The sequence below is a fragment of the Barbatula barbatula genome (assembly GCF_947034865.1).
Source record: "Barbatula barbatula genome assembly, chromosome: 1".
Taxonomy (NCBI): domain Eukaryota; kingdom Metazoa; phylum Chordata; class Actinopteri; order Cypriniformes; family Nemacheilidae; genus Barbatula; species Barbatula barbatula.
Window position 1 is genome coordinate 17,286,745 of NC_136766.1, and position 288,358 is coordinate 17,575,102.

At 40.7% G+C, this 288,358-nt stretch overlaps 1 protein-coding gene across 1 annotated transcript; it reads left to right on the forward strand.

Annotated features, from left to right (window-relative positions):
* Positions 1-171,304: 171,304 nt before the first annotated feature.
* On the forward strand, positions 171,305-174,658 carry irx5a (iroquois homeobox 5a). The gene is made up of 3 exons (XM_079468763.1): positions 171,305-171,872; positions 172,812-173,217; positions 173,654-174,658. Exons 1-3 carry the CDS (start codon positions 171,627-171,629, stop codon positions 174,343-174,345), a joined length of 1,344 nt encoding a protein of 447 aa, XP_079324889.1. The 5' UTR covers positions 171,305-171,626; the 3' UTR covers positions 174,346-174,658.
* Positions 174,659-288,358: the final 113,700 nt, after the last annotated feature.

A 288,358-nucleotide genomic window follows, 5' to 3' on the forward strand; every position in this document is an offset into this window, starting at 1 on the left:
ATTAATTGCATAGTTTGGTAGCCACATTAACTCCCCAAAACTCTTATCTCTCCCTCCACAAACTTTTGCCCAAAAATATGATTCACGAATGCTGCACGACCACACAGCTCGCCAGAGACATGGTGCATCTCTCAGTAGGACGCTTGTGAAGGATTAAGATGTTAAATGGAGACTATCTAAATTCATAGCGCTCTGCTGGGCCGCTCTCCCTGTCTCTCCTCGCTCTCTCAAACGATCGGCTAGAGCACTGGATTAGCACGAGAGAGAGTCAAGAAGCCGCATACGCATGTATAAATACAAACATTATTATATATTGGAAAAGTGTCTATGCTATTCCCCTGGTCCCACTGAGCTCCTGCAGCGCTCTGGTGACTTGGGCCTCAGGCGTAACTCAGGAAAAGGCAAATCACTAATGCTCTTAGCATCAAACAATAAATCCTAGAGTTATTTTCCACCATGTTTAATTAAATATTTTGAGAAGAAAACCTGGCTGATTGATTTGCCTCGGCTATTGATTCAGTATTGATTTGGCACTGTCAAGGGGCCGTCGGAGAGCTACTTGCTAAATGGCCACAAGGAGCCCTGGAATAAATGAAGTACTTTCGTGAGCTTTAACAAAATCAACTTTGCGATCAGCTCCTACAGGTCGTGGTCTCATTGCACTCTTTTCTCCTCATGAGGAAATACCACATTGTGGACAAACTGCATTTCATATCAGCATTGATGAATGCTAAATGGCAAAATTATTATGCCTAATACCTTTTCTTTGTGCTTGAACGTTGCTATTGTAGCTCTCTTTGACCCCAACAGTGTGTTTGCGCATCTTATTTCCTCAAAACAGTTGAAATGGGAGTGATATTAATAATCCCATTATAAAGCAGGAGGAATAGAGAGAGAATTAAAAGGCCATTAGTTGTGATAAAAAATGTAGTCATTACTCGCTACCTCACTAGATACTCAATTCCCTTTTCTCATCACAGCCCGGCTCTTTGGGACACATCATAATATCTCTCAATGCTCAATTTTCTCCTATTATTGTGCGTTTCATCTTCATTTACGTCAGTCTGTAATTCAGAAATCATTATATTTCTTAAAGAGTGTAGACGATTCAACAAACATCTTCCCCGTTGAGAAACGTATATTTAAGACTATAGAACATATTTATGACATCGGGTCAAGATCATTGTATAAATATAAAGATGGATGCAAGTTTTTTGATCCAGCTAAGATGAGCGCCTTCGTAGCCTTACCATAAGGTGAAAAGGCAAGAGAACGAGAGAGAGAAGGGTAGAAGAATGTTGAGATTGAAGGAAAAAGAGAGAGGCTCAGTGCTTGGCTATAGGGATTCAGATTGCTATCAGGCCTTTATCAGTCTCATCTCAGAGCGGCATTGATCTTCGCTGAGAATCTAATCCTAACTATGAAGTTCAATAACAACTCCATTACCTGGCTCGCGCTGATTGGAGCGTTGTAATGCCAAGATTAGTAGCTGGCTGCCTGACCTGCCAACATTGATTTGTGCTGCAAAATCACTTGTTCTAGAAAAAGAAAGAGGGCGAAAGAGAGAGAGAGAGAGAGAGTAAGAAATAAAGAAAGAAAGTGTTGGTGAGGTAATTAGTAATTGAACAATTTTTATTTTCGCCTTTTTTCTCTCCTCTGTTTTCTTTCACCCCGGCGTCAACTCAGCCCTTTCTTTCATTGATTAGTTGCCTGTTTATATCATGCGTTACCGAACACAAGGTTCTCTTTCTCTACCTTGCACGTGTATGCACTGCTCAAATTCTGTCCAGGTTAGCGGCACAGCCTCTCTCTCTCGCTCTCTCTTTCCCCCAGCAGGCCCAAATAGCTCCTCTCAGCCCTGTGAATGAATGGCTTCACAGCCTGTTAGCTTTAAGTAATAGAAGCATTGAGCCCATCCTACTGGCAGAGACAGCTCATTTACTCTTCTCTCTTTCCCCCTCCCTTCGTTCCTTCTCTTTCCCTTTTTCCACCTCCTTTCTTTTAAACAGGCACAGATTACGTGGGTCAAAAAAATGAAACAGACTGTTTTGCTCGGGCGGCTCCAGTGGGTGCTGAAATGGATAAACCCATTTCACTTAATGCAGACACGAGCCTCACAGATACACGCACACATGTGCACAGACGTACGCCCTCCCCCTTCTCTCCCCTGTCTCCGAGGTTACAGGTTAATGACATGCTCATTTCGCCCTGCCATTTGTTTTGTTTTCCTGCAAAGTTCTGATAAGTAGCTAACCAACGAACCTTGTAATTACAATCTTACAGAAACCGGCCCGATCTGTATATAAATCTCACCATCCAATTACAAGATGTAATAATTTTGCACTCAAGCTGGTAATGAGCTCTAATACTGCAGCATGTGATAATCCCCTCTGGATGCTGGCTTGATCAGATGTTGGCTTTGTAATTAGACTGGCAGAAAATCATTATTTCATGTTCAAATAGAAAATGAGGTTGGTGGGAAGTTAATTTCTCTACGCTCTGTGAAGCGTAGACAAGAATTTAATGATTTAATTACAGTTGTAAGCTCCTTGGATGAGACTTAAATTGAGCTGCAATTTTTTAAGCACACTAGCATTTTGAGAGCAGGGCACATCAAAGCCCCTGACAAGAGTGCAAAATGATAGGGCAGTGTGTGATGATTTTGATACGATGAAATTCCTTTTCTCCTTATCTGGTCAGTTCTGCTTAAGTGAATTGCTGATAACTGTTTAATGCCACACAAACTCATTGACGATCTCCACTATACACAAGTTATATTTTCCTTCTGTGCTTTATTTCATTTTCCACATCCCCCTCTGTCAAATAAATAAATGAAATAAACAATGTTTTCTGCGACAGTGTTTCATTCATTCTTTACAATGTAAAACTTCTAAAGTCTTCTCATGCTTGACATGGTCAACTTGTCAAAAAACTAGTTGGACATATGATGTAGTATTTCTGTGCTTGATACACTCCCCCAGCGTTCGTATAGGTTTTGGAAAGTTTTTTCGAACATAAAAACCTGTTTCGTAAAAACTTATCTAGGTCCCTTATTGGACAATTCTCCTGGAAAAGCACGCCTCAACCCGTGAGAGCCAGAGCACACCCTCATGTCATTAGAGATAGAGCACTGCATTCGCAAAGTTCAGCTGTGATTGTTTATTCACTGCATTTTGGTGATGAATGTTAAATGATTACACTACAATTTACACTGGATTTGGAGATTGTTAGAAACTAATAGATGTAGCGGTCTCAGCGCTAAAAGATGTCGGACATGAACCACACGAGGTAAGTGAAACTGAGTCATATGTCTGTGTTTTGTTGGAAATGGGTGAGCACGTTTTTTAGTTCCGCCCTCACCCCCCAACGCGTTGTATGTTATCGGAAATAATCATTTAGCTGTATCTGTCTTTTACAAATGTGATCAAACTATTCATTCATTCATTTTCTTCCGCTTATCCGGGGCCGGGTCGCGGGGGCAGCAGTCTAAGCAGAGATGCCCAGACATCCCTCACCCTAGGCACGTCCTCCAGCTCTTCCGGGGGGACACCGAGGCGTTCCCAGGCCAGCCGGGAGTCATAGTCCCACCAGCGTGTCCTAGGTCTTCCCCGGGGTCTCCTCTCGGTCGGACGGGCCCGGAGCACCTTCCGGGGAAGGCGTCCAGTAGGCATCCGTAACAGATGCCCAAGCCACCTCAGCTGACCCCTCTCGATGTGGAGGAGCAGCGGCTCTACTCCGAGCTCCTCACGGGTGACCGAGCTTCTCACCCTATCCCTAAGGGATCGCCCAGCCACCCTGCGGAGGAAGCTCATTTCAGCCGCCTGTATCCGGGATCTTGTCCTTTCGGTCATGACCCAAAGCTCATGACCATAGGTGAGAGTAGGAACGTAGATTGACCGGTAAATTGAGAGCTTCGCCTTGCGGCTCAGCTCTTTCTTCACCACGACGGACCGGTACATTGACCGCATTACTGCAGAAGCTGCACCGATCCGTCGGTCAATCTCCCGTTCCATCCTTCCCTCACTCGTGAACAAGACCCCGAGATACTTAAACTCCTCCACTTGAGGAAGGAACTCTCCACCAACCTGAAGTGGGCAAGCCACCCTTTTCCGACTGAGGACCATGGCCTTGGATTTGGAGGTACTGATTTTCATTCCAGCCGCTTCACACTCTGCTGTAAACCGTCCCAGTGCATGCTGAAGGTCCTGGTTTGAAGGGGCCAACACGATAACATCATCCGCAAATAGCAGAGATGAGATCGTGTGGTCCCCAAACCTGACACCCTCCGACCCCTGGCTGCGCCTAGAAATTCTGTCCATAAAAATTACGAACAGAACCGGTGACAAAGGGCAGCCCTGCCGGAGTCCGACATGCACTGGGAACAAGTCCGACTTACTGCCGGCAATGCGAACCAAGCTCCTGCTTCGGCCGTACAGGGACCTGACAGCCCTTTGTAAAGGACCACAGACCCCATACTCCCGAAGCACGGGGTCTGTGGTTATCGCATTTAGTGATCAAACTAAAGAAGGATATTTGAGGGGTGCCATACTATTCTGTAAGTGCTCAAGATTAACATGAGATATGCAGAAACTGTCTGAGTGACAACCACGTTAACATTATGCGGAATGTGTAACATGTATTGCAACTAATGTAATATTATGGTAAATTACTGAGTCCTAGTAAATGTTTAACCAAACAAAGAAATGTGTACAGGTTTGGAATAACTAGAGAGTGAGTAATTCATGGCAGAATTTACATTTTTGGGTTAACCCCTTTAATACCATATGAGCTGAATTCAGTTTTCCTTTCTCTGTAGTGCAATGTTCGTAGGGCCCTCTGCAATCACCTGACTGCTCTGCTCTTACCTCCTGTTGGTGTCTTATCCTATGACAGTCAGATAAGAATATTTCACCCAGGATAAGATGCTCAGATCTGAGGAATGTCACTCAATATGACTGATTCATCCAACTCATGTCTAGCCCCCCTTTTTATTTAGCATTTCAAAATTCCTTTTCTTTCTTTCCGTTCGTTCCGTCGAGACGCGCTCTGGACATTCTCCATTTTGGCCTATCAGAGAGGGAGATGGATGTGTCTGCTTATTGGATAGTAAAAGGCCACTCTTCAGGTGACACGCTTATCCATCCGCATATTCATGAATATTTAGGAGATGGTAATGAGGAAGTTTTGCATTGTTGCATGAGAATGGAGGAGCTCCCTTGAGGTGGAGGAGGAGGAGATTGCGGACAGGTCGGCGAGGTGTGGCGAGAGTGAGTGTCTGTGTGGCGGCAAGGTGTGTGTCTGTACGTCTGTGACTATTTGGTGAAACGGCAATCCTGTCTAATAACCTGCTTTCACTCACTCACTCACTGACACACACACACACACACACACAAACACGTGCCGTTATGAACTTGATCTTCTCGTGCCATTGTTAAATCATATGGTCTAGCTTCATACATACCTGTCATTCTACAGAGCTCAACAATACATCATCCAGATGGGCAGACTACACTCAGGAGCCATAACCCAGAGCTTTAAATGACATCCTGTATTATTGATGCTGTCTCCCCTCATCTCTCTTACCGACTCAAACATTCACATGTCTTAAACTCCATTTTGTGATTTAAAGAACGGCGCGGCTATGGCATGGGCCGACCAGTTATCCTAACTTTTTATATTATAAAGTTTTCACCGGAGACAGGTCTTAAGTGGAGATTTCCCAAGCTTTTACTGCACTACTGTAATCCTAGATGCTCTTTATGATCCAACAGCTACCTCCGTGGGGAAAGATAACTGTATCATCTGATTTTACTTGTCTCTCGGTCCAGCCTGTGAAATAGCAACAGACGTGCACACGCTCTCGTTCGGGTTACGATTTGAGCGTTCCATCACCTGTCAGAGACTTGCCTCGTCTACACCGTATCTATATATCAATGTGATTTGTGTTACAGACGCTCTCATTAATGAAGCAGACCAAATCTCTGCGGACGACATCTGTTAGCACGGGAATCACCATCTGAACAATGTCCATTTTAGCAGATATGTCCCCAAAACCCAGACGGAGAAAGAGCCACCACGGTGGGCTTTAAGCAGCCAGGGGGCCAAAGACTGGAGAGAGTGAAAGCGAGCGAAAGAGAGGTATTGAGTGAGAGAGGTTCTAAATCAGTACGCAATCCAAAGGCCCTCCATAAATCATGTGAATAGGTTTGGTGGCGGGACGGAAAGCACACCTGCAAGACTTATGTAAGTCTTATTAAACCATAAATATCCAACAGCTCTGGCCACAGCTCTTCAGGACTAGAATAAATCTTACTATGTGCTCGGAGAGGAAGACGAGAGTGAGACCGAGAGCGCGTGTGGTGTCAAAAAGAGATAGAGAGTATGTATGTATGTGTGTTTATATGTCTACACAATGTATGGATGGATAAGTGTTAATACAGTCAAACGATATTTTGAGGGTTGTCATGCAGTTTGTCAGGTTTATCATAGTGTCACTTCAGTCAAGACGTTGTCATTTTTCATTGCAGTGTTGGTCATTTGGTGTTTAAAAGTGTTTAAAAACATATAAAACAAAAAAATCTTTTTTTACAGTGTAGATATATCCACACCATTGTGACCCAGTCTGTAAAAAACCCAGCTAAAGAGGTTTCTTCTGAATTACTGTTTTCTATATTATGCAAAAAGAAAGAAGAAAGAATGGACAGCCGTCATGTGCAGCACCTCCAGTGACGGAGGGATCAGTCTTCTTTCGACAGTCTGTGGACTTGGATAATAACAGTTGTCCCCCACACCTGCGTTCTATTGCCCGACCAGCTTCTCAAATGAGCTCAATTAATGACAATAACCCAGCAGGTGCCAGAACACAGACATTAACGGATAGGCCACTATCAGCAGCCGGGAGAGCTTGTCTGTGTAGTAAATATGTAATGATCACAGGTGTAAGAGTAGGGGCTGGGGACGTGGAGGGACCGCAGGAGCAATCTATTTGTGTTTGGCTGAGCTCGATTCAGTTAAGCAAGCACGACAAACTGAAATGGATGGACTGGAATCTCATTCAGCCAGCCTGAAGTAAGTAGCCAAAAAGCTCAGTAGATCTCTTTATTAGACTGGGGGTTGGCGTGGGATGGATAATGGAGTTGAATGGACTGCAATGTTTTGTTTGTGTTTCAATTTATTTAGCAATGTATTTATGGTATGGTGTGATTTGCTTTACGTCGATGCTAGATTTGTTGAAATAAGCTATTGTTCGTGCTTTAAACTAAAGTTTACCCAAGGAAGAAAAACTCTAGGCTTTTATTGTTCTAAACATTGATGACCTTTTTTGTTCCATTTCAAGAAAAGTAGTAAGAATTTGCCCGAAGATGATGGTATCTTGAGTTGTATGGAATACCTTTTTATAATACATATGATACAATTGTTTTTTTTTGTGTAAAGCTTTCCATGAAACATATTTCACTGTGACTGTGTGTCTGTGTGCATCAGCCCCCGCGTGCCCTCCATCACAGAAAAAGCTGGCGATCTGTCTCTCTGTGCTTTAAACTTTAACCCTCCTCTCCATTGAGCTTTCTTTCCCTCTCTCTGTGCCTACATTAGCATAAAGGCATTAAAATGAGAATTGGAATTAATTTGGACTTTCCCCTCCGTAGGAATTAATGTAAGTTTTCTCTTCCATTCTGCATAGAAAGCCCTCACTCGCACTCTCAGTCCATAAATATTAATATTAATACCACAAATGCATTTAAGGAGCAGTGCTTCGGTGAAGCCGTATACAGAATATTATGAAAGATCATGATACATTTCTCGTGGGGAGCACACTTGAATGAGTGCGCTTCCTTGCCGTTTGTGATCTGTAAAAATCCAATCTCCACGCGGCGCCGAGCGAGAGTGAGGAAATGAGAGGGTGTGAAAGAAAGATGTCTGAAGCTCTTCTGAGGGTTGAGCCTGAGCTGGTTTCTACTCTGGGTTAGTTCTATTCAGTTCACTCTAGTGTAACTCCATTATCCAGGCAGCAGATATTCAGATAGATGAGGGACTATTATCAGCGTCACACTCTCTTTTCTACTGGGCCATCACATCTAGAACACTGGGGGATTTACTGAAGTCAGAGGTACAGTACTTTGTCTAGAAGTTTCACACTTTTTCTCCCTCTCTGGTTTCACCTTTGCAATTGATGATTAGTCAGTGAAACCACAGGTAAACAGATATGTTTAATCGAGATCTAGGCCAGTAGCTGACTAAAAGTCCTCAGGCAATCACGATTCATGACTAAACATGAAAATGGTCAAACTTGACTGTGTATAATAATGTTTGTGAGGGTTGGTGTAACCATGTGGTTTAAAATTAGGATTGGTTACTGTAAGGTTCTGAGGGAATTATTGTCGTTATGCACTTGAGCATCATTAGCTATAATTTGTGAAAATACATTTTAAACCATGCCAAGCATTAATTGTTTGTGTTGTTAAATCCAACAAACTGTTTCTGATTTCAAACTGCTTTGAGAAAAAAACTGAAGTTTCTTTGTTTTTAGAAGTACACATTTTCACTGATCACACTCTTGCATCATTTTTGTTTCGATGCCATTGCAGTGGAGTGGAGAAGCCAAAGAGGGTCTATGCACGTCAACAGCAGCAACTCGCGAATCTACTCCAACACGCAGGCTTTTATATATGTGCAGGTATACAGGTCATTCTGGCCAAGGTGAGATGCCGTGCTCTATACCTGAACTTCAAAGGTATTGTGCTAGACCGACTCCGTGGGACGTCGCCTTCATGACTTCAGTCAACATACACGCATGCCTTTAATCTGAGCGCCGCAATACCTACTCAACCCTGATTGAGTCAATACACGCTCTTTTTTGATAGAGGGCAGTGGAAGTAAAAGCATGATGCAAAAGCAGAGCTGAAGTGCAGGAATGTTCTTGTTTAGTTAGATTCATTCTGATAGAGTTTAGAATCAGTGGAAGCATGTGCTTGGAATTTTTTTCGTCTTTCTTTAAAGTTGTTTATAATGTCAAGCGTATTTCATGCAAAGGCATCGGCGCATAGAAGGAAAACTTTGCATTGCTTTGATTTTCTTTTCTCTGTGACATGCATAATGCTTTCATCTTTTGGTAGAGTAAACAAGTCATCAAAGCAAAAGGCTGAATCTCTTATAAAACATTTCTAAGGTATCTAAGCATACACGTTTTTTTCCTGTATCAACAAAAACAAGGAAACAACTGCAAATCCTTGCAACGACAGCAAACAAGTTTACTGTAAATTCAACAAATGAGTGAACATACGAAATTATACTCAGGTTATAGGTTACATATATTTGGGCCATGTCCGTTTCAAAAGTGTGTTGTTGTTTGGGCAGTCCGTATTTGCAACATGGACATGAATCCCATATTGGTCCTGGGGTGACATCCACTAACCCCGCTACGGTTTCATTACCCGTAAAACCTCTAGACTCATTACAATCCTCCCTAACCCTGAAGGGCTCGGTCTTCCTCTGTCTCTCCGTCTCTCTCTCTCTTCCCCTGACTCTCTGTGCTCCGGATACGCCATAAACTCTGGTAATTGCGGCATCAAACCTGAGTTTATTATTTTCTGCGGCGGTGCAGGTGTGAGGATGATATGAGGCCCAGGTTGCATTTACATACAAATTGAAGGTTTTTATTAATCAGGCGGGCAGCAGGAATCACAGCGCACCACTCCATCAGCCTTTTAAATACATTTGGTGACATTTTTACCCAGCATTAGCATGATAGGGCAAGCGGAGGATAATGTCCCAATGATTGCTTTTCCATTGAAAGCACAAACGGTTTCATTTTTCCTGTCATCTCAAATAAGTGTTAAAGAGGGTTTGGAGGCTATTGTGCTAGCACTCCGTATGCTGGGGACTGGGAACCGCTGATGGCCATATTAAATAACCATTAGCGCCGCACTCAGATCATCGTGCACCCACCGTGCCTCCTCTCTGCTTCCTGCTCTATGATTTCCAAATGAAGCCAAGCTGTGCCCGGCTCTCATAAAGCACTCACACCCCGCTCCATTTTTCCTCAAACAAAATGCATTACAACGGTAATTTTGTGACTGTTAAGATAACTAGCGTTAACAAGCACTTAATTAAAATGTACAATAAATAGCCGTCTGCGGCCTTATCTGAGCAGGAGAGCTGGGTGGGGGGGTTCTAATGCTCAGTCCTGCTGCTGCCGCTGTAAAGCTCGTTTGCAGATTAATTGCTTTTCTGTCTGGCAGAAGCTGCTTCATCCCTAAATAGCCAAATTCAGGACTTTATCAATCAAACCTGGGCTGGCGCTGCCGTTTGTTCACGTCCTTCAAATTTTTAACTCCCTCATTAAATGTCTTTATTGTAATTTGCGTGTATGTTTGTCAATGGTGTTTATTTAGTATTTATATATAAATTTGATAACCATAAAGATGCATCTAGCATCATAAATTGTACTGTTCAAATCCTTGTGTCTGGAGTTAAAGGGAAAGTTCACCCAAAAATCTAAATTCTGTCATCATTTACTAATCCTCTTGTCATTTCAAACCTGTATTACTTTTACAAATGAAGATATTTTGAAGAATGTTGGTTACACAACAACAGCGGTACCCAATGACTTGCATTGGTTTTGCGTTCATACGTTTTACATATATGCACGTGGCAGACGCTTTTATCCAAAGCGACTTACATTGCATTACACTATACATTTCATAAAGGAGATGTGAACTGGGGCCAGTACTGTTTGATTACCAACTTTCTTCAAAATATCTTCTTTTGTGTTCTGCAGAAGAAAGAATACATATTTGAAATTACAAGATCGTAAGTAAATGATGATAAAATGTTCATGTCTGGTTGAACTATCTATTTAAAATGGCTAAATAAAGTGTAATGGTTGCCATTGGCCCTGCAGTTGCGTGTTAATGTGTTTTCTGTAGTGTTTATGTGTCGGTTCCTAAGTGAAAGCGGTTCTGATCCCACTGGAGTGTCTATAGTGGCATAGACTGGTCAAAATGTGTTAAACATACATTTTACATACATGTTATCATACCAATGTGTGGAAGCATTCATTAGTCTTGTTTATTAAAGTACAAAGGTCATGTTTGTATTGAAGTATGTCTGTCGGGGGGCTTAAAAACACACAAACACGCTGTATTCAACCCCGGTTTATGATTTTCACTCATATAAGCTGCTGTGTATTATAGGACCTGAGAGAGAAGAGGGGAGATTTTTCAGAGATTTAAGTTAACAGCAGTTGTTCTCTTGGGATCACATTTATCCACAGCCGTGTGACTGAAACACTTCCATGTTGTCTTTAATGACTCCTGCTCAGACTGCGGACTGCTTGTTTTGAAATGGTGGAAAAGAAAATACGTTAAAGCAAACTTCCCTCTCTGGACACACCTCATGGTGGTTTATGTCGCCTGTGTCCCGACTCTAACCCTCAGAAACCATAAATCTGCCAAGAATGTCTGTGTATGCTTGAAAGTGACTCTTATAGGCCTACTGTGCTGCTAAAGTGCATTGCTCTAAAGTGAGACTTGCGTGTCATTCCAGGCGGATCTAGAAGTGAATCTGTGATGTAATTAGCATAACATGTAAATGGTAATCTGTTTTTGAAGGTTGATGCAGTGGTTGTTGTTTAGTTTCTAAGCAGATCATATTATTCCAGTGATTGATTTTTTTCATTTACAAATGACTAGGAATGATGATGTCATCATTTCCTCATTGTATTCAACAGTAAGATGTAATTTGCAGTGCATATTTTATATCTGCCCGGACACATTGCTTGTTTTCAAGACTCTGCTCCTGGCCTACAAGACCACCACTGGTTCGGCACCCCCTTATCTTCATTCGCTAACGCAGGCCTATGTACCCGGCAGATCCCTACGCTCTGCAAACAAACTACGTCTTGTGGTGCCATCCCAAAAAGGTAAGAAATCATTCTCACGTTCCTTCTCTGGATCGGTTCCACATTTGTGGAATGATCTGCCCGGTGCTACAAGATCAGCATTCTGTAGTCATCATTAAAAATTGGCTGAAAACACATCTCTTCCGTCAACACCTGACCGATCAGTTCTGACTTTGATCTCTTTTCTACTCTTTCTATAAAAAATTTACTTTGCTTTGTACATTGTGGTAGGCTATATGAGACAAGTTTTATTTCACTTGTGCTTTCTGTTGTTCCAATTGCTTAAATTGTTTACCTCATTTGTAAGTCGCTTTGTTTAAAAGTTTCTGCTAAATGACTAAATGTAAATGTATAGCTACTATACCTTAACTTGCTATTTTGCTTAAACAAACCATTATGTTACCAGCAAAAAACATGTGTTCATTGATAAGATAGGTGTGAGGATTATCTATACATTACTTGATGTATAGGCTACTTGAAAAAAAGTATTGTGAAGACCCTATCGGTTTGAAATGAAGGAGCGTAGTTTCCGGGTGGATGATAGTCAACATTTCTAGAATGATTAATAAAAACACGTACAGTTGACAATTCAACCCTCCAATGTTCAAATCAAATCGACACCCTTGTTGAATTACCTTGGTCCCACTCAAATTTGAGCTTAAAATTCAGTTAAAGAGGGATACATGATGTATGTTGGAAAAGAGACTCTGACAGCCATGGTGGTCTCTCCAGTGCAGAGGCCTCTGATCTGAAGCAGAGACGAGAGGGGATGTTGTGCTGTCACTGCTGTGCTTATCAGATCCAATTTAGCCGGAGTGATTTATAATGTGCTCAGATGATAAATGTTATTGTAAGAGAGCGGCCCAGAGGAGTTATGCCTGCTGTCTGTCAGAAAAAGTGGGAGAAAGGAGGGAGGACAGAAAAGCAGAGGTGACGACTGTATCGGAGCTGGTGGGAGTTGGTGTCCTGCCGTGAAGTGCCTGTCGTAAATCAGCCTGTCAAGGACCCCTCTTCCCTTTATTGAAACACAAACATAGTCTTGCCACAGAAGGAAATTCCTTTACGGGCTGTGGTCCCGTCTTAAAAAGGTGAGAAACACAACAATAAATTGCTTACTAACTCCAAAATTCCTCATTTGGTGATTATTATCACAAAAGTTAAAACTGTTCCTTGTAAATAAACCCCGGCAACAGTGACATTAACCAACAGTCAGGCCTTTCAGCACATATAAACACACATCTTCCCATAGATGTGATTTGTGTTTGCGTTTTGGAGCATAATCCACCCCCACATCCCATAAGCACTGCATTGACAATAATTCAGCACAGAGTATATTTTCCATTAATAATTTGCTCCTTATTGATTTCCAATGTGTGCTTAGAAATATGTGGGCTCTCTGAAGAGAGGGGGAGGATGTATCAGTCGCTCAGTGTGCGGTGAAAGTTGTGACAGGAGAGGTCGGCGTCCTGGGAGCTAGTGTTCCCTATTTTTATTTACGATCGCTCGGAGAGCAACTCATCAAACCTGGTTGTTCCATCAACTGGGAACGCCCTGGGAAAAAAGCAGACACACACACACACTTCTCACTAGTTTGCAACACTGTTTGATTTACACATGTTAACAGTGATCTGGCATACATAATATGAAAGAGATGTGCTGAATAATTCCGCTCTATAAATCAAGGCCTAAGCGCCCTTCGCTTGATGTGTATATTTACAGGTCTGACATCCCGCAAGCTTCAGGCCACTACTGAAGGTGAAAGGTCAAATTGAGCTATCCTTAGTCTGTTCACCTCTGTTCTATCTGCTGCGTCCTGACAAATGATTGGCAGCAGTTGAGGTGAGTGAGTTAACATGTACTGTAGATGTGTGTGTGTGTGTGTGTGTGTGGGTGCAAACGTGGTAGAGTGTTTGTGGAATTCGATGTTGACGACTGTTAAGAGCTCATGTTAGAGTTGGATGTCACACTGTCGCCAGCTAAGAGCTGTTAATTTTGGCTTTGCTCTGCCTTTGTAACAAGATCTCTGCATGGACAGTTGCATCTCATTGCTTTATTTTTGCGAGTGTGTTAGAAACCTTGTCTATTTTCATAGGGAGTCCCCTCTTCAATAGGCAGATTTACATGGAGTAAAAGGAAAATAAAATAATTTTCTTGAGTTGTCACTTCTCTCGCAGTAAACAAGAAAAAGAGGGATCCATGCACATGCATTACATTCAAGGTCTCCAAAGCCATACTTTTTGAGGAACCTACCTAAATATCTTTATTTTTTGTCTTCTTTCTTATTTTTTAAATATGTTTATTTGTTTTATTAAGATTATTACTCATCACTAGAGCTTTTAAATCTAAAAGGAACAGTGTAAAGAAAGAGGAATATTCTGTCATCATTTACTCAACCTCAAGTTGTTACAAATCTATAAAAATGTCTTTGTTCTGATGAACACAGAGCTATTTGGAATAATGCTTGTAACCAAACAGTCATTGGCCACCATTGACTACCATAGTAGGAAAAATTGCTTTATAAATGTCTTTCTTCTGTTTAACACAAATGAAGATATTTTGAAGAATGTAGAAAAGCAAACAGTTCTGGGGCACTTTTGACTATCATTGTCATTTTTCCTACTATGGTAGTCAATAGTGGCCAAGAACTGTTTAGTTACAAGCAATTGTCCAAATATCTTTCTCTGTGTTCATTCATCACAGACATGTATATTGATTTGTAACAACTTGAGGGTGATTTTTATTTTGGGTGAACTGTACCTTTAACAGCACTCCTGCTTAATCAAACTAATGCATCGCATTTCGTTACAACACACGCAAGCAGTGTCAATGATGTCAAAGCTGGCATTACAGGTTTACCTCTAAATGCATTTGAGTCCTCTGCATTCCCTTAAACCCCCACAGGGCAACGAACACTTTCAGGCTGGCATTGTATCCATGGTGCAACCCTTGGTCAATTTTAGCCCAAGACTTCTCAAAACCCCACAATGTCCCATGGGTAATATACAGCTACATGTAAAAGCCTAGTTAATTTGCCAGCTAATTCTGGCTAAATGACTGTCGTAAGCGGTCTTGTGTTCGGTGGCCCTGTGTTGGATGACGCTCTCAGTCTTGTTGCTTCTCTTGTGTGGTGGGTTGTTCTTGCATTTGTCATGTGCTGACACATAAAACATCCATTAGTGTACGTACTGTATGCATTCCTGCAAGTTCATATCTGGGTGTCCGTTTATCAGGAAATATCCCTGATGGCAGTTCTTCTTGGAAAGTGAGCCCCCACGAATGTGGAATGAATGTACTGGTTGAAGGTATCTGTTGGGTGAGCTGAAGCTAATGGATACGCTGTTAATGATTCACACTGACAGAGTAAAACTCGAATAAACGGATTCACCTTCAGATCTCATCATCCATTCAGCAGTAGTCACAGGCCTATTATAAACACATTAGCTAATTATTAATTGGCTAATAATATCTATCCGGAATGTCTCTCTATGGAGCAATTTTACATTAATCGCCTTAGTGTTTGCATGTGTGTGTGTTTAACAGCAGATGGCCTAAAGTTTCTGAGCGGCTGAACCGGTCAACTTGAAACAGTTGTGGAAAGAGTAGGGAGAGTAAGAGTTGACTTTTTCAATCTAGATGTGGATAGAAAACCCGAATGCACTGTATAAACCACCATTGATGAAAAGAACAGGTGACTCGCAGTGGAAGAACCTTCATGGTGCTATTGCTGTCAATTCTGTCATTTCAGTCTTAAGCCCAGATATTGGTTTTGTATGCCCTTTTTGCAATTTTTCATGCTTTCGTAAAATGTGCCAGATTGGAATTTTTGTTTTTGTTATTAAGAAGTTTCTTTGGAAGAGTTTATTCTTGGTTTTAAATATGTTAGGACAATTATTTCTATATGACAATTGTTTTAAGTCTCTCTTTCACTCAACAGGTATTGTTCTGGATTTTTTTGAAACTAGTAACTTGGTATTAGCACCTATTGTATTATTGCTCCTGTATGACATATCGCTATATTGCTCCCTGAACACTCTGTAAGTCGCTTTGGATAAAAGCGTCTGCAAAATGACTAAATGTGAATGTAAATTGTTTAATTTTGTTTTGGGCAGGCCAAGTTGTTTATCTAAGCAGGAAAAATAAACTTGAACACAATTTGGAGCAGGACCTAGTTGTTTAATTTTCTGATATGGTACATGCGAGGATATTGATTGATTATAATGATGATCTCGATACCTTTAAAGGTATTAGGTGCGTATTTGTGATTTTTAAATTGAATTGTGACTTTCTACTTCAAGTTTCGCTCCAATTCTTTCTTTCTTTGTTTCTTTGTTTCTTTCTTTCTTTATCATTCATTAACATTCTTCAACATTCCCTATTCGTATTAATACAATACAACTAATTAATTGTGCATTACTAAATCATTAAGCAACATTTAGTCTAAATGTTAATAGATACAACTTTTGATTTCAAATTTGCATCACTAAATATTAAGATGAATTCATAATAAGATTATTGAACTGTTGAACTATTGTTCATTGTTGGTTTGTGGTAACCGATGTAGTTGTAACAAATTGAGTCTTATTGTAAAGTGTTACCCTTTCTTTTTCTTTGACCTCAAGGGCATAGAGTGAAAATGCAGCTGTAGGCCTGTCCTCACAAATGCCTCCTTCCACCCGAGTGAGAGAGTGATAAAAAATAAAACCATTGACCTAGTATTATTTATATATAGTAGTATTGGTACAGAATGCTGCTGTTTCCCATTGTATCTTCATAATGAGCAGAGAAATTGGAAAGGAAACTGTCAGGGGAGGCAAGTGTGTGCGTGTGGGGGGGCTTATTACAGAAAGATCCACACAGTAAACTGAACAAGGGAAAAGGCTAAAGGGGTCAGTCTGTGTGGAAACACTCACACACCTACACACATTCACTCCAGAGGGGTCTTTGCCTGTAAAGGTGTTAACAGTGTGAGTCGTTTGGAGCACTGCAAGGGTATATGGGTCAAAAAATCGTTTTTGGAACCGATGAGACACTGTTTATCCCACACAGCTTAACGTGTATGGGGTTGAATTGACCCTTGATTCATTCAATAATAATAATAATAATAACGACAATCATAAATTAGTAAATATCAACAATTATATACAAATATTATAATTATATTGGTTTATTTTAATTGGTTACATATTTAAAATCAAACACTGTTTCGGTTTAGAGTAATTGTTACAAGTCAATGTACAGTATAAGGACAACTGGAAAATGTATGTTAACGAATATAATTAAACACTAATAAATGCTGTAAAATATATGTTGATCCTTGTTAGTTCATGTAAACTAATGCATTAACTGATACCATTTTTGGCGGCACAAGACTTTTGTGTAAGCCTAAAGATTGGTTAAAACTAATGCACGCATTAACAGAAACACATAAACAATGCACACCAATAAAACCTGAGGTCACTTCTATTGTTTATTCTGTGGGTGTATGTGTGAGTCTGCATCTGGGCTAAAGATTTGCATAGTTCCTATTACACCCTATGCTATCAGCATTATTGTGCAAAACCCAGCATTGCCTGAAGCATTGTGTACGAAAACACACAATATAGATGGCAGTTTGGACTGACAATAGGATATGAGGTGCACTAGTTTTACCTCCCGTTCTAGTAAGGTCAGAAATGCCCTTACACATTCTAATGATGGCATTTTTAAAACCGCTCTTATGAAAAGAGCAACGCAGTCTCCCTCAGCTGCATTTTCAGCCTGTTAGGTATAGGGGTACTAACTATTCATCCCTAAACACCCAAACTCAGCCCACCAATTCCAGCTAAAACATCTCTCTTCTTACCTGGCTTGCTCCCAGACCACCCTCCAGCAGAGTACCTGCACCCACAGTCTTCACAGTGGATGCGCCTCTGTCACATCAATTCTAGCTTAGCTTGAGCACAATTGCTGTGTAATTACAGGTTTCTGTTAGATCCAAATCCAATCATATACACGAGTGGAGGATCACACAAGAACAACAGGAAGCAGAGAGAGAGAGAGAGAGAGAGAGAGAGAGCAAGAGGGCAGGTTAAGGCAGATGATTCAGATGTCAAACATTGGCTGTGTGGGGAAATCAGAAGCTAATGCTACACAAGAAGTAGGGCGGACACATCGACCTGTCACTCTCAGCCTCACACCCACACATAGCAACACATAACCACAATCGTGGGGCCAAACCCATTCAGGTGTAAAACATGTAATCATCACTTGAGAGGAGATAAAAGCAAACTCTTGTATGGCGAGTACTGTCAATCAGCCATACAATCAGTTGCGTCTTTCATTTTATCGCAAAATCCAGTTTGTAACTATGCTGATTTGCAAGTATAATAATTTTAGCAAAATATTTTACTTAAGAGTTTTTGCACCCTGAAAGCATTCTTCTACAGCTAATATTCAATCGCGTCTAATCCCTTGTGGCTCGTGTATTGCAAAGCAAATATTTGTGCTACACTTCCAAATTTTGTCAGGCTTTTGTTTTTGCCAATGATAAATGAAATGAATACATGCATTTAATGTTCGAAATGCCGACACAAATAATTCATGAAAGCCATGCAGATAGAGTACACAGATCCAGGACAAGAGGAAATTATTTTTTTAAAAGCTTATGTCTGTCAGCAACAGAGAAAGCATGTGTTATTGTGATTGCACAAGTACATTGTGAATAATCAATCTGTTTATTTATAACTTTGGCTTCGGCAGTTTTCACTGAGGAGGCAGAGAGATTTAAATGCCCATACAGTTCGATGGCATATTGCAAATTCACAATAATCATCATTGGTAATTAATTAATCCCAGAATGCTTTAGTGAGCAGTGTAGCTAATGCAGGTTTGTGAGCTTTACATTTTAGGATTAGGATTTTGAAATGACTGTCCATCATTCATGTCGAGTAATACATTTACTCTGGGTAAGGGATCATAGTAATGAATCTGAGTGAGTAGAATTTAGTAAAACTTCTTATATGATGTCAGACGTGATATTCTGACACTTTCATGGATCTCAAAGCCAAGGAAAGTCCTATGGACTTATGTAGGGGTGGTGTGTGTGTGATGTGGGGGTTAAGACGGGAAAAAAACCGAAAGATATTTCCAATCCAGGGCGTATAAAATATTAAACGTGTTCATTATATCCTCAATTTGCGGTTATTTTGCGGGAGCACACACTGCCGTATTCTTCCAGCCATCTTATTGGCAGGGCTCTGTGGGCCTGAAGTGAAATCTCCCTTTTATTATTTAAATCCATGCATACAGCCCAATCCCCCTCAAATCAGCACAGTCCGCATGCCATCCGCCCGCCTCTGATTGGCAGCTCGATATACAGAAGGAGGATACAGGGGGTGATAATGTGGGTAACAAAGGCAAATCCGCCCCGGCAGATCAGTTTTTATTGGGGTCATCGGGGAAGACGAAAGCAGAGGAGCGACGCAAGAGTTTGATGCATAGTAAAAGTAGCTGTGATAATTGGCGATGGCATTGGTCTGTGTCCGTGCCTGTGTTGGCCTGTCAATGTAGCGATGTAAATTTATTTGACATGTTTTTGTCAGGATGAAAGTTTAATGTGGTGGGTGTGACAAATCGCATGCAAATGTTGTTTTTTATCCCTTTCCGATGAGTTGACCTCTGAGGACTCCCACGGGAAATCAGCCTGTAAAAATGATTTGATGGCTATAACCTGCCCTGCGTCGTACAATAGTCCTCCTGCGTGCATACACGAATATATAAACATCCACATGCATGCATGTGAGCAAACAAGAAAAAGCACATTCATAAACCTTTGTTATAATAGCTATGAATCAACATACGCCTTGCAAATATGTTGGCTTGTAATTATAAGCAGTTTTGAGATATTGAGCTTCAAAGTTTTTGCATTCCAATTGACTTAGATAAAACCTTTTGTTTTTTTTTAAAGTCTCAAAATGTACACATCATAAAGAAAGAACATGACATAATGTAAATATGTTGTCACGGAATAAGAATATGTGAATATTAGCGAAAATGTCAGATAGAACCATACAATTCCAAGGCGATGAATTGTGCGATCAGTGACTCACAATTGATTGCAATACAGGCAACATAAGAGGAATGACAAACTAATGAGCACAAATACAAATCGTACACAATTTTTCCCTTTTTAATTATTTACTTTATTTTGTCAATTCAGTATTGTATGGCTTGAAGTATGTTTATGTGATAGTTGCAATGCTTTCTATGATTGCATGTTCTTTGAAAGATAAATACAGAGTTTGGCCAAAATGTGGGATCTTGACAGCATTTATCATGTTCTCATCTGCTGAACCCAGAAAATATATTTTGAAAAATGTTGGTTCCCAAACCATTTGGGACGCCATTGACTTCCATTGTATGGACACACCACTTTCTCAAAATATCTTCTTTTGTGTTCCCTAGATTTGAATGACACAAGGGTGAATAATTAAAGATTTTTATATTGGGGTCTCCTACCTTTTCGGAACAGCCATCGTACACCTAGTTCGATGCGTTCAAATGCCGCCTTCATAGGCCAGTCACAGGGATTTGATACACAGTTAGTCTAACTTGAAAGGAATGCTAATTTGCCATCCTGAAATCTTTAATAAGTGCAGAGGCATGAACAAAACATGACTTTATGAAACTGTTTGTGGTTGTGTTTGTGTGTATTTGAGGCAGGATGCAGCGGCCTATACCTTCTCCTTTCTCAGATATCACTTAATACGCCAATAACTTACAAGCACGCACACGCACAAGGCTGCCCTCTGTGTTCTCTAGTGGTGTGGTGTAAGCAAACGTGCTTGTGTGTGCCGTTGCGTGTTGTGTATGCCTCTGCTGTAATAAGCAGTGGAATAACACCCTCTTTTGTACATTAAGAAGCTGCCTGCATCTGAGACCAATAACCCAGAACCCTAGGGTCAGCGTGCCGAGGATGATGGGACGGATATAATCACATACACAGGACACCACACCTTTTTATGCTTTCTCTGCACATTTGGAGGCAGGCGGAATAGACAGAGCTTCATAAGTTTCATTATATCGCTGGATGACCTTTTGTCCCTAATAGAGTGGCTGTGCGATAAGGAGATATTGTGTCTTTAGGGGGTTGCAGGACGCATTCGAAAAGAAGGAGACTGACCCATGTCAGACCAGAATTTTGTGTGTGTGTGTGTGTGTACCTGTCAGTGGAATTTTACGATAGAGAGCGTTTAGTGGATTGTTTGAGGGAAGCTGATCTGAGCACATTTCGACTCGCTCTGTGAAAACCGCAAAAGTGTATTAAAGCTAATGCTGCAGTTAACCACAACCTGTAACCAGAGAGTACATACACAAGTCACTAACATTCTAGAACATACTTAATGTCATTTCCTCACAGCATTTAGTGTGAGAAATGGTACCAGGTTTGATTTATTGTATGAGTATATGTATACAGTGGCCTTAGAAATTTGGTTAGACTAATTAGTTTGAAAAAGCATAATTGTTTTGCAAATGCCAGCTTATGTGATATTTACATTTACATATGCAAAACATTCATATATTTTTATATAGATTAACTCATTAACACCTTTAGTTTGACCCCTTTTTCAGGTTGAGAAGGACAAATACGTTTATCAAGGTGAGGCAAGTTTTATTTTTCTTAGAAGTATTTTAATAAGCTGCAAATTGCTGTCACAGATTTCAAAATAAACTCACTCCAGTTTTACAAGATTCACAAGTGTCAACTGCTGTTTATCTTTTGAAGCTCCGGTAGTTGTACTTGGCAGGGAAGTGCATCTTAGTGTGTGAGCTTGTGTGTCTGTGCTAATTTATGTGTTTGTGTGCATGCATGCTGTTAGGCTAGGTGTTTGATCTTTTTGCAGGTATGAGATTTGCCCTGGGTTGTGTAACTCATTAGGTATGAGTTGTTATGAATATGAGGATATTTGTTAAAGCAGTCAACAGGAATAGAAACAGATGTCCCCTAATTAGAGCAAGCCTAAGCTGTCTTACTTGAGAGAGAGAGAGAGAGAGAGAGAGAGAGAGAGAGAGAGAGAGAGGGGTTAGGGGCCTGCACAAGTTTTTCAAGTGCACACACCCATGGAGCTGCAGCCAATTACATGACTTTAATTTTGAGCTACAAGAAAAAGTACAAAATATGGATTTGGTCAGATTTGAGATTTCAAAAAAATAATACATTGCCCTTGTCTCGCGATTCCAATGATCCAAGTCGTAATTCAAAATTTGAAATGATCTATATTTGTCTACATTTTCTGAGAGGTGCACCTTCCTGATACAAAGGATGCGAAGCAAATCGATTGCGCATCTGACGTTTTAAAAGATGCAGAATTGAGAAAGAGTAATTACAGGGGCAATGTTTATAACTAAGTAAAGCAAAAGGTACAGTTTTCTGGCGAACCGAATAATACATACAGTAACAACGCCATTTTCTCTTTATCCGAGATGACACTTTCAGCAATGCTTTTCATGGGCACAAACATGACGTGTAGAACGTGTGATTCATGTTGGACCAAGGACCAAAAAAAGACGACATTGTTGCTCGACAGTAGACGCCCGACAAACCCGGCAACCCCCCTCCCCATGGTAAAACAAACTCCTCGGTTTTAAACAATTCACATAAGTGACCTACTATAAATTCTAATCGGCGAATTTAGCTGAAAAGTGACTAGTTTGCAGGTATGCAAGCAGAAATCCTCTTTTCATAGTAAAAGATTTGCGTATTTACTGACATTGTGGTTGACATGAAGGGTTTGATGAGAGTGCATGGGGTAGTTCAATTAGCCTACATATAGCAGAAATGAGCAAAATGGTCAAATCAGCACACCCAGAAATGAGACTTCGGTCATCATTTATTCACCCAAATACATTTTTAATATAATGAGAATTCATAGTGTTTATATCTGTCCAGATTTTAGAACTCTTATATGAAGGAATGTAAATAATTCTTTAAGTAAACTATTCCTTAGAGTTAAAATTGACTTAAGAAATATAATCGTAATACCAAATTAAACATGGAGTAAAAGACATTCCCTCAATAGATAGGGACGTTTACATTGTGTTGAGCAGCGTGTGTCGTGTATGTGTGTTGGGGGGTGGCCCTCATTGATCAATCGTTACGCATTCAGTAAAATCTCAAGTTGGTAAAGGTCAGCAGGCCTCATGCATACAGGCATTAACACCCTTTGTTCTTCCTCCTGCACCTTGAGAGCACTGGGAAGTTCAAAAAGGCAAACAACACAATCTGTTAGCTCCATTACCCTGACGCACGCACACACATTAACAATCACAATACCCTTCCCTGACACTGATTAACTGATGCTAAACTCACACACAGTGTCCCTATTCGCAGCTGTTATTGTTTCAATTTAAAACTCATACAAACATCCAATTAGCTCTGACTGAAAAGACACCTTACACTCGTAGCAAGCACTTGGCAATATGCATCATCTCTTTAGGTTTTTGTTTTTTTATTTCTTTTGCATATGTAACACTATCTCTCATGCTCATTATTTTTCTCAGTCTCTGCCTGTGGCGAATTGGCAAAATGTGTTAGCCAATGTGGGTACATGTGTTAAGTGGGGATCAATTGTTTGTTTAACAACTAGTCTGTATTAAACAGGGAGGATGTAATTACAGAGAGAGAGAGAGAGAGAAGAGAGACCTTTTTTCGAATAGCACCAACGTTCGCTCTGGTGGGTGGGGGCATTTCCTGACACTTGATCAATGTAAAATCTGGGTCAGGAATTGGCTGTGGAGCAGTGAGGGAAATTAGATTTGATAAAGCAAGCAGGCAGAAAAAGAGACCAGCTCTCAGTGAGGCTTTCCTCCATGTTTTGTTGAGCATCCTGGGTAACTCGCCTGAAGCAAACGTGAGTGGGTAATGAAAGGGAATAAGAGACCAAAATAAATACTTATTCCTTTTGCCATTTTGCTGCTTGACTTTATTGTTATCAAAGGGTTGTTTTCAAATGTTGCGTACCTACTGTGGGTTTTGGATTTGCGTTTGCCGAGGAGGCAGATCAGATCTCCAGAATAAAATATTTTTTGTTTACATTATACAGTATATGTATGTGCACTGTGCATATTGATTTTGTATACGCGTACACATACACGTATGTATTTAGGAAATCATATAATTAAAAATGATAGCCTACATTTATTCATTTTTATATTTAAGATATTTCTTAAATATATACATTCTTTTTGGGATTTTGAAAAGTGAGCGGGACATGTACCCCTGTCCCCGGTGGAAATTACACCCCTGTTTTAATGAATGTGTATGTATGTGTATATAAATACAAAATATAAATACGTATTTAAAAAATATATATTTACTCAACCTCATGTCATTCAAAACCATTTAGGCTAAGAACATAGCTAAAAGCATTTTTTGACACTCTTGGGTTCTTAAAGTTTTAAAATGAGGCACAATGTACTTTAGCTGTCCTAAATTGACTCAAGATATATATTTAAGGTTTTTTTGTAAAATAAAGTCTTATGAAAACAAGTTACTATAAACTATCACTTTAAGAATTGTTGCCTGAATGTGCGCTTCCACACACAAGTCTGACAGGTTCAGGGTGTGTTGCAGTTATTGCCATCCTCTCTGATTTTCACAGTAACACAGTAATTTATTGTCACTTCCACATAATCCGCAATCATACAGATGTACAGTATGTGTCATTTTGACATGATAATTGACTGCTCCTATCTTGTGTACAATCTTCAAAACAAGTAAACGGAGAGATGGGCGTGCATTTTTCCGATACCCGCTCTCTACAATACAATCATTCCACCAGTGGAAGTCAAATGTGGACAGACACCATAGACGCTCGATTTGCTCTCCATTTTATGAATGCATGTGTGAGAGAGAAAGGCAGTGATTGAGTGTGTCTGTGTGTCTTTGAAGTCTGTTCAGGTCATTAGGCTCCATTTCCCATTGACAGAGATCTTATAAGACGACCATTTGAGTCCAACAATAGTCCTTAATGGCTTAACGCCTCAGTCTGCATTTAGTCATCCTCTCTCTCCCTCTCCCCCTCTGCGCTTTCTCTCTTTCTGTACTTTAAAAGCTGCCAGGCTCCCCTTCGATGACTGCCCACTTTTTATGGGGTGTAATAATGAGGCGCAGCTGCGAGGTAAAACAGGGTGTAATGTTAACCCGGGCATAGCAGAGTCACTGCAGAGGTTAAAGTTCACAGCATTGTGCCCTGCCAGAGTGGGTGTATATAAGAGTCAGTAAAGATTGTTTGTTATGCTCAGATTTCCCTTCTAATCCCCTGCTGAGTTTGGGTTTAAGGTACTAAATTATCTGCCCGTCATAGGAATAGGTTTGCCTATATTTGGTAATGAAATGGTCTTAATTGCTGAAGCGTGTGTAATTGGAGGCTGTTAAAGGCTGATAAAGTCTTGCAGAGGGGTGAAAAGCTTCTGATGGAGATAAATTCCTGAGATGGTGTGCAGTGTTGGATAGAACAGCATGGCCAACAAACACACTCTCACGTATAGACACACAGACTGAAGTGGCATTTATAGTCAGTGAATATTTAGGGATTAGCCAGACTGACTGTTTGTGAGACTGTATGGTTGGCCACATTTGATTATGCAAATAAATGTTGAAAATAAGTATTACCCAGTATGTATTTTACAGTTTGATCATTTCCTCGTTGTATAATTGTATGCACGCTCTAAACTGATGACAGTTTAACGTTATTGACTCACCATGTGTTTTTAAGTGGTCTTCAGATGTTTACAGCCTGTAATAATGCAAAGCGAGAGATTTGTGCTTGTTTCCTACAGTTTGCAAACAAATTCCTTAAGCTGTATATTTCACTCTGTCTGTGATTTATTAAATGCTTATTTCTTTTGGGTGGAGGGACATTGAAAACCCAAGGCAACAAACAGGTTTTCATTTTTTGTATTCATCTGCAAAACAGAACGCTCCAGTAACTGCAATTCTTTGCTTTGTTGTAGAATGTGTTACAACATGCCAACATTGAAATAATTATATGCGAGACGTGTGAGTTCAAATAATAACTGCAGCTCTGAAGGCATTAATAGTGACCAAAATGACCCGTCTTGAAAGATAAGATGGAAAAAAAGCATTCTGGGCCTTACTAAAAACATTCAGGAGTAATCCCTGTAAGCCCACCCTAGTGCAGCCTGTTCTTTAATGTTGTGTTCCTAATGGCAGAATTATGACCTTGAACCTGGGATAGAGTAAACAATGTTCTAGGGGGTATTTGACACACGTGTACAGTTACAAACAAATGCCTGCACACCCACTCGCGGTCATACACACACTCATATAGCCAGAATGGACAACGTCATTCGGCTAATGAAACAGCTCTACCCAAAAGAGAAAATATTAAAAGATGAGTAAAACAAAAGAGACGGCAATCGCCCTGATCAAACTGACCCCTGCCACTCTCTGCTCTCTCTGCACTCCTTTAATCTTAATTGAATCGGGCTTTCAGAGAATGTTGACACTGAGAGATTGCACTACCCTGGGAGGCCCATGCAAGCCAGAGGTGCTACACTAAAAGCAGTCGCCATCCTCATTATGGTGTCCACCCCTCTCTGGTCCCTCCATCCTTTACTGTCAGCAAAAGATAATGTCCTTCCTGCAAATTTGATCTCTCACTGTGGTCCAGTCTGAGGCAAAGTGGGCCACCAATTTTTTAAACCATATACACATGCACTGAAATCCTTCTAGGAAGGTTTTAGATTTTCCTTAACTTCTCACAATAATTGTCTACGGTGATCTTTTATTGTTGTATAATATAGCATTTAAAACCCTACATAAAGAGGGAATAAACTGTGATTGGTCAATTTACATTTTTACAATAAAATTGCAAATAGATCTCTCTAGCTGCTTGTTTCATGGTCACTTTAAGCTTAGGTATTCAAATACCCATATCCACAAACATGACACACATGAAGTCGAAACGGTATCAAAACAACAACATACTCTTGCGTTTCCATCAGAGGAAGTGGGGTTAAGGGTATACACAAGCATAGCGGTGCTGTGTCTGCATTAGCCTGGTCTCTGCAGATATCTGCATAAGGAATGCTGCGTGCGGTTTGAAGGAAGTTTGTGATAAGCTCTAATCTCGATGAAGCTCTCAGTAACAGGCCTATCCTGTTAGAAAAGCTCAAGCAGTGAGAAGTGATGGAATACTGATGCTTCTCATCAGCACACCTTACTCTGCTTAACCTGTGCCAGCCCTGCCCTGCCCTGCCTTGCTAAGCATGCTAAACAAGGCCTGTGCGAATAGCCGGGTCCACATGCCTGGTGGGCAATAGCTCAACACCGTTGTGCCAACATCTCATACTCCATATAAGTCAGTGGTTTAATCAAGGGCTAGAATGCTGCACCTCTCTCTGGAAGTGTTCTGGACGAGAACAAAAGTGCCAAATTCAGCCCTCAGGCCAGCCTCATGCATAATGAATGTGCATTATTCATACAATTATTGATAATGCTTTTTACATGAGTGATTATTCATACATTAATTATTGCAAACACTAATGTCTGGGCATTAAAGATATTGTTATTAATGTTGAATCATCTTTAAAGAAGGTCCCAACGGCCTGAAGCTAAAGGGAGCGAGAGAAAACGAGCGGTGTCTTGCATGACTCTCATACTCTTTATCGCCCTCTCTCTTTCCCTGTCTGTCTGTCTGTCTGATTGATCATATCCCATCCTGTGCCCTGGGAGGTCAATGCATCAGTTCAGAGATAAATAATTGATATTGCATGTTTACATATTCTTAATTATTGTTAATTATTAATAGAACTTTATGCTGGAGATTTATTAGAATTTTCCCAATGATTAGTGGCAAAGTGTTTCTGATGTTACATCTCAACCACATCTCTCACAACATTAAAAAAACTACTTAAAACCTATTTTGTCTGTGAATACCTGACAGGCAAATGAAAGAGAGGAAAAAAACTATCCCTCCTTTCTCTCAACAGGTGTGGCTTTTGTGGAAAAAAGTAACTTGGTATCAGCACCTATTGTATTATTGCTCCTGCATGACATTTCGCTTTATTACTCCCTGAATCTCTGTAAGTCACTTTTTTCATTAAAGCGTCTGCTAAATGTATAAACGTAAATATTTCAATGTAATAGCGATACAGTATGACTTTAGCTTGAACATTCAGGAATTAGGAATTTTATTCCTGTGAGTTGAAAATCAAGTTGATTTTACCGCAATTGGATATTGAAATGGAATTACAGGTAAGAGGATTTTCCTCTTGAATTGACATTGAACATAACAGTCACAAAAATGTTCTCTGTCCAACACAGCAATGAAATAGGAAAAAAGTTATTATTTCTTAGTTGTGTTTCATTGAAGTATCAGTTTTGTCTCAGATGTTTCTCTGAAACAATTTCAGAGAAAAACAAATAGAAACAATTTAATGGTTTAATTACAGTAAAATGTGGAACATTACAGTTGTACAGGTGAAATAATCTGGATTTGGATGAACTTGATAAAAAATTTAAATTGATATTGAAATGTTCAATAATATTGGATAATTTAATAAAATAAAAAATCTATTATATTTGTGCTCAGTTTGTGATATTGTTGAGATCTCTACCTAAACTCTATTTGTGAGATTTCTGGGTCTTTTTATCTGAAGTTCAATGTTGTGGAGAAATAATTGAGATACTGTATGTCTTTGTATAAACTAAATACAAATGTATTATTAAAAACAACACATGTGTGAATGTCTCTCAATTGTGATGCTACTTAAAATGTAAAACATTGCATCCTTTTTGCCAGATTTGCAAGATAAAGTTGGTAACCGAACAGTGCTGGCACCCCTTTACTTCTATTGTGTTGAACTAATGAAAGTGAATGTGTGCCAGTTAACAACATTCTTCAAAATATCTTATTTTGTGTTCTGCAGAAGAGAGAAAGTCATACAGGTTTGAAATGACAAGAGATGAGTCAATGAGTCGATGAGCTACAGGGATGCCGACTTGCCACTGATATTCATAAAAGGATGAGTTTTGTGTCTTTAGTCTGTTAATGGCTGTGCGAATGTATAATCCTCTCTTACCACGCACGAGGGAATAAAGAACAGGGAATTCCGGTCTAGCATAAGATGCCAGAGTATTCCCCTGCTTTGCACACACTCAATAAATAGTAAATCTATTTCCGAGACTGGGCCGTGTTGCTCAAGAGGCCCCTGGCAGCTGACCTTTAGGTCTGCTATTTAGCGAAACAACATTATCATTCCAAGCTCCTCCTGCTGATGGTAAAACACACACATATACACACCAGAAACACTACACTTAGGTATGGCACAGGAAGCCACAGTGTTTCCAACACCTCAGCCAGAGAGGCTCATGGGAAGGGAGAGTGGGCTGCTCATGTGATCGGGTTTCGCCTCAATGTGTTGAATTACTAAAAGAGCACATTTTCATCCTGCTAATCGCTACGATAATGCTATTGGCATTGATAAACTGGGCAAAACATGCTTCTTAAAAGATCTTTCCTGCTCCGTTAGCTGGTAATTGTCTCCTAAAGCTGTCTGGGGCAGTGAGTGATATCGCTGACCAGGTGGAGGGAGGACAGGAATAAATTTAGCAGTTTTGTGACGCTCGCGGCATGGCGGCCGCTTAGTCGATGCATGTGGGGTAAAAGTGGTCTGTAATGAGTCCTGGAGACAGACAGCTTCCAGAACCCGAGAATAGGAGCGATCTGTCCGCAAGAGTATTTCTTACACATGTACACAAACGCTCGTTTCGTCTTGTGTGTGTTGGCGTTAACACACACTCATTCCAACTCTTTTTCAGCAGGTTATACACTCTGTCCTTTAATTGGTAGACAATATCGATTTTTTTAAATTGGGTTTCCAAAGATCTGATTTACCTCCCCATAACACTATATCTACTTTCATAGATATCACCGGATTCGTTCCATGCAATTGCTCATCTATCGGTTTCTTCTTCGAACAGCACTAGCCTTTGTCATTAAATAAGTTTTGTCCCATCTTCATTCCTGTAGTGATCGAAATAAGAGCTGCTTCTAAAACACACGGACGCACACACACATACACTCTCACACAGATTGGATTGCTGCTGACTAACCATTGTGGCGTTCCAATAAATGTCCATGGTTATGTCTTCATCCTGGGTGTCAGGTTGCAGTGTTAATAAAGAACTGTGTTCCCCCTGGGTTCAGTGCCATCTTGGCATTTCGGATCTGCTGCTTGGTGAAACACAGTACCGGCCTGGTCCGCATTCTCCACACCCCACTAGAGATCTGTGTGTGCGTACATGCTCTCCTCTTACACACTGCTGATTCGTACACTTCCCTTATTGTTTTACAGCCACTCAGACAATCCTGTGAACAGCTGTCTACAGAAGCCCTGATAAACTGTTTACACAAACACCATGCATTTCATTTTACAGATGATTCAGTGTTGGATGAAAACATCTCAGATTAACAGAGGTAGAATGTATGTCCGTAAACAAGATAACTGTTTATTCAGTTTGTGTGAAATCAAACCCATGACCTTGCCTTTGCTAGCATCGTGTTGTATCAACTAATTTGAACTTGCACAACAGCCCTCCACAGTGCTTTATTTAAAGGACACTCCACATATTATAAACCTGATAGTTTCAGTCCTATATTCTAATTGGTCAATAGCTGTACTTTATCCACGATAAAAAACAGCTATGAACATAGATGAAAAATTACTAGATGTTACTTAAGTGGAGGTTGTGGCCTAATGGTTTGAGAGTCGGACTTGTAAATGTTGCCAGTTCTCAGGGCCAGCGAGTCATGACTTAGGCACCCTACCCTCACTTGCTCCCCGGCGCTGGAGTGATAGCTGCCCCCTGCTCCGGGTGTACGTGTGTTCACGACTTGCAGTGTGTGTGTTCCCTTCTCACTGGATGTGTTAAATGCAGAGGTCACATTTCTTGTATGGGTCACCATATCTGACAAATAGGTCACTTTCACTAGATTCAGCTATAGCATCTGTTTCTATGATCGTCCAGTATACGTAGTTCGTCCTCCATATTGGAACGATGTGAGCCGGTCCATTAACACTCAAGAGCAAGCTGACTGTGTATGATTATGAAAACATATTTATTGTTGTGTTTTTCTGGAATTTAGTTAAGTGTTAGGCTATTCACAGGTTTCTATATGAAAAATTGTACTGCTGAGTGTAAGAGTTAACCAAACAAGTCCAAACTATTTTCACTCAAAACTGTAAATATGTTTTTAGAAACGAACATTTGCAGGATTGGCTATTTGCAGGATTAACTATTTCTTTTGGAAGACATTTGCAGTATGACTATTTCTTTCAGAGTTGACCAAAATAATCTTACCACAAATAACCAATCAATATGAATTGTCGTTGTACCGGACATTTGGAATCAAGAGGATAAATAACACTGCATGTGTCTCCTTCCTCAGTCTGTCAGTGTGGTCTGAATGAGCAATATGTTTAATGACAGCTAATGGCTATTCCAGAGCTCTGAGACAAACAGACAGAGTACTGAGATCAGTGATAACAGACACAATGAGGGTTGAGCCCGATGATTAATCAGCCTATGTCTGATTGTGTGGACAGTCCAACAGGAGTGTGGTGTGAATCTCTGTGAAGGGCTTGTGTACGAATTGGTGGATGGGTTTATGTGTAAGTATGTATGTGTGCGTGTGAGTGATTGGGGTCGGGTGAAATCTCCTGACTGGTCATTGTGCCACATACTTAGTCCTCATCCTCCTTCTGTCTTCATACTGGATGGTTTATGTGTCTTGTGTCTAGGTGTTTGTTTGTGTCCCTCTCTGTCTTGTGATATGCGTATAGAAGAAAAGGTTTCACCACAGTATAAAAGGCTGAACAAAGTGTGTACGTAGCTTAATTCAAGGGGCATTGTGTTAACAGCGCAAGAAGGTTATTCGTTTTAGTCCCAGGAAACACACAAAATATGAGTTTGAGTTTGGTTGAGTTTGGTTAAAAAAAGTGAGTTTGGTTAAAAGTTCTGCCAAATGCATAAATGTAAATTTGACATGTCTCAGAAACTAAATATGAAATATTAAGCATCAAAGTTTGATTTTGACCATTAATTTAATCATGATTTCAATTTTTGACATGGTCTTGCTCAGTCAATATGAAATATATCAAGGTTGCATTTTTAAGAAAGTACTTCACATTATGTGGGATTCTTTTTTTGTAGAATTAGACAGTTAATCACAAAAGAATACTAGCTGATTTGTTTTTTAATAATAAAGATCTCACACTGTTACTGGCAAAAGCGGTATATTTTAAATGTGATTTGTAAGTGATATTGTGCTATATGATTATTCTATGAATTCAGGCAGTTATTTGTATTATCTAAAATATAGTTTTTTATCAATACTGTTTTATCCTTGTTCTTAAATAATCCATTAATTGTAGATAGTTTTATATAGATGCCAAAAGTGACATTTGCTGGAAAAAAGCTATGCATATCAATATAAGGTGTATAGTATATACACACCATATAGGTCTGTGTGTTTGTACTAGCTCATTGAAGCCATATAGTGTGTGTGACGAATGGTTTGGTGGGCGACCTCTCTTTCGTGCGGTCAGCAGGGCAGACCAGTCTGTGACCTTCGGACACTCTTTCCCATTAATCACCGCCTGCTGTGAGGGCTTTTAGCGGTGGTGCTGAAAAGTGCTGTCCATCTTTCCTCTATTTCTGTAGATCATCCATCCTTCTTTCATTTTCCCCTGCCCTAGTATCAGGCCATCAGTTTGCTCTCATCAGCACTGGTTTTATCTGGGAGCACTGCTGAATATTGAAATGTGATCCTTCACTGATAAAGGGTCTCTGTCTAACTCTCCATTCTCTCCCACTCACCTCTATCAGATAGAGTCAGCACAGCCCAGTATTACTCCATTGTTTTGCTCAGAAGGTGCTGATAGGTACTCTGGAGGAGAAGGGTGGGTGTGTGTTTGTCTGCTCGGAGATACCTGGAGCAGGTAGGAGAAGAATAACAGCGATGCCGATGATGATGATGGTATTTCTTTCTTTCTTTCTTTCTTTCTTTCTTTCTTTCTTTCTTTCTTTCTTTCTCATTAAGAAATGTTTCTTTCCGAGGAAGAAAATAGGCCAGTGCTAATTAAAGTGTGTACCTGAACAGCAGAAGCACTTCAAAGAAAACTTACTAATGCAGTACACGCTAATAATTGCACACACTTCGCCACCCCACCACCTCAGGTATCAAACACACCGGGCCCGTGCCACACTACTACTCCAGGATTCATTTTGTGCATTGCAGTGTTTGTGTGTGAGAAGTATCTCAAACGCTCAGGTGTGTTGACATGGATCATGTGCTTATATAAAGGTGTATTTTGTCAGTGATGTTGGCTTTGGCAAAGGCCTCATTCAGGTCGGCTTACTTCACAGAGCTCCATCCTGCTTATCTTATCAGGCGGGTTATTAACCAAGATCAAACAAACTATCAAGAATGAGTTAGATCGCGATGAAGTAGATGTCAAAGAACTGACGCACCGCTACTAGATAGATTGATTTACATGTGGGTGAACGTGTTTTGTTCGGGTAACTTAACAGAGACTTGTGTTCAGGGCTGGGGAGTAACGAAAAACAGTTACTCAGTTACATTTTAACTAGCAAAATATGAGTAACAGCTACTTTTTAAAATGAAGTTAATCAAATTACTGTTACATCCAAAAGTATTTTAGATTACCAAAGTGATAACTTGGAATTTAGATGGCATTTAAACCTTATATTAACTGTAACGGTCAATTAATGTAAACAGAAATCTGAGATTATCTGACTCTAACAATCTGGAAAAAAGCATCCTAAAGTGCAGTTCTGTTTATGGGTTTCATAATTCTTGCAGAATATGCCAAATTGGAATAATTTTAAGGATCTGGTTTATAGAAATTGCATAATCATTTTATTTAGTACTGTTTTTAATAAGCTATTTCATGCAATAGAAGTTTACATATACCCCATTACACAAACTGAGTGAATTTTTACAAATTGCCTCATTCAAAAATGTACATAACCTTGAATATTTAATGTCTGTGGTTACCTGAATGATCAACAACTGTTTTCATGTTTTGTGTGAGTTATTTATTTAAGTAATTTGTTAGGTAATTGCTACTTTTTATCTCAAAGTTCTTTATCTCACAGTTCACAGTTATTTGTTTATAATTTTAGAGTTTATAGCTCACAAATCTTTTCTTAAGATTCAACTGAGAGAAAAACACAGACTTTTTTCTTAGAATTGAGAGTTTGAGAAAAACATTCAGAATTGTTATAAAATTATAAATTCAGAATAGCATGAAATAAACGGTGTTTTAGTGCTATTCTGATTTCATAACTTGCAACTGCGAGCATTAAGAGCTGGTTAAGGTTCTGATTTGAGCATCAGAATTTTCCCTTTCTTTTTTTTAAGATTGTAGACTTTTTTGCTTTAAGATATATTGGGAAAACTGATAATGTCTAAAATAGTATACAAAGGGGAAACATGTCCTCTGTTTGGTGGTCCCTTTGTGTTACCTTTATACACTCACCTAAAGGATTATTAGGAACACCTGTTCAATTTCTCATTAATGCAATTATCTTATCAACCAATCACATGGAAGTTGCATCAATGCATTTAGGGGTGTGGTCCTGGTCAAGACAATCTCCTGAACTCCAAACTGAATGTCAGAATGGGAAAGAAAGGTGATTTAAGCAATTTTGAGCGTGGCATGGTTGATGGTGCCAGACGGACCAGTCTGAGTATTTCACAATCTGCTCAGTTACTGGGATTTTCACGCACAACCATTTATAGGGTTTACAAAGAATGGAGTGAAAAGGGAAACGCATCCAGTATGCAGCAGTCCTGTGGGCGAAAATGCCTTGTTGATACTAGAGGTCAGAGGAGAATGGGCCGACTGATTCAAGCTGATAGAAGAGCAACTTTGACTGAAATATCTACTCGTTACAACCGAGGTATGCAGCAAAGCATTTGTGAAGCCACAACACGCACAACCTTAAGACGGATGGGCTACAACAGCAGAAGACCCCACCGGGTACCACTCATCTCCACTTCAAATAGGAAAAAGAGGCTACAATTTGCACAAGCCCACCAAAATTGGACAGTTGAAGACTGGAAAAATGTTGCCTGGTCTGATGAGTCTTGATTTCTGCCGAGACATTCAGATGGTAGAGTCAGAATTTGGCGTAAACAGAATGAGAATTCATTCATTCCTTGTGACCACTGTGCAGGCTGGTGGTGGTGGTGTAATGGTGTGGGGGATGTCCCTTAGTGCAAATTGGGCATCGTTTAAATGCCACGGCCTACCTGAGCATTGTTTCTGACCATGTCCATCCCTTTATGACCACCATGTACCCATCCTCTGATGGCTACTTCCAGCAGATTAACGCACCATGTCACAAAGCTCGAATCATTTCAAATTGGTTTCTTGAACATGACAATGAGTTCACTGTACTAAAATGGCCGCCACAGTCACCAGATCTCAACCCAATAGAGCATCTTTGGGATGTGGTGGAACGGGAGCTTCGTGCCCTGGATGTGCATACCATAACTCTCCATCAACTGCAAGATGCTATCCTATCAATATGGGCCAACATTTCTAAAGAATGCTTTCAGCACCTTGTTGAATCAATGCCACGTAGAATTAAGGCAGTTCTGAAGGCGAAAGGGAACACAGTATTATTATGGTGTTCCTAATAACCCTGTATGTACCTTATTAGTATTTAGATTAAATTACAGAACTTGTGTAAACTAAAGAAAAATCGTACAAATTACTTTTTTTGTAATCTGCAGTAAATTTCATTTTAAAAGCAACCTTTCCTGCGTGTGGCATAACAGAATATACAGCAAGAATTTCAGGTGTTAATCAAACAGAAAATTTGTTTTTTATTCTTCTCGGTTCTGTGTTTCCTGTTCAAATTGTCTGAAATATTAACACATCGAGCAGCACAGCGAAGCCGGCATTAATAATGTGTGTCAGGGAGCAGATGCGTGTTCTCATTCTAATTATCCAATCAGAGCTGTTGTCCATAAATAATTGGAGTGATTTTGCGGGCTGTATACTATGAAAATTACAGCTTATTAAAGACATACACGGGCACACAAGCATAGTTGTCATGCTATACAAGGCAAAATACAAAAACACTTGTTTTTGAGTGATTGAAGCAAATTAACTTCTGATAGTCCACATTGATATTAGATTCCTTTTTTCAGTCTGAGTTTGATGCAAGTGCATGTGTTTGTGTCTGTGTTAAAGAATCAGCATTCATTAAAAAACTCTAGGACCCGAAAACCCTTGTTAGTGTCTTTCATGTCCCGAACAGGACCGTGATTGGCAGCTGCTCTCTTCATGGCAGCCTGAGTCTTTCACACCTCCTTTCTCTCCATATGCTCCTGTGTGGTCAGACGGGGAGAAAGAGCATGTGAAGTGGTCCTTCCACACACTACAGCTTCGGACTCAAATCTCTCTTTAATCTCCTGGACTCGAGTTACCCCACACTTAATAAACATAGATTAGTGCTATTCTTCAAAGCGCGTGGCACGTACCTCCCTGGTAATGTCTCGCCAGTGCCCTGCCCACCAAAGGCACCGACCGGCATGAAAATCGTCCCATTGACATACCACACAGAGAAGTACACAGACAAGCAATCACCGACTCATACATGTTCTGTAGATTTGCACATACACTTTGCATTACATGCATCTTTAAATAAGACTGGCAGTGTCTGGTGTGCTAAACGACTTCAGTAGCGTGTCATCTGCTTGGACTGTCTGGCCCATGGATGCATTTGGCTGGACGGACCTTGTTTTTGGACATCCTACTTCTTTCTCGTGCCAAAAGCAATGTTTCGGGAGCGTCCAGGAAAACAAGGGACCTCCTTATTAACCTTTGCTTTGAACCAGGGATGTTTTTTATCAAATAATTCAATAGTCTGCTGTATGGTAATGCAGGACAAGAGAGAAAAAAGAAGCAAAAATACACAAAACGGTATAAGGAGCAGAACAAAGATACAGATCAAGCATTAGCGTGTTAGGTGAAATGAATTCTCCTCAAGCGTCACAATGGGCCAGGGCTGTAATATTGAAAGGTTACTTGGGTTACGCAGGCTCGCCTGTCTGTCACCTCTCTGCCTTCAGGGGGAACTAATCACTTTACCCCATAATTACAGACACAATAGAGTCGGTAAAAGAAACCTGCTGCCTTTCAGCTAAAGACAGGGGCTTTCTTTAATTAGGCCCATCCGTCTTAACCTTGAGGTGAGCTGAAGGTAGCCGGTTTGAGCTATGAAAACACAGCACTGTACAACCCCAAACACACACTGCGTATTGTGTGTGCATGAGTATTGCATAGCATTGCAGGCACTAGCCGGTGGAGTGACATTGTCTCTCTCTCTGGCTCCAAAGGGGATTTGTGCTTTGAATGGTGTTTTTCTTTTTTTGTCTCTGTGAGACAATACTCAAAATTCACAATGGGAACCCAACACTTCATGCCGGAGTGTTGCATGCCAAACGCGTGATGGCTGTCTATAAAAAATTAAGTGAAACTTCAGATGACTAAACAGCTGGTGGTGTGACCCAAAACCTGCAAGTTTGAAGCATGTGAAAAAGAAATTTGACTGGAGTGGAATCAGGGATTATTTCATTTGAGAGTGTGTGGACAATATCAGTTTGCAGGTCGTGTGTGCGTCTGCATGCATGTGTGTAAAACAGAAAGAAAAAGACCTAGCAGAGAGCGACAGAGAGAGAGAGAGAATCCTCTTGAATGTCTGATCTCTCTCACCCTGTGTCAATAAGGGACGTCTTTCCTATGAACATTTCCAGGTGAGACGTGGAATCTCATGATCAAAAGCATTGTTTGTTTTCACACCGCCGACCTCTGAAGGAGTCTGGGGCACAGCAACCCTCGTCCCAGTAGAGCTAATACACACACATCTACACACACACAGGGCCAAAGCCCTCTTACTTATTATATCTCTAGAGAGAGCTGATGTGTGCAGGTGTGTGTGTGTTCATGTGTATAACTGTGGCTGCTGGCTTCTTCTGACAGTGATGTGTCTTGTCACCCTTACTGAAGACGGATGCTGGTATGAAAGAGATGGGAGACGAGACCGGGGCTGAGATCCCGGCTAAGACACCCTACTCCTCCTTATCTCCAACACCTTCTCTCTTTTACCTTACTCGCTTTCTTTCTCTTTACCTCTTTCTCTCTGACCCTGGGTACATAGCGTGCTCTTTTATCTTCTGTAGTGTGGCGTGCTCGTATATTATTCATAGGCAGTGCAGCGCGAGGAGGCGTCAACTGGCAGAAGTAACAAGGCACTGAACTGAGGGAGGAAGGTGACGACTCGGCAGAAAGATGAAGTCTTATACATACACACAGACTCGCATATACATACTCGCACGCGCCCGTCTGCATGTGCCACTTCTGTAGCTCTGCATGTGTGCCTTTACATTAGATACGCTCTTAATAGTCTGTCTAGCTATCACCCCTTGTTCTGTCTCTCCTTAGCAGTCTTTGCCATCTTAGGTAGCAAGGGGAATAACATTCCTGAGGGGAATGTTTCAGGGATGATGTGTTTTGTTGTCTGAGTTGACTGTGAAGACGCTTCACAATGCCTTTAGTTTGTTTAGGCAAAACAGGGTTTGTTTCCGTGGCAGCCGATCTGGCTGAAGGTATCGTGCTGTCTTTTGAGGAGATACAGAAGGGTGACGGATCCAGCAGTTGTTGGTTGTGTTTTGCTGTGGTTCACATAGGTGTAGACAGCGAAAATGCACAGGTGAGGAAGAAAGAAGTAGTGAACAAAAGGGCGGGCACATGATGCAACTTCCAGCAGTGGACTAGACTAGGGTGAGGAAGTAAATACTGTAGTGTGATGCCAAATCCACCTTTTGTTATGAAAAAGTGAAGTTTCTGTTGCAATAAACAATATTTTCTTTTTTTAACCGAGAGGCAGCCCTCTGTAGTGATGAACATGTGTGTGTCCAATCAGTTGCAGAGGAGGTTAAAGGGGGGCGTGGCAGTATTTAACCTCCAAGAATATCATACTGAGTCTCAGAGAGGATGATGGGAAGGCAGGTTGGAGGGTGGTAGAGACTGTGGCCATCTGTGTCTACTGCACCACCTGGCCCTTTGGTTTGACCCACTGAAGCGATAGATCCATAGAGAGCTAGAGAGAGACATAGTCTGGACAAGCTTTAGTTCATCAATGAGACCTCCTCTTCACTACTTAACACAAGCTATTGATCCACTCCACACGCATACCCACTCGAGTATGTCTCTCTTTCCTATGGATTATCTCCAGTCTATTTTTATTGATTTCCGGCACTCTTGATCACTAGAGAATGCTCTAAACACTTATTTGAAATTATAATCCACAGGACTAAATGTCATAATTGCCCCAAAGGCCTCTGTTGATTGGTTAAAACAGGTGGTGTGGGATAGCATTCAATACTGACCGCTTAATGTTAGCCCCAGCTAATATGCTAACGCATGAACAAAATAGCAGCACGCTATAAGTAGGGTGGCCATACGTCCGGCTTTTGGCCGGACAGTCCGGATTTTAAGCCCCCTGTCCGGCGCAGCCTCAAGCCGGACACTCATTTGTTCTCCTTTTCGGAGTTGCGCTGAATCAGCCTTAAAAAACGCGCTGTAAAACCTTTATTGGGACGCAGCAGTGTCTGACGCCGTAAGATCTCCGGTCAAACAAATGATTGGCTGAAAGAGGTGTCAAATAAATATCTGATATATCATTGGTTAAAAACGTAAACAAGCCTCCACGACGTGGAGGTGGAGTCCACGTACTGGCTACGTCACATCATAACGTTAACATGCCGAAACGTCCGACATCATTTAATCCAGAATGGACAAAAGACCACGCATTCATATCTTGCACACTATGTCGCTGTGAAGTGAACGTTAGTAGTAAAGGGAAAGCCGCCATTGACCGACATGCCAGCACTGAAAAACATAAAGGCCCCGACGAGCTGCTGGTACGTCTTCCCTTAGGTCTTAATTTCGAGAGGCAACATCACCTCAGGATGACAAAATCTGCGCTGCAGAGCTTTGAAAAGTCTATCATGCAGTCAAGCATCACCAATCATACAGGAGTGTCTTGAATAAATACAAATACTGTGAACAAACACTTTTTGCCTCTTCTGTTATAGGTCTACATCAAGATATGTCGTAGATCAAATTGACTGGCAATGAATAGAGTAGGCTATCTCAGAATCACTGTATCAATGTATTTGCGAGTACATCAGATGCAGTTATTCTTGCCTCAATAAATGCCGCAAAGTGTCCTCCTTTTTGGTGTTATGGAAATGGCCACCCTAGCTATAAGGCGGCTTAAAACAGACTGAGCAGTTCAAAACCAAGAGTGACCGTTAGGGTTTTATATGATTCTGTTTATATGTTTTTTTACATGGTCTGTATAAACTTTGTATTAGAAAAAACAAGCTATGTGGTCTTTAAGTTTATAAAAAGTGTCAAGAATATCAAATGCAGGTCAAAGTATCATAAGTTAGGCTATTTGAGTTAAAAATGACAAGGTGACATTCTGCGTGTTTTGTGCGTGACAGGTGAGTGAGGAAAAAGGATTAACATCGACACAGATATTGATCTCAGATTCTCAGTGGAAAATGTTCTTTATGTTATTACTGCCAATCAATAAGACTGAAGTAAATACTCTTTTCACAAATGTTGTGTTTCAATAACGAAGAGAGAATTCTCACAGAAAGAACTGGCCCACCCAGTTACAATGATGTATGGAGAAATTATGATGACCAAGTCAAATAATTAAAACTACTATGTAATTAAACACTAGCAAAACTCTGTGTAAGCATTGTTACTTTTTTCGGCGTCAATGTATGCCCTTGTAAAGATAGTTGCGCAAATGTGTTTTAGCTGTCTTCTCGCTGATAACAGGTAAAATAGGGTTATTTTATGCATTACAGCTTGGAGAAAATCTGCACGTGAAAAGAACAAAACACGATCATTATGGGCTGCATTTGAACCAAATGGCAGTACAGAACATGCTGACATCACCCACGCATCTCTGTGACATCAGAAGGAAACCCCTGGAGCTTACAAAGAGAAAGCGGGAAAAGAGTGCTGCCTCCCCATCACACGGGCCCGTACCACAAACACACACAGAGCATGTGTTCTGCAGTTCAGTATTCACTCTGCATTTTGATTTGAACCTGACAGGCTTTGTGAAGCTCCATTCTAAATCAGAGAACAGCAATGAGAACATTCAGCTCTCAGAGTAACGGGGACAGGAGAGGGGGCAGAGAGGAAAACACAAAGAAACACCAACACAAGAAGAAAACAAACACATGAATAAATAAATCAACAATCTCTCTTGCCCGAGAAAGAGAAAAGGTTTATGCAGAAACACTTGGAATGCTGAAATATGAACCATTTAAAGATGTGTTGTTGTTTTTCCTGAAACGAAAACATTTGCAAATTTGCAGTTGTTAGTGTTTTGGTTTGCTGTTATTGTATTTTGCATCACCATAACAGATAAAACTAATAATAACAAAAAATAAACAATAAGTAAGAATTAAAGAAATTAAATGTTAAATCAGAGTTTATAGGTCCCTTTTTTGTTAGTAAACACTGTGACGCGTTTTTGTGGTGAACAGACGTAGGCCACGTTTACACGATGAAAAACTGAAACGTTTTTCTTTTGCGTTTTTGAAAAGTGTCACACACACGACAACGTTGTAAGAAAAAAATGCAAAAATTGTATTATGCATGCCACGCCAGTAGTTGGTGACATCACTTTGTAAAGAAAAAATTCTGCGGGGTTTACACGGAAATGAGAACGCTGTGGTTTTTAAAAACTTGCACTTTGAAACCCGTTTTAAAAAGTTTGCGTTATCAGTCCCCTAAAACGCTGTTTCCATGTAAACGGACAGGTAAATCGCAAAAAAAGTGTTTTGCACTTTCACCTGAAAACTGTCTCGTGTTAACGGCCCAAGAGAGGCAGCAAGATTCCCCTGGCCACTTTACTAACACTAGTGAACATGTTTTGACTGGAGAAAATCTGATTTAATTTGAATGTGTACGGTAGTAACTGCCTGGGAATGTGGCTGTTGTTGAAAATGTGAATTTAACGGAAGGAACCAGATTGGTCAACCTGTATACACTCACTCAATAGGACGAACTGTTAGGATTACCTTCCACACCAGTTAAAGGGTCTCACATCCACACATACCAGATTAAGAAACAAAGCGTGTATAGTAAAGAGAAACTGAGAGCGTATACGTATTTAGAGGCTTATATGTACAAACAGTAGCAAACGGTAAGAAATACAACTACTAAACACACTTGACACATAACATGAACCATCTCACTTTTTTCTCTCCATTAAGAGAAAACCCATCTCCTCAATCTTTTCTCTCCACTAAGAGAAAACACATCTCTTCACTGTTTTCAACTAATGCACTTATGAATGACAAACAATTTATTTTATGTTTAGTCTCCGGTCGTTGGCTAACTGCTAACAAAGTTAGGTTTTAGATGCGCTAATACAGGAAAATAGCTAAACTTGTTCCCCCGTTGTTGTGATAAGCTTGTGATGGGTAAAGATGGCAGCAATGGCAGCAATGGCAGCAGTCAACGTTATGTGTTAAAATATCAAATTGGCTCATTATTCTGTCGATTGTGGCACTAAACAACACAACAAGATGATATTTTAAACTCCTTATGTGGCCGAATCTGTGCTGGTTTGTATTGGCGCCTCCTGTTTTCCCTTTGATTTGCCTCAAGCTAGCAACGTGACGGAATCTTTTCGGCCGTAAAGGGGTCTATATGGCACAAAAAGATCATCCCTCATACAGTGACATGAAAAGACATTTTTCTGTTTGCGTGCAGAATTTATGTATTGAAATCAGGAAGAGCAGCTTTATCCTCACTTTGTCTTTTTTGGGATGTTTTTCCCCACCTCTCGTTTGTTCCCTACACTCACACTCTCATACAGTTTTCTCAACCTAAACACAAAGATTAGTGTCTGTTTGCTGGCTTTGTTGCTTGTCTTTGATCAGGTGACAAGTGTGCTCAGAGTTTCATGGTTGGACGAAAGCCTTTCACTCATACACAAACCTACAAATGACTTGACAAAATCTCATCTGCCTCTCTCAGTTTCTCTCTCTGAAAGAATGTTTAGCACCTGACCTCTGAGTCTTCCAGCTGTCTTCCATTCAGCCTCTGATGTTCCTAGTTTACCTGACGAATTACATAAATCAAGAACTTACTCCTAATTTTTGTTCATAACTTCATGTATATCTGGTCACCTTTTCAATGTTTATATGTAACATAATAAATTCCTCTTCAAGTGTTCTCCAACCCTCGTAACGTTCCTTTGGCCAATAAATGTCATCAAAACCGCTCATTAATCACAGTTGTATCATGTCAATCTTCTTCCTGTCCATGTTAAGATCTTCCTGACCTGAAGGAGAATGGCATTTCTGGCCTCCGTCTGCAGAGACAGAGAGGTCAACAGCTCTCAGTCAGAGATGATCCTTCTAGACCAAACCCATGGCTGACAGGGAGGAATGTGGTTTGATGCAGCCAAACAAACTTACAGGAACTCTCATTCATTTGAACTCTTTGAACATTTAAAACCCCACTTTAAATATGTAGGCTAGATTAGAGCATTTGAATGGATATATGTCCTAAACCCATCCACACCTTCTGTTCGGCAGTAACAAATAAGACTGTGATTACATGCATTACATTTTGTTGTTTCACGAAGTTTAAGCAGTGCTTCTGGATTGAACCCAACAGGTGAGGGAATTCCAGAAGAGCCGTGGGCTTCAAATGAAATTCCAAACCGTGATTCCCGTCCTGTTCGCTAATCACCACCAGACCCCTTCACATTACAGAGACTGCCCTTTCTAATACCTTTTCAAATAATAAGTATTTAGTTTGGATTTACTCAAAGCTGTGCAAGCCATAAAACTCTTCAAAGTGCGGTGTAGCCTTTCATTAGAGATCTCTAAGATGCTGTCCCCTGTCTCTGTTCTTCATTAAAAACAAATCACTTTGCCTTTTACCTGAGCACTTTACTGCTGCTTAGGCTATGAAAACAGTGCTGTTAAAATGGCTACAGTCTCGCAGATTATCTTGTTAACATGAGTAAACAAACCAGGCGCCTTGTTTTCCATATTTTGAAAAAGAAAGTGAAGCAGGGTACGTTGCTCTGCCTTTGTCTGTGTGTGGATTTATGCTGTAAAATAATGCTGTAGCATTTTGTTTGCACGTTTGTAAACAACCAAACATTCCTCTCACTATTTGAGCTGTCATTTTACACACTTGTTAACAAACAATACATTTTTTATGCTTTTTATTTTTGCGGTCATAATTTTTTTACGTAGTAGTAAACACTGTCATTTTTTGTTTATAAAATAGAATGTTTTGTACATGCTTTGTGTGAGAACCAGGGTGATGCATGATACACTGACCACAGCCCATCATTCCGACAGGGGGGTCAGGTATTTGACCCTGCTCACCTTTAACCCCTGACTGATTGAAGTGACAGCTTGTTCTGACTGGGTGGAGGCTGGAAATGATGTAAAAGCTAGTACGTCTGTTGGTGTTGAAGTTTGTAAGCATTTTCCACCACAATGTAAGTGTGTGTGCATGCATGTGCAAGTTTGTTTGTGGTGGTTTGGTGGAAACACCAGTAGTAGATGTCAGGTAGTGAACTTGATCTGTTCTACACCAAAGAGAGGGAGGCAACATTTGCCATGACATTTGCCATGTGTTTAATGTGGTAAGACATATCAGTTTGTTTACACTTTATTATATATTAGAAAACACTGTAATCCTAAATGTTTTTAGCCCCTGTGTGATCATATTCCTTTATTCTAATTGTATTACTTAAACAAATACTTGCAATGCGATGTGGTCACAGATTAATGTAATGACCTGTCTAGTTTTCCACCCTCGTCTATTCCCCAAGGTCACATGTCCTCTCGTTGTCTTGCACCCCCTCTCACCCTTCAGCGTTCTCAAATGTTCGGCATCGCTCAGCGTGGCCTCTGACTATAATCCCCTCCCGGCCTAGCTCCACAAGCTCAGCCCACATGAGAATCTCCTGTTGAAACTGGACCCTGTAGTCTGGCCCTGATAGGCACATCGATAACTATCCAAAGCCTGATCTCAGCACACCAGCCTCGTAGCACAAATTCCACTTATACATCAACACAAACTTATTAGTGGCTAGTTTTACAGGTCCTAGATTAAGGCATGGCCAGACTGGATGTTTTGCCTGTATTTAAATCTCCCAGTTGAGTTCCTGCGGATCTGGGGCTGCTTTGAGCAGATACAAAATATAGAGTTTTGTCTTTAATGCTACTAGTAAATTCAACATCTATGTCGATCTATGTCTGTTTCAGAATGTCAAGAGCCGGATATCCAAATACCCACCATTGGAACTTCTCTACACTCCCATCCAATCATAGCACAGTTTTTGTAATAAGCCCAACCGATGATAGATAGGGGTTAGCGGGAGAGAGAGAGGGGTGGGGCAAAGGATGAGAACATTTGAGGATTGAGTGTTTCTCAATTTAAGAGAAATGTCAATTACTCATTAGTGCCTCAGGGCAAAGACAGAGAAAAAGATTGATTTTGCTGTTAGGCTTTGTAAGACAAGACAACAATTCTGTGCCTGTCAAACAAGCTAATTAATGACTCCAAATGTGCTACTGTAGAATTCTGATGCGAGCGGATTTATTATGCCAAAATAGGTCTTTATTGTGATGAACATGCATGAAAATTCTCTCTTTCTAGTCCCAGACGCACTCTTAAAAGAAGAGCATCTTCAAACATCTGAAGAACCTTTCTATTTTTTGTGTTGAAAAAAGGTTCTTCTGATTATAAAAAATTAAGAATATGGTTCTTTAAATAACCTTGACTGAATGGTTCTTTGTGGAACTAAAAATGGTTCCTCTATGGCATTGCTGTACAGAACCTTTTATGCCCCTTTATTTTAAGACTGTATTTACATTTGCGCATTGGCAAATGCTTTATCGAAAGCGGCGCACAATGTGATCAAGAAGAGATACACAGTTATATGCAAATATAAGGCTACTGTGTATGTGTGCTAAAGATAGGGTTCTTGACTAAAGCGACAATAAAGAAGCCAGATCCAAAGTTGAAAGCTTATGTACTTCTTCAGAAATGGTTTTCTGAATAATTTTAACACAATTCTGAATCACTGCTATCAAATCCAATCCAATCATGGAAGAACGGATTGAGGAAAATGGTTAAAATCTATGAATCTTGCTTGTTTGTTCTGGTTCTCTTTTGTGACGCCTTTGGTCTGGTGTCATTTTAACTGCCGACCCAGACCAAATGTACAATCTTGGGCGTTAACCCTGAGCAAACCCACAGGCCTTATCGCAGTGCACATTTCAATAGTGGCAACTGTCCTCAGTGTTTTTTGCAGATCGTCTGTGTTTACAATGGGGCTAGCAATTGTTTATCCAGGTCATAAACCCTGCTCTCTCATCTCTTTGTCTTTGCTTTACTTTATATCCCTTTAATTATCGTCCCACTCAGTGTTTCTCAGTGTGGCTGACAGCAATGTCTGTGTTTAAACACTAACACTCGCCCGACGTGTCTTCGGGAGATCTTTTATGCTCAGTAAACAACAGTGCACACGTCCAAGCCTTCAATTAAGCCAGCTTCCAGCAAAAGTGTGTACGACCATGACTGAGGCGTAATGAAAGTAAAGACATAGCATTTGCAAATGCCTAGCTGACAGTTCACATTTGTACTGTGTTTATTGCCGCTGGCGCGGTCATAAAGTCGTGTGGTGGACCTCTGACAGCGTTCTCTGAAGCACTGTGTTTGTGTGTGGTTGCTAATACAGAACCATATAATTGAATCTTTTCTTAGTCTCACCCTGGCATCTACATGCTATGCTCAGGATCATCAATAATAGCCATTTGTGAGAGGTTGGCAAAGTGGTACCATCTGCACCAAACTGGCAGCTTAATATGAAGGAAAATATCAAGCTTGCTGTGATCTGTTTGGCACATTCTGAAAAGCAGAATATTGCAAATCTGTTGCCGTATAAATCAGCCAAGCCAAGTTCAATTGAACTGGACAGGGACCAAGAGCTTTCACCCTGTTCATGTCCAATATGTGTAGCTGGAATGTTTGAAATGAATTATATTCTGGAACATGTCCTACATTTATGAAGAATGCTGAGGTGGCTCAGAATGCCTTTGAGATAAAAATAAGAAGATTATGAGTATAAACAAAATATATTTACTTGATTATATGCTATTTGGAAATCTATGCGTTAAAAAAACATACCAATGTAAAATGTCCATGCTTGCAAAAATAAATTATTAAAAAATGCACTTTAACAAATTTTTGTAATGCATTTAAAAAAAATTGTCTTTAGAAATATTAAAACTTGCACACATAGCTTACATATATATTTACACATAAGTAGGTCAAACCATATATTAATTTATATTAATTATTATTAAATTATAAACATATCAATCCAATCATGCAAATGGTTTTATGCAGTAATGCATTTATGAGTTTAGCCTACATGTAATAAACTTTATATAATAAAAGCAGAAATCAGGTTTCTATTAGGAAATGTGGGCCTCTATAGGGAAAAAATATTCGGCACTTCATACTGTCCAACATGTTTTGATTTAACAGATGGGAGCTGGAACCCATGGCCCAATGAGATGGCCAAAAAATCACACATGGTGCCAAATGTGAAGTGAGCTGTGCACCTGAGAGAACGGAACCTGCTCTTTGTGTAGCAGCACAATGTGCTTTGGAACAGTGAGGGATGCATGCTGAGCCTTAACAGAAATTGTGATTAAACAGCTTTATATATAAAATGTTCAATTGAGTTTACAGATGAAATCATATTCTAGCCGGGGAGGAAAACTGAAAGCAGCGAATTTATCTGAAGAGCGAGTGTAGAAAACTCCATATGCTTATCCTTACATCCCCTTGCATATCTTTGCTCAAGGCTTTTGGGCCCAACATGTTTGATGTTAGATGGACAGGTGATTTTTGCATGTCTTTCTTCAGCCCTTCATCCGCCAGCAGCCACTCTTTAGAGAGCTGCCGCCCAGGCATGGATTAAGTTTAAAAGTAATAATAAAGAATGGACCTGTTGGTTAGGTGAAAACCCCACAATCTGATTGGTCACAGCAACTTTCCTTTTCATGTGTGGACTGTGGGCAACCAAGCATTAAATTCAACAAATCCACGGTTGTGATCCTTAAGGACCGGAGCTTGGGGTTTGTTCAATTTGTAGCAAACGATCCTCATGTGATCAAAGACTGAAGAGATCTCCCCAACATGCTGCTTAAATTAGACTAACACCAAAGTCTCTGGCGCTGGGACAGTATGTGGAATGTTTTACCAGAAAAGAACATTCCATTGCACAGATGTTTCCAATAAAGACGGATGCCAGCCTCACATCTTTAATGGGCTGACACACACAACGCTGAAAACTCTTGTGCTGTCACCCGCAATACTGTGTGGTTTTCTTTCATTCTCACTTTCAATCTCATATTCTCTATCATTCTATCTTTTAGCATATGTGATCTCTTCTTTGATTATATCTCATAACACAATTAAATAGTTTGGAAGAGTGCTTCAGCTGTTACTTTATCGAAATGAGGGTGCTATGCCTCACACGCGTTTGTCAAAATCTTTTTGCCCAGATGTTTATGTGTCTCTGTGCTTGTGTGTGATAATCTTTGGACTGTGTTCTGAAAAACGCTTCTTACATTAAACGTTCTCTTCAAGAGGTTGTTTTTCACTCAGCAAACTCACTTTAAGGTTACAGTTTATTTTGGAAGACAGATAAATGTTTGTTTGTTTGTTTCAGATGGGAATGTTTGTTTGTAAATGCTGTTCAAATTTGCTTGAGCATGTGCCGTCTACACGACACACGACTAACACATGATTCCGTTCACACACAAACTACATTTTCAGCATCCCAGTTAAACTTTAACACCAAACGGTTTTCTGGACAATTCGTAGTCCATCAACATGAGCATGAGTAACAAATAATAATGAAATGTCTTACTGGGAAGAGTAAATATAAATGTTTATAATATAAACATTATGTGAAGAAACTAATTATTTTAAGTAAATATGTTTATCTAAAAATAGTTATATATCGCTACAAAAGCTAAAAGTGAGAAAAAGAAGATCAGAAAGGAATGACCTCTGCCACGACCCCATGACTGTTTGTTGACACTCTCTCTCATGAAGGCACTTGAACAAAAAAGAGAGCGAAACAAGAGAGAAGAAGAAAGAAATGCTTTTTATGATGGATGAGGGGTTCTCTTGTTACATTTGGAGGGAGTGCAGCTGTGATGAGCTGCTAAGTACAGGCAAACAAGTGGGCTACATCAGTGATGGCCGCTTAACAGGCAGCGGTCGGATCCACCTCCAGAGCCAGACTCGTAATCATAGCCATGTTGAACATGAGGGCAGGCGCAGACCAAAACAGAGACACAAGTGAGGAAGGGTTTAAGCTGAAACATAAACAATTCTTTACCCTTGTTCCTCTGGGAGAGACACAGAAAGCAACTCCTTCATCTTGTTATTCACCGTATGAGAAAAAAGAGTGAGATGTTTTGAATGAATTGTGGTTGGACTTCTGAAGAAGATCTGTCAATATGCATCTGTCACTGTGTGTGTATAATGGTTTTTACATAGTGCTGCTCCGCTGTATTATAGAATATTGTTTTAGATTACTACATTGTCACTGCACATAGATTACAAAATAATGGCCCAAAATGGCCTGAGCTCAGCTTTTTCTTTAACTGTAAACTGTATATCTGATGTTCTCATATATATAAAGATCTGCTGACTTAAAAATACAGTAGCATTATTTGTTGCATTACCGAAACATACTAAAGCAATTCGACTTGAGCCAATCATCAGATCAAGTTTTCAACTGTCATAATTTGTAACCCTTATTTCACCACCACTGCACTTCATGACTCAGACGTTTCTCAATCCCTCATCTTGACCCACAGTGCAGGCATGGAATCAGCTCCGTTAATAGGACTGTCAGCAGAGATCCAGCTGTAGGAAAAGCAGCGCTGACGTAAATATATTTGTATGTAAGGAGCTGGTGCTGAAGCGTATGCTTAATGGTCGTGGTGAACCGCAATTGAGTTAGCAAATTTTGAACTTTGGTGTCCTTCAGAAAGAGGCGGAGGACAGAAAGGATGGCACCTAGCACAACCCAAAACATATGGCCTGATGTTTGTCTAGTCTAACAGAGGGCAGTGATTTTGCGCAGACAGACAAATGCTTTCTCAGATGTTTGTGTTTACCCTGTAAAATAGGTGTTTCCCTTTTATTTTGTTTCAAGTTTATTTAGAATGCTAATGTTTAGCACACAGACCAACTGTTGGAGACTGGTTATGACAAGTTAATGTAAGCATTTACATTAGTCACAGACAGTCATGTTGATGCCACATTTCCACAGTAGAATGTATTTTAAAACTGTGTTCTGTGAGTGTAATTATTTGTGGAAAAATGCTTGAAAACTGTTTCATTAATAATGAAGTATTTTAATAAATAATACAGTATATATTTGGATACAATGTTCAACTGGTAACACACAATCCTTGTAAAACTGTGGGTTAAAATCTCACATCCTGAACACACACACTGATCAAATGTAAATCTAGAAAGTTGATGTTTGACATTTTGGATAAATTTGTCTACCAAATGCATAAATGTAATTAAAAAGAAACCTTTTGATTAGATTACAAAACAATTCCATGATGAATTGTTCAAGATTTTGATATCAGATTGCATCATTCAACCTCTGTTTATCATAAAGTATTAAATCACAATAAGAATTATTCAGTTACAAATTATGAAGAACGTCTCAGGTTACGACTGTAACCGTAGTTCCCTGAGACAGGGAACGAGACACTGCGTCAATGTTGACACTTTGGGGAACGCCAGCAGCGTGACGCATCTGAATACGTTGTGTGAAACTAATCTCGCGACTTATCGTCGCGCCGCGATTTATCGTCGCGCCGCGATGACGTCACTATGACGTCACGAGTGACGCGCGGCACCGGAAGGTATAAATAGGAAGCGGACGCAATGCAAATCAGCTTCTGCAAAAATTATTGAAGCAAATGCTCCAGGCACAGGGAGTTATGGCACAACGACGCAGTGTCTCGTTCCCTGTCTCAGGGAACTACGGTTACAGTCGTAACCTGAGACGTTCCCTTTCGAGGGAACTCTACACTGCGTCAATGTTGACACTTTGGGGAACGAAATGCCCACTACGCCATAATGCATTGTGTCTGTCCAAGTGTGAAGGTGTCCACGCACATCTCAGGACAAAAGTGCCTGGGTTCCAGGTAAAGAAAGAGGTCCAGTTTGTAGTACCATATAAACATCCTGCATAGACGCCCGACAGAAGGGCCCGCGAGGAAGCCATACTCCGAGTTGAATGTGCCCTTACTAGCAGAGGTGAAGGTATTCCACGCACCTCGTAAGCTAAAGAAATTTCCTCTACCATCCATTTACAAATGGGCTGCTTAGAGGTTTGTTGACCTCTGTTACGAGGTCCAAAACAGACCAACAGTCGGTTAGAATTTTGTCATAAAGAAGACCTGCGCACATATTCTTCTAACGCCCAGACAGGGCATGACAATTATTACCTTCGGTTATCCGCTATCTCGTGAGGTGGAGGATGAAAAGCCTGGAGCTAACTCCAAACAAGATTGAGAAGCTGATAAAGCTTGAAGGTCGCCTACCCTCCAAAGAGAGGTAATGACTACCAGACAGGCTAGCTTGAGGGATAAATGAATGTCCCAGCTAGAGTCAATGGCCTTAAAAAGCATCTGGGAAAGCCCTTCTAGAATCACAGTCTAGAGCAGGAACTTTCACCTGAGATGAAGGCCTCATCCTCATGGTTCCATGTAGGAACCGAACAGCTAAGGGATGTCTCCCCAGAGAACCCTCGGGTATAGGGGGTGACAGGCCGAGATAGCTGCCACATACACTTTAATGTATGTCGGACTCTTTCTAGAAGTCCTGGGAGCAGAGCGATCGGAGGGAAAGCTTACAGATGCCGTTGTGGCAATGTCTGTACCAGGGCGTCCAGTCCCAACGGAGCTGGGCGTGTAAATGAAGACCACAGAGGACAATGAAACGTCTCTTGGGACGCAAACAGGTCGATGGAGTCTCCTCTCCCCCGGGCCTCAGCCCCTGCCTTGACAGCTTGTCTGCTCCCACATTCTGGACTCCAGGGATGTACACTGCCCTGAGCGATGTAAACTTCTCCTGGGCCCATAGGAGAACCTAGTGCGCCAGTCTGTAGAGAGGGCGTAGTCTCAGGCCCCCTTGAAGATTTATGTAAGAGAACTGTCGTATTCTGTTGATAAGAACATGATGGCCTCTAAGGACTGGAAGGAAGTACCTCAGTACTTGTAGTACAGCTAATCTCCAGGCAATATTTGTGCAGTTGGTGATGCTGCACTCCAATTTCAACCCTTGATTGAGAAACCAAGGATTCTTCCATATAACCAGGAAACGAAGGCATCTGCGCGTTAACCTGATCATACAGAACGGGTTACCTCTCGAGGAAAACCTTTTGCCTTTTAGCCACCACTGTAAAGATCTCATGTGCAGGAGGCCAAAGGAATCACGTTGGACGCTGCCGCCATTAGACCAAAAAATTCACAGAAATGCTTGACAGTGTAAGCATGACCTTACTTGATCCTGGACACCGCTGTCAGGATCGATTCGACACGTGCAGGGGACAATCGTGCCTGCATCGTGACCGAATCCTATACTACCTCTATTGAGGAGTTTAGTTGCTCTTTCTGGCATTGAGCCGTAACCCCCCACGCTTCATATGGTCGAGAACGAGATCTCAATGTCGAATCGCCATATTGTGAAACTGAACTAATATTAACCAGTTGTCTATGTAATTTAGTATATGGATCCCTTGAAGTCTCAATGGAGCAAGGGCTGAATCCATGCATTTTGTAAAGGTGCGTGAGGAAAGAACAAGGCCGTATGGAAGAACTCGATATAGGTAAGCTTTGCCCCCGAAAGCAAACCTGAGAAACTTCCGATATTGAGGAAGGATAAGAGTGTGGAAGTGTGCAAATTCCAGCACTATTGTGGTTAACCAGTCTTCTGATCTGATTCCGGCCACAATAATAGGGACAGTGAGTATCTTGAGCTTGTATCTCTTCAGATTTGTTGAGATTTCTCAGATATAAAAATGGGCCTCAGCCCTCCATCCTTCTTCCGACTGTGAAGTACCGGCTGTTTAAAGCCGATCTGACTCTCATGGGGGGGAACATATTCTATGGCCCCTTTCACCAAGAGAGACAACTCTTACCCTTCTACTACCCCATTAGAATTTGTAAAGCTTTCTCCACTCGTGGAGAAAGGTATGCTAAGGGGTCAACCTCTCGACATTGATGTCGGTTGTGTGAAGCCCGATGCCCTGAAGCGGCTGACCGGCAGGGAATGGTCGGACTGTTGATTTTATTTGCAGATTCACTAGGTCTACATCATCTTCGGGTAGACTCTGATGATTCCACGTAATAGAAACTAACGTGCCCCGAAATGTCTTGGACGGCAGGGTTAACGTAAAGATTTTCTGAGGACTTCTTGGAAGGATCGAACTTTTCAGTCCTCCAAGAGGAGCCGCCCTCGGATGTCCTGAAAACCCATCAGGACCTCTTTGCAGCAGCCTTCCGGTTTGAGACGATGACTGTCCTCAGATCCGGCTTCGCCTGCCTAGCAGGTTTAGGAGGTTGCTGCCTCGACCCCCAAGCTCTCTGAGGGGGGGTTCGAGTAGCTACACTCTGTTTCTGCTGCTGCCTATATGAGGAGCTTGTAGATGACTGGGGCTGTCCTTGGACTGCAGACCCCTGGGGATAAGAGCGGAGAGGTAAATATTTATGAAAAGCCGCAGCCTGGCGTTTTGTCTCCTGGAAACGGTCAACAACTGTCTCGACCGCACCACCAAAGAGGCCCTCCGAGGAGAGAGGTGCATCAAGCAGCACAGTTTTATCTCTCTCCTTAATGCCTGATAGATTTATCCACAGATGTCTCTCTGTGGCTACCAATGCTGACATGGAGCGCCCAACAGCTTGGGCTGTCTCCTTAGTGGCCCGAAGAGTAAGATCTGCTGCTGTTCTCAACTCGTTGAGCAGACTTGGATCTATTACCTCGCCCTCTTTAATATCCCCCAGCAAGTCGGCCTGGTATGCCTGCAAGAGACCCATGGTGTGCAGGCATGATCCAGCCCGACCTGAAGCCATATACGCCTTGCCTACCAAATTAGACGTCACTCTACATGGTTTGGAGGGCAATGTCGGGGATTTCAAGGATGATGCCGAATCTGGTGAAAGATAAACGGCCAGCGTATCTTCTACCCTCGGCATCATGCCATACCCCTTATCTCTAGCCCCTAACACATTCGAGAAATTTGTGGATGTGGAAGATATGCGAGATGAGTATGGCTTTTTCCATGATTTAGACACCTCTGAATGTAAATCGGGGAAAAATGGCAACCCCCGACGCTGAGGTTGTACCCGTTTTTCCAAGAATCTTTCATCTAATTTACTGACAGACAAAACTTCTTGTTGCTCTGTGGGCCAGTCAATGCCCAGTCTGGCTACCGCCCGGTCAACAACCTCTAACAGCTCCTCATACCCAGGGGAAAGGGGAGTTTCATTGGGCTCATCTATATCTCGTGTATGAAAACCAACACTCTCTAACTCCTCAGAGTTAGAGCAGTGCATTGGGCTTCTGGATGGGGCGGGAGAAGCCGCCATGCTGGCTCCCGTATCCCTTCCAGAGGCAATGGAACTGGGGGGTTGAGAAAAGGCCGAAGCCGTCTCAGCACCCTCATAAACATCCATCTGCGAGCCCCACGAACGGAGACGCCGTGCTGCCTCGGCAGTAGCGGGTCCCGATCCGTGAGGCTGGCGAATTTTGCCTGACTCATCAAACAAAGCAGCACGAGAGTTGAGTGTTTTTAGTGATAGCCACCAACAATGTTCACAGGGATCCCCCTTAAGAGCAGCCTTAGCATGCTCAAATCCCAAACACTCAACACAGAGTTCATGTGTATCCCCACTCGTAATAAAACGAGGACAAGGGGAAACACATGGCTTAAAGGTCTTTTGTCTACTCATTTCTAAAAGAGTTTTCAATAAACAATCTAGACAACTTTGTAAACAAACAGACAATAAACTTCACACACACAGAGCGCTTTGCTGAAATGGCAGAAGCTGATTTGCATTGCGTCCGCTTCCTATTTATACCTTCCGGTGCCGCGCGTCACTCGTGACGTCATAGTGACGTCATCGCGGCGCGACGATAAATCGCGGCGCGACGATAAATCGCGGCGCGACGATAAATCGCGGCGCGACGATAAATCGCGGCGCGACGATAAATCGCGGCGCGACGATAAATCGCGGCGCGACGATAAGTCGCGAGATTAGTTTCACACAACGTATTCAGATGCGTCACGCTGCTGGCGTTCCCCAAAGTGTCAACATTGACGCAGTGTAGAGTTCCCTCGAAAGGGAACTCAAAGCAGAAAGGTTATGGCGTAATTGTTTTCACTACCCCCCTCTCTCTCTCTCTCTCTCTCTCTCTATTTCTTTCACTTATCTTTGAGGTGAAGTAATAATTATAGATGTAAGATTTCTCAGGGCATACACACAGCTGCTGTCAGGATGCCCTGATGTTAAGTGTCACAATCCATAATGTGTTTGGGTTAAAAAGTGATTCCTCTTCCTGCAGCACTTCACACTTGCCTGAGCTTTTCTCCAGGTCAGTACACAATGCACTGGTAACCTTTATACCACTAACATCATCAACATCCTCTCTTTCTCTCGTTCTCTCGTTCTCTCTCTCGTTCTTTCTCTCTCTCTCTCTCTCTCTCTCTCTCTCTCTCACACACACACACACACACACACACGCGCACACACACACGCACCAAGAGAGGGCTCAGGGAGAGGAAATATATTTATTTATAACTCATGTTTGATGGTGTTATTTTTCTATCATGCGGTGCTGTTGCTACGTGCTGTTTGGGGATATTTAGTGGAGAGAGGTGAAAGGAACAAGGAAGGATTTCCAGGCCAACATTTGAAGTGCTACTGTCCTCCTGCTGAGGTAACTGACCTGGCAGCAGTGATGCCGTCCACAGGCCCACTGCTGACGTCAGACACACAGGGTTCCATTGTCGCCAAACAAAAACAACACGGCAGAGGGCCATGTCGTTTGTAAAACATTAGAATAAAGGTCAGGTGTAATTTGTCATGTAGGAGATTTCTGTTTTGTAATGGATTCTAAATATAACCTGTGATGGTAAACAAAAAGGTGTTTGAGCCTGTGTTGTGAAGATTTCTCAATCAAAATAGCCTCTGTTGATGGCACCTTATGAAATGCAAAGAATAGTACAATACAAATGTAAAAGATATTTCTTTACACTTTACACTAATTTTACACTTTAAACATGTATTTACCCTTCGCAAAGCCTGTCCCCTTCTGCAATGTCGGACATCAGCCAAAACGCTCCAACTGCACTATTCGTCATGAAATAATAATTTCTGAAAAAACAGTTATGTGTATACTTTTAGCCAAAAGCAACAAGAAAGTCTGCAATATGCATTTTAAGTATATTTTCAGGGTGTGAAAGTGACTCGGAATAAAGTAAACAGGCATAATATCGGTGTTATAATTGGTCCGGTCGCCGTTCAATCAAACTCCCTGCGAAGAATCAATTTCATGAATTGTGTCATACTTTCTTGGAATTGTTTCAACTTTTTTCTCTATTCATTTGAAATGCTGAATTTGAATTTCACAGAAATCTGTCTTTCAGTCTTCAGTCTGCAGAGAGATAGAAATCAAAACACAACAAACACTTGCATGTTTTGCAACCAGATCACTTGTGTGTTTGTCAGTTATTAATTTGATTTTATTTAATTTGGAAAACATCTTCAGCAAGTTTCCCGCTGCTCGCTTTGAAGTGACAATATTAAATAATAAAGCCCAATTAAATATAAATGACAGCGGGCCCTCTGTCGGCATTTGTGTGATTGTCTGATGTTTTTAGAGCATATTTGATCATTCTCTTTGCCTGGTTTCCTCACAGAGCTCATCGGCTTTAATTGAATAGTTTCTCTCGTTCACTCTGTCTCTTTCATTGTTGTCATTGCCCACCAATCATCCGTGTCTACTTCCTTGAGCACGTAATGCATGCAGTAAATTATTTAGACCAAATTAATTTTACAGCACCTTGTTTCCACCGAGTATGCCAACATCTGTTGTCAAGTCACAAGTTTACATTGTTGGTCATTACTTTCCACAATGAGCAAAATGTTTTATTAACATCCCATGGGATGCTTCCTTTGGATCAGACAGAAACGTTGCTGCTTACTGAACCTCCCCTGAACTTCCATAATCAAAGCTTGGCTGTTGTTTGGACAGCGTTCTGCTCACCCTCCTCTCCGCAGCACAACATTCTGCTTGTGGAATTGAGCTATCGTACGATACAAAAGCCCTGTCAGAAAACTGCTGACTGGGGCAAAGTAGAAGTTGCTGTAAAAGTGGTGCCTCCTGTTTATTTCAGCTTAGGCTAATACAATCCTTTTCTCTATTGTTTCACTAATGATAGAAACTTGAGGGTGTTGCAGTGCAGAGGTTTTAAAGGAAACGCTTCTGTAGGACGTGTTCGTCCATTTAGGACTACTGTAGAAACAACATGGCGAATTCCATACAAGGGGACCCTTAGATTATTTTAAGGAAATATAAACATAACGCTTCATCATGTAAGGTCTTTACCTCTGAAGACATAGTTATGTATATTATATTATTGCATTTCTGTCAATCGATCCTCCAAAAACAATACAGCATTGTATTTAATTTTTAAATACATGATTAACTACAAAGGAAGCATTTAACAATAAATAGGGACCATAGATTACTATTTGGAGAAGGCTGTTATTATTCGTTCACCTATTTTACAGGAAATTCTCTCAGTGACTGGTTTTCTTTTGCCGCTCTATTTCTGTGTTACCTCTCTTCTCTGAAGTGAGCATGCTCACTGACTGGTCCTGTGCCAGCGACAGATGTGCTTGCTAAAATGACTAATTGAAAACCCAAAACAAAATCAGCAGCCTGGCTATTTGGCCCCCATAATAAGAGACCTAGATGAGTACACACACACACACCCCTCATCAGACAAGCCATTAACAATCACCAGGAAAGATGAAAACAACGCTTGGTTTATTCACTAAATGAAAGCACATAACTAGATGCTTTCCCAGGAGTGCATTTCCAGTTTTAATAATACATCAAGGAGCCATGGCCCCAGCACACACAAGCTTTACACATCAGCCAAGCGTACACACAAACACGAGCACACACAGATGCAAATAGACAAATCCCAGTGTTAGAAATTTAGCAGAAAGATACAAAACACAAGACCATTTAGCTAGCTCAACGAACGAGTGCCAGCAGTGTCAGCAGGTCTCCAGCTAAACATCACTAAACATCATTCCTCTGTTTTCAAAAACACATCAACAAGCACGGCTCCATTTTATGTCCTCTTTCTTTTCATCTGCTATTTGTTTTTTTGAGATTCCACAGCTTCAAGTTATGGGCATGAATAATACAATACCATCTAATTAAAAACTGTTGTTAAATATGCAAAATTCTTATGATAATGAGATTGTGCAATACCTTGGAGTAATGCAGATTATAAATTACTTAGGAGAGTGAGACAGCTTGACCCGAACAGCGTGCGTCGAACGTGCCTTCTAATATTGAATGTGAACGTGCGCACATGTGTTTCTTAGCAACATGGACAGCATATGTTTTTTTTACACTGTTCAATAGGCCCTTTTGTGTTCCTCCTCTCATGACAAGAAAAGTCATGCTAGTGCACAAGGAGTCTATACAATTAGGGTGCTTTCTCACCTTTAGTTCGGTTCATTTGTTCCGGACCAATGGCAAAAGAGGATAAATTGTTTTTCAGCGGTGTTGGTTCCTTTTCACACCACACTGATTGCAGACTAGCAGATTGAAACTAACCAAAACCTACACATCACTCGTTGGCGTGAACGTATTTCCTAAACTGCCGTCAACATTGCGTGTTAGATGTGGTAACATTAGCACGGTCAACTGTGCAAGCATCAGTCGCATCATTCTAAGCTGCGATTGCAATCTCAACAACACCGTCTGCTTTTGTCCCAAGTATATTATCGAGGTCATCGTACCAGGGGAACTTGTACATCCCGCAACTAGGAGTTTATTTACCTTAACCCGGCACTGTTACACAGATCTATTAAACCCCTGCTGTGTCCCAATTCGCCTACTTATACTATACCCTTAAAGTATGTACTGTTTTTGTTATGGAAAAGTATATACATTTTAGTGCATAGCAAAACTGAATGCACACACTGGGACATAGTAACGTGAAACGGAAGTGGCCGTTGTTGCCTAGACGACACTGAGATCACTAACTTTCACGAACATCAAAATACATCTCTTTTTTGCATTTAAGTATTTATTAATAAATTATTTCCTATATTATGTTTACTGTATTAATACTCACATTTATTAATTTACCGAAGCATTGTTGATTTAACTTTAGTAATGCAGTGGAGCGTCACTAAACTCCGCACTCTTGTGGTGAGCTGTGGGTAATATCAGCCGTTAAGTGTCCATGGATTCACCCTTCGAATCTTCACCGGAAACAGCAGAGTATCTGGGTACTTTGAGGATACTCATTTCAACATACTATGATTTGGGCTATACTAATTATATTTTCGAATACTATTTAAGACGGACAGTATGTGAATTGGGACGTCGTATCCGTTTCCCTGAGTTGTTTGCTAAACAATGAAAATATTCCGCTGTTCTTGTGAGTTTTTGAAAGTTGGGATGAAATAAGGTCATCAGACCAAATTTCTATGAGGCTCCTCACAAGTCCAAGATTGTCCGCGAGCTGCTAGTGCAAACTCACAACAAACACATGTCCTCGTTCCATAATGCACAGCGCAGCTGACTACGGCAGCTGGTTTAGTCCAAAAATGTTCAGTACTTTTTGCAATTGGGTCTTCAAGGAGGTCTCGGTACGCTTATTTGGTCCACTTTTGGTGCGCTCTCGAGTGCGATTGCTGCATTCACACCTGCCCAAACGAACCGCACCAAGAAGAAAAACGAACTCTATTGCGATTCTACGTCCTAAATGACTCAGGTGTGAAAGCACTCTTAAACAGTATAATCACATCTGTATAAAGACAGGGAGAGGTAGTGGAGATACACGATTGAATGTCCTTCTGATCCAGTAAAGAGACATGACTAAAACATCTGAGATTGTTAATTCAATTGGTCTGTTTTAACTCTCTAAACTACAGAGAGAACTGCTATCAAAGATCTACAACAATATATCACTTCCTTTTACTCTGTACAAAGATACAAGATCGTCTCACAATCTTCACCAGCTTTGCTCAGTTGAACAAAGATAAAACACTACAAAAGTCTCTCCATCTTTCTGCTTTTATCCCTGTTTTGTCTGGCTTTTGGATTTTAAATGTCAAAAATCCACACTCTTTTCCTGTTGTGATTGAGTCTGTGTTGTTGCGTTTGACAAGGATTTGATGCATATAAAAGTCTTCATCGTCATATTTATTTATTTATTTCATTTGAATGGCAGAGATATAGAAGCGAAAAGATGGAGGTTGTCATTTTAACAGACTACTTCAGATCTCCCACCATAACAGACAATCACATTATATCCCAGTTCACACGGCTTTGTTCCAGTGACAGTCTCGATCAATCTAATCTAGCTGGCATGCTACATTTGTAATTTCAAAATATTTGTTTATCTGTGAATTTGTCGATGTGCATGTGCGGTGTGAGATCTTTTTATGTCGTCGTGTGTTTTGACTATGGGAGGGCTGGTGAGTCTAGTTAATTTCCCTTAATGCAGATATATTTACGTGCATGTGTATGCTGGGGAGGCTCTAGTAATATTCAGGGTTTAATAAATTGTGGCTGACGCGAGCGGGATAGATCCTGTAGTTAACGTGAATGGCTATAATCCTTTACACAGATGAAGAGGTTTTCAGCACACGCTGTCAAACACAATTGTGCCATTCCGTTGCAGAGGGCCTGGGAGGTGCCTGCATAACTCACCCCCATTTGATAGGCCTCTGAGATGTTTATTAAAATTTTAACAAGACTTTGAGCTTGACAGGTTCATCAGCTATTCAAAGCAGCCCGACTGATCGACTCGACGCCCTATTTCTTACCTTGCGTCGATGACCTTCCACCGCGCAAAGCCGTCAGCGACGCGCAATGACTTTCCTGAGTTTTTATGGCCAAATAAATATCAGCATGCGGAGCCATTCATCAAGCATTATTATTATGATTGTTTTTATGTCTGAACTATAAACAAATACTTGATTATAAAGTAAAGGGATAAATCTTGAGCTGTGGTTTGAGGAGGCAGGCACGTCAACAAAACAGTCGTTTAGATTAACAAAGCAGGGTCTCTCACTCATCTCTCTCTCTCTCTCTCTTAACGCTTCCTTTTTGAGTTGAGTGAACATGATGACCTCAGTGCAGCATTGTGAACTTTAAGCCTTTGAATACTAATCCAAGTGCACAAGACACCTGACCTTGGTCAAGGTTCTAAAGTATTTCATAAAAGAGATCAGTCTCATGTGTCTGAAAGCTATGTTGTCATGACAAACGACAACAGCGACTTCAGGGCAGTTTACAGACTCATTATGTAGAAAAATGGGTAAAACCTATAGTAAAGCTAAGGTCATTCGCTAGTATGCACTAGAAAGAGATGACAGTTTCTGATAAATGAGAAGTTAATGTATTTCAACAAAGGGATGACTGCAGATTGCATACCGAGCAGCATTGTTCTGGTTATTATGTTTGCTTATTTTCTCTGTAGTACAACGAGGCAGTTGATGGGGTCAAATCCTCCATCAGAGAGAGGCGACATGTATTTTGCCATTCAGCCCAAAGTTTACTCAACACACCACGCCGTCAAACTGAGTAGAAGTGGACAGTTGAGGGGAAGGTCCTTCGTCTCTTTGAAGTACAACACACATGTAAATAGGGACATACCATAGACATCTGTTGTTTTTGTACACTTCTAGTTGTAACTCCTATATGTAAACTGCATTTAGATGATATTTTTTCTAAATTATGCACCACAACAGACATTTTGAGAGATTTCGGAGATAAACATACTGTACATGTGAACTGCCATGTACACAGACATACATACACACGGGTTACTGTACAGACAGGATAGACATTCGGTATCTACAATTGTCTTCATATCAAGCAGTTTCCTTGAATATCCTTTTTTTCTTCTCTTTTTATTAAACTGAAGCGAGAAGGGTTGTAAGGAGGGCATAGAGAGAGTGAGAGAATTGCTCATTTCAAATAAATAAAATTGTCTTTATGCAAAGGCAGCATTTATTTCATTTCCATTTGGAATTAAATGTTTTTTATTTAGAGAGAATTGCCCTAAGCCATAATAAATTCGCCCTTCACTGCTTTGTGCCACAGCATTTAACATGCAGATAAATCACACTGGGACTATGATGCATTAATTCTAAACTGCCTAATGAATACTAAACACAATACTTTTAAGAGAGACAAATTTTTATCGCTTTTAGCAGCACAGAAGAATTAAAATATTTCTGTCCGCTGGCTAAAAAAGCATTAACCGTGGAAGTCTGTTTGTATATGTATTACCTTAAAACCCCAGCACACCTGATCTCGGTTACTCTGGTGTTTTTTTCTGACATTATTGCTAAAGATGCACAGAAAAGTTGAGCTGGTGCTCATAGTTTAGTGGCGAAAGGAAAAAAAACATTTACAGGTCATTTCTAAATCAAAAGGAAGCTTAACTGGACAGGTGGGCTCCAGGAGGCGCTGTATAGCCTCTACTTTCTGCCATCCGACTAAACCCTACAGACTTGATTGCAGCCACAGAGAGGATGTTTTTTAGGATGAAGATGTATTTGGCAAACATATTAAGCAGGCACAGGCGTTATAGACAGTACAGGGTGGATCATACAACGGTGTTGTTAAGGTTGAAAGACTGTAGACCTATCAAACAAGAATGATCAGTTGCTTAGCCCTAAGTTCTAGTGCTGAAGTGATAAATATTCATGGTTTATTGCACCTTTTTGTCGGCCATTAAGTTTTCTAAATACAATCTTGTTTTCTGTGAAAAACGTCAAGATTAAATAACATCTCTGATTTAAACTTCAGAAACAAATATTGTTTGAGAGTTGGCAAATTGAGATGGATCTATGAATATACTTTCTGTTTTAATAAATTTAATCAAAACACTGGTTCACATTTACATCATAATTAAAAAATTCCATTTGAATAAATTAAGAGACCATTCCAAACTTTCATCTATCTGCATTTCTAGATGTGTTGGGGCCCTTCTAGTCCAGTGTCTGTTAAAAAAGCAAAAACCTCAGGAGTGACATAAAGTCATCGAACAGCTGTGTGAAAGACTGATAGCATTACAAAACACATGAAAACTGATACAAATCAAGATTGTCACATTAAAAATGATGTACAAATATTACTGTTGTATAGTACATCAAAGTAAATATGATTTTCTTTTACATATTTGAGGTCTGAAAATACAGAGCATCTTTTCTGACCTCCGTATTTCATTTTCTGCAAATAAATGTAAATAGGAACAATATTTGTATGTGAAATTTGATAGAAATATTGTTAGTAGTTCACAAAATATTGTTAGTAGTTCACAAAATATTGTTAGTAGTTCACAAAATGAGGATGAGGAACTCCTCATCCTCCATACCTCAGCATTGATATTATGAAGTCTAAAGCACAGATCAGGACTGTCATTTAAAATTTGTGGTAAGTAAGATTCTCTCTTCTGTGACACGAGTATGATCAGCACAGAAGAGAGAAAAGGCCAGCTGAGAAGCTAAGTGTGCTGCAATATGTTCAACGCTTAAAGTCCATTTCAGTGAGTATATAGATAATTAATTTCTCATAAATTTTGGATTGTGTAGTTTTCAGGTTGGTTTTCATTGTTTTTCTCACAGTTTTCCTTATCCCCATGACATTTGAGCCTCTTTGGAACAACTGAACCAGTGTCTTCTTTCTATTCAGTGTGATTAACCCATTGTTTTTAAACACTCTATCAAAACTTAATGAAGTATCCCAAACTATCCAAATGTAACTTAAATTAATTCAGGTGATGTTCTTTTGCCAAATATTGGCATATTGGCTTCATTATCAATGCTAACTTAGCATGATGACAGCAGCAACTCTTAGGGAGATACAGAGAATTGGCCTTTTTAAATTAAACCAATTATGAGAAGGATCTGATGTCTTTTCTGGGTTGTGTCAAAATTGCGTTTGCACTTCCTGTCTTTCTCTATCTTTGTTTCTGACTGATAGATAGGCCTAGATTTTGCTTAAAAGAAGGTCAATAGTCTGCTCTTTTCAGCTTGAAAACATGCTTCAGATTTCTTAATTAGGCCAAAAGACTTGTAAAGATCTCGATCTGACTGGTGCTGAGGGATATATTAGAAACTTGTGTGCAGACATGCGCACTTGGAACAGGAGAATGTATTTGAATCTCGTGGCCACACATTTTATTTTTTGCTGAATTACCAGAAAATACAAAAATTATTACAAGTGGGGGATACACTCAAAATAAATGAAAGGTCTCACAAACATGCTAAAGTTGTAGAGTGTATACCATTAGCCATAATTAAGGTGTCGAAACACATTCACAAAAGGCTTTAATAAATGGGTAACACTTTACATTAAGGTACCCTTTATAAAGCATTTATAAATGTGTACATTAATGATTAATCAGTCATTTACAAACGCATTATGATGCAGATCTAACTGCATGAATAAAAAGAGGAATTCTAACTAATCCCTTCCAAATAGTGAGCCATTTTTAACTCACATGTTATAAATGCTTAATAAATGTAATTATTTAACTCGAAAGGAGATTCATTATTATTATTATGATGTTGTTTGCAATATAAGCTGTCAGACTGGACACCGTCTTATGTTGTTTTTCTAATACCTGCTCACTTTTTGGCAGGTATTTCATTAGAATCCCCCTTTTTTCATGAAGTTATAACTGCTTTATAATGCATTTGTATATTACTTATTAATTATTAATGAACACATTTATAAATGCTTCATAAAGGGTACTTAGTGTAAAGTGTTACCAACAAATGTAGAGCTACATGAAGTCCATTTAAAAGTGTACACTATTTCTAATCATCTGGCATCTTAAACATCAGTTCATATTAAGTATGTAGAGACTTATGGAATAAACTTATCTAGACTTTATTTTTTTTGGTTTCTTTCACACTCTCACAAATTTAGTAAGAATCATTTTGATTGTATGTCGCCAAAAATATGGTTCCAGCTGACCACATTATTTTCCAATTCTGCTCCTTTGATCAAAACTGGCAGTTCACGGCACCAGGCCTCTATTGGTCCTATTTGTACACCATGGAAAACTGTATGACACACAAACACAAAAGTTAACAATTTTCTTTTACTATCCTATTCATTCTTTATGGGTATAATTTATATAATTGCACATCTCTATGTCTCAGGGCAATTGTCTAGTGAGATGTGTGTCATCTTAGACATGGTTTTGCAATGCATGCGTTTTCTGCTGTCAGTCAGCAAGGCTCCAGGAGGGTCAGCAGAGAACAATGCATCTGAGAACCACAGAGCTGATGTGTTTGGTCCAGCTTTATGTAGGGAGGAGACACCACATTTAATGGTTATTATAGCAAGAGACACAATCACAAGCCTTAGACATTTACACAAACCATAGACCCATCACTCTATCCACACCAGATTAGTGTGTCTCTCTCTTTCTACACATACCGGTTTGTTTCTGTTTTTTCCTGTTGCTCCTCTTCAGTTCTTTTGAGTTTTCTCTCTTTCTCTTTCTTAACGTCTGTCTTTCTCTGTGTCCCTGTGGGAATCGCACTGCAAGTGGAACGCTCAGAGGCTTGGTGTGGTTGAAGAATAGCTCTTATTTGTTTGGACAGGGACGACCTCAACTGACCTGACCCCCCTATGGTTCTATGTGTGAGTGCTGGAGAGACCTCTAGAGACTGGTTTGTGTGTGTGTGTGTGTGCCTTGTTTACCGCCTCAAAGTAGCATCACATTTACATTCGGTGGGGCTGAATTACAAATCGCTCAAAATTAAGAATTTAGCCCAGATTACAAATCACAGCCTGACAGTTTGAAAGTCGCATGTACTGTTTAAATAATGCTTGCATTCAAACATTGAGGAGAACATTTTATGAACAACAAAGAAATGTTAAGTGACCCAAACTTAAAGTTATAAACATTCTATCATGATTTACTCACTCTCTTGTCATTTCAAACCTGAAGGACTATCTTTCTTCCGCAGAACACAAAAGACGATAATTTAAAGAATATTGTTAACTGGCCCCCATTCACTTGCACTTGTCCATACAATAAAAGTGAATGGGCTTACCTCCTTTCTTCAAAATATATTCTTTTGTGAGCTACGCGTTTGACAGACACGTAATACGTAAATGCGTAAATGATGACAGAATTTTAACTTCACTTTAACTTCAGGTAGACTTCCGCAAAAGAACCAATAAATGTTAAGTTTTAATTTAATTAATTTACAATAATCAAATTAATATTAATATAAATTAAATATAAAATAAATTGTTATATCATAACCGAACACAGATTGGAAGTTAACTTTGGACCAGGCAGGTGCATCCGATGAAATCGTCTTTACAGAAATGGTTTATTGCAGATCTCTCACAGACATCTAATTTTAGGCAGGTATATTTTTGGCACACAGCAGCAAAAAACAACCAGACATAATTTTTTCTTTGTAAACCTCTATTCTTCCTGTGATTCCTGTAAATCATGTGACTACACCTCCTAACTCTTTCAGGATGTTGGCAATTAGCCTTAACTATCCGTAGAGACCATCTATCCCCAATATAACCCCGCTTCAAAGATTTCTTGCATGGCGGCGTTCTCTAGGATGATGTGCTAACTACAGAAATCAATCCATGAGAGTGTATAAATGTGTGTGTGGCGTACGTGACTCATGTAGGTGCACGCGGGACAGAGGAGGTGAATGTGTCTTAAAGTGTGTATGTGTTGTTGTGTGCATGACCTGTGTGTTTGTGTGAGGACAGCAGTGGGAAGGTGTGTATATTTGGAGAATGTTGGTTTGACTCCAGTGTGCTCATTAGCCAACCGCTGTGGGGTCATTCTGACCACATCAACTTCCTAAAAAACACTCCCTTCGAGTCCATGGAAATGTGTGTGTGAGCACTGAATGCTGGTACACAACATCCTGGTACAAGTACGCAGATAAAAATAACTGTACGAGAGGTATAAGGGGCTCATATTTGAAAACGTCTGGAAGAGAGAGGTTGAGAAAGAAAGGGAAAAAGGCATGGCTTTCTTCAAGTCTCAAGGACAGGCCAAGTGTGACAGCGTATAGGAAGGTAACAGTGCTGAATGTAACCTTAGGGTCTATGATCACCGGATGTGTTTTTGTGCAATCCTTCCTCCACTGATTGTTATTGTGGTGTTGCAGTGGCAATATGGAGGTTGGCTTCTCATAATGGTCCACTTGGAATACCAGGGTGGTTAATAAGGGGTTTCCAAGGATACTACAGAATGGCTCATACTTACACTGCATCCCACCAAATGTAACCCTAAATAATTATGGACAAAAGAAAATGTAATCTGAAGCTAAAAAAACATAAACATGTCAAAGTAAACATCTTTCACAATTAACAACAAACAGCTCAGAGAAATGGTTAATCATAATGAGGATAATTACTAAGGACTTTGGGGGTAGGCCTATTCTAAAAATCTCTTTAAAAAGAAACAGAGATTTACAAGTTTAACGTTCTGTAAATTTTTATTGTTGTAATTGCCGAAACACAATCCAATTGTGTCTGCTCTAAAAATAATAATAAAAAATACATTCCAACTGCAGTTCACATTTAAATCCAAAATGCTCTTTACACTCACTATAACAACCTACTGTATACTGAACACCTGATCTCCATTGGTAATTAAAGTTGAACATATGATTTCCTGACATATAAGATGTGTAATCAAAGCAGCAAATAGTATCAGAAAGTAAACATATTCAATATATGTTATATACTATCAATAATGTCCCATATCTTACAGAGAAAACAGGACAGGACGTTCTTTCAGGCCACATACTTGTGAAGTGTATTCTTACTTCATCTATCATTGGGTGTCTGAAGTAGCATCTGTCCACTGCAGGGGTGAACTTCCGTGCATCATCAGGAGAGTGAAGAGGATCATCTGCACTCACCTTAAATCCATCAAAATGCTGTATAGCTTTATGTCATAATCATCTGCATCAAATGAGCTCAAATTGCACCAAGCATAGGTACACTTCAGATGAAATGCAGCTGTGGCATGACAAGTAGCCTGCATTTCATGAGGAATATTTATCAAAGGAATATTTAGACTTTAAGGCAGTATGACGTTAACTCTGTCAAAAGCGTCTGTGAGCAGGACCTAAGGTTTAAAGGAAAAAGAATAAAGCTGGAAGACAGCTTTCAGAAGGGGTATACTAGCTAAATCAAGTACAGTTTTTTAAAATGTTGTGTATAATTTAGGTAAAATAATTACCATTGGAACACTGTTGTTTTAGATCTGAATAACAGCAGACCACAAATTCCTAGAAAGCAGAGGTAAGAATGCTTGAAGGCTGTTTAAAGTAATGTCTTTTTAAAACGGAAGTAGCTTTCTCCGCTTAAAGAAATACCTAGTTTTGTATTCATAACAATAATTCTTGCTCTTTGTCCCCTGCCCCCCATCCACCTGCTTCATTTGAATAAACTATTCTTGGTTGTCAGGAGGAAACCTTCACTTTGACTGACACTATTTTCCTCCAGTGCATCCCTCCCTAAAGGAAGAGTTAAATAGACGCATCTATTTAGATTATAGCAACAATAGGATCGTAATCGTTCAATAAAATGCCATGCAGAATGGCAGGATATGAATTTTAAGGGTATTTTTTATCTTGACATGCATTGAAAATATATTGAATTGTAAATGATTTGTGTTTGGTTGTGGTCACTATATCTGCATTTTCTTAATTTATTAATTAATCTCAATTTATTTGATTATTTTTCAGGCTTGGTTATTGTTTTGTTACTAGTACCAGTGTGATTTATTTAGGTCTAGCTGGTGAGCTGCTGTGGATAGTGAAACAGAAAATGATGTCATCTACAGTATGAGGTAAAGGGCTTTATGGAATTTTTCAGTCTAACAGCTTTACGGGTTCATACTGGTTTGCATTGTTTCTCTATCACAGCGGTTGTGCTAAGATGTTTGTAAAATATTTAACAGGAACTTATGTGTTCTTTGTGTTTTGCACTGCAGTGCTTGCTGCAGATAGAATTATCTGACAATTCCTTTCAATTAGATTTTGCACTAATATCAACTACATTGATAACATCAGTCAGACTGACATTTTTGCACAACCACTGTCTGATAACTCCCCTTGACCTCGTCTTGGAGGTCATTCTCTGCTTGTGTGTAGGTGATTAAAATGTGGACAGTTTGTTGTTTTCGCTTACGCATAATGTTTTCTCAGTTCAGAACATATTTTAGCAGATAATTCTCTCTCTCTCTCTCTCTCTCTCTCTCTCTCTCTCTCTCTCTCTCTCTCTCTCTCTCTCTCTCTCTCTCTCTCCCCTATCTCTTTCTCTCTCTCTCTCTCTCTCTCTCTCTCTCTCTCTCTCTCTCTCTCAATTTTCAATTTAAGTGTGCTTTATTGCCATGACAAAATGTACAATCGTATTGCCAAAGCATTTGCAGCTGGGCTGCATACAAATAGTGCAAGTATGTATACAAATGAAAAGAAAGATAATTATAGTAATAAAATAAAATAAAATTAAGTGTGATTTGTTGTGACAGGCAGACACATATTGTGCAGCTAACACACAGCAGTCCTTGTGTTCTCCTAACTGATGCGGTAGTTACTGATCGCTTGACAGACTCTCAAACATCTGGTGTATGGACTTGATTTTTCCATAAAACGTTGTCCGTATATCCGTGAATTTTGTGCATTCTGTTATGAACAGGAGTCTCAATTTTGTTGAGATCACAGTGTGGACACAGTCTCTGGTCCTGTGACAGCCATGTTTGTTTGCGTCTGCCCGTCTCTTTACTGAGTTTATGTCCACTGAGTCTGTATTTTGTCAACGTGGCTCTTAGTTTTTTATCGATCACTGTGTACAGATAGTCTGCCATGCTGTATTATCTCTTTAGGGCCAAATAACATTGCATCTTACTTTGTTGTTTTGTTTGAGTTTCCCAATGAGTGATATAGTTTTGTTTCATTTGTGTTGAACTTTGGTTGAGTCAGATTTTTTCAGTATTGTTGTGGGTGAGAGCATCAGTAGATGTTAGGACTGAAAAATCAGCACTGAAGCTCTGGACCAGTTGACAGAGAGGATTAATCTATTTACTCATCTCTGGGTGTTTCAGGGCTTTATAATGATATGTAGGGCTTTATGGCCCAAATTTTTTGTCAACTGGCACTTATTCACTTTGGGTTTGTGTCCAAACAATAGAAGTGAATAGGTGGCGGTACTGTATGGTTACCAACATTCTTCAAAACATCTTATTTTGTGTTCAGCAGAAGAAAGAAAGCCATACATGTTTGAAATGACAAGTGGGTGAGTAAATGACAGAATTTTCATTTTTCGGATGAACTATCACTTTACATGTACAGTATATCACATATTTTTTTACGTAGAGTATTTATGCAATCAGCAAAATACCCACTTGTATTGCATTAGCATTGCAGCTCTCTGAGGCGTAGACAGGTATTGCTTTAATTTAAGGGTTTGTGTTAAGAGCCCGAGGGCATTCAGTAGCTAGCCTCTTGTCTACCATATAAATGACATGTCTTATTAAAGCACTGATGGCAGGGTTGGGCTTCATTGTCATGAGCTCATAACAAGACCATCACTGCTCCTGCTCCCGAGGTCACCATTACATTTGACCTCTGTCTCATCATCGCCCTTTATGTGACACCTCTCCCCTCCACAGGGGCTGCTAGCACCAATCACATGCTTGCGTGTTTCATTCCGGGTCCCCTGATTGGCCCTAGCAGTGTTGATCTGTCTCGAAAGAGGAAGTTGAGGTGGGCCAATGCATTTTAATGGGACTGATATAGCATAGCGCTCTAATGTCTTACACACATACACCCTCAGCGTTGTTAGCCCCAGCTGCAGGCTGTCAGGTTGCTTGTTAGGCCCGGTTGGAAGGCAGGCACAGTGGGCCGCCTACTGTCATTTACTTTCATTTCACTCTCTCTCTCAACACAGCTCTAAAGCCAGGCTGTATTCCTTTTGTATTTGAAAGGACCAGTTGTGTGTGTTTTTGTCTGTGAGTGTGCACATTGGAGGTCAAACACTGCATGGAATCTATTATGTGTGTATGGGTATGTTTATAACAAACTGTGTACGTATCAGCACGCAAATCATTGTGCGCGTACACGAGCACATTGTGTTAGCGCTCCATCTTCTACAGGCCCGTAGAGATGTGCTGTTAATGATACACCTGTCAGGCCCACAGACTTTTGCATGTGTTTTGTTTTTTTATTAGAATGCCACATTGGCCTTTGTCATCTGCTCTGTCAACCACTGGGGGAAAAAGCATTGTTATTACCCCTTGCATAATTACTACTCAATGTCATTATGCAGGACTGCCACATACAGTACATCGACCAATCAGCACGGGTCTCTCTTTGGTTCCTCATTACCTTTCCTCATTCTGCTGATTCCTCGGTATAGCATATATAGGAAATGATATAATGACAAGACAGGAGGTCTTCAAAATGACTTGATTAGCCGTATAGAATTCCAGAAGTTGTTGAAACTGACATTTCTCCCAGATTATGTCACATAGGCCCATGACATCCAACAGTGCGATAATGACTCCATAGAGCTACAGCAACCGGACCAATTACATTTTCAGATGACAGCACTCACCCCATTAATGACACACAAGCGCATTACTATTCCGATCGCTCTATGTCTTTTTAGCTGCAGGTGTAATTGGCAGTAGCTGTGGCTTGAGCAGTTTTCTCAGAGACAAGAACATCTCAATGCAGCTCACACAAACACACACTCTTCCGAAAGTCTTAAGGACATTAAACGGCATTCGTGCCTCTACTACCTCACAGCACCCGAGTAGAAAGGACAAGCTGAGCGCAGCACATTCTGAAAAGAATTGAACTCACCTCCAAGTCCTGCATGCACTTTTTCAACAGGGCCTCCAACCCAAAGGGAAGATTCTGTCTCTTGGAGCGACACACAAAATAAACCTTTAGAAAATGTTTGGTAGCAATGTAAATACAGTATATGTGGGAGCTTAAATATGTGCACTATAGCAATAGTATTTTGCTGGTGACAACAATGGCGATACTCATTGACTTGCATTGGTTTTGCAAACAAACTTAATGGATACGGCCGTTGTTTGATTACCAGCATTCTTAAAAGTACGTTCTTTTTTTTCATACAGTCATACATTAAATACAAGAGGATGAGTAAATGATGACAGAATTTTCATTTATCTATCACTTTAATTGTAATGTAGAATCATTTTCTGGAAAGCATTTCGAATAGTGCTATACACATAACTGTAATTTGAAGAAATAATTTATTGGGTGCAAAACGCTAATATAAATAACATAAAATTGCATCAAATTTAATCTAATCAAGTATTGATTAGGTTCTAGGTCTAGGTCTAGATTTTTTTACAATTAAAATGGAGTTACTACTAAATGTAAGGGGCTTTAATTGATCACAGAAGAACCATTTTATTTTTAAGATCTATCTCTGATATTCTCCTTACATTTGACCTTTGACCAACCTTCACTAACCCTATTCTCTGCATTTTTATTCATTCCTAGCTATTACCCATAGTCGGTTAAGTACTGTGCAAAAGCAGACTGCTTTGTTCTGGCCCATTGGTCAGGTAGGGAGGGGGTAAGCAGCAGATCTCAGGTGACTCGTCGGAGCCGGTGAGGTTCTGCATGGCTCTGGTCATGTTGATAGAGTGCTTTTGCCAAGAACTCATTCCACCCATCCTCACGGAACAATTAGTAATGCTGAGCAGCTTCGCAATTAACCGCTCGGTAATTGTCACATGCCCCACTTTCCAAATCAACCGCAGCAATATCTGTTTTACAGCAAAGTTTAATTACAAAGTGAAAGCATTTGCATTCTCCATCATTACCATTTTAAATGGCTTTTTACATTGGGGCCTTAGAAAGAGTGAAGTGGCGGAAATACAAGAAGTTTCTCAAACTTGGTGTTGTAAGGTTTGTTTTGGGTCTGATATTCATGCTAGAGCTAGAAAAGTTTTTCCAAGACTTGTATGAATATAAATCTGCACGCATATTCTCTTATGTATCGTATCAAGCCCTCAAGCCCTCAGATCTCAAAGCCTTGCTTCCAAGTGCATCCAAATCGATGGACATTTAAATCCGTCTGTGCCCTTTTCTCAAACTGAAGTAACTAAACATGGCGACTTTCAGTTGATAGGATCTGGCACACATACTGTCTGTTATCCAATCTTGTTTTCATCCGTCTCTTTTGGCCTGTCTCTCTTACAGGGTTTAGTGTTTCTGGAGTGTCCCAGTGGGTATAGGGTCTATCACACTGCATTTGTTTCAGGGTCTCTCCATTCACTTTCAAAAGGTTAAACAACCTTTTCACCGGCCCGTCAACATTCCCTGGCCTGCCTGGCGGAAAAGTCTGCTCGGGTTTTGTCTCTCGATCGACACTTGTCTCCGCGTTCTGTTGTTGCCTGCGTGGTGTAATATCCATGACAATCATGTTGGGCCTTTGAGTGGGCTGAATCTGGAGAGGGCCGAGGGGCCACTTTCAGGCAGTAAAGAGCTTTATTTGTGAGGATTTGAAAGAGTAGTGTGAAGGACCCTCCACTCTAAATCCTCTCCAGCAACTCATCCTGCCTCAATGTGCCTTTAACACACACACATATGCATCAGTACCACCGTCACGTTCTTGTGGCCCGGTAGCAATGCTGGCGTTCTGAGAACGGATGGAGAGAAGAGATAAAACACTGAGGATGTGAATATGGAAAATGTTCCTCAGGTAATTCATTATGGGAAGATATGGTAGACAGAAACATACAGTATATGATGTTAATTGGATAGGGAGACCATAGTAAAAACACTCAATTGTTGCAAATTGAGGCAACATCTTAAGTGTTAGAAACATATGAGACTCTCCTTCTCACATATGACTAGCAGCTCTTTACACGGGATCAGGGGCATTTATATGTGTGTGTGTTTAGTTAAGGGTCGTGGGAAGTAAAAGCAAACCACAGCGTATCTATTTTAATGGACCATATGGAAATTCTGTTGTGTTTGTGTTTAAGGCGACAGATAACGGGCAACCTTAACGGTTTTGTGTGTGAATATTGAATGGTGTATGTGTGAAGCGGGAGGGCAGTCTGACCCCGGGCATATGGACAGCCAATCTGGAGGAGGACTCCTTCAAACACACTCGTACCCCTGGGACTTTGATTTGTTAATGAATTGCTCTATTGACTTGAATCTTGGCTTGCTTCATTAGAGAAAGACCAACACTGCCACTTTCTCTCTTGCCCTGGTTTAGCGTCGAAGTGTGTATGTGCACAAAAAGCCTTGCACAGAGCAAACCATTGTGCGGGCGATTTGAAACTTCACATTTGTCGCCTGCTTTAGTCTCTCGCTCTCTTTGGCTGAAGCTAATTTGTATTGTGAGGATATAAGACAACTCTCCAGTGTTCATTGATGCGAAACAACAACCCACAATGCCCTTCAACACCCTCCCTCGATCTCTCTCTCTCACATTCCCTCCTTCCATCTCTTCTCCCTCCCTCGCTACCTCATTCCCTCCCTTCTCTCTCTTTCTCTCCCATTGAAATTTATTCAGGGCCCCTCCTCATGTTCATTAGCATGTTTGACAATGATGTTATTGTGCGGGCGATACCTGCTTTACAAGGGCCAGATTATTGTGTAGGGTTAGTGTTAACACAACAAGTACAAGCTCTTCTGTCTGAGGGACACACTGTCTGTCAACAGCCAGCAGCATCTGTTCTATTGCGGGGCACCACATAGCCTCTGTCTCTCCTCTCTCTGTCTCTCTTACACACATATACAGATTTGGAACACCTAGAAGATGAGTAATTCATGACAGAATTTTCATTTTTGGGTGAACTGTGTGATTCATGTGTGTGTTTCACAGAAAAAGATTAAGTTAGAACATAACACAGTTAGTGTGAGTTGCTGGCAGAATTTATATATAGAATTTGTGTAAACTGACCACATAACCCAAGAAAATCTGTGATGATGATCTTTGAATGCCCTGGACAGAACAACAGTCAGTTTCCCAGTGCAAGTATCCTCTGCTCCAGCAGTCATATCTCTATGAATGTATCCACACCGGAACACAAAGTGAGTGAAAACAGTCTTTTATCTAATCATGTTGAACTTGTGCTGACAACAGCAGACATGGTGTGTTTAAAAGACTTTTTTTCTTTCTCGCCCTCCCTCTTCCTCTGCCACAGTGGGCATTGTGTTTGAGACAGTCAGGGAGCTCTTATCTTAAGTTGCTTTGCAAAAGCCACAGGGGCTACAGTCGGTGTCACACACACACACACACACACACACACACACGCACGCACACACACACACACACACACACACACACGCACACACACCTTACTACAAAGACAAACCTGGAAATATGACAGATACACTGACTCTCATTTTTTAGCGTTTGTAGCCATATATTGACTTTATTTCTCAAAGTGAACTGCGTTCATTACTGTAGCACATGCTTCAGCATAAACTCTCAGAAGGGTGGTCACTTTTTGGATTGTGTGTGTATATACTTCCTAGTTTTAGCATAATGGCGGCTCACCTACTGTGCGGGCTTGGCAGATTGTGTATCCTGTCAGTGCAAGCAGGGGGTAACTGGGCTCACCGTTAGGGTTTCCTGCCCACAGGTCTGTTAAGCACACACACATGCACGCACACCAGTTGCACTAATATACAGTGAAACAAAGAGAAATTCATGTGTATACACACACACATATACAGTCCTGCTGTGAGTCCTCCTGAAAGTCTTCCAGCTCTATTGTCTGTATAGAGGATATGTGTCTTTCTCCCCTGGGCCTCAGCCCTGGAGACACGGGGCATGACGCAAGTCTCGTTCCTCCAGACCCCTGCAATACCGGGTGGGGTTCCCCTGCTGGTCAGCTTGCTCCCTGCGGGACCATAATTAGGAAGAGCTGTACAGTAGTACTTCTAAAATTAGCCAGAGATGTACAGTGCAATATTTAGAAGATTTCAGTAGCACTGTATGTTTTTAGCGTTTTGTATTATTACCATGTATTAACAATATTTAGTAGCCTACTTTTTAAGCATTAACATGCATTATGCTTCAAACATGCTTTTTTTTGTACATATACTTTAATATTTGTGGAACTTAATGCATATGAATGTATATATTTAATAATAAAGTTATCTTTTTAAATCTATTTAAAAAAAGCATTAAAAAGCAGTAATAGGTTAGGACAGAGAAGATGCTGAAATATTTGTATTTCATGCTTAGTGTTAAGTAGCAGAGTAAATTATTGAAGTTAACCCAAACCAATTGTTTAAGAGGTAGTTCACACAAAAATAAAAATGCTATCATTATTTACTTATTCTCAGATTGTTCCAAACCTGTACAGATGTCTTTGTTCTTCTAAACACAAATGAATATATTTGGAAGAAATATCTTAATTTAAAGAATCTTTTGTTTCCTTTAACATCTGAACATCTGACGTAAAAAGGTTCTTCAGATTATAAAAAAGGAAGAGAGAGATGGTTCTTTGTGGAACCAAAATGGTTCTTCTATGGCATCGCTGGATGATGGACAATTTCCATTATTTTTAAAAGTGTATGTCACATAACTGCATTGGTATATCTGTTTTTATACTTGTTTTATTTTTTTACAAAAGAAATATGTGGGTGTGGCCAGACCCTGACTACAACTTGTCATGTTCACATACTGCCGCATACAGCAATAAGAGAATGGGTGTAATTCTTAAAAAATATGACTGGCAAATCAGGTGGCAAGATTAAAAAATAACTTGCACATTTACCTAAAAAGGAGAGTGATTACAACATCTTTGTTCATGAAACATGAAAAGTTGTAGGAGGCCATACATTTTATTTTTGTGTGTGTTTGTTCTTTTGTTGTGACTGGTGGCAGAGACCAACATACAGGTCAGAATGGTTATGTGCAAGCTGAGAATACGCCACAGATGTGTGCAAGAGAGTAGAGGGATTTCATTGAGTTTCAGCAGGCGCTCCACAGGGGCATGCAGCCTGTCAGAGCCCATGTCTCTGATTTTACACGCTGACCTGGACAAATGGTAAATTATACACTGTCAGCCCTTCACACTTATACACATTAGACTGCTCCGTACCGAGAATAACATTAGTATCAGAGCAGTAATGCGCTACATAAATATGAACCATGCTTTTCAATCTCAAGAGCTAATTCTAGATTTTTTATTTTTATTAGCACTATACACACTCAATGTGTGTGTGTAAATGAGAATTGTGGGATTGGGGGTAGGTTGACCCCTCACTATTGTACTTGTGTTACACTTTGACATCAACTCAAATTTACTATGACAGCATCCCATCTTCATTCTGTCACAATATGAATATGAAATGTTTCCAAGCCAATTAAAACTGAATAGAGTCTATGACCTATTGGCCTTAAGTGGTTGGTGAGAACTGTCTGGACCTATCAGTGTGACACAGTGATTGCAGAGGGATTTAACTGTGATGGATACATGTACAACATGGGGGCTAGAAGAGTAACATGACATTGTTGTAAGCATTGTTGTGATTAATTGTATGTCTGTGTTGTCCCAAAGGTGAACAACACAGTGTCACAGGACATGACATTTCAACATCAACATGCCAAGCCAGTTTAATACACGAACATGGTCTTGTTTAGCAGCACATTTCAATTTTGTCAGACCAGATAAAGCAGATACTAAATGCTGACTCCATTTACTAGCAATATTACACACATGTCTTCATTACCCATTATTCTCTTTGCTTTATAAGACACTGAGCAGATATGGCTGACTTGCTTCAGTCTGGTGTCTCTTTTACTCTTTCACATCTCAATTGTCTATGGCAGAGTTACGCTCTGTCATTCTACAACTGCACATTAGCAGCACTGGGTTTCATTTCATGTGCTGCTACGCTCACAGGACTTTTTATCACGTTTATGTCTGACCGAAGGATCTGCTGAGAGACACATTAGTCGTTCTTTATATGTGCGCTAATTCAGTTTCCTCTCCCTGTCTCTGGCGTTTGTCTTCCTGTCCCTTACATGTCTTCAAAATGTCAGCCTCTAAACAGGCTGTAGTTTTATCCAGTCATGTTTGAAGTGAGGGAAACAGAAGTCCAAGCGCATTAGAATAATCTGAATGGTGTGATTTGATTAATGTGAGTGCGTGGTAATGTGCTGTTGCACTACTGTAGAATGAGTCAACGGAACTGGACTGCATATTAGAGATGCTGAGACACGCTTTGATCTGAGAGCTATCAACACAGGCTACAGTGTGGCTGTCGCTTTCAAAGCAAGCTTTATCACAGACACTTAGACAGTCAAAAAAATAGGCTACGGACTAACTGATGGTGCCCTGTATATTATATAATTAAAATATGTAAATACAAGTGTAACCGGTTCTACTCGCCCCGCTCTAAGCAGGCCTTGAACCGGCGTCAGTCCAGATGGGAGATGGGCGTACTAACTAGGAGGCTAAAGCCCACAGTCTCTAGTGTCTGTCGCTAGAGCGTCTTTGTTGGTCGGGAGTGAGGTTTACACACTGCACAGCTCTTCACTAGCTGGCCTCTGTTACACAAGCAGTGCAAAAAAAAATTCTTTGTTGTGGTTTCCATCCATCTGCCTTCTGAACACCCATTGAGGTAAAACTTAGCAAGAGAAATACATAAGCTGAGAGTCTCACAGGAACAGGAACTCTGACATTTTCATTAAAAGGTCACCACTCTCCAACTGATACGCTTTTATTTTAAAGTCAGATCATAGTGGCAAACACCATAGATGTGAACTTGAGAGACAGAGGTGCTGGAAATATCTAATGATCAAGGCAAGAACATACAACCTGAGTAAATGATGACTTTTCAATGGGGGAATTAATTTTCATTTTTGGGTGAACTATCACTTAAAAATGGCCAAAACCATTTAGTCTTGAATTTGTTGAGAAGCTGAAATAGAAAGTTGGTCTCCGAACAGCACTGGATCCCTTCACATCTATTGTATGGACACAAATCCAGTGCAAGTAAATGCGGGCTAGTTAATAACATTCTTCAAAATATATTCTTTTGTGTTCTGCTGAAGGAAGAAATAATACAGGTTTGAAAATGACAAGAGTAAATGATGACGCATCAAACAAAGCTGCACATTTCAAGGCACTTCCATGGGTCAACATCAGTCTTGACTGGCACTCAGTTTTAAGAATTTTATCGCAACAAGTGCAGCTGTTTTTAAGGGTTCAATGTTTTACCTTAGAATATTTTAACATCTAAAAGAGTATTTGATTAATCATTGAAAGGCCTTAATTGTGGATAAATAGAACAGTAAATGAAATTTGGAGCGTTACGCTTCTGTAATTTGACTTTAAAGATGTCCTCATTTAGAGCAGCAAATCTGCAGCTGGAAAATGTTCTCTGAAAAAGGATTAATATAATTTTGTAATCATTTAAATACCAGTAAGGACCCACAGTGTATCTGTTCAGCATGAAATAAATTAAAGTGTAAATTAAATAGCTTATTATGCCTTTCTCCTTTTCCCTCAGGGACTTTTCCACTCTCAGCTTCTTTTTCTTTCATTTTAGTATGAGCACTCATTTCTTTAGAGGTTATGAAATTTACAAAAGAACGTTTAGCTTTTCTTCAGGGAGTGAAAACATATGGGAAACTCTGTTTAACAGTGAGTCTTATTTTTGTGTCCTTCATATCAGTCTACACAGTGAAAATCAACCTCCTGCAAACAAATTAAAACAGGAGCGGAATTCCTCATATTCACAGGATTAAGACAATTTCATTCGTAGTCCTCATTTGAAATGTTTTCATGAATCGGTCATATTAGGCATAGCATAAAATCGCGAGTGAAATTACTTCTTAATGGAAAACCAATTTAATACCAGAAGTGGAGATATTTCAACTGAAAAGCCTTATCAACCGCTATTCTTCTGTTCTTTACACCTAATGTTTTCGATGTTTAAAACAACCGTTTTAAAAATACTTTTGTTGTCTAATCTTTTGGAACTAATCTGAATGGAGTTATAACTGACCTGAAATGTTTTTTAAAAACAACTGCAAAAGTATCCAATATAGATGTTTTTTGCTTAGCATTTGTGTGGTGGTCTACAGTGGAACATGGGTTAAAGGAAAACAAACAAGACAAACTCTATTTAGATTTTAGCTGAGAAAGCTTCCGTTACACACAAGTGTGTGGTGTTTGGTGACTGAGTGAGTGAAACAGTGAGAGAGAGAAGGGGAATTCAGACTGTTTGGAGACTCACAAGTAACTGCATGGCATATATTGGAGGTGTGTGTGTGTTTATGAATGTGTAAGACGATTTGGTCCTGACAGCTGCGTGGGCCTCTGTAATGCCTCCTCTTGGTGGAGGCCAAGGCCCCTGCCCTGCTGTCAGTGAACCTATCAGTTTTCATGGATCATCTCTTATCTGCTGAATCTGGCACTGACCAAAGCTCACTACCACGGTTCACACAATACCCAAATACAACCTCTCTCGCTCTTTCTCCACATCTCATTCTATGTCTACATTATTGATACTAAATATATGTTAATTTAAGCGGCAAAAAAGAGAGGGGAAGCGAAAAAGAAATCGAAGTTCCAAGAAATTCACAGAGCCATAAAGCGAGTCAATGCATATGTATTTTTGTGAGTGTGTGAGTGTTGTCTGTTTGGACCGATGTATAGACCCATCTCTGGGATTCTGTCAGTGATCAAAGTGAGTGTTGATGTGGAACAGATTCATGGGCCATGTCTTATCAGCTTGTGCTTTAGCCTCCATCCATCAGGCCCAGCTCTGCACCCTTTCCCCCCACCATGACAGCGCCCTAAACAGCCTGCATTAATCACCACACATCCTTCAATCCGCACCCTCCTACGCCCAGGCCAGGTGTCCTCCCCTGGGGAGATAGGACATGACTGGTCCCTTAGAGGATGGATGAGGAACAGAAAATAATATTATAAGTTACCCAGAATGGTTTATTGAAAAATTAAATAAAGTAGATAGTAAGGAAGAGGTGGTAAATGGTTTCAACAATGTTTTTGTAAACGTGGGTCCAGATTTGGTAAACAAAAATAGATGACTCAGAAATGTTAGAAGGTGTGAATATAAACTATCACAATGGAATTGAATAAATTAAAGAAATGGTTTGATGTAAATAAATTGTAGTTAATTATAAGTAAAACAAAGATCATGTTATTTGAAATTCCTAAAACAAGTTCAAAAGTAGAATTGAAAATTAATGACATAAGTATTGAAAGAGTATATGAATATAAGTTTTTGAGTGTGATCCTCGAAATTAGCTGGAAACCTCAAATAAAACGTGTTAAAGCAAAACTGGCAAAGATTATAAAAATTTTAAATAGGTCAAGACATATATTGAATAGCAAATCAATGAATGTCTTGTATAATACATTAATGTTACCGTATCTCAGTTTTGTAGAAATTTCGGGGAATACTTCTAAAACTAAGTTGCAAGCAATATGGATATTGCAAAAGAAAAAAATTCGAATTGTTATAAAAGCAGGATATTTAGATCATACAATTTAGTTTTTTTTACAAATATTTTTAAAGTCACATATATTGAAGTTCATGGATTTGGTGAAATTTAAGACAGCACAAGTTATGTTTAAAGCAAGACATAATCTGCTTCCGGAATATTAAAAAAAAAAATGTTTAAGGAGAGGCAGGGTGGGTATAACTTGAAAGAAGGATTAAACTTTAAAGGTGATGACTGATGATGATGAAGATAGGGTTCAGTATGAGCGGTTTTAAGGTTTTAAAGGTCTTAAGATCGAGGGCCCGAGACCATAGTGTCACTATGTGAAAAGTATCTTTATATTTAAAAAAACTTATGGAGATAATAAAACCAACATACAGACACTCAAAAATACTTTAACTTCCTAAATTTATAAATTAGTCACCTGACTTTTAGTCAACAGATACACATCTGTGTCTTTGGTGCTGATCTTCCAGAATGAAACTGTTGAGCTGTTGGGAATGGTTTTATTGATCTGGGAAACAATAAAAATAAGAGAAACTTACTGAAAAAATTCAGAAAAACACAGGGTGTCTTTTTTACATATCTGTACCCCACACCACCAGAAACACGCTGTTGAAGCTAAACATCTGTTGGCCACTTGGAATGATAGTATGTTTATTTCGTTTATAACCTACTGAACTGGTGTCAGTTTCAAAAAGACACAAATAAGCCTCTGGTATCTGTGCTTTGCCTAATGCAGAAGGCAGATGACAATTGTTACATTGGAAAATAAATTAAAGAAGCTTAGTCCAAAAATAATCATCACTTAAGGGCAGGGTGTCTGATTTCCGAATTACGCTTGCTTCGACAAAGTCGGGCCGAGTACCAAAACAAGCTTGTAGCCAATAAGCAGTAAGGTGCACAGTGCACAGGACGAACATTTGTCGAGCCGAGCTCTGACAAAAGCGAAAAAATTTTGTTTTGGTGATTTGAACATAAACAACGGCTAATAGAGTTATCGGACACATATTACCTTCACAGATTGCATTACATTATTTCATCCTTGTTAGGTCTTTTTATCTTATCTTTTGCTTTAACTTACGCTTTTAACTTAAGCATTTTTGCATTTAATTAAATTTGAAAATACTCCTTTGTTTCTTGTTTATGTTCTAAAATTATTTTATAGCCAGCTTGTGTGTTTGTGTCTTTTTCATACAGTATATAAAAGGGAAGATCGAATTTCGTGAATCAATCTACGTGTGATAGGAAGACCTGCTTACCATAAAGACTGGCTGCGCTGTGGGCCTGCAGCTGCAGCTCGTTACTCTTGCGATAGTGAGAGAAGTTGAGGTGTGTTTGTTTGTTCGCGTCATTTTAGTGATGGATGTTATATAAACGGTGGATATAATGCTGGATTTGGAGATCGTTTGAAAATGATAGATGCCGTGGTCCTAACTCTTATGAACCTGACATAAAACGCACACGATAAGTGAAACTAAGTCATATGTCCTTTTGTTGGCGATGGGTGTGCACGTGCTTTAGTTCCACCTTCCCAATTCCCCCTGCACGTGTTGTATGTTTTCGGAAACAATCGTACAGCTATATCTGTTTTTTATAAATTTGATCAAACTAAATACTTTACGGACATTTGAAGGGTGTGATACTATTCTGTAAGTACTCAAGATTAACATGACATTGGCAGAAACTGTCTGATTTATGGCCACTTTAAGCACCATGAGTTCCCATTGTGTATGAAATGTAAATAAACCTGTCTTGCAAAAGTTATAATAAACTGATAATATTGATTTAGCTATAATGTCTTGCTTTACATGTATTTACTCTAAAATGTCACGGAAATGTGGAAGCACACACTTCCAAAGTGTGGAGTGTATATGAGACACAGCCAATGCATTTTAGCAAGCTTGCATTTATTGAGCAATCACCTCTCAGTCTCCACAAGTGTGTAGAGTGATGTACGTGCCCTTTTAATAATCATACAGTGATAATCATCACTCTCACATGACAGCTTTACTCATAATATTCACACAGGTTAAGTCTCGCTGCGATGATGCTTCAAGGCTCCAAGTCTCTCTTCATCACCCTCACACCTCTCCCATGCATGAAAATAGAATTGAAATATATCTATGCCTCACTGACCAGGTCAAGAACCTAATTTCCCTCAGACTCCGAAAGGGGTAATTTGACTTGAGGATATGTTTGTAGACCATGTGTGAGAGAGAGGGAGGTAAAGAGAGCGTTTGAAGCAGGCTCGGGGTGACCAACCTGAGCCCTCTGTATTTATGATGCACTTTTGTGAATACATTACAGCTGTCATGATGAAATAAGTGACATACTTACACACTGTTCGGCCTCTAGGATGAAGGGAACAGAAGGAGGGGTAAGGGGAGATAAGAGAGGAGGTAATTAATACATTCATCTTTTTTACGATATCATTTTTCAGACATATATGATCACAATGTAAATTAGAAGTAAGGAGGGATCTGAGGAGAAATGGAATTCATTTGCAGCAGGTCAATCGGCCGACAATGGGCGGCAAGAGAGGCCAGAGGTAATTTATTGCGCCGTTTGCGGTCTCCGTTTACCCACTCCCTCTCTCTCTCCGCCTTCCTCTCGGTTTCTCTCTCGGCACCTGGCTGCTGCTCCTCTGCATTTCCCTCCCAGATGTTGATGTTCTTCTCTGGAGATAAAAGTATGTGCTCAAATGAGCTTAATTTACCCCAGATGAAAAAAAACTAAAAGGATGAGAAGCGAGAAAGAGAGCAAAGAAAAGCAAACACTGCTCTCTTGTGATTTCTCCCAGACTTCTAATGGCATTCTATGGATTATTGATTTTTGATTTGGTTTTCTGTGCGTGGCAGGAGCCCTGTTTCAGCGGCACCATTACCTCCATAACGATTAGAGACAAAAAGTTAATTATGTAATTATAGAGGCAATATCGGGGCGGCCTGCTTGGCTCTTCCCAGGTCCTTTTAAACATTATCTCCTGTGTGCACATCGGAACAGACGGAATGTGAGACTCGGAGATTAACGCCTTGGAAAGCAGATGCAGTATTTAATTCTCCCTGAACCACGACAGCCTGGGAAACCATTAACCAATCATAACATTCCCTCATTTCAGACTCAACAGAGAGAGAGAGAGAGAGAAAGAGAGAGAGAGAGTGGGCTGCTGCCAAGCTTTTTCAGTTTTTATTGACTGTAACGGCTCCCCCCGCCTGCAGGCACAGATGAATAAAATGGTTAAATGGGGTCCTGCAATCTGTCAGAGAATGAAAAGTTGCAGTGGGTGAAATGAAGTAAAGAGGAAACGTTAAACGGCAGGCGGGCAGCAGAGATTCTCCGTCTCTGATATGACTCGCCCTGAGAGAGGAAGCTGAATAAACACAGAGCCTGAGAGATTCATCCAGATCGCTGTGATGTTTTTCCACATCTGCGCCCATTCTGCACGCGCTGGAAATGATTTTTGTCCCCTCCAGCAATGGAGATAAGAAACACTATGTATAAAAGTTTCTAAATTAAGTCTGCTTTAGAATTAAAACACTGGAGGTAGAGCTCTACGGTCAAAAGCTTTTGTTTAGCTGTGCATCCAAACCTTCGTCCAAAACAACAATCTACTGGCCATCCAAATGCAAAACGGTGCAAATGAAAGGGCCGGGTGCATGCGCTACGATTTATCTCTGGTTTTAATGCGGTCAGAGGAGAATATTTATTTAATGTAGCAGGCTGAAGATGGTGCTAATGGCCCTTGAGAGAGGTCAGGGTGTCACAGTCTTACATTAACAAGTACTTTAGAGCAGGGGAAGGTCGAGGCTGATTAATTGACAAATTTATTAGGTTAGTAGTGGAATTATCAAGCCAGAGAATGTATGTGTGTTTTCGATCCCAAAATAAAGTTAGTTTGAACCAAGTATGTGAACAATTTCTGGAAAAAATTCGTTAAATAAAATTCGTAAAAAAAAGAAAGAAAAATTTAATTTCTTACCCCATTTTTTCAACCTCATTAATTCTTTACTTTAATGCCTATATTAATGCCATTTCAATATTTAGTAAGTAAAGAAAACAAAAGAGAATACAATAATTGTGGTTGAGGGAAGATTTTATTAAAAAAATTAAACCAACAAGTGTCTGCTTCTCTCTCTCATTAGAGATGCTTGTAACATATGAAAAAAACAAACACATACAGTACTGTATGCATTCACTAAAACATACACAAAGTATACTTCATAAACATTGAAAGCATTGATGTGTATACATGCCATTATATACTAACTATTTTGTTATTTCACTTTATTCAGTGGTAAAGGCTAGAATTCGCATATTGATGGAATGTTGTAATGAAGTTGCAATGCTTTATGTAAACAATGTGATAGGCAGTCATCGCTCTTACACCAGGGGCTCCTCTGTCACTCCTCTCTCTGCTCCCCCATGTGACAACTTCCTGTATCTCTCCATCAACTGGGTCTGGACTGGGCACATAGTCTGACACATCCTAATTACACAACAAATAATTAACCTGACAACATGGCACAGAAACAATGACACACTCTCAAGATGGCTGTCTAAGGGCTTGATGGATGACTTAAAATAGATCTATCTGCATAAAATGACCTCCCAGATAAGCAGAAATCCATGTAGACATACTGCTTTGAATTACCACACATAAATAATTCACAACACTTTTGGTATAAACTGTAGTAAAGAATACTCAGCAACGTAATGACAATGTATTCTAAATACAATGAAGATAAAGTTCTTGCTCGCTCTAACAAAAAATATACATTCACATGGGTATATGGGTAAAGAAATTCAAGTCGTAATGAAGGAATCCTAATTTTTCCGCTGTCAGTAAGGCAAACTGCAGAGAACTAGTGTAAAGGAGTCTTTGCATTTTTCTTACTGCTTAAATATACCACAAAGGACACGGCCAGTGACAAGCCCCATTATTTGGTTATGGTTGCAAAGAAGCGACAGCTCCTGCTGAGAAGAAGTGACGTGGAGAGGCGGTTCTGTAGGAGGGGGGGGGGGTTGGGGCTCAGGGTGTCAAGAGGGCCAGTGAAATGGTGGCTGATGAGTACAGGTCGTCCCCCCTTCTTTTGTAGCAACCTCGCGTGGAGCTACCAGGCCGTCAACACAAAGACAAATTATCGCAGGGGGGATTTCACGGCCAAGGAAGACCTGTCATCCACTAAAGCATTCCATCTCTTCTCTCTCTCTCTCTCTCTCTCTCTCTCTCTCTCTCTCTCTCTGTCTCTCTCTGTGCATCGTTTGCTTGCTATAGTTACTTAAAAGGGTAGTTGTTGCGAGCGCAAGAGACAGAAGGAAAGAGAGGGAGTGCATGAAAGAGAGAGGAAACATGTTGTGTTTTGGAAGCTGTAGTCACAGTTGTGTGGGCACACAAGCACTGAGACAGGTAAGCTACACAAAACAATGTGATACACAGACACACAAACCACAAATAGAAAACAGTATAACAAGCTTGCATATACAAAATATAAAATACTTCCAAAATGTCCACAAACTTTCAAAACTCCTAGTTGTTGTTTGCTTTCATCAACCACAAATTCAATATACAGACAGAGACAATTTATCCAGACAAAATTCTATTTCCGCTATGTTCATAAAATGTTCTGTATTCCATATTCAGATCTTAGACGTTTGTGTTATAATTAAGTGCATTTATTTTCTATTAAATCAAAAAATATAATATTTTAAATATTGTATACCACATTGTTGAAATACACAATTGTATAGTGAATTTAAATAACTGAGGGTGGATTTAAATGTCCATAATGAAATTGTCCAGTGAAAATGAAAATGAATCTTTGGATATTTTCTGTAAGCATAATGGTAAGTCATAACTCTTCAGCTTTGTATCATGTTCAATATTTTACAACTGAATGTCTTACAACGGGTCGTTCTAATTCGGCATATGTGGATGTATGCAAACAACATTTCTAATAAAGGAACAAAAGATCTTTGAGTTGTTCTTAGAAATAGACAGCTGCCATTGTGGTCAAAGATATCGTTTCAATCGCATCAATATGACAGGGCCCTTTAAACCCATCCTGAGGAGAACAAAGACTTCAGATCCTTAACAAATGTATGGGGGATGCCAAACCCTCATGCCTCTATTTCTTTCTTTCATTTGCCTATTTTCTTTCTCTCTTTTTTCTTTTCTCTCTCCCTCAAGCAGGGGCATGAACTTGGTTGGGCTCGATTTAACCACCCACCCCCAACCCCCCCTACCCACCCCCTTTGAATACTGCATTTGGAACACACTGTCACAATTGGCTGAATAATCTCACCCCCTGTCACAAGGACCTCACATTCACATATAGACCGATTCAACAATACACACACAGACCACAGCTAGCTAGATCATGCACAGAGACACAGAGAAAGAGAGTGACAAGTGTTCTAACTTTTCTCATGTCAGTTTCTCGCCGGGGGGAAAACTTGTGCGGCGAGATGGAGGGGAGGGGGCGTGTCTTATAAAGACGCTGCTTTGAACTGGATTCATGGCCTATTTGCATAAGCAGATTTGGGCTGAGTGAATGGCTGAAGCTCTGTGTCTGCTCATTAATATGCGAGCTAATTCAGCCCAATGTAAGCCCATTGAGAGCGTACTAAAGGCCAGTTATCCCAGTGCTATTGTTTAGGGTCTAAACCAGCTCCAGCAGTTGTTACAAATTACATACTTAATTGATTTAAAATCTGCCATAAACTACACAATCAGTGGGGAAGCCGTACCGTTGGCCACTGAGAAAGTAACAAAGCTCCATGCCTTTTCACTGCTCGAGTGTGCTTTATGTGGATGAAAATGACTTAGCGTGTGTGCAATAGACATGTAAAGAGTAAACCGTAATATGAATTCACAGTATGTTTCTAGAAAATAGTCTGCACAAAAAGATGATGTGTTCGTAAATATGATCAAATATCTATATAAACAACAAATGGCAATTTGTAGTTATTTTATTTACTTATTTAAAAACTTTTAACAGGTTGTCACGGTTGTTGTTATCAAAACAGATGGAAGTTGACATCGGAGTTACAGCACAGCAGTGTATTCAGTTGATGTATTCAAAAAGCTTTGTTTGGGTGTGTCCGTTTACTCTGAAATAACTTATTATTCTGGTATTGAAGCAAAAGTTGTTTCGCTACAAACAATCCATTTGAAGGCATTCAGGTTGTAAGTGTGTGTAAGAAATATGAAAGTTTATTGTGTGAGAGAGAACAAGTATGTGTGTGTGAGAGAAAGAGAGATTGTGTGTCATGTTGGGCAAGAAAACACGCTCAGTCAGATGTAATCTTGTTTAATGTACCTCTGCTCTACTGAGAGCTCTAAGCCCTTCGCGTGTGAGTAGTATTAGTGTGCAATCTCTCTCTCTTTCTCTCACACTTATTCTCTCTCTCTCTCTCTTTTGTCCCGGTGACCCCCTGCTTCAGCCGCAGCCATTGTAAACCTCTGTCTAACCCGTGTGTGTAGGGGCCTGCTCCGCTCCTTACCCTTTTCTCCTCGTTTTCTCTTTCCAGCCCAGATACGGCACATCAAAGCCAGAGGAGACACTCTTTGTGCTTACTGCTCCCTTGACTCACAACATGTGGTTTTGAAGGCTCGAAACATCGGCCCCTTTTAACCCATTCTGAGGAGATTAGGCACTGCCTTCGGTTGAGCATTAGTGAAACTATAGTAACCAATAAGCCGTATGTCCGTGAATGGAAACTATGTATCTTGTCAGAGCGGAGCTGTCGGGACATCACGATCCCAGACAAGTTCCTCTGCGGGGCTTTGGCACCCTTGACAGGGGCCCCTTCTTTTCAGCGCGAGACAAAGTGACACCCCAGATCCCCCCTCTTCACCCCTCTGCCCCACAACGGACGCGCTCCTAATGGTAATTTAAATTCGGCAAAAATGCGTGACAAAAAAGTTGTTTTCCGCAGAGGCACAAGAATTTGATTATTGTAGGCCAACATTTCTTGGCTTGTTTATGCGTGTATCCCCCCCACAACTGTGAGAGCAAAAACTGTGCTGAGATGCTAACCGAGGAGGGGCTTAAAAAAGCTGTCGGATGGATGACCCATGGTCTGTGTGATGGAGCTTGGGGAAATAAAATCTGCTTTAAACTGTGTGTTTTCAGAGGAGGAGCATGTGTGCATATGTATAATGCAGTGACGGGAAAGGATGGGAAAGGGCCAAGCTACTCTGCTGGCACAGGCTTCATTAAGAGGTGTAAACAGATCTCGGCAGGGCACGGTGGCACCCACACACCATCACATATACAGGCTAACATGGCAATAGCCACTGATTCTCATCCCCGCCAAGTCAAACGCTCTCCATAAAACACTAACACTCTGGGCAGGGCCTAATGGTAGACCCCAGTCAGAGTCTGGCTTCTCAGTAAGCCTTGTGTGAGCTAAAGGCTCCAAGCGGTGGCAACTCATTAAAACTGTGATCCTGGAGCAACTGTCGCACCACTAGCAACTGAAAGCAGACAAGCCAACGGTCCAACACACAGGGTTTAGATGCTTCCCAAACTATTTGCCTTATACCCTGCTAGAACACCGCCATATGATGAACAGCATTCACAAAGACATTAAAAGAGACTATGTTTGGCAAAAGGCAACACTGCATCATGTAGCGGTTGTACTTTTAACTTTCATACTGACTTACTTTCATACTGACTTATTTGGGGATAGCAAAAATCTCTCCTTACTGAGAGATGCAGCATCGCCAGTCAGAGACTTGGCTCAGTTTAACACGGCTTCAGAAACCTTCTGGAACTTTCTTTGGGGTGACTGCTTCTCGGCACGGGTCACTCTCGAGCTGACCCGCGTTCTAAACCGGGCTACTGGCAGCCAGCCTGCTTCCGTCTGCTGGGCATATTGGGCCATTTAGTGGGGTGCTTGTGAAGATCAAAAGGGTTAAGATGGCCCTTCTCAGTCTGTTGGGAGAAAAAAGCACATCAAAAAGGTGTAAATTTCACTTCCCCACTTTTGATTAAGTCAAGCATGAAAAGAAATGTAATACTCTTGAGTGGCAAAGGCTCTACACTATTGATGCAGTTACTTCTGCTTGAGAGGAGCCAGTGAGCCTGCAGGGAGAGGAGCTGAGGCTGGGCCGGGTGAAGACACGGCCAGATGGAGGGCTTTCTCTGCTTCTGAAAGGAGGCTTAAGAGCTCCCTTCCTCAATCCCTCTCTATACTGCCTGGGTGCTGTCCCAGTCCTGCTTGCCCCCCTTAACCCCACAAGCTCCCTCTTTCTTTTTCTCCCTCTTTCAGTAGCTTCCACCATATGGGCTTGTTTAAAAACTCCAGCAGCTTGCTAAACACTAAGCACAACAACGCAGTATTCATAACTTGTGCTGTCGAACAGAGACCTCCCCCATCCTCACACACAAACAAACACTTTAAAAAGGAGATCTTTTATAATTCAATTAGTTAATTTGTTTAGAAATAATTTATCTTGTATATTGGCTTGTACTTAAAAGATGTTTTGTCTTTAAATGTAAAATGTTTAATTATACGAATCCCATACACATCTCAAATATACGTATACACAAATTCTGTACATTGCTCTGACCTTTCTAAATAGCATAGTGACTTATCATTACATTTCTTTACCAGCAGACCTCTCCCAAAGTCAAATCCAACCCTAGAAATAGTCGGTCCAGTATGCCTGGGACAGAGGAATGGGGAGGCTTTTGAAAGGACTTAATAGAATCTTTACCCGCTCCAACAATCCACTCCCTCTGAGCTGCATTAAGTAGTTATTGTAGAGGGACAATGACCTAAATAGCTCAACATCAACTTCATTAGCCATGCGGCCAAGACCGAGAGCATTTCACGGTGGAGGCTATTGTCAGGGCTCACCCCAGGTGAGCATTAAATTGCAAATGATACTCTGAAAGGCGAAGAGAGGGAGAGCGAGAGATGGACTGAGAATGGTAGCAGGGATGAAAAAGCAAGTGAAAAGGCAGCGGAGAGCCGCTCTGACCGTAAAAAATCCAATCCATCACGGGACGCATTCCTCTCCTCTCCTAAGTGTCTTATTTGTAAGCAAGACCAAGCTCGACGCTGTAGGGTGAGAGAGAAAGAGCGAGAGATAGAAAACGAGAAGAAGAGCCCCCGGAGTCTAATGACAGGCTGATAGCAATTACTTTAGTCCGTCAACAGTGGCTCCCTATCGGCACATTCCTGCTGAAAATTAGTAGACTGAGGAAAATAAGGAGTGAATTGGATTTAGGAGGGAGAAGAAAAAACAACTTTTGATTCACTCCATATAAGTATATCAAAGTTGCTCTTTAAAGAATTGAACTAGGAAGAGAGACAAAGTGCAAGAGAAAGTTACTGAGAGCGAGTAAAATATCTTCCTGTGCGAGTCTCCTCTGGCTTTGTTACTCTGAGAATCAATAAGCGAATCCTCCCAGCTCCACTATTTCCACTCTAATGGCTCCTGCGATCAACATGTTAATAAAAAAGTCCTCTGTAGAGCGCTCAGCGAGGGCCTGGCAACTGGATGACTGACGGTAAAAGGTGGCATGATTCCGGGGGTGCGTTCCCAGGCGGAACTGCGTCGTGTCACCCTGCCGGATGAGAAATTGGGCCTTTACATATTCCTTGTCACCGACGGCTGAAGTGAAGGCACCCCAGAGGCTGGTGTTGGTTGCTGCTTGCCTGGTGGACTGGAGTAAATTAAAGCAGGGATTAGGCTGGGCTGAGATACTAGCTGACAGCCTCTGAAGATGCAGCCTGGCAGAGGGCTCTCTCCCTGCCCATATGTCTTCATGAAGGACCCCAGTGGGGGCTCACTAATGAGACCGGCACAGCACGGCAGTTTAGCTCCCAAACACCAGAGGACACACACACAAAGACCCATCATACGGACACACATACACACAGAAGCGACACAAATGGCCACAAAAAGCACTTTTAGGTGATATGCATTTGTTATCTTAAAAAATATTTTAATGTATGTATTTTCAAACACAAAAGAGATATTTTGAAGAATGTTGGTAGCCAAACAATGGCGGAACACATTGTACAGTATATACGCAAAACCAATACAAGTCAATGGGTGCCGCTTTCTTCAAAATATCTTTGTTTGTGTTCTGCAGAAGAAAGAAAATCATACATGTGTGAAATTACATGAATTTTGACAAAATTTAAATTTTTGGATGAACTATACCTTTAAGTGCCTAATGGTATTAGAAAAGTCCCTTAAAAAGTACTTTTATGTGGTCTAATCTACATAAGGCAAGTTAATTCGGTCACATACATGAGATTTTGACTTTTGACCATTACATTTTGATCGTACCAAATGAAGCATATTATTAAGGTTACCTGACAAAACATTTTAAAAGCTAACTTTCTAGTGTTTTCTCCTCATAAAGGAATTCCTCAGTATTTTTCATCTCTTTCTTTACGTTTTTATGCTTTCAATGTGTGAAATTTTGTCTTAAAATGAACAAAAACCACAACAAATCTGACAACCGTGTACCAGACACTCTATATAAACACTGCTGTGGAAAAGTAATCCTTTTCTCCATGCGAAACCTATCTAGGCCCCTGATCTAAAGTTGGGGGAAGCATGCAATATACCTTCCCGCAGGCCGGTGAGAGGTGTGCTAGCTTTAGAACTATAATTACCAGGCGATTACAGAATAATTACACACATTAGTGCTTTAGGTTTTGCTTGCTTTCATGGGACACTACAATTAGTAAGTAGTCTCTCTTAAAAGAGTTTTGAGCTCAAGTATTTGCCAGTCCCCATACTCCTATGGATAAATATGTTCTGGCTATGCAACATAAATATGAAACATGGCTGTGGATAACTCATAGGATGGTTCGGTGCAGAATGAAAATATTTCAATTTCTTCAAAGCCTTTAAAATCCACGTGCTATTGTATAAGACTCAACTTAAAATGAAATGGGAGCATAAAAGTGCAAATAAATTCCATCAAGTGGGATTGGAGTCAGGAAATAGTGGAGCAGAGAATGATTGTACTACGTTCTGACGGTAAGCCTCCGTCCTGCTCAACCATTAAGCCACTGAAAAAACCATCGATCCACCTCTCTCTCAATAAGGACACGCGTGAGACAGACCTCTGTGAAAAGATCAGAAGATGTTTAAGTTTAAATGTGTTTTGCTCACCGATATTTAATTTTAAGCGGAATTTACTATTATAATACTATTATAAGTGCTGAAAAAATGGTTAGTATGTAAACATTCATTCACATACACTTTTCAGTCTCTTCAAATAGTTTTCCTCCATAAAATTGTGATTTTCCTAATTGTCATATGATATTTTTTATTCCTTTGCTTTAAGAGTTATTATGAATGCCCACCTTAATCATCTGAGAAAAGCCATATTATATATGATAACAGCATGGTGTTAATGTATATGAAAAAGCAGGTTTTGGTCATTTTTCATGGTAAATAATGTACAGTAACAAACTATTCTAAATGAATCCATCAGCGCAACGTGTTCCGCGATCCCATCGAGGGCACGGTGCAAAAGTTTATGTTCCCAGGACAAGCAGCAGAGTGAGAACAGAAAAGTAAGCAAGACCGTACGAGCGTGAGGATGAAAGGATGAGCAGCACGCCTGCCGCATAGATTTTTCTCCGCAGAGTGGATTACAGACACCTACTTCCAGCTTAGGGTGGAGTTTTTGAAGTTTGGGCTGGGAGGGAAGAGATGCCTTTGGCAGAGTCCTGTTTGATTCTAGTGGGAGCTTGCCACTAATCCCACTCTCTACACACACAGGCGCGCGTGCACAAACATCAGCGTTCTCACCTTCCGCCTGATCCACCGTGCTAACTCCTCCCGGCGGTCACGGGATCGTTCTCCATCCCTCTCTCCAATCATTTGCAGGAGCGAGAGATGCAGATGTTGGGGTGTTCTCTTCCACTGTTCATTAATTTCCCTAAACAGATTAGCGGCTGTGTGTTTGTTGTTGTTGAAGCTATCTGATTTGCCTAAGCCCTTTGTTTTTTCGTGTGGTTTACACTTTAATGCCCCCCCCCCTCTTTTCAATCAGCCTCTCTGATGGGCAATAAAATGGACCTACTGGCAGAAAAACAGGGCATAAGCGCATAGGCAGACTCATGCTCTATCTACAGCCCTATCTGTGCATTTAGATATGGAAAAAAGCAAATTGGCATGATATGTGTGCCGATCTGCTGGGAGTACAGCTCGCATCAGCATGTGCTCTGGGGATCAGCAGGCAGTGGTGCCCATCCCAGAGAACCATCCCGCCATACAGGATATTAAGAACAGTCACCAGTTTATCCTGGCCAGCATGTTAGTTCGTCCGAATGAGAGTAGCCAAGTTTTCAGCAACACTGAAAAATGAACCATCACAGTGATATTGTCAGTTGGCTGGCTATCGCAGGGAACCTAGAGCAAATGACAATTCCTTTTACACTCAGTAAACGGATGGGATTCACCGGTGATGTGTGTCAAGAGGTCGCGTCGTCTTCTCCCCGAAATTTCTCATTAGGGAGATGAACAACGACTGAGTCCCATCCAACAGGCTGCTGGCAGGGGCTGCACTGCCACAATTCAACTGGACGCCCCACACACATCATTATCAGCTATCTGCGACAGTCAGCCCAGAATTACGCAATTAATCCTGCTTTTCATATGCCGTGGACAGAGAGTGATCCAGTGTGTTCTGTGTAAATGAGCTGTCATGCTCTATAGCTGCGACCGGAGGAGAGTATATTTCACCCTGAGCCTGATCTAAATACATTGTACAGGTAGTACTGGCAGAAGACACATGAAAGAAAATACATCACAGAAGTTAAGAGTTATAAACTCTGATCTCACTTTGTTACCAAGATTTAGTTTATATCTAAACAAAAGCAGTGAATTGGATTATTCTTTTGCTACGTACGTCTTTTAAATGACAGTTTTACAGAGGTTTGACTTTTTGTGTTCTGCTGTAGAATTCAGCAGAATGGATTTAAGCATGGTAAAACATGTTAAACTGACCTTAGTATACACCATTCTGACTGAAAGCATCATCAGTTTGACAAAATATAACAAACTAACAATAATCTACAAAATATAACAAAATCTAAATATAGCAATAATCCATATAAACAAAGCAAGGTTTACACTGCAAAAAAATATTTTTAATAGGTTTTACCATTCATTTGCTTGTTTTCTTATATTCATTTTTAATACAAAACAAACTAACAAATAATAATGAAGTTAATATTCTTAAAACAAAAGAAAAGACATAGGGTAAAAAATGTGATTGAACTAGGTTTACTCAATTAAGTTGAATCTTGAATTTGATGTATTTTCCCTATTGGCATTTCTTTTTAGCTTTTTTTCTCATTTAAATTTGTCTTGATTTAAGAAATTATTAGAAATGATCTGTACTGGAAAACAAAAAAATTACAGAGTAAAATAATCCTTTGTTGCAGTTTGTTGAAGTCTTACAAATGTCATTGAAACAAAATAATATGGGTAGTTAACACATATGCCATACATGTGCAATCATGTGAGAGCTAAAATTTTGAAAACAAACTTTATAATAAATATTTATATGATTTTATTATTATTAAATACAAATTATTATTTAAAAATTATTCTTAATATTTACATAAGAGAGATTTATGGTCATTGATATTTAGCCAGGCTGTTAAACACATTTCACACTCTGCCAGTGTATTTTTGTGTTGATAAATAAACATGACATTTAAGATACTTGTCTGTGTGTGGCTGTTGCTTCTGTTCATTGTTGTCTTATTTTCCTGTCTTTATGTGTTATGAAGGGCCTCCAGGGGCCTTGAGGGAATGATCGTGTTTCTGGACCTGGAAGGTGACACTGTGAAGCTTGTTTGTGTGTTTTACTGTTGGCACTGGTCAAAGTCTCCTTGCCTGGTTAACCCCGCTGCACTATAAATTCGGTAAACTTCATGGAAATTTAATAAGTGCTGCTGCTTTGTGTTTGCCTGGTGAGCTTGCCTGCCGTGCCCAGCGCTGAGAGGCATGTTTGTGATGATTTCCCCTCTCCCGCCCCCCCTTGTACTCCCAGCTGTCTTTTCCTCTTTTGCTCTTTCTTTCTTTTTCAGTTTTTGGAGTGGTAGGGAGGTCCCTCTTAGCTTAGCTATAGAAGTCGTAGAGCCAGCAATGACCCGCAGGTTACTTCTGTTTAAGCCAATACAGACCAAGCACATTCAGAGAGGGGGCATGATATTAGGGGGTCTATCTTTTTTTTTACTCTCTCCCTCGCCCGCTCACTCCCTCTCTTTCTTTCTATACTTCAAACATCGCGCCTACAGAAAGCATTCAGTTAAAAGGACAGTCATATTCATTTGAAATTTCTTTGCCTAGTCCCTCCTTTACACTTTCGCTTCTCCGTCGCTTTCATCTTTCCTGCCTGTTTCTGCTCTTCGGCACCATACAGTGCACATCTCTGCCATGACAGCTAAATAGCCCCCATAATACCACTTTATAAAGGACGGAGGTATCCCCTAGGCAAGTTCTTGTAAATTAAACCCATAAACGCTGCCCTGACTCAGAGCTTAAAGACTCAAACCTCTCACTCAAGTGACATAGCCAGTTCCACAGTCCACACTAAACCACACCTCAACAAGGTGTAATTTATAGGCATGTCTTACATTGAGAAATGAATGTATCGGCACATTAGGAGGCCTGGAACCGTGAATAGAAGGGTGTGTGTGCGTGTTTGACAGCGGCAACTAAAGGGCTTATTAAGGACAGGTGGGGTTGAGTGGTTTAAAATTAAAAGGATGTGATTACAAAAGAGAAAGAGAGAGAGGCAGAGAAAGAGAGAGAGATTAGAGCTTGTAAACATACACGTTCTTCCTTGTCCTATATCTGCCATGGTCTTATTTTAAATGGGGGCGGAGACTCAAATCTGAGGAAACCCGCAGTCATAAAGCATGATAACACTAACATAGCAGGATCCCCGGTGGTTAAACATCTCTTTATGAGTTTGACTAGTCACCAGCTCCTCGCCTTAGTCAGGCTCTCTGAAGAGTGACAAATCAGATAAATAAAGATGAGTAGCCTATTCTGCAGGGGTTTCCTGACAGTTTGAATGATAAGATGTTCACTCATATCTTTATTTGCTGGGGTCGCTTATCACACCGAGTACTACAATTGGCTGGTGAAGATGCCTATTGCTCAGCGATGACAGTAAAGATGGAACTGAGGGAAGCTGAAATCTCACACAGAGAGATAAGACATATCTTTCAACATCTTTCTCCATCTCTGTCTCTCTCTTTCCGCCTCTCTCACGTACGCTGATGAGGCCTTCAGGTGAATGAATCAGCCTGTGTGGAAAGGAATTATCTATTCGGTTTTAAGCGTGCAATTTTTATTCTATGCCCATTGAGAGGGGAAAAAAATTGTGTCTTTGCGAGCTGAGAGACAATATGTTTAGTGGCAAGTGGGTGCACGTCTGGACGCATTGTAACAGGTTCTGATCTCACAGGGGATGTTTGGCTTTGTAATTTCACCCTTGAAATGTGTGATTACAAACGGGACAACTTTTTTAATTTCCTCTTTTGTCTGGATCCCACAGCCTGCCAGTCCACTCCCCTTGCAAGGCCTTTTAATCAATCAAAGAGATAATCAAACGTCACTGGCTATCTGCCCCATGTAATTACTTTTGCAATTAAAAATCAATCTCCAGTCACCTCCTCTAATTAGAAGGATGGCTGTATAGCCATCTAGATTGATTTTATAATACATATTGACTTCACATGCCATAATATGGCCATATTCTCCTGTTTTGATGCTCCAAGTACTGTTAAAAAAGACTTTCAATCTGATAAGCCACAACATTATAGAGAACGAAAGAGTATAATGAAAGATGAAGAGAGAGAGAGATAAAGTACAGAAGGAGGTGCTTAACAGCCTAGTAACACAAAGGACAGTTTTAGGCCATAATTTAGGAATTGTTTGGGTATTATTCTGGGATTAAGAGATGTGGTACATCCAGACGTTTGTAGATCACGTTAGCTACATCAACTCTTTCAAAGAACATATAAACAGTAGCTCTACATTACTTATCCATCTATAATTGTCGAGCATAGAGAAACATTAAAATTTTGTTAGATAAATAGTAAGTGTTTTATACAGACAGCACATAGTTTCCAAACTTAAATAGTTGGCTACACTTGAAGAGTTCAGGTGCAAAAGTGCCATAAGATTTTTTTCGAAAATTAGCATTTTTATCAGGCTCCTATGGTTGTGTTCTGTGATTTCACTTGAATTGCTATAAATGCATCCTAAAGTGATATCACCTTTAATATAAACAGGAGCCTTTTAGAGGAAAATGGCAGATGGCACTTAGAGGCTTTGCATCTCTTTACTAGTTGTTTTTATGGCCCTAAAGAGAAAATTGTTTGTTGCTACAAAGTTCAATCCAAATGTATTTGTACTGTAATGACTGTAAAAGATACAAATAACAATTCTGGAAACGTGTCGCTTGTTGCAGAGAATAATAGATTAATAATCGACCAAACACGAAGGAACACATTCCTCACTTTTTATTACTCGTGGGAATAGTGAGCGACGCGAAAAACATCACGAGTCCGGATCCGTCAAACTGTAGGTGTCACTGAGCTCTTCGCACAAATTTCTTGCTTAATATGCTTTTGGTGTGAACACAGCATTAGAAATTAAAATCTCAGAAATGTTCTGTGGACCCCCTGATATTTTTGGAGGCCCCCTGGGGTTTGCCGGCCCCTTTTGGAAACCTTTGCAACCACAAAAAAGTAAAGATGTGAAAAAACTGGGTGTAAAAAAAAGCAATGTGAACACAAAACTGTAGCAGGCTGGTACAGCACAACCAGGAATTACCCCTTTTAAATAATCCCCTCCCCCGATCCTTACTCTTTGAGATTAAAGCTGGCAACCCTACACTGCCTTAAACAGTCTACTGTATGTAACAGTGGTACAAACTTAATTTAGCAATCCTCCACGAGAGCATGAAGATGCAGATCCGCCTCAGGCCATTAAACCGGGCAGATCTGACCATTCATGAGGTAAATATGGAATGTTACAATTAGTCATACAGTGAGCTATTGTGTCGCAGGCGCCCTCTCTCCTTCTACAGTTAAAGTAGCCCACTCAAGGCTTCTGTGAGGTAATAAGAGCAGTGCTTATCGGACCTGCCCTGCAGCCAGCTCCTCATTGCAGGCAGAAAAAGTCTGGCCTCAGCCCAGCAGCTATTAATCACTCCAGAGAGGCTCCTGTCAGAGCCGACCCCTCCCCTACTGATAACACTGCCCAGCCCAATTTAACCTGATGGAAATGTGATTTCTCTTTTCCTCTAGCAATGGAACAATCTAGGTGGGAGAGAAAGAGTGCCACACAGACAGAGCCGCAGAGAAACACAGAGAGAGATTTATTGCATGCTTAAATGTTAATGGCCAACAGTGGCTAACTGGTGATTATTACGTTAATCGCATGCTCCTCTGCTGCACTGCACTTTAACTACTTTTAGCACTAAAACCCCTGCTGTTCATCTCCACACCTGCTTTGGCGTAGTTACTGTACAGATGTGGAAAAAAAAAAGGGACTAATTTGTGTTTGTCCTATTTGTACTATACTTTGTGTAGTGTGAAATCAGGGGGTAATTTTTTTCTGCAGTGTGGAGTGAAATGTTTAGACATGGCATGTAAATTGATCAATACCAGTTTTGTTTATATATGTTTCAGGAATGTAACATCAAACACAATGAAGGTAAAGTATATCAGGATTTTTCCTTTGCATGGTCATGTTTTTTTGCATTTAACCACAAAATAAAAACTGTATGTTTGGGAAATGAAAAGGAAGGGTGGATATAAGGGTGGAAGGGTATGATTACCATCGCCCTCCCAAAAAATTATTTTTCAAAAGTGGAAGTGTTCTCTCGAAAACAGAGGTCACGACCCTTATTGCTTGGTAGGCTCAACTGAGCCTCTGGGTTTGCGATTCTGCCCTCTGGTCATACTCAGGAATGTCTCTCTCGCTTTAAAGCCCATTTCCAAAGCTGCTTTATTTGCGGATCGGGTGTCAGGTACAAATAAGCATGGTGATTCAACACAGTCACCTACGATAACACAACGAGCGACACAATCACCCCGGGCGTAGAGAGAGAGAGTAAGGGAGAGAAAGATGAAAGAAATACCACTCCCTCAGTCAAGCTAAGGATTCTTATCGTCTGAGTGGCTGAGAGGGCCAGACCCCGCGGCAGGTTCAAAGCCTCCTGCTCTCCTCTCCCTCGCCCCCTTTCTGTACACCTCGCTTTCTTCCTTTCTTTTAGCTGTTAGTGGGCCGATAATTCAGTCAAAACTCACTCAATCCAGACGACTATTAGAATGAAAATGATATCTCTTAACCTGGCCCCAAGTGGACCCTTTGAGAAAAGGACACATTTCTAAAGAGTGCTGATTGCTTGTTTTCTTCTGATGTCTGAGTCGATGGGGTTTTAACCACAGAACCATCTTACACCTCGAGCCACTGGACTTGGTAATACTCTACACTGTGAAGGAACAAATAACATAATCAAGTACAATGATATTGTAAATTTAATTAAGCACCAAAACATTTACTGTCAAAATTGTACATGTCAAATCCACCTAAGCGCAAGGTCGAACACTATTGATTTTGAAGGCATTCTTAGCTTATGTCCAAACTCTTTACCACACATGTCTTTATTGGGAGAATATTTGGCAAGAGTGAGCACATTCCTGACACATAGTCAATACTCAATATACCGCTCAGTGCCCTAAAGCAGGAAGTAGACTCTTGTGTATAAGTATATAGTGTAGGTCAAACAGAGCCACTGAAGCCCCGCTGCAATCATGACCCCTCAATAACAAGACTCAACTTCTCAGATATTCCCCTGGGAAACAAACTGCTAAGGGCTAAATAATGTAACCGATTACCTTTCACACATACACACACGCTCACAAAAACAAAAGAGATTTATAGATAAAACACGTATACAGAGATACACTTTTGTCAGTCCAGACAGATTGCATCGTCTTGTGCAAAATTGATAGACACGCTCACACAGAAACGCACCCAGGTTTTCACTGAAAAGGAGTATTAGCAAATTGATCATGCAGAAATATAGGCAGACATGTCATGCCATGTGTTTCATCCCCTTAGTAAAACTGAATCGTGAGGTCACTGCTTAAATAATTTGGCGATTGTGGAGACAGATGAAAGGTAGATTGGAAGTGACTGCACGAGCAGGATAATGTTTCTCTAATCAGTTTGGTCTGAGAAAATGCAGATTGTGAAATTTTCCAGCAACTTCCTTAGAAAAACGCATTTCACTTTTGATTATGGTTGATTAGAAGGAGAAGGGGTGGAGGTAAAGCCCTGAGCTGAGGAGGGTTAGAGAGCACACTCTCTTTCTCACACACACATTTATCTGAAATAGGTGAGGAAAGTGTAGTGTAAAATAAATATTTTACTTTGAATATATCTATGATATGCCCTCTGAATGCAATAATTCATGAAAATTCATCCAAGTATTTTTTTTAAAACTTCATTCTGTCAGATTTATAATGTTTATTTGCAATAACACGTTCTGTTCTCCGAGTATAAATAAAGTTGATGGATTGAATTTCTTCACTAACAATCACATTTAGCAATGTCACAAAAAACTGTATGCTGCCAACATTATATAAATGTGGCCTATATAAGACTATATGCATATACAGTAGTGGCCCAAAGTAATGTCCATCCTTTTAAAAGTAACATCTCGAAACTGAATGTGCTTTTATTTAAATAATGCATTTAACAAACAACTTTGTCCAGTACACCTCATATTTTAATGATTTTAATCTAACTTGAGGGAGATCGACAAGGAAACACATGGGTAGTTGACAAATAAATGTGTCCTATGGTATGACTTAAAAAATGTAGGAAAAAAAAACAAACAATCAAGATAAATCTCTGGTATGTTATTTCAAACTATAGATATTAATGTAAACAATATAAAATATATTAACTATATAAGTTAATATAGTAAAATTTTTGCTTTGTCACACCATCCTACACATGTACGGTAGCCTATATTTGTTAACTACTCACATACTGTATGAATAACCACCTGTAAAACGGATATTAAGTCACTGCTTCCACATCCGGAACTCACGTTTTTCAGACAATTACAAACTATCTGTAAAAATTACAGCAACACACTGTCCAGTAAAACTGTTCTTGGGTTATTCTAGCTAATAGCGTTTGAGCTACGACATCACCGGCCTTTAAACACAGAGCAGATGGGCGATGTCAAGCATCGACTGATCAAAGAAAGCATAACGGGACAGATACATAGTCAAATGATGATGAATGGGTACCTGCAGAATTGTAAGGACTGCACAAATGTATCGAAGAGCAAGAGAGAGCGAGAGACATTGTAAAAACGTGAAAGAGAGGTGCACATGACAGGAACAAGGAACAGATCCTAAACTTCATTGGGATGTTTCTGAGCAGGAGCTAATGCGATTAAGATCCCAAAGAGAGGATCTAACTTTGGACAATGTGTAATTGATTTCACTTGCAGATCAGTAGCCTGATTCCCAGGGTGCGCACGGACCAGCGTCCACATAGTAATTCATGCCAACCCGTTTTTACATCCACTAATGCAGACCAGCCATGGTAACAGGATGACATCATCACAGAACATATTTCTTACCTTTATCTTTAAAGGGATGTGTTATCCATGTGTTGGCTTATTCTGGAAATGATCAAAGGCATTACTGTGTTCTGGCGAAATGGGAAAATTGAAACATGACTTCTCGGCAGAAAAATAATACGTCTATTTTAAGATGTATTGCCTTACATGTCTGACCCAAGCACTTGAAGAGATACAGCAGAACTTTACCCAGGTACATGATTAAAGAAGAGACAATATTTTTTTTTATTTTCACGACTTGAAAACATCTGTTGCTCAATTTCTTTCTATTTCTTTCTTTCTTTCTCTCTCTTTCTTTTTCTTTCTTTCTCTCACACATACTCACCATCTCTTTTTCCCATAGAAGAGTTGGTGGTGAGTGTCATGGTTGGATTAAAAGCAGACAGTAGGACACATGTTTGTGCACTCTGTAACTAACTGTGACCACATCTCTCTCATTTTCTCTCTCTCTCTCTCTCTCTCTCTCTCTCTCTCTCTCTCTCTCTCTATCTCTCTCTCTCTCTCTCTCTCTCTCTCTCGTGAGGCCAGCCCTGCCCTCTCACCGGGGCCATAACAGGGCCAGGCAGCAGGGGGGCGCTGTGATAATTTGATGTGAACTGGCTTGATAAATCACCCCTCCATTACTTTGTCTTTAGTATCTGTTTATGCCTCTACAAATTGAAACCCCACTGGCACAGGCCTGCCTGACTACGGCTCTCCAGCCTCTTCTCGATTAGTTCAAGGTGGAGGGAGTTTGGCCGGGTCGCTGCCACCTCCTTTCCTCCTCTCTGTTTTGTCTGTTCCTGCTGAGGCAAAGAGGAGTAGACATGTGTAAGCAATAAGACCGAAGGGTCTGTGTCTACCAAAGCCTGAGCAGCAGGAATGCAGAACCAAACTATAAAATAATAATGTAAGGCAAAGGCGAGGATGTAAGGATGGGGGTGTGAGCGGCCACCAGCCACTCTGCCCGGCACAGACTCAGGATTGGCGGTAAATGCAAGGGCGGCTCACCTGTGAGTGGAGTGACTTTTCAGTTCAGTCTGGCACAACTTCAAAGGACAGAGTTGCAGAAGGCAACGGGCAGCTTGACCTGGGCGCTAATCTCCCCTTAAGCTTTTTAATGCTGGAGGGAGCTGAAAAGTGAGCGAGCGAGAACTGTAGTGACTACACACTCTGCTTCCTCCCCCAGTTCACCTTAAGATAATCAAAGTCACAGGAAGTGATAGAAATGAATGTGGACAGTAAACAGGGCTTCACAAAAGTCGGGGGAGATAACATGCAATGTTCATGTGCTGTTATCACGCACAAGGGCCTCTTTTATGTACTGCTACTAAATCAACATCCCCTAAGTCATTTTAAACCACGTTTTCATAATCACTAAAAATAAACTACAATCGGTATGCAAAGACAGACAGTTTTAGTCCTGAGGCATTTATATGCCTTTAAACATTTGCCTTTAGAAGCTACTGACTTATCAGCAGCCTGTCAACACACTGACACCATTCTTTCAAATAAGACACAGGAGCAGTGATCACAGCCTACAGCAGCTCTGTCTGTGCAGGAACAGCCAGATTTGATCAAAAGACCATTTCAGCACTGCAAATCCTTCCACAAATAAGCAGCAACCATCAGAGACACTCATTCAAACCAGCTGTAAACACCCTATAACTACCACGAAAAGAGAGCGATAATAATCAATGTAAATCACGCTTTTTATGAAAAATTTAAACAAAAGAGATGACGTCTTGAATTTAAGTGGGCGAGAGAGAGAGTGAGCACATTTTCATACGCTAAATGATCTTCTTGAAGGAAACAGACGTATCCCAGAATGCAACGGGACAGGAAATACCCACAGAGAATGGCGGCCTCCCCCTGGGTCCACATTAGAGGAATGCATGAAATGAATAGTGACATCATGTTGCTTGGTCAACAAATGCGAGTGATTGATGAGGACAAGCGGTCAGAATGATGGCCAGTTGTTGGCTTTCCCTGGGAGCTGCCATTTCCCTCCCATCCCAACTTCCACCCTGTGAAAGGGATATTACTGATCCCTCTCACTCTCTCTCTCCATCCTTCGCTCCCAGACTTCTGGTGGGGATATGATCTTTCATTCTGTCCTGCTGTCTGCTTCACTTTTGTAGGCTTGTCGTGGTCTGTTTCTGATCAAAAGTATTGCCGTATATGGGATGGGCGAATTTTTTTAACATGGAGTATTGATTTGTTAAACAAGAAAAATCACTTATATCCTGAGGGGTTTGAATAATGACCCTTTTATGGCAAAACATACTGTGACTTCTCCAAAATGGAATTCTGTGCGTCATGATATTTGTATTTATCTATTAATTTATTCAAATGTCAAATAGTAATATATAATGTAAAACGATTTAGCAAAAAGTGGACGGAAACTGAAGAAAGTGAGCAAAGGAAGTCGGTTGGTTGTTAAACCACTGGATACTGTCTAGAAAGACCTAAGTCAGTAAATCTTTCCTAATTAGACAGGGGCCTACTCCTCCAGATCACGTGGTACTCTTTGAGGTCATGTGATGGGGTGCCATGTTTTGACAGGAAAACTGCAGTGTGTGGAGGGGAGACCACAAACTGGGCAACCATCTGTCACATGCCATCGGACTAAAGGAGGCATCCTGACCTGGATTTAGAGGATGTGGTAAGAATACACAGAGAGATACAGTATACAGCCATCAATGAAAATATTGACGTGAGAAAGAAAGAGATATGTTTTCCTGCCATATTCTCTTTCTTTCTCGCCCTAAATCAATCTAAGTGTGGGGTAAAAGAGTTGTGTCAACTCGCATCAGCTCTAGGTGAAGAGGACAAGAGAAAACAGAACATTGGTTTAAAGTTCAGGGGTTGAGTTATTGCTTAGGTTGTGTAAACAATAGCCATATGCTGTCATATTATTGAACATCAGTGGATAAAGGATGTCCTCAGATGTTATTTCAATGAAGAATAAAATAAAGCTATCAACACACACAGTCTCCCATGCTGAGTTTTCCAGACCTTAAGGAAAAATGACTATTGGTGGCTGAAATATTCTCAGCTCTTGGCCTTGACATGAAAGCGGTTTCTTTCGTCTGGTAATAGGTATACAAATACACATAGCACAGGAATGTATTTCACTTAAGTTGTCTGTTAAAATTACTACAGTATGCCTGACTTAACATGTTCCTGAACCAGATAACTGTCATATGGCATGCATGTTGTTGAAATATGGCATAAAACTAAGATATAATGCAGCATAATGCAAGATCCAACATCAATTAAAACATACAAAAAATAAATCATATACTCACACATTAAGGGTATTTTGAGGTCATTGAGTGTTGGTCTACTGTAAAAGAAACGCAAAAAGGATGAGAGTCATTAACCCTGAAGAGGGACAGGAGGTAGGGGGACGTGTGAGAGATATGAGAAATAAGAATAAAATGAGGGCCAGTTTACCGTTTTCTCGGGGGTCCCGAAAGGATAAAAGGGCTTATTAATAGTTTTTGCTTTTACATGCCCTGAGTGGATGTTTATGTTGGAATTTGCTGGTTATGTGTGAACAGCTAACAACTGTAAACAATGCCATTCAAGTCTCATTTCCCTTACCTCACTGATATTGTTTCAACCCTGTGCTGAGGCGACCATGGTTTAAAAAACATCATTTGGGTATTTATCTTAAAGTGGTTCCATAGTGAAGGCTCCCTAGGGGAGGTAATCAAGACAACGCACAAAGTCCTTCCTTCTATGCCTTTTTGTGTTACAGTTTGCTTTTCTGAAAATACACACGCACACACTGTGTGAATGAATGAATGACACAAGCTACTGCAGGAGGCATGTCCACATCATCTAATAAAGAAAAAAGAAATACTATAGACAATTTTCTATGAATACATGTTATTTTTTATATTTTCATTCAATAATGTACAACTTTTAACAGACATAAGTTATATACACAAGTGAAAAAGTCAGAATCTTTTTAATTTATTTTAATTAACAAAAATAAATATTCAGTTAGTACACTTTGCTCTAGATAAAAACAATAAAGTATAGTAAAAGGCCAGTGCATGAAGTGCATCTACCCGTTGAGGTTGCAAAATGTAACCAATGGTTTGCTGCACCCCTCCCTCTCCCATTCGAAGCACTATCGCAGCTGACACACAACTTAGACGTCGTCACATTTTCAGTTCTTTCCTGAAGGAGATAACATATTTAAGAAACGTGCTCTGTAGAGCAGTTTGACTGTTTAGGGCTACAGTAGAAACAACATAGTAAATTCTGTGCAAGGGAAACCTTAGTGTATGTTGATTGAAATAGCTTATTCTAAGCAATAAAAACATAACGCTTCATTATGTAAGGTCTTTATTCACCTCTGAAGACATAGTTCTGTGTAGTGTGTGTGTGTGTGTGTGTGAGGGAGGGAGTCTGAGGTTTCACACATACATACACATACTTGCTCAACCCCTGCTGCTTTTTATTAGACAGATATTAAATTAACAGCAGTCAGAACTAAGATTGTGAGGCAGTCTGCCTCAAACACAAATTTCCAATCGCAGGTCAGCTGCATGCACCAATAAAACTTTACTGGGGACCTTAAAGAAGCGCTGCCACTTTACAAGAAACAAACTTTCCTAATTAATCATAAAAATTAATAACCTCAGGTCATTTTCCACCACAACAGCTGGGTGCAAGTTCATATTAAAGCCAGAACCTACAGTAGCTGCCTAATGGCTATTGACATAAATCAATGAAAAGTTGCAGTGAAATTTTCCCTCGCTGAGCTGACTAATAGGAGAACTGTAAAAGCACAACGCACGCCCAAAGAGATGTGACCTAGCTCCAGTATTAAACTTTTATACAGCCCTACAGCTCTACATTTAAAACCACATCAAATGGTGAAAATGTGCAGAAAAGAGGCAGGTGAGATGACAGCCAGAACCGTTTCTTTTTTTGAAGGCCTGTAAGTGTAATACCCAGGTGGGGGCGGTTTCAGATGCAAAGATGTGTGTTTTAGGGCCCAATTATGTGTTGGACATGAGGAACAGTGTTAACAGTTTAGTTGACAAGCTTCTTTCTGACCCGGACGGAACGCAGGTGGCATAAAACTCAGATTTAAATTTCCTTGCCAGGGTTGTTCTCTAAGAGATCAATGACACAAAGGATTTGTTCCATCAGTCTTCAAAAAGCGAGTAAAGGTATGCGTGGAATTCTTGATCCCCGACTATTTATAGTGGAAGTGATAGAAGAAGAGTCGGGACATTTGTGAAGTCTTCACCATAGTTGGAATTCTTCCCGTGAGCTGATGAAAGAGCAGGAAAGAGTGGACGGTTGGTGGCGGTCACTGCCAGGGCGGGCAGCTGGCTCTCGTCTACAAAGGGAACTGTGGCAGCCATTTTTAGGAGTTACTTTGAAATGGCAAAACAACTAAAAAAGTAAAGAATGGCGAAACAGAAAGACCTATTGATGAAAGAGGATCAGGTTCTAGAACAGTGTAAACGAAGGGCAGTGTGGCTGTCATTTTTATTAATTTCCCCACAAACGTTCAAAACACATATTAATCTAATACTGTTAAATGGTTTCTGTGAAGGTTAGGTTTAGTTGCTATTCAAATTAAAATAATTTTGGCAGGAAGACTTGTGAGTCTATGGAATCATCAGTGATCTGTTCCCTGTATCCATATAAAGTATGTTGAGCTTCCGGTAATCAAAACTACAAAGACAAAGCAGCTAAACACCACAAGTCACAGTGCTAACACTGGTCAATTAAAACAGGAGCCATGTCAGTATATGAAACACAGAGAGAATGTTTGCTAAATGTTCAGTTAATGGACAATAATGTTCTAGCTTGGTGAACTTAGATAAATAAAAACATTAATTGGTAATGAGGTACGAAAAAGAGATTATTTGAGCTCACTTGCTCACACAGCCCAAATGTCATGAGTTCAACCCCTGAGAAGAGATACTAAAAAAAATTATGAATAAAATGCACTATAACGCACATCTCCCAAATTCAAATGTACAAAAGCATTTAAATGTCTTTATGTATTTTTTTCAAAAACAATCATTACTACCATGGAATAATTAAATAGGCTATGTTGTAAGTTCACTTTGATAATGTAAACAAAAAGAGTGTATTCACTAATGCAAGGCTCTGTAAGACACCAGGGGACTAGTTTCACAAGCTGGCCATGTATAACATCATTAAGCATGAAATCGTGTCAGTTACGAATGTAAATTCTGTTCCTTAATGGAGAGAATGAGACGTTGTGTTAAGACAGAATGGGGTTTGATCTTAAGAACCATCTCTGATTGTACTTTTCAAAGGCCAATTAACTTGGCCAATGGCATGGCATGCCAGTCTCCACCCCTTGCATACTTGTATAAAAGGAAGATGATGTGCCCATGCATTCACCTTTTGTTCTGAGGAACCTGAGAAGCATCTCTCGGTCGCTGCAGCGGACGGTGAAGCGTTGTGGCAAGCAGGACACAACGTCTCGTTCCCTCCATTAGGGAACATAGCGGACAGTCGTGAACGAGATGTTCCCTTTCTGTCAGTCTCTCAACATTGTGTCGAGACAGAATGGGGTCCGAATAATAAACGCCATGGTGCGGAGCTGCATCACTCTCAGCTTGAGAGTGTCAACAACGAGAGGCTCTTACCATCGGCTGTCACAGGCGGTGACCTTCCTACTCTAGTGACGAGATAGTTGCCCGGCACCGTAAGGGACATTGGGGAGTGTTACTCCCTTGTCTGAGGGGAAGCGCTACGGAGGCCACATCCTCCCGTAGGGTGGTAAAACCTGGAATACCAACATGGTCTCACCAGTGGGGAGATCTCAAGGGAGTAGTAGTGTGGGACTCCAACCGAGGGGTGCACAGGAGAGGTGGAAGTACATTGTGGGGAGGTCACAGGTTCACCAACAGGGACACGAAGAGTGAGGAAACATCAGACGGAACTACCCAAGGGGGAAGTAGCTACGTATGGAGCACCAGCTCAGTTACAGGGGTTAACTTCATGAGGGATAACTCTACCTATACAAGCTGCTCCGCTCCGCTCATAAACCAGAAGAGGTGCTTAGTAATGGATGGAATGCCTATACTTCATCCAATTCGGGGGAAGTAGGGAAGCTGAAATAGCACACTGACTCACCTAGGAAGGGGGAGAAGGCGCTTTGCAGGCTTAGCCCAGCCGGCCACTGGTCTTACCTGTTGGTACCATGTAAGACACGGGCTGACATCAGCTCTATGTGAAGGTGGTAGAACCTCACAAAGTGTTGGACGTAAAATCATTGGACACAGAGAGTGCATGCAGATCCCCTACCCTCTTGATATAGGCGAGAGCCACTAGGAGAGCCATCTTCATCGTGAGATGAGTTAGACCGACTTCCCCCAGGGGCTCAAACGAGGCCGTTCCTAGGCCTTCAAGGACCATGTTAAGAGTGAACTGAGCGTGGACGAGGAGACTTCAGCCTCCTTGCACCCATTAGGAACCTGATGAACAGGTCGTGCTGTCCGAGAGAGTTACCCCCAACAAGCGTGTGATGTGCGCCGATTTGAGGGTGGAAGGGGAGAGGTTTCTCTCCAGCGTTTACTGGAGGAAGGACAGCATGACACCGAACACACAACTCTGTGGGTCTTCCTCGCTGGAAGAACACCAGGCGAGAAGTGGTGCCACTCAAGGCTTCGGCAGGGGAAGCAGACAATGTTGTGGCTGCATCTAGGAAGAACAAAGCCAACCATGTCTACAACACATGTCTACTTGCTCTTTTAGGCACCTCGGTCTACTGCCGAAACGCCAAGGGAAGTCGCATAAGTCAGCTGCTCAGTGTTGTAACTCTGAGACTAAAGAAGCGCTCAGCATAAGTAAATAAGTTGATGTTGAGTCAGAGATGATAGGTTCTCAAGTTTGAACCCCATTCTGTCTCGACACAACGTCGAGAGACAGACAGAAAGGGAAACCCATTTTCATACTTGTACAACCAGCAATAACTATATTCTCTCCCTTTTACAAACAGATGTTAATCATACAACAGAGAGAAAACGTGCCATTTCAAGAGCATTGTATGTTTGTCTATATGTGTTTGACGTCTTCCTGAGCATGTCCACTTGTAATAACAAAGATCTCCAACTACTCCAGATCTTCTGCAGAGCACAGGTCAGATGTGCACAGAACACCCAGACTAAACCCCTTTGGGAAATAATCCAAATGGGGACAACAAGATAGGTTGGGCTGTCAGTATGTAATACAAAGCGTTTATTCTATATTTAGACTATAGAATCACTCAATGACCTCAAATCAGTTTACATATTCGTAACTAATACAATGTGTGAACATTTGTTTTATTGTTAAAGTCTCTGTCTATTCTCTTTCACTCTGCCCGCTACTGTTCATCTGCCACTCTGTAATTTGCTCAATTGCACGCATGTCAAAATCTAGACCATCCAGAATTCAGAGAACAAAGAAACAGACACACATAGAATTAGAGAGATTAGTAAAAACAGAAGGATCACTGAGAAGACAGACAGTCAGAGAAAGTGTATTTGAATGAGAACGCAGGAATTATCTCTGGTATTCTCTCAGAGTACAGTAGTTGTTTGTTTTGTCTGGTTTGTGCAATAGTTTTGTCTATTTAAGAAAGATACTTGTAACTTTACCTCAAGCTTATCTCCTTTTCTTCTCCTGTCATGACAACCATGTGTGTGTGTGTGCATTTTAGGTCTGTACAGACAGCAGTGTTTGTGCCATCCATCTTGCAGGCCACAGTCAGGGCAGTTGAACAGCTCTATCTGCTACAGCGGGAGTTTGGGAGAAGGGTGATTAGCTCTGGCTCACACATTCATCCAAGACATTATCAACACCTCTACTGCAATCTGTCTCTCTCTCAGCCCTGGAACCCATGAATGCTTCCATGTCAGAGCTGGAAGAAAGAAAGAAAATTCCTATAGTTACACATTCGAATGTTCAAGACAATGTAACACAATAATCAATCAAGATAGACGTAATTAAATACAGATTTTTTTTGTATGTTTCAAATAACTCCCAATTTCTGTTATTACAGGTGTCTGAAGGCATCGTTCAAATCAATAACAGCTTCTCTTAAAACCGCCAAAAGGCAGGTTACCGTGTATAGAGGTAAAATGGGTCAAACATTCAATCTAGAATTTAGACACAGATGGAACAGGTTTGAGTGGAACATAGTCACTGGCCAGGTTTACATGGACAACAAGAATCCAATATTAACACGAATAAGTCAATACTCTGATTAAGAATGTACCATGTACCAGAGCTTTTTGATTAGCTTAATCCATCTTAACGCATAATCGTAGTAAACACAAATCGAATTAAGACGGGTGGAGTACTCCTATTTTAATCGCATTATCAAAGTGCTGTATAAACATGTATACACCTTATTCGCACTATTACCGGCGCGCAGGAACCTTTTGCGCTAGGTTACACACATGCACGGCAGTGGAGCGCCGTTTCGTTTTAAGACAAACAACCATTCCGCGTCATTAAATTCCATTAAAACCATGGCGAAGACGAACTGTTTGTTGATACATTAAATTATGGAGGAAACGTCAAACGTGCATTAGAGTAAGCATGTGATATTTGAGAGGAACAAGTTTTGTTTATGCTTCCTCCGAGTTTGTCGTGGGGGCATGAATGAAATGTTAATTAAAGTGCAGAGGATGCCTGTTGCTGGAGAGTTTGTATCCGCCTTCGTCTGTTAGCAAGTGTGGCATGTATAGTAGTTAGCTGCGTTTGAAGCTGGCGTAAAATTACAAATGAATGCGGTATAAACATGTACACACCTTAATTGCACTTTTACCGGCACATAGGAACTTTCGCTTCACTTTGCGACAGGTTACACACATGCACGGCAGTGGAGCACTGTTTCGTTTTATAGCAAACAACGTTTCTGCGTCATTAAATTCCATTAAAACCATGGCAAAGACGAACTGTTTGTTGATACATGAAATTATGGAGGGAACATTGAACGTGCATAAGAGTAAGCATGTGATATTTGATAGGAACAAGTTTTGTTTTCGCTTCAATGTGAAGGACTTAATATATGGGGTTAAAATAATAATATTCCACTTTTTTGTTTTTTTTATAATTTTTACTTGTGAGGATACACGTAACCTCATAATTTGGCACAGGCTGTTCTTTTCTATTAAAATAACAATTTGTCTAACACTTACATTTATTTAATCGGTTACTCTTCCTCAACTTCTAAAGCTAGTTTGAGTTCAAATCATTCATCCATGTGGGAAAGTAAATCATATAGGTTTAGGATAAGAAGTTAACTCTATTGTTAATTACCGATGAAAGAAATGTAATGCTTAATGTATTGAGTGAATAGGATCTTTTCAGTGAGGTGTGGGCAGCAATGTAGTGCAGTTATAAAGAATTCATGTCAGCCTCGGCCTGTATTACACTGAGTGTACGTACAGAAGTGTTCTGTATGCTTCAAATATATTGAGGTTCAGACTGTTAGGTCTAGGGATTGATTACACTTGAAACAATGGATCAGGCTGCAAAGATCACTGGAGGTCAAACAATCTTTTGGATCAGTCTTAGTGAGAGTATATAAACTAGCAGCAGAAAAGAAACCTAAACTTTGTTGGATAAAAGAAGAAAGTTCAGGGTGAACTAACTTCTTGGTGTAATATCTACTTTATCTGTGTTCCTGTCTTTCTAGGGTCAAGATTTACATAATGTGTGGAGACAAAAGACAATCGATTCTTTACCCTATACCATAGCACTTGTTTTTCTGTCGTTTTTAAGTCCCAAAAAGTAAATAATGGGTGACTATAAACAGAGAAAGAGTTTCCATATTTCCTTGGCCTTTCCTAGTCCATTGGGGACTTTTTTCTATCCATCCCTCCATCCACTCATGTCTCCCTCAGGAAGGGTAGCTCCATCCATTACATGACCCTCCTTTTTTCTCCTGGCAGATACATAGACACACATATGGCAACTTTTGAAAACAGTCAGATGCTACGCATCTCTGTTTTCCGTTCGAAAACCACCCTTGGTCATCACATCTATATTTAACATTGAGTGTGGCTATTGTTTGGGGAGGTGAATGAGACTATCATCATTCAGCTGAATGGCGTAACTGTGTCGCCATGACAATCAGAGGAAGTCGTTCGTCAAGACGTTGGCGGTTGATAGAATACATTAATACACATTAATACACAGATTAAGCAAACATCTGGAAACAGTACTTCAAAATATAATAAAAAAATCATTCATACAGTAAATTTGAATTTCTTCATAACTCATTAGATCAGGGAATACTTACACAACATTTCCAAAACCAGACCTTTGAAATGCATATTGGCAAACAAAATCCTAAAACATACCGTAGATATGTCAAGAAAATTATAAATAGAATTTATCTTCTAATTATGTTTGGATGACCGTCGCTATTCCACGATGCATGTTTCTCTATCCCTCTATCCCTACATCTAAAATAAGCTTGGAAAATGCAAAGAACTTTAATCACAAGGCTGCTGGGTTAGGTTGATAAATGAAGCCATTGTCTTGTGATTATCGCAGTTATTCACAGTGCACGCGCAACGGGGGAATCTTGCATTTGTTGCATTACATGGAAGCAGTCGCTGCTGCGCTCCTCGCATGTTTCTCTGTCACAGCAGATTACTGCGCCCTGGTAGACATTTATAAATATGAGGTAATCTACCGTTCTGCGTTAGCAGCTATTATACCATCATTATTTCAGTTGTGGCTGGAACTCACACATGATTCATTGAAGGAACAGTGTAAAGAATTACTCCCAGTCTGTAAAGACATCCTTAAAGCATGAATTAATCACTCTCCACTGAGTGTGAAATTGGACTGTATTGCACTACGCTGCTATTGACATTGCTGCCATTTCTGTCAGAGTAAGTAACATTATATCATGAAAATTACATTTCATGGAGTGTGTTATGTTGCCGTGTTTGAAAGTAAGCAGTCTGTCAAGTTTTAAGTCCGAAGGTGAATGAATAACAAAGTTATTGGCTTGTAAAAAAGGTAAACTCTGAATCATGCAAACGACACGTGACCCAGTCCAAATCTCTAACCGTCGCGTCTCTATGTCACTATAAAAAGTCCCCATTTTGCTGGGACTGGCGTGAAAACTTAACTCTCCTCCCCCAAACACTGTCGCTCGTTCGTGATCCGTGTGCATCATGTCTAGAACCTGTGTTCTACGTTGTGAAACGAAGACCGTCTTATTTAAACCACCAAAGGAAAAACTTCTGTGGAAACAATGGTTACAATTAATTTTTCAAATGGCACCAAAGGAGTATATCCCAAGGGTTTTACGCGTCATTTCGGCGAAGATTGCTTCAATAATTTTGGCACGTTCACTCTAGGATATGTTAAATGGCTATCCTTGAAAGAGGGGACAATATCAACTTTATTTGGACCTGTTAGCTCCACCGAACCCTGTAAGCGTTTTTGAAAGAAGATTTTGTCTTAACTTCAAGAAATATTTGTGTACCTTATATCTGTGTTTAGCTAATGCATATGTAACAGGGCAAACTAGGTAATTGGTGGTGATTGACACTTGCGACCACCAATTTCCATTCAGTGCTCGCTATTTGAGAGTTGGTTGGCAATCGCCTGGTGTATATCACGTTCGGACTCTCCCCGTTGATGTTGGTCGACTGTGGTTTCAGGTATGTGCTGTTAGCACGTAGTCAGTTTGCTAACCTCTTTTAGTGTAATTTGTCATGGCACTAATGATTCGTGTATTACACCCCAGTCTGTCCGTGTACCTAAGAGTTCTCCGTCGGTTGCTTCACTAAATGGACTTAATGACTTCCCTCCCTTCAGGTAATGTAAAAGCTGTTTATTGCAAACATAAGCGGAAGGGTTCGTCATCGCTCCCACCGCAATCTCCACTTCCTTCACCGGCATCATCATACGCCTCTGAGCTCCCCAAGATACCCGCATTCAGCAAGTGGACGGTCCAGAGCCTTCATCTGGCCCTTGCCAACGTCCCATTCAGCAGGCGGATGTCAAAACCAGAGCTCTACATCCTTTACATGTCGTCCCAGGCGGACGTCCCCTCGATGAGGTCGGCCCGATCGGCTGCCAACGACGAGCCAGGGTCCTGTCCATTCCAGGCATGGGCAATCTACCTCCACGGCTCGGCATAGTCTCCCTCACTCGAGCCGCCGCAGCAGGCCTTCTGTGAGTCTAGGTAGCACTCCGGTTGTGCTGGAAGCCACGGATATCCTGGCCGAGCACCTCCGGCAGCCAGTGGCATCACAGCTCGATGCGCAGGACACCACCTTGACTGCAGGGGACACAAGCGCCGGTCTCCGGACCACAATTCTTCACAATTTCGCCTGTCTCCGTTAGACGCACAAGCGGCCGACGTTAGATTCGTCTTGGCCCGCGGCACTGGAATCAATCTGTAGCGAGAGTCATGGCCTTCGGTCCATGGTCCTAATTTTTTAGATTAGATTAGATTCAACTTTATTGTCATTACACATATACAAGTACAGTGTAACGAAATGTAGTTTAGGTCTAACCGGAAGTGCAATTAGCAAGTGCAGGATATACAGTTTGAATAAATACAGAAAACAATATTGAGAAAATATTACACAGTGGGCATGGACTATGAAAAATATTTTACAGTAGATATGTTCTTATGAAAATATGACAATAGGTTTGTACTATGAACAATATATACAGATGGCTATATACTATGAACATTAACACTATGAACATTAATGTACAGGTGGCTATGAACAGATAATAATTTAGACTAAACCATAATGCAAGTGACTTAAATGTGCATACATTATTGACGTTAGCTATTACAATTGAAATGCAATAGGTGAGTTAATGCAGTTGTTGAAGTTACAGTGCAGTGGATGAGTTTATGCGGTTATTAAAGTTACGGTGCCGTATCAAGTTAATGCAGTTAATAAGTTGCAGTCCAAAAGAAGAGTAAATGCAGTTAATAAGGTTACAGTGCAGTAGATTAGTTAATGCTGTTATTTAAGTTACAGTGCAATAGATGAGTAGATGCAGTTAATAGAGTTACAGTGCAGTAGATAAGTTAGTGCAGTTATGAAAGTGGTCCATTAGTGCACATGAGCATTCAGTATAATATTCCTGGTGTGCAAGTGAGCAGTATAGAGTGCAAATGATGCTGTGTGTGTGTAAACAGTCCGGTAGAGCAGATAACATGAACTACTGGTTTGTACAGTTCAGTCATGCATGGCAGCCCTGTAGTGCAATGTAAACAATGTTATAGCAGCATTGAAGTTAAAGGTACGAGAGGTATTGTAATCAGTGGGGGGCAGAGTCAATAATGAAACAGCTCTGGGGAAAAAGCTGTTTCTTAGTCTGCTGGTTCTTGTCCGGAGACACCGGAAGCGCCTACCGGAAGGCAGGAGAGTAAACAGTCTATGAGCGGGGTGAGAGGAGTCCTAGAGAGTGCTGCGAGCTCGACGCAGACAGCGTTTCTTCTGGATGTCCTCAATGGGAGAAAGTGTAGTCCATGTGATGCGCTGGGCTGTTTTCATCACCCGCTGCAGTGCCTTGCGCTCAGCAACAGAACAGATCCCGTACCAGACTGTGACACAGTTGGTCAGGATGCTCTCTATCGTGCAGTGATAGAAGTTCACCAGGATAGATGAAGACAGTTGGTTCTTCTTCAGTGTCATCAGAAAGAAAAGACGCTGGTGAGCCTTCTTGACCAGGCATGAGGTGTTGGTGTTCCAGGACAGGTCCTCCGAAATATGAGTCCCCAGGAACTTAAAACTGGAAACACGTTCAACACCCATCCCATTAATGTGGATGGGGTCGTGTGTGCCTCCTTTCGCCTTCCTGAAGTCCACGATGATCTCCTTTGTCTTGAAGGTGTTAAGGAGCAGGTTGTTGTCTGAGCGCCATGTGGCCAGGTGCCGGACCTCCTCCCTGTATGCAGTCTCATCATTGTTGTGTCTCAGATGTCCGTGTGAGAGCCACTGGTGGCCTGAGAAGCAAACAGACTCCAGTCTGTGTGTAGAAACCTTTCCTGGAGTGAAAAGTCTGCCCCCGCAGGCCACACCTTGATGGTCTTCACTGATGGCTTCACACGATTAATGAGATTAATGTACTTGGGGGTGAGGAACAAAGAAAGGTGATCAGATTGACCCAGGTGGGGGAGGGGGTCGCGGCGTAAGCTTCAGCCATGTTTGTGTAGACATGATCCAAAGTTTTGTTTTCTCTTGTGTGGCAGGAAACATGCTGATGAAATTTAGGGAGCACTGTCTTTAAGTTTGAGTGATTAAAATCTCCCGCAACAATAAATGCAGCCTCCAGGTGAGCAGTCTGTTGTTTATTGATGGTTGCATGAAGTTCTTTCATAGCAAGCTTGGCATCAGCATCCGGTGGAATATAAGCTGCCGTTATAATGGTGGAAGTGAATTCCCGTGGCAGATAAAACGGTCTACATTTAACCATGAGAAACTCAAGCAGTGTCTCCCGACAATAACAGAGTTCATGCACCAAGCTTTGTTGACGTAAATGCACACTCCACCTCCTCTTGTCCTCTGCCGTTCTATCCGCCCGGTGTGTGTTGTAACTCAATAGCGTTGTCCGGTATGCCGCTGTGTAGTAATGTTTCTGTGAAGATTATGACATTGCAGTTCAAAAGTCTTTTGCTGTTGAAGATGCGGAGTCGAATCTCATCCATTTTCTTCACTAATGATCGTACATTAGCAAGGAAAATGCTGGGTAAAGAGAGCCGATGTGGTGTTAGCTTTATCCTAGCTCTTAGCCCTCCGCGCTTACCCCGCCTTTGTTTACGATCTAGCCGCCGCCGATGAGCACTTCCGCCCCGCCGTGTGGGGTGCGTAGCATTGGATGTTCTGGCGATCTCAGGGACGAGTTGAATGTTGCTGATAAAACTTACGGACAATGCGTAAACTGATATCCAAAAGCTCATGCCGGGTGTATGATGTAAATGCACAACTGTTCTGAACGAACAGACCCGTTATGAGCAAGAAATACACTATATAAATGCCAAAACTGGAGAGACGCTGAGCCTCACGATGTTCAGGGCATGTGAAGGGGCCATTACCCTGGTAATTCTCACCAAAAGCATCTCCACCCTCTGCAAGGGATATCACTCCCTTGTATGCGTTCTCCAGCGGCTGTCCAGCTCTATCTGCATTTGGGGGGTGTGTTCTGGGCTCGAGCCGATTCTGAGCCCGGCGCACTTGCCCTAACCAGGGTAGAGTGCTACGGGTCCGGATAGATCCGGCGAGCTCGCAGCCCACTCCCTGCACAACCCATGCCCATGCTTTACCAATCTATCCTTACAAGGAGCAGTTATCTGCAGGGGGAACTCGTGAAGTGGTAGTGGTGCCGCCCATGTGGATAACCTCAGCCCTGTCGTATTTTTGTATTTTGGTTTCTATTTGAACCAGTTGTCAATTACTGTGGTCCAATATTTAATTTTCCTTTCTGTTTTTTTGTGATTTAGTATAATTTGAGTCTTTGATTTATTTTATGGAATCTCTGGCTTAGCGTCAAGCTACCAGTATAAATGGTGCTAGGAATGGCTGCAACAGAAATGCATATTTCTCACCTTCTTGCAATTTCAAACATGTATGACTTTTTTTCTTCTGCAGAACACAACAAAAATATTAAATATTTTAAAGACTGCTGGTAACTGAACAGCGACCGTACCTATCGACTTGCATTTGTTTTGTGTCCATACAATAGAAGAGAATGGGAACCACCACTGTTCGGTTGCCAACATTCTTCAAATATTTTTTGGTGTTCTGCAGAAGAAACAGGTTTGAAATGAAAAGAGTTGTGAGTAAATTATTACAGAATTGTAATATTTAGGTGAACTACAGTATCCCTCTAATAAGCAACTGTACCGAATAAACAGTGATTTCAATGCAATATCACTAAGATCATAACAATCCATGACACTGGTCTGACAGAATTTAAAATAGTTTATTTTCATGAAAAGACACAGCGCATTATGCAAATCAGGTCCTCCTCTACTAAACTAATGAAGCCTGGTAGTTTAGACTCCCTGTGCTTCTCCTGGGACCCTGCACTGAATATCCTGAACCCATTAAAAGTTCTCTGTGGTGTGATCTAAGGGGATTGTCTAAAGCAGGTCTTTGAGTGGGACATTAAACAGTCTTTAACAGAGCTTTCATCTCTAAAGCGCTATCAGTAAGCGCAGAGCAGACTGGCACTGCCTGGCACACTATACTGGGCCATAGCCTTTATCAGTTCACTTTAATTAGGAAACAAGCTTCTGTTTCTGTATCTGTATCTGCTTAACCAGCCATGTACCACACACACATATAAAGCCAACTCATATATGAACAGAGATACAAAATAGAATAAATAGATGCAGAAGAGTATAGATACATAATGTACATAATAAAGCATCTTAAAGGATGTAGTATCTGTTTATGATGTTTATGTACTATGTTATTTTTTATATGTTTGGTTAAAAAAGGATGAACATATTGTGTTTAAATTTCTTTTTTTTTATCATGAGAATCATCATCTCAATGTACAACACATTCACTCACAGAACAAATAAAACATTTTTTCTTAAATAAAGCTATCACTTACTACACAAATACTCTTTACCTCTGTGAGGAGCTGTGGGAGATCTGACTGACCTACTATACAGCTACACTCCTCTTATCGTATAGATGGGCGTCCTCCCGATCATGTTATGATAGATACAAACCTTCTTTTTTGAAATGGAAACACACATGGATGAGAATAGAAGTAGAAGGAAAAGTGTCTGAATTGACCGTATCCTTTCAAAAACAAAGCTCTGTGTCACTCTGTGGAACCGCCTGTTGTACATGCACATGGTTGGAAAGTTTAAAAGAGGAAAAATGCTTAAATAAAGAATTACTTTTTACGCAATCTGTGACATGTTCCAGTGCCCTCTGAAATTTACTGAGTAGATGTGAGATGACGACCAAGATAAAGAACACACACCTACATCCTGTTACACGCAAACACATGTCGCTATAAATGCAACGATGATGTCAAACTGAGCTGCAAATACAAAGTGCGAGTTTTGTGTCTTCCTCTCCACCCGGTCATTATAATAAATCATTTTCCTGGCTTAAGTTCACCTCACGTTTAATTTTACAACCTTACATTGATAGTGTACTCTACTTCTCTCTCTCTCTCTCTCTCTCTCTCTCTCTCTCTCTCTCTTAAACTTGTCTATATAGACACTATGTGGACTCACAGGGTCATCTACATTATCCAGGGATTTTGAGTCTTCAAAGATCTGGAAACGGTTATTCTCACCAGCCTTCAAGGTTGTATACATCACTATGAGGGGTAGTTTTAATGTTCAACAGTGAGACTCAGACATACCATAAAAGAAACCAGAAGAGGCCCAAACACATGAATCTATTACAGTTCATATGGCTTATCAATTAGACCAAGGTGGAGTGACACCAGGAAATGTTTTAAAAGTCCAAGCTCTGTCCAGGACTAAAGTTACCCATAATTATTAGGGGAGGAAGGACCAAGGGAAGTAACTGATGAAGTAACTGACTCGTGTCTTGAACCTTAATGTAACTCACACTCAATATTTCAGCCCAAGTGGAGTTTCAGACTAGTTACAGCCGAAATAAAAACAGCCTTTCTTTTTAACCTCATGTCTGGTTATAAAACTGAGCCTAGCCATAAATCACACCAGTGTCCTCGGCAAAACGTCTTGAGTTGCAAATTGTAAATAGTGCTTAGGAGACTTATATTTTTGACAAGAGAACACAAAATAAATAGCTAAATCATTTTACATTTTGGCACTTCTAATTCCCTAAAAAGGCAGAGGTCTATCAGGCAGAATAGCGGCTCACGGTAAATCTATCTGCCCTGACTGCAGCCAGTCGAGGGTCACCGAGGAGTCAGAGTTTTGAGGAGGTATAAAGCGGTTACTTTATAGCTATCCCAATTGTTGTGCATTAGAGTTATGTGCATTGTATTAGCTCTAATGAAGGGCGTAAATTCTCAGTTTTACGAGCGGACCTTTACGAGGGAGGGGAAATTGTAAAACACACGCTTTTTGCGTTACCAATGTTTGTCACCCTGCTTCGGGAGTTCACGCTGCACACACACTGTTTTCATTAACCTGTGGACGGCTCTGAGGTGTGTTTGCTTGTGTGTAGGGGCCCAGTCGAAACATCAGCATTTGGTTGGTCGAGGTGCCGCAGAAGTACTGTATATTTCTACAAAAGCTAGATGTGAAGATTTGACAAAGAATGTTAAATTTCTTCTTCATCATCTCAAAAGATGTCAAATATTTCATGTGTTCACCAAAAATATACTCACTACATTATACCTTGAGCATGGTAGAACTGCTGCTTTAAAATTCTCATTTTCAGTATGCTCGAAATTCCCTCTCTCTCGCCATCACAGTGTGGTATGTCATAGTTTCACCTCTCAAAAAGGTCAAACAGACTCAAATGATAAACAGCGTCTCTGGTTGATGTCCCTCCCAAATGTGTCATTTCAGTTATATAATTTTGTCCGCCCAGACGCATACTGTATAATTATGAATAAGATCAACATAATTTACAGGCGGGCAAAGTCCCAGCCCCTTTTCTGAGGCTAGTTAAGAAAACGAAATGGGAGCAACGAGAGGTTGCGTAGCGGGTAAATCTGAAGGAAACCCCCCCGCACACACAGCTTAACCCCCCCAACCCTTCCCAAAGTACACCCAGCCCGATCCTCTCCTTTTACAGACTGACAAATCAAGCAATTATGTGGGGCATGATGATGTCATCATTTCTCCAGCCCTGTCTTCATTTATAAAGGTCTTGCCACATTTCACATTCACTCGTGGCTCTAAATGAAAGAAAAAGATGGGGTGAGAGAGAGAGAGAGAGACTGAATAAAGATTGAAATACCTCCTCGGGACATTCTGCTTACTCTTTCTGAAGCTCTCTTATCTCTCTCCACTCAGCTCTGTTAATATAATGGTGAACAATATTTCATGAAGGGCAGCTGAATACAGCTACGCTGACACACACCGGCTCGCTTTTTCTTCTTTGCATGGCCTCATCTGTCTTTTTAACCCCCTTTTTTTTCTCTTTCCTGTAGGAAACGCAGGACAAGGTTAGAAGAATGGGCGATAAGCTCTCTTAGCGACGTGCCCCTCACCCTCCTCACCTCACTACTTTTTCGCTCGTTAGCAAATATTTTCATATCAATAATCAGGCAATTTTCCCTTACTTCCATGCTAATCCATCAAAGCGAGGCCAAGGGTAATCCAGCGAGGCTCCAGGTGAACGGCTCTTTTAGGTAGACATCTGTTCCTTTGAGTATCATACAAAGGCCTTCGCTGTCAACCCTGATTGATCAGGGGCGGGCCTGTTATCAGGGAGGAGGCCGAGTCAGTAGGTGCTCGGCAGCAGTACCTGAAGAGGTTTTCTCTCTTCGTCGCTAACAGCAGAAAGGGCCCAATCGGTGTTAAACAGCTTTCAAAGCTCTGCGCGTATCGAAAACACACTTCCCTATCATAAGCGAGGGAACAAAAGACACCAGCAATGAAAGCAAAGAATACTCGGATCAGTATAATATCTATAAATGCTGACAGGATGGATTTTGTATGCAGGATTTTAGATTATGGAGGTTTTAGAGAGGCGGAATTTGCAGAACAATGAGATTGTGTGTTTGATTTTAATTTCCCTATAATCTACTCAGCATGCAACGGATATGCTCGCTTTCTCTCGCTTTCTTTTTAAGAATCTATCACAAACTTACGAAGAGAGAGAAAGAGAGAGATAGAGGGAGAGGGAAAACAAAATGAGCAAAGCGGAACGAGAATTTGTGAAGTCTCATTAGTACCACATTTATCAGCTTCTTTGTATGGTTTTAAATACTGACTAGGTCAGATCTTTAAGGGCACCTCGAGGGAAATCAGCATTGGTCATTGCTAAAACCAACTCAGTTCTACACACTCTTAATTAATTTAACCAGAGGCCGCCGGTGGCACCGCTGATGATTTTACACTCATCCTTGTGAAACCTTGGCTGTCTGAACACACACTTGTCCTTTTTAATCTAGAGTCGGACTGCTTGCACAGAGCCCTACCTGCAGTTCAGCACTGTCTGATGCAAATGATCTGTGTTGAGACAGCCATGCATATGAGACATTGCAAATTATGCTTCCTAAGGCCGGTAATTACAGCAGAGAGCCTTACCGACTCCACGGTGGCGAGAACAAGATGTGAACAAGACAGATATTATATATTATAAATGTTATTAATGTGTCCTCACGCAAGGTCAACACAGGACAAGATGTTGAAATATGAGACTATGTGCACCAGGTGAATGCTAATGACTTCGGATCATCTTTGGATGATTATACGAAGTGTGTGCACTTCAGGTCTGATTTACTTTTGTTTATCACTTGATGTTTTGCCTTTACATATGAGTATCATCTCATTTGCATATCTCAAATTAAACAGTAATGATCACAAAAACAGTCACCTAGGCCTCCACTTAGAAACTGCACACGGCGCAGGGAGGAAAACAGATCTACAAAGACAGAGATGACGAAGAGAAGCGTGCACAACTCAAAGTTGTGACACAGAGAGGAGGAAATGGCACAGAAAGCTCAGTTTCATTCAAGTTCAGACAGAATAGTGTACCATATGCAAATAGTAGTTAAATAATGAATGCCCTATCCCTGCTTTATTGGCTTTAAGCTTTTACCACTACACACACACTTGCAGTGCATCAGACACAAATTAGAAAGCATTTAAAAGGAAATATTCAAAGCCTGGCACAGCCAGAGGAATATCAGTTATTATTTTTGATGTTGCAATTTCTGTCACTTTGATGCAATCAGCGAGTAGCCTGGGCGTGCAGGGTTCTCAGGGGAAGAGGACTGTCAGAGTGAAGAGGCTGGTGGGAGGGTAATTATCACAGATCAAACCCCGCTAGTTAGCAGGCTGAAACAGGAGGCAAATGCCAAAAACCAGCCAATGTTTCACAAACGCTTGTTCAAGGAAATCCTAATTGCTATAAGTGGTTCCTTCAGGACTGACACATCAAACGCAGCCAGCTGCATGATGTCATCACCGTGCTGCCGTCGTGATGCTCCTCGGCAGGCAAATTAAGGGAAGAGGGCAAAGCTAAAGCACACAAGGACAGTTTCCTGTCATACATACACACACACACAAATGTCACTTACACACACTGTGCTTTAACATTAGGCTATTAGGCTTTAACACAACTGCTCTTACTGTACGTGTCTGACAGGAAAGTTATATAACCACTTACAAACTTTCTTTACTGAATCATCATTGCTAAACTAAACAAATGAATCTGTTCAGACATCAGTTAAGAAGTGTGAGAATAAGGATATGATTCACTAAAATCTCATTTTAAAGAGATTCGTCTGACACGGATTACCCTCAAGTAGTTCCAAACCTGTATAAATGTCTTTGTTCTTTTAAACACAAAGAACGATACATTGATTAATGTTAGCAACCAGGATTTCTGGGTTAGTAAAAAATGATGGTCAAAGGTGCCCCAGAACTTCTCCTTCTTATTTTTGAACAAAAAATACAAAACAAAAAATACAGTCAATGGTCCCCCAAAAATCTCAGTTGCTAACATTAATCCAAATATCTTTGTTTGTGTTCAACAGAATAAATAAATGTGTACAGGTTTGGAACAACTTGACGTTGAGAAATTCATGTTAGCATTATTATTTTAGGGTGGACTATCCTTTTAATATCCAACCAATTGAACATGTATGTGATGTTAAAACCATACTATGGACAAGAAACCTTTTAAAGTTAAGATCCTAATAATTGCCCGGAAAATTAATAATTCATTTTGAAGGACAAAGAGAGACAGGGGAGATATTGTGAGGAGTAAACAGAAAGATCCAGAGAAAGGGTGTTAATTGTCACACACACTTTTGTGGACAACTAGGATAAAACCCATTTCCACCATAGACAGATTCTGCTGTAGAATCATAAAATGTGAATTGGTCCTATATGTTGCCTGTATATCAGTATAAGTGAAGCAATAATCTCGATCCTATCAGCTTTAAGCTTTTAAAGGCAGTTTATAACAATCAGAGACTTTAAATGGGTCATATGACACGGCTAAAACTAATATTATTGTTTGTTTTAGATGTAAGGCAACGTGTTGTGTAGTGATTGGTCAAATACTGCAACCTTGTGATGGAAATGTAACGCCTCTAACCATATTTGGAACATCAGGTTCCAAAGCAATTGTACTGACTGGTACGCCCAACATTTAGCCGTTCTTAGTCAAATCGTACCGTAGATTGGTGGGGGTGTGGTTATACAAGGCGTTTCATGCAGGTCTGGGTGAGCATTCGCCTTTAGATTGAATGCATCTTTTGTTCTGACACTTGAATTTTTGCAATTTTACGTGTCTAATACATGCATGAGCAACTTACAACACACCAAAGACACAGAAAAACAGGTATTCGCGACATATGACCCTTTAATACCTCCCAGAAGAAGACATGTCTTTAAAAAAGTCAAATAAAACCCAGTGTGTCAGTTTCTCTTAAAACCGGAAGAGAAACTCTATTATTTTCCCTGTGTCAGCACAGGACACAACAGAGACCCCTGAAATCACAAGAACGAGCCATTCCCTCACTCACGGGACATGATGGGATTGTAAAAACTGCTGTAAATGTGACGGAGGGGAGACAAAGAGACACTAACCATCTGCATTGTCACGACTGAGTACAGTAGTGCGGATTAAATCAGGCTGAGCGTCATAACGGTCAGGTGGAGAGCAAGACAACTGGATAGCTATAACAGCTGATGGACTGACAGGGGTAATGGATGACAGACTGTGGCCCATATATCCGTTATGAAGGTGGTGAGGTGCAGAACTTCATGGTAACTCTGTGATGCACAAAAGAGCTCATAAAGTAGTGCAAGGCACCTGACCTCTATGGTAGACAGCAGACCGGCAGGGCCTTTATGACCTGCGCTGGATTTAATAGGCAATAATGACTGGAATAGCAGTTTAAACCTTGAGGGGCCCCGCGTGGCTTTGAATGAAGGAGATGATATATTTTGCCTGTGGAGTGACAGGGAGCAATGTATCAATGAGGAATATAACAGTGACAAAATAAATGATAAAGCTTGTACTATAGAGACACATTCACAAAAGTAACACACACTTTCACTCACATTTCAGATAAAGTAGGTACAGAATTTACCTGTGGCAGGACTACATAAATCCACTGAATATGCAATACAAGGCCTTGACACATTGATACATTTATTTATTTATTCATTCCCAGCCGGCATTTATTCTAATTTATAGCACACCAGCATCCTTTGGTCCAAGATCATAACACCAATTCATTAACTATTGGCACAAAAGTGTATTCCGATTTTCAATAAAGCCTCAATGGCAAATAGAGGCAGATTCATGAAAGAGCTCTCTCTATTTGAAAGGCTGGCACGTTTTCAAGCAACATATGCTGCCATAATCTCTTAAAAAGCACCATCCAAGTCCAAATTTAATTATGTAATAGCAGGAACGCAGTCGGAGTGCAGACACAGCAGCTTAGCCAGGAAACAGCATTCAACTGTTCTTGAGACATCCAGACTGAAATGTCAACGATGATAATGATGTCATAAACACTATATAAAGAATACTACAGAATACAAATAAAATATTAGATGCACTAAAATGATTTCTTATTGAAAGGTATATCAGTGACTCCTGCTAAACCGTGTTAGTTCTTGAGATCTAATATTATTAGTGACATCTTTCCTGGGTTTATGATACTAAATCCAAACTAAATCCCTATACGCAATAGTGGTTTCCCACACCCTGTGTTCTCTGGTTTTGAGGATGGCTAAAGTTTATGTGTCTGTTTGAGCAAAGACTGTTGGTCGGAGGTCTAACCCTGGCTGAACTGGTTCCGTGTTGACATCACACACAGCTTGGATTAAATGGATGTTGGCATTACATTTAGCATATATTTCATTCTGCTCACTATTCATCTTGTTCCATAAAGAGACAACTGCTGGTCTTCTGCAAAAGTGTTGAATGATGCGATAAGTCCCTGTGGTAGGCCAGAGTCCAGAAAAACACACAGAGATACATGAGATCGACATGCAGGGTTAATTTAAATATAACTGCGATATGGGGTCACCTTTTGATTTCAGTCAAACAGTGCAAACTGTATTCTTTAAGCGTTTTAAATAGTCCTGTTCGCCTGCTGCCTTTACACAGGGGAGTATGTGCTTGGCATGCCTGTGATAACATTCCCTCTGCACAATTGTGTAATCTCTGTGGCTCAGGTAGCGTGTGATACGCACCCCAAAGTCGGTTTGTCCTGGCATTAAAAAAACACGCCTCATCCCTTTGTGTCTTTACAATGAATTAAGCTGGGTTCCGATGGGGAAAACTTATCGGGAAAATTTTGTATCACTTCCGAGATAAACAAAATGGCCCAAATAAGTTTCCAAAGAGTTTCTCTAACTCGCTTGCTTCCTAATCTGCAGGACTGTTTAAGATTACACCTCTAGATCATTTTACAACAAGTGAAAAGAGGGCAAAAGTTAAGCTGGTGTGAAAAGAGCATATTGTTGGAATAATCATACACTTCTCTATGAGACGGCTCGCTTCAGCTATTGTATTTATAGTACCAAATCAGATACTTGTGTCACATGAATTTAAGAATAAAACTGCAGGGAACATTGTTTGTAGATTAGAAAATCAGGTCACGTTAAAAATCATTAAATTTTTTAATCTACGCACATGTTTGTTTTCCCCCAAAACTCCAAGAAGCTCCCGGGCAAAACATAAAAAGCATTCCAAAGTAGTTGAGTTGCTGTTATAGAAAATACCTCAAAGCGTTGAAGATAATACGCAATCGTTGTGTGGATTGAAGCTCAATCTCACTCCCTCTTCCTCTTCAGATAAGTGCTTCCATTGATGAGACCTGGAATCCTGCTCTTATCTGCGAGACACTTTGTGGCAGGAACAGGGTGCTTGAATAAGTCTTGCAAGATTGTGACGGTAATACATCCGCTTAATCACAGCTCCCTGAAACTTCAACAACTTCCCGTTTTGCCAATAATAGTCTGTGTGCAGACAAGCAAAAATTATTTGGGAAACTATATAAGGAAGAGTTTGCCCCCTTTCATAGTGACTAACTAGGAATGCTTATTTAGCCTGTATAATTTATTCTCTGTGGGCTATGGACTTGAAATCAGCCTAATTTCTTAAAATGATTTTCAAATAGTAAAATCAATTCTAAAATTTACACTAAATTTCTACAAGACAAATGCTGCTACTACAATGATAATAATAATGTCTCTTTGAACTCTTGAAATCAATGACTATGTTAAAAAATATTTATACAACAGAGTTGTTTCTGTTACTGCCTCACATTCTGTATTTCCAAGTCTGTTTAATTGATCAAAACAGGCTTCTGTGTCTCAGATGCAGGAGTGCCATAGCATTTTTCCTCCACACCACAAAGCGGCACTGTGCCGTGTGGCCCATCATATTAATGTCTCCCTTTAGCTCAGTCTCTCTCCCTGTTAACACCGTTCGTACATCTGTATGTCTGCTTGGGTGCGCTTACGGTTCAGAAATACAGGTGTTGTGTGCAACTCAATTAAGCAATAAGATGTGATCTGCAGTCATTAAAATGAAATGCTTGCAGCTGCCAATTCATTTGCATTATGCGTGGCATGTTTAAATAATTACTTAAATGGCGCATATATTTTTCAGATGTCTCCCCTCTGTAATGCTGATAGAGGTTTGGTTGTTCTTTCACTGGGAGCTGCTTTCACCTAATGAAACTGTGGATCAATAGAACTGTTCTTTACTGTCATATATGCTCCACACACACAAGGGAAATAAGGCTCTATTTATCATTCTCAAATGTATAATGAATGTCATTCTTTATTTAGTACTTTGTTAAATTCCAAACATGCGCAATGGAGAGATTCTCACTCCAATAAGAGAAAAAAGAAACACAAAAGAACTTGTAAGAAATGAAGAAAGGGAAAAAGCAGTGCGCATGCGAGTATTACAGGAAAAGAGAAAAAGACTAAGTCAGTGCAATAAGTGTTTCACATGAAACGCTAAGATGCTCCCTGCTGGATAATACAGAATTTATGTTAATCTTGCATAATTAAAAAATGTACAGACATTTACATATTAATTTAGTCTCAGGCCAAATCAAGTTCTCAGTCACAGAGTTTAAAAAAGGTGAATGAATAAAGGCAAAAGATAAGGGCTGAAAAGAAAAGAGCGAGCGAGAGAAAAAGACAGAAACACATATGAAGACAGAGAGGATGATTTCCTCCATCTTCAGGTGGATGTCTTATCTGCAGTAGAGGACCTTTCTTATGTAATCAGTGTTTTCATTCAGCGACTGTTTCAGCTGATTGTCTGCAGGAAGAAAAAGCCATTTGGATCGGAGCTGCTCGGATCGGCCCCAGTGAATGGATTCTCTCCACCGCCAGGAGCCCTAACAGGCCCACAGCCCGTCGAAGGTCACTGCTATTATTTGAGGAGGGAGAGGCAGCGTTAGAACAGACAATGATAGGGTCTTAACCCTCATTTAGAGGTGCCATTTCTCCACCTGACCCCCTTGCTAAAATGTTATTTTTCTCATGTTCGGAAATGTGATAGCACCATGGTCTAACAGGACTTCATCATCGGGTCTAAAAGTAGTCAGTGCCGCTATTACAGCTTGTTGCACTGAGGAGCTTCACCCCACATAAAGTTTATCCGTCCAGGTGACCAAATATCTTATGCATTGTTTGTTTTATGTGTGGAAGTTATGAGTGTGTAGCCAAGCAGGGACAGCGAGATGCTAATTTTGCTTATTATGTATGCGCTTTTTTCATGCTAGCCTTGATTTATAATGAAAATAAACAAATATACATTCAAATATAAAATACGATTATTTTTACAGATGTAATATTACAAATAATTGAAAATGTTTATATATTGTATGGTTTTTATATTGTCTAACATTTTATATTTCATTTTAATCTAATTTAACAACAACATAAATGTATTCTGAGCGCAATTGGCAATAAAGCCAACTACTGGCTATTAAATGCTTATACATGCAAATGCTTATACTTAATCTTGTTTTTAAATTTTTTTAAACATTTCTCCTAAGGCCTACAACAGGCCTCTGTGCTAACACACATGCTTCACCTTCACTTACTCTCATGCTGCCTGAGATGAGGTCACAGGGCTCTGGATGATTAGGAGACAAAGGTGTTGAGGTGTCACCTTTAGGGCCACACTACTGGGGGGCAATGGAGCACCTTTAAAAAAGCTGCCCTCTCCCATCATTCAAAGCAGATGGGATTTCAGTGCGAGTCTGTGTGTTATCAGATCTTGTTTGGGGTATGCAGCCATTTGCAGACCCCAGTAGTAAAGTCTCTAAGCTAGAATATGAAGCTGCAGTGTGACCCAAACCGCTCCAGTTTAGCCTGAGATGTTTTAAATCACTATGAACACGCACAAACGCACGCACACACACACACACACACACACACACACACACACACACACACACTCACACAGACAGACAGATAAACACAAAACAGTGAATACATCAACAACTGCTGGTTATCATAAGATATGATGGAAGATTTCTGCAGCACTCATTTAAATTGAATCCAGATTTCCCATAATGCCCTGGGCAAAAGAGAATGGAAATAATTGCAATGCATAAAAAGAAAAGAAAATCTGAATCAAACTGTCTTATCTGACATAGGCTTTAATTTTCAATCCTTTATCTAACCTTTACAAGAAAGTTTTTTTTGGAATGTATAGATGAATCTTTGCAGCATTCAAGATCTAAAAAACATGGCATATTTTTGTTATTTTGACCAGTTTGTCAATTTTCTGCAAAAACATAATAGAACTTGAAAGAAATGTTTTCAGTAGTTTAAGAATGATAAACAAATCCTAATTTTACCTAAACACAAACTATAAATAGTAAATATGCTATATTTTAACTCATAGAAAACTCCTTTGCTGAATGTAAGTACAGATCATCTTAACTTGTGAGCTTGTCTACCATAACATGATGTATCATGACACAAATACAGGAAGGAACGAGGGAAGAATTTGACAATCTGAACAAACAAAGTTGTTTATTTCACCATTTTAAATCTTTGTTTATTTAGGTCTGTTTACCCTTTCCCTTCATTTACATAGTTGAAAGATTTTTTTACTCTGTATAGCCTAACTTAACATAACGTTACTGTACGTCTCCCAATGTATGTAAAATATCCCAGCCACTCAGACTTAATGTTAGTTTAATGTAAGATCATATATCACAGTGATTAAATGAAGCAGCCAAACAAAGGCCTAGTCCTCTTTGCATTCTTTTTTCTGTCTCTCTCTATCCCCGATAAACATCTGAGGTTAAGCTGGGAAAGGTATACAGCATCACTGAACCCGCACTAAGCAGTGCAGATCTGGTTGGGATGGTGGAGATCTTTACACAAAGTGCAGAAAGCAGAACAAGGCACAATCTCTCTAATTAATCCATCCTAATCTCTCATAATAACTTGGGGAAAAAATGGTTGTGTTTTAGAAAAATATTGAGAGATTCTACATCAACATAAGGGATCTTAACCTAAGAGATTTCCTGCAACCAGTTACAGGTTTTTGACCAAGATGTCCAAGCAAGACATAAATACTAGTGTCTTTAAATTATTTGTGACATTAAACAATTGTTTACAAAGTTTTGTTTCAATATGATGAGAAAATCTTGCTTTCGAAGAATTGTCCACTCATTACTAAAACCTGAACAATTATGAAAATTATATTTCTTCAATATTTTATATGAAAAACATAAATACGTTACTATTTCATTCAAATAGAATTTGAAATAGATAGAACTTCAATGCATATTTTTTTAAGTAGGCATGCACCGATGGCTCGATACCAAACCCATGCTCGTACTCATAAAGATAGACTGAAACCAAAGATGATAGCTCATGTGACATACCTGACAGAACTGACTGAAATTTGTGTTTTCAAAGTTTGCGACAAGCACAAGCAAGGAGTTGTTCGTAATAAAGAAGCTATACTATTTTATTAATCTCAGTGCTTGGAAAATTGCCAAATCTCAAAAAGAAAATACAGGTACAGGCATCAGTATCAGGAATTACCAGAATAATAATATCGGTACTCGTACAATAAAAATGACATTGGAGCATCCCTTTTTTAAGAAAAAAAACAACGATACCAAAAAATAAATAATATTGCATATTAACATTTAAACGATCTGAGCTCACCGAATTTCACCCTCCCTCAGTTATGAATAAATAAGAAGGAAATGATATTTTCCTATTAAGTTATCTTGCCTTTTTTCTCCTTTGAATAATGAATGTCTAATGGAATAGCCAAGAGAATTATAATTCGGCCTATTAATTCAACATATTTTTTTAAGGATTACATTAAATTTCTCAATTGTTCTTGCATATAATATTTGAATCTCCAATCATGGAGCTGTGGATAGAGAACAAAGTATTTTCAGTTCAAAGAGATAGATCCTAAACGCTTTGAGATATGCATGGACATCTAATCACAATGAATTAATAACAATGATATAAACAACAGCTCAGTTTAAGTAGTAAGACAAAGATTTCAGTTACATACACAGCTAACCAGAGACAGCAATCCGTCTTTGGTCAAAACCTTCATCATTTGAAATCTTTAGCAGAAGCCTTTTACTGCATAACACAAGCAGACACAAAGACACAAACTCAGCTCGCCCTCCCATCAACCTAAAAGGAGGGGCAGACATGAGTATTGGTTTGAATAAGTTCAGAGCCTTTATGCCTTGGTGTCTTATAAAATTACCATATGAGAGACTATTTACACCCTGACAAAATTTCAGTGTTTTTCCATGAAAGTTCAGTCTATCCGTATGATGGTACAAAATGAAAAGACTGCCTTACTTGTTGCACGCAATTAAGCTGGCGTGAGAGACAGCGAGGGCAGTTTAACATTTCATACAGGCTGTAATTATGCTTTAACTATTAGAAAGTGCTGTCCCCTAGGAGCCAATTACTTGAGAAGCTCTCATCACACGAAGGATATATACAAACAAATCCTTCAAGCACAAAGTCAGTCTTTAAACATTAAAAGGGATGAATTCAGGAAGCCAAACCAATCAGTTTGATGTAGCTAATTATTAAATGAACAGTAGAGCAACCATATGAGATAATTATGACACAGACACATACCTCAAACACAGAGAGAGAGAGAGAGAGAGAGAGAGAGAGAGAGAGAGAAAGAAGCATCCAGTGGTTTGCAGTACAGATGATAGTCTAAAGAGAGATTATTCATAAGGTAATGCAGGAGTCAGGGTTAAAAGGTCCAGTGTGTAATGTCTTCTGTGTTTCTATTGAAATGCCACATAATATACACAACTATGTCTTCAGAGGTGTATAAAGACCTTACACAATGAAGTGTTATGTTTTTACTACATCAGAATTAGTTATTTCTATAAACCGAGGGTCCCCTTAAATGGTATTCGCTATGTTGTTTCTACAGTAGCCCTAAATGGAAAAACTGCTCTGGAGCACGTTTCGAAAATACGATCTCTAAATCGAGAAAGAAACGAAAACATGACAACATCTTATTGCTCTCTCAGCCTCTGTAGTGCTTCTTCGTAGTAAGACGTTGGCTGCAGTTCGCAACCTCACCGATTAATGCTGCTAAAATTACACAATGGTTCTTGAAAACCTTTTTAAAACCATGACGGGTTTTACATATGGTCACAAGTTCTGGTCCTGTCCAAAGGTATCTGAATTGTGGACAAGTAATTTCATGAGATTAATATGGACGTCGATTAAGCGATATTTGGATGTTCAGACCAGGCTCTAACAATCTCAACAACTCTCCCTCATGTTTGGCATGGTGCTGCCCAAAAGAGGGATTTTGATGGAGAGAAGTTTTTTTAATGGTTATCTGGAATGATTTCAGCCCACAAGCTTGAAAGGCTACGTTCTTTTAGAGTGGGCAGATTAAGGATGTTTGACAAAATTTTGGGCCCCTTCCTCAGGTCTATACTTTAAAGATGTCCTTGCTACTCTGCTAATGCGCTACGTGACATTTGGTTTTGTTTTTCCTCTGTTTTTCTTTTTTTCTCTTCCCCTTGTCCTTTCCTTGGTCCAGCTGACGTTCTTCTGATTTTGATGTGTGATTACCTTCATAAATATTTGGTGCATGTTTGGTGGGAGGGAAGTAAGGTGGTATGGGTTAATCATTCTGGTTATATTGTATATATACAGTATGTTATGGAGTGTTACGTTTTTGTAAAAGGAAAAAGTTTTACAAATAAAGTACTGATATATGAATTGTATGAAACAAACAAATGACACACAAAGGGTCAAAGCTTTAATATGATTAGCCCATTGGCTTTGAATGGGTCAGAAATAAAAGGGCAATTTAAAATGTACTACTATTTTTAGACATATACTACAATAGTTTAATAATTCTGCTTCATATTTGTATACTAAAACAGATTACAGATGCACTTTGAATATTAGAGTGGTTTACTGTAATTCATTTACCTGAATATAGCTGATTCACTGGCTGTGATTGACTAACATTGAAATGCTGTGAGTTTAAATGGAAAAGAACGAGGAGTGAATATTAAAAAGGAATCAGAACATACAAACAACAGTGTATAATGTTTTTTGGTCAGTTTAACAAGTTGAGCATTTCAATTATGTAATGTAAGCTATAAATGAATAAAATAATAAATACATTTGTATTTACCAAACTATTGTAAACCCACTTCCTCACACTCTTCTCACACTCTTTATCCTGCCTTTTGTCATTCAGTATTTAGAAATTTAACACAGTCATGCATTCCGTCAAAAGTCACCACAGACGATTTTCGATTTTCCCGAGCAAGCCTCCACGTTCTGTGAAGAGTTTCCGTGGCATTCCCGTCTGCGAGAATCTCAACGAGACAAAAACAAAGCCGCCTAAATCCCATTTGGTTTGGAGGCTGCGAATATGGAAGCGAACCAACTCCGCAGCTATTACAGCTAATAGGATGTTCCACTCTAAACAGGAGCTCATGGTAATACCAGCATTTTCATTCAGGCTGGAAATTGTAGTTTTAAATTACAGTTTAATGCTTCAGATTTTTATTTGGAAAAAACGGCATTGAGGCAACACAAATATTACCAGAGCTGCTGAACAGTGTCCCTGTTTCCTATTGTTAGCCAATTACTGTGCCATCTCTTTCTTCTGACTGAATAGCTCACTGTTAGCAAATAATGAAAAGGCAATTATGGCAAAGCTGTGTTCACATTACGCTCTTCATTTTGCGTGCTGGCGTAATTATTGTCAATCCTAGAGGCTTACTCTTGCATGCAAGAGGCAGCAGGGAAGAAAATGAACTGGGCTGGTGCACGGAAAATTTGAAATGTCACAGTACCTTTTATATCAAATGCTGCTAGACCTCTGCACCTAAGCATATGAATCCGTAATGCACGTGCACATCACATACATATGTGCGCACGTTTACATCACACAGACAGAGGAAAAGAATGTGCGTGTGCTGCTTGTATATCCATTATATTTGTGCAGAAACGTGTTTTGTGTACATTTATGTGCATTTGGTGAGTTACGCCTTTGAGTCTTATAAGTATGTGTGCATGCGGATAGGATCTGTTTTACATTACACACATAAACGTCAATAAGTATGCAACGTGTTTTGTGTACATGTGCATACTTCATGTGTATATTTCTCAAGCAAAATATTAGTGGAGAAGAGACAATAAAAAAGTGTGATATGAATTAAAAGAGGATTACGTTTCAGAAAGGTGCAAGTGGCCTTCAAACAAACAGTTAATCCATTTTTTACTGAGTAGAAGCAGGGCAGCACCGAAACATCACAGAGGCTCTTTGATAAGGCGGTAAGATATGAAACACGCAGGCAGCAATGGCAATGTCTCGCAAGAGCACATCTGGGTTCGGGGGTTGGATATCTTTTGTCAATACTCCTGCATGCATCTTTGACAAATCAAAGTGAATAAACAATGTTGCGATTCTATACGGCACGTCACGAGATAGAAGGCAGAACCGCTAACAAAATTCAGACTGAAAAAATCTCAAGGTCAGACTTAAAACATTTAAATGACACCATCGCAAATACATCTTCAAATTCACCCCGACATTCTCCAACCTGCCAAGCACGATTAGAACTGTTTTTTTTAACGATTTTTTCCTCTTTTGCATGAGACTCGCTGACGCACTTTTAGTGTTTAACAAGGTTCTTTAAAGACAGTGCGAGGGAAAAGTGTATTTCTTAGGAGAAGCATGATGCGCTCGCTCTTTCTTTCCTTCGCACACACACAAACTGCCAGTTCTAGTACAGAAGGCTGTCAGATTCAGACTATCATCGCTCGCATAATAGCAACGTCTGGGAGTCCCGACACCAAAGCTGTGAAGGAACATCACACTGGCTCCTGAGAAAAATATCTCTTTTAACTTTCAAAACTCCTTAAGTTCTGAAAGCGCAGTGCTGGTTAAAGCTGCCTCTCAGTCAGTGAGCGAGCGAGTGAGTGAAAAACAGACAGAGAGAGAGAGAAACGCTAAAACAAGGCAATCATTGCGGTTTACTTGTGTGTCACTCTGCCAAACAAGCGAGCAGTTGTGTTTGACGTCAGACGGCTGCCTGAAATTGCACTTTGTTTTGAAGCCTCGTGGCTGTGAGGTGAACTTACCCAGCTAGCAATCAAAAGCAAAGATGCTAATTTACCTCTCTGCTTGATACTGCCTGCTACTGAGCTCCCAAAGCAAAATGTTTTGATTTAGTCATACAGACACAAAGTGAGCGAGACAGTCAGGGCATCAATCACAGGCAATTTGAGCATGTAACTCTTTCTCTTTCTTTCTTTGCTCTGTGTTGGTCTTTTTTAACATTTGTGACATGACACAAAGACAGAAACAACAAGGCACATGCTACACCCAAATCCCAGTTTACCTCACAAAACCTTTGTTGGAATGTTTTCTTTTTTATTTATTTTTTTGACGGGAAGAATGAAACTAATACACTATAGTGCATGTATGATATAAATTACATTTATCATCAATTTACATTACAGTATGTGAGGCGTGTGCTACAACCTTACAACACAGTTTATATTTCTGTCAGGGAGTGAAGCTAATATTCAGATATGCTTTATATTGACTTGTAAAAGAGGATGGAGATACACACAGTAGTACTGAATAAAGCTTACATTATAGCCTATTTACAGTCATACAATATACAAGCAGCTGTTCCATATTGGTTTTAAAAGAACACCACAAGCCACAAAATACAGACATGAAATACGATATATATAATGATATCATTGTTGATGCTATATTTATAAAATCTAGATATTTCGTAGCCTATAAATTAAGTTTATATTTTTATATAATCAACAAAGAATCAACGCTTCTAGAAGATCTGACAGGAACCACACAGGTCCACTTTCATCTCAAAAGTCAGATTTTCGACCCATTTCCCATCTGTTCATTCCCAGCTACAGCAACCCAGAATTCGTTGAGTTTTTTTTCAGTAATATTATCAGAGTGGCAGCACTGTACTTCAGATGGGTCAGCAGAAAGGTAGAGATGTGATGGTTTGGGCCGGAGGGAGGGTAAAGTAAAGCCAAAGACAACACAGCCAGGTCCCTACAGCAGCAGGACATTTCCTCCCACAAACCTCTGATCTGAGATCGGGCCTAATCACACCTTTAAACATGAGACAGAGCCGCTCGACGGCATGCATACATTAACCACCAGGGGGGAAGAAAGCCAAACATACATGAAGCTAATGGCTGAAGAGGGCAAGAGTATGTCTTATGTGTGTGCGCGCCCACACCGACTGGATTTCAGGGGGCTCCCTCGGTTATATCCTGGACTTGTAATTAAGCTTACACACTTACACACTGTAAACAGACACACAGACCAAATCACTGCATGCACCCAAGCACAGATCCACATGCAAACAGAAAGAAGATTGGACAGATTGGAAGTGCGGGAGGGGGTAACGTTCTGTACTAAAGAGCTCCTGTCTAATTGGTTTGGGTTAATTGGTATTTTTACTGCAATCACAAGAGAGAGGGACACCATGCTTACACATTAAACACAAATCCACACTCCCCACACATATTACTGAACCTTCGAAAACAGCTAAAGGTCATTAAAGCGTACCCTTTAAATTCCCTCCTGAATACCAGTTAGAGAAATTCCAGCTTTTCGCTAAAACATTAATTCACTAATTGACAGGTAAATATTTCAAATGAGAAATATCGGGTTATTTCATATTTTAAAAACTACAAGAGAAGAAAACATATGTTTAATTATTCAGGTCTAATTAGAACAGATATGAAAAAATATGGAAATAAAAGAGTCGCTATTGGTATCACACTCATATTCGGCTTCCTCAGTAAAATCATTATCAGACTATTATTGTAAGCAATTCTCATTTGAAAAATTTACCTGTCAATCTTTTTAAGAGAAAATATGGATTTTCTGTAGTTCATCAATGTACATCTGATTGAACATATTGCAACAATGCCATACATTCAATGTACACTACCGGTCAAAAGTTTTATGACACTTGACTGAAATGTTTCTCATTATTTAAAAAAACTTTTGATCTTAAGGTGTATGCTTATATGTCTGAACTGAACATGTCGTGTTTTTTCATAACAAAACTAACATTTTATTTAATATGAATGAATAACTTTGACTAAATAATGAATGAACAGCCAATACGAGCACAGAATAGATGGGAACTCTAAGAAGCTGCTTGATAAAAAAACAAGAAAACATTTTAGCAAATTCTAGTCAAAAGGTGAAAACACTGAAGATAAAGTATAACGTGTTTAATTTTTTGTTTGTGTTTAGATAACATAATTCACATTGTTCCCTTTATTTTATTTCATCATTTTAATGATTTCATTAGTATTCTTAAATGTGGGTAAATATGAACACATAAGTGAGTATGTGTCCCAAAACTTGACTGGTAGTGTATTCTATATATTTAATAATTAATCTTTTGACATGCACCGTTGTGTTAATATGTATTAAAATGTATTAATATCTGTGTTAATATCCATTTCATGTAACAATGCAAAACTGTAAAAAACTGCTACTGAAATAAAGTTGAATATAATTTGTATTTAATTCTCAGTTCTGCTATCATCATTGTTTAAACGGTTCATCTTTTCATCCTGTCTCTTTTTTCTAGTTTTTGGATATGTCTGTAAGTCAGTTTTCCAAGAAAAGCACATATCTCCTTACTAAAAATACAGCACGTGGCACATGGAGCATTAGCATCACCCTTGTGATGTTAAGAAATGTTAAGTTGAGTTTCGGCACTGTGGGGGACAGAGGAAGTGCCACCTGTTCTCCAGATATGATGGATTCGTTGACTGTTTAAAATAAAGGGGGTGGAAAGAATGAAAGGGTTTACTGTCTTCCTGTGGCACAACTTCAGAAGACTGGGTGTATTTTTAGCTTCTAATGCAGAGCCGCCAGTACTCTGTCTAAAAAACCATCGAGCCAGATGTCTTCATAGCGATAAAGGATGCACGCTGAAGAAGTCCGGCACAATGACGTACCATGTATCAACAGGTGAACCGGGATAAAATCAACCAGCAGAGGGGTCAGATTAGGTGAAGTGTGTTTAATATACCTTATAAACAACACACACAGATACTGTACATACCCTTAATCATTATATAGGCACATGCACGCACAAAAAAATCATGCTTACATTTTCCTCTCATCGGGAGCCTAATATGTATTTCTTTACTAATATTTATATATATATACACAAGAAGGTATTCTTACCAAAGTGACTTACAATGAACTCTGTGTGGGTCCAGACTACCCTCCTAACAAAGCATGTTCAATTCATTATTAATTGATAGAGACTTGTATATTCATGAGCATGTAGTCTTTAACATAAGTGTAAAAATGTGTCAGCGCTCGCTCGCTCAAGGAGGTCTGCTTTGAGACGACTCAGCTTGTGTCTGTTTGTGCATTCGAGTGTTTTGATGTGTAGGTCATTACGCTTTTACTAGCCCTTTGTTTGGCTGTGTGAAAAATCGTTTAGGAAGGGCCGACTGGATTGAGACGCCATGTTTATGTTGCAATCAGATCTGAGCAATGAGACACAGGAGGGAGGCTAGCTGTGTGTGCTATTTACTCTCTTTCCCTCACTCTCTATTCCCAAGAGCGCTCAAACAAATAGCACACACACACACACACACATGTGTACATACTCTGGTTGTCCGATACAAAACATCCCGATATAGATATGCCCATTAGTGGTCCATGTCTATGTGAGATTGGCTCTGAAACAGAAATAGAAAACATCATTACAAGCCTCGGTAGCAATGCTGAAACACAAGAGCAACATGACAATTCCCATAAAAACTAACTATAAATCATCAATATGTTTTTTAGTTTGAATAATAGTGATGAGGTAAAAGAATACTAAATGCAGTGGTAAATATAAACAGTTTTTGTTAAAAGTATATATTCAAATTTTCTTATGTAGTTTTAATATGTAAACAATAACAATAATTTTCTGCCTTGACATCAAAAATGTTCCCCATTCTGTGATGTCATGACATACACATACACATTATACACAAAACATGCACACACAGAAAGTCAACTATGAGCCGGTAGAGTGTAAATGAAGGGGTGTGTCAGTTTCTCTCTCTCTAGTTAAGGGTCTGCTCTGTATCCAAGTCAAAGCAGTGAACTTGGCACAGCCATAAATTCAGACACCCCTTCATCAGAGCAGCCACTGGACTCTGCCATAAGTCATCTGCACTTGCACACACACACACACTCTCTCACAAACACATACACACCAGGAACAACTGGGTCCAACCATAACTCACATACACTCTCAGAGGTCTTTAGATCCCTCTCAGAGGTCATAAACCACATTCTCCCTCTTACACTCAAACACACACACAACAGAGGTATGTGGGGGTTCTAGTTTGAGGTCAGGTGATGGAGCTCTCAGGGTGATATACTGACACCCAGTCTCTCTAACTGGGATAATGAGTCACAGAGTATGTAACAGAGCCCAACTTGTTATTTTTTCATTTTGATTTTCATTTGAAAAACTGCTTTCAGACGGCAGGTGATATTTATGAGTATCAGCAGTCAAACAGAGGTTATGGACACAAAACACAAATAGGGCACTAAAGAGAGTGCAATGGGAAGAAATATGCATCTCTTTTATCAAGTTGTTATTCAAGTTGTTGAATATTTCTTCTTTTTGGCAGGCAAAATTTTCATGAACTTAAAAAATACTAAAAAACCACCACAAAACAACAACAATATATATTTACCATCATTTATATGTAGCACCATGTTACATAAATACACAAAGATGTGCACATATGTGTCAGCATCATATCTCATTCCATCTGTGTGGCCAATCAGTGCACTGCAATTTGTTGCATATACATGTGTGGGCCTGTGTGCATGTTTGCACAGAACTATTGTGCAGGTGGAGCGGGTATTGGAAATTGAAGGAAAAGTGCAGTACAGTTGAGTAAACATGCATATTCACTCAGTAGTGGAGTTTTTATCTCACACACACACCAAACATGCAGACTGTTACTGGGTAATGGAGTCTATCAAACTCACTCTCCTCCAGGCTCAGACACAGCATGAGAATTAAATACTCATCAAGGACTCCCAAGTGGAGTGCCACAAGCTTAAATCCTGACTCTCTGTCTTAAACAGCTCTGGGACTCAGTGTGGCACAGGCAAGGAAAGTGAGGAAAAGAGAGAGAAAGGGATAGAAAATGAATCCATTTAGACAGTAATAAAAATTCATATATCTAATAAAAAATCATTGTGTGTTTACACGAAGAGCTCCAGAGGAAAGAGAAGTGTCTGTGTAGAATCCTGCTGGCCACCAAACCCTCGGGTGCATATAAATGAAGATCACATACTGTCTGCCCACAACCACAGCAGCAACAGAGTATTAATAGGTAGGGCTATGTGACAACATATAATGTATCAATGGACATTTTTAAAGACTTTTATTATTTCAGGTTTAACTTGATTTTTATAACAGACTGGTCACTCTTTATTTTATTTTTATTAAAGTGCAATGCCTTTTTTTCTTTTTGCATATTACATGCCGGGATTGAAGGGGGGAGCGAGGTGATGGCATCCCCCTTGTTGAAGAAATCGACAAAAAGCATCCCCTTTCTTAAACCACCAAAACCCCCATTACCATAAAATATAGGTTTTATATAGCAAATCGTCTGTGTCAGGTGAAAAGATTTTTTTTTCATAACTATTATTCAGACTTTGCGTCTTTCTATGGATTTTGCAGATGTATGGCCAATGAAAAGTGTTTAACAGAGCTTGTGACTACACCTTGAAACTTCATTGGATCAGCAAGGTGTCTGTCAAACATCATAAATTCACCCTGTCTCTGAGCATTTTTCCACCATCGCTCCGAATCATTCTCGTGGCTTAATCGTTTCACTCCGTGCCAATCCATGCCATTCGGTATATAAATTGTTTCATTTTCCACCGCAGGGCTGATAACAGAATTTTTTAGAATGAAAACACAAACGCATCACGTGATGCCTTGGTAACACAAGAGACTAAGCTGGCTCTCCGCGCATTCATTAGCACGATTCAGGTCGGTTAGAGAACCGTTTATCAAAGTTTATCAGAGCCGAGAAAAGTTTGCAATCGTGCCGTGTCGAACCAAGCTCACGTGGAAACATAACAGGAAACATTTCAGACTGTGCTTAGAACGGTTTGGTGCGATGGTGGAAAAGCACTCTCTGTTGTGCACATTTAGAGTCCTGCTTGTATGCGATGCAAATGTAAATAAATAGCTGTTTCTTTGAAAATGTACAGCGTTTTCTTTACTCAACAAATACTTTATATGAAGACAAATATTTGTTGAGGAGCGGAGAAGAGTGTCTATCTACCATTTGTCGTCATAAATAGCAACTGCATAGATTTTAGCCAAATGACAGAAAAACCTGTTGTAAATAGCTTAAAATTACAGGGACATTAAGCGTTTTATAATGTAACTAGCATGCTTCATAAGACTTCATTACAACTTGGTATTTTAATATCGCTATTGCACACAAAGCATTTTATAATGATTTGATACATTACTGACTCAGTTGTGATTGTTGTTAGGATGGACAAATACGCCCCACATGTACTGGTCAAAGTTTATCTGACACGGCATACTGTGGAGCAATGATGCTGAAATTTCATCAAGGGAATTACATTATTAAAATATATTAAAATAGAAAACTCTTCTTTTAATTTGTAATACTATTTTACAATATTTCTATTATTTGACTTGTTCATCAAAATTTAAAGATTGCATCCTAATACATTTGGATAGCTCATATTTTGTTAAATAAATCTTATAGTTTTAATCATTCTTAATATTTATTAAATTAAACATAATTTGTAATTGTTGTTTAAGGTTAACTACGGGACATACACTCACCCAACACCAAAAATGTTTTGACTGCACCATCCCAATTTTTTTGACAATTCGACCATTGATTGCATGTAGTCAAATTCAATGTCCAATGATCTTTTAATTTTATGCAATTTTTGGTATTGTCAGTACAGCAAAATATCATTTTTAGTCAGCTCACATAATTGAATGTGTTAATAATTATTAACAAACAAACTTATTATTCGATTATTCATTATTCAAATGCTGAATTAAAATCTGAACTAAGTAGCATTGTGACAAAGGTAAGCATTGCAGGGTCACTTGAGTAACTGTTCACACAGATATGCAAAAGCCATCGTCCACACATACATATTTCATGAGCGCAAAAGAGTAAAATAAAATATATATTTTTTAGAAAGCCATACGCAAGAATGTGGACAGTATAGGTCACATGCAGAGAGACATGGGTCACGCTCAAATTGTCCATCAGTCAGACAGGCAGAACTGATTTAGATGCTAAATAATGGTTCAGATATTAAAAAATTCCATATATATGCGAAAGGCTCCAGTGAACACTAAGGTGAACCTATCAAAGAGCCCCTCACCACCACTAACACTCCAAGAACTCGGATCAAGAAGCATCTTTGTGTCTGCTAAATTCTTAAATGTATTTCACCTGAGTGGATGTGGGTTTATGTAATCTGCTATTAAGTGTACAGATAACATTTACCTAAATATAAAGTAACGCCTGAAGGGCAAAAAAGGAACCGGTACAAGAAAGCCGTAATAAGTGTGAATTTGTGGATCTTTTAACTTGGTTGCTACAAAATTAATACATAAATTAATGTAAGGTGTGTGTTTATCTCAGAGTGCATGAGTCTTCAAGAGTTGTGCATTGAGGCTTTGTATATATTATACAAATATTTATTTTAACATACGACTGTGGCTTCACTAAAAGAAAATCATAATAAATACATTACACTCAAAAGATTATTTTATAAATGAAATCAAAAAGTCTGTGTTTTGTATGCACATGTCCATACACAGCCGGCTATTCCAGGTCTGTACACGCATGATAAAAAGAAGCAGATGATATGCCACTCACCCCATATGCACAAATAAGATTTCTAGATGACTTCAAGGGTCGTCAAGAGTTTTTAAAATGTCAGAAATTCCGTCGAGGTACAATTCAATGCATTTACATAAACCCCAGTTTATTAAACACGATCCAAAACATAAAAAATTCAAGCTTTGGGTTTATATTATAAACAGTGAAATTATAACCATACACAACCATACTGACCATAAAATAATTCCAAGTCTAAATATTTGTATGAATTTAGACGGCAGAGGTGAATCGATATTGATCTAAAGCAATGTGATGTTGTGTCGGACAGACTGATTGAGCGAGTAGTAATGTTGACGGACAACCAAAATCTTGTGATCTGACCCCAAAGACAAAGGTTTAATAATAAATATAGCAGTGTCTGGATTAAAAAGACACCACTCTGCATTTTTAATGTAAATGTGCGTCTGCATGCTGTTAAATATGAATGATCTCCGTCTCACCGCAGGGTGAATGTGTGAGCGACAGTGCTTCTGTGTGCATGAAGACTTAGTGTGTTCAATCAGCCACAATTTAATATGAGGGTCTCAGAAGTTCATGCGTAAGGAATGTCTTTGGTCAATCACAAGGCTGCGGGTACCCTGAACTTCTGCAACACTCCCGTCTTCGCAGTCTACTAGTTTAAAGTAGCCCGAATCTGCTTGGTTTGTGAATTTAAATCACCCATAGTCAGACAGAAAGAGAGAAAGAAAGAAAGAAAGAAAGATGGTCAACCATTACCTTTATTTACGCCCTGTTACCTCCACCGGGTTGGCAGGTACTGATGGTGTGTGTTGTGAGTAGGGCACTGGGACCGGGCTGAAAGGGGTTGGAAGGGTAATGCTAAGGCTATCACATTAACCTGACTGGAGCTCCTCTAATAGGCACCGCGGCTTAAATTGATATATCAATTTACTTCCCTCCTGCAGGACTTCAAAGGCCTCCAGTCTTGTTCCCTTAGCCTTTAGCCACCCCACATCAATCTGCCTGTCTACACTGCATGATCATCTCACAGGACGCTGCCCAGCCAATCACATGACCTATTTCAAGAAGAACAGTTTTCACTAATCAATCGGAAGAGGCGCAGGGACGAAATATCAATTTCATATCTTAAATTGATTTAATTACAATAGATTTGTTGACTGATCTACAAATTTAAATTGTCACCAAACCCTGGTGATTTGGCAAATAGTATGTTTCATTAAACTGAATGTTCCACAATCTAACAAATCTGGAGCTCATGTGCCTTTATTCAAGACCTCAACCGAGTGTAAAGAGGAACAAAAAGGTTGTACATTTGTTTTGACATGCACCTGTGAGCTGTATTTGTGTTAGCAAGACATTTACAACAGCTGAGATAGAAGCAGATCTTCACAGTTAGCTCCAAACTCTGTTCTTTTACACAGAATCAAACAACTCATCTTCCTAGCACAAGCCCTAGAGGGCCATGATGTCATATCCAGTGTAAAACCTTGCTGATGACTGACACGTGTTTCCCGAGGAGAGACAAACACACACATACGCGCACACAAATCTAAGGAGGCTTTGTTATGTCTGACATCTCCTACCTTAAGCTAACCTGTTTTGTCAAAACAATTCCCACAGAAATTAGATGACACAGATTCGGAAAGATAAGAGACTAAATCTGCCAGAACCAAACCCACACTGACAAACAACACCTGCATGCAGCTTTCACGCATCTCTTTTTGTGCGCTTATCACATTACATATGAAAACAAGAGTTGTGGATTAGCTCTTTCTTTCTTTTATTAAGCTGTGATAAAAATGAAGCGCTGATTTGCTTGTTTCTATACACCAACGTATAAAGGGGTTACACAAAAGAGATTGGTTTTCCAAAGACGTTCATTACTAATGTTAAAAAAACACTAAACAGAATTGGCTAAGACAGTGCCCTCTGACTGGGTGAAATGACGTCTGAGGAAGAAATGTGAAAGAGGAGAAAGAATTGTGTTGTCAAGTGAGGCTCTACCCGATCAGACACAGGGAAAAAGTAACAGCAAATATTCAAGGAAGAAAGGGAAGTGTTGAAGAGATTGAGAGTGTTGAGGGAATGTGAAAGAGAGAGGGGGAACAAGGAAGAGGGTCACAAAACAGATGAGAGCCATGAATACAGATCAGCTGAGATGTGAGAGAATTTAACAGCAGCTATTGTCTGTTACTCGCGCTGTATGTGATCACGGTTTCTTTCCATGATGTGTTTCGCTTTAAACTGAACACAAATATGCTTTTTTATACTTTACTTAGTATGTCTTGCAAAGATACATACACAATACCTTCCTCTTAATCCCACATACTGCACATACACAGACCTTTTCCCTGCTGTCATTGGCTGCCAGGTAGTGCCCTTGCCAAAAAAATGACAAGTCTTCACACTACATCAAATAATTTATTTTATTATTTGTTGCAAGATAATGACAGCAACAGCAAATCCAATACAAACCGGATAATTTTTCTTATTATCTTTTGTTTGTTTCCTGTGCATATCTGTGCAACGTTAATGACCTTTGTAATGCAGGTCTGGCTCCTGCTTTAATCTGTATATGTGATGGAGGCAAGATTTACATCCAACTGTTCGATCGGTATGAGCAGGTCCAGAATTAACAAACGAAACCGCATGAATATACAGTACATGCAAACACACACCGCTCAGCCCTGAAAGAAATTAGCTAAGTGCTAAAACAGCTGTGGCAGGTCATTTGTTCAGCAAACACACAAGCACAAACTAACCTCACTTTACTGTAAACGAACAAGACCACCCAAGCCAACCACAGGTTTAGAACAGATTTAGACCAGATGAGAGAAAATAAACTCAGCTGACTGGTGCTTTCTCTACTCTAACTAACCACTAAATAAAAAAAACTGTTAAAACCTTAAAAAGGAAGAAACCTTTTGCTATTTCAAATAGATTATTTGTTACAGCAATGGACCTGCCATTCAGGCAGTTCCAAGATGGTGTCATGAATGGCAGCCACAGCGTTGAGCTCCGTAATCATTTTACTATTTTTGTTTGTTTGTTCTGTGTTTTTTCATTCCTCTTTAATAATGTTTATCAGAGACGAACTCCTTAACATTAAACAACACATCCCAGACAATATTTTTCAGTTTTTTGATTATTCAGATGTTTTGTTGGACATTCTAGTTGCAGCTGTTCAAAGGGGTGCGCAGATGTAGAAGAGGGAAGCGTGCTGGTGCGCTGGCTAAGCTATGCAAGCGCGGATTTCGAAGAGAAGCCATCCCAGACAACGCACTTCACCTGCCGGGTTTCCAGGTGCTCAGGGCGGATCGCAGAGTTTACGGGCAAAACGAGAGGCTGTGGATTGTGTTTCTACATCAACTACAGTTCAGATGTAGCAACTCTGAAAAATGGTATGCTGTCCTATCTGTAAACCTTTCTACTCGCCCCGGGAGTTTTCCTCTTTCATCCTTGAGAATGTGTACATTCCTCCAGACGCATGTGTGAGTGCAGTGCTTCAACAACTGGCCCAACAAATAACAGAAATTGAGCAAAAGTATCCAGACTCTGTTCTAATCCCTCGCGTGAACTGCCAAAATACAAACAGCACATTAAATGTTCCACCAGAGACAGAAATATAGGGGATCACTGTAACACCACTATTAAGGATGCATATCACTCTGTCCCACGAGCAGCTTTGGGGCTCTCTGATCATTGTCTAGTTCATCTCATACCAACCTACAGGCAGAAGCTGAAAAGCTGTAATAAGGACTGTAAAAAGATGGACTAATGAAGCAGAGTAGGATATAAAAGCCTGTTTCGACTGCACTGATTGGAGTGTTTTTGAAGCTGCAGCCACTGATCTGGACAAGCTCACAGGGACTGTGACTTCATATATCAGTCTCTGTGAGTATACAGTATGTGCATTCATACCAGGACATTCTTGTCATTCAATAATGATAAACCATGGTTTACTGGGAAACAGCTTCGTCACACCAAAGAGGATGCTTACAAAAGGGGGGATAAAGTCTTGTACAACTCAGAGTGGCTAAAAAAGACAACACTGAAAAGCTGAAAAAACTGTTTCCTGCCAACGACCCGGTGTCAGTATGGACTGGTCTGCAGAACATCATCCAATACAAGACACCACACCCACAGTCTGTGGAGAATCAACAACTAGCTGCTGATCTATGCGTTTTACTGCCGATTTGAAAAGACCTGACTCACACACGCTCTGATCTGCACTTCACACATTTTCCCATCCACCATGCAACTCCCCCTCCTGCCACCCCCACCGTTCTACCTGCACTTAAGGTATGTGTAGAGGATGGGAACCGGGTCTTCAAGAAGCCAAAGATGTAAGCCCAATTTTTACTTGTGCGTCTGACTTACCCTGTAGCCTCTACGCCGTAGGCTACGTGTCGGTTTTCATTTACACTTCTGCGTCGTTGTCCACAGCAACAGGTAATGACAACTAGGCGTCAGTGCCCACGCGCGTGTTGCTTGTGTAACCAAGACAAGAGCTGAAGAAGAATCGTCTCGTTTGAGAAGCATTAGCAGTAGCGGCAAGTAAATGGTCACTGTTGTAGCAGCTTGAAATGTTAAATACAGAGAAGAACAAATAATTTACTTAGATAATTCATTCGGAAATTTGTTTGTGTCAACATGATGCTATGGCAGAGTTTTTTGACCTGAGGGAGGGGTTCAAACAGACCAAACACAGCGTTTGTGGTCCGCGTAGGGCCTTCAACAGATCTCTGGAGCTGTGTGAAGTTCCCCACTGTTTTTAAAAGCTCCACTATCATTCTGGTCCCCAAAAAAATCTAAAATCACTGGACTTAATGACTACTGATCTGTCGCTCTGACGTCTGTGGTTATTAGGTCGTTTGAGGGACTTGTCCTGGCCTACCTGAAGGACATCACTGGACCCTTGCTGGATCCTCTTCAGTTTGCCTACAGAGCAAACAGGCGTGTTGATAATGCAGTCAAAATGGGGCTGCATTATGTTCTGCAGTACCTTGATAGACCTGGGTATTGGGAATAGCCCAAGGATCTTATTTGTGGAATTCAGTTCGGCCTTTAACACCATCATGCCTGACCATCTCTCAGACAAACTGACCCAGCCCTCCGTGCTCACCTCAATCTGTCAGTTGATCACTAACTTCCTAACAGACTAGTGAAGCTGGGTAAACTCACATACAGGACTCTCACAATCAGCACTTGTGCCCCTCCGTGTATTCTCCTCCACTGCTCTTCTCCCAGTATACAAACAATTGCACCGCAAAAGACTCTTCTGTCAAGCTTCTATAATTTGCGTATGATAGTTCCATCATCGGCCTCATCCTCAAATTGAGACAAGTATGCTTACAGTCTGGAGGTTGCAGAGCTAGCTGCAATCACAACAACCTGGAGCTCAACATGCTCAAAACAGTGAAGATTATTGGAAATTCAGGAGAAACTCCCCCTGCACTCCCCCAACTCACCATCATAAACAGCACTGTGGCTGAGTCATTCAGGTTCCTGGGCACTACCATCTCTCAGGACCTGAAGTGGGACACTCACATAGACTCCATCACTAAAAATGCCAAGCAGAGGTTGTACTTTCTTCGCCAGCTGAGGAAATGCAACATGCCACAGGAGCTGCACACACACTCCTACTCTGCCATCATCGAGTTTGTCCTGTGCTCATCCATAACTGTCTGGTTTGTTTCAGCTACCAAATCAGACATTAAGAGACTACAAAGGACAGTCAGGACTGCTGAGAGGATTATTGGTGCCCCCCTCCCAACCTCCAAGATCTCTACATCTCCAGAGTGAGAAAAAGGAAATTAATTTGTTGTTTTTGTCTATATTATTTCACTTTAGTATATAGTGCATTACTGTTTTTATTTAATTTTCTTTTTTTTCAATCTTAATGTATATTTAATCTCTTTCATCTATGTTTGCACTATGTGTACACTTTCTTCAGCACTAAGCTCCTGACGCCAAGTCAAATTTTCTTGTATGGGTAAACATACTTTTGTAATAAAGCTCTTTCCGATTCTGATTTTTTTCTAACTTTTCCAGGTTTCTCAGCCATGGAAGTCATCATATTTGGGTCAACTTCTATAGCGGTGAATGGGAGACTACCACAATGATATTTTTCTATAAAGAAAAACTCAAGGATAGTGTTTTTACTACTTTAAACAAAATTAAAACAAATAGAGAATGATGTCAAATTTACTGTGACTTACTGTAAATATAAAATGTTGGTTTAACTTAAAGATAAGTAACCTGGCAGCCTTTTAATTAATGAAATTGAATCATGAAATCCATTTGTTACTTTTTTAAGTTGAATGAACTCAAAATTTTAAGGCAGACAGGTTACATATTTTTTAAGTAAACTCCAAAAATCTTTTTTTTACCATGTGGAAACTGTATAAGAAACCCCCTCGCATTAGCATTAATTTGTTTTTGTAATTTGATGCAAAGGTAATGTAATACAAAATAGTGTTATAAACAAACATAATTTTTTTTAATGAAAATATAAAAACTTGGAATATTTGCGATGCTGATTACCGTTGAATTCCACAGTCTTGTGAAATAGGTCCATAGCCTTGTTGGCAAGAGTTTCATATACTGCAAAATATGGGACCTTTGGCCAAACCTGTTTCACTTTTTCAAGTTAAAAAGGCTATTCTTAAGCTAAAAGGAAATACTAATTTATTGGAGCTGTAATCTGTAAACTGTTTTGTTATGCTGCTTTTCAACTTTTTTTCAAAACTTTCATTTTCAATAAACCAATGCGTTGTAAGAACTAGAATAATCAAATGTTTGCTTGAATAAACCTGTCAGTACTCTGCTTTACGCACTGTTTGAAAATTATGGTCTAGCACTTGCATTGTCCCTCAATACTTCAGCCAAAAGGCAACATGGTCTGAGTCTTCTTTTCTTCCTCCTTCCATTCTCTTTTTCCACTAAGTTTATCATTTGTTGGTGAACAGCAGAAAGAAGAAATAGTACGGTCACTGATTTGCCACAATAGGTGCCCAGGGGGGTTGACAGGGGGCACAGTTTGCAAGTGAGGCATCGAGGCTGGGATAGTGCCAACTCTGTGTCTTTAAAACCATCGCTGTTGTGCTACGCTAGGCTACGGGTCAGTGAGTAATCTTCACACAACAAATGTCAGGAGGAATTCTGGGTAACGCACACAATACGTGCAGGTCCATGAAGAGAGGACGTGAAGTGAGACAATGATGTGAGGCTCTTTGTTGGCAAGGTCATGTTTATCTCTCTTAATTTTTGGAACCATTTTTTTTTCAGTTGACACTATTACATGACAAACTAACAGTAAGATTATATAATTTAATGATGTGTGCTTTACAGAACAAGAGTCACATCTCAGAGGTCTACTTTACCTCTACGTCTTTTTCTCTCTCCCTCTCGCTTCTCTCTTTCTCACGGTGCTCCTCTGTCGGTTGGAAGCCCAGAGCAGGGCTGCTGCTGCGAAGCTCCCGTTACACTCTGCCTAAGCCTCCCTGTCATCTCCGCGAAGCCCAGTGCACCCTGGGAAATTAAATAACCCCATGTCTCAGTTTCTCCCATTGCCCCAATTAGCATATTTTTTGTACAATGGGCAATGGTGTCTGGGATGTAAAAGGACAGTCATTTAACAGAATTTACTTTGTTAACTCTCTTTACAAGACAGCAAGCCCGATGGTTGTAAAATAAATTATTTGGACAGGGCACATACAAACAGAGAATACTCCAACCAAAAGACATTATACATATTTGTATGCGAAAGTATATTGCTTTAGTTATGTTACTAATATTCTCATTAGCATAATATATATTTTTTAAATATATTATGTTTAAAGTTTCTCTATGCTTAGTATATCTAATTGGCCTACAACACAATGTATTTCTAGTGAGAAATAAAATGACACTTTCAAGGCCAGTCCTGACCTTCACCCAAATCTCTCTTTACCTCTCCCTAGAGGGCAGGAATCTTAGGCCCTGTTCATCTGGAATGTAGGCTGTGATGAGGTGATCTGATGCAGAGTCCTGTACGCGGTCGGGTGAACCGCTAATATTCGATGTAACGGAATAATGATTCATGTGTCATTTGCGGTTCGGGTCGGGAATTAATACGAGCGGGTGGAACAAAGATCCAGTAGCCAAGACTATTTCGACTCATCTCAGCTGATACGAAGCTGCTGTTACATGGTCCTGTGCTTAATTGTGTTGAAGTTCCGTCTGAAAAGTTGGTTTCTAATTGCAGCGTGCTATGCAGCGTTGAGCGTTGTAGCCAATCGACTCGATCCTCTTATCATAATTTAAATAAATGTTTTAGCTCATCATTCTACTGGTCCCTTAAGCTTTATTTAGCCTTTATGGCAGCTTAGACTTTAGCAGCTTTGGTATAATTTTACAAAAAAAGGTAGGGGAAACTATTGTTAATATCACATGAACAATAAAGGCAATTTTGTAAAAAATTGCATAAATCAAAACACAATGAATAAATCACCAATCGAATACAGAATAGCTACAATTAGCTAACAATATTTTAGTGGATTCACTTTTGTTTGTCTCGAAAACTCTCAAACTATATTGAGTTACATGTTTAAAAATGCATTACCAGGAATTTCTTATATTCTATTGCGTGAGAAATTAAATGCTTTTGTTTACATCATACCTAGATGTAATGCGGGTGAGGTTTGGGTCGCGGACTATTTGTCAAAGAGGAACTGTTGAGTATGCAATTAAATTAGTGTTGCTGTTGGTCGGGTGTTCTTTTAATTACTGTGGGTGCGGTTTATCAAACAGGACCCGTACAGGGCTCTGATCTTTACTGGAATTTGAGGTGCCTGCTGAGGATGGCAGAGCTGAATCTTTGATGATCATAGTGGAGATGCTGAAGAGCACACTCTTGGATTCTCACTGTCAAAGTTGGCTGCTGACATCAAGATACTCCCTGTCTGAGAACCGGGTCTAGCTCAGAATTCAAAACCCTCTGTACTGGTCAGATTTGTCACGAAATGGTTTTGGACAGAACCCAGATGCAGGCAGACGAGGGGTTAAGTATAAATGTTTATTAAATAAAAGACCCACAATGGGGAAAAACAAGAACAAAAACACACTAGAAAACAAACACTAGAAACAAAATGTTCACAAAACTGAAACAGGAAACAGGGTAGTCCAACAAGACGAGAAACGGGGATACTACCGTGAGCGTTGATAGCAAACACTAACATCAGACAAAAGATAATGCACAAACACTGAACAGAGAGAAACTGAGACTATATAAAGGGAGACACTAACGAGGAGTGATTACATGGGGAGAGTGGTGACCGGTGATTGGAATGAAACCATAACGGGTGAAACAACTAACCAGGTGATGGGAATAAAATCCTAACGAAGGTGAAACACAAAGCAGACGATGGGAATGAAACCCTCATGAAATTACAGGAGATACGAGGGTGGGGCTGAGAGACATAACAGGAAGACACGTGGCATCAAGTAACAACATAAAGCCACATGTCTCCACACATAACACAACAGAAACCCGAAAAACGTGGCAATGTCATGACTCTGCCCAGGGAGCTAGAAAGCTCGGGACAGGAAGGACAGAGTCCTAACATTACACCCGCCCCCAGAAACGCCCCATGGCGTCTCAAGGGAGAAACTTCAGCGGGCCAAAACACAAAAGCACAAAGACAAACACCACAAGCACAACACAGAACAAACTAAAGGGAACATAAGGGAGGCTATGAAGGGGTTCGGGTGGGTCAACAAAAACAGCAAACATGGGAGGGGGGGTGGGGGAATGGGAGGCCAAACCTTGGGGACACCAGAAAAGGGTGGGACAGGTTGAGGAGACTTGAAACAACCGGACGAGACCGGCGGGGACTTGAAGTGGCTCGGGAGTGGTGTGTGTCCAAGGGGGAAAAAAGCTTGAAGTGATGCCGGCCGGAGAACTGGCTGAGGCACCGGCTGGAAGGCCGCCTGCGGAAGGGCAGGTCCTGACGCCATCGGAGAGGCAGGTCCTGACGCCATCGGAGAGGCAGGTCCTGACGCCATCGGAGAGGCAGGTCCTGACGCCATCGGAGAGGCAGGTCCTGACGCCTGGGGAGAGGCAGGTCCTGACGCCATCGGAGAGGCAGGTCCTGACGCCTGGGGAGAGGCAGGTCCTGACGCCTGGGGAGAGGCAGGTCCTGACGCCTGCGGAGAGGCAGGTCCTGACGCCTGCGGAGAGGCAGGTCCTGACGCCTGCGGAGAGGCAGGTCCTGACGCCTGCGGAGAGGCAGGTCCTGACGCCATCGGAGAGGCAGGTCCTGACGCCATCGGAGAGGCAGGTCCTGACGCCTGGGGAGAGGCAGGTCCTGACGCCTGCGGAGAGGCAGGTCCTGACGCCTGCGGAGAGGCAGGTCCTGACGCCTGCGGAGAGGCAGGTCCTGACGCCTGCGGAGAGGCAGGTCCTGACGCCTGCGGAGAGGCAGGTCCTGACGCCTGCGGAGAGGCAGGTCCTGACGCCTGCGGAGAGGCAGGTCCTGACGCCTGCGGAGAGGCAGGTCCTGACGCCTGCGGAGAAGCAGGTCCTGACGCCTGCGGAAAGGCAGGTCTGGACGCCTGCTGGATCGCTGGCTGTAAACCCGGCTGGAGAGCCGGCTGGGCTGGGTTACGTGCCCCCCTCCGTTGCCTCTTCCTCTTCTGCCGAGCCAATTGCCTGGTAGTCGGCTGGAGTAAGGAGGTGAAGGACGGGGCTGGCTCCGCGTTGGAGGCCTCCGAAGAGGACCCCCAGGATTCTCTCCTTCCACGCTTGCCCCGAAGACTGGTGGTTGGTGGAGAGGTTACAGGGTCCGAGAAGGTAGTCACGACACCGAGCTTCAGGGCGAGACCCTCAGTGATTGGGCCCAACAGAGAAGAGACTCTCGGTAGGACGGAGACCCTGGGCTCCGGTCGTCTCATGGCGAACCGGAGTACGCCCTCAAAGTCAAGAGGTCTCAGCCTCCTCATCTCCGCTGGCGATAAGGGAACCCTGAGGCCGCTGTTGAACGCCGCAGTCACCTCCTCCCCGAGGAGCACCTCCCCTGCGGCCTCCAGGAACCTGTCCAGGTACACATCCAGGTCCAAGTTCCCCTGGCGAATGCTGCAGAGGGGACCAGGCTGTGGAGACCTTGCAGGGAAAATCGCCGCCTGCTGGGTTCTTACTGGTTGGTGCATTCTGTCACGAAATGGTTTTGGACAGAACCCAGATGCAGGCAGACGAGGGGTTAAGTATAAATGTTTATTAAATAAAAGATCAACATTGGGGAAAACCAAGAACAAAACACACTAGAAAACAAACACTAGAAACAAAATGTTCACAAAAATGAAACAGGGTAGTCCAACAAGACGAGAAACGGGGATACTACCGTGAGCGTTGATAGCAAACACTAACATCAGACAAAAGATAATGCACCAACACTGAACAGAGAGAAACAGAGACTATATAAAGGGAGACACTAACGAGGAGTGATTACATGGGGAGAGTGGTGACAGGTGATTGGAATGAAACCATAACGAGTGAAACAACTAACCAGGTGATGGGAATAAAATCCTAACGAAGGTGAAACACAAAACAGACGATGGGAATGAAACCCTCATGAAATTACAGGAGATACGAGGGTGGTGCTGAGAGACATAACAGGAAGACACGTGGCATCAAGTAACAACATAAAGCCACATGTCTCCACACATAACACAACAGAAACCCGAAAAACGTGGCAATGTCATAACTCTGCCCAGGGAGCTAGAAAGCTCGAGACAGGAAGGACAGAGTCCTAACAAGATTAGAGTCTTGTCTTCCTCTGTAGTAAGAAACCAGCAAAGGAGCACTGCAACTACTGAGAAAAGTCCTCATGAACTGTAAGCTACATTCTTAAAAATGAATGTGCTTAAAAGTACTTCACAGCGATGCCATAGAAGAACCATTTCTTGGGTCCACAAAGAAACATTCAGTCAAAGGTTCTTTAAAGAACCATCTCATTCTTACTTTTTTATAATCTGAATAACTTTTTCTGCCACAAAGAACATTTTGTGAAACAGAAAGGTTCTTCAGATGTTAAAGGTTTTTTTATGGAACCAAAAGGTTCTTCTATGGCAGGAGTCTTCAACTAAAATAGCTTGAGGTCCAGTTAACAAACCCTCCTTATCAGCTGAGGTCCCGGCAATTTAATACCGAAAAACATACATTTATGTTTTTTGGCAGACCATGTATTTTCATATCTATACGACGACATAACAATGTCTGACAACAATATTAAGGAGGAAAATTTGCAAAATGCCCTAATCTCTAAACCTGAATTAAGCATATGTAGCCGGCATAGCTGCCTAGTTAATTGTAGTGACAACCTGAGTACGCACTGAATGGTGATCACCTAATTAAATCCAGGTGCGCTATGGGTGCGTGAGTGCGTAAAAGGAATGCTCCTGCGTTCATTGGGAAGCGCGTTTATTGTTGCCAGCTTGGAGGCTGTTTCTCGGAGTTGCTCCTGTATGGAGATTTCTCGACCTAAACCGCACAGATCTGTGAGTGGAGCTGCACAGCATCTGGGTATGTTACCATGAAGTCAGGAATGTTAAAGTTGGGGTGAGCTGTTGGCTGTATGCGTTCCGTTCATTTTAGTGCACCTCCCGGGCTGTTTACCCATCGTGGTTTGATGTTTGAAAAGCTGCTTACCCATCGTGGTTTGATGTTTGAAAAGCTGCTTACCCATCGTGGTTTGATGTTTGAAAAGCTGATTCATTAATAATCAGGTGGGTAGACTATTGATTTAAAGAGTATCCGTAAAGGGACTTGTTGTTTATATCATGTTCCCCTCTGTTATAGCTGAAGTGATCGCGAGCTGTTAATATGTTCGTGTGATTACAGTGAACTGATTGGGACCGGGACCTGGGCTTCCTCTTCCTCTTGCGCTATTTTCCCTTTTGGTCCCTTTGTCTCCTCGGACACCTGGTTGTGCGTTGCCGCGGCGTTCCGCCCTGCCTCGCCTCACTTCATTCTGCGTTTCTGGACCAGTCCGTATTACGTGCACTTGATCTCGGGCGATTGTGAGATCCGAGCATTAATGTCGCCGGGCCGTTTGGACCAGCCCGCATACATCGGGAGATTGTGACACCAGAGTACAAATCCGTGTGGCGTTTGGTCACCTCCGCACCGTTTCAACTGGAAGACTGTGTTGGTGGGGTTCGTATGGTATTATCGTGAGTGAATGAATTTATAAGCTGATGTGAGTGTCTGGGTGTGTTTGGTTGCTGCTAAAGGTGTGTGTGTGTGTGTGTGCGCGCATGTGTGAGTGTGTCCATGAGCGCAATAAGCGTTAATGTGAGTTTGATCTTATGGAGTGAATCGTGGTATATTGTTGATGAATTGTGTAATGTGATTGTATCTTATATTTTTGTTGTTGCTTTATTTTTGATTTAACTTTATATTTTTCGTTTCCTATTGTGTTCATTGATGTGATGTGCGACAATTGAATGACAGCTGGAACGTTGTTGGAATAGCTAGGAGGTATTGCTGACCTCTCGGGGTCCAAATTACTGGGTACCCTTGTTCACTGAGTGATTTGATTCTGCTAAGTTCTGTCACCTGAATGCACGCGTGCTTATGGTGGAGTGCGTACATTAGAGTACGGTTTAAGTGTGTAGTGAAGTGGAATTCGGTAGGTTTGCCATTTCTCCCTGTCAACTGACATGTTCCCACCAATTGTCTGATTGTTTTTGTTTGCATTTGTTTAGTTTGAATCTATATGAACCCCTTGTCTCCTGAATTGTGTGTGTTGTTTTTATTCTAGTTATAATAAAAAAATTATTGTTATACTTTTCTATATTCACGTCTCTGTCCTATCTTTGTGGGAACGAACCGGTGTCCTTATTGGACCATTATTTCCCTGGGTGAAATTCCCAGGGTGGCGTAGTCGGTGTTGTAATTATAATTCAGTCCAAATTAACGAAATCCACCCATTCGGTGCTACACATACATTCATTTCAACATTAACAACTTTAAAAGAAAACTAAAGTGTTGTTTTATGTTGAACTATGAACAACTAGCAGCATCACATTGTGACTGAACATCCTCTGATAACATTTCAGCTCTTCTTGTGGCTGTTGCATCTGAAATGGGGGTTTGTTCAATATTTTCTTTTAGTTCAGGTCTTTATTTTCCGTATAAAAGTGTTTCACACGCAGCCTCAATGCACTCTTTTACTATTTCCTCATCAGTAAAGGGCTTCTGTTCTGGGTCTGACAATTTCACTTCCATGCAGCGTAACATCCCAATCCCTCATTGATGACACACCTTAATTCTTGGTCATAATAAGTATACTTTGATCACACGCTGATTTCCTTGCCTCTGTAAATAAAGTAGTTGGGGGGCATATTACATGCTGTGCAGACAAAAATATCTTATGCGAGACGATATGTTTTATAACAGTTTGTTCAGATCCCCACCATTATGCTTCGATTCCATGGCATAGAAGAACCTTTTGGTTCCATAAAGAACCTTAACATCTGAGGAACCTTTCTGTATTACAAAAGGTTATTTTAAGCACCGTTATTTTTAAGAGTGTAGATATAAGAACAGCACTAAGATGCTTTAACTATAAAACAGCTGATGCAGGGCATATCCTCTGTAGAGGTTTTTCATAACATATTTACATACTTTCCATTTTGGTGCTGCCAGCATTTATATTTACTTGATTGAAAAATGTTAAAAATAGCATGAGAAAAGAGCCTTCTGTACTACCAAACTAATTATGAGATCATTATTATCAAGCAAATAGTGACTAAGGTGGAACAGGGGAACTTAACACAGCAGACGTACTCTTTCACACATGTCCTGTATCCACTCCACGTGGCCTTTATCCACATACACAGACCGTAGAGGCAGTAGCAGGCAGGCATTTAGACAGCATGGTTTAAGGGCTTCGTTGGACTGCCACACTCAGTCCAAACCAAATGAGACCATGCTGATTCAAACAAGCCCAGCAGTCTCCAAGGATTCCACACTGATTCTCCACAGCAGATCATTAAAGTCTTGTATTTTTCCTTCCTTTTCTCTGTCTTTCTCAAACTTAATCCTGCCTTCCATTCTTCCCAGTCATTTCAGTACTAAAAATTTGATAAAGTTTAAATAAACAAAGGATTTTATCCTGTGTTTTTCACTCAATCCAATTGCCTCCCTTCTTTATTCCTCTTTTACGGGCCGTGGATTCCTGAAGCTGCGTGTGAAATCGCATTGGTTGCTTCCAAGCTTGCTGCAGTGGGCGCTAGTTCTCGGTTTAATTGGAAACTTAAATACTTTGGGTAATGCATGGCCCCTGGGAGCCCTCGCTGCCATATCCTTTACAGACACTCACACAGAGAGCAGACAGGGTGTCTCTCTCCTCTGCACAGGACCTCCCAACCCTACCCCCCCCCCCAACTACAGCTGTCCTCAACGACAGCCCAGGCCCTTCATTATCAAAATAGAAATTTGTGCCCTAAGTGCAGCAACATTGCTAATGCTAAATATCCAAGTCCCTCAGGAGCTAATTACGCCTGAGTACTGGCAACATGGATTCCCTTTTTTCACCTCCAATAACAACTGTAAAAGCAATTTGAGCATTTTTCAATTAATTAAACACATAGTCTCCCAGTAACCTCTTGTCATTTTGCCCTCCAGGACCAAAGCTAATTTGTGTAAAATAGAATGTGAGACTGTTAAAGAGAGCAAGGGAGAGAAAGAGCAGCGGATGGGTGTTTTTTGTCATTTTTGCTACTGTTTGCAAAGAGCTAGGCTGTTAAATTTCATAATGAGGTCAGACACGCCACTTTCACGACAATATGAAACAGCATTTCAGAATGTTAACAGTTTCGAGCAGTATATTAGGTTGGTCTAGGTCTAACTACATGTTTGACTGAGACAAAACGTTGAGATACTGAACACTAATGTGCTATTACAAGACCTGTTCAGAAAGCAGCTCTTAATTGTAAAAGAATAATAGTGCACGTTAGGAATATGTGTGGGTGTAAACATCATCTCAAATATTTTCTGTGACAGTTGATGAGTGGTGCACATAGAAACTGCACTCACCTAGACACTGACACAAGACACAAACAACCCTGCCAAACCTTCTCATTACAGTCTCTTAGAGGTTGCTGTCAGTGAGTCAGATCAGAGAGAGTGCGTGAAATCTCGCTAATGGGCATTACAGCATTATGGGCTTTCCCTCATCCTTTCTCTATTTATTTTCCCTCCCTCTATCTGCATCAGGACCTGTGTGAGATCAAGAGAACAGACACAAAAGAAACACAGTGAGGGAAAGGTAAGGAAAATGAGCATTCAGTGAATATTAACAACAGGAAATTCAGCCTGTGAAAACACTAGATGTTTCATGTGGAAAGGTATCCCTGCCAAGTACCTCAATCTCTCTCTCTGGCTCACCACACCAGTCAGTACCATGACTCTCAGTGCTGTCTAGCTTCACTTTTAAAGCATTGTTTAAATGGGCTTCCTCAAGGACGGAAACACAGCCTGTGTACCTTTACTGTCTATGACACGGATGGCCCCTCGTTTAAAATATTCACTCTCCAGCTCAGAACCCTCAAAGATCCTCCCAGCACTGGCACATGGAGGTACGTGGTGATGATGCAATGTTAAAGGGACAGTTCACCAAAAACAAAAATTCTTTACTAAATATTTTTTTGTTCTGATGAACAAACACATTGGGACGAATGCTTGTAACCAAACAGTTCTTGGCCACCATTGACTACCATAGTAGGATCAATTACTAGGGTAGGTAAAAGTGCCTCTGAACTGTTTGCTTTCCCACATTCTTCAAAATATCTTCTTTTGTGTTCAACATAAAGACATTTTTCTTATTATGGTAGTCAACTATTGGAACAACTTGAATGTAAGTAAATGAGTAAATGAATGCAGAATTTTAATTTTTGGGTGAACTGTCCCTTTAAGCTATGAGAAGGAAGCTCTTACTTCTTAACTACTTTATACAGAGTTCCGCTGCACGCACTACTGAGGTTGAAAAAGTCAAAGTCACACATCTGCAGAGCAATGCATATGTGTGTAGGTTATACTCCCTACACACACACTAATCATTTGCCTCCATTAAGAGGCCAAAAAGCGACAAACATATATTATTAATAATACAGCAAATGTATTATTATTATTTATACATCAGTTGGGTTTCTGTATTTAATTAATAATTTTAAAAAGCTTTCCTGTAGCTCAGTGGTAAGAGAATGATGACGCCAAGGTCGTGGGTTCGATCCCAGCAGATTGCACATACTTAGAAACAAATGTATAGGATAATGCAATGTAAGTTGCTTTGGATAAAACGTCTGCCAAATGCATCAAAAAATAAAAAAATATAAAACATTTAAAATAGTGATGTGTTATGGCATATATGTTGAAAGGATTTAGGTATTCTAAGACAAGTAACAACACAGCCCTATTGATGTTGTTTTGCCATTACAAGATCCATAGTATGAGTCCCAGTATGCACAGGTGAGTGGCTAATGGCAGAACTACATTTCTGTGGGTTACACCTGCCATTTCACACTAAAATGCATCCTCCCTGAGGGAGAAAAGAGGTGAGGAAGAAGGTTATGCAAACACAGCATCAGTAAATAATACCTGGGCCCCAAAGCAACACAAGTCAAATGCTTAAATGCTACGATTGGGACATATTCTTACACATAAACAAACGCATACAGGAAAAGTACCTTAGAGACATTGAAGAACAGAGGGCTTGACAGGGACCTAAAGCGGTATGCCCTTTAAAGCCTGGCCAGGTGCGAGGGAACAGCTGGAAGCAGATTTAGCTGAAACAGTTAGACCAGTTTAAGATTGTATAGTGCTGGCTTACCAGCGTAAATCTATGTAGAATTGAAATGGTGTCCAAACTGTGAATCTTTCATAACATGGAGTTAATTTGATGACATAAATTGATACTACGACTGTAATCAATTTAACACTAGAACCGCCACTGGGTAAAATTTACCCGTGGATGTTTTTCAAATATACATAACAGATTTTCAATAAAATATTTACATTTAGCAGACGCGTTTATCCAAAACGACTTACATAGAATTGTCCTATACATTTTACATAGGTATCTGCAATCCCCTGGGATCGAACCCACAACGCAATTCTCTTACAACTGAGCTACAGGAAAGCTTTCGCCAAGTCTCTCAAGCTTTATGCAAGTCTCCCAGTCATTGACTTTTAATAAAATTGTGTTATTGAGAATCCCCTTTTGTTAAAATTTGTTTAGATAAAACCAGATTAAAAGTTGGGGCATGCACCGTTGGGTCATTTACCTCATGCCTTTATTTTAGTGTTTATGTTTTGTTTTCTTGTCCGACTTATAAATTATATAAATAAACGAATTAATAATTATTTAGGTGAAACTGTGCGCTTGAATTTGTTATTATATCGTTATGAAAAGTGATTTTCTGTGAAAAGTAATTTTCTGAGAAAAGTGATTTTCTTACTTTAGCTTTGAACATAAAACAACAGCACAAAAACAAAGTTGATGACTAAAATTTATAATTTCTTGTCTCTAGACATAACATTGTCATGACAGTCACATAAACCAGTGACAAAATCAGTTTTTTGCCATATCAAAACAATATTCATGTGCATGGGTAAATTTTACCCACTAGCGGTTTTAGGTATACTGCGAACTCTGGCGGTTCTAGTGTTAAAAATGTCCACAATTAAATAGTTATTTATCGACTTCCAAATGGTCTGCATTCTGCCATGCTGTTCTCACATGCATCCCTAATGTATTATGAGAGGCTGTATCATGTGCTATCGCAGCATAACAAAACAGCTAATTTGGATCCAGCACCTCAGTGATATCATCCTAACGAGGAGCAAATGGGGAATGAGGCCTCGCTCGTGTTGTTGTTGCCACAGATTACACCTGACACCCAAAACGTCGAGGCTTGATCGGGTAGCTGTTCGAATGTATCAAAGGTAGTGGAGAGAAACCCTACACCTCTGCTGCGAGAGAGCGACGGCAGGAGAATGCGAGAGGGCAAGCACGGTATGCAGAGAGGCAGGCAAAAAAGCCATCTACATTTCAAATGCAGAGGATGTTTTCCGTTGGATGTTTATGAAACATGGCTGCTGGGATTGAGTGAATGTAAGAAGATATGGCATCAAAGAGCTGCTCAGAGGAAACACAACAACAACACGCTGCTGCTCGTGGAAGAGAACACAACTTCTCTTAAGAATTATGCTTCAGCTGATTACCTGTATCAGGGGGCCTACTTGCTCGACCACAGTCCCGGGCGATGATGTAGAGTGGGCGTGACACAATGAAGACCAACAGAATGGCAGGAGGGTTGCTTAAAAAGTAAAAAGATCAGTGGATGAAAGAGCGTACCGTATGGTGCAAAGATGGCAAAATAACACTGATACCAATGCAGTGACATAGTATATAAAAAATAATGCAATATATAAATAGGAAAACGTGCATACATTTCTTTCACATTTCCAACTTTTTGGTTGGGTGATGAAATGATATGCAACTCAATTCACGTGTTCCATCAATTCGCAAAAAATCAGCATTACGATCAGCATTTTAATTAATTTACTTGAATCCCCAGGAAGTAATTTTAGCATGTTTTGTGCACTGACGACTCCAGTCAGAAATAAAACAACTCTGGGTGCTTGTTTTCTCACACCAATTAAAGGCATTTTGACAGGTCAGGGACTGCAAAGATTCATTGAGGCCCTTGCTGAAGAGATTGCAAGAGACCACTATGTTTGTTTGTTTTGATTTATGACATTATGCATAACAAAAGAAACAAATCAACAAGACGAGTTTACATTTACATATAGCAGACACTTTTATCCAAAGCGACTTACATTGCATTATCCTATACATTTTACATAGGTATCTGCAATCCCCTGGGATCAAACCCACAACCTTGGGTTGTTAACGCAATGCTCTTACCACTTGAGCTACAGGAAAGTAGTGTAGATAAAAATAAAGTAAAAGATAAAAAATAAAGAAACAATTATTCCATACAAAACATCTTTATTATGATGACTTTATAGGTGTTGTTTTGTGGTCAGAAAGGTTAGATCCCATAGTAAATGTTATCATATTATCATTCAAATAAATCCATAGTTAAATAAATAATCTACTCTTACTGGTGTCAATGTAAAATGAGAGTTTAAATTATGCATCACTTGCCTAAACCCAAACCAGTATCAAATGAGGTTGCTTCTCTTCACATCGAATTTAGAAAATGCTAAGAACTATAACAAGGTTCATTCAGACATTAAAAGCAAAGCTGATTATATTATTTTAAGAAAAGGACATCTAATGACACCACTGAAATAATGGTTGTGGATTGTGATTTTATGCTGAAATTGCTATTCAGTCCCCAAATGTGTCCCCAAACTACAAATTAGCCGGTCCATATTTGTTCTAATACAATCTGTGCAACTTTATCCATCTGAAAAATGTGCCAGCTGGAAATCTCGCTTTTCATTTTTTTTTCTTAACAAATGTTTCCTTACACTATTTCATCATCAGTCATTCTTCAATAGTCTGTTACTGATCTGTGCCCATAATATTAGCAAGCAGCCAGCAAATGAGCCATGGAAGAGAGTTATCAACAGCAGCAATGCTGTGGTCGGGAGAACACGGGTAGTTGTGGTTCATGTGCTGATAAAAGATGCTTCAGCAAAACCCTGAAAAAGCTTATTTTCCCAACACTCAATCCTCATTTGGTTCAATCAATACTCCTTTAGTCCCTCGGCCTACTGACTCATTTCAAAATAACATTACAGGTCATTTGTCTCATCGTTGACTAGACTGCATTATGGTGCTTTCTGCCTCTGAGAGCAAAGAAATACAAAGGCAGAAGAAAATAAATGTTGGACGCTAGAATTTCCACCCAGTGGATACAACTTTAAATATTTTTGGGTGAGAAGTCATTGAAAAATCAATGTCTGCTTCCTACAATCCATTTCAACCAAATCAATCATAATCTAGCCCGCTGACAGAGGAGGAAGACAGAGGGGGGGGGGGGGTCAGCGAGAGAAAAAGAGAAAGAAAATGCACACAATCTTTGTCTGAAATCTCTCGATTCGAAATCCATTCTCATAAAAAGCTCATCATCACATCGTTTAGCCTGGCTAACAGCCTGTCAGTCACCAGGGGCCTCTGAAGAACACTACCGGGAATATGGAGCCTCAGCTGGGGGTCCTGGGGACCCGGTCTATCTCTGCCTAGTACATGAACACTTTAAAATTGACTGGGCTGGCAAAGGCTATCATGATGAGAATCAGCAAGTCAATTAAATCTGTTGGAACTCCCTCATGCTGTTTTTGCATCTGTTCCAGGTGTCAGAAAAGAATACCAGAGTAATCATGTTTAAAATAAATGAACTCCTGCATCAACAATCTAGGTAGTTTCAATAAAAGAACCTACAAACCAGAGCACTGACGGATATAGATTTCCCTTTAAGGGGATCAGCATTGTCCCTTTCGATCTTATGCCCTACTTACAAACATATTTGGATCATGGCTATTACAATTCTTGTACAGGCAGAACTCTTTTGACTGAAAACATGCATACTATCAGAACGTCACTCTATACATTGGCTTATACTCACAATATATAAGCAAATTATAAACAACAGTTCACATAAATATTTAACTATATGATGATTTATGCCTTGTTGAAGAAATAAACAGATTAAAACTCAAAAAAGGATTACAAGAAAATGACATTTTAAATAACACTATACTAACAACTCCTGGACAACAGGTAAACTAAAATGAGTTTTACATACCATTCAAAGTCAGAGAAAGTCAGTAAAAAACACTAGTATTAGGACACAACACTCTGCACTATTGGTAATAATGATTTAATAATGATTTTACAGAGGGACACATGACTCATATATAAAAAGAAAGGTTTTTGTAAAGAGCTTAGCCTATTTGATAGTAATATAAAAATAATATACATTAATTTAAAAATACTAGATAATGTCACCTATTATTATGATTATTTATATGCTTTATTGCCTTGAGGATAGGGCCTTCTTGTGCACATGTGTTTAATCATTTCATAAAATTGGCAAGGTCAAAAATAAATCACATCCATTATTCGCTACGGATCTCCCCAAAGCATTAGCGGGAGACTGTTTAGAATTTCAATTGGCTTCCAAGTGGCAAAACCCTTTAGCAAATACATCAAAGAATATGTGGCGTCAACTAATCGGTTTAGGGCAGATTTAAAGTGGCTAAAATCCGTTTGAGGGGACACAGAGAGAGGTACACGTTAAACCGGCTGCCCACTGCCGTCGGCGGAGACACGCCTTACCGAGTCGTGCCTCGAGGAAACCTGCCATGCACTTCACGTTAACTAACTTTGTTTAAACAGACCATTTCGCGCGTGAACGCGAGAAGCAATTAGTCTGCTACAATATATAATGCTTTCTAATAATAGTTTCTAAATCCAAATTAAATTACGTCGTTTCCCTGAGGCATTTTGCTGAAAAAACGCTACTTGAAACAACACCCCCTACCCCTCTGTCTCTTTTTGTCGGCCCAGTTGTAGGCCTAATTCTGACTTTATTCTGTTTGACATTATTCTGTGACGACATACACTGTTTTCTGTCTAGAACGCAATTCGTATTAAACGTTGTATGACTGTAAACATAACGGTTCAATTAATTATTAAAAAAAATATGTATCACTTTTAAGCCTTTAACGCGATTCATTACTGAGTTTAGGTGAATGGCTTAATCAGTAGGAGCGCATATCCTAACATAAGCCTACACCTCCCCTTGCCGTCCAGTCTTGGAGTTCACGGAAGCTCGCGTTTCAAAACAAAACGATACGGTACAATAAAACACAACCGTTTTTAAATACGTCACACGTTGCTCAAACATAAGATTTTCGTTCACCTACACATCGGTGATGATATGAATGATAAAGAATGTCATTTAAGTTAAATGAGCACCTACCGTTCTGCCAGCGTGTGTGACTACTCCTTGCTGCATTTCTCTTTCCGTGCCTTCCTTCAGTCACCCCTCCAATGTCGCTAAACAGGCTGCTTATCAAATCCTATTGGTGAAGAGGAACTCATTACTGCCAATAATAGTCTATCAATGAATAGCCTACTGACGTCATTCAAATGCTATCCCGGCTATCCATACAAAATAGATGTGCTATTTAAAGGTGACTGAGCATTGCCCACTTCCACTGTACTTTAGCAAAAACAGTAAACAAGTAGGCTGGTAGACTGCATGGGGTTGGAATAAATACAATCACTGGTGACTCCTTTAAAGCAATAAGTCAAATTGAATCTATACTCTATGCAATGATTTAAGTATTTAAAACATAATCATATGCATGTTTTGTTTTTATCTACAACAAATCGCGTGCTATCAATACTGAATGTCATTATATTTGTTTCACATGTGGTGGTGCAGCTGTAAAGCGCAGATGCATTCAAAATGTTTTATACCACAGTCGACATAATATCCTCTTCTGTTTACTGTTTGTTGTGCCTTGAACTTAGCATTGGTCCACTAAGTTTGAGCGTCATCATTCTTCACTCTTGAGAGGTTTTCAGAGTGTAGAAACACGTGACCCCATGCACATTTTCTGTAGCAGCGCCTACAGCGATCCCTTTCGGTTCAGAGAGACACAATCAGTTCACCAAATACTGCATTAGTATTATGTATTAGCATCAAAGTTATTTCGACACCATTTTTCATTTTTGTTTGTTTCATTTATATTGCAATCAGCAACGTGATATTTATAATTTCTTAACCTTTGATATATTGGTATAAAAATACCACACTAGGTATTAGATACATAATAGGCTACTCCGCGGAGTTCATAACTATCTTCCCCACTTCTGTTTTAAATTGTTTGCGAGCTTTTGCACGGTACAGTTTAACAAAAATACTATTACAATTTGGACTAGATTTAAATATTTGGGCAAGTCAGTAATTTATCTGTTGAACTTGTGTTTTATTTATATGCATTATTTATTCTGTTTTAAATACATCCATATATGCGACGTTACACGCGTTTTTAAAGATTAACCATGTAGATTGCGAGAAATCAACATATTGCGAGAAATCTACATGCGCATTTCCTCCGCCGCAGAGAAATGTATATGTTTGAATCAAAGGGATTTAGAGCCCCTGGTCGTGACGGATTTGCCGTGGTTCATATGGTCTTAATCTGTCGGCGCTTGGGGCTTTGGTGTAAAGGAGAAGAAGATCTAGCTTGTTCCGGGATCTAATGCGCGAAACTGTCCGGTGGACAAATCAGTTAACACTTGTCAAAAGTTACTTCTTCACTCTCTCACCGCTGAGAATTGATCGAAGCACACAAGCAGTCTCGTTTGCTAAAATGGTTCGACAACTACTGGAAATAATTATGTTTCCAATTAATAACCTAGGCGAGAAAAAATGGTCTAAAAATACATAATCTCCACAAATTATTTTCAAACGCGTGTCAATTTTTAAGCAACGTCAAAAAAGGTCGCTCATATTCATTGGTCACATGTACAATGTACATGTTGCAAAAGTATTTCTACACGCTCAGACTGAGCGCAGGCAACCACCAAAAACCAGAAGGTAGAAGAACTGCAAATTGTAGTACTTGTAGCGTCTCCTGTCGTATTTGGCAAGCCGTCCCAGGAAGATAACAGTCCGTTTGCTATTAACCATGTGTAAAAATGAAGGCTTCGTGTATTTAGAAAATGAGCAAAGTTGAAGTTGATGTACTTGCTCGCATGAGACCGCCATCCAGGGGCTGTAGCTGCTCAGTCTAAGGCAATGAGGCTTGTTAGAGACAAAAATAGGGGATAGCGGGGGAGATTGTTAGTGAGTGACATGGTACGATTGTAAAGAGAGAGAGAGAGAGAGGGAGAGAGAGAGCGTCTCGTAAGCCAGCTCCAGTTTGCTTTCCTCCGATGACTACACCCCGAGAGGAGGAGCGAGAGGCTCATAGTAGGCGTCAGAATCCTCAATTTCCAACTTAGCATCCTGGCAGGACACTCTCCGATGCAAAGCCCTATCAGAGAGCAAAAACTTGTTCTGCGCGTTCGGCATGAGAGACACAGCGCGCTCACAGGGTGAAAGAGCGGCTCGAAAATCCGCGTGAGAGTGAAAAAAACCTGGCTGCAGCTTGACAACGACTTGTTAATCAGTGTGAAGTCTATGCATTCGTCGATCTGTTTAATTTACATTACCTCTATCACAGTGAGGAGGACGGGGGTCTGGAACTCTATGAGCGAGCGCGGAGAGCGCCGGAGAGTTTGAGGGCATAGAATACAAGTGAAAAGTTTATACTTGGATCTTCACCATGGCGTACCCTCAGGGCTACTTGTATCAGCCATCCGCCTCTTTAGCACTCTATTCGTGTCCTGCCTACAATACGAGTGTGATATCGGGACCCCGGACTGAGGAACTAGGGAGATCTTCATCTGGCTCTGCTTTTGCTCCCTATGCCGGATCTACAGCTTTCACCAGCGCCTCGCCAGGCTACAATTCCCATCTTCCGTACAGTGCTGATGCAGCCGCCGCCGCTGCCACTTTCACTTCTTATGTGGTATGTGCGTTTTGTTTTCTTATATATTCTTTCATATGAAAAGTTGTTTCCAGTTGCTGCAAAGTGTTTTATGTGTTCCGCGTATGACGCACACATTAAGCATCATTTAATGCAGCGCAACATTTGCGGTTTTAAATAATCAAATTTGCATTGCCGGAATTTGTTGGGTTTAATAATTCTTAAAATACTAATAATTACAAAATTATGATCAAAGGAAAAGTATGCCCAAACAGACATAACTAACTAAATGAGATTAGTATATTACCCAAACATTTCTTACAAACAAATTCCATAATTACAACAGAAAGAAACATGGTCACAAACGCGCATAATAACACGATATAAATTATTGAATAAGCGTATTTTTTTCGATATTCCTCGTCCTTGCAGGAAATGTCTATTTAATGATGAGAACAATAGTTTCTAATATCCTATTGTAATAGACAACTTAAAAGGAAACATGTTCTACTGGCTATTTAGATGTGAACTATATATCAGCAGACCAGCCCTGGTCAATGCGTGTACAACACACTGTCAGATGACCCAATGGACTTTAAGGCTGCAACTTCTAATTAGCTCTATCATATGAAAATAAACAGTGTCGCAGCTCACTGTATGACCATAAACAAACATGTGATTTTTAAGCTAAAGTTATTGTATTTGCATTACATAATCGGCATTGCTGTGAAATTAGGCAAATTACAAAATAAAAACGATATGCAGCCTACTTGACCCAGTGGCCTCGCGCTGTTTTAAATAATTCGATTTGAAGTGTACATGTGGCATACATGTGTGTGTTTGTCTTTGCATGTGTGTGCGTATGAGAGTGTCTGTTTATAGTGTGTTTTGTATGTTTGTGTTAGTGATCTGTTACTAATTTTATATCGTGTCGAAATAGTGAAATCTGGTTAATCAAGCAATTGCTTTGGCTCCTTGCAGAGCTCCCCGTATGACCACACGACAGGCATGGCCGGATCTATAGGGTATCACCCATATGCTGCTCCCTTGGGCTCATACCCGTATGGGGACCCAGCTTATCGGAAGAATGCTACCCGGGACGCCACAGCCACACTGAAAGCTTGGCTTAACGAGCACCGGAAAAACCCGTACCCCACCAAAGGCGAGAAGATCATGCTGGCCATCATCACTAAAATGACCCTCACTCAAGTGTCCACCTGGTTCGCAAACGCCAGGAGAAGGTTAAAGAAGGAGAACAAAATGACCTGGACCCCACGGAACCGGAGCGAGGACGAGGAGGAAGACGAAAACATCGATCTAGAAAAAAACGACGACGACGAGCCAAACAAGCCCACAGACAAGGGAGACTCCACAGACACAGAGGCAGGTCTGTAGAAAAATCATAAATTTTTCATCGCAGTCGTTTCCACTCCGGGCGCAAAATTGATTGCTGGTTAATGGTGGTATATTATTTATAATGGGAGAATTGCTTTAAATAATAATCACCTTGAACTCCTCTAATTTGACTTCTTATGGACTGAGGTTTCCTGGTGACGTACAGTGTTTTGCACTTGATTTATCTCTGGCTGCATAATAAGGACACAGCTGGCGCACGGAATCTAATTTACAGCATTAAATAGCCATATTATTGATATTATTATTATTATTGTTGTTGTTTTTGTTATTATAAAAACAATTTTATATTTATATTAAATGTGTAACTAAAAAACGCTGCACCCCTAATTGTAAAATATTTTTATTTTTAAAACACAAAATAAATGAATTAAAACTAACGCGTTGACTATTCTGCTTACTTTTTTCAGATCATAAACTTATCAACCCAGGGGAGATGCCATGCGACAGGTTTAAAGAAGAGACACATTCTAAAGATCTTGATCCACTTTTGACAGACTCGGAATTAAAAGACTCAGAGGAGAGGACGGACTTGCTCGATGAGCAGGCAAAACCCACCACCTCTTCGCCTTCCATTCTACAAAGAGGAAATGATCTCATTACGCAAGAGAAGCCATCACAACCGGGCCACGCCACGAGTACGGGGAGCAGCAATGTAACGTCTGTTATTCACTCCCCCCCTTCGGCGCCCAAACCCAAACTCTGGTCACTGGCCGAGATCGCCACGTCTTCGGACAGGTGCAAGGGGAGCAGTGAGGCCCCGCAGGCCGCAGACCTGGGTCAAAGCACAGTCATAGCCAGAGCTGCCTCGCCGTCCCGGTCGTCCTCTCAGTGCCCTCTCCCCAGCAACACTGTACTCTCTCGGCCTATTTACTACACATCTCCTTTTTACCCAGGCTACACGAACTATAGCACTTTCGGACATATCCACAGCAGCCACGGCACCAACAATAGCTCTACGGCACATTTTAATGGATTAAGCCAGACGGTTTTAAACAGAGCCGAGGCTCTTGTCAGAGAGAGCAAAGTAAGAAGCCAAACGCACGTAGATCTTTGTAAAGACTCGCCTTATGAGCTAAAGAAAGGTATGTCAAACATTTAATACCGGATTCAACGCCAATCACACGGACATGTATTTATTATTTGTGGTTGCTTAAAAGAAGAAGCAAAAGAAGACGCAAAAGATCATTTCGATTACAAAAACTCGAGGACAATTATTTTCTGAGTAAATGCTTATCCTAAAATCTTAGTTTCTGAAAGGTAATCAAGAGGATGTAACTTCTAAGAATTGTCTTAAACGCTGCAGCCGCCTGAGTCTATTTGTATTAAAGACTAATATGTATATTTAATGTAGCATTTTGTATTTAAAATGGACAATACACTATCTTTGAAGTAAATTATGGTAATGAAAATGTGTGCAGCGACTGATTTGAAAATATGCTGGCTGTGAATGTGAATTTCATAGCTGCACAAACGACAGAAATAACACAAGGATGTGACGGATGACATCATCATGGCCGGAAAAGTATTATTGCCAAACGCAATGCAATGCCCCTAGCAAAAGTTAAATCGGTCTGAAAATACTCTGAACCAGTAGGTAAACCGTGTGTTAATATGTTTTTTTCTGACTCAGAAAAAGCAGCGGCAGAGATTTTTAAACTCATGCGGTGTGGGAAAAAGCCATATGGGGATGAGAGTTTGCAAACGCTCCTCGGTAGATTTTTACATAGGATTCTCCTGATAGCATTGGTTATGAACAACACTCATCTGTCATTTGCAAGCTGAGAGAGGGTTCAACGGGTGAATATTGATATGACAACAGCGGCAAAAGTGTCGAGCAGTCATTTAACCCAATTACATTCCAACCGCGTCGTGTTATATGCAAAGCAATCAGGTGGCGAACTCTAGTAATGAGTTCGATTTTATGCCAAATTTAGACCTCATTACTATGTCCTAGGCGTGGCAAAGTGGTTAGAGGCGCGCGGCGATGCGGAGTGGGCCTAGGAGCATACTGTTCTGTTATATCATTAAATGGTAGGATAGGCTTAATAGCGTTTGGATTATGGACGCTGATGGTTTTCAAAAGTGTAGCCAAGGTGCTGTGACTATAAATGTCCCCCTGGCATGGCCTGTCCCTCAGTACTTTCCTGCACGGCTGCACCTTTACCCTCACCCGCAGGTAGGTGTCACACTTGCTCTTATTTTCAAGGCCTGAAACCTCTTCAAGCGCAGGGATCCGAGTAATACAGTTACCATCAAAAACTAGAAAAATGTTTAAAGACTTCAAGTGCCATGCAAAAAATGTCATCATGGAATTGTTGGCTATTTATAAGCAGAAAATACACAATTTTGTAAGAAAACTGCGATAGTACGAGACAAAACAAATCATATTTATAACCAACACGACAAACTGCTATTTATTTAAACATTTATGTTTTAATTATTTTAACACAAAATGTAAAATGTATTTCCTGAAATTACTTTATTTATCTTGGTCTCGTGATATTTTATTGACTGTCGTTGCATTGGATGTACACACATTAATTTAAAACTTAATTACTGCTACTAAACATTTTTATTGTTATTATTATTATTATTGTTGTATATATCGAACGTGGTTATGTATATAATTTTTATCGGTTTTTACAATTACATGTTGATATTATTTTTATTACTAAGAGAAGGAAGAAAAGCAAGAGGCTTGATTCAGTCTGAGGTCGTGTCATTAATCTCTATAGTTTACTTTGCGCACTCCAGTTGAAAAGTCCCCTGGGTTTTCATTTAATTCCCCTGGCTCTAATGTCCTTCCCCGGCAGCAGAGCGGCTGAGGGGGCGGCTATATTTAATCTCTCGGAGGTTATGGAGCTGCCGCTGCACCACATCACCCGGCTAAATAGCATAATTATGTTTTTCTTTGCTGATCCCTCTAGGAGTTGAAGCATTCGATGCAATGCCCCATTTGCGCATAAGCCCTTTTAGAAGTTTTAAAATGCAGGAATTTATATTCTTGAGGGACGATGGCTGTTTTTTTCCTTTATTTTAGTGAATATATATAATAAACATCCGTTCGCATAAATTGTCACATTTTCAGAAAATAACCTCTCTTATGTTGACATTCTTAGGTTTTAATATTAAAATATCGATAATAATCTCATTTTACGCATGGTAAAAATCTATTGGAAATTTAAACGAATAGACGGGGAATATGTAAAAGCCGATTCCAACCCATATAGGCACAATAGAGACAGACTTTTGAACACAATGAAGATGTCTAATTTATTTTTGAAAAAGTGGTGTAAAATCCATCTCCCTAAATGTTGCTTTTAGTGGCATAAAAGCAAAAACAACCACACATTTCACGCAAAGAAAGAGAACACATGCCTGTGATAAATATCTAGCATGTTTGATGATCTTTTTATGTGTATTATTTAAGGAAAACAAAAAAATTGGGTATTTTTTGTTCGTTCGATTAGCATTAGAAGAATTCTATTTGAATAATAAATAAATGCTATGTATATTTTACACACGTACAGATTATTTCGAAGTGACACCAACACTTGTGAAGCGATCTATTAATCGAGAAGGCTGTCGGAATCAGGTCGGCGCTTTTCTGAGAATCAATACAGCAGTGAGCGCGAACTCCGACATCATCCCACACGACTTTGTTCAACTTTCTTTCCCGCGTCTCTCTTTCCGTTGAATGGATTTCAGGCTCATTGTTGGAAGAGATCCACACTCACAGTGTGTGTGCGTGTCAAGTGAGTGCAAGACAGTTCCCACGTGCAAAAAGACCAATCTGGCAGATCGGTAGAAAAAAGCAATAAGAAAATATATTTAACCAACGACCTATTGAACAAAAATCCCGTAATTGAAATTTTCGTTTGTCAAATTAGTATAGACTGTGCGTAATAGTGAAATTTAACGAAATTAATTTAATTAAAGCGTTTTAGAGATTCTCATACAGTTGAAAAAATATACAATGAGCCTGTTGAAAAGCCTTGTCATTCTCTACAGGCTGCTCGATTACAAGCAATTCGCCTAAAAACGCAACAATTATATTTTTAAGCAGAACACTTATATTTTTAAGGAAAAAAGATATTTACCCTTTAAATATATTTTTAAGCATTGAAAAACATATACAAGTAACAACCTAAGCGATCAAGCATTTCGGTTTTCTATAAATTGCCTGATAAATCCCTCGTGGTAATAAATATGGTATTACATATTTCCATGTGTTTGCATATATCCAAGAATCGCCTACAGGAGCTACGTAACTAGCTAAAACCAAATACCAAATCAACCTTTTTCGTGATCCGTGGTTCTGCACCAATAGACATGGAGTTTAAACAGATACGTCTAACAATTTCGATATTTTACTGATCTTAATCGTTCAGAGTTTAAATTACACCTGCCAAGTAATCGAGGAGCAATGGGCCTCTCCAAAAACACAGGTAACGTCTATGGCGTAATCCGAACCTGTTGATAAAAATGAGCGTTAAATCACCGTTTAAATGCACGGGACAAGGTGTTCAAAAACGGATTTCGAAGTAATACCAACAGTCCACCTGATAACAGCCAATGACTATTTGATCCCTCCACACCGACACGACTCCAGCTGAGCAGAATCAAATTCAGCTCGAATGTGTTATTTGACCTGCTCATATGCGTTGGGACATGTGCTAGGCACCAGAGCAAGTGTGGCCAAATTCAGAATGGTGTGTGTGGTTGTTTCCTTTAAGTGAGCAATAAACCGGTGGATTTACCCCGCCAGTTATGTAAAAAATATACCTGCTTGACGGGAAGTCTGAGAAAGAAATTAGAAAGCTGCGTTGTGAGCGCAGATACAAATATAGGGGGAACTCGTAAAAATGTGTTTGAATGTGAGAAATTGTCCACCAAACATAATCTCCAAACCCAAACTCTCCATAAAGAAATTCAGTTGGCCTCATCCCTATGCTGGGAATACCTCCTCCCTTTTATTTAATTATCCAATCCCACTGAGGAACCTCTTAATTAATTATGGGTGCTAAAAATTCACACCAGCTGTTTCTATCTTCCTCTCTCTTCACTCCGCGCTGCTGCCGGGGCGAGGAGTGTGACGCGACCACGGGGCGTAATTTTCACAAATTAGCCAATTTTCTCCCACAAAAATCGAGCTGTTGTCATGGCTGCTCTGACGTACATCCTTTCACGGACTCCGACGGGGGGGGGGGGGTGTAGATGGCTTTTCGGCAAAGTCAAGGCCCATTCGATGCTTATAAATCGTTCGCGTTAAAAGAACATTTTAGATAGACAGACGCAAATCGTAAGTCGACCCAGATGAGTTGACAGGGTGTGATTTACTGCTATTTACTCCCACTTTAGCCTGGACTTCACTGTTTTCCTGTGACTCTCTAGGGAGAGATTACACGTGTCATTTTCAGCCTTCTGATGGTTGGAGTCAAACCTTCATACATGCCAAATATTTGTAAAAGAAAAAAAACGTTAACGAAATATTTTTACTTTAAAAAAAGAAGACATAAGCTTTTGAACTAAGCTATACTGTCCTATGATGTAAAAATAGCAATTGTTTATTAGTTTATTTAGGGTCCGTAAGGCTATATTAGTATATAAATCCACATGTCATCTGTTATCAGATGACTGCATTCACAAACTTACAATATTTAAATGAAATACAATTACAAAAGAAAATTGTCATTTAATTAATCTAAATTAAATGATCCTACTACTTGTTTACCTTCTAACATAAGCATGCAGCTATTTTGATTATTATTATTGATAATTATTAAATTACAATATTGAGCGCAAGACAAATATTTTATACAACAATCTAATCCCCTCAACTTTAATTTGTCAGAAACTGGACCATATCCCACCCCTCTCCAGCTACTATTTAAATCCAATGCAATCAGTAGCATAAACATAAAATGCATATATGAAAATATGTTTGTTAACAAAACAACTCGCAAAATATGACTTGACAATCCATTCATTTGACTTTCATTGAGATGGCTTTCAAAGGTCAAATTACAAAGCTTTTTTGCTCATAAGCTTTGTGCGAAATCTGCTTTGCAAATATAATTATTTTATTCCTGTTCTGTATTTACTGTCACTTCAATTCACTGTAGGCCTCTGACATATCAACTTTTAAAAGGGGAAGCTGTACAAGCATGGAAACGATTCACCTCAATGCAGATGTAAATGCTTTTTCATTGCAAGGAACGAAAACAGAGAGTTTTCAACACATTAGGCTCAAGTCCTAAGAGTCCCACCGCACCACTTTGCCTAGATAAGCAGCTAGTATTATTACATTCTTAATGGTTCAGATGAAGATTGATGAACTGTTTTCTTTTGGGCACTTCACAAGGTCCACGAGAATGGGGGCAAGGAGAGGGGGATGGAGGAAAGAGGGGATGAAGGGAGGTCTACATGCTGCCTGTTTATTTACATTTGGCCTTTTTAAATGATCCCTTTCTTCGAGACATCTGTTCCACATTATTACACTGATATTTAGCCTAATGGCCACTCTGATGCGCTGCTTTGTGAGATAGCAGGAGCAAGCTATTATCTTCAGCCCACCTGGGGGAAAAGCCAAGCTTGATGATGGAAGTTATGCAGGAGAAAGGGAGGAATCGTAAAAAAAAATTCTGACTCTTACCATTATTATTATTTTATTTACAGAAATCTGACCAGTTTTCTGAGATTGTTACCCCTCTCAGGCTCATGGATGCAAATGTGAGCTGTGTAATTGGATCAGTTCCCCAGATACAGATAAATGGCTGATGCTTTGCTGGGGTTATTTTGAGCTGAGTGAGGACAGCAGTGTTTCTCTATGTACGTGCACACGTTTGTGTGTGTTTAGGGAACGTAAATGGGAAGGAATTGAGACGCACTTTATTCAGTCACAACACTGTGTGGCTGGACCTACAAATCACACACTAAATGAGGAAATAGTGAAATAATTAAGAGAAGGCACTTGCAGATGATGTACAAACAGCAATTAACATTTGCAAAAAAAAGAGACTCAATATAAAGTCTTTTGGCAAGCCCACACACAGGTATTTCAAATTTACATTCACAACAGAGCTCAAGAAATGAGTAACAAAATCCCAAAAATCTATTTCCAAAAAACAGCGTTCTGACTATAGGCCAGCCGAGAGAGCACTAAATGGCTCTCTGAATGGCAGTATGCTTTACAGCCATAATAGGTAATCTTATCAATTGTGGTCCCTCTTCAACCCACTGTGCGGGGCGACTCTCCGCAAACTCCCCCAACAAGCCCCCCCCCCCCCCTCTCAAGACGACACCCTCGCAAACACATAAATACCTGTTACGGGGGCAAGCCTCCGTCCAGGCTCAAATAATCAATTGACCTAATTTTCACTTAAGGCACCATTTCCAGTCTGAGAAGCAATTCTTTGGCTGAGAATACCAGAGCCATCTGGGCAGGATGGTGTAGCATGCCATAATTTCAACTGCCTGCCAAACACAGAGCAATGGGGCCACAGTGAAACATTGTGCTACAGAACAGAGGAGAGATTTCAACACAAGCTCATTTCCGTCTGATTACCATTCAGGTGAGCCTTGGCAATGACTGTCACTGATAAAACGAGTTCTTTTAAAAGCACATTTGCTGTTTAACCATTGTTCTCATGGCCCCTGAAGCGCCCGGACAGGGATTCACATATAATGCTGACATATGAAACTTACTTTTCACTTGCCATTGTACAATGAAGCACAAGAAACAGCATAACATGTTTGCCAGAAGCAATTATTTGAATAAAAGTCCTCACAACCTCACTCTTTATTTTTGTGTGTGTGCAAGCTGAATTCAGTGCTGCTGCTTACCCTCAAGAGAAACATTTCAGATTTTGTATGGATCTGATTTATTAGCTTGTCAAGGGAAGCATTGTTGTAGATGGCAATCAAAAAGCACTTACCTATCCCCAACTAAAATGAACACTTTTTTCACAGTCTAATTTCTTCAACTCCCACGGTGGGGATGGCAACTTGTTTGATGAGGCATAAAATTATGATAAACGAATTTATTGCTTCGCTGATCATCAAACTGTGGTAGTATATACTTTTTTTTCTAGTGACACATTATACAGATCTGTCGTCATCTCAGATGGGCAATGGGATGACATTTTACCCCCTTAACCTGCCTGACCCCGGGTCAGCATGAGTGGAAGCAAGCCTGCGCCGGTGGAAAAGCAAGACAAAGGACAGTTTAATAGAAGGTTAAACTGGAAACAGGAGTGAACTGCTTTGAGGGACGCTTGCTCTCGACTTTCAGTCTCTGATCAGTGCGTGAGAAAAGACAGAAGTAATCAGATATCTACCTCTTGCTTTCTTCTCCCTCTCTTGTCTCTTCACCATCACTCTCTCTCACTCTCTCTCTCTCTTTATGCCATCCATCTTCCTTAAAAAAAAGAAGCGAGAAAAGAACTGACACAAAAGCATCATTACACTGATTAGAAATCATCATGAGCACTAAAGACACAAACATCATGTTGTGAAATGAGAGGGGCCGATCAAGAAATATTCCATTAGGTCATTCATTCCACTTGCCATTCTAAATCCCAACAATGATTAATGACCTATGGGGGGTTGTATTCTAAGCGGTCGCCGAGGGGTCAAAAGCAGTTCTGCATATCTGCTAAATAATCCCTTCGCTCATCCTTTTCCCCTTCATCGCCTCGCTCACAAATCTGAGCCAGTTTTATACTGTTTTACTCGTTGCTTAAATGTTAATGCGTTCCTCTTTATCTTCTTTTTTACTTATTTGTGTGTCTTTTCTCTAGAGTTCACAAGTTTTTGTCCACAAATAGTGTCCGTATTTCTTCATAAATAATACCTTTTCAAGGTGCACCTTTAAATCCATATGGTTTTATTCCTGTCGTGATGGCAACTGAAGAATGCATCATAACACATTATCTATATTCAGCTGTCCCTTCTGTCATTGTGTTGCACTCCTCTGCTAGCACAAGAAAAATATCAGATTAATGTCTGAAGTATGTCAATGCATTCAGTAAACCAATTAATTAAAAAAAAAATTTAATTTCTGGTGAATGAAATTGAGGCTGTAAGGTATAGACGTACAGTCTGTTTAATGGGTTAGAACTTTTTGTTGATCGTTCAGCTGATGCAACACTGAACACCTTTCTGTCACATCTTTCTTTTTTTATGTGACAGGAGCTCAAGACAGCACAACCTATTAAACAGACTGTACATATCATTCACACACTCTTTTTCGAAAAAGCATCCACTCTGAATGGTGTAACAAGATAATGAATCGGTTCAGTGACAAAAAAGTTCTCTAAAATAAGAAAGCATAAGTTATAACGTGTGCTATGCCTTTCAAATTGACATCCAAACATGTTGAATATACTATGCAATGGTAGCGGAAATGGTACCAGTTATGAAATTCAGAATACAGAAACTTCTCTGTAAAACATGATTAGTCTTGACCAAGACAGTGGCATTCAGTGTTAAAGTCCCAGTGAAAAAATATTTAGTTAAATGATATTTAGTTAAAATCTGAAAAAGCACTTCCGTTAACTCCATCCCTTCAACTGTCAGTCTGCTACCAGTTCCATTTCAAAACGCACCAGCTGTTTTTATACATCCAATCAAATCCCACATGAAAAAATGCAAGCCATGCCCACTATTTTTTTATAAAACGTGCCTTGTTTTTGCTTGATTAACCTACCGATCATGTCGTGTTCATCTGATTGAAACAAGATATATATTACAAGGGGTGGGAAGCAATATCGATTCACATATGAATATCGATTCAATCTGCTAGCGAATTGATTCACAAATTTCAAAAATATATTGTTGAAACGTTACTAATTATAATTACGTGATGTCTTTGGAACAAATAAGGCGGAAGTCAACTGCAAGAGCGGTGCAGCACCCGGACCTTTTACAGAGTGCACACCTCACGGGTAAACACAGCAGAGCATACAGTAGCAGTAGAGAAAGAGAAAAAAACTAATACATTCAGCCACGTAGGACTAAACTGCAAGATAAACGGATAAAGGATGGTCTTTCTCTGCATCGGCTCTGTGGAATGAGTGAGCAGCAGGGAGAAACAATTACTATACCGCAGCTGACTGGTCAGTAAGTTCCCAAATCCTGTCACTGTTTAGAACATAAACATACTTCTGTAAATATGCATAGACAGAACTGGGTGCTCTGCACGGGACTAATAAACTAATATTGGTAAAATATCTGCTCTCTTAATGTATGTGTGTATGATGATTTTGCCATACAGCGGGGAAGTGACTGTCATTTAACATACAGATTCCCACCCGTATATATTACTGATATAAGGCATTAAAGTGATCTTCATATACAAGTGTTTTGCTTGAAAAGGTACAACCGTTTCAAATCGTAATGAACCTGAACTAATTCTAACTAAACTAAACAATTGTATTAGTCCCTTATGATTTGCATCTTAAGGATAATTGTTATTTAAAATGTTATTTAATATATTAGATACAGTCACACCAGAATAGAAATACTTGCAGCCATAAATGTTGCATGTTGAACAATGTTAAACAAAGCAATGACATCTCCTCCCTGTCCTTGACCTGTTAACTCATTCTTCTCAAGTGTGCCTCATTCATTAGCATTTCTCCTCATTCTCTCTAATACTAGTTTATTAATCACAAGTATTGACACACACATATAAAACCGACCGACACTTGATGTCATACACTCAGAGGGCCCAGTGCCCGTGAAGATCTTAATGCATATGCAAAAACCTTATCACTTGAACAGCTCAATACCACAAAGGTTTTAGCTGATTTATGAGATGGATTGCAGGGGTAAATCATTGAACAGATGTATTAAGCTGTGTAATATGCATATGGTGAGTCTGTCTTAGTTTGGGTGCATAACTGCTTTGATGTGGGCTATTAAGACTAAGTGCATGTGATTTTAGTGTCTGCCCTATATTCTCAACAATGATTACGATGATCAATACATATGATTTGTATGTCGTTGGTCATCGATCGGATACAGGAGTTGCTGACCTTCTCTGAAGGAGCTTTTGTACCATCACCTACATTAGAAAAGGACACAGAGCGAGAGCCAGGAGGGTTATCCACTGCAAAAAAGACCACACATTTACATTTTTTTATTTTATGTAGTGGCATTAAAAAAATTGAATTACCTTGTTACCAAATACTTTTTCTATGTCTCACAGAATGAAAGGCAGTTTGCTTTGCAGTCAATGTTCAATTTTGTCAGACACCCCAAGGGCATCCTTCAAGATACAACATGTGCAGAGATGCGCAATCAAGGGTTTTTCCAACATGCAATCTCACATGCTAACACTGCTTATATATTTTTTAAAGAGATGAAGCACATACCAAACCAGCTGGTAAGTCTTTTGTGTGGCTTAATAAATAAGGCTTTGCTGCTTTGAGAATGACTGATGAGTTTGGCTGTCTTATTAATTATTATTACTAAATGATGCCAGTATGGATATCCACATCTAAGTAGTTTGGGAGGAGATAGGCCTGAACAGGGAAGCCCTCTGGAAAATTCCTTTACATTGCACACACACTCAGACATCTGCATGTTTTGTTTCATTGGGTGATATTTTAACAAGCCATAATACAAATGTCTTCTCAAGGTTCCCTCCCAATATGACTTGACGCTTAAACAGATGAAGACCAGGATAAGAAGAGAGAGCTCTCTCGGAAATGTGGTGCACACTACTCCGACTGTTTTGGAAATACGGAGTTGTGACATGTGAGATGTGTTTACAGATGATCCAACACTCAAAATGTCTTCAGTTCTAATTCGTTACATTTACAGAAGTTGCAGGGGGAATAAGAAGATACTTCCGTTTACCTTTATAGTCAAACGATCATGGAGAATTATAATAAATTAATTTAGCACTATCAGAGATGCAAGATATCTCACACTTGTTCTCTCATTGGCAGGTTTATCAAAGTACCTATGTCAGACATGGTTGCTGGGGGACCTATTAGCAAGCAATGCAGTGTGATCAATAAAGAACACATCAGAGAAAGAGAGTGAGAGAGATTAGTTTCAGCTTACTAGCTTTATTAATAAACTCAAACTCAGGTCATGACCTGCTGGTTATTCACATTACTCATATGATGCTTAGATGAGAATTTGCAACCTTTTTAAATAAAAAAATACTCCACACATAGACTAAAAACAAACTGCTGAAGCACTATTTGTAAACTGATGCTAAACATTTCAAGCACAACTGAATATTCTGTTGTGAGCAGAAGAAGCTCTTACATGGTCTTACTGAGCAACAAAAAAACTACATTATATCATATATGAAATGACACACTGTACAATCCGTAAAATACACAATGCACACTGACAGGTTTTTAATACTGTTGTTACCTGGTAATTCTCTTTCTCTCACGCACACACACTCACCTGTGTTTCGACTTGTCAACAGTCTCAGGTTCCACCCAGCCCTAACATTAAGCAGACTGATTTCTGTCTGCGGGGCGGGTCAAAGTTTGAGTGAATTCCACTGTTGCAGTGTTTACGTGTAAACTTTTCTAAGAACGAAAACAAGGCAGAGACACCTCACACCAGAGGAGCCCTCCGCCAATACAAGCTCTAACACAAACCTGATACAGTCTGGGCAACTCGGCAGACCCTGTCTGGGGTAAGGAGCTCTGCAGAAAAGAGGGAGATGGGGAATGCGGGAGTGTAACCTTTTAAGTGTGGGCAATTGTACGACATTACACCGGATACTCTGTTGGTGCCCATTGCCCTCCCAGATTCCAAATTAAGGGCCCTGCCAATCATTACAGCATTCCTGCTTTGTGCTAAAGACCATGTATCTCTAACTGCCTCTCTTCTGTGAGACCCCACATTAACTCAAACACTATCGCCATGCTTATCGTTTGCATATTTGATTGTTGCTAGTTAATGTTGCTGAGAAGACATATATTTAAAAGGTTGGGGAACTGTATTATTAGACATCTAACCGCAGTCAGAAAACAGAAGTCTGGCAACACCATCGCAGAAAATTGCCACCAGGAATCAGAAGAAATTAGAGTGTGGTTTAGCCATGAAGTACACATCAACATCATCATTTGAAGGCGTTGGGTCTGTATCAGAATTTGTGTGCATGGTTCCAATCCATCAACAATATAAACATTTATGCAGTACCCTTACTCTCCCACTGGCCTAACAGACAGCCACACAAATATAAATTTTCAACATTGACGTCTTGTCAAATGGTGGCTTTCCGTGTTTTCATTAGAAACAGAAAAGAAACCAAAGGATGATTTTTCAATTGGCAACCTCATTATAACCGTTTCCCAAGGCCAGCCTAAAGGAATACAAAATACAAACACTTTCCTAGCATGCATTGCACTGAAATTGTACACGACAGCGTTCATTCACACCCAAAGGTATGGTAACAGACACATTACAAAGCCACAGCACTCATAGAATCCATCAAGTAAAAAATGCATGCGGTGAATTAAATATGCATACAATCCTATGTCACCGTTGCACATGCGTGACACACACGAGCGGAGTAACTTTCACGTTCCAGCTCCCTTTCCCTCCATTTCCTGCCTTTAATGTTTGTTGACTCCAAATAAATAGCTTTGGAAATAATTAAATAGAGACTATTGTAAATCTATTCAGCCGGGGACCTCACACTCATTTGCTTTACTCAAATGACTCTGAGGAAAGCAATAAAAGCACTTGCAAAAAAAGAAAGCGACACCATGCACAGGGCAATATTGTTTAAGAATTTAACGCCCCAAATATCTTCGGGAAATAGGAGTGTTTTGCTATGGATGCAGCCTAATCGCTTAAGTCATGGTGGTTTGAGGGGGAATGTTTTCATATTTTAAAAGGCTTGGTTCCACTTTTCTCTACCACAGAAATCACTCTACAAAGGAGCCTCTCTCTCTCTTTTTTAGACCTTCGCAGAGCACACAACCAGCATCCAAAGATTTCTTGAAAACACAGACAATGCAAATGCATTTAAATACATTTAAATCTGTATTTAAAGCAATAATTCTGCACCACTAGTGTCACCGAAAGGAACTGCAACCTGTTTGCTAGAGAGTCGGGCACAACCAAGCATTGAGCATTGGCACAACCAAGTTTGAACGACCCATAGTTGGCGAAAGAGTGTGTGAAGCTTAATGTTTTTACTCCTTTTCTTCTACATATTTTGCAATTCTAAATGCTGCCATTAGTAGCACAAACAAAAAATTATAATACATACACGGGTACAAACATGACTCTGAAACAGTTTACAGTACAATAAATATGTCAAAAATTTTAGATAACAAGGCCTTAATTTTCCCACAAAAGACTTGATGGGCTATCCGCGCTTCAGAAAGATAAAAGGTGAGTCACTTAGTATCAGTTACCCTAGTCGTCAAAGTTTAGCCTTGCAGCTAGAGGTAAGACAGTAATCCCCCTTAAACCTCTCATCTACTGTATGCACAATGGCTAAGAAACTCACAGCACTTAAGTTTACGTGAGACAAAGATAGGAACTTGCCCACCTCCCTGTGGTCATTTGAGTATGCTGCCCTGCCTCTCAGGTATCTGCTTCAGGTGTGTTACCTGGAAAACAGGTGTGTGTTACACAGCAGTGTGGCAACAGGTGGCACTATTGCGGTGTCTGGACTGACTGGCTCCAGCAATTTGTGTCGAGATGGTTTACTTATGCCTTCTTCGAGGGAGCACTACACAATAAGAGCGGTCACAAAGTGTGTGTTTCGCGTGGTGGGGTTGGGGTGTGTATTTTTTTAAAGGAGGGAATTCAGACTCAGACCTTAATGTGAAAGTGAACCTACATTGCCTGTATTAAAGGAATAATTCAGCCAAAAATGACAGTTCGGTCTTCATTTACTAACACTTAAGTTGTTCCAAATCTGTAAATAAATGTCTTTGTTCTGTTGAACACAAAAGTAGATATTTTGAAGAATGTAGGAAAGCAAACAGTTCTGGGGAACTTTTGACAATTGTATTTCCCTACAATGATTGCCAATTGAACTTTTTGGTAACAAGCATTCATCCGAATATCTTTCTATGTGTTCATCATCAGAACAAAGAAATTACAGTAGTACAGAGTAAATGATAATATATATTTTTTTGTTTTGGGTGAACTGTCCCTTTAAGCTCTGCTTTCAAGTGCCACTTATTTAAGTCTTTAACCCTCTATGGCATGAATACATTTTTGGGGGATAAATATTTTAACCTTTTTTTAGGAGCTTTGGGGTCCCTGATAACATCTTCATAAAATACCCACACTGCTCTTCACTGATTCAATTAGTAAGGTTAAATTCAATACTATATCTAATACAGTGAAGAATCCGTTCTGTACCTGATAACTACTATTATTAGACCAACCTAAAATGCCAGATTATTTGTAACTTTGCTTTATTACATTTATCTTTGCTATTGCACATACTTTGATAACTTGATCTTGTCTTATCACTTAGTGATTAGTTGTCTTCTACAATTAGAAATTTTGAGTTATAGGATAATAGTTTGTGTGGTATCATACCCATATTGATTAAGATTAAATAGGTAAAATAACAACAAACAAATAACTAGATATTATTTCATACTTTTTTGTGGTGGGGCCAGTGAAAAGTTTGGCAGAGCCAGTAAAAATAGAAATCACTTGCCTGACTGGGCCAGTAGAAAAAATCCTTAGCATTAAGCCCTGCATTGGTTCATTGCCTCAGGGAAACACCATACTTTTAGGGTTTTGTATATAAATAGAATATATATATTAATACAATATATACTTTAGAAAAGATTCTTGTTAAAGTCACCATGAAACGGAAGTTGCGATTGACTTCTTTTGCGTACCGTGACATATATCCGAGTGAAACAGATTTCTGAAATTAGATTTTTTATTTGCCCTTCCCGTTTCGATTGGTTTGTTATAAATTGGGCCTGGAGGGGAGGGCAAAAAATGCCTGGCCATCGGACAGTCAGTACAGTTCTAGTAAGCAATTTGTTTCCATCATGTTACATTTATTGTGAATGATGAATGTAGTAGAATCTAGTATTTCAATTTAAATGTGTTAAAAAGTTATATATCTATGCTACTAATTGGTGCCATATATGGCTTTAGTTCCTGAAAGGGCTGCTCTATCTCCAAACAAAAGGCCACACCGTGGTCAGGTGATGTTACAAAATAAAAGTTTATTACAAAATTTTAAGGGGTGGAGTAAAATCCAAAAAGGTAGTTTGTTGCCTTCGGGCAACACCATGCCATAGAGGGTTTAAAAGCTACGAGTGACCACCATATTACTTGTGACATCCACCCTTTCACACTATTCCAAAGCTCTATAGCTCGTGCTCCACCCATCTCTCCATCTATTTCTCCCTTACCCACATTCACACTCTGGAACTTTCATTATGTAAAGTGGATAAAAATACCAACGCACGCTGTGAATTTATGGTTCTCTGTTAGCTGCCATTAAAAACATTTTCAGGCTGTGCTCTGAAACGGGAGTAAGAAAACAGACCAGACCACAGAGTTTACACACACACCACAACAGCACAGGGCTCTCTGCAAGATCACTCAAAACACACATGCGAAAACACACACGAAAAAGCACAGCTCACTCAGATTTGCTCTAAAACGCACACATGTACTGTAGATAGCAACATAAATACAGAAACATAATGCAATAGCGCACTGACCACATTTAGACACTAAAACCTCACACACAGAGCGCTCTTTTATACATCAAGATTTTCCCCCACTGCTTTTCGCAAACTTTTAGATAGCATCAAACCTGGAGCACTCAGTCCTGTCTCAAACCATTACTGGGCTTTTCTGCTGGTTTACATTATGGTATTTCAGTTTGTTCTGCGGGCAGCATTACTTTCTTATCCTGTTTTTATACCCAACTTTTCCCTCTCTCCGTAATGACAGCTCCTCTTCAGGGAGGAGAGCTATTTGTTTTCTCTCACGATAATCTAGTGCTTCAGCTCTCTCCACGGAAGCAGCGTCATGTAGCTACATGGTGACTCAGCTCAGTAATTCTGTCATTACCAAGCTGATGCTATGCTAATGTGCTCAAAGCTTCAGGTTTTAAGATGTACTCTGCCAGTCATGCTGTGACCCCGGGGAAGACAGCGTAGAGATGGTAGCCCCTAATCTCAACCTCAGAAGACAGCTTTCCACCGTCCATTTACTGACCGTCTGATGCATAACATACAAAACTGAACCATACTGTCACATTTAGACATTTCTTCCTGTCTAAAGTCTGTCAAGAAGACTACTTTGTTCATTGTAAGACATAAGTGGTCAAATCTGCTATTGCAATGCAATTTTCCTGGGTGTGAACACAGGGATAAGAGTACTATAATACTGACATGGCAGGGCAAAGGAGAAATATTTGAGACAAAAGAAAGTTATTTTTAAAATATTTTTTTGATAGCAGTACACTAAAAACTTTATTAACTGTATTAGTAAAACATGCTTGAGGGCTGTACCTTTAGTTGTACCTTGGTTTGCATTAATTCCATTATTGCTAGATTACTATGGCCCAATATCTCTGATGGTGTATTGATCAGCTTTATTGCTAATACAAATCACTGTTCATAGGTTTAAATGTGGGGTGGATACCATGTGATTAAGAAGATATGACCTTTGACATTGAATGCTGATGCAACACAAATTTCACACAAATCTTCTGAATTAAAATTGACAAGTCAATCAAGCCAAATAGCTTAGTACTGGAAGGTCCATTGAGTCAAGCTTGCATCACCTGATATTCCTGTACCTATAGAAATATGACGCAATCACAGCTTCCATTTTAAAATTCATTCAGCTAATAGCAGTTTATCGCATTGCTCAGGAGCAAATTACCCTCCTCCATCCCCAGCTCCACTTAACATTTACAATCAGGACTCGACTTATGTTATTCCTTTCCATATGGCTCAGTTACATTTTAATTATATGTTAAAATGTCTTTAGATGTCTTTAAGAACTAATGACATTTGCTTGTTCTGTTCTTTTTACCCTATCGCTGCGCTCCCTGCTCTTATTGATGTTAGCTGCATGGGTGGGAGGGAGTTTTGACCAGAACAGAACAATACCAACAATCTAAACTTTATGCTAATTGTCAATAATTTTTGATGGAAGTTAATTATTTCAGAAAATTCTTTCACTTAATATAGTCAATTTGCACTTTTTGTTGATTAGATTATATTCAGACAGCCTAGAAACATTCATGACCCTATGCAAGATGAAAATAGTTCAAAAAATTTGTTTCCACACAATGCCTTTAATGCAGAGTGAGAGTCACATTGATAAAACTTCCTTGCCAAGTCCACACCTGTCTACACATCCACACAATTAAGACACAGAAAGCTTCCAATATTCTTTTCAAAGGAATCCCTTTGGGCCAGGCAGCACACATTGGTCTTTGTGTTGTGTGGAATATATGACTAGCGTGTGAAAGTAAGAAAAAGAAAGAGGGACTTAGCTGCTCTTGTCAGACACCTAGTAAACATACAGGAAGCAGACTTGCATTCTATGCCGAATGTGTTTATATCTAAGAGGGATTTAGAAAACATGAGCTTGTCACTTAGTTGAACAGCCAACGCCCAATGCTCTTACGCCATCTCCTTGCCCTTACCACTCACACCTGACATTTAGACAGTGTGATAGCTAGCAAAGAAATATAGGACAGTCCCTTTGGGCAAGGGCTCACCACCAGACTGGGTCCTGAGCAGTAGCTCCTCTCCTTGGCCTCAGACAGAGTTGTGTAATTCATAAATATGAATTTGAGGTAGAAAACATTAGGTTACACAGTAATTTTTCTTTGGGAAAGAAGAGTTAAATTTTTCAGCCCATGTTAGAACACATCTCAGAATGCTCTAGTCGACAATGTAACATTACAGTACTGTCAATAGATTCAAATGCGGTTGGTTAAATTAGGGCTACAATTTAAATATTTACAATACAGTGCTTCCATTTTATAAGTGCATCATAGTATAAACTACAGTACTTTGACTTATTTATTCCCATTTTAGCTGACCAACATTGGCTCCTCTAGCGGTGATATTGTTTAAAGGTAGGCCTACGCATTGTTTTTATTGGATTTCTGTTTCATTCAGTGAAATATACCAAAGTTTAACGCAAAGCACCACTGGGTCTCGTAGCCATACCTCGTCGAGCTGCAGGGTAGAGCAAATCCAGCTGGTTTGAGACAACATCCGATTTTACAAATAACGAGTAAAACTTACAACTGGGTTTTAACTGAATCAGTCTGGTTTATTTTCGTTTCTCAATAGCGAGCTCGTTTATCAAACACTTCACTCAAGAATGACGGAGATAACACATCGCCATTCTCAGTACGTCACTGATTTTTGAGAAATACAATAGGGCCTACCCATCATGATGACAAAAAATACCTTTTCTTAAACGTGTTTATTTTTTCGGGCTAGGAAGAGGGTTTCGAGTGCATCTTTAAGGAAGTAAATCTAACTGGAAAATAACGTGTGTTTGTACAGCAGGTCGAAAACATGTAAAACTACATTTGTTTATTTATGGCGACCTTACGCAATGAGTGGTTAAATTGGCCACATATAAGGATAAGTTGCATCAGTTATGTAAGATTCATTATCCAAACAGTTATAAAAATATATGTTTGGTCCATGGTTGGTTGGTATTGCATAGGCTAAACATGTACATGTTTATTTAATTTCATTTTGGCGGCTCTTAATATGAACCTAAATTAAATTCATTTTCAATAAAATTAAGTTCCAACTAATGATTGAAACTGAGCCAGTTCTCAATTTTACCTAGCCCTGCATGGCCACATGGTAGGGCCTACGTGGTGTCACCATTATGTTCAGTCATTTGGATAAAAGACAAATAGAGAACAGCTGCTTTTAGACAAGAAATGTTTCAACATAAATATAAGCTGCAAATGTGATTACATACAGTTGTTGAACCGATGCTGATGACACAGTATTACCAAATGTGCGACATCTGTGCATTTTATGTTGTTTTGGTATTTTGAGCTGCATGATAAACCTCAGATAAAGGTAAAGGAAAAACATAAAGAAACCATCTACCTCGAGGCTGTTTCTGGATTGACTTCTTGGGAGAGATAGGAGTCAACATGTTTTGAAACATCAAAGGGGAACCTGATACCTTAAGAATAAGAAGATTAGCGCTTGCCATGATCTTGAGCTTATAGGCTCCTCCAAGACACTCAGCATCTACGCCCAGAAGGAACAATTACCTGTGAATTGCCACCAACATCTTTATATTTATTTAAAGACAACATAGTAAATTTAAGCCATAAAGACTTTACAACGTTTGTACTTTTAAAATATAAAATATTTTTAATGATTTATTTGATTAATTATCTTCTATTTGTAGATGTCATAAACACAGAGATTTTTCAGGGCAAAAAGAACTAAAGCTGTGTTCTCCAATAATTAAGTAGACACTTGCAGCTTAAAATACTGTAATATGTTCTCATTATTAACTGAACTCAACATAATATGGAAATAATATTCATAAATAAAAAATCCTCTTAATACTATTCTTCACCATGAGTTTTTTTATTTTTGCAGAACATGCCTCTTGTTAGACAACAAAATGTGCTTTAATTTTTAATTCTGCTTTAGGGTAAGATCAACATATCTTGTACTGCATTGTAGTTTATATTTTTACCTTTATGCATGCAATGTAATTTTAGTGTATCTGCTAAGCCCACCTGAGAATGAGCCACAATGTAAGAAGTTGTTTACACGAGACGGAAAACGTTGTATTTTTTTTGGCTGATTATACAAAAACGGCGGACTGAAAACGCAAACTTTTGAACACGACGGCATTGTAGTTTCCATGTAAACTCTGAATGCAGCATTTTCCAAAAACGATGACGTAATTACACGTTCAGTCTGTAGGCATATTCCCCAAGCTATAATGACAGCCTCCATGCTGCTTGGTTGTGCTGCGTGACATACCCATTATCATTTCTCCAGCAAAAACTATATTTACTGCACAACCCTGATAGGATCAGTAAATGCAGATCATTTTAAAAGCGCTGTCGTGTGTATGTTAAACTTTTCAAAAACGCACAGCAAAAACGTTTTTCATAGTGTAAACGTACTCCAAATGTGAAGCTTCAGTAAAGAAGTTTCAGAGATTACTTTTCTCATTACATGAAGACAATCACGCACATACAGTACATGTGAAATGTCTTACCCACAAGACTCTCAAAAAGTCCAATGAGGTGAAAAAATTCAGTGAACGTGTGTCTGTGTGCATTTGCAAATCCGGTGGGCGACAGCGCTGACATTAATACGGTTCTCTTGATCTCACCTATTACAGGTGTGAGCAGACAGCTGTTGTACCTGTGTTGTCACTCTTGCCGTGCACTCTGAGCTTCTCAATGGGGGTATGAGGAAAGAATCAAGTCGTGCAGCTCAGGGAACCACACAGAAATAGGAACCCTGGAGTGGGCCTGTCTTAGCCTGAGCTGTAGATCGACAGGTCTATACATCACACCCGGATCTGGAACATCAGAACCGAAACTCACATGCAGACCAAAGCTCAATGGAAATCCAACAGGAAGAGTGAGCAGCACAGAAAATTGAGTTGGTCACACATAGAGAAAAGTAGTAAAGTTTCTCCTGTTTTGACATTTCGGAGAGGGCACTGAATTTAAAGAGTGGTCTGTCATATTTCCACCCCAAATAAAGCTCCTGCATGACTAATGCACAGAAAAGTTGAGTCCAAACTAAACACAACATGTGTATCTAGAACCGTTGTACATTTTGCAATAGGATTAATTTGAGGAGTTTCGTATGTGAAGTTACTATTCAAAGCAAGTATTTGTTAGACATCTTAATTTTTACAGTATTGTCCTATTACAAAAGAATCAAGGAGTCACTAACAGTAAGAACATTTAGTCTTCCTGTTTTAGAGACACTTCAAAGGCAAGTCATTCTGCATTTAAAAAGCATAAAGTTTTTGACATGTTGTGAACAATTAGTGACAAAAACAGAAAAGACTAGATTGTTTATGCACGTCCCCCAGCTTGACTGTGTTCTCTCGACGTCTACGTCTACGTCTACGTCTACGTCTCTCTATTTCTTTCTTTCCATCTCTCTTAGGAGTTGCACCACAACAGAGTAATCTCTACTCTGACCTGGAACAAGAGTGAGTGTTTGATCATTGCTGTACCACTTTCATTCTGTCATAAAGACGAACTCTAAATGCTCAATATTGAAGAGGCATAAAATATTTTAAAAAGAAAACACAAGTGAAAATTCATTATACATCAAGTGCTCTAGCTGACATAAACCATTCCGAAAGTAAACTGATCTTCCCATAGCAGAGAAGAAATGAGGGCAACCTTGCACGCATTGTGAACGCACATATCTGCACATGTGTGCCTGTCAGCGTTTGAATGTGTGCAAGTCAAATCATTAGCCATAGTGTGTTAGTGAGGAATGTAAAAGAGTAAACTAATTTTACAGCTAATTCTGTCACTGCAAGCCATCAGGAGACAACTGGACACTCAGATATTAGGTCGGAAAAGGACATGAACTAATTATATTTGTGAATATGTGTTTAGAAACAGGGGTTCAATGTCAGTGCGTGTGAGTAAAATAAGTATTGAGTGCGAGTTATATGGTGTGTTTGTAAATACACACCTGTAAATATCCATAAGTGTGTTTGTGTGTATAACCCAAGACTTCCAGACATCTCATTAAGCCCAAGTCTATCCAGACTCAAACAAATTTAGAGTACCACAGCTTAGCAGGGTTTACATGACCCTCTCATTCTTCTTGTCACCCCACACCACTAGACAACACTTAGAGAGATCTTTCTGAAGCTCTGGAGGAGACACGTGAAATTCTAAAAATATTCAAAGTCTCCATGCATGTGGATCTCGATTCAGGATATTTTTATTGACAAAGATTTATTTATGTACATGGCTACACAGAAAAAAAGAACAAAAGAGAAAAGTGTGAAAATAGGAAAAAATCGAACGATCTGATGCACGTAACATGTGGTCTACAAAATAACACAATTCTTCTGTCATACATGTAAATATAGTATATAAGGACAAGTTAAATGAACAAATGAGTGTAAAAACTGTTTTTAATCTTTAAAAAATCACCACTGCACTCATGGTTGGAGAAAAACTTACTTTGTTAGTAAAGATCCTCACTAACCTGCCTTATTAATGGCAAAAAACATTCGCCTGCATTGTTATTATGATGTGATAATGACACACAGAGGTATGAATGAGAGAGTAGGACAGTGTATGGTTTTATGCAGTGGGGTGTGTGTGCATGTGCGTGCGTTTGTGTAAGAGAGATAATTTGGTGCTGAGCTTGCTAATGTCTTGGCATGACAGTAAGGTGCAACACATATGATCTCTGGGGGGCACAGGCCATCACCATGGAGACAAGGGTAAAACACCATCATGCAATCAATAACATAGGGCTTGTTTTTCCTTCTCACTTCTCCTCACCCCTTTCTTCAAAATCTCTTTAAAACAGGCTCGCTGAAAACGTTAACTTCCATATAATTTATATTGAAAATGACGAGGGGAGTACAGCAAATGGCACACAAGCACTCCACTTTATTCCACTGACATGGCAAATATCACAGCAGGTTTGTGTGAATGCAATCCATTATCAGTTTCTACCTTACTCCAAATGTGTGCTTGGTGGCTAATGGATGAAAAAATTAGATCTTTGTCCAAAAAGCTCACCTTGACTTTTTTCATATCACCTCACATTCATCCATTTCCCAACATTATGTTTTTCATTGTACTTTGTCAGAAATTAACCTTCAACCACAATTACACATTTAACACTTCACCTTAAAAACAATTACCGGCTAAAACAGATCCGGCTTCAGCTTGTATTAATTGCAGTTTGAAGCAAGATGTCAGAGCGTATGGATTTTCTGCCAGCAGGGATGTGTGTAACTGTCCCTCTCCTCCACTGGAGAGGATCTCTCTCTGAATTATTCATTATGGCTACGAGGCAGGACGGCAGAGCAGCGCTAAGGATTTAACTGCATTTATGCTTCCCTCTGAAATTAGGCTCTCAAACACACAACATGTCACAGACTGTCGGACACACACTGAGACTGACACACAGATGCTCACAGTGGATTTCATAGAATTTTCATGATTCAATAAAACTTTAAATTAAAACAAAACCTCTCTTAAAAATTACATTACAAAGGACTGCCATTGAATCATAAAACAGAAGAGCGAAATAGAAGGTGGTGTGCTCTTTGTCTGTCTTCTCCTATGTACTTCAAATCGGTGTCAGGATGACCTTTAACCTCTCCGGCACTCGATGAGTACACTGAAAATCCTCTTTGAGTGCCAGCCAGTCTTTTTAGTTTATCACATTGCTTTGTACAGAACACTCTGAACCAGCATCACAAAATCACTACACACATTCTTAGCCCTGTGCCTTAAACCAGAAAAGATTCATAACCTTCTTCCTGTAAGATGCTGCAGACTGATCACTTAATGAAAAAGACATTGAATTTCAAAATTATTTATTATAATGATATTTCAGTATGACTGGGATGCTGAAAAAAAGGCTACTGAAATGTACAAAAATGCATTATTATTTAAAATTATTGTGCACATGTGTGACCCTGGACAACAAATCCAGTCTTATCTGTCAATTTCTCAAAATTGAGATTTTAAAATCTGAAAGCAATTCCATTGATATATGGTTTGTTATGATAGGAAAATTTTTGACCGAGATACAACTATTTAAATATCTGAAATCTGAGGGTGCAAAATAAAAGGGTGCGCCTTTGAAGTTGTCCAATTGAAGTTCTCAGCATAGCATATACCTCACAAAAATAAAGTTCTGATATATTTATGGAAGGAAATTTACAAAACATCTTCATGGAACATGATCTTTACTTAATACCCTAATGTTTTCCATAAAAGACAAATCGATAATTTTGAACCATACAATGTTTTGTTGTCTTTTGCAACAAATAATCCTGTGCTAAACTGTCAGCATTTGTGACTGCTGTTTCCTTAGTTCTGCCACTAGAGGTCATGTCACTCACCTGTTGTCTCTCGTTTGTGTAATCATCTTCACCTGCACCTTGTTTGCCCCTGTGTATTTAAGTTTTGTCTTTGTTACACTTGGTTACTTGGTCTTTGTATGAGATGTCTGCCTGGTGCCCTGAGTCTAAGAATTGTTTAAGCGCTTTAGAGAAGTTCTTTGCATCTGTCTTTAGTTTTTTTTTCTCCCCTCGTGGAGGTTTTGATTTTTTTTTAATACCTCATTTGGAGAAGAACCTTTGTTGGAGTTTTGTCATCTTTATTTTATTAAACCTTCTTACTTGAGACCTCATCTCCTGTGTTTCTATTGGATCCTACCCCTGTTTGCTGGTGGCTCAGTGGTATTACCACCTAGCGATCACACCAGAGACCCGAGTTCTAGGCCGGGTTCTGACAGAAAGACCAAGTGACAACATGGATCCAGAAACACTCACCTATAAGGACCTGGTGGCAGTGATGGCTCAGCATGAGGTAGCCTATCAACGCCATGAAGCAGTTCTTTCCCGTCAGGAGGAACTAATGGCCAAGCACTCTGACCTTCTCGCTGATATGATGAAATCCATTGGCCAGCTGTTTCAACTGATTCCAGGAAGTCCACCTTCCCCAGCATCCAGTCCCATTGTTGTACCCCAAGTAGGCGCTGAACCCCGGCTTCCACCTCCTAAGCACTTTACGGGAAATGCCAATTCATGTGGAGGATTCCTGACTCAGTGTTCCTTGACCTTTGAGCTCCAGCCTTCAAGCTTCCCCACTGACCGAGCTAAGATCGCCTACATCATCACTCTCCTTGCAGATAAGGCACTTTCCTGGGCCTCAGCGGTGTGGGAATCTCAAGATGTCTGTTGTGGAACATACGCTCTCTTTGTGGAGGAGTTCAAGCGGGTGTTTGATCATCCAGTGAGTGGTCGGGAGTCTTCCAGAAAACTACTCACCCTTAAGCAGGGGTCACGTAGCACTGCAGACTTTGCTATTGAGTTTCGGACCATTGCGTCCAGTAGCGGTTGGAACGATGAAGCTCTAATGGCTTGCTTCCAGGGAGGATTGTCCGGACACATTCTGGACGAGCTAGTTACTCGCGAACCCGTGACTGATCTCGAGTCCTTGATCACCATGGCTATCCGTCTGGACAATCGGCTGAGAGAGAGAGAGTCAAGCCGTCACAAGACGTCTCCGCCCCAACTGTCTGGGAACAGACAACCCTATCCTGTACGTTTTTCCTCACCCAGTTCTGAGAAATTCGAGCCCCCGGAGGACATGCAGTTGGGACGTTCCAGACTCTCCCCTACAGAGAGGGATCGCCGCATGAGGGAGAATCGCTGCTTATACTGCGGTGCATCTGGGCATTTCCGTCTCCTCTGTCCCGAGCTCCCGGGAAACGACCGTCCCCGCCCAGTTACAGGAGGGCTGTGATGGGGAAGATTAGTGCTCCTCCGCCCAATGCAGTGCTTTCCATTCCTGTAACTCTTTCCTGGGAGGGCCATCAACATCAGATCCGAGCCATGATCGACTCCGGGGCTGCTGGCGAATTTCTGGACCGGTCTCTAGTCAGGAGCCTTGGTATACCTTCCCAATTACTTCCTCGACCCCAAACCGTTACTGCCCTAGACGGCAGACCCTTGGAACCGGGCTGCATTACGGAGATCACTTACCCTCTGCGTCTCACTGTTCTCCAACATCAAAATCTAGAGGAGTTTTATCTGATTGACTCTCCCGAGTTCCCTGTGATCTTGGGCTATCCCTGGCTGCACCAACACAACCCTTGCATCGACTGGCTAGCTGGAACCATTCTGAGTTGGGGTACTGCATGCCAGGTTACCTGTCCCCTCTCGAGTACCCCTACCCTGAGTCCCGAGTCTCAAGAATCCATCAACCTGTCTCGAGTCCCTAGTGTCTACCACCGTTTCCAGGCTGTTTTTAGTAAGTCCCGAGCCACTTCCCTACCACCACACCGCTCGTATGATTGCTCCATTGACCTTTTCCCTGGCACCTGTCCCACTAGAGGTCGGATCTTTTCTCTGTCCCCTCCAGAGCGCATCGCTATGGACACATACATCAAGGAGTCCCTAGCGGCTGGCATCATCCGTGCTTCCACTTCTCCGGCAGGAGCGGGCTTCTTCTTTGTGGGGAAGAAGGATGGAGGACTCAGACCGTGTATCGATTACCGGGCACTCAATAAAATCACGGTTCGGAATCGCTACCCCCTTCCTCTGATGGCCTCCGCCTTTGAGCTGCTACAAGGGGCTTCCATTTTCTCCAAACTGGATCTACGCAATGCCTACCATCTTGTGCGGATTCGACAAGGGGATGAATGGAAGACGGCCTTCAACACTCCCACGGGTCACTATGAGTACCTGGTGATGCCGTTTGGGCTCACCAACGCTCCAGCAGTCTTCCAGGCCCTAATAAATGACGTACTCCGGGACATGCTGAACAAGTTTGTTTTTGTCTACTTGGATGACATTTTAATCTTTTCGAGATCTCTCAAGGAGCATGAAGGACATGTCAGTGCTGTTCTCCAACGCCTCCTGAATAACCATCTCTATGTGAAACCTGAGAAATGTGAGTTCCACGTCACCCATGCTCAATTTCTCGGTTTTATCATCACCCCAGGTCATGTTGAGATGGATCCCAAGAAGGTCGAGGCAGTCCTGAAATGGCCTACCCCTACGACAGTCAAGGAGGTTCAACGTTTCATCGGGTTTGCTAACTTCTATAGAAGGTTTATCAAGAACTTCAGCTCCGTGGCTGCACCCTTAACGGCACTGACTAAGGGAGGTGTTACCAAGATCTGCTGGTCCTCAGAGGCAGAAGGAGCCTTCTGTGACCTCAAGCGTCGCTTTACATCAGCACCTATACTCTCCGTTCCTGATCCTGAAAGACCTTTTGTGGTAGAGGTGGATGCATCGGATGTGGGAGTTGGGGCCATCCTTTCTCAGAGAGGAGAGGACAGTAAGATGCACCCGTGCGCCTTCATGTCTCGTCGCCTATCGGAAGCGGAACGCAACTACCATGTCGGGGATCGGGAACTTCTTGCAGTGAAGCTCGCCTTGGAAGAGTGGCGCCACTGGCTTGAGGGGGCCCGACACCCTTTTCAGGTTCTCACAGACCACAAGAACCTCGAATACCTGCAGCAGGCTAAGCAACTCAATCCTCGCCAAGCTCGATGGTCCTTATTTTTCAATCGTTTTCAGTTCCTTCTGTCCTACAGGCCCGGCACTAAGAACGTCAAGCCGGATGCCTTGTCCCGAGCTTACTCTCCTGAATCCCCAAATAAGTCACTAGAATTGATCATCCCTAAGGCTAAGATCATCGCGCCGTTGCGCTGGGAATTGGAAAGGGAGATACGTGAGGCCCAAGCCCAAGAACCAGACCCAGGAGGTGGTTCTCCCGGGCGACTTTACGTTCCTCGATCCGTCCGAACCCGGGTTCTGCAGTGGGGTCATGACTCTACTCTGACCTGCCACCCTGGTATTGCACGTACCCTGGACTTCCTCCAGCGGAGGTTCTGGTGGTCCTCCATCAAGGAGGACGTAAGGAGCTTTGTGGAGGCCTGTCCAGTGTGCTGCCAAGGGAAATCGAGGCGCCAGCGGCCTTTAGGACTCCTGCATCCCTTGCCTGTTCCTCATAGACCGTGGTCGCACATATCTCTGGATTTCATCACAGGTCTCCCTCCATCCCAGGGCAACTCTGTTATCCTGGTTATTGTGGACCGGTTCTCGAAGGCCGCCCGATTCATTCCCTTACCCAAACTGCCCTCAGCTAAGGAGACTGCCACGCTTCTGATTAATCACGTCTTCCGAGTCTTTGGTATTCCTCAGGATGTTGTCTCCGATCGAGGCCCCCAGTTTTCATCTCGATTCTGGGGGGCCTTTTGTAAATTGGTCGGGTCGTCTGCCAGCTTGTCATCTGGGTTCCATCCTGAGTCTAATGGCCAGACAGAACGGGTCAACCAGGATCTTGAGACCACCCTGCGCTGCATGGTGGCCAACAACCCCACCTCATGGTCCACCTTCATCGTGTGGGCAGAATACGCACACAACACCCTTCGATCTTCTGCCACAGGATTGTCCCCCTTCGAGTGTCAGTTTGGCTATCTCCCTCCACTGTTTCCTGATGAAGAGGCACAGATCAGTGTCCCATCTGCCCAACACTTTGTCCGACGCTGCCAGTCGACCTGGAAAAAGGCTAGACGTGCACTTATCCAGACCTCCTTGAGGTACCAGCATCAGGCTAACCGTCATCGACTGAAGGCTCCCAGCTTCCGGGCCGGCCAACAGGTCTGGTTGGCTACCAAGAACTTGCCTCTTCGGGTTGAGTCTAAGAAACTTGCCCAGAAGTTTATTGGCCCTTTCCGTATTGCCAGGAAAGTAAACCCTGTGTCTTACCGTTTGTACCTTCCTCGGTCCCTTAGAATTAACCCTACCTTTCATGTGTCTTTGTTAAAACCTTTTTTGTCTTCTCCTTTTGCCCCCCCACGCAGGCCCCCTCCGCCACCCAGGATCATTGGCGGCCAGCCAGCCTTCACAGTCCGTCGGATATTGGACTCACGAAGGGTTCAGAACTCCCTGCAGTACCTGGTGGACTGGGAGGGTTACGGGCCAGAGGAACGCTCCTGGGTTCCGACCAAGGACATCCTAGACCGCAGCTTGATCCGGGAATTTCGTGCCCGGAGACCGGGATGTTCTGGAAGGAACGTCAGGAGTCGTTCCTAGAGGAGGGGGTCCTGTCAGCATTTGTGACTGCTGTTTCCTTAGTTCTGCCACTAGAGGTCATGTCACTCACCTGTTGTCTCTCGTTTGTGTAATCATCTTCACCTGCACCTTGTTTGCCCCTGTGTATTTAAGTTTTGTCTTTGTTACACTTGGTTACTTGGTCTTTGTATGAGATGTCTGCCTGGTGCCCTGAGTCTAAGAATTGTTTAAGCGCTTTAGAGAAGTTCTTTGCATCTGTCTTTAGTTTTTTTTTCTCCCCTCGTGGAGGTTTTGATTTTTTTTTAATACCTCATTTGGAGAAGAACCTTTGTTGGAGTTTTGTCATCTTTATTTTATTAAACCTTCTTACTTGAGACCTCATCTCCTGTGTTTCTATTGGATCCTACCCCTGTTTGCTGGTGGCTCAGTGGTATTACCACCTAGCGATCACACCAGAGACCCGAGTTCTAGGCCGGGTTCTGACACTAAACATGTTTTGTTAAACATGTTGAGTGGTGTTTGCCTATGCTTTGATGATTTTAGGCTTATCTATATATAACAATAAATTGTAACAATACTTTATAATCAATATGGAACACCATAGGCTATTAAACACAACTAGGTCCATAAGGCACACACACTTTTATACAGACTTTGGTGTATGCTTCCGTTCACAGATGTACCGTGCACTGAAGTAGTGTGGATATAACCTAAATCATATTGATAACTATACCGTCGTTTGCCATACTATCTCTCTTTAACAACCACAAGATGTTAGATCTAAGAGACTCAAACTGTGGCTTCTCCCACAAACGACAGCTCTGAGCAAGTTTACCTGTTTTCCCCTCGCTGTAATTCGCTCTTTTGTTTCATCTCTCCTGTAGCTGTTTATTTGGGGCAGCAGTCTCTCCTGGCGGTAGGCTGAGCCAGAGCGCTGCCTGCAGGGATGAGAGAGAGCTGCGGTTCATGTCAGATGGGACCCCTCATCCACGCACCTAGAGTAAAGCTGCACACATCTCAAACCTCAGTATTTTGTCTGAAACTGATGTCTACACATGTTAACGACGATTCACAGAGAAGAAAGGCTGAAAGAAAGGAGGGAGGGTGACGGAATGCACAGAGGGAGCGAGAAGGTGGATACTCTCATTTGAACGTTGCAATGTCTGTTGTTTGCTCCGCAATTGCTGCTCAGCCTTTAGCCCAGGAGGCCTCATGCTAAAAAAAAGAATATAAAATCATATACAAACATACACAAACTAACAAACCTAGATGGCAGCACAGATGAAAGATGGAGGGGGAAGAAGGGGGCTTTGAGGATGAGTGGAGGTGAGATATCGATCAGCCATTGACAAACACAATAGAAATTTTATATGTGATGTGAGAGGTGCATCCATAATTTATCAGAGGGCAAATGTGGGGGATGCAAAGGAGGTATTGATCAGAGTTAAGAAGTCTAGATAAGCACTGGGGACAGCAGCAAGAGCCAGCATGAGAAAGCCATTAAGGATGGCAGTGTTACGAGGCACAGTGTGTGCGTGTGTAAAAAAAGTGCAAACACAGAATCCAGAAAGGAAGCAAGTGGAGACGTAAGATAGGGGACAGGAGACCACTGTCATACTAGCCCAGCCCCCACTCTATTTCCCCTGCCGCCTACCAGATCAATAATACCATGTCAAAACATAAAATGCATGCTTTTGCTCTTAAGTAAAAGGTGTCTAAGATTTTTAAAAGCATTGATTCGGGACGGGTCAATGAAAATCAGGGCAGATTTTCCTGTGCAAAGAGGGGTAATAACACTCAGCTGATAATTGCACAACAGAAAAGGCATGTGAGGCAGGGGAGAGCACTGCCCAGATTGCCCAGAAAGGACAGCTCAATGCAGGGTCAAGGATTTACCTCACACTGCCCTCCTCTGAATGAAGAAAGAGCCATGTTCAGAGGAAGACAAGGATTGAGGCCTTGGGCGGAGACTTTACACAGGTGTCACAGAGAAAGAAAGACCATTTTACACATTAAAGTAAAGGCCTGTCTAGACACCAGCTCTCACAGGGCCTCTCTCGAGACCCAGTAAATGAATTAAATCTCTCTTTTTCTCTGGAAGGAATGTGCACAGAGATGAAGAAAGAAGAATTCCCTTTTTGAGGGGATCAAAGACGTTTGGTGGGGAAAGAAACAGAAGGGGGAGCTAAATTCAACTTATTTATACGTGCTTTAGCCAATCAGTAACATCTCTATTAAGAGTCTGAGGCATGACTTCCCGTTCAAGTTCCTCCTCAAATATCGTCCACCGGCCTTACCCGCTGTCATCACTGCCCTTCTGCCCGGATCAGGTAACACACAGACTGGATGCTCTAGTATGTCTCATCCCTGTACTGCTGTATTTGTTTCTGCTGTACAAACTGTAAATGCAACACAGACACCTTTATTTATTTTAGTAATACATTTGAAGTATTATTAATTACTACTATTAATATTTATCACTAACAGGGTTATGTGAACCATAAAGAGAACTTGAAGGATATAGTTCACTTAGAATAGAGATTATACACTTAAGTACTCAGTAATAAAAATTAACAACATGTACTTACTATAGGGTTAGGGTTTGGTTCAGGGTTGGTTACATGTCATTATGCATAATTTACAGTAAATACTATAGTAAATACATGAAACATGTGTAACAAGGGCACTGTGAAATAAAGTGTTACTGATTTTTTCGTCTGCGTAATACAAAAATAGATATTTTTAAGAGTGTTACAACATTGGCCCCCATTGACTACCATTGTATGGAAAGCCACTTTCCTAAATTATCCTCCACTGTGTACCACAGAGGAGGGAGCTATATACAGATTTAGAAAGACGTAAGGATGAATAAATGATGACAGATTTTGTGTTTTGGGGTGAACTATCCCTTTAAATGGGCTGCAGGGGTACTTGGAAAGATTTGGTCTGGGTTTCTGGAAACCTTCTTGACGCTACATTAAGAGTGGTAGCGATATATTCTTAAGGACGTGGGGATACAAAGGTTTCGGGAAACCCTTGGATATTCCAAAAAGTTAAGGTCATCCACTCTATAAGGGAAATTTCACAAAATGTAAATATCTAAAATAAAGGTTTTATATAAGATCATCATAGATCACTCATAGATTTTTTTCAATATTAAAAATTATATTTATTATTAAGGGCTACCTGAGTCTTACCAATGGACAAACTGGAAATAAACATTGACACAATGATACAGGCCTGATGTAAATATGCTATAGGATATATCATGTGATAGAAATGAGGCCCAACTGATGTGACTGGTGTTTTGTTTATTGCCCACACAAAGTATTTTCTCCCTGATTTTCCTTTATTCAAGAGAAGTCTAAATGTTAACCAAACAAACACATTAGCAGAACAAAATTATGAATGAATGAAATACACACCTTTTCACCAAACAAATTTAGATTAACCTTAAGAGTGTAGTAGCAGTGCACTTCTACCATGCTCAGTAAAGTGTTGGGCAAGTTACTAGTTACTAATTTCATATTCAATAGTGAAAGTAGATTACAATACAATCAACTTTGACAAGGTAAGTAATTCAAGGATAGACATGAAACAGCTCTTTTAATATAAAACTACATCAAGTAGTAATATTAACTTTCCGAACTATTACAAATCTGAGAATTATACATTAAAGTTAAACTTCAAATTTTGATGTCAATTCCACTGTAATTACCAGAGAAATGGAGTAATTCAAGGAGAAAGTGATTAAATTAAATTACAGTAACTAAATACTTAGTAACTTGTTACACCCAACACTGCTTCAGTACTGCAGTCTAGCAAACATTTCAGCCCAGTCTCAAACCCTCTCTCTGTAGAAAACCAAACCCTTCATGAAAGCGACAGACACACAGGAGCAGTAAGACACAAAGACGAAAACACAATTATGTCTCTTAAACAGAAACAAATCTGACATTTGCCACATGAAGCACTCTGCCAGCGTAGACACATATGAGTTTTATTCTCCGGCTCTTTAGCAGCGTACCCGCAAGTGTGGATTTACAGATGATGGGAACAGAGAAGTGATTAGCCAAAGCTGGGGTGCATGGAGAGGAGCAGGGCTGCTCCCACACCAGGATAATGAATGACATTTGTGAGCTACAATAAAATAAACAGTGGTTGTGATTCCTCGGTTCCACTGTTTCTATTTCCAAAGTGAACTTGTGAACTTGAAGACAAACAGAAACAGCTATGCCACAAAAGGAGGAGGACTTTATATAACTTGGTGGTGACTTTTCTTAGAGCACAGTGTACTTTGTTAGTAGCATTTGGGTCACGGTTAGGCAAATGGATTTTTGTGTTATTCCATTTAATACAAACAGAAATAAAGGAATAGACAAATAGAGTACACAGTGGTTTCATGTCTGCTAGCATCCAGACAGTGCTACCTGATCTGGGCACGAGGGCAGTGATGACATGAGGCTGATGCCAGTGGACGACATTTGAGGAGTGACCTTACAGAGAGGTCATGGCTAACATGCTTCCTGTAGACGTCACTGGAGGTAAAGTGTGATAGACAGGGGAGACTCTGAAATAAACAAAATGGCATTGCAATGTTTGTTTTTTGTCGTGAAAAATATATTATGTTAGTTTGCATGTTTGTTTATTGGTTAGTGGATAAGCATGTTCATCAGCAAAGAGATCTGGAACGAGGCCAGTAACTTTGGGGCCACTACATGGCCCCCCTAAGAGAGAAGGGAAGAATTTCTAGGCCTTGTGAATTAATTAAAACAAAAACCTGTCCAGAACAAGCATTAGAGTATTTGTGAGTGTGTGTGTGCTGCAGGTGTGAATTTTCAACCACATTGGACTATTCCTTATTTACACTTAGAACACTTACTTAGTCATAAAAAGAACATCAAACTTGTTACACCAGGCTTAATGGCAGCTTAGAAAACCGGATCATCCAATACATCCACATTAATATCTGGTCTCTCAGCCGGCATTGAGGATAATTGGCATAAATAGATAAAAGGGCCTAGCTGGCTGCTAACAGCCTCATAACTGCAGATGTTACTGTGCTGATTCAATAACAGTTCTAACAGATGTTTTCTGCTGCCCCCTTTCATTACATCCCCGCCTGTGGTACAAAAATCTAAGATTATTTGAGGAATTAGGATATGAAAAGCAGGTTAGCTCAATTAAGGAAATTAAATAGTGTACATTAGACGTGGCTTGTTCCAGTATTGGAGCACATTAGGGCGACGAGAGTTGCAAGTAATAGAATCAAGTGAATCGCACTCTAATTGAAATGCACTTAAAAAGGATCATGCTGACAAATGCGATTGTATCGAGGCAGCAATGCTCGCGCACGTGCGTGCACAACGTAAACACACAGACACGCACGCACACATCCCCTCTCATTAAATCCAATCAAATTGAAATAGCGAGGGTCCTGACAGCAGAGCTGATAGAATCTGCTCGCAACGACGCATTTACTGAAACAGGTAATCAATTTAGAGTCAGCTCATCACCTCCCTCACAGGCCTTTAAAGAACGCTTAAACATCAGGAGAAATTAAAGAGGGTCCGATAAGCAGGCGTCATGGCCATTTCATCGGCTACACTCTCAGGGAAAAGATTACTTCCCGTGAGCAACAGTATAAGAGAGGCCTTCACGGTCCATAAACACAAGCTTTAAATAAACAACTGCACCATATCTTATTCGTAGTCTCGAGGAGATGCGCATATGTGTATAGAGAAAATTTGTAAATGAAGCCATGAGATGATGCCATCAAAGCTTTGCAAAGTTACTTTTCTAAAATGCCTTCAAACAGATTACAAGCAAGATTGAATAATGATGCAACAAAGCATACAGTTTGCCATAGTTTCCTAAATGATCTAGTGCTCCTCTGTTTTTTCTCAATATATGAAAAGAGCTGTGAAACTGGTAAGTGTGTTGATAGTGCAACTTGTGTAGCAAAGACTCTCCTCCCTGTCGGGTGCTCTTCCCCTGATCCTCTCCACTGCCTCATCCAGCCCTGTACAGAGAATAACAACAAATACAACTCCAAAGAGACTTGAGAGAACATCTCAATCAGATGGATTACATGTGATGGATCATGAGGTTGGGTGAGCCTCTAAGCCTGTGGAGTTGCAAAGTAAAGCCAAGAGTCAGTGCTCACACTGAGCAAGGATTGCCATATTTATCATGAACCTTGTTATATTGTGCTTTCTCTTGATAAAAAAGCTTAAAACAAATAGTAATAAAAACAATGATTTTTTAAATGAATATAATTAAATTTTGACAAAGAATTTTGCAGTTCCAACAATAGTGGATGTGCATTATGGTCACCACTAGAGGCATTCTTTAACTCACTGTTTTTTACTAAAAGTAAGTGTTTAAAGAAAGTGAAGAAACGGCGTGTTTGTGTGTGTGCATGGGCCTAAATTTAATTTAACAGTAGGGGGGGACAATAACCATAACATTTCTCAAAATAAATATTTGAAGGAAAGCCTTACTACTACAATTGTTGTATCATGAAGACTGCCTTATTATGGTTATTTGTCTTAAGTTTCTCTCTGGTTCAATGAAAAAGCTGATTTTTCTTCAAAACTATTTTTTGCAATGTTTTTAAGTTGTTTACAATCAAGCCATCATCATACAATGAAATTTAAACGCAATTACTGTTGCTGTGAAAAAATATATAAAAAAGAAAAGATGTTTTTTAAAATATTTAATGATTAAATAATTAATTTATAATAACTGCTCTATACACTGTAAACGTTTTTGCTGTAGTTATGCAGCTAGTTGCCAATAACTTACTGTAGACAACAGTTTGTTCAAAGAAAGTCTTCATCTATACAAAAAAACTATAAAATAGCCCACTGACTGGAGTTAGACAACCTTTGATGAACTCAGGATTTACGACCATGTGTGTGTGATTATCTAGAAACACATTTTATATCATAAGCGTCTATCATAGCTTTCCTGTAGCTCAGAGGTAAGAGCGTGGCGCTAACAATGCCAAGGTCTTGGGTTAGATCCCAGGGGATTGCACATGCTTAGAAACAAATGTATAGGATAATGTTATGTAAGTCGCTTTGGATAAAAGCGTCTGCCAAATGCATAAATGTAAATAAAGATTCTACTAGTTTCACAACCCCCTGACCAACATTGCATTGCTACAGAGAGCCAACCAGATAGCTAGTGCATACAAACTGCCTGGGAATACTTGACTCAAAGTGCAGAAAGTTCCTCCATTATGCATTAAATATGTTAAGATATTTAAGCGCTTTGTAGGCCTTAGCGCTCAGCGTCCCGTAGTGTCATTCTCTGGGTACGATGCCAGGGGTTTAGTAATGTCTGCATTAGACACTTGTCTTCTTAAAGCTACAGGGATGGGAGGACACACAAGCTCTGAGTTGAAGTGCTTCTGTATTTTTGTGGGAATGATTGTCTGTGCGTGTAAGAAAGAGAATGTGTGTGGATGTGCAAGAATGTGTATGTCATCTCCACATGTGCCATCCGCTCAGTAAGGAGTATTCTGAGCATAATCCACAGATCAGAGCCAGTGCAGCAAGAGATTTGTGGGGTATGTATACACCCAACCTGTGGTTAACTTGTTCCTGAGTGAAAAGACAGAAGGCAAAGCCAGGAAACATTCTGATGAAATTATTAAAGAGGTGTAATAGGTCTGTAAGAGGAAAAGAACTAGAGGTTTACAGAGAATTTAAACAAATGTACACATGCGGTTATGAATAAAACTAAAGACGACAAGCAAAACCTTTTCTTTCTGGGATTTTGAATTCTGATATAGCTGGTAAAACAACAAAAGCAACATGTTGCCAGTAAGACGTTGCTGGTGAAGATGGTCAACCAGGGAAGTCTTTCTGGTTGACCAAGAGGTCTTGCACTGTGTAAGTACTGTATGTGCTATGTAAACTACTTAAAGTGATAGTACACCCAAAAATGAAAATTCTGTCAATATTTACTCACCCTCTCTCGTTTCAAACCTGTATGATTTACTTTTTCTGCAGAACACAAAGGACAGTATTTTGAAGAATCTTGATAACTGAACAACGGTGGCACCCATTGACATGCATTGGTTTTGTGTCAATACAATAGCAATGGGTACTGGGTCCCTTTAAGAAGGCTAATGCAACATATGCTGGTAACCAGCAAATTTTGCCTTTGGAATAGGGTATCAGGTCTACCATAAGTGCTATAAAGAGCTTGACACGTTTACTGAAGCAACGTGTCTATGTTTGTGTGAACAGCAATTACTTACTGTAGCCTAAATTTGGATTCTCTCAGTCAGACTCAAATAAAACAGCCTTTAATGTATAATTTTGTGTAAACACACAGTATGAACGAGAAAACACCTACTTGTGTTGGCTGATTTTAAAGGCAGAGGACTTGTTTTTCTTCTACTAAATTAGAAAGGCCTTATGTGAACACTATGACAGTAATAGAAAGGAGAGCGACAGAGAAAGAGGATTGGTAAGATCAGAGTGAAGAAAGGTTGAGATGGTGAAGAGAAATTCTACAATAAATGTGCTTTTAGGTGTTATTAAATCATCCATGAATATTGTGAAGTTCCCTCCATGTAAGCTGCTAATGCTCCGCATACCCAGGCCATTTGCAAGAATGAGTATGCACTCAATTATTAATTTGTTTTGATAAATTGAATCCTTGTCATGATGAAACATTGGGAATAAGTAAGTAAAATTATTTATTTGCCAAATTACTGTAAATTTCCATAAATCTGTGCCATGTACGGAAGCTTCCAGGCAAGTGGATTCACAGCAATTTTGGCGCTTCCGCTCTATTCCTACTCGTCAGGATTGTTGGGCGTTCTTATGAATTTGCCGGCATGCGGATGATTTCAAGCGCAAGATATGCTAACAAAACATAACAAAATTACCAGAGCAGAATGAGAAGTGAAAGGTACAATTTTATAGCATGGAAGCGCATGAGGCAGTGCCATGATTTTACGATACGAATATTATGAATTCTCTTCTATACGAATAGCGGAGAGACCTGAAATGCATGAAAGAATGCACCCAGGCCTAGGGTTTTCAATAATGTATTCAATATATTCCTCTGTATCACTGACTGATCTTTCTTTGTGCTAGGCTATGCTTCTCACTAAATCCATCCAAACCAAGCCCTTACACACATTTACCAATGTAGAACATGCAATTTACACACCCTTTTCAACAAAGCCACTCCTCTCCTCAAAAATATTGACCATGCACAACTTAAAACCTCAATTAAAGACATAAATATTGCATCTGCCTTGTTCTTCTGAGACTCTCCTCCCCACACCCATCCGCACTCCAGCACCACACATTGCCTGATATATTTAATTGCTGGCCCAAAGCAGCGAGACAGACAGCTCTATGTTTGCTCAATAATGGATGGCCTCTTCGCTAACTAAATATGAAAGTTGGCACCTTTGCACTCAATGCCTGAGTCTTGCCCACGGTGAAATAAAAGGAAGCCTGTTCCACACATACTCTCACTAGGCTTTGGAAGAAAGAAGAGTATTAATTGAAAATCTCATAAATGTATTGGAGTTTTCTCGTTCAATTAACACTTCGCCACAAGGGAAAATCTAATATTATACAGTAATAGTCACAAAATTAAACTCACTCTGTATGTTCAGAGAGGTTGGCGAGGGCTTACTTATGATACAGTGCATATTCATAATAACATTATTAGCTATGCCAGAGAGGATGATCATATCCTCTAAACCATCTCAGATGCTCAATTGGCATTTGGGAAGCCACTGCTGGTTGATTCTAATGGAAAAAGACTCTCTTATTTGTCTCTTCCAAACACGCCCATTTTCCATTCTGTCGGTTCGTTCAGCCTTGCCAAGTTTAAACACAAATGTAGAAGAGTTATTTTCCATGGTATTGGAACTACAACTGATGAAATTTCTTTCGGCATCCCAAAGAGATAATCTCCTGTCATTTCCTGTTTGCATAACATTTTTGAAAATTTAATGTGATTGCATTAAGTTATAGCCTGCCCTCCACCTATCCCTGATCAACCACAGCTGCTTGTATGACGAGACAAATCAACTGGCCCATTTTATTCCCTATTTAATTGTATTCAGTCTCATTCCCGTATTTCTCATAACTCTTCCCCACACATTGGCCTGCACCCCACTCAATGATCTAAGCCAGAAAATTCACTTATTCACCACCATTCATTAATGTGAAAATAAACCTCTATCCTCTATGTCAGAGACAGTTTTTTGTGTACCGGTTTTTCTCACCATAGTGAAACATGCAAGTAGAAAAATAATGAAACACAAAAATTACATCAGATCTTTTCTCTATTTCATTGAAAAACCTGTTCTTTTCGAGGCTGTGATCATCTGGAGGTTCTTTCAGAATTTTGACATGTGCCAACAGGCCTCTTCCAACAAACTAACTACTTCTTCCCCAGAGCATCATGGAGGTGCGGTTATTATACGTAGATATGAACCTCATAAAGCAGCTGCCAAATTCAATACAGGGCAGCTAGGACTACCCTGTACAACATATTTAAAAGCCTCTCCTCAGAAAGTGACACCTAAGAACATTACTATTACTGGTTTGAAAGAGTGGTTTGTAATTTCTCCTCAAAAAATGTTTGTTAACCCCCCTACATTTACACTGAAAAACAGCAAAAACTTGACAAAGTTTGATGAAGTAAATCCGACAAGTTTTTCTATTTGGTTGGTTTAGTTTCTTTTTATTGCATTCAATCTAAGGTCATCCATTTCAAGAACATTTTCTACATAAAATATTAGTTTAAAAGTAATAGGTTGGCACAATTTCTGTTTATAACAAAAAATTACAATTTGAACTATACCTCACCTCTAGATTAAAACTTTTTTAAGATCATGAGAAACATTTCAGTCAAGTGAGGTTAACCTAATGGTAATGTATGGACAGTAGCATAATTATGAGGGGGGCTAGGGGGGCCCGGACCCCTAATTTCCATGTCCAGACCCCACACATTTCAGATTGCTCCTATATAACGTAGTTAACATACACACAGTCTATTGCCACCCTCATTTTAAGATGACAACCCTAAAAATATAATTTTAGGCTGTCATAGATGCATGTAGGCCTTCTCAGGGGTTAGGTCTGTGGAGCTTTAGATAATGTTTATGCCACACTTTTCGCACTACTGTATATACATGGCATGGCAGTTGCATTGCTAAAACAAAGCAGTTTGTGTTCTACAGGATGAAGCCAAGACTTGTACCCTAAGGAACTAGCCCTGGATTTCATTCCAGTTGTCGGATAGGAGTGTGTCCTACTTAAGACCTGCAATGGGACTCAATTAGTCTGAAACAAAGAAGGTCTGATAATTAATTTATTAGTAATTACAATTGGAGCAGGATGTTGTGATGAGAGCTACTTTGTATGGGCCATATTGACTGTGACAGAAAGAAAAAGAACAAAGAGACATTTGGAACAAGAGAGAGAGGGTTACAGAAACAAGCGAAAACACAGAGGGGAATGGTTGTCGTGTAGCGTATTACAAAGTAATCCAAAGTCCAGTAATATACTGTATACACACACACATGCAATGTCTGTGAGGATACTTCAAACACTAAAAACACGATGTGTAATTACAAATATCAAACTACTCCCTCTATTGTATTTTCTCTTCCACACAAACACACACATTCTCTCATTCTATGCACTTCCTACAGCAGTCCCATCAACATCACATTAAAAAATAAATTCATTCAAAGTCAATTTGTGGAATGTTTGGCGATGCGGGGCAACAATGCCGAATCAGTTCTGGGAATAGCAACCCCCCCATCCCCAAGGCATTCATTTTCTCTATCTCGTCTCTGTGATTAAAAATATAATGATGAATGCATATATTTTTTCAGATGAATAACTTAAAGCAGTTGGCAACAGATAAAATGAACAGCTGCATTTTTGTGTTGACAACATTTTGTGGTGAGCTACATCACTCTGCTGCTCAGTAATCGTTCATGAGCTTTTTGGGTGTTTGCGAAAAGGAGCCAACGGACAATTATCATAGTACATGTTTGATCTAAGGTTATGTTTCATCGTGCTTGCCAAGTGTTGAAATGTCAACCTTTAATCAACATCAGTCATGTTGAGAAATTTGTATTGTTATGACTACAAGATAGATCATTTTAACGTTCTTTAAGACGATAAGTTTGTTTTCACTGACTACTGATTTTGTTGCTGTCGGGTTTCTTTTAGATCTGAATCTACATAAATCCTCTACAGAGGTTTGGGATATCTAACAACCACACAGTTATGCCATCTATATTGCAAGCACAATAGGTAAATCAACATTTTTTAATTAAACCAGGTAGTTGGTTAATTACTTAATTTAATGAAGACAATTCGTAGGCATTGTTGAAACATAAGAAATCTAACTACAATTTCATTTGAAATTTCAAGTGTCAGTGGTCCTCAATATCAAAAGTCCCTAATCCTCAGAACATCATGAAATGAAGTATTTACTCTCACAAAGTGAAATGTTAATCTAAGACAAACAAATCATGCCAAAATCTCTGCTTTAATCATAAGAAAATGTAGGTACAATATATTTATTAACTGGAGAAAAGCATCAGAGACTACTTATTTCCATCCTGACCAGAGCATCAGGGGAGGATTTGATTCCAAGAGCTCAGAGAGAGGCTCTTTCTCTTCAGACCGGCCCTCTCTCACTCTCAAATGCTCCCCTATAGACTTAAAGCACACACACAGGTCTTCTCACCTCCTCCGACTTCTTTCCTCACAAGTTTGCTTCAGAGGGTTAGCCCCTCGTGCCAAGCTTTGATGCCAAAATAGTCCTGGAAGTTCCTGTCTTAAGAGGTGCCTTGGTGAGCCTTGATCCCTTGGAGAGAAAGATAAATATAGTGAGAGAGGGAGAGAGGGCAGAAAATGAGCTTTACTGAAAATTTCACACGAGGGCCTTCTTAGTCAAAGGATTCTGTATATAGAACTGACTATGTTTTCCAATGGATTTGAAAGTATAAACAAACACAAGGAAGAAAGGAGAGAGGGTGTAGGTGTTTTATGGTTTTGAGTTCATAGTGTAATAATGGAATAAGCTAAATTGTCTGGAAGTACTGCATGTGTAGTTTGCACTTGGTTTTCTTTGGTTGACTGGAAAGCATTTGTGCATATAATTTTTGTTTGTATTAAAGGTTTATGTTGATGCATCATTGGAGTGGCTACTTGATTGTAAATTAAAGATTCCCATACTTAAAAACATTCTGATTGGTTTGAATGAAGTATGAAACACACAAGATATTTAGAAAAACCTCAACAACAACAACAACCCCAAACCCCACAGCAGTCAGTAGACATGCTAATGTGCATCTGTCAAACTAACATCAATAAAATAACATGCTGGGGACCAAAAATGCACAATGTTAGTTCATATTATTGAATGTATGCTATTGTAATAGTGAGACAAAAAAAAAGAATCGATAGATCTCAGAGAGGTCGCAAAGAGACATACAAAAAGAGAGAGAGAGTATACACTAGCCGTGCAGCTCCAAGATGAAAGCTCTTGCACCTGTCAAACAAACTGCTGGAACTGTGATAAATTAAAGATCAAATGCAATGTTGAAATGTACAGTGGTGCGGCAGAATCCTGTAACCACTAGACCCTCAGCTTTACAGAGAGCGAGAGGGAGAAAAAAAGATAAGAAAACAAGAGAAGAAAAGAAAAGAAGAAATATGACTAACATCAAAACATCCCACTGCTGTGAGTGGAGTTTCCTGTGACTTCAAAAGGAAGAGGCGGGACTTGAGATTCTCTGTGGGGACAGTGGCACAGGGAGAGGAGCTCTCATCTGCACAGCCAATCAGATAGAGACCCATGGCGACTCATACGTTTGAAGCTGCCTTACTCTTTCGGTCACAACAGTATACAACCAGTACAACCAGAGGTTGGGTGGGGGAACGTCAGGCTCAGTGCGATGATATTTAAGGAGAATGAATGGTCTGATATGACCGTGCTGCTTTGTGTTTCTGTCTTCCGATGACACATACGTTATTCATAAAGAGCGTGCACAGGTGTGAAGCGATAGAGAGAGAGAGAAAGCAAACAGAAAAAGTTTTCTTCCTCGCACCCCATTATGTAGCATCACATTCTAAGTCTGTTTTGCGGCTCGTGAAAACACATACCTACTTTTTCCATTTGTAAACAACATTCAGACGCACGCACGCATCTGTTCCCTCGCATACCGTTTGAGAGCGCGAGCTGCCTTCCCTCATGCTGATGTTGTCACTTTCATTCTGGCACATCTCCACGTTGCTTGTGTAGCTTAACGTCCTAACGCTACACCTCTGCTAATCCGGCATGCTGTTCGCTTGCTAATGATCAGCCTGCCTCCAAAACCCAACTTTGCTTTGAAAGAACAGAGGGAAATGAAAATCACGGGTCTGAATTATGGATCCAATGACAAGCCTGCCTTTGAGGATCACTCCACACGCTCCGTTAAACAAAGTTACTAAGGATCCGTCTGCTAGTCTATTCCGTAAGAGAGAGACGGAGTGGAGGACGATAAAGAGAAAGAAGAAACAGAGGAAGAGGAAAAAAGAGAACCATCTGAAATGACGATAAGGCACAGTTTGATAAAACTGACAAGGGACTCAATTAAAGGAGGCTGGGGCAGGGGAGTGATATTTTATTAAGTGCTTCGATGCCATTTGACAGGAACATCAAGCGACACATCTGCCCGAATCAGAGCGGCTTCGGGTGCTGGGGGTGTAAATAGGGGACATGTGTTGCCACTTTCAGGAAACATCAGTCAAAAATTCACTTCATCAGGTCCACTGAAAAATTAAGTGGCTGGATATTAGGATGCTATTACTGCTTCATATGCGCCAATCAATCTCAGGGGTAAAGCTTGTCCTGTTTGTTCTCCCCGCTCATTATCACAGCCTTATCTGATTCTGTAAGAAGTGTGCTTTTGATAATGCCCAGCGCAACACCTCCCGATGCCTTAATACTTCATTAGCCATCAACGCTCTAAAAATTAGAGTGCTGACAGAAAATCACACTAAGCTACGTCAAACTTGTCTGATAACTTCCTAGAGAACCGCAGAAGACTTGCTGCATGTTTCCCTCAAACTATTCCTTGCAGTATGTGGATAAAGACATGCGTGACTTTGAATTAGGCTCACATCTGGAAGAAGAGCAAAGAAAGAGGAGCAGGAATCTCTTAAAAATTCTGGACAAGTATTCCCGGAAGAGGAATGAGCTGGAGAAATTCTGAACATTCTGCCTGTCTGCTGCACCTCTGAGAAACAGACAGACAGATCCAAACTCTTCTGAGGGGAGAGAATCCAAGGACTCGGGCCCTTTTTCTGTGTGTGTGTGCGTTTGTGTGTGTGTGTGTTTGCTGTATCAGCATTAGCCTTGCCAGAATCTGAGGATCTGGGATGCAGAAAGTGTGAAAAAATGTGCAGCGCCACAGCCTGGAGTATGTGTGTGTTGTAAGTGAGAGCATGTGTGCTCTAAATTCAGTGTCACATAAAGAGGAACGCACTATCCTAAGGCCTGGTGTACCCTTAGAGAATCCACACCACAGAATTCAGACTCAACCTGAGAGAACATATGCTTGCATCTCTAGTAAAACAAACAAGAGTATTAGATTTTACTTTTATTTGTCCAAATTTATACTACTTCCTTCCTACAGGACAGTTGTCATAAGCAGCAATATCTTGATTCCACACACACATGTCCGATCTTTTATTTTCTTTTATTAAAGAAACAAAGAAAGAATGAGATTGCCAACATGCCTTTTGAAGCACCCGACTGCAATCTGAAGGCCTTTGGGGGTGAGCGCTTTTTGTTTTAGCCCCAACATACTTCTCCAAAATTAAGTTTGAAATTTTGGTACAAAAGCAAAAGAGAATAGCCCACATGTCTATGCTACAGTGAGTCATGTATGAAAACATGTTCGTCCGTGGAGAACACCAACCCAATCCTCACCATGGAGAATCTCTTTCATCTGGAACAAAAGCCCAGGAACTGGACACAACAGACTCACTTCAAAAAGAATCCTGACATCATCTACGCGAGAGGAAAAACAAGAAACAATCAGTGTCGGCTTGTTCTCGCGTGATGGCAACAAGCACCATGCATTCACTCTAGTCTGTCAGTTGAAAACAGGCCAAGGAAAATTCTGTATTTCTAATTTTAAGAAGAAACTGCTGTTAAGCTCCTTTTAAAGTTTAAACGAGTTTCTGTTGTTTAAAACTATATCACTGTTTGTTTTGAAATTATGATGGTAATTAATAACACTTGGTGTTGTAGGATGTGTATTTTTATTCATTTGACGGATTGTTTTAATGTTTTTATTCACATTGAAAAAAACATTCTTCAATCAAAAAAACAAACAAACACAAGGCAAATGTCTTTTGAGAATAAATGTTTGGATTTGTAATATCCTATTGGTGTTGGCTAGGAAAAGTAAGAATAATGGAAATTACACAAATTTAATTCCCAAAACCAAATTTTACAAAAACAATGATTTATAATGTTTCCATTGACATGTATTTAGAAGCAGTCAGGTGTTCCAATTATTTAGCAAGCGACATATTCTTTCTCTTTGGAAGACATTTAAATGCATAAAATCAATTAGTGTTAATATACAGTAAACCGTCACATGGCTTTTACAGAACAGATGATTCTAAATAAAAATGCCACAGAGGCCAAGATGGTTGTGTATCCTTACAGAATGGTGGTATGTTAGACCCCATTGGTCAGTAAATCCACATCCCACTCTGTTCTGTCTCATAGACTTTAACATCAACCAAGGTCATTGATCCCCCCAAAAATGTAAGCATGATGACCACATATGAGCACTCACTCCATAAAAAAATCCAACACAACACTTCAACTCACTCTCTGCATAGCATTCAAGCTGTAATAAATTGAATGAGGCCAGAAAATATGAGCATCCGCAATTGCTTTTTTAAGTGGTCAAACAGCAGTATAAATAGTTGCACAGATTTTGTTTGTGATGGTAATTCTCACCAATGTTTTCTTAAAGCTGCAACTAGAGGAAATGTGATAGCCTTTTAAAGAAATGAACTCTTCAGCAATAGATTACTCTTTTAATAATGTCTTTGTTTTTGGTCAATAATAAATGTAAAATGATTTACAAATGATTTACACAAACATTTGTTACACCCTATGTTTCATGTATAATGCACAAGCTTTCTCTCAATCTCTCTATATTTCGCACCTTCTTTGTTGTCTTTATTTGTAGACAGATTTTATTGACTGATAGTTCTGTCATCATTCCTGCAACTCAAATTAGATTGTGTGCAGTGGATGTCGCTTCTTTCATCAGCGTGCTGGCCTCTGAGTCTGAAGTGAGCACTTCTCCTGGCCTCCCTATATAAGCTTGATTAGCTGTTTGGGAAAGTGACGTTTGGAGTGAGCAGCTCAATGTGGAGAGAGAAAACTTAGTGGGTGAGCTGTCATTCAAGTGTGTTTGAAAACTTGTAATGGATAATATTTGGATAATACAAACCCTTGTTTCTATTTTCATTTTGCATTCCTTGTGATCTGTATGAGTGAAACTGTTTGACAGGTACAAGAAAATCTTTGAATTAAAGAGAAAGTTGATCCAATGAAAATTGAAAATGTGACAGCTATACTAAGAATGAAAGTTAGGTTGCAAAAGATGTACCAGCGTCTGAATCAGAATCTGGTGACTTTAGAAAAAACGTACGAGAAATGTGAGCTATGCAGTGCAAAACTGCCATCAGCAATTTGCTTGTATCACAGGATCCCAGAAGCCAAAAATTTTAATAATTAGGTTAATAAAATTTTATGTAATGCACTTGTAACAGAATGTCCCAGGAACACAGACTAAGGTATTTACGAAAACAAAGAACACTTTAATAATCAGGAAACTAGGAGAGTACACCATTCACTAACACATTATATTTTAGACTAGAAAAAGAACATGAAAACAGGGTGAGTATAAATAGAGTCCTGGAGATGGGGTGATATGGTCCTTTAAACCAGGGACTGGTTGCTTTGGCACTGTGTGCAGGTGCCAAATCCTGTTGGAAAATGAAATCTACACCTCCATAAAGTTAGTCAGCAGCAGGAAGCATGAAGTGCTCTAAAACTTATTGGTATACGGCTGCGTTGACCTTGGACCTCAGAAAACATAACGGACCAACACCAGCAGATGACATGGCACCCCAAACCATCACTGACTGTGGAAACTTTACACTGGACCTCAAGCAACGTGGATTGTGTACCCTGATTTCCAAAGGAAATGCAAAATTTACTTTCATCAGAGAACATTACTTTGGAACACTCAGTAGCAGTCCAGTCCTTTTTGTCTTTAGCCCAGGCGAGACGCTTCTGACACTGTCTGTTGTTCAAGAGTGGCTTGACACAAGGAATCAAAATTTAAAGAAATAAACATTTGAAATACACTTACCTAAAGGATTATTGGGAACACCTGTTCAATTTCTCATTAATGCAATTATCTAATCGACCAATCACATGGCAGTTGCTTCAATGCATTTAGGGGTGTGGTCCTGGTCAAGACAATCTCCTGAACTCCAAACTGAATGTCAGAATGGGAAAGAAAGGTGATTTTAAGCAATTTTAAGCGTGGCATGGTTGTTGGTGCTAGATGGACCGGTCTGAGTATTTCACAATCTGCTCAGTTACTGGGATTTTCACGCACAACCATTTCTAGGGTTTAAAAAGAGTGGTGTGAAAAGGGAAATACATCCAGTATGCGGCAGTCCTGTGGGCGAAAATGCCTTGTTGATACTAGAGGTCAGAGGAGAATGGGCCGACTGATTCGAGCTGATAGAAGAGCAACTTTGACTGAAATATCTACTCGTTACAACCGAGGAATGCAGCAAAGCATTTGTGAAGCCACAACACCCACAACCTTGAGGAAGATGGGCTACAACAGCAGAAGACCCCACCGGGTACCACTCATCTCCACTACAAATAGGAAAAAGAGGCTAATTATTTACAAGAGCTCACCAAAATTGGACAGTTGAAGACTGGAAAAATGTTGCCTGGTCTGATGAGTCTCGATTTCTCTTGAGACATTCAGATGGTAGAGTCAGAATTTGGCATAAACAGAATGAGAACATGGATCCATCATTCCTTGTTACCACTGTGCAGGCTGGTGGTGGTGGTGTAATGGTGTGGGGGATGTTTTCTTGGCACACTTTAGGCCCCTTAGTGCCAATTAGGCATCGTTTAAATGCCACGGCCTACCTGAGCATTGTTTCTGACCATGTCCATCCCTTTATGACCACCATGTACCCATCCTCTGATGGCTACTTCCAGCAGGTTAATGCACCATGTCACAAAGCTCGAATCATTTCAAATGGTTTCTTGAACATGACAATGAGTTCGCTGTACTAAAATGGCCCCCAGTCACCAGATCTAAACCCAATAGAGCATCTTTGGGATGTGGTGGAACGGGAGCTTCGTGCCCTGGATGTGCATTCCACAAATCTCCATCAACTGCAAGATGCTATCCTATCAATATGGGTCAACATTTCTAAAGAATGCTTTCAGCACCTTGTTGAATCAATGCCACTTAGAATTAAGGCAGTTCTGAAGGCAAAGGAGGTCAAACACAGTATTAGTATGGTGTTCCTAATAATCCTTTAGGTGAGTGTATATAAGTCTGTGTGTAATGAATGAATATAATAGGCCTATAAAAGTTTCACTTTTTGAATGAAATAAGTAAAATAAAATAACTTTTTGATGATTTTCTAATTATATGACCAGCACCTGTATATATGAAAATGAAAGAGAGAGAGAGAAAGCTAAAAGGAAAGTGATTCTACAGAATAAAACGGGGCCTACTCATTTTTACATAACAATAAATTATGAATATCTTTTGAAGGAACATACACTGAACGCAACACTTTTGTTTATGCCCCCATTTTTCATCATCTGAACTCAAACATATAAGACTTTTTCTATGTACACAAAAGGCTTTCAAATATAGTTCATAAATCTGTGTAAATCTTTGTTAGTGAGCACTTCTCATTTGCAGAGATAATCCACCTCACAGGTGTGGAATATCAAGATGCTGATTAGACAGCATGATTATTGCACAGGTGTGCCTTAGGCAGGCCACAATCAAAGGCCACTCTAAAATGTGCAGTTTAATCACAATGTCACAAGTTTTGAGGGAGTGTGCAATTGGCAGGCTGACTGCAGGAATGTACACCACTCGTGATTTGAATGTTCATTTCGCTACCATAAGCCATCTCCAAAGGCATTTCAGAGAATTTGGCAGTACATCCAACTGCCCTCACAGCAGACCATGTGTAATTACACCAGCCCAGGACATCCACATCCAGCATCTTCACCTCCAAGATCGTCTGAAACCAGCCACCCGGACAGCTTCTGCAACAATCGGTTTGCATAACCAAAGCATTTCTGCCCAAACTGTCAGAAGCCGTCTCAGGGAAGCTCATCTGCATGCTCATCGTCCTCATCAGGGTCCAGACCTGACTGAAGTTCGTCGTCATAACCGATTTGAGTGGGTAAATTCTCACATTTGATGGCGTCTGGCACTTAAGAAAGGTGTTCTCTTCACGGATGAATCCTGGTTTTCACTGTACAGGCCAGATGGCAGATGTGTGGGTGAGGTATTTGCTGATGTCAACATTGTGGATTGAGTAGCCCGTGGTGGTGGAGGGGTTATGGTATGGTCAGGGTTTATTTTATGGACAACGAACACGGGTGCATTTTATTGATGGCATTTTGAATGCACAGAGATACTGTGACGAGATCCTGAAGCCTTGTTGTTGTGCCCTCCATTCACGACCATCACCCCATGTTGCAAGGATCTGTACACAATTCCTGGAAGCTGAAAAAATCCCAGTTCTTGCATAGCCAGCATACTCACCTGACATGCCACCCATTGAGCATGTTTGGGATGCTCTGGATCGGCATATACCACAGTGTGTTCCAGTTCCTGCCAATATCCAGTAACTTCGCACAGCCATTGAACCAATTGGACCATTGGACCAACATTCCACAGGCTGCAATCAACAAACTGATCAACTCTATGCAAAGGAGATGTGTTGCACTGCATGAGGCAAATGGTGGTAACACCAGATACTGACTGGTTTTCGGACCCCCAATACAGTAAAACCGCACATTTTAGAGTGGCCTTTTATTGTTGCCAGCCTAAGGCATACCTGTGCAATAATCATGCTGTCTAAGCGACATCTTGATATGCCACACCTGTGAGGTGGATGGATTATTTCGGCAAAGGAGTGCTCACTAACACAGATTTAGACAGATTTGTGAATAATGTTTGAGAGCCTTTTCTGTACATAGAAAAAGTCTTAGATCTTTCAGTTCAGCACATGAAACATTTTGGTAAAAACAAAAGTGTTTCGTTTATAATTTTATTCAGTGCCTTTTTCACAACACTTGTGAAAACACTTTTCTGTAGCATTAATACTTTTAGTAGAAGGACGGAAGAAGGAAACACATCCCCCAGGAGGGTCAGGACAGATTCACTGGTTAATGTAGAGTTGATTGAATTCTTGGAAATGCTCAAAATTGTTCATAAGGTATAAGTAACTATTACTATTTTCTTAATTTATTATTGTCCGTCTTGATTTGGTCATCGACTTGTGTCTTTGAAATGTTACAAAGATTACCTGACACTCTATACTAACATATTCTAGAATCAAGGCGACCATGCTGCAGAATTAAATAAAGTATTTTTCCAGTCGACCTCAAATCGAGTGTCTTTTCGAGTCCCACCAACTGAGCAAATTACCATGAATATAAAAAAACGTCACATAAACATAGATTGATAGAAACAAACAATAAAGCTAGTATGTTTCAAAGTGATTTCATTACAGCAACAGACATAAACTGTGAGACATTTTTGGATAGCAAACTGTGAAAAAAAGCTCATATTTTTCCGATGAGGTAATGTGGGCTACCAGTGTTAATTGGATGAACACATTTATACCCAGAATCTTAAGAGGCCCTAAATGACACATTCATCAAGGCAATCTTAATTATGAGAGACAGCAGCAACTTTGTCTTCTGCCATCTGGAGCTCAGTCGTCTCAATCACGCAGACGGTAAAGAAGGGAGCATTTTAAACCAAAGGTTCACAGTCACAGCACAACTCCACACACACACTGCAAATGGGTGAAGGCATCCAAACCATCAACAGACACATTAGCTTAACCACAAACACAGGCTTTTGCCAAACACATAGTCATATTTGGTATTCTGCCCACACGCCTGTGTTCCATATATAGGTCTGTCATTTGTAACTTCTTACTGTTAATTTAAACTCTTAAGCTCAAATATAAAATGGCAAATGTATCAAGATCCAGACTACACTGGAAATAGATGACATAGGGAAAGATTTCAGACAATGCAATGGGAAGCGTTTCATCCATGTATTAAGCAAACTGTCCTGCCACAGTTGTTGTCTGCTATGTAGTACATCGAGTATCAACGGGATTGAAAGATTTGCTGCAGTAAAATTGGGACACAGATGCCCTGACACTCTCTGCGGAGCCTTTGACAGCCACGTATCGTCGTAAAACCAGAGGCAGCCTGCAGAATCACGGGCGAACAAGAGGAACGATGACAAGCCTGTGATACGCACTTCCACTTTATCGCTGCATACTTTGATTTTCTGCCCCATGGTGGTAGTAGGGATTTTACAATATATGCATTCTTACACACTTTCTCTATCCCCATCCTTCAACCAGCCTCCGTTTCCTCATTGTTACAGGCTAAGTTATGTATGACAAACGCCTTGGGCGGAATCACCATCAAAGCGTCAGATGGGGGGAAATTCAGTATCTCTAAGCTTCTTACGGTTGACACATGTCACGTTTTGAAGTGCGCGGGGGATGAAAGTATCAAGGAAGTGACGGATTTCGGCACGGACAGTTTTCTTGCGTGTCACAGCCGTCACCAGTAGAGCCGGCAATGGAACTGGACTGGCAGGTCAGGGACTCGCTGGGCGTCTGGGCAGCTGTCTACGGGACAGGATCTCTGGGGCCTGAGTGTCAGACATGCATCTGGTTCACCTGTTCCGCCCGCTGTGCAACCCGCGTAATGACATGCTGTTACTGATCTGAGCACCAACATGAACACTTTGGCTTCTGGGGTGTGGACGACACCTGATCATTTCAAATGAAAAGTCACACACTGCCTTTTTTTCCACAGTCTACCTATGTCGTGGCTGATTGTCTGACCTTATGTTGTGTCCTTTAAAATTGTCTGGGACTCTTGGCATTAGTAAAGAATACCGAGGTGCTCCTCATTAATCAACAAAAGTATTGAATATTGAGAAATTGCTTTTCAAGAGTTTAATCCAACACTTTTCTTCGAGAATGTGCACCAATCTGATATTTCATCATTTGAAAAGTTTGGTGTATAAACAAGAGGGTTTTGAAAAAGTAAGGTTCTGGAACCGATGCATGCATAAAGTCTTCCCTCTGTCTCTTCTCCCATAAAATACGGCAATGTCAAGTCGTGCTCTGCACAGTAATACACGTGTCTGTACAAGCAAAAGCCTATCATTCAGAGCAGAACTTCTACCTGTTAGGGCTGTGCAGCGTCTCGTAAACAACTTACCAAAACACAACTTTAAAAAGTGGCCATGCCTTTCGAAAGCAACGAACTCTGAAGTGGGATGTGTTTTTTTTTTGCCAGTGTCTATTCTCCTCTCCTCTATCTATGTCTTTATTGTTGCTTGATATGTCACCACTGTCTACACTCTCTTGCTTCACATGCTTTTCTTTAGATTTTCTTACCCATAAATTATTCACCATCCTGTGTCTTTTCTCACTACCTGCACCTCCATTGTCTAGGTACCCATCCAGGCTTCTGAAAGGCCTTTTGCTTTGAGACAGAGTTTGTGAAAGGGAAAGTTAGAACAGCGATGACAACCACCTTCTAAGCAGCAGCACTTGCAAAAGATATCCTGCACTACCTTACACATCCAAGTCGAGTGTGGGAAAATAAATAAATAAGAAAATAAAGGGATGTTTTATTTAAGATTACTATCCAAATACGCCCTTAAATAAAAATTCAACAACAACACAGAATACAAATTAAACACTGTGAATCTGGGTTGGGTGGTATTATTATTTTCTGGGTGCGTCGGTATTATTCATAGCGGTAATATAAATAAGGTGACAAGTGCGCTACAGAGCACTGTGTTTCACAAGGTTTCCCCCAGTGAGGGAGACAGAGGGTGTCTATGTAAATCGCCATATGAAACTGCATATGATTACTGTCCAGACACTGGAGAGGTGACCTGATCCCAATTAATCACAGAAACCCAGAGAGAACTGTCAAGTCTCATCTTCATCTCGCTGTCACAGTTTCATTCCATCTCTCTCTCTCATCCTCCCCTCCCTGCCTTCACTCTCACCTTTATGAAAACCCTCTGTTTGACAGATTGCCGGGTACCGGGCCTCCCTTCCCCCTCCTTTCCCCTTATCGAGCAATGACAGCGGGGGTTAGGGTGGTAGGCATCCCTGGGAGGGTCTGGAACAATGCTGGAGCCCACACTCACACCCACATTCCCCTTCAAAGACCCCTCTCTCTCCTCACCATATCGACGGTCATGCTGAGGAGCCAGTGAACTAACACAGCAATGAGATCAAGTGAGAGCTTTCAAGAGGAGCCTCTTATTTATTCTGTCTGTGGCACAGTGATTCTTCCTCCTCTCTTTTCCACCACTCAGATCCTCGTGCGATAAAGGAAAACAAGTCAAAGTACTGAAGCTCTCACACTTCCTCTCCCAGCTCGCCTTTATCTGATACCACCCTACCATATCTCTGTCTGTCTTGCTTGCTGTCTTTTTTCCCACTGTCTTTTTCCTTTTCTCTCATTGACTACTTAATATATTTCTGGGTTATTATTTCTAATAAGAGTGGAACTTTTGCCGGTGGAAACATAATAAAGAAGGGTGCAAAATAAGGACAAATCAGGAATGTACAGCAACTATTATTGCATGAATTAATATTCAAATACTACTAACAATTTCCTGTGAAAACAAAATAAAACATAACAAACTAAACAATAATAACCACAAGCAAGCATGACACTGTGCTCAATATCAATATATGTAGTGTGATCCTACTATTAAACAGTCCAAATAACAGTTAGAAGAATGGACATATTTAGACACATTATGGCCCTGTTTCTTGAATATTTTGGTTTATAACAACAGTAAAAAGTGTTGTGACAGCCTGTCTATAAAACTGTGATAATTGAGACTAATAAAACAGTAAATCATCCCAGTGCTGTAAATATCACAACTCTTGCAATAGCCCCATGTGCATCAGATTTAACCCCTTTTTCCAACATCTAGTTGTAAACCTGATCAGAATTGCCTCCAAAAACTGTCCTGGTATTAAAAGCCATAGTAAAGGAAGACTTATAACATGCAAAGGGATGTAAAAAGATAAAAGATTTGCATTGGACAACTAGTATTCACAAGTCATAAAAATTACGTTCAAAATTCTAATGTAAAATGACAGCAAAAAGACAAAAAGAAAACTTGACTGAAAACTGTGTCACTTATCCTACCTGTAGTTAAACTTTACTTTCAATAGTAAGTTTAGCATTAAATGACAAAAGGTAGACTCAAGATGGAGGATGAGCTCATGTAATGTCATTTATTCCTTTCAGCACAGGCCTAATGAGCGCCATCTGTCCACGCTATCATTGTCTCTGCAGTGACATGCATTTCCCAGTTCTTTACATTCTGGATTTTAGTTAAGATCAAAATAGCTCAAACGTGGATGAAAGTGGCATTCGACATATAAAAGTCACGCCTTAGCTTTGTCTTGATTTAACGTGATATCACCATTTGGGTATTCTCTTTGAAATCTGAGAACTGGCATCTGCAGAAATCACAGAGGAAGTCAGGAGACTGCATATCACATGCTGTTATATCTCCATTGCTCAAGCAGCTGTTCGTGAGACTTTTATCCCAAACTACTTCCATCTCTTCAATTGTTCCCCATGTAACTTGGCACAGCCAACTAACTCCACCCTCAAGACATGTTGAGTTAATATTGTAAAAATGCGTTGTTCTGTTTCTAACGTTGACTCACTCTGCAAATATGAACTGTTGTTTCGTGCAGTGTAATAGCAAATTACAAAAGAAAAGTTTACATAAATTAACAAGTGCACAAGGTTTATCTGTTCTATTTTGTGAAAGGAAACTGCTCTTAAAGTGAGAGTTCCCCCACAAATGAAAATGCTGTACTCATTTTCTCACCCTCGTGTCTTTTCAAACCTGTATCACTTTATTTCTTCGGCAGAACACAAAATAAAATACTTTGAAGAATGTTGGTAAGCGGCATCCATTCACTTTACAATAGAAGTGAATGGGTGTAAACGCTAAAAGTCATAAAGGTTTGAAAAAACAATAGCGTGAAGGAATCATGACAGAATAATCTTTTTTTGGGTGAGCTATCACTTAGGCCCAGACTCCACCCTCATGCCTACAGTGTGCTGTGTGTCAGCTATACAGCATCTTGTTAGTGCTTGTGTCAGTCTGTGATCTCAGTAATGATGTGGCTGTAAAAGTGCCAGAGTTAGCCCAGGGTCCACAGGGCCCTAAGGGCCAAAGGGTGACTAAGGGGGAGGAGAAGCCATATTAGACGGCGTGTCCCCGGGGAGAGAAACTGGAGCGGCTCCTCCCTCCCTCCATAACCCCAGAAGTTCCCAAAGGAGGCCCATGTACACGTCATTCTCTTCCACCTACTGTTAGTTTCCTCACCCAAGCCATGCAAATATTGTAAAATTATTTAAGTATTATTACTTTGGTAATGAGCCCCCAAGTGAATTCCAGCACTTAAACAGGCTCTCCGAGCATCAGGTGAATTCCTGTCAAACAAAAGCTCTGAGGACGCTTTTTGTGGAGCGGAGAAGAAACAACAAAATCTGCATTTTTTTGCATTGTGCTTACTAGTCCTCACCAAAATGGGTACCCTGCCCTACTTATTGTCGGTGTTGGCTTGTTTTGCCTTTTTGGTATTTGCAGCGGTACTGTAGTAAAAATGACAATAAACAGTGACAGGGACGTGTAGGAACGCAAAAAATGCACAAACAAAAGATTCTAATGAAACTGTCTGAAATCGTCCTAATCTATTGTTGTCATAAAACAGGAAATTCCTCTATTATGCCAATCTAATGGAATGCACCATCTCGCATATATGCGATTGTATTTCAGTCTTTAATAGGCCCATGTTGTGACTTTATGTTACTATGTGTTACAGGGTAGTCAAAATGTTAAAAAGAATGCCATTGTGATTTTCCAGGAACAATTCTGGTCATACAGCCATGCACGGCTCAAGGTGCAGCACAAAGCTGTGCAGCTGTCCAGGCGTGGGCTGGAATTACAACAATCCAAAACAATCAACTGCAAGACAACTTCAACACTAATCTGGTGATCCAAAAACATTTTGGGAGGCTGGCAGTCAATTAGCGGAATGTCAGACTATGGTTGTCCTGAATAACCCACGAGCCAGACAATGAGGAGGCAAATGAAACAAAAGGCAAGCAATGACTGTACGTGTAACTGTAATCAGCAGCCATAAATCCACGGCTGTCAATTTACTGTACCGACCAGCAAATCCTTAAAAAACCATTACTACATAGTCATTTTAATTTAAACAGTAAGGCAGACAAAATTGGTAACTGAGAATGAGGAATTACCCAAAGGCACGCGCCTGTCTGCATGTCACACCAGACAGCCAATTAAAATCACTTGTTACCACAGTAATATCCTTCACTATAGCGGTTGAGGAAAACAGCTTTGGGAGGATTATCTCCGCCGTAACCTGATCTCATTCGCTCAGTCTCAAATCTCAGCCACAGTGTTTCAGGCAATGAGAGTCCTGGACTGCCACTCAGGCCAAAGTTTGGAGGAGCCACAATGGCTGGGAACAATCCAAACTAGGGGTTAAATACCAGCTTGAGATTCCCCCCTTTCGAAGTATCAAAATCCCCATGTATGTGAGAGAAGAACAATTAGGATTATTGTTCATACGATCTGTTAACAGGGCAAGTGGGTCCACAGGTGTCCCAAAGACATCTGTGCTGTGTACAGTAATGTCATAACTGCCCGTTGTTATAGAGCAGGTGCTGAGTGACTGCCTGTCTAATCATAGTATTTTTACGGGCTTCAGACTTTACCCGCACATACCCCATCATGAGCTTAATTCACCATTAATTCACCACAGCTCAGTGTTCTCCCTTGTGAAGGGCTTTTCATTGGCCCTAGCAAAAATACTTTGGAGACCCAGTTAAATAATAAAACACATTAGGAGAAACTCAAAGGTTAAGCATCTACAATACCTCTGAGATCATCCCGGCTTTAAAAAGCATTTAGGATCATATGTTTAAAGGGCCATAAAATTACGTCATCTGCCCAGCCGGCCAGCGAGTGTCAGTGGTAGTTTTTTTTTGTAGCGCATTGATCCATCCTTCTTCAGCTAGCCTGTGGCTTTCTCAGGCTGCTTACCAAAGGACCGTTATCCATGATGCTTTAAGTGACAGGAGACAGAAAAGACTTTGCCTTTTTACCTACATTTTACCACTTTGTTTAAAAGAACCTCATTAATTCTCCCCTTAGAAGCTCCTTTTTGAAACATCTATACCGCAGAGAAACCATCACAGGGCAAACCAAAACCCCAAATGGCTGTGCCGGTTTATTCTAAGTTTGACCTGGCAATGAGAAATGTACTTTCCCACTCTTTTCCTAGTCTGGGTGCCAAGCTACACACATTGAGATGGCTTTTGAGAGCCCATGGTTAAAACTGTGATGTATTTGATCTGTCCTGAACATGGAGTAACGTGAGGAAATCAGCATTGTCAAGTTGTTGTGGTGTGTGGTGCGGCTGAATCCATCAACACACATTTTCCACAACGTAATTATACACCACCACCGTAGTCTAAGTGTTATACGTAATTGTGACATTGCTTGAAGTCTTTCTGATACCATTATAATGCATTCCGAATTTATAATTTTAAATTGCCTTTGTATGGCTTTGATTTTGGTGGCTGGAATTGTATTCAGTCAAACAATATATGAACACCATATTGCCATCCATCTGCCACTCCACAAAACCCACAGTTCATATAATGCTGAACTCGCACCAACTAAACATCCAAATCCGGCAAACCTCTTTCTCCTCCCATCTTCCCCTGTCGGAACAACTGCTTGGCAGTCCATTGTTGGCAGTAAAGGCTTGGCTTGGAGCAATGCAGACCGCACACTCTCTGGGAATAGAGCTAATGAGGCCTGCTGATGGACCATCCGTGGTCACGCTGGTGTGTGTTACAAATATAAAGCCCTGGGCTGAGTGAATCCTCCATGTTGTAAAGCAATGCCTTGGACTGTGGGAATGTAATGCTAAAGGTTTGGGCCAGGCCAGGACAGACTCACAGCTCAGGATGTGTTCAAAAAGCTGTCTCTACCTCTGGAAACTGATTAGAACACAGCACACATGAATTTGAGCATGGCCACTGATGGTGAAGGTTGGCATGTCATCCGTGGAGTGATGAGGCTGGATTCTGGAATAAAGAAGAGCCAGGGCATAGCTTCAGCTGGATGGCTATGTTTTGGCTTTTGGGATGAGGGTGGCTGGGACAGGCAATGCAAGCATAGCCTTGGAATAGCTACAGTGGATAAAAGGGCTGTGACAAGCCACTGTCTAAAGGAGAAGAGTATGAGCAGGTCAGCCAATGTTCGACTTCCTGAAGTACTTTTTCTGGAATCGTACATAAAGAAGAAGCAAGGGAGCAAACATGTGGTCACGATTGGAAGGTGTCTGACCAGATATAATCATATCACAATCAACCATTGAAAAGTCTACATTAACGAGACAACAGCCCGAACACTTCTGTATATGTATGCATGTCTACAGTGATTGAGAAGGATAAATCACTGAAACATATAAAGCTGTTAAAAGAAATTAAGAGAGCACTCCAGCTTTGCCTCTATTCAGCATTTCTGCATGTATTGTGGAAATGCCAGTCCAGTGTCTGTTGAATTTCAACAGAAACAAATTTCAGAAATGACCAAATCACCCAAAAGCAATGTAAAAGACTGAGAGAATGCAAAGAGTTGGCATATCCCATCATTTAACCATGTTTTAACTGCTCCTAAAACACACGTAAGTAGTAAGAAAGTAAGACGTATTGTGTTGTTTTAACATCAATAAGAACATGCTTTCTTCTAGACCTGCAATATTTTAGTAAAATTTTCTGCAAATAGATGCAAAAACTATATTTGGAATTTGGGAGAAATCCTATCATCAGTTCAAAGAACGAAACCATAAATATAATTTTACTTAAACAGGTACCTAAAAATAATAAATACAAAATGTGGAAGGGTCTCTTATTTTTTCCAAGGCTGTATAATATCTGCAACTTTATTGAGATCACATTATGGCATTTTCATTTTAATGTAAATTTAATATTTTATCAAACTGCATTATTTCAATTAAAATAACACCACTAAAATGTTTCATTCTTTCACCCATTGCATTCCCTCAGTCAAACTGTTGTTGTACGCCGACTGTGCGTGCACTTACCAGACGTTGTCCTAAAATACTGCCAGCTGTGCAATGTAATGCTGTCATGCCAGTTTTGCCTGGGCACTTAAGTAGGGGGTTAAGGGTTTAATGACTAACCCCAATCGCTCTACACTCCCCAGCCAATCAACCTGACTTTGGGGGCACTTGGTGATGGGGTGGGGGGTCAGTGTGCCAGGGCTGCCCTCTACTGTTCAGGAAGAAAAGAATAAGTGTAAACAGTGGGGAAGGGCAAATCTGGCAACACAGCCTCTCTCAGTTAAACAGATAATTGGCCTTATTGATGTATAAAAGATGCCCCACTGTGCCTCCAGAATCTCCATTAGGGCTGAAATGTCTAAATAGTTTATGAGCTTCTTCTGAATACAGAAATAGAAAGATTAATCGTCTCCCACAGTGTGCTTATGGATGTGTGTGCATGCACCTTCCTTTCCCACTGTGTTTTCTAAACAAATATAGCTTTAGGGATTAATTGCATGTAATATCAAGCAAAGATGAAAAGCATGAGGGCTGCAAGAGTAAAGAGAGGTTTGTGGAGATTGTTGTGCTCACATTTAGAAATGCAATCTTTGTAGATATGGATTTATAGATAAATAACAATGAAGATATTCAGAAATTTAAAGAACCATCGACTATTTATACATAATGGTCTGTTTCGCATCCTCTACTCACTTGACAGCATCTTTTTCTTTGTGAAAATCGTCTGACTTTTCAAAGTATTAGTTGCTGTATATCAAAGTAGTTCATTAATTGGTTTTCCGTATGTTTAAAAATGTGAAAGAATTTACATAAAACATAACATTTAAAATGTATAGAGCTAATGAAGGTAAACCCAGAAAAGAAGAGAACATTGCAATGCATTTCCGTTATCCCAGGGAGCTTTGTTTAAGCATTCAGCTGAGGAACTCTGAGATCCTGCCACTCTGCTTCTGATCAGACTCGCTGATCCCTTTGATCAAAGTGAGTTCTATAATTTTAACTTTGGTTTAAACTTTAAAACTTCAATATGCTATCTGTAAAGCCTGAGAAATGTTATATTTCTGAGAAAAATAATACAACCTCAATATGTAATAAAGTTTATTGGGAAATTGGAAGATTCCAGTGTAAGGAGAAAAGATGTAATAAAAACATGGCTGCTGATTTCAGAGGTCCGCGTGCATGTATTTACATTGAAACGCAGCTCTCATAATGACTCTGGGACAGCCAGCACTGACTCCGATAGGATTCCATCAACGAGGAATGACACCTTGTTAAGTTAGTAATTCTCTTTGTGCTAGTGAGGTTTCTCTAGTTAGTCTCATACCTTGCTCGATCTACAATGCCGTAATTGGAATGCAGGGAGAAAAATCCTGTCTCATTGAGCTGGGAGCAGAACAATGAAAGAAATGAATATCAAACCCAGCGTTACCGTTCTAATCAATTCTATGTGAGAGCTCTCAAAAGCAGGCTTGTACTTTTTAATGAGGACAGGAGTTTTTTTTGTATCGCTATGTTTCTGACACTGACAGGATTACAAGGCCAATTAAGAAAACTTTTACTTGAGCTGAGAATATCTGTCTTTTCTTGTTTTGCTGAGGTCTGTTTGTTTTTTTATCTTGTGGACAAAATTCTACTAAGCACAAGGATGTGTACAATATGTTGTTTATTACAAGTTTGCGTGTCTGAGAGTGGGTATGCTCTGTGAGTGCATTAAGAAGAAACACAAAGAAGAAAATATGTCTGTGCTTGCATTTGTAATTTGTGTGTGTGTGTGTGTGTGTGTGAAGGTCATATGACAAAGTATTCTTTTAAGTCATGACCTGCTTACATAAACACAACAGTGATCGGGGTCACATCACAAGTCATTGTAGCAATGTGTCATCCAAAGACAGACCAACAGCCCCCCTGTCTCATAATTCACATTCATGCCCTCAGGCATGCTGCAGTAGTATTAGCATCTATGAACACACTTGATCTTTCCAGAGGGCAGAAAACATAATTTACTCACTCAAATAATGCGGGATGTGGATTAAAATGCATAAGCAAAACATATCTTATTAAGCCCATATTGTCAATATTACAATATTAAAATTTTCCTAAACTGGTTCATAGAACTTTTTCTTTTAAATATTTATTTTTATTTTAAGCTTCCTCATTTTACAAATCACAATATTCCAGTATTGACAATAACGGTTATTTTAATAACTTGACTTTTGGACTTGACTTTTCAATACTACACATATAATATCATAGTCAGTGCCACTCTCTGATGGATACTTTACCAAAGTAGGTGGTGGTTTAGCACCCCTTAAACATTGAACATCAACAGCTGAATACACTTGTAGTTTGAGTTATCTGTTGGGCAAAAAAAGATCAAACTAAAACATTTTTAAAGATGAATTTGACAGATAGCATTTTTTATTAAATGTTCATATATATATATATATATATATATATATATATATATATATATACATATATATATATATTACCATAATATTGTAATAGCGTTGTGTTAAGATCATGACAGACCTAATTATCACTATATGCGGTAGCCACACTGTAAAAATTATTTGTTGTTTTAACTTAAAAAATTATGTTACCTGGCTGCCTTAAAGATTTTTGTTAATTAAATTTAAACATTTTAATTTTGCATCAAATTGATATTGTAAATATTGTATTGTATAATGGTTTATATTATATTTTGAGCATTGCATGGCACAAACTCAAGAATAAACAATAAAATAATATTAATAATACATAAAAAGCAAGGAACTTATTGAAAAGGGGCAAGAATTTTTATTCGTTTTGGGAGGGGGAAAATATCTGCCGCCCAACTCTCAGTCTCTTTCCCCCATAGTTCCTTCCATGTTTTGCAATGTTTTTGATAACTTAAAGTGGCTGCGAGAGAGTAAGTGTGTGTGTCATAGCACTTCTCAGAGCTACCTATATTTATGGCTGAAAGTGAATTCTTGATGAGCACTGAGATATCAAAGGCTCCGCGATCAAAGCTTCTCTAATAAGCAACCCACTGTTCTCTGAAAACCTGGACTTTTTATCGCACTCAGTCTCTGCCTTCTCCTTAACCGGGATTATGCAGAAAGAGATGCAGGGAGAGCAAACATCTGTAGTCGCATTGTCATTCTCTAGTCTATAATTTGTTCATCTGTACACCTTTGTAGAGGAAAATGTCCTTAAACAGGTTCGCCTTTTTGACTGCCGCTGCTCCCCCCACATCTCCCACTGAAATTTCGTTGTCGTTTTTGAAAGCTCACCTGACGCGCTTCACGCTAAACTTCCTTCAGCGTGCGTTAGAATTATTCCTCTCTTTTACTCAGCAGTGTGGTGCTGTGTGTGTTCTGGGAAAATATGGGGGTGGGGGAGTCATGAACGGAGAGAGAGTGAGAGAGAAGGAAACCACAGTAAAACCATTCTGAAACACATCCAGCACTTAACAGCTTGTAATAGATGACGGATGTTTTTGTCCGTGGTATCAAAATTTTGTTTTCTGTGTATACAAAAATATCTCAACGAAAACTGTCTGAAAAAAGTCTGAACTTTCTTCTCAAAACTACAGCTCGTGATCAAGGTTTCTTCGTCACACATCTCTTGCCTTCTCTCTGTCTCTCCGCTCCCCTCCTGCAGTCTGCCTGCCTTTCATTAGTAAAGGAGAATGTAATTGAGTATGCCACACAGTCTTTAGGAGTTGTCTCATTCAAATGCGTCCGTGATTAAGATGGCCCTGCGATTAAAGAGCTCAGCAGGCTTGCGAAAACATGCACTTGAGGCGGTTGCATGGGTGATTAAAATTTAATGACAATACAGTTATGCATTGGGCAACACACTGAGGTTAAATAATGATAATAGCGCTTCAACCCCCATCCACACACCCCCTTTCTTCGACATCTGTAGTAATGCAAATCTTCAATGCAACATGATGGCATAATTACTGGGTATGTTAAAAGCGTTTACAGCCCAGAAGCTCCAATGATCAGACATACCTCCCAGGGCTAAAGGCTTTAAGGGAGACATATATTGATATTAAAGACAGTCAAGTACACTGCAGGTTAGATAATGTATGTAATTACATATAAAGGCATAGCAGCGCTTTTCTTCTGCTTTAATGGACACACCCTGCAGATATTTTTCAGTGGAGATCTGAGGTTTTATCCTTCAAACACTATTTTAATTAGTGTTAGTTTAATTTGTGAATAGTGTAGATGAAGGAGCAGTGGGGAGGAACGTGAGAGGCCTAAAGGCATCCCAATGATTTTCTTTGTTGAGGAGATACTAACACCACTGGACCAAACACAGCTTTTAGATGATCTCTGCATGCTCAATCATTTATCATAAAATGTCACTGCGCCATCCATCCTGTGGACTGTCCCCATTCATCCAAACTCTATCTATTCTTTACAACAAAGCTGGAACAGAGTTCAAACATGCATTATTGTGTCCCAGTGTTTTCCTAGCTGGCCGTTTTGAGGTCATTTGCCCTCTGGGCTGAGTATCCATCACTTCGCTAGCAGGAGCAGACAGGGTCCTGAAGTGACTTTGGTGGCCCCCAGGCATTCCTCAGCCACTAGTCCATGTCTAGGGCTTCCACTGGGGCCTTCAGGACTGCAGCTGGCTCCCTGCTGACCCCTGAACTTGGCAAAACCTTCATCATCTTATTAACCCGCACCGGCCACACACAATCAGGCTATTAACACCAGGCAAAACACAACACACTGCTCCTTCACTTGTGTCATCACTCAAATTATGTCAATTACATGGGCAATCAGCTCCTCCCACTAAGCAATAGCGTCTGCTAGTGATAGATTATTATTCCGATTAGTTCTGTCAGTCAATTGCCACATTGGTGCTATTGAAAACTCAAGACAGTTGTGGTTTGTATTCAAGCAAAAGTTCTCATGATTTTTGAATACATTTTTTAAAAAGCCTCTCAGATCAACACAAATGTCTGCTAGATTTTACATCAAGACATATGTATTTATGCATAGTCATGAGTAACATAAATATTGTTTAATTAAGATAACAATAGTACTAAAGGGTTTTCCTTATAAAATGTAATGCTGTCGTGTTTCACCTAAAGCTCATAAGCAAATAAAGTAATATACACTATATTATTTCTCGTTTGATCTGAAGAAGCGAATACTTGTGAAAAGAGAGAAGAAATTCAAGAAAATAACTCATGCTCCCCGATATTAATGAATTTCAGAGTCTTGAGAAAATAATTAAGTGTGAAATACTGACGAATTAAGACACAGCTGCAGTCTGTCAGTTTCCGGTTCCAAATGAGGTGGAAATGCATGTTTTCCCAATTCCACACACAAACGTACAGTTTAATATTTTATGAAGTCACAAATCACTTGCAAAATCTTCCAATGTCTCAGTTTTGTTCGATAGCATCTAAATAATCAGAAATAGTTCTTAGCAAAACAGGCTCAGAGACACAAACATACTAAAACCCAAATATAACCATAAATACAAACAAGAACAACTTCGTATCAGCAAAGCAATGTTTTAATTAAACCTGCATGACCTGTCTTGGTTGGGTCAGAATAACCAAATACAGGATTAGTCTCTGCGGATTCTTCTTGTTGCATGCCTCACAGAGCAAACCTTTTTCCGACCGTCTGCTCTGACTACTAGGTACAAAGGTTCAAACAACCCTGCTCTTTGACCTGTCACTTCCGGACATCCATCCTAAACCAACTGAACTTCTATTTATATGATAACAGACATTTAAACACACTTATTCTAATTTACTTATTATCACTTATATATTAGTTTATTAAACATTAGTTAATTCAGCTGACATAAACAAGCAATGAACAATTTAATTTATGTAACATTAGTTCTGACATTGAACATTAATAATTGCAGTAAAATAAATTCCTCATTGTTAGTTCACGCTAACTAGTTAATGAATGTCATTAACTAATGTTAATGAATGAGACCTTATTGTCAAGTGTTAGAAATTATTCTTTTCAACCTGTTCACTGTATTCTAAGGACAATATGACATGGCAAGTTGAGCCAAACCAGTAGAAACACAAACACAGCAACTTTACATCAACTTATTCAAATCTGTTTTGCATGGAGCAAAGAAATTGAGTGCATTTGTGTGTGTATGCGTGTGTCCACAAACTTATTTGGCACTAATTTTAATAAAACAAATGACTACACCATGTAAACACAAGAAATAATCAAAAGAAACAACAAAAGGGAGGGCTGTTGGTTAGACACCAGTGCTTTTGTAACTAAGGTACAAAAAGGAAAAATGGGCCAAGCAAGCAAGAATACATCAAGAGAATTAACGTGCTAAAACAAGAAGGAACATTTTAAAGTAATTATCCATATTTCCATTACTGTCTGATTTCGTCTCATTAAATAAAAATAACCAATCTGTAGGGATCCATTGACAAATATGCTTTAACTAAGAAAAAAAAGAGATTGAGAAAAATTCTCCCTGTACAATGACGCAAACAATAGTTTGGAGTCACTGACTGCCTCATAGTTCATTAATAATTTTTCAGTGAATGAGGAGAAGAGTTCCATTTTAATCACAAAACATTTTGGGATTTGGACCTGAGGGTGTGTCTCACATAGCCAGACCCACAGACTGATGTGAGAAGGTCTGGGAACCATGGTCACTTTGAATGGCCAAGGACCGCCCAAGTGGCCAAATGAATGACAGGTAAGGCAACCAATCACATTTTGTGCTATGTCATGTTTAGGAGCGTGGAAATGTCCCCACAATAACAGACCAGTGTGCAACCAGTAAATCATTAATTTCTTTAGGAAAACCTTTAAGAAACTTTCAAGAATCCAGAGTTTAGTCAATCTCGATGAAGGCTCAATTTCATTGATGTAAACCTGACAGCTTTCGATCAAACGGCATGGTATTGTTTAAAGGCGGACCGTTAAGAAACGTGACATGCATGTCTCGGGGCAGATGGCACAAAGCAAAGTTTCAAACACACACACGCACACACTACACTTCACTAAAGAAACAGGAAGTACCACAGACTTATAGCACTCTGCTTTTTTTACATTCTTCACACATACACTTGCATTTGTTGTTTTTAAGAACTCTCTAGACACTATGTGGAAATGCAAGAGTACTTGTGGAAGAACTGTTATAAAAGAAAATAAAGACCAAGAGAATTAAAAACATGTTTGTTTTCTTTCGGGTTGTTTTCATTAAGAACATTAATACAATTCCTTCAGGTATTTTTCACTTGTTTGTTGGCCTGGCTTACCTGGAAGTAAAACAATGGTATAATTAAAAGATGATTTGTATTTGCACGTTTCATTTTGTATTTCCAATTTCCATTTTGCTCATTTGTTCTGTGGTTTGATACAAATAAGCGAGCTTCGTTCAAAAAAAAGTTATGGAACTTTTCATCCCTTTCTTGCTTACTGTTCAGTAGATCTAATTAATATATTGCAATGTATTAATGCATAGTTTTGCGCTTTGACTTTAACTTCTAATAATAACTAGGGACTATATTACAGTTTTTTACCATTTTATATTGCTAATCTGACATGATGCAATCCATGTATCTGTTACAATTACATCATTAGAGTATAATTTCTCTACTGTGGCTGAGACTGTAGTAGTTTAGTGTGTTTTAATCCAATTGACCAGCAGATGGAGTGTATATAGTTCAGACTGTGGAGCTTAATTCTGATTTGCGACAAGGTTATGACAACTAAAACACACGCACGCACACACACACACACACACACACACACTTACAGAAATACAAACACTTGCCGTACATTTAATACCATTCATTCCCACATAAACACACAGCCTTCACGGTTCACGCATTAATAGTAGTGCAAGCTTTGATGATTAGATAGCAAAACAGGCATTGAAGCACATATTGGGAAGGTTTGTTGCCAGATTGTGCCATATCAGGATCAAAGAGATCTACATCTTAAACATATAATACTCATCAAAATATATCAATCACAACGCTTATTAAATAGGAGAAAAAACAGGTGATGTAGGCAGGAACACAACCCGACCCTACAATCCCCCGTTCCCACAGGAGAAGAGTAGAGTGACAGTCTGTATGTGAATATGGCACACACACACGCATACGATGCCCCACACAGGTGGTGCATTGCATGAGGCCCACGCTCGACATCAAAAGGACACCTTCGACATTTCTGATAGCACCCAAACGATGGTGCACAGGGATCTTTTTGCCAGAACAAAAGAACAGACATGAAAGAGAGTCAATAAACATATGACAATAAATAAAACATTTTTATACTGATTTCAGTACAAAGACTTTTCATTTTTCAAAACCATACTACAACAGAAAACACTGATAGAGGTATGCTTTTGTTATTGTTGTTTTTATGTTCTAGCAATGGCCTTATTAGAGGTGAACTGATGACATTACCTTGCAGTGAAGGAGAATTACGTTTTAAGATTTCAATAATTAAAAAAAATGTTTAATACTGCTTCTGACCTCAAAACAATAGTTTCAAAACAACAGTAAATTCTGACAAGACAAGCTTAGACCCCCGTAGACTTTCTGGCAAAGCTGATGATCAAGGGTTAGTTAGGAAGTCTTATGTGGACACCAGCAAACAACAGTGTGGCTGCGGGGTAATGACCACACAGAGCAGAACTGATAGAACATTTTAAACAGTAGGAAAAAATCAGTAACTGGAATACTAGTTTTTGTTGTTTTAATGAGTTTGAGCGTGCATGTGTTTGTGTTTTCACTAAGAACAGTACACACAGTGAATATCTAGGACTCGCAAAAAATCCTCTCTTTGCCACCCGCCGCCCCTCCTTTTCCACTTTCTTTTATTGTGAATCTGTCTAATGGAGCACCCAGGGACCAGAGTCGCCCTCCTGAGAGCCAGACATTGTGCGCATGAGGGTGACTGTGTGTCAGACAACACATGAGACCTCCTATTCACGTATTCCTTTAAATGTAATTAACTCCACCCCCTCAGTCTCACCAATTACACACAGGCCCTCATCTTACGCCCAGCATGGGAAATATGGAACATAAAGCAGATAAAGGAAAAGCGTGAGAAGCATGGGAACAATGTTCGTGAATATATGCATATGTGCGTCTTTCCAAGATGTGCTGGGGGCATCTTTTTGGTATAAATGTAGCTTTGCAACAATATCTGTCAATCCATGTTCTTTTAATTAAATACAATGAACACATTTGTCATGTTTGATGCACACCAAGGTCAATGTGGTTTTATTGCCAACAAATCCACTCAAACCTTCTTTTAAAAGGCTTCTTCTGTCTTTTTAGGTAATGACCTAAGTATCCTTTACTGACAACACAATCCTGATTGATGCTTACGTGTGTATTTTAACTCTTAAAGTCGCTGATCAGCTGTGTGCACACATGTGAAACCCCGGCACAGTGCAGCACAATGGCGTCCCTAAAACCACTTTATCCGCACACAATCAGATTAAAGAGGGATTGGAGCGTTGCTAAGCACTAGAGAGCGCAGGCAGCCTGGATCAAGATGATTTGATTAATATTCCTGATCGTATTATCCTTTAAGCAGCATAAATTGTTTTATTCTTATTTATTTATTTCTCATTTTATCCTCTACTGAGGCCGATTTTCAAGATTGCCTCACCTTTATCTGCGATCGTCTCCCGACGGCAACACGTGCACATGCCCAGACTTGCACGCTTCCTGCATATGACCTGCAGGGTCACAAACAGACATTCAAATACAAACTGAATAGCAATTCTTACTGTCACCAGATGGGGGAGCCCTCCTGCACACAGTGAGACACACGTACAAGGTCACTTACTCACCTACACACCCATACAACTTCTCTTAACATGCAAATCAGCAGAGAGAGAGAAACGGATGGAATAAGCGAGCAGAGAGACTGACAGAGAAAGAGGAGTTGGACAGGTTGTGTGGGGGGGCGGGTCTGGAAACAGGTCAAGCTAATCATGCATATAATTGCATTTTGACATTGGGGGCTACTGGGACCAGACCTTTGAAGATCAGGTTATCCTGGAAGCACTTAAGTGATTAACAAATGAAAACGCTGCTCTAAACTTAATTAGGTACGATATTGGGCCGTGCTGGGCATGGGGCCTGGGGAGAGTTGTTTCCCCCCTTCATGGACACTCAGCACCCTGTGTAAAATGAAATCAAACGGCACATTTTACACTGGCGTTCCCCCGTGAGTTAAAATATGTCACCCGCAGCTGAGTCTACAGTCACTGTCATTGACCCGTCACAGCAACAATGACACGAGTTAAAACCAGCAAGACATGTCGCATGTGAAATCTTACAGCAGTCTTACCCAACAGGGTCCCTTAAAGTCCCATAGTGCTCAGGACAAAGTCCTTTAGTCCGCTGTGGGCACTGACAGTGACACTTAGGTATGGTATTTATTGCATGAAACTAGTCCCCATTGGATTCTTTGTGTAACTTGAATCATTACAGACTTGAAGTGGAAAGTCCTGAAAGGACTATAAAATTATATTTAAAGGCCACAAAATATTAAAACAGAAATGCAGTGTGTATACTCAAAAGAACAGTTTACATTTTCAAAGATCACAATGGAAGAACTTTTTTAGGCACTTAGACCTGAAAGATCATCTCCCATGTCTCTCAGCATACAAAAACGCACAAGGGTTAACATCTAGGGTACACACAACCTCTCCAACGCACACACAAATACACACGCACACCCAACATCCAGGTACATACTGTTATCTCTGAAAGTTGGCCTCTGAACATGGTTAGCTACTTTTGCACTTTACTAATTCATGGCCGACGTCTCCCTCAGGTTGGGGCCCTACGCTCCTTCGCCTTCCCTTCCCTTTAGAATTGCTCTTGGCACACACACTCACCAAATACACTCTGGGTTACGCACACAAACACGCATGATTCCCGGCTCCTAGCGTGGAGGAGTTTGTCTCATAGCTAGAGCGTTTGTTTAATCTCGGCCCTGCCTCTAAATAATTGATTCCGCAGTGAGTCTAGCTGTGAAGCCCACTCTACCCGGCGTGCTCTATGACCACCCTCTAATTTATTATTTAATCTCATGTATGGCCAGTGGTCCTTTAAAGTGAGGGGAGAAGATGGACAGACAACAGGGCAGTGGTGAGAGGATTGTCTGTTATAAAAAAACATGAATACTAGACTTTCGTTTTCAACTTGTTTTATCTTTGACAAGACACATTGATTTGACTCTTCTGAATGAGGAAATAAAACCAAGATAGCTTGGACCTACTGGGACCTATGAGTGAATATCTGAGGAGTAAATTAGATTGAAATGACTGAACTGATGACTGAAAATGCCATTTATTTGCAAGGTTACTAGATATTTAATGATAACAGTGCTTATCCAGCAGGGTAAAAATATGCCCCGCACGCTTGCATTAACTGGAAATAATTAATTCAGTTAAGGTCAAGGTGACTGTTCAGGCATCTGTGGCCACATGCTGAGATAATAAAATACAAACAAAACATTTTATCATGTTTAAAACAGATGAATAAATGAATTAACCAAATTATCGCTGCTATTAGGTTTGAAAAAATAATTTTAGACAGAGGCCTATAGGGACCAAACACAACAACATTAGCAAAGCAAAAGAAAAGTTATAAAAAAGACTCAGCATAAAAACAAGGTGCAACAAATTTCGAACATATATCATTTCATTAAAAAAATTAAATAAAAATAAAGTATATCTGGGTGGCTCATAACAGCAGTGCTCCAGAGCAAAAGTGTAATTAAAGGAAAAATAAATGTAAACATATTTGCCCAAATTAAAGCAATCTTCTAAGGTAGGTTAAGTTTGTATTTATTGTAAAAAGTAATTTATCTGTAAACTTGCATTCTACAAAAAATACATTATACCTAAACAACTAATGCTTATATGAAAGAATATAGGGTACAATATATTATCAATGTAATGCTACAGTATATTTGAATAACTTATCTAATAAAATTATACTCTATTAACTCTTTTAAATATTACCACTGTCAATTTACAATTTTGAGAAATCAAAAATGTTTATTTCATTATTAAATAATCGTCAATAACAATTCAATAAAACATAAATCCTATACATCCTATAATATATCCTTATTTATATTCTACAGTAAATAATCAATAACTTGATTAAATACATATTTTTAAATATTTGTTTTGTGTTTTGTTTATCTCTTTTTTTGTGTAGACCTGGGTGATGTTTAAACAGTAATGTTTATAGCTTCACTAGCTCTCATCTCCTCCTGCATTTTGTATGTGTGTTGTGGCTCTTCATTATTCAGAGATGCTTTCTGCTGGAATGTGGCATGAGTGTCTAGATATGACAGCCACTTTCCCTCAGCAAGATACACCTCAATTATGCATGCACAAACCACAAACCTCACATTTCATTGTGTGAATGTCTGCAATTGTGTGTGTGTGTGTGTGTGGGGGGGGGTCTACAGATGCATTTGCATGTAGATTCCACAATGGTGCATTTTTGGAAACTTAAATGCAGTATGACCATATGACTGATTCTGGTAAAAGCAGAACACTCAGTGAATCTTAAAACACGGGTGCTGGATAATTGCCTTTTTAACAACACAGGAAAGAGTAAACGCTTAATGCAATTTTAAGAATACAAAACTGGTACGCCAGACACACCGCGCCACCACCCTGACACCGAAGTGAAATTTCCCTGAGTGCAGTACGCCAAGATGTCAAGCCTGTTATTGTTTACACAGCGTGTTTATCTGCATGAGAGGACTCGAGAAGTTCCCTGAAGAGACAGGAGTGCTAAAACAATTAAACGCTGCTCACTCTAAATTACATCTCCCTCCTCTGATCCAAGACCACCACACATGCTTCCTGCTGGAGTTCAGGAGCATCCACAAACATGTACATTAGAACAGTGTGTCCGTGTATGTGTGTGTGTGTGTGTGTGCATGCATTTAAAGGTTGATTTGGTTTTCAGCTTGATTGACTCTTCGTTGTTTGGTAAAGATATGAATAATTTATTTGAGGCCTTCTATGTCTGTGTGACTGAGTTGGGGGATGTTGAATACATTTTGGGAACAAAATATCCCGACGAGAACAGTCAAACTTAAAATCACCTGCACTGTGAGGACAAGCCAACAATCCCCAGGAGGAAAATGGACATAACAAAAAAATGCAAAAAGGTGTTAGATATAGGTGTTAGATTAAAGGGTTTTAGCTCAGTTAAAAAAAAAGTAAAAATGATGTGTGTTTATCAAAGTTTGATGTTTGACAAATTTGAGCTTTTATTAAGATGCATAAAAGAAAACGTGCATTCGCACAGCAAGTCACACACAGACACACAGATGCATCAAATGGGAACTGCACCATTCCCAAAAGGGAAATTCCAGCAATTATTCACAGGAGATTGGTGCAGGCTCTGCCGGCAGCTTGTCGACACTCTCGACTGGGCAGAGAAGACTGACAGCCCCATTTCTTCCACGTCACTGTGACAGATAAATATTTCACACACAAATAAATAAAGAATGCCCTGCGTTTTCCCTCTCTGTGGTTCTTCACAGACCAGTGCCCTCACACACACACACACACACACACATCTCCTTTGGACATATCAAATGCAAACACACAAACACACACATACAGCATCAAGTAGGGGTCTAAATGAGATGACCCCCATCACAATTTCCACACGGGGTTTAATCTGGGGTTTAGTGGGACACAGGTAACTCACCGTTCTCATCTCCCTTTACAAAGAATCAATTAATGTCCGTCCGAGCGCCGGCATGCTGAGTCCCTGCTATTCTGTCTAGGGTCCTTCTGCGTTTCGCATGATCAGAAACAGCCTGGCTCACTTTGTAATGGTTTAATTACTGTAATGTGCGGGTTACATGTCGAATTTTAATTCCTATTTTTTCTAAAGCAACATCTAGGAGGTGATTACACTGCTCCCCCGGGAGGAGTAAAAATAACACATTTCATTTCAAACGGGATTTTAAACGTCTCTGAGTATACGAAGCATTGGATTAGTTTCTCTCTTCATTCTGTTCTGGTCTTCCTTGTGGATGGCCCCTCTTCACTTTATTAGGATGCTCAATGCCCCTGCGGAGAAAGAAAGTATGATAATTCAATTAGAAAGGCAAGCATCTCAGGATGGTTTTGCACGATTCTCTGGCTCTCTTGATGAGAGGAACTTGCTGAAGGTGAACTTTGTAATAGTAGAGAAAAGACGCAACCAAACTATATCGAATAAACGTGACAAGTATTGTAAACACCGTAATAACAAAACACTGAAACCATTAACATGCTTTGGTTGCTCCCTCTCTTTTTTCTTCTTGCACAATCCAAACCACAGATGTTAGGCAATGAGATAGAAAGCAGAGTAAAATATTGATGTTGGTGTTATTTGATCTACTGTATGTGGATGGACGGATTTCATTGTGCAGCAATACTGTGGTGTGATCTGCTTCATTAGGACGATTTCTGAGTGTGGATAACTCCATAGAGGCCTAGGGCCTCCACAGACACACTCACACCTCATCCTCAGCCCCCTCCAGAGAGGACATCACTACTCCAGAGACATAAACCCTACCTGGCTTATCAAACAACTTTATTTTCTCTTTAACCCTTGCACTGCAGAACAAATACACAGCCTGTACATTTCTTTGCCCGTATTTCCTTCCCTGGTCTCTCTCTCTCTGTTTCTTTTGAACGTGGAAGAGAAGCGAGTGAAGACCTTCACTCCTGTAGTGTATTGACAACTCTATGTATTGGCTCAGGAGGGGAAACACAAGAGAGCAAAAAAGAAAAATCTGCGTCTTAAAAAGCAGTTCCTGAAAATAAACAGCGGAAATAGGTCTCAATGGGTGGATAAAGAAGAACATGCCAAGAAATGGATCAAACAGATTGTGTGAATGACGTATGTTTTGGTTTCTTTAACCTTACTGACTGAGAAAATATTTTCAGACTTGTTCAGAAGTGTATACCTTTCAGCCAAGAATAACAGGTCATTGAAATGTATAAATGTATTTATTTGCATCAATTATTCTAATAAAAATGTTTCCACTTTTGTGAATATACAATTAAATATGATTTAAAAAAATTTTAATTAAAACTATTAAATCTAACTAAGATTAACAATAAAATCATTTGAAATATCCTTTTATTAATGTTAATCAGTTTCCAGAATCTGTTTATTCTTCTTCATTTTAGCTGCATCTCGAAAGACCCATAGGAGATGTGTGAAGTTATTTTAATCTCCAATATTCTCCACTAAATCCATTATTTCTTCCTCCCATCTCACCCCCTCATCCCAAATTACAACAGAAATAGATCCAGAGGAGGAAAAAAGCACAACCTTACATCAAAAGACAAGAGTGCAAACAAACAAATCCACTTGCAAATGAGATTGAACAAGTCATAAAGCCTTATTAACTTTCCCTTTTCATTCTCCTCAGAATGTTTGTAAATCCTTAATGTCTTGTCACATCCCCACTCAATGGCCAGTCCAATCTGGTCTAGGGTCTGTTTCTGTCTGTTAACAGCACTCCTCTGCTTCTCAGCTATTGTCCCATGTGTCTGCCGGGGTCTGCTCCGCGCCCAGCATCGCTTCGGGCCTTTATTAAATATGCACCTTTCACAAAACCAGTCACTAATCTCCAACGAAGCCTGGGACCCGCACATATGCAAATTCACATCTGTTCTGCTTCAAAGAAGAGATTCACCGGGATCACGCTGCACACAGGAGTCTCAGCCTCACCACAATATCAATCAGACACACACACAAGTGTACAGACAAACGTAATCAACTTCGGTCTTTCGAACCGCTGACCCCCCCTCAGAGCAGCCTCACCTCCGCTCGCCCAGCATTTACGCGCACACATGCATCACGTTCACGTAAAGCCTCCCTCTCAAACAATCGCCTCAATCTGCCCTCAGCACACCAAGCTTATTAAAATCAGATCATGTAAGGGTGTCTCTTTGTATAACCACTCTGTTCTCTTTTGTGAGACGTCTGAGAAACAGGAGGCCGAGATCTGTTCCCCAGATCGGGGTGGCTTCTCTTACAGAAGGGCCAGAGGACCAGAGGGTACTTACTCAATCCTACATAAGTGGCACCACACCGCCAATGCCTTGAGACATCCTCCTGAGCTAATTCAGCAGCGGATTACCGCATCTCAAATCCGCTGGACAGCTTCATCATCCTGCCCGGAGCACACGGAATCATGTCAACACGAGCAGCACAGCAGTGCATCACAGCTAGAGGGGTCATTTGTTAGACAATTGGTAATGCCAAAAACAAAGTCTCCAATCAATGTCTGAAAATGTTAGAATTGTTGACATCAGTAGTGCTCGTAATGTTACCATGCATTGCATGAGCAACGCTTTGGCCTGGATATTAAGTTAATTTTTCAATAGAAAAATTGATAATATTTCAAACAAACACTATAATTGAACACTTTTATGCACTTTATTTATATTCAATTATTTACTTTAATGTTACGCTCATCTCAAGAAATTGTGGATGTTCAGAATTCTATATTTTCTAGGAGATCTACAGTATATTGATTCTATATCATCGATATGAGATGACGGATATTTTCCCAAACAGCAGTACTGTATCTAAAGTTTACTTTCAGTCAATTTGAAAACAAATACGATTCTTTAATAAAAAACAGAATTGGTTTTATACTGCTTTCGAGTAATTTTAGATTAATTTTAGAACTCCATATATAAGATGAAAGAGATGCTTGTGAATAGTGCACTTTGAGGGGGACCCCAAGCGTGATATATAAAGATAGCAGATTTGCATGTTTAATTAAGCTATCAAAGCACAAAGCAAAGAGCTCAGCTCTAAATCTGCAGAGTCAACAAGCCCTACAATAACACATGCCCCCCTCTCTAAATGTGTAAGGCACACACACAGCACAGAAGAGAAAAAGATGTAAAGCTCTTAATTTATATGCAGTGAAAGACATTCGCACCCAATCACACAAATAAAGTCAAGCTTGTCTCTTTGTTGAGCCGTGATCTCATAAAGAAAAGAGAATAAACAAAGAAAATTGCGAGGAGAGAGATGCAACCCAAATGCATGATGGGAAATAGAGAAAATGAAGGGAATCGAAAGTTCTACAAAGAAAGCAAAAGGGGGAGAAATAGATTGAACGAGAGAAAAAGAGCGACTGCGTCTTTAATCAGGTTGATGTGTCGTCTCGCACTTTCCTGGGCTCAGGTTTATCTCTCATTAGCTGGGCTGTGGTGTGCAGCATTGTCCCTACGTGTTTGAACTGCACCAAAGGAGTGAAGATTTACTTTAATCCAGCCCATCAAAGGTAACATACTAACACACATGTGCAAAAAAATAGACGCGCATACTTCTCTTTCGGATTAGACCGTTGTGAGTGTCTGTGTGTGTGGGGGGGCCCGTTACACCCGCTCCAAATCTGAGCTGTGACACCACTCACCCGCCATGGGCACACTGAAGATGACACCTTCAGCACACATTTAAATAATCTGCCGAGGTTTGGGTTACATAATTATGCCATGACAGTTTGTGTTTGTGGGTATGTGTGTCGCCAACCTCGCCAGGCTTACTAGTTATGAGGATAAGCGCCATGGGCCCAGTCTGCTCCGCGACGGCTGATTTTAACAAATTTGCAATTCAAAACAACTTAAGAAAAGATTTTTTTGGCCTTATGAATACAGAATTTGGAAGCCATATTTACATTTGCCAGACGAGGAAGACACTGTGCTTGATGGCAGCAGGACAGTAATAAAGGTGCTTAAAAATCAACAGTTAAAAACAAATGTACACAAACATTCTCAGCTAAAATAAGTGGGAATGAGGTTTAAAGGTACATTGTAGGGTTACATTCATGCATTTGGCAGGTGCTTTTATCCAAATGTATATATACAGTATAAGTATGTGTTCCCTGATTTTCGAACCCACAACCTTGCATTTCCAATTAAACTACAGGAACAAGTTTATTTGCAAATAATTATTATATAAATGCTTTTTAAAATGATCAAAAATCATGTTTTTTATTATTGTATTATGCTTTTATTGTGTCTTGTTGTGTTATTGTTATATAAGCTGATTTTCTTTTGTTATTATTACTCAATAAAAACAATCCAACTGCAGCTTGATTAAGTTGACTTGGAATGCACAATAAACAAATAAGATTTTTGAAAATGTATCTGTTTTTGCAAACGAACTCTACACTTTTATACAGCCTGTCATTATCTTAAATCTTACAATAGGGCTGCAATATGCAATACAATAATGCTTGAGGTTTGTGTTATTGTGAAATAAAAATATATTTAAAAACTGAATATTTTATAAGCAACATTATGTTTCACATTCTTTCTGGAAAATTATAGCATCACTCTCTCTGTCTTTGATGTCTCTCTGCTACAGGATCTGCACTGACCTTATACTTTGACAACACACAACTTTATTAAAATCATTCAAACCGTTGCAATATGTATCTATTAATCTGTGATATTTCAATAATTTCAATATATCCAGCAGCCCGATATCATAATGTGTTTGTTACATAGCACATCATATTTTAAATGGGCAAAAAGTCAGCACTATGCCGATAAACCGTCTTGTGCCATATTCATCTGCTCTTAACAGGGCAACACTCAATTATTACCCTCACCCTAAAAACATTTAAAGGGGTGAAAACTCCTCTGGTTACTGCTTGAGCTATTGCTTTGACCATTTCCTCTCTTTCACTTCCTTTTTCTGACTGTGTTAAAGTTCTGATTCTCGGTTGATATTTCCAAAACTCATTACTAAATAAGATTTTATTTTCACTCTGATTTTTCCTGTAAGCGCAATACTGGTGTCTGTGTCATTAAAATTGATTAATGAATATGAAAGCATTTCAGTCCTCCACGTTTCTATAGCATGAATAATAATTTGCAAAGTATAATCTCTTCCTTAATGCGCATGTTTTCCCATGTAGTCATTTCACGGCAGGTGCATTGACATGTACAGCACAAGCCCTCTGGTGATCCATGCATCTGTTACCCAGAAGCCTCTGCCACCGTCACGCCCCAGTGACACAGTGACTCCCAGAGGCCATCGGGGCAGAAGCAGAGGATGGGGATGATGTGATGCTGTGTGTGTCGGTGGGTGGGTTTGTGTGTATGTTTGCGTTAGGGGGGGATAGAAGAGGTCACCATAAGCCAGTTAAAGGCATTAGACCTCCAGACTGATGAAAAGAACTGGCCCACTGATCATATTAAAGGGAGCTACCAGGGCCCAGTGCTGCTGTGCTAGTGCACGGGCCAAAGCAAACACTGGGAGAGGGTGTTTAAGCCTGCCCTCTCAGACATCAAAGACAGGGGATCAATTCTCACTGTGCAGCTCAACAATCCCAGGATCTAACACGCACACACGTAGACCATTCATTGGGTTCTCGTGCATGGTGCCATGGGTTTCTGTCTTTTTGGGTAGGTTAAGAGTGAAAAATTATTACATAGATAGAAATGGAGTGTCCTAAAACATATACAGGTATACAGGTATATTTGTATCAATAGCAAACAATACATTGTATGGGTCAAAATTTTTTTTTTCTTTTATGCCAAAATCATAAGTCTATTAAAGGCAGTGTAGGCAATCCTGTCCAGAAAGTTTTTCTTTGTCGTAATGGCTGGAAGTCTCTTAACATCCTGATAGCAATCAATAAGTAAAGCGAAACATTGGTATTTTTTTAATTATATATTGTCTGTGAAAAGCGTAGTCTGAGGGCAATGATCAGTCATGTACATTGTCAGTCAGCGTATTTTGCATCCCACTGCGCACCCTGTTCACGCAGACATCATACGTCATCAGCGTGCTCATGTGCGATGTGCCGGCAGCAGGACAGTGGCGGACATAGAACAGGTACCTGGAGATATTCGTTATTGTAGTAGTGTAATTCACTTTGTACTATAATGTTTACCGGTTTATGTGACATGACTTCACTAGAACCGATTCAACAGCTTCTTATCTATGCGCATGCTCATGTGTTTTGGAGGAGGCGTGGCTTTGGATGATGATTCGCGAGAGGGAGGGATCATACAGGCAAATGCTTTCAGATTCATCTACTCTCCACAGCATTATTATAGTGGCCATCAAACAAACCTGTTTCCTCTTAGCATCAGGCTGCTACATTGCCTCTGATGGACAACTATTAAGGTGATTTTCTCAATATTTTGTTACTTTAACACCCTTAGATTCATCTTGGCCAATTATTGCCCTATTCTAACACACCGTACATGCCTAATGTATCTACCAAATGCATAAATGTGAAAAACATATTGTCGAGAGTGGACACATGGGGTTACCCTGTCTGTGTCAAACAAACAGAGCTATAATCAGAATGCTTGTTATTATAAACATAACAGCACACAGCATCTAATTTCAGAAAGGAGGAGTTTTACCTCTGCTTAAACAACCATTATGACCAAATGCAAGCAAAACAACTGTGCTAATGACTCGAATTAGCATGAAATGCCCACACTTTGGCTGAACCTCACAATGTGTTATTATCTCTGACAGCTCTGTCAAACTGTCTGTTACAGCTGACGGTAAAATAACAACCTCCGTCTCCAGAAAGAAAAAAACAGCTACATGGACACTTCAATCTTCCAGCATGTTTCGAATTATCTTAAAACAAAACAAGAGAAAAACGTCCACAGATTTAGTTGTTTTTCTTCTCCCTTCTCACAGTCAACGTTGTTAAGATTTTGACAAATTTGACCGTAGGTGTGTTTGAAGTGTGCTTGTGTGTTTGTCAAGAGCAGTCAGCATCAGTGTCTGGTCTGTAGTGGTGCTGGGGGTAAAGCCCGGCAGCCTGCAGAGGAAAGCAGCATAACCTGCTGCCGCTTCGGCAATTATCAGCCCGGGAAACCAAAACACAACATGGGAATGCAAAAACAAAGGAGCCATTCAGAGCCCCAACAGCCAAGGAGTTTCCATAAGGACTGGAATTTTGTCAGTTGACACATAAACATTCACAGGGGAAAGTGAAAACCGTCAGCAACCAGGTGCTTCACAGAGAGCTTGGCACACAAAGCAAAGTAAAACGCATACAGATGCACAAGAGAATATCCTCACTGACACCCAATCCACACACACTCAGACATTATAAACACCTCTATATGTCTGTGAAGATATCTCTGTTCCCTGCGCACACACATATAGATGACTCTATATTAGCCAAGAGACTGTTATGTCCTTTTGAAAGACTGTAGAAGGGTCCAGTAGAGACTGTGAGGTTAGAGGTTAAAGCGATGTGTTATGAGCTCTTAGGGAGGCATCTCCCATTCATTCACCTCTAACCATAGAGTTCATTCACACAGACAGACACACACACACACAACCTCCCAGTGCAAGGGGCTAAATCAGCCGCGGGGTCCAGTCTAACACAAACCTTGACACCAATGATGAATAAGTACTTGCTTTGTTAAACCACATGCCAAAGAGGTATGTGTTCACTTCCTCACATTCTAATCACAACTGCTGCATACCTGCTATTCCTCCAAACACTCTTAACCACAATTTACACAAACAATCAACATTTGCTGGATTGAGCGGAGTGTGGCATCACATTTCTGAGAGGCATTGACTTTGGCACTCCTAGCACCATGCTCTACCAGCTACTTGAATTTATTTGTAAATAAATCTTCTCAAAACGTTTTAATATGCAAATTTAAACTGCTAGTTCACTCAAAAATCTAAATTATGTTACCATTTTCTAACCCTTAAGTTGTTTCATGTCTGTATACATTTCTTTTTTCTGTTCAACACAAATTGTTGGGTTGGTGTCCTTGTAAATACACTTTATTTTGATACACATAGAAAATAATCTATATTTTTATGCTCTATATATCCTCAATTTGTGCACTATTTTCCCACATTCTGTACTTATATACCAAAAATATAGTCTTTAGTAATAACGGTGTCTCAAAATGACACAGTTGAGTACACTTAGATCTTCACAGAAATATATATTTTAAAGAATGTTGGTTACTGAACAGATGGCACCCATTCATTTACATTTGTTTTTTGTCCATATGCAATAGAAGTTAATGGGTGCCAACGTTGTGTGTCATACAGGTTTGAAATGACAAGAAAGTGAGTAAATGATGGTAGAATTTTCTTTTTTTGGGTAAATAAATTATACTATCTAAGTTCATCTAAAAAATTAGTATATTTTAGAGTATTTATTTTTATCACCTGGGTAGGGGCATGCAGAGGGGCTGGTCCATGAACTGTAAGGATGAGAACTGGTAGTCATATGCATTTCTGTTGTGGTCCAGACTGAGGATATCACTGTGCATGCATGGGACTACTGTGGAACTGCATTTAATGAAATGCTGACAAACATCAATAAATTGATTGAATAACAATAATTATATAAAATAACAATAATGAATGATGCCTGGTTGTTCCATCACAGCAAGGCACCAAATCTCTTGCAAAAACGTTTACTAATTCCATTCCCCTGGGTTGGAATGAACTTGCCAGCCTTCACCTGAACTGCATCATCCTTCACAACTTAAAAAAACAGCTCAAGACACACCTGTTCCGCATGCATTTGACTAACCAATTACTGTCTGTCTCATGTCTAAAAAAATTATTGTTGTTCATTCTCTCCCTTGCTTACTCCAGCTTTAATCCTCCTTGTAGCATGGCCTTGTAAACTAACGGTCCTGTTAAGCATGTTGACAAAATGTTTATATGCTCTCGTACTTGTAAGTCGCGTTTGAACAAAAGCATCTGACAAATGAATAAATGTAAATAATTATATTTGCACAATCAGGGGATAAATCGGGCTGGGACCATCCACACCAGAGACCTGGTAAATAGACTGACCTTCTCGCTCTGCTCCCCGCATGTGTGCAGCTTTTCTGGTGTTATGTAGCGGCACTCCGTCAAGCCCAAGTATAAATCTGCTGTGCCCCAGTATAAATTTCCAGTTTAAGTAACAATTTACCTTTTTTGTCAGTGTATACACTTACTTGGTTTGCTGTTGCCAACGGGTACTGAGGAGAGGGCAGAGGAATAACAAGAGAGTTATTCATCTGTAAGTGGCTTACACTGGGCACAGACAGGGCAAGCCATAAAGAACTGTCTGACGTTGGTGGCAAAGGAGGGCCACTAAAACCACTGACGGACGGAAGCCAGGGTTCCCCAAACCCTTGGCACCAACTAACCTGGACGCATGACACCACTGCAGGACGTCAGGACGAACAATCTGCCTGCTGGACACTCTTCTGGCACTTACACATCTCGACCAGCTATGGATTCTCGAGCTTTCAGTCATGCAGCTCCCCACCTTTGGAATTCGTTACCCCAGGATATTAAAAGTAGAGAAAATTTCAATGTTTAAAATCTCGTCTTAAAACATATTTTCTGGATCATTTAAATTAAACTGTAAACATTTGTCTCAAGAATTCCAGCTGGACAGCTGTACATACAAAACTCTAAAATAAATAATACAAATCTTATTATGAAAGCAACTATTAATTAATTTTACATTACTAGTTATTGTGTTTCTGGAAAAAAGAGATGAAACCCTACATCCTGACTACATTGCCAAACTTTTCAGCTGTCATCGTGCTGTCAACAACCTGGACATGTATCTGCATTCTTATAATTTTCTGAAAATCCAATGAGCAATACGTCACCAGCCAATAAATCATCTGTCCTATCAGTCCCTATAAATATAGTCTTTACCTTTATTTAGGAAGAAAATGACAATTATTATAAAAAATAATCATATTTTCTCACGTGGACACAGGCAATTATATTAATATAATATGCACACATGCACCGAGTGCGAATTTCGGAGGGGGCGTTAGTGACACATAGGATATTATTGTGATTTTTATAAAGCTTTCAGAATTTCGGAGGGGGCGTTAGTGACATATTGTCATTGTGTTTAACAGTTCTTTTTACACAAAATCCTCACAATTTTTAAAAAACATTCAGTTAAAATTAAACCTTTATATCTTTAATATTGAGTGAATAAGGCCTTGTCTAAAATTTCAGTTATAACGATTGACACACTGAGCGTCAATATTTGTTAACTTATGGACATGAGCAGTGACAATAAAGAGGGGATTGCCGTATTGAGGAGGATTCTATATCGCAGTTCATGTAACCAATGAGGACACAGATCTGCTTCTGTGCATTTGTGAATCAGAGCTGTGGAACAACAGTCTCAAAAGAATCCACAGGTGCAAAAGCATATATCCGCACACGTTCCAAAGTCCAACCCGCAGCTCTGCAGATGTCTGCTAGAGAGGCGCCCTGAGCCAGTGCCCACAAGGAGGCCACACCCCGGGTGGAGTGAGCCCTTACTTCTAGTGGGCACAGGTCTTGGGATCGGTACGCCAATGTGATGGCCAATCTCTGTTTGGAGAGATCCCCCAAAACAGGCAAAGAGCTGCTCAGAGCTCCTGAAGCTCTGCGTGCGGTCCAAGTAGAGGTACATGGACACATCATTGTAAGGGTTGGGTCTTCCTCCCCAGGCGGGAGCGCTGCAAGTTCACCACATGGTCCCTAAAGGGAATGGTGGGAACTTTGGGCACATAGCCAAGCCGGGGTCCCAGCACCACGTGGGAGTCACAAGGCGCGAGAGGTTGTGCACAAAGGCATCCGTGCCGAGGGGGGCCTCGTCAGGGAGTACCAAAGCTGGGCTGTTTGGTGATACCGTGGAGGACTGCAGATCCAGAGGATGGCCCACCCGAATCAAGACACTCTTTGAGGAAGGCATCTGTTCCCCGTCAGCAAGCCGCTAAGAATACCTCTAAGTGGCCCAGACGGGAGGAACCCGAGGAAGACAAGACCAGCCCGTCACGCTGGCTAGAAAGGACGATACATCTCGATTATGCGATCCGGCATTCGCCCAAGCTTTGGCATTCTCTACACCATAGTGAGGAGAGAATGCCCCATGCTTCGGGACTAGGTCGCTGACCTTCTGTCGAAAGTGTGGTCGAATCCATCCTTCTAACCAAGATCCAGTTCTACAGGTTCTACAGCCCGGACTTCATAGTGCCCAAAAAAGGGCGGGGCTTCGCCCCATTCTGGTTCTGCGCCTCTTGAACAAGCACCTATACAAGCTGCCATTCAGGAAGCTGATGCAGAAGTGCATCTTGGGCTCAGTTCATCACCAGGATTGGTCCGTGGCAATCGACCTGAAGGACGCGTACTTTTACGTCTCTATCCTCCCTCGACACTGACCGTTTCGAAGGTTTGTGGGAAGAGCATATCAGTACAAGGTCCTGCCCTTCGGTCTGGCCCTGTCTCCACGGGCCGCGGAACAAGTGGAAGTACGCCTTCCCACCAGTGAGCCTCTGTCCTGTGCAATTTCAGGGAAGAGGGGCATCAAGTACTATTTGTTCCGCCTTACGTCCCAACCAGACTAAACTCTCAGTGACGAGAGCTCTCCCCCTGGCCAATTTCCCCTAACGAAGGACCTTCTGTCACAGGGGAAGGGAGTGGTTTGGCACCCCAAACCAGGCCTCTAGAATCTCCATGCCTGACCCTGGACGGGAGTAGGAGACCTTGAGTGGCTTGCCGCCGGCTGTCAGAGACTGTCCTGCAGGCTAGAGCCCTGCCCTACGCTTTATACGATTATATCCTCTTCTCGTCCTGGTGTTCTTCCCACAGGGAGAACCCACGAAGTTGCGATCAGGTTGGTGTTGACTACAGCAGAGGCTAGATAGTACTCCTCTTCCCATCCACGTTGACAGTGTATGTAGCCACTATTGCCGCTCATCACAGTCTCATGGAGGGTAAGTCTCTTGGTAAAAGTAACTTGATTGCCAGGTTCCTCACCAGGTTCCACCTCGACCTGGGTGCCTAGAATTCGGGCCCGGTAACTCTCAGGTTATCCTGAGCGGCCCGGTCACGTGCCCAAGGTTCCCACCACTTCTGGGACCAGGTGGTGAACCTGCAGGTGCTCCCCTCTGGGAAGGAAGGCCCAACCTCCAACATGTTGTGTCCAATAGGCGCACTGCTCCTCTATTTGACCGCACACAGAGCCTTAGAAGCTCTGAGCAGCTTTTTGTTTGTTATGGGGACAGCACCAGGGGAGGGCTGTCTCCAAACAGAGATTTGTGGGCTCAGAGGGCTGCGGGTTGGGCTATGCCCTGTACCTTCGCGAGGTCTGTGCGAGTGGAATCAGTGTCAGCCCATGTCTTAAAAGCTACAGGCGAATAGGACAGGTGTCTGGCTTGGGCGCACGTCTCCGAAAGCACCTTTATCCCCTTTCCAGGTGAGTCTAGCGCGCTTCATGCCACAACGCTACACCGACCCGCTGCAGCGACTGGGAGATACCTCTCAGGTTCCTCAGCCCAAAGGGTGAATGAATGACCGCTGCCATCTTCCTTTATACCTGTATGTACGGGCGGAGACTGGTGTGTGTGGTCCATTCGCCAAACCTATTGTCGTTTTAAAATTCCTCTCTGAGATGATGGTTCTCAAGATCAAACCCCAGTCTGTCACTCAACACAACGTCTCGTTCCCTCCATAAGGGAACGGAGGCTACAGTTGCAACCGAGACGTTCTGTATGTTGTCCCATTCATTCTCAAAGGGCACTTCGGAGAGAGATATTCTGTTTGGGATGTCTCATACTGCGCAATGACTCAAGAAAAAGGTACAGGCCTAAGGTAATATTTTCACATGTAGCTTTGTAAACAGTTGGCATTTTATTGTTCATAGCAAAGGGCTCTCTCAACGTATATTTTACAGTTTGTCAATGAACAAGATTTTAAGCTTCATATACACACCCCTCAAAATCCCCCAAGAGCACTGGTACATAACAAATCCCAATTTAACCCCTGTTCACAATCATGTGATGCCTGCTTTCTATTTTGTTCTGCTGTTGAAACCGATCTGCTTTCAATCACAATGCAAACTGTATCAAACAAATCCAGCAGTATAAAAATAATACTGATCACAATGCAATAATACTGATTACTATGGGTCAGCCATCAGATGCCCATTTCCACCATTACTTTCCATAATAAGAACATGAAATGAGACAGGTGAGAGGGTGAGTAAACCATTTTTCCCTCATTGAAAGCAAGGAACAGCTATTTTCTGGGCTGTTTGGGTAGCAGTGGTGCGTGCGTGCATGCGTGCTGTTGTTTGTCAAAGACCCACAGAAGGCCATGTCCCTCTCTGTGGTGTTGTGCCACTGTGATTTTCTGAACCCACCCATGAATTCATGGTTTATTGCAAGGCTATATTTACTCTCTTGCTCTGACAGAAGCCACCCAGGAAACAGGGACTGATCACACCAAAACTAAAAGAGGTGGACAATTTGGACAACAGTTTTTGGATTAAACATTACATTAAAACAGACCCAAACACTAAACACAAATAAGTATATCTAAATAAGCATGCAAAAGTGACTGTCAAATTAAATGTGTATCTCCCACACAAAATTACAATATTGCTCAAATTGGAAACATCATTGTTAAGGGATGAGTTATTTGAATCTTGATCTGTCTTTGTTGTCATTGTCATGCTTATGGGAGATGTACTCATGTTTTCACTTCTTTGCTGAATGAGATAACATATTTATGAAACGTGCTGGACCTTTAAAGCTTGACATCTTTTTTTAGGTTTGGGTGAACTCTCATGTGTCTTCCTGATTTCCTAGCCCTATGCAAACTGGGCAGAGTTATATATGAGAATCATGGACAGCAGCAAGTCATGAGTGATTGCGGAGTGAAGCTGGTTAGGTGTGATGTTTAAGGTTTAGGATTAGGGTAAGAAAACAAGTAGAAATAAGCTAGGCAATGCTTCAAAAGAGCTTCTGTGACCACAGAACAGCACAACCAGGAAAACTATTCAATTACACAGACACATTTAGCCATACTCCACAACTCAACCTCAAACACACACACATACACACATGCTTTCACAGAATATTTCCCCTTTAATCTTTCAGACCACAGAAGGGAGAAGACTGCTATTGGTCAGTGTACGCTCTCTCCTCTCACTTTCTTTTAGACTTAGGACGGATCAAAGGACCGTTGCGGTCTCGTCTGTTTTTAAAGTGGCATGTCGTCAGAGAAAGGAAGGAAAACCCCTGACTCTACTAGCCGCTCGTCCACAGCAAACTTTCCACCAAAACAAAATGGAGACGGCTAAACTCCAAAGAGTGTTAGTGAGCCATGGCTTTCTCTCAAGTCTAAATGATGCAAGAAGTGGGTAGCCGGCAATGCTAAGGATGAATCAGAATTTCTCATTGCATGGGTTTATACTCAAAAAATTAATTATTAAATGCCAATCATATCCCCATAGTAAAGAAACAAACACAAGGGGAAGAGGTGGAAAAAGAAGAGAGAGCAAGATGAATACTGATCTTCTGGCCGGGCATTAGACCCAGATGAATTGGACGTTTTATGGAGACAGTGTGAAAAAAATAAAACTGAGAGAGAGAAAAAGAAATAGAGAAAGACATGCACATTCAAAGTCCAAGCAAAAACTGATGCTACCTTTTAACCTCTGACAGGGCAACCCACATCAGGAAGCACTTCACTTGGCTCCAAGCAGATCCCACTGCATGCTAACATTTCCCTACACAGACCTACACAGATATCTGCTCAATCTGACCTATATGGTGAACAGGATGAATCAAATTCTGTCAAATACAGTTCCACAGACACAGACATGGGCTGCTGTCCAACTACAAACATCAACGTTTTTCTATTGAATTTTTCGAGCTTTAAATAGGCAAAACACATGTTTCTCTTGGAGCAAAGGGACCCGAGATGCATCAGGAAAATGTCACTTAAAGACAGAAAACATTTCCACTAATCAGATGAGGGTAAAATATCTTTCTGCTCTCTACTATAATCGCAATATAGCCACTCTGATAAGATCAATATTGACTTATTGTCAGTTTTCAGTATTGATGCATTTGCAAATGTGAGCATTCTGATTGTACTTTCTTTTCAACAATACACAGCTTCATAAGAACACAAAGCTATGTTAGACAAAGGCCACATGTGATCCAAAATTCTTTTTATTAAAATGCACACAGTACATGCATGATATTTGAGTTAACTCCATGTGTAGACTTTGCTACTGTATAATAAATGCTCTACTTTTAAAAAGATCATGCAAATACGTTTCTATAGTATATGCAATAACCTGACACAGAGAGGATGAGAATGATCCTCCTGAAAAGACTTAATGAATTAAAAAGAATTAGGAATTCTTTAATAGACTCTGTGCTAGAATTTCTCATGTGTTATACAAATCTTTTTATTTTAAATGCAATTAATACTATTTAATGTATGAAGGATGTATCATGTATGCACAGAAAAACTGGATAAATCAAGTGAGTGAGTTTGGGATGGAACTATATTTATTGGATTCTAAAATATAAATGGCCAGCCTGTTTCACCATGGACTAAAGATATACAATATTTTAATAATCTAAATTATTTTACAATGGCTATGCCAATTAATACACAATATGCTGTTATCTTGCACAAGTAAGTTTGGGGAGTAACTGTTTCAGAATAAGTTTTCCACAGAATAGTATTAGTTAGCAGATTTCTTTAATATATTAATTTGGTCTGTCAAACAATTAATCGCAGAATAAAAGTTTGTGTTTACATAATATATGTCTATATACTGTGCATATTAATTATTTTATTAATAAGCACATAAATAAATATATATATATATATATATATATATATTTATTTATATGCTTATTAATAAAATAATATATAATTGTGATTAATCGAGATAATTTTTTGACATTCCTAAAATTAATAAATAATAGAAAAATCTTTTTATCATTGTTATATCTTAATTATTATTAACCAGATGAAGTTTCTCAGTACACAGTCTGTATACTAGTCTGTTGATCTGGCACGCCGTCGGGGAGAGACTAGTTCGCGCCTTACAGATGCCCTCACAGCCTGCATCTCCTTGGCCTGTGAAAGCTTTAAACACTGATATCTCCATGATTTATAGCCAAGAAAGACTGTAGAAACAGCTTTTTGGCACAGTGTCCAGTTGTTATGTGTTCTAGTGAGAGACTGGAACAGTTCGATGTAATGATGGGAGAGTGTAATGACTCTGCCATCCACAAGGGGGTGCGTGCTAGTCTGAGCATGGTGAAGCCGAAGAGAGAAAAAAATAAAGAGATCGATGAGAGCAATGAAGTTCCAGCATCATAACACATCGCACATGATCAAATCTCTATAAAGAGGGGGACTATGTGTTACTGAGCTGGCCAGGAGAAGGAGCGTCCAGAAAACATCAAACCTGTGGGAACACAGCCAGAGAGATCCAACCTCCATCTGCTCAACAGGCCTATGATAGTCAATGTTTTCTTTCTTTCTTTCTTTCTTTCTTTCTTTCTTTCTTTCTTTCTTTCTTTCTTTCTTTCTTTCTTTCTTTCTTTCTTTCTTTCTTTCTTTCTTTCTTTCTTTCTTTCTTTCTTTGTGACAGGTCTCTAAGTATAAAGGGGATAGTGATTCGCTCCTGTGAAACTCTAGAAGGCCCTGACAAAACCAAACACAATAAAAACAAAGAAGTGTGATAGCCCAGTAACTGGCGAGCTAAGGGAACACTTCACTGTTTTTGTTACTGTGGTGCATTCAACCTTGGCTCAAGTTCCAGCACGCTCTGCAGACTGAATCTAATGCGATCATCTCAAACAAGTAAAAACAAGAATTCAGAAATGTCCTGCTGTATTCTTTCAGCCTGCCCCTTCATACGGCCTAAAACTTCAATAATGTCATGCATTTGTCCATAAGTCATATTTCAGGGTCAACTCACAGAAGTGTTGAAACATCTTTGATCATTGTATACTCTGTTTTGCCGGGGTAACAGCATTAAGCGATAAAGTTGGGAATGCAACTTTAAAAATTTTAACTGCAATAAAATATTTGAGTTATGGTCATATTAAGCATGATAGACAGCCTTTTATTTTCTGCCAAAGTAAGTGAAAGTAATTCACGGCCCTCCATACATGGACTTTTACCATGACATAAATCTAAAAGGCCTTTTTTGAATAAGGTACAGAATAGGTGCTTCAACAAAGGTCTCATGTAAGAAAGGGCCAGAGGCTAAAACCAGAGCACATAAGCAGGCAAACGAGTGAGTCTTACATTCACTACCTCACTGGGACCATCTCTTCCTCTATCATACAGACTTAAAAAGACTAGAACAGGAAGACATGCTGTCCAAAAGATAAGCTTTATGTACCTTTCAAACCCCATACATACGGGTATAAAAGGAAGATTGCCTGCCCATTCATTCACCTTTTGTTCTTCGGAACCTGCGAAGCATCATCTTTATGCTACGCAATTTATCGCTCTGTACTTACCTACTGGACCATACAGCACATATCAATGGAATCGTCTCCTGTATACGACTCCCCTCGGGCGTTTCGGTGGAAGACATAGGTGTCTAAAAGAGCTGAAAATTTCCTACAGCGTGGGCCTTTTCAAAGTATAATCGGAGATGATTACGTGCTATATCAAGGTGTCCATTTCAAATAAGTTGCATCAAATTGACAAAACTTTATCAGACATGTGCATAACAAGTATAGTTTAGAAAAACGAAATTGTATAACATGATGTATAATGCATGTAATTGATGGAAACATAGTTTTATATGACTCACCAAAACCGATGTATGCAGTCTGACTTATTGTATTTAGAAAAAGAGATATACAGTCTCTGGAGGAACAGATTATTGCAAAGAATTCAATCAAACCCTCTGCACTTTATTTCCATGGTGTGTGTGTATGTGTGTTAGGTGTGTGGCCAGACTGTCACACCGACAAAATAAAATAATGCTACGGTGATATCAGCATTAAATCTTATTTACAGTATTAATTCAGCCAATTTACAATACTTTAAAGAATGTTAATGCCTGGGACTCAGCCCAAATATTTTTTGGGGGGGCGCCATACGAGCAGGAGGGCCCGATCGTCCAGCGGGCCTCCTGAGGTCCCAAGTCCGGTGGTCCCGTCAAGTCCGGTGGTCCCGTCAAGTCCGGTGGTCCCAAGTCCGGTGGTCCCAAGTCCGGTGGTCCCAAGTCCGGTGGTCCCAAGTCCGGTGGTCCCAAGTCCGGTGGTCCCAAGTCCGGTGGTCCCAAGTCCGGTGGTCCCAAGTCCGGTGGTCCCAAGTCCGGTGGTCCCAAGTCCGGTGGTCCCAAGTCCGGTGGTCCCACCTGCACTCAGTCAAGTGCCAAGTCCTGCACCCAGTCCTGCCCTGCCGGCCTTCCAGCCGGCGTCAAGTCCTGCACCCAGTCCTGCCCTGCCGGCCTTCCAGCCGGCGTCAAGTCCTGCACCCAGTCCTGCCCTGCCGGCCTTCCAGCCGGCGTCAAGTCCTGCACCCAGTCCTGCCCTGCCGGCCTTCCAGCCGGCGTCAAGTCCTGCACCCAGTCCTGCCCTGCCGGCCTTCCAGCCGGCGTCAAGTCCTGCACCCAGTCCTGCCCTGCCGGCCTTCCAGCCGGCGTCAAGTCCTGCACCCAGTCCTGCCCTGCCGGCCTTCCAGCCGGCGTCAAGTCCTGCACCCAGTCCTGCCCTGCCGGCCTTCCAGCCGGCGTCAAGTCCTGCACCCAGTCCTATCCAGCCGGCCTTCCAGCCGGTGGCTCAGCCGGCCTTCCAGCCGGCCTTCCAGCCGGTGGCTCAGCCGGCCTTCCAGACGGCCTTCCAGCCGGTGGCTCAGACGACCTTCCAGCCGGTGGCTCAGCCGGCCTTCCAGCCGGTGGCTCAGCCGGCCTTCCAGCCGGTGGCTCAGCCGGCCTTCCAGCCGGTGGCTCAGCCGGCCTTCCAGCCGGTGGCTCAGCCGGCCTTCCAGCCGGTGGCTCAGCCGGCCTTCCAGCCGGTGGCTCAGCCGGCCTTCAAGCCTGTGGCTCAGCCGGCCTTCAAGCCGGGAACAAGAACAGTTCCCCCGAGGACTTCTCCCATCAAGTCCCCGGGGATTCCACGCTCGCGAGCGCCCCCGGGAACTAGGACTGTCCCACCCTATCCCTACCCTCTTGGACACCCTCCCGTGAACTTTGTTGTTCCCCCACCCCCCCTCCCATGTTTATTATTTTTATTGTCTCACCCCAACCCTGTGATTTTGCTTGCTTGTTTGCCCCTGATATTGTTTTCTTTGTTTTGCCTTGTATTTTCGTGTTCCCAGTCTGTCTTGTCTTGTTAGTCTACCCCTTGATGAACACCTGGAGGTGTTCATTTAAGGGGGGGCTTATGTCATGATTCCGCTATCATGTCATGTTTATTTTTGGTCTTGCAGCGGAGTCATGGCATAGCCTTAGGTTTTGTGTGAGAAAGACATGGCTTTGTTTTGATTCTGACATGCCATGTGCTTTCTCGTGTCTCGTCAGTGTTTCCCGCCCTTTTGTCTCGTTAGCCTTCCCATTAGTGTCTCATTACCTACACCTGCCCCTTGTTCAATTATCCTGTGTTTGTTTCCCTTTAAAGCCTCCTCTTGTCTATAGTCCTGTGCTCGTTCATTGTATTCTGTAAGTTGTTTGCCTTTCCCATGCGCTACCTGTTTCCTGGATTATTTGTATCTTGAATTATTGTTACCTTGTAAGTTAGTCTAGTCTAGTCTAGTCTTGTCTTAGTATTTTATTTTGTTCAGTCTAGTTAGTCCGTGTCCTGTAGTTGTTATTATTTATCTAGTCTTGTTTTACCCCCTCGTGGGTTTTTGTTTTGTGTTTATTTAAATATTAAAATCTTTGTTAACCCCGTCATCCCTGTTTTGGCTGCCTGCATTTGGGTTCTCCATCTTTGTGATTCATGACAAATACAATACAGTAAGCCCCTGTGTCCACCAAGGTGATTTTTCGCGATTAAAAAACGCAATGCGCTTCGACTGGACATTCTGCCCCAAGTTGAGCATATTTCAACTCTGGGCGCCCGGTTAAGCGTGGGGAAAAACCCACCAGCTGCTGGCGTTTTCAAAAATACGCCGTATGCCGCCAGAAATGCCTCGGTGTACACAGCCCCTAATATGAGTTTAGGAAAAGTAAAAAATATGTATATATTTGTAATTACCTCTATTTTAATTACTGTTTCATGTGTCTTGTTGTTAGCCTTTCACATTGCTGTTTGGATGACTTTGTCACTTTTGAGATTTGATTTTGTAGAAATTTGCCTTGAATGGCCCCAAAACATTTGGAAATGCTGATTAAATCAAATTTTGGAATGCTTTCTTAATTTTCAGCTGCATAGTGCTAAATACTGCCATTCTCAGACCTGTTGAAGATATATTTAAAAGTATTGTTTGTTTCTGTATATGTATCTCTTTGGACTCAAGAAAACGATAAAGAAAAGATGAAGAAGGACAAGTGTATCATATACTACTTTAAACTAAGACTAAAATAACTATACTGAAGTCAATGCAGCTGAACAGACGTTTTTTTACAGTCCAAACAGCACCAATAAACAACCGATATAGCTGTATCCAACAGCCTCAGCAAACATACCGTAAACAAGCGTACCACTTTCCCAATTATGTGCATCACTTGCTTTTAATTGAAAACCAGTTCATTGGTTTTATATTATTTTGTCATTCTCATAGGAAAAATAATTGAAAATCAATTTGCACTAAATTTGTAAAAAACTCAACTGATGTGCTCTTAAAAAAATAGAAACTTTTCGATAAATAAACATATTACGACATGAAAAATGATAACGCACAGACGCTACCAATATGCACACACACAATTCAGACAGTAATGGTGCTTAAACAGAGGGCAGAGGGGAATCCCGCAGGCTCCCGTAGGTGTTTGGCAGTGAGGGAGGGTTTTAGATAAATGACGCTGCCCAGGAGCAGTGCCCTGGGACATGGCCTCAGCCTGCCCCCCTGCCTCTGCCTGGCTAAATGGGCCGTTTCTAGGATGCCGGGGGCACAAGCATATGCCACCAAATCCCTGGTGAGGTCTTGCAGAGAGTAAACAGAGACTCTGCTAATGGAAGACTGCTAGCTTCTGACCTTCAACTGATCTCTCTGCTTTCTCTCTGCCTTTTTGAGTTTACTCTTCTTTCTTTTCAACATCTTACTCAAAATAATCATCCATGTCATTACGTTCATAAGATCTTCATTATGGTTGATGGATAAGTAAAGCTTCTAACCAAAGTTCAGGAAGAGCATGTTTATATCACTACGCCCACAACATACAAACACACCCTAGAGTTCTTTGCGAGCAAATCCAATGAAATTTACACAGCAAATGTTGACGAAATAGTCTTTCCAATAAAGCCAAATTACAGGTACATTTATAAATCCAGACCGGGCAACTCCAGCATGTTGCTGTACAAACATACAAACAGCAAACATTTAATGGAGCACACCCAACACTAATGTGCAGCTTGGACTAAATAAGATGTCTTAGAGAAAAAAATAGACCATCCTGTTGTTGATGATGATCGCAAGACAACCCACAACATACTTATGTTGTTCTGTTTTGTACTTTTCTCTGAAGGGGAATTACCATATTTATTTCACTGCCCACACATAAAAACAGAGTAAAGAACGGAGCTGTCAGAGAGTGACGCCGGTATTGCTCTCACCACTGCTAAAGTTACATCCTTGTGCAAAACTGTAGTTTCTCAGCATTGAACACTGGCATGAACAGATAAAGGGGTTATTATTGTATCCGATGTTCGCTCAGTCACATTGTCCCAGGCCGATTCAGTTATTTCATTTATCTTCCCTTTACAAGCCTATTGTAGGCCTTTCTCTCACTTCAGAGTGGGCATATGTTTCATACGAGGGTAAATAATGGGGATTATGGGTAAAATTGAGTCCTGACCTACTTCTGCCCTGATAGTCTGCTACTAGATAAGAGAGTCTGAAACAGAAATGACAGTTTGATGTGTCATGGTGAGAGTGAGGAGAGCAGAATGTGCAAGCTATATCGGAGTGATAGAGGCCTCGGGCTACAGAGATGAATCCGTCCTTTCCAAAGGCCTTCTGAAGCCTGGCTGGCACAAACTTGAAGAGAGAATGAAAGAACCACTTTATGCTGATAGATGTGCACATGCAATAGGCATGGTAATTGTTGTTAGATCTTACTTTAGTCAAATATTGTAATAGGTGTCCTTTGTGAGTGCAAGTACTACCATCGTGCCAGAATTACCTGCTGCACATAAACTGCATTTCTATTTGTCAACCCAATGCATGTCATATACCTGTCGCGCTAATCTGCAAATGGTAAATGCAAACAGTACTGTATCTATTGTGTGATAAGAACACTGTTCAGAGAGTTTTGGGAGGGGATGAGGTTTACTCAAGCCCTCATAAAACGGGGGTCATATTTAATTGTGAGGGCGTGATGATGAGACTGTCCTAATTATCTTTATAGGATGACAGTAATATTTCATGTAAGTTGGGTGAGGGCCCATGCCAGTGTGCCTTGCGGGTATGATTTGGGGAGATTTATGAGGAGCAGATCTGTGCCAGGTCATGTGCCCACAGCGATTTCAGCTGTTTCTAGACTGACAGTGCTAACAGAGATATTATTTATTCATTGTGTTGAAATAGCCACATACAAGAGCCCAGTTGTGACTGGAGAGTATAGTCTAATTATTCATACTGAACTAATGGTACCTCTATTGTTTTAGACAGATCATGAGAGGATGTTTTCCTGTAAGAAGAAAGAAGGAGCCTGAGCATGGGTGGAGCTATTGAGTAATGGGAGGAACACAAGTTCAGATATTTTTTTCAAAGAAGGCTTTAAAGCAGCTCTGAGATATTGAGCAGGTGGGCAGCGGGGTGAGAGGAGTTGGAAAGGAGGAGCATGTCGGATAGATCATTCTCAATGCACTGGAAAGACCCAGGGGCCTCCTACTCCATCTCTACTTCTAAAAAGCTTGTTTTTTGGGGAAAGGTGGAGCAGTTAGCTGGTCTCAGAGACACTATAGGATAGTTGTTATTTATAAGCTCTATGATGTGTAAGCAAACATATATAAGACTATATTTATACATACACTATCTAGAATGCACGAATTTTGATGATTTTAACCAAATCATCTGAAATGCAATTCAAGGTGTGCCTTTCTGAGCACAAAGAAGTCTGAATGGACAGGATAAGATCTGGTGTGCTCAAATATTTGAGGATAGCGTTTTATAATAATTGATCAAAAGCACGAACTCTCCCTGAAAAAATATGGGCCTCTGGAGAAAACCTCAAAACAGTATCAATTATAGAATATAGCCTCTGAGGAGAACAGCCAGTCCTGCATAAATATCCTTTTCAGTGCAAATCACTCGAGATTATCAAGCTGAGGAGAGAGAGTAACATCACTGTATAGTTTAATCTAGTCCTCCTCACAGCAACACACATCACACAGAAGCACTCTGCGAGAGAAGATATTTTCACGCAGTTTATGTCACACAGCTTCAAAGAACAGAGAAATCATACATTCCCAATAATCAGACTATAGTATTGTCTGAAATTCACTTTGAATCTCAGTGATGTGGTAATCAGCAATATTTGATTGTGATCTTTTGAGGGGGTGTACTGTATGTGGAGACTGTACTGTACATGTGTTGGTCCTGTTATAAGACGAGCCAACAAAAAATAATAATGTGCTTCCCCAATAGTTTAAAATTTGATGGAATTTATTTACTAAAACACAAAACAGTATCATGTGCATTGTGTCAAGACAACCCCGTTCCTTTGACTGGCACACCATCACACAGACAAGCATAACACGAGCGCACACACCCCCATGCCATTATCAGCGACACTTTCCAGGTCTTTCTCCCTAGCAAAGCCCTCTGTTGTGACACAATCATTACAAATTGATTGCAAAATAGCTAACAATCATGATTAAATCATTAAATTCTTGTCTACGCTTCAGAGAACGCTAGCAAAATTAACTTCCCACCAACCTCATTTTTTCCTGAACACGAAATAATGATTTTCTGCCAGTCTAATTACAAAGCCAACATCTGATCAAGCCAGCATCCAGAGGGGATTATCACATGCTGCAGTATTAGAGCTCATTACCAGCTTGAGTGCAAAGTTATTACACATTGTAATTGGATGGTTAGATTTATATACAGATCGGGCCGGTTTCTGTAAGATTGTAATTACAGGCACCGTTGGTTAGCTACTTATCACTGTGCCGGGAGGAGAAGACGAAAATCAGGGAGCGAGGGAGCGTTTCATTAACCCTTAACCCCACTGAGGGAAAACATTGTTCTAGCCAGCATCTGAGCTAGCGACAAGAGCTACATATGCTCATCAAACAATTTACATCTGCCCCTCCCAATCTGCCCGCTGACCCCCCACCCTGTACGAAAACCAGTGCGGGCCTGAAGCGCTGAATCTGGACTGTGTGTACTATACAGATACGCTGTATTTTCCCTTCGACTGAGCGCCGATCTGTAATTAGTGGAAGTAACCGTGTGGAAAAAGTGTTCACCTGCTTTATGGAGCACATATCAACTCTAGTTCTCTCTCTCTCTCTTCTGTATGTTTGTGTAATTTAGTTTCCTCCCCTTGCTTCTGTTTCTCTCCTCTTAATCTCAATCAGATTATACAATCTACTGTACATCCTTTGATCATTCATTATCAAATTTGGCAACACTGAACAACTTTCTTTTCACACAGCAAGATGACAACATTTTTGTATTTATTTCCACGCATAATTCTTCTTTCTAACGTGCCAGTTGGGGTTCAGGGCTACACTTGAACTTTTCACTTGCTAAATACTGTTTTACTCTTTACCATCTCTGAGTGTACATAAGCTTTTTTAAAGGGACACATCCCAAAAAATAGAAATTCTGTCAACATTTGCTTACCCTCGACCAAATTTGTATACATTTCATTGTCCCAATGAACACAGAGAAAAATATTTGGAAGAATGCTTGTAAGCAAACAGTTCTTGGCCAACATTGACTACCATAGTAGGACAAATTACTGTTGTGATCCTGGTCACGTCGGGGCTTTGTGTCTCGTGTGTCTGGGTGTATGCATTTGTTTTGTCGAGTACATGGCATCCTGTTGAGAGCTCGCCATGCGCTCGGTGTCTTCTTCACTCGCCCCGCCCCCGTGTCTCCCAGTCAGGCTTTCCCCCTCACTGGTTTCTCATCATTGTATCATTCTCACACCTGTAGCCATTCTCACACCTGTAGCCATTGAGCTCTCGTGCCTTGTGTTGATGGTTCAGCTGATGGATGTTATTTGATGTTATTCTATGTGATATTGTAATTCTTGAGAATAAGTAGAGTTAGACTTCATGTTACATTTAAGTATACTCTCACACTGTACATACCTTTTTACATATTTCACCAAGTTCGGGAGGGTGGGGGGTAAGACGCCCTTTTGATTTACATACCGGTTTTTACTTTGTTTATCCTCAGGGAGTCAGGGAAGATACTCAGTGTTTTGTTTTCTATTGTTTATCCTCACAGGTTATTTAGCACTCCAAAATAAGACGGTTTTGTTTATTATGTTGGCCTTGTCTGCCCCTGAAGAGATTCCTATATGGTATTAATAAACTTGGTTTATTGAATTTCTTGTTTTACGAGTGTGGTTTTCCTTGCCTGTTTCGTCCGACCCCTAGAGGTTGTAACAGTCATTCAGTGGTCACTGCCACTCCGGCTAGGCGGCCCTCCTCGACTCAGGAGCTGAGGGAAGCTTCACCGATCTGGCCACAGCGTGCAGCTGGAAGATTCCTGCCAACCCCGTCTCTCAGCCCATCTCGGTCGCGATACTAACGTGTCTCTCACTCACCACCATTACTCACGACATCCCTCACGTAAGGCTTCACCTTTCTGGTAACCACTGTGAGAGTATAAAGCTGTTTATCCTCTGTTCCCCCAATACTCCTATCATATTGGGGCATCCTTGGTTGTCACAGCATAATCCTCACGTGGATTCGGTAAAATGTTTTACTTTTTGTAATGCGTCTTGTCTGGGTCCTGCCCCTTCTCGAGTCTTTGTGCCTTCTATGTTTCAGGTTGTAGCTGCCGATCTGGCCGGGGTCCCGAAGGAGTACCACAATCTTCGCGCCCTGTTCAGCAAGTCACGAGCCACCTCTCTTCCTCCGCATCGTGGTTTCCTGCACGAGGAAAATTCAGTGCCTGCAGAGTCAGCAGACAACATCCCCGAAACTCCCCTCACCTGCCTGTCAGTCTGGTCGTAATCCTTCGGGACGCTAGCCAATAGGCCTCGTCCCGGTTGATCACAAACCTGATCATATCGTCGAACCCCAGGGGCTCAAGCATCCTCTTCTACGATGGCGTTTGTTCGGTCACGGTAGGTGTAGGAAGAACCAAGTGCAGGCTGCGAATTGCGAATTTTGAAATTCTATGTATTACCAAAGAAAACCATAGAAAAACACAATTTCACAGGTGTTCTCTACATGGTTCTCAAATGACAGAATACTATCAACGCCATAATATAAATATAAAATAATATAAAATGCAAAGATTATTTGCTGACGACAAGGATTTAAGCAGTATTCTTGTTACATATGGCAGTTTTTGGTCCATTAAGTAACACTTAAGTAATACAAAATTGTTACTCAGTTTTTTATATTGACTATGCATTCTGTTATTCAATGGAATTGCTGTCTTTCTTGAGGCTTCGTGGGAATATAAAGTTGCATATCGCCAGCATAATAATGAAAACGTCTCGGTTACGTATGTAACCTCCGTTCCCTGATGGAGGGAACGAGACGTTGTGTCGACAGAATGGGGTTTGACTTGAGAACCTACCTTCTCTGACTGACTTGAACAGGCCAATGAAAATTGGCGAATGAAATTGCATGCCGGACTCCGCCCCCGGATATCCGGGTATAAAAGGGAGCCGGCGTGCCGCATTCATTCACCTTTTGTGCTGAGGAGCCTGAGGATCTTGCCCCGACTGCTGCAGCGGGCGGCCAGTGTTGTGGCATGAAGGACACAACGTCTCGTTCCCTCCATCAGGGAACGGAGGTTACATACGTAACCGAGACGTTCCCTTTCTGTCGGTCTCTCGACGTTTTGTCGACAGAATGGGGTTCCTCGGAAAACGCCACAGCGCTGTGCCGCGTCACAATTCCACGCGAAGCGACGCTGACTGGCCTGGGCGTGTCAGACGTGAGCGCTTAGCATGAATTGCAACCTTCCAGCGGAAGGGAAGGAGTCCAGAGCTTTCAAAAAAGATGGGAACCCCTTCCACCGGCCGTCACGGACGGCGGCCTAGTTCTCTTAACAGCGAGAAGCCGCCTGGCACCGTAAGGCCACTGGGAAGCGTCATTCTCCCCTGAGGGAACGCGCTACGGAGACCACTTCCTACCGCAGGGAGGAGCTTTAGTGGAGTCTCACACACGGTCTCACCGGATAGGGGAGAGCACGTGGGAGACATGCAGACACGAGATGGTGTCGCGAGCAGGTGAAGTACACCTGGGAGAGGTCATGGGCCATCGATTGAGAGCCGTTCATGAGAAGACAACAGACGGAACCGCCCTGTGGGGGGGTTACTACGTGTGGAGCACTAGGCCTTGTTTGAGTCACTGCTAGAGCTCAGAAACAGGCCAAGGAAGGCATGGCTGCTCCGCCGAGCCCGCCGCCGAGGAGTGCTTAGTGGTGGATGGAATGCCTACTCTTCGCCCACGTGGGGGGAAGAGGGGAGGCTGGATAGCACCACGTCTCACCTATGGAGGAGTGCTATCGCAGGCGTACGCCCACCGGCTGCCGGACTTACCTGGCGGTGTCTCGTAAGACTCTGGCTGATACCGGTTCCACGCGGAGGCTGTAGAACCTCGCGAAGGTGCTGGGCGTAGCCCAACCCACAGCTCTACATACGTCTGCCAGCGGGGCGCTCTGAGCCAGTGCCCACGAGGAGGCCACACCCCTGGTGGAGTGTGCCCTCACTGCAAGCGGGCACGAGAGATCCTGTGATCGGTAAGCCATTGATGGCGTCCACGATCCAGTGCGCCAACCTCTGTTTGGAGACAGCCCTCCCTTGTGCTGACCTCCAAAACAGACAAAAAAGCTGCTCAGAGCTCCTGAAGCTCTGCGTGCGGTCCAGGCAGAGGCGCAGCGCGTGCACTGGACACAACACGGAAGGGGTTGGGTCTTCCTCTCAGGATGCTAACGCTTGGCGAACTGAATCGCATAGCCGAGACGGATCGTTCGCTCTAGCCACCGTGCTGGTCTGGGAAGAGCCAACCAGGCTCCCAGGTGCCGAGACAGGGGGACCAGAGGTTCGATCTGAGTCATTGCCCCCGTGGGGGGTGGTTCGATGGCTGGCAGTACGGCTCCCTCGACGCGAGGGGGACCCCGGGGAGGAGAGCGGCTCTGCCGAGGTACCTGTCGGGCGATATCGCGGCATACCGCACCGTCTGACTGAGGGTGCTGGTGGCCACTGAGAGTATACCCAACCGTGTGTCTCGCCGAAACACAACGTGGGGTTGCCGAGCACAGTCCTGCGGAGGGTGCGAGCGGCTGTGAAAAAGACCCAGGGAGAGAGACAGCTCTTTTCGTGAGAATGTGGGCACCAGGCCCTGAAAAGGGCCCGGCTGTTGTTGCTGGGACGGGGCAGGTACCGTCCCAATCCGACCCTCTAGCGATGTAGATGCTTGGGTCGGGCCCGAAAACTCGATCTCCCTGGGTTCACCCCGTCAGGAACGCTTCTGCTTCCGCGGAGGTTGGTGACGGGATGGTGCTCTCCTCTTCGACGTCCTTCTCCGGGAGGCCGCCTGTGCAGGGGGCGCTGGGGCCGGAGTCTGAGTCGAAGAGGGGCGGGGCTGCTGGGAAGCAGACGCCACGCGGGACCTCGACGGACGATAGGCGGCCGGGTCGCGGCGGGGCAGGATATGTTTTATCGCCTCCGTCTGCTTCTTTACAGTCGAGAACTGCTGGGAGAAGTCCTCGACCGTATCACCAAACAGCCCACCCTGCGCGATGGGGGCGTCGAGAAAGCGAACCTTCTCAGCGTCCCGCATCTGCGCAAGGTTCAACCATAGGTGTCTCTCCTGGACCACTAATGTGGACATCGTACGACCCAGGGCTCGCGCCGTCACCTTCGTCGCCCGAAGAGCGAGGTCAGTGGCAGTGCGGAGTTCCTGCATAATCCCTGGGTCGGACTTTCCCTCGTGCAACTCCTTCAACGCCTTGGCCTGATGGACCTGCAGGATGGCCATAGCGTGAAGAGCCGAGGCAGCTTGACCCGCAGCGTTGTAAGCCTTCGACACCAGCGATGCCGAAAACTTACAAGCCTTGGAAGGGAGCCTTGGTCGATCTCTCCAGGTGGCAGCTGTCTGCGGGCACAGGTGCACCGCGACTGCACGTTCCACCTGAGGGATGTCGACGTAGCCCTTAGCTGCCCCGTCATCGAGGGAAGTCAGGGCGACCGAGCTAGTCTGACGTGCACGCCCCGAGAAGGGGGCGTTCCAGGTCCGACTGAGCTCCTCATGCACTTCCGGGAAGAATGGTACCGGCGCCGACCGTGGCTTAGAGTCACGGCCGGTCCCCAGATACCACGTGTCCAACCGCGAGCGTTGGGGAAGAGGCGGTGCAGTGCACTGCAGCCCAATACTCGCGGCGGCCCGGGAAAGCATGGTTGACATCTCGACGTCCGCTTCATCGTGAGCTCGACCCCCCGGAGGGGGAAGCTCTAAGGAATCGTCGGGGTCGGATGCCAAGAGGTCGCCCTCCGATGCTGCGAGCGACATCTCATCGCGAGCGACATCTCATTCGGGACGGCCAGACGAGCGAGGCGGGGCGTGAACGGTCCGCGAGCCGATGGCTGACGGATTGAGGCTCACGGTAATTCCCCGATCACCCTCGGTGCTCGCCGAAGCGGACGGCAGGGCTGATGCCACTGCTGCCGCAGAACGGGAAGCACTCGAGGTGGCGGCTGATTCTCGGAAGAACGCAGCTACCCGTGAACGCAACGTCTGAATTACCATCCGCCCGCAGTGCGGGCAAGATTTATCCACAAACGCTGCCTCAGCGTGCTGGAGTCCCAGAAACACGAGGCAGACATAGTGTCCGTCCCCTTCCTCGATGAGTGCGCCACACCCACGAGCACAGCGGGACATGCCGCGCTGAAGAAATATTGAGCCCTGAAAAGGGCTCGCTCTTTAGAGAGATGCCTTGGAAGTTGCCGAGACGCCCAGGGGAAGTCACAGGAAAAGGGACAGTCCGCTGCACCACGTCGTAAGACCAGCAACACGTAGATAGTATCTGCAGAGTCGTCAGCATCAGGATGCGAAGGCTCCGAAGAACAAAAGGTGAATGAATGCGGCACGCCGGCTCCCTTTTATACCCGGATATCCGGGGGCGGAGTCCGGCATGCAAATTTCATTCGCCAATTTTCATTGGCCTGTTCAAGTCAGTCAGAGAAGGTAGGTTCTCAAGTCAAACCCCATTCTGTCGACACAATGTCGAGAGACCGACAGAAAGGGAACTAACTCCTTGTCACTCTATTATATCTCCTAGATGTAGCATGTGTAATGCGAGGAGCACCGGCCCTAAGACAATGGTGTTGAAAGCAGCACTAAGGTCTAGCAGCACCAATAAGGATAAAACCTCGGTCAGACGCCAAAAGCAGATCATTTGTAACTCTGATCAAAGCAGTCTCTGTACTGTGATGTGCTCTAAATCCAAACTGGAAATCTTCATTTGATGTCATTCCTTTGGAGGAAGAAACTTAATTGATTTTATACCGGAACTTTAGTTATTCAAGGTAGATTCAATATAGGCAGGGCCGGACTTAGTAGGAAGAGGGCACCTGTGCTTGAGTTGATTTCAGGGCCCCCGTTCTATTTAAAATCATATGTTTGTTAGCGTTAGTAAATTATTTTTTGTATCCAATGACTATCAATGACACTTTTTCATTGGTTTACAGCCCTACCAATATATATTTAAAAATTACAATTACATTTTAATTCATAAGAGGAAAACTAATAAAAAGGAACAAATGTGTGTGTTTTCCCTGTATTTCTGGAGGATCTTGAGAGATTATACGTCTCGGATCTAAAATTTGGGAACCCCCGCATTAACATGAAACACAGTTGTTCATGTTAGTTTGTGATGCATATTCAATGTTTTAAAAATATTAGTAAATACTGAAAATAAAGATTAACAAATGCTGACATGTAATCTAATTCTAAACTAATGTTAACAAATGAAACGTTGTAAAGTGTTACACATATATTAGTATTCTATTGCAATTCCATCAGTAAAGCATATGACAGATCTTCATCATGAGTGTGAAATGCACTTTAAAATTGTATTCATGAGATGAAACGTCTTATTACGCCTTAAATTGTTTCATAATAATGAGATGGGTCCATAGTTTTGTAACGTCTATTTAACTGAGACAGAATATAATACAATACAGAAAAAAAATGACTGAACGGATGCTGAGAAGATGATAGAAAACTTAATGCATTTTGTAATAAGATACATTTTAAAGATTTTTTTGGTAAATACAGAATTTTATATTTAAAATTCCATCCTTATATATATATATATGAGCCCGTCTTTAGAGATAAAGAAAGAATAAGACTTTGTAAAACTATGGCATCAGAACTATACCTTTCAGAAGCGGAAAAGAGAAAAAAGAGAAAAGCAGAAGAATGTTCTGCTTTAAATGGTTTAATGCGTAAGTTAATGAGAGAGATGCCATCACCCTCTATAATTGAACTCGCATGAAAAACTACTTTATTACACTATATTATTTACTATAGTAAGAGTGGTAAAGTTCTTAGACGCTATACTGGAGTCTATACTGGCTATAGTCAATATTATATTAGGCTACTACTGTACTAGTGTTTTGTTTAATTAAATTTTTGCCTGCTTGATCACTTACAGTTACAGTTGTTGCACTATAACAACATTGAAATCGATCGCCCATAGGAGACAGGTTCGGTGAGCGTAACAGGGCCTGGACAGTCCGTGGCAATGGTTGCGCCGAATTTACCTCCAAGGTAATCCGCATATCATGCTTCCGCAGATGGCTTAGCAGCTGGTGTTGTGGCCGTGTCCAAGCAAACACAACCAACCGTAACCGCAACCGCAACCGCAATACCGTGATCAACATGTTCTTGCAATGCTGACATGTTGTATCCATGAACGCTACATCTGGCTCGAGAATGGGGCAGTCGCACCCAAGACTATATGCTCTTTGAAGACACCTTTCACCAACTACCAGAAAGGGAACTGTTGTTGCATAAGCTTGTTCTGCGGACATAAGAAGAGATTGAAAAATACAGCTTCTGACTGTTTCCCACTGCATTTTTTATTACTAAACAGACTATTGCCGGTGACGTCACTGTACAAGAGAAACCTGGCAAGTCTCAAACTTCCATGTAAACACGGTGTTACACAGTTCAATAACCGCTCCCTCCCACAGGTGCTCGGCGGCGAGGTCTCCTCTGCTCCAGAACCACCACTTTGGTTTCTCTCGCGAGGACTCCCCGACAGCATGTCTCTCCTTCCTACTGGGTTTCGGCATCACATTAACAAAGTTCAATAAAATGAAGGAAGGAGGTGGGAACAGGCGAACAGAAAACAACTTTTAATTAATAAATAAAAAAATAAATAGACAGACGGCAGCCCCCTCACGGGCAACTGCCGGCGACACACACAAACCACAACATAAAGTCCAGGCCTGGTCCTTTCTCACTAGCGGTCTGGTCGCTCATCCTCCTATGCTCCCATTCTCCTCCGTGATACGAGACTAGTGCGCGTACAGCTGATGCTCGTAATCACTCCCGCACCGGCCTCGAATCCCGCCTCTCGTCCCGCCTACCTCACTACACGCGGTTGTAACAAAGTTCCATAAAAGGGAAGGAAGGAGGCGGGAACCGGCAAACATTTAACGAACTTTAATTAAATAAACAGACAATCAAACGAACTTAAAATGCACAAGAACATAAACAAAAGCTTCATATATGTCCGGGCCCGGTCCTCTCTCGTCAACAGTCCTGCCCCTCGCCCTCTTAAGCTCCCATTCTCTTCCTTTAGATATGCGGGACCGGTGCGCACACAGCTGATTCCAACTATCACTCACCGGCCCCGCCTCACGGCTCTCATCCCGCTTTCCTAACCACATACCCCCAGACAGTTTGTGTTTGCGCTCGATGTAAGCCCTCTCATTGCCCTCCTGCTGGTCTGCTTCACCCATTCCCTCTCGCCCCTGGTCACACATTGCCTTAGACTTTGTCACTGGCCTTCCCCCCTCCAGTAGCAACACCATCATCCTCACAGTGGTGGATCGTTTCTTCAAACCGGTCCATTTCATTCCCCTGCCCAAGCTTCCCTCCGCCTGGGAGACCTCTCAACTCTTGGTGGACCACGTCTTCTGTCTCCATGTTTTGCCGGTCGACGTCATGTCCAATAGGGGTCCTATGTGCACATCACAGTTTGGGAATGAGTTTTGTAGACAGAGGGGGGCATCAGCGAGTCTGTCTTCTGGTTTCCACCCTCAGACCTCAGACCAATGGACAATGTGAGCGAGCCAACCAGGATCTCAAACAATACTGTCTGACATCTCATACACCCAGCTCCTGGAGCCAACAGCTATCTTGGATTGAGCCCACAATTCCCTCCCCATCTCGTTGTCAGGTATATCCCCATTTGAATGTTCATTGGGTTATCAGCCTCCTCTCTTTCCCTCACAGGAACTCGATGCTGCTGTCCATTCTGCTCTGGCATTCGTTCAGTATTGCCGTCACACCTGCATGAGAGCTCGAACCTCTGGGAGGACCAAAGTAGCAGCCAATCACCACCTGTCTTCTCCTGTCCAGCCTATGTGTGTGGTCAATGGGTTTGGCTCTCTACCAAGAACCAGAATCTCCTGGTGCCTTCTCGCAATATGGCACCCATGTTCATTGGGTCACACCGTATCACCAAGGTGGTTAATCTGGTGGCCGTCCAGCTCAAGCATCCCCCTTGTCTTCATCAAGTTCACCCTGTTTTTGTGTCACCTGGGTTAGGCCTGCCATCATGTCCCATCTCAACCCTGCCAGCAAAAGCTTCTGCCCCACGGATCCCTGACGTTACTTTGTCAGGAAGCTGTTAGATGTACGCCGCCATGGCAGGGGTTGTCAGTACTTGGTGGACTGGGAGGGCTATGGTGCAGAGGAGAGGTGTTGGGTGCGGTCTCGTAACATTCTGGATCAGTCTTGGACTTTCACCAGAGACGAGGTGAGCTGGCTCCCTAAGCGCCCATTGGCGAGGTCTCCAGTGCCATAGCCGTCCCCTGTTAGCTCATCTCTATGCCCAGCAGTACCTCTCTCCGAGTGGGTCATCTCTCTCATTCAAGTCTTCAACGGACGTCGAAGTTGGAGTCATACGGGTTGAGTTTCCCTCCCAACGGAATGCATCTTGCTACCCCTGGTGCCATCACCCTGGACTTGTGTCTTTTAGCCTGGTCTCTGGTGTGTGTGTGTGTGTGTGTGTGTGTGTGTGTGTGTGTGTGTGTGTGTGTGTGTGTGTTTATAAACTGGTTTTCCTGCATTTGAGTCTCCATCCTTCTATGAACCATGCCCAAGAACTGTTTGCTTTCCTACATTGTTCAAAATATCTTCTTTTGTGTTCAACAGAACAAAGACATTTATAAAGACAATTTTCCTACCATGGTAGTCAATGGTGCTTCCTAATATATTTCTTTGTGTTCATCAGAACAGAGAAATATATTCAGATTTGGATCAACTTGAGGGTAAATGAAGACGGAATTTCCATTTTTGGGTGAACTGTTTCTTTAAATAAGTTAACTGTTTCACAAGGATACATTTTAAATAACATTACTGAAAGACAGATACAGAAGTCACTCAGAGTGGAATAACAGCAAACGCAGTATAGACTAAAGGAAACCCTACAGCAAATCAAATGAAATCCCATTTTCTTTTCTGGTAAATCAGTAAGAAAAAACCCATCGAATACTGTTGTGAACGAAACCAGGACAGCGTCTGATGGAAAGGAAACACATTCTCATCGAGATAAAACAGAGCGTTTTCTTTTTATCCTGCATAAAAAACAGGTCCCTGTGAATCAATGCTGGCTTACATTTTATGGGACAAGGAGTTAACTTGTTCAATTATGCCACAGACAGCTCTATTCTTTTGTAACAAGTATTCTGGGTAGGGAAATCGATACTGACAGGCTGGTTGCATGCTGCCTAATTTCATATCACTGCCAGCCAATGGCGGCACGGCTTTGTGATAAAGCTGTGCTGAGTAGTTCATTATGTAGAGGGAAGGGAATCAATACACACTGCTGTGTCTGTTGCAGAGAATGGCTGGTGATAATGTTGAATCACTTTAAAGGAGGATATGATTAAGGGCCAGTTCAGATAAGCAGGTGTTTTTGAAAAATGTAACAGCTGATGGGGAAGTTTTAGGTGCTAGTTCGAAAAACAATTTTATAAAAGGAACAGTAATAAGAGGATATAATGTGGTAGATAAATAATTATAATATTAGACTACTTCATTTGGTAAGGAAGCTCCTCTGTTGTGTCTCCAAATGTGACACTTAATAATTCTGTCAGGGAGCTATTAAAAGAAAGTGAAGGCAATGTAAATTAGCTTTTGCCTTTCAAAGAGTGAAACAACATTGCTGTCACATCTCTGACGGTAACCAATAGCACACAGCACAAGCAATAACCACAAAGTAAACAAACAAATGTGCATTATGAATCGTGATATTTATTTTTCCATTTCTTTCGCAGTATAATTTGCCCTTTATTGCTCCCATTAATAACCTTTACCAGGTTATGCTTAGCAGGATATGACAGAAGCCATTTAGCCAAGCATATAGAACTGGAAAAATGGGCAATTCATAAGGGGCTTTGCAACTCAGAATTGTGTAGAAATTACATTAAGTGCAGTTTAATCTAAATATCCCATCTGCAATGCAGTTTATTGACTTCCTTTAATTTTCAGCTTAAATTCTCCACAGATTTAAAGTTATTGGCTGGATGTGTATCATGAGACACTGCAGTGGAAGTGCAAGGCTCCCCTGCAATAGAAAGCAAGCGCATTCATGTTGTTGCTTAATATTGTTTCGCTGACTTTTCTTATACATGGACTGTCTGCATGCCAAACCTGAAAAGAAATGGTAAATAATGCTTTAAATGAATCGCTAGTTGCTTTTTATTTCTGTCCGATTGGAGTGAAGTAAAAACATACCAAAATCTCAGCTGGCATCCTTGCACAGACAAAAGCAAGACCACTTTAAACCTCTTTTGATCAGTATAGGTGTGTGTCATCATTATTTTATGTGTTTTGTGTGATTCCCTGATGGGGCACTTTCTGAGGAACTGAGGAACGGCTTTTATAAACTTGAAGAGAGCCGAGAGGGAAAGAGATGCTGAAGGAAAAAAGCAGAGCGCGAGGCAACTAGAACTGGCAATCCAAAATCGATATAAAGTAAAAAACATAACCAAAATAGAGAATGAAGAGGAGCCTGAAGGGGGAATATAGGGTCCCTAGGGTGTATGACCTGTTTGCAGAAGAATATAGTAGGGCATTTTCATTAGAGGATAAATAATAATCACAAAATAATGTACAGTAATAGCATCATCACATCCTAAAATTGAGAACCACATAAACATTATATTTAGTTTAGAATAATTCAATTATAAGGAAAGAAAGGCAAATATAAAATTTAGGCTGTGGGAGTTGTAACATGGTGTGTTTTTGGACCTGTTCGGTATTAAATCACTATTGTATATATTCACAGCCCTGCCAAGTTGATGTTAGAAGCTGTTATATGAAGATTTTACAGAAAGGTTCAAAAGTAATGACACATCATTTGTCATTTGTTTTGCAATCGTGGATGTCGAATTACGAATTAGTTTCACAAAGCTCCAATAAAAAAGAAGAAATCATTGTTATGCCACTTTAAAATTATGCAAGAAGAATAATAACTGTATTATATACAATCATAATTCAAGATCATACATACGATTTAGGAAAAGAGTCAAAAGCTTGCAGGTTTTCAGTGTTAAAGGTGTAACTCATTTGATAGCAAGTTCAATAACTGACAGTTTCGCTGTGGTAATAGATTAATGATCTTAGATGTTCCAACATAAACGACAATTAATCATTGCACAGCTCAGACAAGATTGATAAGACCTTTTTAAGACATCCAAACTCACGCTGGTTAACAAAAGCAGGGGCCTATTCTGTGGTCCCTTGGGTGAACTTTGACCTGGGGGTGTCTGATGACGATGTTATCTCAAAGGCCAATCGCTTCAGGCCAGTGATGCCCTGTTGGGGACCCTCCAGTCAAAGATCAGTTATTCATGTGGTCTCCCATTACACAGACAGTCAGACAATATGATACTCTCTCAACCCCTAACCTCTCCCTCCTGTTATATTACGATCTTTCTGACACATCATTACATTTACACACAGTATTATTATACATCTACCTGTACATCCACGCTTCACAGACATTTGGCTAGAATTTTCAGGGGGAAATAAGAAAATAATATAACCCCTCCCGTCCTACAGTTTATCTCTGAAGATTTACATCAGCTATTCGTGGTCCCTCCAGACTTCTCCGTTTTAAACACTTAAGGGCTAAATAAATAATGACAGGCTGTAGGCTCAGTGGAGCAGAGAGATACAGAGGGCCACCAGCACAGTCCCACAGATCAGGCAGACTCAACCAAATTTCTGCTTTATTGGCCACTAAGTGTCAACTAGCTATGATAATTTTGTCCCTGGACGTATACAATATTTTCTAAGTCCTCTAAATGCTCCTTTACTCATATCATTGTTGTTGTTTTTTCTGTTTATTTTTATTTCTGCAATATTCATGTCCCTCTTCATCTCCTTTCCATGCTTTCCACCTTCCTTTGGAGAGAGCTGCCAGCAGGAAAGCCTTATTGAATCATGTTAAACTTTCTCTCGTCTGATTGAATTGCCAGATAAATTGCCTTCGCCTTGTACAAGCCAAGCTACGTGTAAGAGCTTACAGTGATAACCCATTAAGAGTGTATTCATTTAAAGAGCTTTTTCTGAGACAGACATCAATAAAGGCTTTGAAATAAGCCCTGTTGTGTAAACCATGCAAGTTAAAGAGATGCTAGCAAGACTCGACATCCTGCACTTTCAGCATTCAGCAGAAAGCTTTACAAACTCTTTAAAATAAACAACGGGATGAACTGATATATCACACCAGCCCATGTGTGAGGAGGTGGAATGGATGCTTCAAATCCTCTCCGAATGACATCTGGACATCAATACACGTTGCCTCCCATTCAGAGTGACTGTAAAAGCTCTATTGATTTTTAGCAGATTAAAAACACAGCAGGGAGCAATTTAAAGCAAACTCTCTTTTCAAAGTGTCTTCAGCTACTCCGTCTAACGTTATTCCAGGGACATAATCATATCTGAGAATCTGATGAATTCATACACTTGCCATAAAAAAGGTGGATTGGGTGAGGTGGTTCATATTGAAGGGACACTCTATGAAAACATTTATGAAAACATTGTCTCATTTGTAAAGTTTAGTAGGATTTTTAGGGAAGTCTGCTTGTAGTTGTTAAAGTAGCTTAACTGGTAAAGCATTATGTTGGCAACTCAAAAAGTCATGGGCTCGAGCAAGGGAACACACAAACTTAGATTGAATGCTTTATAAAGTCAAGTTTATACACTGTGTATGTGTTCTGCACGGTAGTCTTTAGTCGCTTTGGATAAATACATCTTGAACCTAATGCCTGAATGTAAAGGCTTTACTTTTAGGTAAAAAGAAAAAACATAAATCAACATAAACATATATTTAGCCATTTGGTGACTGTCATCACTGCATTATTATTTTATAGAGGCTAAACATATTTTATAATGGCTAATCACACACATACACAGACTGAGTTAAAATAAGTGATGTATATGTGCAACCCTTTTAGCCATGATTACATTTCTGCAAAAAATGTCAATACCAATTTTAAAATCAATAGGTGCTTCAGTTTAAGACTGTAAGCCAAACAATGTCCAGTATATCTGTCATTGTACAAAATTTATGAAATTATATTATTGGTTAATTTAACTTTATTTTAAATCGATACAATACATTAGATACAACCAGCATAAATAGTTATATATGTCAATAAGAAGCATATGACATGTTGTGATTCATTAACTTATCATAAATACTCTAAACTAAATGTTTTTCAGTTTAATTTAATACTACAAATTACATGCACAGCCATCACTACTTTCCTAAAACAACTCCTATACAGTACTCATCATGTGTTTGAAAAATACATTGATCCAGTCAAATCCTTTGGGAAAACAGATAATTTAAATTGACTGTACAAAGATCAAATGAGTTAAAAATGTAAGGCTTTAAAATCAAAGCAATGGCTTCGTCTGAACATACGTTCAAAAGGGCAAAACCCAGAGGGATGTTGGTCAGAGATCAGGAGTGGACACATTACATCAGAAAATGAGTTAGAAAACAAACAGAAATCTTTTGGGAACAGGCCTAAATAAGCAGCTAGGCAAACTTAGAAGCCACCAGAGCTTTTCCCTGGAGTTTGAAGAGATATCCATTTAAATAACACTCATGCATTGCCTTTCTCTCATCTCTCACTTACACACACACAAATTAAGAGGTTGTGTGTGGAAATCGTTTTCTTCAAGCCACTGGAGCTATAAAGAAAAAAGAAGAAAAACTCAAAAGAGAACCAAGGAGGGGGAGAGAAAAAAAACAGAAATGATATTATGAAGTCGGTCAAGAGAGTGCAGGTAGATGGCAGAGAGGTGAAGGAGAAGTAAGGTCAAAAGAATGCGTGACCGGTCTATAGGCCTCCTAAAAACACTGTGACCATTAAATCCTATGGCACTGTCCAGGCAGTAAATACAGTAGGCCGAATCAATAGCGGCCAGCCATAAACACAGACGCATAAGATACAGCTGCACAAAACCCTATGGATTTCCAATGGGGCCGTGTCACATCAGCCACTTTCAAATGCAAATATTAACTTATGCACATTGTCCTTTTGGTGGTTGGGCACCTATCGATTGGATAAAACTAACTCTATTGATCACTGAATAGTTAATGGAGATAATTAAATCTAGGAAGTACAGTACTTAAGACTGTTTCCAAAGTCCTTCCACAGACTCAGGGGACAAGCAGAGGACTTTCACGTTTAACACGTCCTCATGTTACATAAATTAGTGTTAGAAACATCTGAATTATTAGTCTTAAAGAGATTATTACATAGCAGATTATTCTGGTAAACAATTATAAGCAAAATCATTTAGATGATCAGTTAGATGTAATCCAGGTAATCCAATCATTGAGTCAAAAATGCACAAAAAAACGAAATTCTAATCGACCATCATAATTTATGACAAAGAAGTGCTGAAAACAGGAAAAGGTTGCTGTAGGAATAGCATTAAAGGGCAGTGTGCAGTGCGCAGGCCTATGTTAAACAAACTGCCAATCAATATCTCTTTTATTAGCGGTCACAATCAATGCAGGACTGACAGTGCAGACCAATTAACAGTATCGATCGAAAGAAGAGAGGAGGAGAGGATTCGGGAGAAATATCTCTCTCTTCTCACCGAACGACTGGGTCTAAAACGCCGGGTTCCCACAGCATGCAGCCCCCTGGGGTGTGGTGTGGACACCCTGACAGAAAGCAGACCTGGACTATCTCCCAAGAGGAAGGGCGGGTCAGGGGGCCATGGCCCCTGTCTACCGGTGCTGCCTGCGTGTGATGTGGGGTCTGCATTGGGAAAGCTGCT

Coding starts and splice junctions, on each gene's coding strand:
- irx5a (XM_079468763.1), top strand. CDS start 171,627: ATGGCGTACCCTCAGGGCTACTTGTATCAGCCATCCGCCTCTTTAGCA. Junction 171,873..172,811: donor CCACTTTCACTTCTTATGTG/GTATGTGCGTTT, acceptor GGCTCCTTGCAG/AGCTCCCCGTATGACCACAC. Junction 173,218..173,653: donor CTCCACAGACACAGAGGCAG/GTCTGTAGAAAA, acceptor TACTTTTTTCAG/ATCATAAACTTATCAACCCA.